This window comes from Chiloscyllium plagiosum, unplaced genomic scaffold (assembly GCF_037043375.1).
Source record: "Chiloscyllium plagiosum isolate Xiang-an unplaced genomic scaffold, Cpla_swu_hap1 HiC_scaffold_12, whole genome shotgun sequence".
Taxonomy (NCBI): domain Eukaryota; kingdom Metazoa; phylum Chordata; class Chondrichthyes; order Orectolobiformes; family Hemiscylliidae; genus Chiloscyllium; species Chiloscyllium plagiosum.
This window is the reverse complement of record NW_028270150.1, coordinates 41954172-42189415: the sequence shown is the minus strand read 5'-3', so window position 1 is coordinate 42189415 and position 235244 is coordinate 41954172. Positions and strand designations below refer to the sequence as shown.

Below are 235244 nucleotides of genomic sequence, written 5' to 3'. Positions count from 1 at the left end.
GTTCAAAAACTGCTAGTTGACAATTATGAATCAGAGAGTGAAAGCAACTGTAAAAGGCTATTCCAATGAACTAATGAACCGAAAAAAGAAGTGGCAAACTTACCTAGGTTAAAATAATGTTTTTAAGGAAAGGGGAGCAAGTCCTGATGAAAGATTCTGAGCTGAAACATTGGCTCCCCTCCTCTTCTGATGCTGCTTGACCTGCTGTGCTATTTCCAGCTCCACTCTTTTTCCACTATGGTGCAATATGGAAAATACACCTGGAAAGAACATTCTATCAGGCGTACATTTTGGTTGTCTACTTACCTCCATATGTATTGCAGTCTTATTACTATACACACGAATATTAACATATGCACAAGGGAAAATCAGTGTAAGCAGTTGGGAACCACCAAATTCATGTATATTCCTCGTCAAAGTATGAAAATGTAAGTTTGAAGCCATTACTCATGCATATTAGGCATGGTATGTGTAATAACAGACAATAATATTAACAGTTTCATTTTCAGGTTTTGCTAAAAAAAAGGCACATTGTTGTGAGTTCTTTTGTCTTCCATTCAATAGGATAGTTTACGAGAATATCAATATCGAGGGTAAAACCAACATTTATAATGCATCAGAGTGCTGATTAGTAGAAGTGATGCTGTGGAGTTTGCACTAATTAATGATCATTGACAATTACCTTCCAGGAGAAAGTGAGGACTGCAGATGGTCGAGATCAGAGTCGAGATTGTAGTGCTGGAAAAGCACAGCAGGTCAGGCAGCATCCGAGGAGCAGGAGAATTGACGTTTCGGGCATAAGCCCTTCATCAGGAACCTTCCTGATTCAAGGACTTATGCCTGAAACGTCGATTCTCCTGCTCCTCGGATGCTGCCTGACCTGATGTCCTTTTCCAGTACCACACTAATTAACTGCTGGGCTTTGTTTAGATTTTAAATCAGGCAGGTTGAGTGATTGTTCATGTCAGGGCTATTTGGTGCAGTTGTGTCCCTATCTCTTGACCATAAGGTGCTGGTGCAGGTTCCACTTACCACAAAGGTGTGTCATAACCTGTTTGACAAGTTTGATTAAAAATATGTTTTTGGCTGATGGTTCAGGGTATTGCTCTGAGAAATGAACCAGCAAATTATGATTGGGTTGAAACAAACACAGTGAATGTGAATGCTCTTTCTGTCTGCAAAGGACAGAGTCCTGTGTATTGATCCAAAAAAAAAGAGGAAGAGCTGGAAAAACTCAGCTGGTTTGGTAGCATCTGTAGAGAGATAAACAGTTAATGGTTCAATTCCACTAATATAGATAAGTTCTTGAATAGTAAGGGTATGAAAGGTTATGGAGAAAGACAAGAGAATGGGGTTGAGAAACATATCAGTCATGATTGAATAGTGGAGCAGACTGGATGGGCCAAATGGCCTCATTATGTTCCTATATCTCATGGTCTTATGGGTTCTTAGTCAGACCATTCTTCATTGCAGATGCAAACCTGGTTAACAGACATAGTTTGTAATATGAAAATATAAATGGTTGCACCTTGAAACAACCCAAAATACACACACATACACATGCACCCACATGTAAAGGGAGAAAAGAAAACTGATTTCTATTTTTCACTTTGGCCAATAAGCCTTAGTTCTTGAAGGCAGAAAGGATAAGATTGAGATGTTCAGATGGCTGTCAGTCTGACATTCTGGTTATATGGATGACATCAAACAAATGCTGTTGACTCAGAGATCCTGCCAAACACAGCTTTCTCAGGAAGCAGAGTATAAAGGAGTCTTCCAGTTGCTCTTAAGGAGGACAATCAGATTTCACACTGAATTCACTTCAACGGTGCAGCAGAAACAGGAGAAATAATCTGAGTAGCTAGTTCTTTAGCAGGCTTCTCCCCATTGAAAATTGAACTGTACAAAACATTGTTTAAACAGAACAGCAATAAAGTTCAGTCATGAAAAAGGTCAGCTGTTCCTGGAAGTGAGTTCAAACAACCAAGGTCAGCAATTATCTGGAACGATGCAGTTTTCAATAAATATTTTCTTAATAAAAGTTCAAATGTATCTTTTCATTGTCCTTTCAAAAATAACGTATTCAAATGTGTCCAGTCATTCATACTCAAGCCCACAAAAGCCATCATAATGGATAATTGCCTGATGTAAGGATACCTCATTGCATCTGGAGTCAATATTGAGGACTTCAAAGGCAACTCCCTTCCAATTGTATACCCCTGTGGTGTCATCTCTAGTGGGTCTGTCCTGCTGGTGAGAATGGACATACCCAGAGAAGGTGATGGTGGTGCTGGGTTGTCAGTGTAATGTATGATTCTGTAAGTGTGATAATACCAGGCAGTTGTTTGATGGTCTGTGGAACAACTCTCAACTTGCACTTTGCCAGATTGACAGGATCAGTGAGCTCTTGTCATTTCTGGTGTCTAAATCAACACCACCTTGTCGATCTGTTTTATTATTTTGACTGTTATGTAGTGGGTGTAATACAACTAAACAGTTCATGATGCCTTTTCAGAGAATATTTAAGAATCAACCACATTGCTGGGGTTTTGTTTCACATTTAGGCTAGCAGGTAAGGATGGTGGATTTCCTTCCCTGAAGGATATTAGTGAGCCAGATAGATTTTTCATGATGATTAACAATAGTTTCAAGGCCCTAAGACTAGCCCTTAATACCAGATTTTCCTTACCAGTAATGCTGTTATGGACATAATTTAAGTTTTAGAATTGAACTCTCTCCCTGTCCTCATGTCATATCCATGAATAGATTGTGATTTAATTTTTCCTCTTTTAAAATAATGATTGCATACTTCCCCCACCCTTTCTGTTGTAAAGGCTGCAACAACATTGTTCTGAAGTTAAATCAGAAGTCAGATTAATTCAAGACATGCTTAGATAAGAAGTATGTGAGTTTGGGAGGTGGAGGGAGCGATTTCTTTGCAACATAGGAATGCTCACAGTATAGAGGGAAGAGATCAAAGCAGAAAAGCTAAAGATATTATTCAGTTAGTAATAACTTAACTACAAAGAAACTGAAATAGTAACTTAGTCACATCCTTGTTTTTTGAGATGGAAAACAAAAGTCCAAAGCTTGAGTAAGCAGCCTAGAATTCCTTTGTGGGCATGGTTGGTTGGCTAGCCAGTGGTTGTCAAGTTATAAGCAGCATCTTCTCTTTAAAATTCTCTTCAAAGGTCTGATAAATAATTTTCTGAAATGTAAGTTCTGTTTTACTGTTTTAATTAACAAAAATTGTTTATTTTCAGAGAACACAGACACAGTTCATTATCTTTTTACAGGCAAATACATATAGATAGGTGTTAAAGTTATTTTGTCAACATTTCTTTTAATCTGAAAATGGCAGATGCCCCTCAAATACAATCACAGAAATAACAAAAAAGGGTTAGTGAGGGTCAACTAAAATTTAATACTGAAACACCTCCAAAACTCTTGAGACAAAAATAGAAATAGCTGGAAAACCTCAGCAGGTCTGGCAGAACTTTCTGAGGAAGAGTCACTTGACCCAAAATGTTAACTTTCCACAGATGATGGCAGACCTGCTGAGCTTTTCCTGCAATTTATGTTTTTGTCTCTGGTTTACAGCATCGGTTTTTACCCAAAAGTCTAGGACCACTAGGTTTTGTTTCTGCATGGTACATATAAAATTCAGAACTTTTTACACTTGTTTTGAACTAGCTGCTGATTGCAGGAAAATCATTTGTCCAGATCCTTAGCAAGGGGACAAAACATTTCTATGAGCCCAGAGCAAAACAGAGCAACAAAACTGGTGTAAGCATATTTACATGGAAAAGACAAGAGCATCCAAATTTCCTCAATCACTCTGTTTGTCTTACACCTGCCTCGGAGCAGATAGACAAGAAATTCTGCTCCCAACTGCATGTTTGTGAATCTAGTAAGTTGAACACAACAATACAATCCACAAGTGGCACCTTTCCACTGTTGCAGACAATGCCGGTGATCTGATAATGAAAGGAAACACTCAGCAGGTTCCTATATCAACTAAGAAACCATAAAGGATTCTCCTTCTCAACCTTGCCCCTTGTCTGAGGTGTAGTGACCCTCACCACCACCAATGGTCTATCTCGTAGAGTCATCCAGTGCATAAATAGACCCTTCAATCAAACTCATCCATATTGACTCATCCTATTTGCCTGTGTTTGGCCCATTTCCCTCTAAACTTTGCCAATTCATGTATCTGTCCATATTGTATTAAAACAGCAGTCCTATGGTCTGGTAAGACTATGGTGACTTTTCATTTTGTCTCTTGTGGCGTGGCGAGCCTATCTCTGAGCTAGGAGATCCAGGTTCAAAAATTCCTACCTGCTCCAGAACACTTTCAGAATATTGTGTGTAATTCTGGTCTCCTTCGTATTGGAAAGATGTTGTGAAACTTGAAAGGGTTCAGAAAAGTTTTACAAGGATGTTACCAGGGTTGGAGGATTTGAGCTACAGGGAGAGGTTGAACAGGCTGGGGCTGTTTTCCCTGGAGCATCAGAGGCTGAGGGGTGACCTTATAGAGGTTTACAAAATTATGAGGGGCATGGATAGGGTAAATAGGCAAAGTCTTTTCCCTGGGATCGGGGAGTCCAGAACTAGAGGGCATAGTTTAGGGTGAGAGGGGAAAGATATAAAAGAGACCTAAGGGGCAACTTTTTCACACAGAGTGGTACGGGTATGGAATGGGCTGCCAGAGGAAGTGGTGGAGGCTGGTTCAATTGCAACATTTAAGTGGCATTTGGATGGGTATATGAATAGGAAGGGTTTGGAGGGATATGGGCCAGGTTCTGGCAGGTGGGACTAGATTGAGTTGGGATATCTGGTTGGCATGGATGGGTTGGACCGAAGGGTCTGTTTCCATGCTGTACATCTCTATTACTATAACGTGGTTCGATTACAGCTCTGTGTGGAGTTTGCACATTTTCCCAGTGTCTGTGTGGGTTTCTTTTGTGTATACTGGTTTCCTCCCACAATCCAAAGATGTGCAGGTCAGGTGAATTGGCTGTGCTAAATTTGAAATAGTGTTCAGGGCTGTGTGGGTTAGGTGCATTTGTCAGAGGTAAATGTTGAGTAGTAGGGGAATGGGAATGGGGCTGGGTGGGTTACTCTCCCAGGGTCTGTGTGGACTTGCTGGACCAAATGGCCATTTTCCACACAGTAGAGATTCTATGGTTCTATCTCTGAGCAGGTTGATTAGAAAAGAACAAATTCAGCTTGTGTTTCCGGGCCAAAATAAAACCAAACAACTGCGGATGCTGGAAATCAGAAACAAAAACACAAATTACTGGAAAAACTCCGCAGGTACAGGCTCCTTCTTCAGAATGGGTCACTGGACCTGAAACTTTAACTTTGCTTTTTCCCCACAGATGCTGCCAGACCTGCGGAGTTTTTCCAGCAATTTCTGTCTTTGTTTCGTTGTGTAAACAGTACGTGAATACAGCAGATTGGACAGTATCTGACAGTCCACATTTGAAGCCGCCCGCCGTTTAGCAGAATTGGACCTGATGTTTGAGGAATACAAAGGCTCTGAACGAATAAGATTGTTCGGTGTCTCTAAAGCTGCTTTTGAAGACTCTCAATGGGGCGCAGGGCGGCGCAGTTTCCCCCACAGGACACGTGCCCTGTTGGTTAAGATTCCTGTGCAGTTTCTGCGCCTGTAATTCGCTGCCCACTTTCAGTTGGGCGAGCCCAGAGTGGCGCAAAATTCTTCTGGGATCGTGGGCTCTGAGGGGCTGCTGTAAAAATTGCTGGGAAAGGGCGTTTGAGAGAATAAATCCAGACAAAGTAGGATCTGGCGGTTTGTGGAAGCGAGTTGATCCTGAGGAGATTCTGCTTTTAACGAAGTAAGGCGATGTTAACTTTTTCAAAACAGAGGATCTCTGAGGTCTTCAGTGTTTCAGAAGCAGTTGCTCATCAACAAAAGCAGGTAACATCCACCAGTGGGCAACAGGTAAGGTGACATCGCCTGGAAAGATAAATCAGCTGAGTTTTAACGATCATGCTGAAAAAAAATTGAAGCAGTTTAAAATCTTTTTTAAAAGTCAAACCCATGAATTCTAAATACTTTTGTTATTGATGACAATTTCTTGGTAAACCTCAAAGCCTCGGAGGAAACATTTCTTTTCCATAGAGATTCATTATTTCATAAAATTACAATGCTAGGAGCAGTTTGCCTCATCAGGTGTAATTTATTTAGTGTATGATGTTTGAAATATAGACTCAGATAAAATGCGTTTCTTTCTGTTAATCAATTGTTTGTTATTAATCGTCAATTGCAAAGTTTAAACTGACATGTCACATTTCCGAGATTCACATTCGATAGATCTTGTTGTAACAAACAGAAATAAGCCACTCATAACAAAATAATTGCCCTAATCACAAAACTGATGTGCAAGTTACCTGATGCAATATAAATTTTAGTCTAAGCTTTTCTTATTTATTTAAATATAAACTATACTCAAGTGCACAATTTAAAACGAAACCGCAGCTGTTAAAGTTGCGTTTGATTTAAATATTTTTCAGTATCTATGGAAACAAAAAAAAACACGTTTCTTTAACAGCTTTGCCTTTCAAATATGTTGCCCCAGGATCAAAATTTCATGATGGACAGAGTTGCAAACCAGCTGAAATAACAATGAAAGTGTTTGAGTCACCATCTGCACTGTAAGTGTGACAATTATCGGAGAAATTCCAGTATACTTTAGGTGATCAAATTCTGTTTCTACTTTTTTTTCTTCTTCAGAAATATCCTATTGCAGATTGTAACAAAGAAAGCTTGCCCACCGATCAGTGTCTCAATCTCTCATCGGCCCATTCTGTTGGTCCATTAGCACTCAAAACCTACCTCTGCCCTCTGGAGTTCTCCTCCTACAATTTGGCAAGAAGTGAACCCTGCAGAAGATGGATCCTTGGCTCGTTGCCCATAATCCCTCTAACAGCAGCAATAATTGTTGTTGTCTTTTGTTACTGTTTCTGTAAGTTTAAATCCTGAATTTTGGTTACGTAAATAAGAAGTCAAGTGGCTACTCTGTAGGTTGGGTTGACAGTGCTGTATAAGTTTAGCTTCAGTGTCTATTTCAACTTAGCAGAAGTTCCATGTAGATACTATCTCCAGAATGTGGATGTAAGGTGTGATTGTTCTCCTTTTCAGCGCCTGCCATCTCCATTTTCTACCTGAGTGGAAGTCTAGAAATCTCTAACCTCACCTACACCAATGAGTTAGGAGACCCACGCTCACAGCAGTTTATTTCACAAGCACAGGCAGTTCAAAATTATGTGAGTTTCAAGTTTTTTTGACAGTACCATTTTGATCAGTAGCAAGTGTAAGTAAAGTAATATGTGTGGTTATGTTATGATAGTGCTATTATCTATGATCCATTTTAATGATTACTTTCACTTCGAGCAAGAAAATGCTTCTGAACCTTATGACATAATTCAAACCAAAAAGGTTACTATGAAGATAGCATTAATAAAGGGAAGAGTAGGTAGAGAGCAGATGAGTGCAAAAGAATTGGTGGCCTGAAATGCATCTACTTTAATGCAAGGAGTATAGTGTGTAAGGCAGATGAACTTAGGGCTTGGATTGGTGCCTGGGAGTATGACGTTATTGCAGTCACAGAGACATGGTTGAAGGAAGGGCGTGATGATTGGCAACTAAATGTTCCAGGATATAGATGCTTCAGACAGGACAGGGTAGGAAGTAAAAGTGGGGGGGGGGGGGGGGGGGGGGGGAGGGGTGGGGGGGGGGGTGGTGGAGTTGTATTGCTGGTCAGGGATGATATCACGGCTGTGCTAAAGGAGGACACTATGGAGGTCTTGGGTAGTGAGGCCTTATGGGTGGAGCTGAGAAATAAGAAGGGTGCAGTTACATTGTTGGGGCTGTATTACAGGCCTTCCAACAGTGAGCGTGAGGTAGAAGAACAAATAGATAAACAGATTATGGAAAGATGTAGAGGCAATAGGGTAGTGTTAATGGGGTTTTAATTTTCCCAACATTGACTGGGATACACTTAGTGTAAGAGGTCTGGATGGGATAGGATTTGTAAGAAGCATCCAGGAGAGTTTTCTAGAGCAGTATGTCAATGGTCCGACAAGGGAAGGGGCCATATTGGACCTGGTACGGGGGAATGAGCCAGGACAGGTGGTAGAAGTTACGCTGGGGGATTTCTTTGGGAACAGTGACCACAATTCTATAAGTATTAGGATACTCGTAGATAAAGATGAGAGTGGTCCTGAGGGAAGGGTACTAAACTGGGCCAAGGCCAATTATATCAAAATTAGGCAGGAGCTGGGAAATGTGGATTGGATACAGCTATTTGAAGGGAAGTCCAGATTTGATATGTAGGAGGTTTTCAAAGATAGGTTGACGGTAGTGCATGTTCTGTTGAAGGCAAAGGATAGGAAGGGCAAGATTCTTGAACCGTGGATGACAGGAGAAATTGTATGACTAGCCAAGAGGAAAAGGGAAGCGTACTTAAGGTCTATGCAGCTAAGGACAGAACGGGCCCTGGAGGAATATCAGAACAGTAGGACAAATCTTAAACGAGGAATCAAGAGGGCTAAAAGGAGTCATGAAATAGCTTTAGCAAGTAGAATTAAGGAGAATCCAAAAGCATTTTATTCTTATAGAAGAAGCAAGTGGGAAACTAGGGAAAGGATTGGTCCACTAAAGGATAATGAAGGAAGGCTGTGTGTCGAACCTGAGAGAATGGGTGAGATTCTGAATGATTACTTTGCATCAGTGTTCACTGAGGAGAGGAACATGATAAATCTTGAGATTAAAGATAGAAGTTTGATTAGTCTGGATCACGTTGACATAAGTAGGGAAGATGTGTTGGGTAGGCTAGAGGTTATTAAGGTGGACAAATCCCAGGACCAGATGGGATCTATCCCAGGGAGACAAGAGAGGAAATAGCTGGGGCCCTGACAGATATCTTTGTGGTATCTTTAAATACAGGTAAGGTGCCGGAGGACTGGAAGGTTGCTCATGTTGTCCCCCTGTACAAGAAGGGTAGTAGGGATATTCCGGGTAACTACAGACCAGTGAGCCTGACATCGATGGGAAAGTTGCTGGAGAGGGTACTGAGGGATAGGATCTATTTATATTTAGAAAAGAATGGCCTTATCAGTGATAGGCAACATGGTTTTGTGCGGGGGAGATTGTGCCTTAGCACCTTAATAGAGTTATTTGAGGAAGTGACCAAGTTGACAGATGAAGGAAGGGCTGTTGATGTCATATACAAGGACTTTTATAAGGTGTTTGATAAGGTTCCCTATGGTAGACTAATGGAAAAAGTGAAGTCATATGGTGTGCAGGGTGTTCTAGCTAGGTGGATAAAGAACTGGTTGAGCAACAGGAGACAGAGAGTAGTAGTTGAAGGGAGTTTCTCGAAATGGAGAAAGGTGACCAGTGGTGTTCCACAGGGGCCAGTGTTGGGACCACTGTTGTTTGTGATATACATAAATGATCTGGAAGAGGGCATTTTTGGTATGATCAGCAAGTTTGCAGATGACACAAAGATTGGTGGAGTAGCAGAAAGCATAAGGGACAGTCAAAGAATACAGGAGGATATAGATAGACTGGAGAGTTGGGCAGAAAAGTGGCAGATGGCTTTCAATCCAGACAAATGTGAGGTGATGCATTTAGGCAAGACTAATTTTAGAGCGAATTATACAATGAACGGAAGAGCCGTGGGAAAGGTTGAATGGCAGAGAGATCTGGGAGTGCAGGTCCATTGTACCCTGAAGGTTGCTGCGCAGGTGGATAGAGTGGTCAAGAAGGCATATGGTATGCTTGCCTTCATTGGACAGGGTATTGGGTATAAGAGCTGGCAGGTCATGTTAAAATTGTACAAGACATTGGTTCGGTCGCATTTAGAATATTGTGTACAGTTCTGGTCGCCACATTACCAAAAGGACGTGGATGTTTTGGAGAGGGTGTAGAGAAGGTTTACGAGGATGTTGCCTGGTGTGGAAGGTGCTAGCTATGAAGAGAGGTAGAGTAGGTTAGGTTTGTTTTCATTAGAAAAAAGGAGATTGAGGGGGTCATGATTGAGGTTTACAAAATTATGAAGGGTATAGACAGGGTGGATAGAGACAAGGTTTTTCCCAGGGTGATGGATTCAATAATGAGACGGCACGGTTTCAAGGTGAGAGGTGGAAAGTTTAAGGGGGATACACGCGGCAAGTACTTCAAACGGAGGGTGGTGGGCGTCTGGAATGTGTTGCCAGCAGAGGTGGTAGAGGCAGGCATGGTGGATTCAATTAAGATGCATCTGGAGAGATGCATGGGTAGGTGGGGGAGCAGAGGGATACAGATGCTTAGGAATTGGGCGACAGATTTACACAGTAGATTTGGATCGGCTCAGGCTTGAAGGGCCGAAGGGCCTGTTCCTGGGCTGTAAATTTTCTTTGTACTTTATTCCTTTAGAAGCCAGTTTATCAATATGTTTTTTATAAAATTTAGTTTGAGTGGAAAGTAACAAATGCTAGTTTCGCATGTAAATCTTATGAGTAAGTAGTCATTAGAGCCAGGTTGACATATTAGAGAGGCTATTCTCTCCTTGTAAGGAAAAACAAGGAAATGTGGGCCAGTGGGTGACTGACATTAGGAAGAGCAGATAATGTAACTCCTCCAGTTGGCACAGTTTTGAAATAGTCCAATTGGAGGAACAAGAGCAGTCACTTCAGATTTCATTAGATTTTTGTGTAAAAGTACTATTAACAACAATAAATATCAAATTACGCATTACACTACATTAGCAATTCAGCCACTTTCAGATTTTATCTTGGTTAAGTAGATCTTTTGCACCATAAGTACAAAGTGCCATGTAAACATTACGGTGTAGTCAATCCCAGACTCAGTAATGGTGAGGACTAACATGTCATTGTATACAGATCAACAACTACAGAGATTTGAATGTAGTTTGGCAATGCTTTAAAGTTAACCTGATATTTGCATTTTTTCACTGCATCTGTCAATGGGCAGTATACCAGCAAATCCTGAGCAATTCTCTGCTCAAACATATGCAAATAGGGAAGATATGTGGTGATCATTGGAGACACAGTTACCAAAGTGCTTTCACAATGCAATTGCATATTCATTTCTGCATTGTTGAATTTCTTTTTTTGCTGACCTGTCTTTATTTGTGCTGGGAGAGTTTTGAACTTTACAACAGAGTTGATTTAGGAGAAAGTGAGGTCTGCAGATGCTGGAGATCAAAGTTGAAACTTTATTACTGGAACAGCACAGCAGGTCAGGCAGCATCCAGGGAACAGGAGATTCGACGTTTCGGGCACAGGCCCTTCCTCAGGAATGAGCAGAGAGTGTTCAGCAGGAGAAGATAAAAGGTAGGGAGGAGGGACTTGGAGGAGGGGCGTTGGAAATGTGATAGGTGGAAAGAGGTCAAGGTGAGGGTGATAGGTCGGAGTAGGATGGAGGCGGAGAGGTCAAGAAGAAGACTGCAGGTCAGGAAGGCGGTGCCGGGCTGATTTAGGAACCATCCTCACTTTGGTTATAACTATGGTATCTTTAGCCTTTCCCTCTTACAATATTGAAGCAACGACACAGGACGACTTGCATACCAGACAGCAGAAGCAGCATTTGATAGATAGACCAAAGCAATTCTGGAATATATGGAACATTCCAATATTCTGCTGTCCTACCAGTCCCAGTCATTGAATAATGGTGTGCAATAGACATCCAAAATATCCCCATCTTCATTGAAGGAGGAGCCCATTTCATCAATATTGCCATTTCTTTACTGTTGCTGTGTCTGTCATGTACCTATACCACAGAAACTGCAGTGGTTCAAGAAGGCAGCTCACTGCCATCTTATCAAGGGTGTTAGGGATGAGCTGGCTTTATCTGTGACACTGATGTCTCCTGATAGAATTTATAAAAATATGCTTTTGAAACTCTGTCTTCATATCACTTAATTTCTACATTTCAATTTACCTTGTCTTTTATTTTATTGTTTTCTGCTTTGATGGAATCCAGTTTCATTGACCTTTACCTTGGTTTTTAAATTTGAAAATTCAATACTACATTTGAAATATAGATGCAATACTCAAGTTGAGGCCAAACCAATGTTTTCAACAGATTGAACATAACTTTCTTGCTTTTGTATTATATGTCCCCATGAAAATGCCCAGAATACTGTCTACTTAATCACTCTCTCAACATGTCTGTCACCTCTGCTCCTGTACCATTTAAAGTTGTACCCTTTATATTATCTCTCTCCATTCTTCCCAGCAAAATAAATCACTGCAGACTTCTATGAATTAACATTCAGCTGCCACAAATTTGATCAAGACCACTAACCTATCTGTTTCCTTTTGAAGTTCTTTACTATTCTGATTTTGATTCACGACATTTCAAGTTTTGTATGACCTGCAGATTTTGTGATTGTTCCCTGAACATCAAATTTAAGATCTTTAGTTGGGTTTGCAGTCTGATGCTTTTGTGTGTGCAAGGTGTTAATACGAAAGTACACAGGACCCTGTTTTAAGTAGGCAAAGGGAACTTGCAGATGCATTGTACCTTTGTCAACAAAGGGGTTATAAAGACAACCAGTCTCTGCAGCAGCCTCATGGCAATGACCTGACGAATCAGAAACTGAGAATTGTTCTTGCTGTGACTCCATGCCAGTGATGGCCCAACCAGTCACCACCCTCTTTTCGTGAAATTGTCATTTTCTTTCAAGTCTATTTCTTGCATCCTAGTCCTGATGAGTGCAAAATGAAAAGCAACAATTTTAGTATCTTTTCAGCAGTGTTTAAGTTCTTATTTTGCTCACAATTCTGCTGTGCAGAATTTTATCAAATGCCTGTGAGAAATCTATTTGCACTACATGAACAGCATCAGTTTATTTTTATTTGTTCCTGGAAGCAGGTGTCATTGACTAGGTCAGCATTTATTACGCATCTCTTATTTCCGCGGAGAAGGTGGAGGTGAGCAGCTTTCTTGAATCACTACCGTCCTTGATGTGTAGGAACACGCACAAGGCTGTTAGGAAGGGCATTCCAGGATGTTTGACCCTGTGACAGTGAAGGAATGGTGATTCAGTTCCACGGTCAGGATGGTGTGTGACGTGGAGGGCATCTTGCAGTTGATGGTGTTCCCATAACTATGCTAAGCATGTCCCTTGAGCTGGTAGAGGTCATGGGTTTAGAAGGTGCTATAGAAAGAGCCATTGTGAGTTAATGCAGTGCAGATAGCAACATTGGTGGTGGAGGAATTGAACTTTGGTGGTATTGGATGGGTTGCCAATCAAGTGAACTGCTTTGTTCTGGATTGTGTCAAGCTTCTTGCATGTTGCTTGAAGCTGCACCATCCAAGTGATTTGGGAGTATTCTATCACACTCTTGACTTGGGGAAACAGAAGGTGAGTTACTTGCTACAGATTTCTTAGCTTCTAACCAGCCACACTATCTTTAGTTTTGGTCAGTAGTGACACTCAGATGTTGATAGCGGTTCAGTGATGCTTATGGCATTGAGCAACAAGGGGAATTGATTAATTTTTTTCTTGTTGAGTGGTGGTGTCCACTGTAATACTTACTGAGGAAACTCACTGGAAAACAAGCCCTGCTATTCCTGGAGTCATTTCAAAGTTTAAAAATTTTATGAGTACACAAAATTTCCCAATTTCTCTGTCTTTTAGATTTGATTGACAGAAACCAGGTTTCTGTATTTAACAAGAATAGTTATTTATTATAAATAAATAGATTCTAGCTGCAGGTAAACACTTATGAACTGTTGACGTATAGTTCTGTAATCCCCTGAAAATGCTCCACCTACTCACATATAGATAGCACAAAAAACATTGATGTCATAGGTTACAAGGCAAGACTGGGAAGGCAGTTCAATTATTTCTGTCTACAGAGTACACTGAAATGATACCTTTGGCTTCTCAGGTCTTGCTGCCCCTTGATCTTCTTCCGGTAAGTCTTTTCACTTGCTTGCTGGAGGCACAGAGCGACTGGTTCAATTTAACTTATAAAGTCTCTGATGTATTGTTTAAAAGCCATAGCTCACACCAAAATTGGAGGTGTAGTAGTCAGCGAAGAAGGTTACCTCAGATTACAATGGGGTTTTGATCAGATGGGCTAATGGGCTGAGGAGTGGCAGATGGAGTTTAATTTAGATAAATGCGAGGTGCTGCATTTTGGAAAAGCAAATCAGAGCAGTACTTATACATTTAATGGTAAGGTCCTACGGAGTGTTGCTGAACAAAGAGACCTTGGAGTGTAGGTTCATAGTTCCTTGAGAGTCGCAGGTAGGATAGTGAAGAATGTGTTTGGGGACCTTATACAGTATTATAAGATCATGAGGGGCATGGATAGGGTAAATAGACAAGGTCTTTTCCCTTGGGGGTGAGTCCAGAACTAGAGGGCCTAGGTTTAGGGTGAGAGAGGAAAGATATAAAAGGTACCTAAGGAACAATTTTTTCACGCAGAGGGTGGTACGTGTATGGTACGAGCTGCCAGAGGAAGTGGTGGAGGTTGGTATAATTGCAGCATTTAAAAGGCATTTGAATGGGTATATGAATAGGAAGGCTTTAGAGGGATATGGGCCACATGCTGGCAAATGGGACTAGATTAGGTTCGGGTATCTGGTTGGCATGGATGAGTTGGACATCCCTATGACTCCATAACTGATAAGAGAATATAAACTGGATTTGTTCAGGCTTGAGCATTTTACTAGTAAGGAAAGGCTGGCTGCTTCCATTTCAGAAGTACGATAGTTTCTGACCAAACATTCAAACCCACATGGTGTTCAGCTACCTGGGAGCCAATCATTAAGCTGTTGGCAGGCATAAGGCCTTTGTCATTGCTCTGTGGAATGGTGTTCAGTCATCAATCAGGCACTTCCAGCCAATCTCCTCTCCCGCACACACAACCTGGCTCCAGCCCGACTGTTGTACCCACTGGGTGGCAGGTCGGCTCAGTGGTTAGCACTACTGCCTCACAGTGCCAGTCCTCTGGGTTCTATTCCAGGCTCGGGTGACTCGCCAACTGAGGTAGTTTGGGCTGAGGTTCGGAATAGGAAAGGTGAGGTCACCCTGTTAGGAGTTTTCTACAGGCCTCCTAATAGTCCTAGAGATGTAGAAGAAAGGATTGTGAGGATGATTCAGGAGAAGAGTGAAAGTAATAGGGTGGTTGTTATGGGGGACTTTAACTTTCCTGATATTGACTGGGAAAGCTATAGCTTGAGTTCGTTAGATGGGTCGGTGTTTGTCTAATGTGTGCAGGAGGGTTTCCTGACACAATATGTAGACAGGCCAACAAGAGGTGAGGCCATACTGGATTTGGTTCTGGGTAACGAACCAGGCCAGGTGTTAGAATTGGAGGTAGATGAGCACTTTGGGGACAGTGACCACAATTTGGTGACTTTTACTCTAGTGATGGAGAGGGATAAGTGTGCACTGCAGAGCAAGAGTTATAGCTGGGGGCAGGGAAATTTTGATGCAGTGAGGCACGACTTAGAATGCGTGGCTTGAAAAAGTAGGCTTCAAGGCAAGAGCGCAATTGATATGTGGAGCTTGTTCAAGGAGCAACTATTGAGTGTCCTTGATAAGTATGTACCTGTCAGGCAGGGAGGAAAGGGTCGTGTGAGGGAGCCGTGGTTTAATAAGGAATTGGAATCCCTTGTTAAATGGAAGAGGGCGGCCGATGTAAAGATGAGGCGTGAAGGTTCAATTGGGGCGATTGAGAGTTATAAGGTAGCCAGGAAGGATCTGAAGAGAGAGCTAAGAGCAGCAAGGAGAGGACATGAAAAGTCCTTAGTTGGTAGGATTAGGGAAAACCCAAGGGCTTTCTATAGGTATGTCAGGAATAAAAGAGTGACTAGGGTAGGAATAGGTCCAGTCAAGGATAGTAATGGGAAGTTGCGTGTGGAGGCTGAAGAGATTGGGGAGACACTGAATGAATACTTTTCGTCAGTATTCACTCAGGAACAGGACATTATTGCCAATGTGAATACTGAGTCACAATTAATTAGAATGGACGGCTTTGAGGAATGTAGGGAAGAGGTGTTGGAAATTCTGGAAAGGGTGAAAATAGATAAGTGCCCTGGGCCTGATGGCATTTATCCTAGGATTCTCTGGGAAGCAAGGGAGGAGATTGCAGAGCCATTGGCCTTGATTTTTATGTCCTCGTTGTCTACAGGAATAGTGCCAGAAGACTGGAGGATAGCAAATGTGGTTCCCTTGTTCAAGAAGGGGAGTAGGGATAACCCTAGTAACTATAGGCCGGTGAGTCTCACTTCTGTTGTGGGCAAAGTCTTAGAGAGAATTGTAAGGGATAGGATTTATGAACATCTGGAAAGGAATAATGTGATCAAGGGTAGTCAGCATGGTTTTGTGAAGGGCAGGTTGTGCCTCACAAACCTTATTGAATTCTTTGAGAAGGTGACTAAGGAGGTGGATGAGGGTAAAGCGGTAGATGTGGTGTATATGGATTTTAGTAAGGCGTTTGATAAGGTTCCCATGGTAGGCTACTGCAAAAAATACGGAGGTATGGCATTGAGGGTGAGTTGGAGGCTTGGATTAGGAATTGGCTGGCTGGAAGAAGACAGAGGGTAGTAGTTGATGGTAAAGGTTCATCTTGGAGTGCAGTTACTAGCAGTGTTCCGCAAGGATCTGTTTTGGGACCATTGCTGTTTGTCATTTTTATAAATGACCTGGAGGAGGGGCTAGAAGGTTGGGTGAGCAAGTTTGCAGATGATACGAAAGTCGGTGGAGTTGTTGACAGTGAGGAAGGATGTGTCAGGTTACAGTGGGATATAGATAAGCTGCAGAGCTGCGCAGAAAGATGGCAAATGGAGTTCAATGTGGGTAAGTGTGAGGTGATTCACTTTGGTATGAGTAACAAAAAGATGGGGTACTGGGCTAATGGTCGGATACTTGGTAGTGTGGATGAGCAGAGGGATCTTGGTGTCCATGTACACAGATCTCTGAAAGTTGCCACCCAGGTAAATAGTGCGGTGAAGAAGGCATATGGCGTACTGGCTTTTATTGGTAGAGGAATTGAGTTCCGGAGTCCTGAGGTCATGTTGCAATTGTATAGGACTCTGATGCGGCCGCATCTGGAGTATTGTGTGCAGTTTTGGTCGCCATACTATAGGAAGGATGTGGAGGCACTGGAACGGGTGCAGAGGAGGTTTACCAGGATGTTGCCTGGTATGGTAGGAAAATCGTATGAGGAAAGGCTGAGGCACTTGGGGTTGTTTTCATTGGAGAAAAGAAGGTTTCGGGTGACTTGATAGAGGTGTACAAGATGATTAGGGGTTTAGATAGGGTTGACCATGAGAACCTTTTTCCACATATGGAGTCAGCTATTACGAGGGGGCATAGCTTTAAATTAAGGGGTGGTAGGTATAGGACAGATGTTAGGGGTAGATTCTTTACTCAGTGAGTCGTGAGTTCATGGAATGCCCTGCCAGTAGCAGTGGTGGACTCTCCCTCTTTATGGGCATTTAAACGGGCATTGGATAGGCATATGGAGGATAGTGGGCTAGTGTAGGTTAGGTGGGCTTGGATCGGCGCAACATCGAGGTTCAAAAGGCCTGTACTGCGCTGTATTTTTCTATGTTCTACGTTCTATGGTTGTATGGAGTTTGCACATTCTCCCTGTGCCTTCATGGGTTTCCTCTGACTGCTTTCGTATCCTCCCACAGTCCAATGATATCTAGGTTAGGTGGATTGTCAATGCTAAATTGCCCATAGTGTCCAGATTTAACCATGAGAAATGCAGGGTTACAGGGATAGGGTAAGACTGTCAGTCTGGGTGGGGTGCTCTTCAGACTTTTTCCACACTGCAGGGTTTCGACTCTTCCCATTGCTTGGACAAACAGCAGTGCAAACAGCACCCACAATGAGTGTCAGGTAAACTGCTTCTAAAATGTGTATCCATAATCCTTGACCTCCAAAAGAGCTCCCCTTCCCTCTTCAGTCCACAATCAAAAGCAGAAGAAAAAGATTATCTGTACAATGGTCATTGCCTTGCACTTGTGTGGCATGAATGTTATTAGCCACTTATACCAGTCCAAGCCTGGATATTGTCCACATCTTTCTGCTTATGGAAATGGACTGCTTCAGTATTTGTCTCAGCTCTGTATCTGCCAACATCTCAACTTGGCCTTCTGATGGGCAGGAAGGTCATTGATGACACAGTTAAAGTTTGTCAGGTCGAGGAAATTACCCTAAGGAGCTTTTGCAATGATGTCCTTGTACAGAGATAACAGACTTTAAATAACCCCAACCATCTTCCCATGTTCCAGGAATTACTTCACTTTTTAAGAGCTTTCCCCCAATTCACACTCACTCCAGTTTTGCTAGAACTCCTTGATGTCAAGGGCTGCCACTCTCAACTCACCTGTGGAATTCCCCTCTTTTGTCCATGTTTGAAACAAGGCTGTAATGAAGTCAGGAGCTAAGTGGCCCTGGCAGAACCCAAATTGGATGTCACTGAGCAACTGTTGAGCAGGTGCTGCTTGATAACACTGTTGATGTCACCTTCCATCACTTTACTGATGATCGAGAGCAGAACGATGGAGTGGTCATTGGCCAGGTTGGATTTGTTCTGCTTTTTTGGGTACATGACATACCTGAACAATTTTCAACATTATCGGGTCGATGCCAGTATTGTTACTGTACTGGAACGCTAGGGGAGCAGCATGTTATGAAGCACATAGAGTCACAGAGTTATACAGCACAGAAGGAGACTCTTCATTTAAGTTTTCCATGCCAACCAGATATTGGCCAATATCTCTCTTTCCTTCCTATTCATATACCCTTCTAGATGGCTTTTAAATGCTGTAATTGTATCCGTGTCCACCACCTCCTCCAGCAGCTCATTCCATAAATGTATCAGCCACTGCATGAAAAAGTTGCCCCTCAGGTCCCTTTTAAATCTTTCCCATCTTACCTTAAACCTATGCCCTCTAGCTTAAGACTCATTTACCCTGGGAAAAAGACCTTGGCTATTCACTCTATCCATACCCCTTATGATTTTATACTATATATGATTCTATAAGGTCACCCCTCAGCCTCCACTGCTCCGGGAGCTACAGCCTATTCAGTCTCTCCCTATAGCTTAAACTCTCCAAACCTGACAACATCCTTGTAAATCTTTTTTGAACCCTTTCAAGTTTCACAACACCTTCCCTCTGGCAAGGACACCCGAATTGTTTGCAGTACCCGAAAAGTGGCCTCAGCACCATCCTGTATAGCTACAACATGACGTCCAACTCCCACATTCAATGCACTGACCAATGAAGGAAAGTGTGCCAAATGACTTCTTCACTCCCATGTCTACTTGTGACTCCGCATTCAAGGAACTATGACCTATGCCCTTTGTCTCTTTGTTCAGCAACACTCCCCAAGGCCTTACCATTAAATGTATAAGTCTGACCCTGATTTGCCTTACCAAAATGCAATACCTCACATTTATCTAAATTAGACTCCACCTGCCACTCCTTGGCCCATTGGCCCATCTGAATAAGGTTCAGTTGGACACCAAGATAGCGTTCTTCACTGTCCAATGCACCTCCAATTTTGGTGTCATCTGCAAACTTAATAATTAAACCTCTTATCCAAATCATTTATATAAATGATGGAAAGCAGAGGACCCAGCACTGGTCCTTGCATGTCTTCAGTACTGTTGCCTGAATATTGTCAGGGCCCATAGCCTTCATATAAAATGTCTCGAGCCATTTTTTAAAAGTTTGTGCTCTGAATTGAAATGGTTGAATACTGTTGAATGTGATGCCAGGGACTTCATGAGAAGCATTTCTGGCTTAAGATGGCTGCTAGTATTTCAATCGTTTGCACTGATGTGCTGGGCTCCTCCCTCATTGAGAATGGCAAGATTTGTGGAGCCTTCAGCTCCTGTTAGTTGACCCCCAACAGTCCAATCTGGATGTGGTAGGACTGCAAAGCTTAGAACTGATCCATTGGTGATGAGATTGCTGAGCCTTGTCTATTGCTAGCTGTTTCCTTTGCTTGGCACACAAGTAACTCTGTTTTGTAGCTTCACCAGGTTGACACCTCATTTTTAAGAATGCCAGATGTTGGCGTTCTGTCCTCCACATTTCATTGAAACAGTGCTGATCACTTGGCTTGAAGGTAACATAGAATGGGTTTATGCTCGGTCAGGAAGTACAATATAATGATTATAATTTTGCTGCTGTTGATGGCTCACTGGACCTCATCGATGTCCTGTTATATATTATGATGTGGAGCTGCCAGTGTTGGACTGGGTGGACCGAGTCAAAAATCACATGACACCAGGTTATAGTCCAACAGGTTTATTTGGAAGCACTAGCTTTCGGAGTGCTGCTCCTTCATCAGGTAGCTAGTGGAATAGGATCATAGGAGTCAGAATTATAAATTGCTAGATTTATTTGAAAATTGTCTCGGTGGCGGTGTTGCACAACAAGGTATTCTTACTGTAAATATGGAACATAGTCTTTATGTAGACTGTGGTAGTCACTCCTATTGATCCTGTCATGGACAAAATCATTTGCAACAGATAAATCATTGAAGTCAAATTCAATTTGATTTTTTTTTCCTCTTTTTGATTTCCTCAGCGACCACTGCAGATCCAGTCTAACAAGTATGTCCTTTCAGTTCAGTCAGTAGTGATGCTGTTTAGATTAGATTAGATTACAGTGTGGAAACAGGCCCTTCGGCCCAACAAGTCCACACCGACCCGCCGAAGCGAAACCCACCCATACCCCTACATTTACCCCTTACCTAACACTACGGGCAATTTAGTGTGGCCAATTCACCTGACCCTGCACATCTTTTTGGATGGTGGGAGGAAACCGGAGCACCCGGAGAAAACCCACGCAGACACGGGGAGAATGTGCAAACTCCACACAGACAGTCGCCTGAGGCGGGAATTGAACCCGGGTCTCTGGCGCTGTGAGGCAGCAGTGTTTAGCTCCTCCTGGTGATGGATATTGAAGACCCCCACCCACACTATGTTCTGTGACCTTTGCCATTCTCAGTGCTCTTCCATTTGGTGTCCACCTTGGAAGAGAACAGACTCAACTAATGGGGGTTGGTTGGCAGTAGCTGGTAATTAGTATGAGATTTCATTGTCCATGTTTGACCTAATGCTGTAAGACATCATGGCATCCAAAGTCAGAGTTGAAAACTCCCAGGACAACTCCCTCCTAACTGTATATCAGTATGCCACAACTTCTGGTGGCTCAATCCTGCTCATATTACAGAACATACTCAGCAATGGGGATGGTGGTGTGGGGCATTGATGGTACATTTTGATTCCATGAGAATCATTATTCCAGACTGTTGCTTGACCAGACTGTGGGACGGTTCGCCTACCTTCAGAACAACCAGATGTTGCTCAGAAGAACTTTGCAGAATCTACAGGAAGGTATTTGCTGTTGTCATTTCTGGTGACAAGGTCAATGCTGGATGGTCTGTTGATTTCATTTCTTTGCTTAGACTTTGTTGTAGTGTTTTGGTACAACTGAGTGGCTTGCTAGGCCATTTCAGATGGTAGTCAAAGGTAAATCACATTGATGTTAGTCTGGAGTCATATGTTGGCCAGACCAACTAAGAATGGAAGATTTCCTCCCCTTTCCGAAGTGAAACTATTGTGGGTAGCAGTGTATTTTTGGCAGTACAGGTTTGATGGACTGAAGGGCCTCTTCTGTACTGTATATTTGTATGATTCTATATTCTGTTCACAAAAAGCAGAACAAATCAAAAGCAGCCTATTATTGCCCCATCAGTCTACTCTCGAAATTCAGTAAAGTGATGGAAAGTGTCATTGTAATGATATGGCTGCATGGTTGCTTTTAGATTTGCTTTTTAATTCCAGATTTCATGATGTCACATTGGGATTTAAATCCATGTCCCAGAATATTACCTTGGAATTCAGGATTGCTAGTCCTGTGACACTATTACTACACCACCACCCCTCATTTATCAACTCTCTCTGTTAGCTTATCAAAAAGCCCCAGCAGGGTAGTTAAATATGAGTCACCCTTAACAAAACTATGTGGATATCTTTAATTAGCTCACAATAACTCAAATAACTATTAACTTTGTCCCAGATTATCATTTCTAAAAGCTTCCCCACATTAAAGTAACCCGGTAACTGCTGAGTTTATCTTTCCATGCTGTATTCACAGCTTTTCAACTGAACAATCTGAAGACCGGAGAAGAATTTCATGTCCACTTCTGTGGTCAATCACTCATCATCAATCCAATGGCGAAACATTTTGGCATCAGTCTTTATTGTCTTATCACATTGACCGACCAGCAACATCTCCAGAAGACCAGATTCAGTCAAGATGAAAGTGAAGCTCATACAGAAACTGGTGGGTACTACTTGAAGCAACAGGGCCATTGCAATATGCACTGCTTCACTTACCCTGTTCTATCCAACAGCAGAGCACTGCTGGTCAACTGGCTGAGGAGCTGCTACACAGTATCAATTCAAATTTTTGTGGATATCAACCTCCAAGAAGATATGAAGATTATTTCTGGACATTGAGACTAACACAGCTGGAATCCCTTCCTGTGCTATCACATATTAAACCGCTTGATTACCGCAGGAAACATAATCCCTCAAAATAACCCCACAGTGAATGAAGCTGTCTTATTGATCCAGACTTCAACATAAACCACATGCTCATCTGAAATCTTGTCATTCTTGCTGCAACATAATCTTATCCAACAAGCCTGCGACAGCCCCACTCTCAATGATGAACCCACTGGCTGACTGTAACCTGGTAAGCAATCTGTATGATAAAGGCTCAGGTTTCAATCTTTCATGGAAAACTTGGAAACTATTCACCGCTTAAGGACAGACCAGGGAGAGTTTGGCCATGAGTGGAACATAAGCAGCAGTTCAACTTGTGATCATGGACATTCAGGTCAGACCATTGCCCACATACTGAACTCCTGCCCCATATGATCCATTCCCGCAACCTCAACATTGAAGTGTCACTGTTTCTCCAGCCTGTTACTTTTAGTGCAGGTGGGGAGATGTCCTGAACGAGTGAGTAAGCAGCATAGAAGGTATGAAGGATTAGTGGTAATGGGGGTGGACAGGGTGACATTGAGTGAGGAGAGATGTTATAAGCATTAGCAAGTGTGGTAGAGCATGAGCCCTGCTGGGAAGTGGGTCCAGTGTCAGAGATAGACTGAATGTGAGGCATTGTAGAGAAAATGTGCCACTTATACTGGCACAGTGACAAAGTTCATTGACCTTCTTCATATATTTCAGTGCATTACTTCAGATGAGCCTCACACCGATGGTGGGCAACTTGTCGGAGGGAATCCTCAGGGACATGATTAACATGTATTTGGAAAGGCAAGGACTGATTAGGGTTAGTCAACATGGCTTTATGCTTGAGAAATCATTTTTCATTAACTTGATTGAGTTTTTGAAGAAGTAACAAAGAGGATTGATGAGGGCAGAATGGTGGATGTGATCTATATGGACTTCAGTAAGGCATTTAACAAGGTTCCTCATGGTTAACAAGGTCAGATCACACGGAGTAAAGGGGGAACTAGCTATGTGAATACAGAACTGGCTTGAAGGTAGAAGACAGAGGGTGGTGGTGGTGGGTTGCTTTTCAGACTGTAAGTCTATGACCAGTGGTGTGCCACAAGGATCAGTGCCAGGTCCATTGCTTTTTGTCATTTATTTAAGTTATTTGGATGGGAACATTGGAGATATGGTTAGTAAGTTTGCAGATGACATCAAACTTTGAGACGTAGTGGACAGTAAAGAAGGTTACCTCAGAATACAACAGGATCTTGATCAGATGGGCCAATAGGCCAAGGAGTGGCAGATAAAGTTTAGTTTTTGATAAATGTGAGATGCTGCATTTTGGAAAGGCAAATCAGAGCCGGACTTATACACTTAATGGTGAGGTCCTGGGGAGTGTTGTTGACCAAAGAGACCTTGGAGTGCAGGTTCATAGTTCCTTGAAAGTGGAATTATGGGTAGATAGGATAGTGAAGAAGGCGTTTGGTATGCTTTCCTTTATTGGGCAGAGGATTGAGTATAGCAGTTGGGAGGTCATGTTGCGGCTGTACAGGACATTGGTTAGGCCACTTGTAGAATACTGCATGCAGTTTTGGTCTCCCTGCTTTGGAAGGATGTTGTGAATAGTGAAAGAGTTCAGGAAAGATTTACAATAATGTTGCCAGGGTTGGAGGGTTGGAACTATAGGAATAGACTGGGGATATTTTCCCTGGAGCATCAGAGGCTGAGGGGTGACCTTATAGAGGTTTATGAAATCATGAAGGACATGGCTAGGGTAAATAGACCAGGTCTTTTTCCCAGGGTGGGGGAGTCCAGAACTAGAGGGCTCAGGTTTAGGGTGAGATTTAAAAGGGACCTAAGGGGCAACGTTTTCACGCAGAAGGTGGTGCGTGTATGGAATGAGCTGCCAGAGGAAGTGGTGGAGGCTAGAACAATTAAAACATTAACACGACACAGCTGGATGGGTATGTGAATAGGAAGGGTTCAGAGAGATATGGGCCAAATGCCCATAGATTTAGATTTATTTACGAGATCTGGTCTGCATGGATGAGTTGGACCAAAGGTTCTGTTTCTGTGCTGTATAACTCTACAACTCTGACTTTTTAGCTGACCCTGCATTAACCTGGGTGATAAACTCAGTCCAGCTGGCATGATCTGTTGTTAAACCCTTTCTATTCATCCTGGGGGAGGTTCACTTCCTGCCCATGCACTACCCCACCCAGCAGGACCTTAAGGTCCTGCCTGCAAAGCGAGGTGCTAATTTATATTTTGCTGTCATGTCTGGGGCAAAAGTTAAGAACCGTGCGTGGCCCCTCCAGACTAACAGTGCTTGTCTGGGTGGACAACGGACTTTAACCAATAGTGCTACTCCAGGGATGGAGAGCTGTGATATCCCAGTTATGGCGCGTTGTTCCAGGTACAGTGGAATGGAGCTAGACAAAATGAGAGGGGCACTGTGGTGGGGTAGGTACTTAACAAGGTGCATTTTTTAAGATATGGCAAGAAATTCTCTCAAGGAGAGAAGCCTTCCATGAAACCTATTGAACCTGTCACTTAGCCTAAACAAATGTAAGACTGAGCCCTTGTACTTGGTTGTGTGTGGCACATTTTAAAATTTGCAGAGCACTTAAAACTTGGATGTTGTGGTTCTATTTGCCGAGCTGGAAGTTTTTGTTGCAAACGTTTCGTCCCCTGTCTAGGTGACATCCTCAGTGCTTGGGAGCCTCCTGTGAAGCGCTTCTGTGATGTTTCCTCCGGCATTTATAGTGGCCTGTCCCTGCCGCTTCCGGTTGTCAGTTTCAGCTGTCCGCTGTAGTGGCTGGTATATTGGGTCCAGGTCGATGTGTTTGTTGATGGAGTTTGTGGATGAGTGCCATGCTTCTAGGAATTCCCTGGCTGTTCTTTGTTTGGTTTGCCCTATAATGGTAGTGTTGTCCCAGTCAAATTCATGTTGCTTATCGTCTGCGTGTGTGGCTACTAGGGATAGCTGGTCGTGTCGTTTTGTGGCTAGTTGATGTTCGTGGATGCGGATCGTTAGCTGTCTTCCTGTTTGTCCTATATAGTGTTTTGTGCAGTCCTTGCAAGGACGAATCTGTGAGTGATAGATTTCAAGAGTGCATTGACAGTATAATGGCATGGGTGGACATGTGGCAGATAAAAGTAAATGCAGAGATTTGAATGCAAGAATGAAGGAAAGTGATAAAGAATAGAGGGCACAATTTTGAAGTGGGGGCATGAATAGAGAGACTTGACAGAATGTCTGCACAAATTGGGTAGCAGACCAACGTTAGTGAGACATATGGGATCCTGGTCTTTATAAAGAGTGGAATGTGTGTACAAAAACAAAAATCTTTCACAAAACACTGGTTTGACCTCAGCAGAAGTAGTGTCCAATTCTAAACATTTAAGAAGGACATGGAGGCTTTTGTGGAGGCTGCAGAAAAGGGTTTTGATTGAAGCAGACAAATTAGAGAGGCTGAGATTGTTCTCCTGAGAGGAGAGAAAGCTTAGAGGAGTTTTGATGTAGTTTAGTCAGGGTCATTAGAGAGAAATTGTCCCCTGTGGAGTAAGGATGAGAACCAGTGGACATAAGTTTGGGGTGATTGACCAAACAATGAGCGGTGATCTGAAAGAAGTTTATTTAGCAGCAAGTAGTTAGGATCAGGAATGTACTGCCTGAGGGATGGGTGGAAGCACATTTGACTTTAATTTTCAAGATAATAAAAAGGAAATCTGTGGAGGGTTGCAGGGAATAAGTGGAGGTATGCAACTGGCTGAACTGGTGTTGTAGTGAGACAGTAAATATTCAGCAGGTCAATTGTGCTTCCTTCTGTGCTGTTCTATTGTTCTATAATTCTATCAGTGATAAACAAGATGAAGGTTGAGTAACTTCTGTCAGAAAGGAGGAATAGGCTTCCTAGTGAGAAAACAAAACTGATCATGATAGAAGCAAAAGGAAAGTTAGCCTGGGTCTCTTTGAGTTTGAAAATTAGTGCTTGATGCAGGAAAATTTGATGTATGCTACCTTCTTCCAGGAGATGAGAATTGTGACTGTTTGAAAGACAGAAATGTCTTCCCATGTGAAAATAAAATCTGAAGGTGTGCAGGTTTATGCAATCAGGAAGCAAGGAACCTCTCCAGTAGTTGTTGTGTAGTTTGGAGTAGACATTTTAGCTCACCTCACAGAAAATGGCTGAATCACCAGCAGTAGTTGCTTTGAACTCCAGCAAAATTAATGTTGTCTTCTGCTCTTTGGAGATTCAGTGCTGAATGCTGACATGGACATTGAGGTGGGCCCCACTTTGTTAAAATTGACCAGATGACTGATGAGTACCAAGGATTTGTGAAAACATCAAGGTTTGTTTTGCACATTGCTGCCACTGCCTTAATCAACTAAAAAAGTTGCAGAGATTAAATGCGCAGGTTATGGAAGCAATAATCAATATTAAATTGGATAAATATAAAGTTAACCATATTTTAAAAAGAAATGCAATATGTATAGATATATGAGTAGAGATGTAAGTGAACATTATTGGATAGAAACATGTTTGTACCATTTTTACAAGATTGCTGTAACTTGTCCCCTGAAGTCACAGCAGACATTCACTTCATCTGTGTTGAAGTGGGTCTGGACATAAGGAGAGTGTGAATTCACAGAAATTCTAATGCTCTTCCACTGAGATCAATAAGAAGGACTCTGAGAACCTCGATGAAAAGTCACCCCATTTTCTGGAATGACGGAACTAAAGTGGAGCAGTTATGATAAAGCTCTGTGCCATTTAAAGTATCATTCTTTGGTTGCGCAGTTACCTAGAATATCTGTGCAATCAAGTGGAGTGTGAAGGTAAGATTGGATGAGGTAAAATGAGTTATTTTTAATTGACTAGTGTAGGCCTATACAGATAGTTCTTGTATAAAGCATAGTTTGGCAGCGCTATTCAGCTATAATGTACCTGAAGAATTAGGGAACAGGATTTTTGAGAACACTTACCTATACTCGTAGTAGAGTGATTCCAGCGGTGATTGTTTTGCACACTTTGTTCTGCGCATGCGCTGAAATCTCTGAGCTGTTCTGCTCATGCGCTGATGTCAATTACTGTCAGAGCCTGTGAGAGGGTCAGTACTATACACTGAGCCACTTCATCTCAAAAATTAAACTATTGAATGTTCATTGTTCTCCCTCTGAGACAAGAATATTCCTGTATAATTCCTGAATAAGCTCTGTGTATCTCCTGCAGGACTGCATTACTCTTATATATACCATATGCCTTTATAATTTGTTATTGTACCTGCATATCCCACAATCTAAACCAACCCCCAAGAAACAATCTGAAAGACAATCAACCACCACCATCCACTTTTGCAACCATAACTGCATCTGAAGGTGGCGATGATGATGACCCTCTGTCCCTGCATTAACAATAGTTTTACAATTTAATGTGTTAAACTTACTTTTGTTTCATTAATAATTATGATTTGAACCTCATTCAGAATGTGCTATACTTTATGTTAGGCTTTTGGGCGATGTTTGAGCGATCATAAGTGTTATTTGTTGCTGATCTGCCCCATACCTCACTTTTCGCATCGGCCCCATTATTTCTATTAAGCAGGGTTTCTCTGGAATGCACTGACAGTGTTACAGGAAAAGTACCTGTAACCTCTAGAGTTGCCAACAAGTAGAGACAATCTCATTCATTCTTTTCTTTGAGTGCTTGTCAGGCTGAATCCTGATAAAGCCTATCCAGGAGCTGAATTAGGTGCCGCTGTCACTGGATAAGGAATTGACTGCTTAAGAATGAGATAAGAATACATTTCTTCACTTAGATAGTTAAGAACCTTTGCACTTTTTTATCCTAGAATGCTGTGAATGCTCAAGTTATTGAAGCAAGCAATATGGTGTTAGGGCAGGAAAGTGGATTGAAGTGAATGGATCAGGCATTTTCAATGGAGCAGACTTGAGAAGCCCTATGGTGTACTGTTGCTGTTATTTCTTATGATTGTTGTTATATGTATCTGGAATTTGGAAAAAGAAACCAATTTTTTTTCTAAATTAGAGAAAGTATTAAAAATGAATGTGATTCAGTACTTAATCAAAATTATACCTACTTGGATATTTAGTTGTCTCTAACAGAGATTCAGTGGATTGATTTGAATCTAAAATATGGCAAACTGGTCATGACTTAGCAGGACAAATGGCCCTCATTCATTTCACACTTACTTATACACTCTTTAACTGTCAGTTTTCAGAACTGTATGAGCCATCTATATTGGGAAAATATTACCTAAAATCTGTCATCACTGCATTTAGGTGAGTACAAGAGTGTTTTTAAAATAACCTTGTATAATTCTGAGTCAGTTTAGTTCTGTTTACTAATTTTCAGATTTATTAAGCAAAGTATAATCCAGAAATAATTGCTAAGTAGATGTTTTGTTAAAAATCACCAGTTTATGGTGTACAGGTAAATATTTCATGATGCACAAATTCATGTCTCTGTATAGGAAGTGGTTAATTCTACTCTGGTAACTTAGACTTCTTCTGAATGCATTCCTTCTGCTGTTTTACAGGGCTTAGCCCTGCATTAGCTGTTTCATAGAATATAGAACAGTATAGCACAGTACAGGTCCTTCAGCCTATGATGTTGTGCCAAGTGTTTATCTTAATTTAAGAACAACCTAACCTACACATCTCTCAATTTACAGCCATCCATGTGCTTGTCCAGCAGTTGCTTAATTGTCCCCAATGTCTATGACTCTACTCCCACCGCTGGCCGTGCATTCCACACATCCACCACTCTCTGTGTAAAGAATCTACCTCTGACATCTCCCCTATACCTTCCTCCAATCACCTTAAAATTATGACCCCCTCGTGACAGCCATTTCTGCCCCGGGGAAAAGCCTCTGGCTATCAACTGTACCTATATCTCTCATTACCTTGTACACCTCTATCAAGTCACCTCTCTTCCTTCTTCTGTCAAAAGTGTGAAAAGCCCTAGCTCACTCAACCTCTCTTCATAAGACATCAACTTATCTTCATAAGACAACTTCCTGTCGGGAATTTATCAATGTAGGGAATACATGATATTTATATGCATGACAGACTCTGTAGGTATCATGAGGCTCCCAGCACCAGTTTATGCTTCCCAGTGTGACTGGATCAGGAAATTTGACTGTTGGAATTGTGAAAATTAGAAATTAAGCAATAATTGGGCATTTCCACAGTGTACCTTTTAAAATATTATTCTATTGCATTTGTCTGGAAAGTGACTATCGTATAAAGTATCATGTCATATCATGTGTGTTCTACCCTATGCCAGATGCTTGCCTCATTGAAAGTCATTGTTTCATCTTATGACATTTACATGGCAGTTTTTTTTGTTGATGATGGTTTACATTGCCTTCCACTTTCAGGGGTAAGACAAAGAAGACCTTAAGTCTACCTCAGCTGGAATGGAAACCAATCTCACACAATGTTGAGTCACACGCTAGTCAACTGACTGAACTGGGACCTCATCCATAAAGTGCAATACTTACAAATTGTGTTGTTTCTGTGAAATGCTTAAGAGGCACGATTATATGTCACTTAGATGTTTCTCTTAGAGCAAATTTATCATTACAAAGTGATTATTATAGCAAAGTAATAGAACTCAAGTGTTTTCAATTCAAGCCATTTAATTAGAAGGCTTAACAAGCCCTCTTGTGGTGCAGTGGTAGTGTCCCTAGCCCTGGGCTGGGATACCTGGGTTCAAGTCCCAGCTGCTCCAGAGGTGTGTAATAACATCACTAAACAGGCTGATTAGAAAAAAAATGGTTAAATAAAAAAGGCACAGTGGTAGTGTCCCTACCCTCACCTTGGAGGCCTGGATTCAAGGTCCACCTTCTCCAGAGTTGTGTGATAATATCTGTGAAAAGGTTGATTAGAAAAGTAGATAGATTTTAAAAATTAGAATGCTTAAATAATTAGGGAATCACCTGAACCAATAGCACCAGTTGACAATTGATCCATTGTGGCTACATCCACATATTTTGCTCATTTTGAACCTGGATAAACAAAGAAGAGTTTATATTTTAAAAAGTCGCCTTGCAATCTGTATTGATGGCTTAGCTCCAAGTTCTATCCTTCTCCATTCATATTTGTAAATTTTCTTCTAGTTCTAGATTTTCCGCCCGTCTTGCGTTGATTTTTCAAAAACACTAGAGTGTTGAGGGAGAGAGGCTGTAAGTGGTACTGTGTGAACACTCTTCTCCAGATCTCCATCTCTTCCCAACGTCCTCCAAGTTCCAGTTAGAAGTAGCTGGTGATGTACAACACATCTCTGCATTGGAGGGTGTGTTGTAGTGATACTGCAATGGTGAAACCACATTGTGGTGCCCAGATTCAATTTTACAAAATATATCTGGTTGACAACCGCTATGATGCCAAATTCAAAAATGTTGAGCTGCTTAACTGGCACTTCAGAGGCTGGGAGCAATGCAATAATGAAGCAGGCTTCTGAACTCTGTTGAAGCCAATTTGTGTCCATCCAGAAGGTGGATTAATTGGAGATAGCCATAATTATGCAAATAATACCAGACCAGAAAATTGGCAAGGATTAGAGGTCAGTGTTGTGGTCCACTGAAGACCTGCTCCCTCACCACCAGAAGCCTGGAGGAATAACGCCTCATCTTCCGCCTTGTAACACTTCAACCCCAGGGCATCAATGTGGATTTCAACAGTTTCCTCATTCCCCCTTCCCCCACCTCACCCCAGTTCCAAATTTCCAGCTCAGCACTGTCCCCATGACTTGTCCTACCTGCCTATCTTCTTTTCCACCTATCCACTCCACTCTCCCCCGCCCCTGACCTATCACCTTCATCCCCTCCCCCACTCACCTATTGTACTCTATGCTACTTTCTCCCCACCCCCACCCTCCTCTCATTTATTTCTCCTATATTCCTGATGAAAGGCTTTTGTCTGAAACATCGATTTTACTGCTCCTCGGATGCTGCCTGAGCTGCTGTGCTTTTCCAGCACCATTCTAATCTAGAATCTGTTTTCCTGCCTCTGCAGTCATCGTTTTTACCGTGCTAAAGGTTCAGCCCATTTTTGCAAAACAGACATCCCATATTCTAGAAAAAAACCAGAATATTTAACTGCAATTAAAATACTCCATATGCACAATAATTACATGCTATATGAGACAAATATCACATCTACTAGGGTCATTTTTCTGTGTCTATAGTACAAAGTGATGACTGGTAGGCATTGCAGAAAATTTACCCAGTTTTATCAATATAAGAAAATAAATAAGTTTTCCAAATTGAGAGATGTTAAGACACTAAATTGATAATATATTCACACTTCATCTACATACTACAAGTCAATGATTCCATTGGGTACTTACTTTGTGTTGATCTCATTTCTTTGTGAGTGCATTTTCTTCTTACATCAGCAGTACTGTACTTCCAGACTCGAGTATTTACTGTTGCCTACTTCAGAAACCAACTGGGCCATTTCACTCCATCCCAAGCCTGGGATTTCTGCCTTTGCAGCCTAGCGCCTTTTTCTGGATTACATTCTATCAATACTGTACTCCAGCCCTGGCTTTACTTACTGCTTCACATATATTGAGCTCAATCTTGATTACAGCTACTTACTGCTGGGCCTGAGGTTATGGATCCAAATAAGTGGCAAGAGAATGACCTGATTTTTTTGTTGGCCTTCATGAATAATAGTTTCCATGATTCAACCCCTTCTCTCTCTCACACACACAGACACAGAGACACAAACATGCGCGTACGTATATACACACACACGGACACACATATATGCACACACACACACATATTTTTGTGGACAATTTCTGTGACTGTGGAAGAGTTGAAATTCCAAATTTGTTTATAACACTTCCTGGAAAGGGAAAGGAATAGAACCACACAAAAATGATGCAAAAGGGAGAGAGGGAAACAGAATGAGTGCATGAGACACATAGTTTTAGAAAGCGATAAAAAGATTGAGAAAAAAGTGCAGAAATCAACTAAGAGTGCGATGACATTGAGAGAAACTCAAATAGAGTGGGGAGAGAGTGGTAAAGTAGAAGGTAAAGGTGAAAATAGAAGGAACATGTGTAGGGAGATTGAATATTTGCCCAATTCTTAAAGCTCAGTATCAGGGGCATGACAGTGGAACATATGTGGCCAGCATTTGATCTCGCCAGTTTCCATGTCAATTTTATTTTACAATTTTATATATGTGAAAGCTCTGAGATATTTTCTCTTCTGTTGCTGTTGCAGTGAAGGAGAAGAAGGGCTTCGGGCATATTATTGGAGTAAGTTCTCAGCTCCAGAGAATATAGCACACTACATCAAAAATGCAACCACATCAAACTTGCAACAAGTCAATAGCAAAAAGCTGAAAGTGCCCATGCTGAACTCTTCTGAAGAGATATCCTCCACCGAAGAAGATTTTGATGTTTATACAGTTGAGCTGTTTGGTAGTATTTTTATACACATCATTTGAAGATTTGTGCAGTTCAGTCTATTGGTTCTCATGCATGCACATTCTTTCGAGTAATCACTGTTTTTTCTACTTTTTGCAGCTTCAGGATCTGAAGAATATGACTTGACAGTAAAGTCAGGTAAGGATGTTTTAAATCTACTGTTACTTTAGGTGTATATATTCCATTGACAGACATAAATATTCGTTCATATACCTGGATGATCCCATTGTTATTACATAAAGGCTGATTTGAATTTTGTGAAAATTGCAGATGATGGTCTGGGATCATTGATGGGCTACTCATATATTTGCAGTGGTCACAAGCAACTGGTCAGAGTTGGATCAGGACAAGGAAGGATAAGATTTTGAGTGGCTGTTGCACAACCTTAGAACATTGATGAATATATCTCTTAAAAAGAAATGTTCATTTCACTTGGAGCACTTAGTTGTTGGTGCAAACATTAATGCACTGAAGCATAGAATGTTAAAGACAAGAGCTTCGAGGGTCAATGACAATGTTGGAAATCCTAGTAGAGCAAGTGAAGTCTCCTTCTCCTCACATTGTACTGGAATCCCTGCACAGACTTGAAAACAAACCCAAATGAGAAAAAGCTTAAGTGCTAAATGCTGGATCTATCATCCTACAGACAAGAATTCATTGCTGTCGGAATTCAACAACATTTCAAGGACACCAAGGATTAGAATTTATCTTGGTAATTCAAACTCTCTGTGTTAGTCCTTACCTCACTTTTCTTCCCCACTGCTGTACTTCAAACTTTCCATTCTTCCGTTTTACTTCTTCTTCAATCACAGCAAGTCACTGCTCTATTTTACATTGTTGCTGCATACACCTGCAGCTGATGCTTCAAAACCACATGCACACAGTAAACTGTACACTTGGTCACATCTGCAAGGCCCTTTATTCTTCTGCCAACCACTTCCATATTCTTTATTGGTGGGACTTTTTGCACATGAAAAACTCCCTAGCCTTCTCTGAACTTATTACTTTGCCTTCTTAGCTCTCTTGGTGGACATGCTGAGCAACATATGATTCATGTTCAAACTCTTGCACCTTTGTTTTTGCAGGACAAATGGGCTCACAATGCAAAGGGAGATACTCAGACTGCATCGCATACCTAAAGCAGGAATCCCCACGTTTATTAAATGAAAAAGCTCAGGAGTCATGGCAATGGCAAAGCTAGAGGAACATTCATCAGGGTTTTCCGTTTTTTTATTTTACTATTTCTGTTTCCTTTGAAAACATACATTCAAGCATTCTCGTACAGTTCATGATCTCTTTCCCTGACATATGCACCCTATTTCTTCATGTTTTGGTAGATTTGTCGCATCATTTATATTCAAAGAGAAGGCTGGAAGGGGAATAGCCTGCCAGAAGAAGTACCATCACTTGCTCCATTCTTCACAATCAACAGACTATTGACATGGATAGTGAGCTATTGGGGAGGTACAAGGTGATTCATAAAGCCAAGTGACTGCAATGCACTGACCAGAGGAAAGGAAATTCTGCTGAGGTGTAGAATACAGAGATAGCGATTTCAGAAGTCCAGGCTACAAAAAGGAACTTCTTGATATCAGTGACAATTATTGGAGTCATTGGGCAGATTGCTGCAGCAGCACCCAGGCAATGTGTTTGAGAGGATGAAGGTGTACAGTTTCCTATACACACATGCACATGGACATACATATACACAGACACCCACACACACCCTTACAGACACACACACTCCCACATGCACCCCCTCACAGACCTAAGACATCTACACTCACTACACACACACACATATACTTTCTTACACTCACAACCTCCAACCCAGACAGACACACACACACACAGATAAAGACCCACATGCACACATATATTTTGTGGGGTAAATTTGTACTTGCAGGGTTACATTGTACTTTCCTCAAAAACTGCATGCATTCATGTAGAACTCTGAGCTCAAAAACTGCATGAATTCATGTAGAACTCCATTATCTCACTTTTTAGATTAGAATCAATCTAAACATCATGGCATAGACAGAGAACACAGGGGGATAACACCTTCAACATATTGTCTTGCTATCACCATTGTTAACAGCTAACCTGAGAATGCAACTTTTTTAAAAAGCTTTTGTGATTTATACATGAAAGAAGTGAAACTATCATGGTAATCAAACAGATGAAAGATTTAACAGACAATCAATTTTTCAATGTATAATTTCAGTTACATCACACTGTAAATTTTTGCTATAAATTCTGTGTGTTAGGATTGAGCCAAAGTTCAATGGTGCAATACCTTAGCAGGAATGACAATTGAGGAACAATGCCGGATATTCCTGTGTATAATGCAGAAGATGCAGGACCAGTTCATTCCAAAAAGGAAGAAAGATCCTAGGAGGAGGCATGGGTGGCCGTGGCTGACGAGGGAAGTTAAGAAACATATAAAGTTAAAAGAGAAAAAGTATAACATAGCAAAGATAAGTTGGAAAATGGGGGATTCAGAAGCATTTAAAGAACAACAGAGGATTACTAAGAAGGAAATACGCAGAGAAAAAATGAGGTACAAAGGTAAACTGGCCAAAAATATAAAGGAGGATTGTAAAGGTTTTTATAGGTATGTGAAAGGCAAAAAAATGGTTAAGACTAAAATTGGCCTCTTGAAGACAGAAACAGGGGAATATATTATGGGGAACAAAGAAATGGCAGAAGAGTTGAATTGGTACTTCAGCTCTGTGTTCACTGGGGAAGACACAAGCAATCTCCCTGAGGTAACAGTGGCTGAAGGACCTGAACTTAAGGGAATTTTATATTTGCCAGGAATTGGTGTTGGAGAGACTGTTAGGTCTGAAGGTTGATAAGTCCCCGGGGCCTGATGGTCTACGTCCCAGGGTACTGAAGGAGGTGGCTCGAGAAATCGTGAATGCGTTGGTGATTATTTTCCAGAGTTCAATAGATTCAGGATCAGTTCCTGCGGATTGGAGGGTGGCTAATGTTGTACCACTTGTTAAGAAAGGTGGGAGAGAGAAAGCAGGAAATTATAGACCAGTTAGTCTGACCTCAGTGGTGGGAAAGATGCTGGAGTCTATTATAAAGGATGAAATTACGACACATCTGGATAGTAGTAACAGGATAGGTCAGAGTCAGCATGGATTTATGAAAGGGAAATCATGCTTGACTAATCTTCTGGAATTTTTTGAGGATGTAACACTGAAGATGGACGAGGGAGATCCAGTAGATGTAATGTACCTGGACTTTCAGAAAGCTTTTGATAAAGTCCCACATAGGAGGTTAGTGAGCAAAATTAGGGCGCATGGTATTGGGGGCAAAGTACTAACTTGGATTGAAAGTTGGTTGGCTGATAGGAAACAATGAGTAGTGATAAACGGCTCCATTTCAGAATGGCAGGCAGTGACCAGTGGGGTACCGCAGGGATCAGTGCTGGGACTGCAGCTTTTTACAATACATGTTAATGATATAGAAGATGGTATTAGTAATAACATTAGCACATTTGCTGATGATACTAAGCTGGGTGGCAGGGTGAAATGTGAGGAGGATGTTAGGAGATCACAGGGTGACCTGGACAGGTTAGGTGAGTGGTCAGATGCATGGCAGATGCAGTTTAATGTGGATAAATGTATGGTTATCCACTTTGGTGGCAAGAACATGAAGGCAGATTACTACCTAAATGGAAACAATTTAGGTAAAGGGGCAGTACAAAGAGATCTGGGTGTTCTTGTACACCAGTCAATGAAGGTAAGCATGCAGGTACAGCAGGTAGTGAAGAAGGCTATTAGCATGCTGGCCTTCATAACAAGAGGGATTAAGTATAGAAGCAAAGAGGTTCTTCTGCAGCTGTACAGGGCCCTGGTGAGACCACACCTGGAGTACTGTGTGCAGTTCTGGTCTCCAAAATTGAGGAAAGACATTCTGGCTATTGAGGGAGTGCAGCATAGATTCACGAGGTCAATTCCTGGAATGGCAGGATTACCTTACGCTGAAAGACTTGAGCGATTGGGCTTGTATACCCTTGAGTTTAGAAGACTGAGAGGGGATCTGATTGTGACATATAAGATTATTTAAGGATTGGACACTCTGGAGGCAGGAAACATGTTTCCACTGATGGGTGAGTGCCGAACCAGAGGACACAGCTTAAAAATACGGAGTAGACAATTTAGGACAGAGATGAGGAGAAACTTCTTCACCCAGAGAGTGGTTGCTGTGTGGTTGCTCTGCCCCAGAGGGCAGTGGAGGCCCAGTCTCTGGATTCATTTAAGAAAGAGTTGGATAGAGCTCTCAATGATAGTGAAATCAAAGGTTATGGAGATAAGGCAGGAACAGGATACTAATTAAGAATGATCAGCCATGATCATATTGAATAGTGGTGCAGGCTTGAAGGGCAGAATGGCCTACTCCTGCACCTATTGTCTATTGTCTATTGAGCCCTCCACTATCATCTGATGAAGGAGCGATGTTCCGAAAGCTAGTGCTTCCAATTAAACCTGCTAGACTATAACCTGGTGTTGTGTGATTTTTAACTTTGTACACCCCAGTCCAACACCGGCATCTCCAAATCATGACTACAGCTTCAAGTTGTGCATCATGTTGGCCAGTAACATTAGCACTTTGAAGTTTACCATGGAGCCCTAACACCAGCACCTTGTTATACTGTGTTTGGGTCTAATTCTGTTTGCTCTGTCAAGTTAATGCTGATGGAGTTTATTGAAACCTTTTGCAAACACTCCTTTTTGTACATTTTGCTGTATACACAAATCTTTTCACACAGTTCGAACTTCTGTTCACTTCCATTATCATCATCATTATTACGCATGTTTCTAATGTTAATCACATTACATTGTCTTCAACAGCTCATCATTGGAGTTTTTAACAGCCCATCATCGGAGTTTTAGGATATACAAGTCTTAACAAATAAAAAACAAAGAAGTTTTATTCCCATTTTAAGCTATTTTTTTCCTTTTGCTTCTTTAGTTTTCTCTTTCCAATATGCAATGTCCTTTTATTGTCACATATACTCCATTGTAGGAGAACAGTGAAAAGCTTTCACAATGTCTGCCCTCTTTTGGCAACCTCTTAGGTACAAATACCTAGGTTCAATTCTTGGATACAGGAGAAGACTAAAAGTAGTAGCATTTCTTATAGAGCTGAAAAACAAGTTAAAAATAGGACAACATTAAAGGGTTGATATTGCAGCAAGGTAGGAAATTTCAAATAGACATTACAGTATAGCAGCTCAGCACAAGGCCTCTACATGTGGTCTGACCACCCATTTTGAGAGTAAACTTTTCTCTAAATTTGTGCCACTCTTGAATCAGTCACGGGAAGGTTCCCTAGGGTGATCCTGGGGGGGTACTGATTGACTTGTTAGTCTCCCTACGGACTTATGACTGGTCTCCTCTTGGTATCGGTGCAGGCAAACATCAGACATTTTGGATGTAGAATTATTGCTGTCAACACATATAATCCTATTGCAAACTAAAGCACAGTGGAGCACCACCACATTGTCACTGCAATAGCCTTTTTTATCATAGTTATAAAGAAGCGTAACACCTCATGTTGTAGCTGAAAACATTAAATGAGACATTCCCAATTTTGAAATATTCTAACCATTGATATTGTTATTCTCCCATTATTTTGCACATTCTCATCTTTAATATTTCCATCTTATCAGAGAAACTTGCAGTGCTTTATAGATTTTGTCTTTGTCTATTTAAGAACTTTGAATTGTCAACTCTAACTATGTCATTAGTCACACAACACCAGCTTATTGTCCAACAGGCTTACTTGAAATCATAAGCTTTCAGAGTGCTGCTCCTTCACCAAGTGGAGTTACCTGACAAAGGAGCAGTACTCCAAAAGCTTGTGATTTCAAATAAACTTGTTGGACAATAACCTGGTTTTATGTGACTTCCGACTTTGTCCACCCCAGTCCAACACCAGCACTTGCACATCATAACTTAAACAATGCAATATTTTTCAACTAATGTAACGTAATCCTTCATTAGCTCTGACATAGACAACACCATAATATGGCCATTGACACTTTTATTGAAAACATAATGTGTATCTTTAAAATATATCTCTAATCTGCTTGATAACAATGAATAATATTGCACTACATCAAACCACAATGGATAACTGTCATTAATTATCTCCAAAACTCCATTCCTTTGGTTTGCTACATTAATTAGTTAATGCTGTTGATTGGGGCTGACTGTTCACAAACTGGTCGCCGCATTAACTACTTAACAGAGACTGCACTTCACAAAGTAAAAACTATGAGGCACTATGTGACAGCTCTGAGATAAAGTAATGCCAGTCCTTTTCTTTGAGATAGTAAGTTGGTGTAATCATGCTGTGAATTTGAGTGCACAAAATAGGAAATTTCAACCAAACTGCAACATAAAAACTGAAGTTTTTATTTAATATTTATTATTAATAATATTTAATTATTAATAATATCTTATTGGTGTGCTGTTTATTTAATTTTGATAATTGATGAAGTTTTCCATCTTCTGAATCATTGGAGATTGTACAATGTACAATTGAAGGTCCATGTCAAAACCTTATGGAAGTCCTGAAGTGCGGACTTAAGTAAGAAGTTTATACTTCTGATGGGAAATGGCTGTGCTCCCCACAAATGGTACCAGCTGAGTTTGAGTTGGACACATCAGTGTAAATTCAGGGTATATACCTGGGCAGTTTACAAAGCGATTGATAGATTAAAATCCTGTCTAACAGATGAGTAACTCCATGTTCCCTCCTGAATGCCCTGACTACCTGCTGACCATCTCTCCCCCAACCCAAATTGACTTGACTACAACCCATCCCCGGTCCTCCTAATTGACCATCTGACTACCTACCAGCTTGATGTGACTAACCCCTTGACCTGTCTAATCCACTGTTCCCACCTAAGCAATCTTGTCTTGACTACCCACTCACCCACAAATCTATCTCACCCATCACTTCACCCTACCGAACTACCCACTCATCCTACTTCTCACCTACTTATCCCCATCTACTCATTCACCCACACACCCAATTACCTGTTCATTCACTGACCAATCACACACACATTCACTTACAATCATATTCAGGGCCTTTGAATTTAGCAAATGTCAGCAATGTCATTAAAAGGGGTGTGTCTTGTCTTCTCCTGAATTGACTCACTTCTGATAGTGTTTCCTGAGGGATGCTACACTGCACCTTTCTTTAACAGGCAGAATCAGAACAGTCTGGAAGAAACATGCAGCACCAATGAGCTAACAGGAAAATCTGTGTGTGGTGTATTAATTTGCATGTGATTGCTGCTGCTTTGAAGGTCTGAACAAATATAACATTTAATTAGTAAGGACGAATAGCTGAGACTCACCACTCACTATTTGCCAATTCACCTTCCTCTTTGAGCTATGTCAGCATGTAAATCATGTATTTTCGAAGATGTAACCCTGATTGTGCACCAGAGATTCTCAATGAGCTGCCACTGGTTGAGAAAGTATGAAGAACATTTCCTATTGCTTTCTAAATGACAAATAGACTTATCATCTCTCTTTTGTTCTTCTGTGTGTTAGAGTCCCCCGAGAGCCATGGAGCTGATATTATCTCCGCCCTCCATCAATATGTCACTCTATGCAGTTAAAAGGTCATTGATGGCATTTACAGATCTGAACAAATCAAAATCATGAAAAACCTCACAATTTTTAAAACGTTACTTTAAAAGCTTTCTCCCATGGTGATCCCATTTCGTGGCTTCAACATTGTTATAACTCCAATATGAGAATAGTGAGCCCAGTGTTCACAGGAAAGACCCATGAGAGCAGAGGGTGCAGAAGAATGAACCTGTGAGAGCAGGGCTGGGCCGGGCTGGGCTGGGATGGACTGGGACGGGCTGGGACAGACAGACGGGCCGGGCAGGGCTGGGCTGGTACGGACTGGGATGGGCTGTGCTGGGCTGGGCTGGGCTGGGCCTGGGGTGGGGGCTGGGCAGGGCCAGGCTGGGTTGGACTAGGATAAGGTACTAAGCTACAAAGCAGCTGTTGTCGTCTCTGAGCTTGCATCTGAAGATTTTCAGCTTGCAACTCCACTTGGGCTCTTAAACAGACCTCTCCACTTTGAGAAGTCCTATTTTAGGAAATTAGTCAGCCTTAATTAATTTTCCATGATTATGATATGGATCTCACGTGTTATATTATCATAACCGCAGTGAGAGACTGGTAAATTCTTTTTAGATTTTAAACCATACTCCCTCTGCTTATTGATGTAGGTGCTTAAGTTGTTTTTAAGCTAGTGGAAATAATTTATTGTGTAGCAATATGCTTAGCATGCAGTCAGTGCAAGTACAGTACAAAGCACTCAGGTCTCAAACAGGGTTAGAGAGTTTTTCAAAATTCTGGAATTTCCTTCGGGCATCTTCACATAGGCTGACTTTCCCTTTGCAGAAAATTGACAGTACGTTCATTTGCCAGTAGTTGCCTGAATGTTCTTCTGGAATTCAGTGACCAATGGAGAGAACCATTGAGGAAATGTCCAGTTATCATTTCCTGCAGAAAGTGATCATTTGGGTCAATCTATACTTTTAAAAGGGACTAGTTCAATATTCATTAAGAACTAGAATTAAAGCTTACAAATGCTGCTTAATAGGAGTATTGAGTGATTCATTTCAAAATGGGAAGTTGTGGAAAATGTTATTGTTCCATGAAGGAGATCACTGGGTTTATAGGAGAAAGATCAGTCTTTTATGCTCAGGTATTTGGATTTCCCCTGGTTCTTATGACTTTTTTTGAATTAATAAAATCTTATTATTTTCAATGTCATATAATTCAAAACATTGATTTTATGGGCTGTAGGAGTTTTTATTTCAGGTTGTCTTTCAGCTTGTGGATTTCTGCATGAAAATCATAACCTTTTAGAAAGCCAGTATTTGCAGCCTACAAGTGAGATTGGGGTTGGGATGTGGGGGGGGAGGGGGGTGGGTGGTTGGGATTGGTTGATTTGTGCTGAGCAGATTGAAATAAATCCAAGAAAATCTTAAACCTGATAGTGGGTAGGAGTGTATGGTTCACCAGCTTCCCAGGATAGTGCACCTCTGAAGGGTTCATGCAAGTGAACAAACCAGCATTTGTAAATTGCCAAATGTATCAGTCCCTGATGAAGAAGTTAGTGATTTCAGACAGGATTTAAAAGGAAACATGCAGCACCATGAATGTGAAAAATGTAGAAATCTATTACCAGGCTATTTATTAATTTATTCGTAAGTTATAACACTTAGCCATTTTTGTTTATAGCTGCAAGGCAGTATGGCTTCTTAGATGTTGAACAGTTTTAAATGATAAGGAAATTTGACCTCGGTGACTAAAATTCTTGCTTTACTTGGCCCTTTGCTTATAGTATGTGTATCTCCTTCAATCTTTTTGTTTTAAATAGGGTATTGCACCTTTTGCCATTTTAAATTATCCTTACAATTTGATCACGTTATAAACTAATGTAGTTATGTTTTGTGTTGCTCTGTAAGATTTACTTCTCTCATTTTGCAGCGATTTCTTTTGATCTATATGCAAAACCAGGCAACAATCGGACACTGACATTGACACTCCCAAAGAGATCCTATTACCAGTGGCGGCTCCGAGTTCCATCAGGCCATATTGTACACTTAGTGATCCTGACCCTACATGGGGCAATTCCAGGAAACTGTGCAATCCATAAACTATCAGCCTATGATTTCCTACTTCCTGTACAGAACAAAATAATAACACGGTAAGGCAGTAGGCATTTGGTGTTAATTACTTCAATACAGTGAAACCATATGTTCATGCCACAATGGTGATAAATTATCTCCTAGCTTCAACGTTTGTTTCCTGAAAGGAGTAAATGTGGCATTTTACCTTTGTTTGTCTGACTTCTGGTGTTTAATGAAAAATAAGTGTAGTAGTGCGACAAACAATCAGTTTAAACTGGAAGCTAAACTGAGACCACAACCTAAATAAAGCTTTCAGTTGGCTTGTCATGCAACAGTCCCAAGTCTAACTGTATCATTCATGGTTATAGTTTGTGAATCATGTTTCTGTATTTGCACCAGGAATCCTAAGCAAAACACTAACACAAATGTTGATGATGTTGTCAGGGGTTCTTGTGACGAGTGAGCCACTGTAAGTGCTAATCAATGGAAACATCAATTGCATGGGTTTTATGGTAGCTGATCTGGAGAACCTCTGAGAAAAATCCTGAGCAAAATTGCTTTCGTAGTTCATGTTTGGATCATGTGGGTTTTTATGTGAAGTGGTCTGTTTGTGGAAACACATGCATAAATGTACTGAAATTTAAACATTTTCAGTTCATTATAACCACATGGTCCAAAGTACAGAGAACTGTTATGAAACTATGAAAATTTGAAGACTGTTCATAAACTTCAGGTATCATTGAGAAGGGTCTGAAATGTTTGATTAAGAGTGTCTATTTCCAGCCAAGATTAAAAGAAAATGTTGACCGTTCACACATTTCCAGCAGTATTGGGGCAGGAGCCTTCATAACAGAAACAGTCCAACAAACCATACAGGCAGTCATGGAATAGATTGGTTAAAATAAAAAGTACCTCTTTTAGAGTAATGGCTGTTGTATTCCATGTTTAAAGGTCCCCAAAGCCGCTGTGATAGCTACTGAGAGAAGGTAATTATGTAAGATAAGTGAGGAAGCAGGATTCCAGATGGGGTGGGAAGGGGAAGAAGCTAAGTGTGTGAGGGAAAGGTATACCAAGTGGATGTGGGTGTACATGGTAATGATACTGGGATAGTAATTCAGAAACCCTAAGCTAAAGTCTGAGGCCATGGGCCCAAATCTCAACATAGTAGAGAGTGAAATTCCGTTTCAACATAAACCTGGAATAAAAATGAACCCTAATGGTAACAATGTAGCCACCATTGACTGTTGTTTTTTTTAAAAAGAAATCTGATTTACTAATATACTTTCAAGAATGAAATCTGCCATCCTTAGCTGATATGGCCTCCGTATGTTTCTGGGTAGTTAGGGATAGTAATAATTGTTGGCCTAGCCAGCATTGCTAACGAGTCATAGAGTCATAGAGGTGTACAGCACAGAAACAGACCCTTTGGTCCAACTCACATGCTGATCAGATATCCCAACCTAATCTGACCCCACTTGCTAGCAGCTGGCCCATATCCCTCCAAACACTTCCTATTCATATACTCATCAAGATGCCTTTTAAATGTCACCATTGTACTAGCCCCACCACTTCCTCTGGCAGCTCATTCCATACATGTACCATTCTCTGCATCAAAAAGTTGCCCCTTAGGTCCCTTTTATATCTTTCCCCTCTTACCATAAACCTATGCTTTCTAGTTTTGGACTCCCCCACCCCAGGAAAAAGGCTTTGTCTATTTATCCTATCCATGCCCCTCATGGATATTATAAACTTCTCTAAGGTCACCCCTCAGCCTCCGATACTCCAGGGAAAACAGCCCCAGCCTATTCCACCTCTCCCCATAGCTCAAATCCTCCAACCCTGGCAACATCCTTGTAAATCTTTTCTGAACCTTTTCAAGTTTCACAACATCCTTCCGATATGAAGGAGACCAAAACTGTACGCAATATTCATGAACAAATCTTTTGAGAAGGTAGGATGGATTAGAGGTGTGCTCATGTTTCTGGGAATGAAGGGAGTTGATGGGTGTTTGAGGATGGGGCTCAGTTAAGTCATTGTGATGTACAGATGTAACATCAGTCAGATGGCTGTGGGGGAAGGATTAGGGGTTTGGACTGGAGCCAGTGTGAGTGACTGAGCATCCAGAGGTGAGTTGGAGAGGTCGGGATCAGCTTCATATTTAACCAAGACTTGGAACAAGAGATAATCCCTCTAATTAAAGTAATGAAGTCAGAAACTGCTAAAGTTTATGATTCTAACTCAGTGTTGGGGATGTTTTTCAAAGGGTTCCAAACACCAGATAATTTCTCATTGGAAGTTTAAACTTCCCGAGCAGTTACAATGTAGTCAGTGCATACCTCTGAGAGGCCTCAATGTGCATCTTTCAGTGTATACCCAGTCTCAAAAAATCCAAACACTGGAGGATCTGGGCCTGTATTCAACACCGTATGATCTGGTATATACATTTTTGCAAAATAACTGTGCTCCAAGTAAAGTAAAGTACTTTAGACAGTGTTATTGTTAAATGCTTATGGAAAATATAGTTTAGGTTCAATTTTTAGTTCTTCATCTTTCAGATTCTTGAAAGTGAATAATTCTTCAATGCAATTTTTCTAACAAAAATGCATAAATTAGAGAAACTTCTCCCAAATCACCACTCAAATAAGTCTAAATTTAGCAAATTCTTCATGTTGAATAAACAAAACACAATTTTTTTTTCAGTTGGTGTGGTTCGCCTGTAACTTGGAATCCTCCAGTTATCAGATTGACTTCATCAGGCAATGTGATGTTGGTGACATTTTCCTCAAATGTACCAAGAGTTGGTTCTGTATTTAAAGCATATTTTGAGGCTGTTCGAAAAAGAGGTAGTTTTCAATTTTTTATAATAATATTCACTTGATACATCAAAACTTGATTAATGCTGAAAAAAACAAGATACTGATCAAACATTTTGTTTGCAAATCATCAGGATAGATGCAAGAGTATCAAATTTCAAAAGGAACAACAATTTATATGCATCAGGATAGAATTCCAAAACCCAAATCTCATAGAGTATAAATTTTTGCTCCCTTTGCGATTTGGTATTTTTACATTTGTCTGATGAATGCAAGACTAAAGCCCTAATAACATGTCTCTTAGCAATAATAAAATATTATTCGAAAAGTATTTTGAGTGATATAATGAATATCAGGTCTTCTGATTTTATTCAAATTTAAACCTTAAATTGAACCAGTAGGTGGACAAAATAGACTTCTTTGTGCCCATTGCAGCTAAACATTGTTAATAATGTAGGAGGTTACAGAATCATACAGCACAGAAACAGACCCTTTGGTCCAACTCATTCACACTGCCCAGACACCCCAATCGGACCTAGTCCCATCTGCCAACATTTAGTCCATATCGCTCCCAACCCTTCCTATTCATATACCTAGGAGAAAGTGAGGACTGCAGATGCTGGAGATCAGAGTTGGACAGTGTGGTGCTGGAATAGCACAGCAGGTCAGGTAGCATCCGAGGAACAGAAGAGTCGATGTTTCAAGCATAAACCCTTCATCAGGAAGAGCATATGCCTTTTAAATGTTGTAATTGTACCTACCTCCACCACTTCATCTGGCAGCTTGATCCATACCCACTGCATGAAAATTTTACCCTTTTTAAATCTTTCCCCACTCATCTTAAACCTATGTCCTCTAATTTTGGACTCCCCCACCCTAGGAAAAAGACCTTTAATATTTACCCTATCAGTGCCCCTCATGATTTTTATAAACTTTTATAAAGTTTATATGAGGTCACCCCTCATTGTCCAACACTCCAGAGAAAAAAGCCCCAGCCTATTCAGCCTTGTCCTATAGCTCCAAACCTCCTGTCCCAGCCAAAGTGATTTAGTCTAATATTTATTTGCTTTCAAAATTCAACACTGGGCAAAAAGTCTAATTAGATTGAGAGGGGAGACTGGAGTGAATTTTCTCAATTTTACTTCCCTCTTATGTTGGTTGGATAGCTGGCTTGTGATGCAGACTGATGCCAATAGTGTGGGTTCAATTCCTGCACTGGCTGAGGTTACTACAAAGGTGTCTCCTTCTCAACGTCTGTTGCTATCTGAGATATGGTGACCCTCAGGTTAAACCACCACCAGTGGTCTCTCTTTAATGAAAGAGCAACACTGTCTCTGGTAAGACTATGGTGACTTTATATCATGCTGTTTAGCACCATTATTCAACCTCTCTGTTTTCTAGTTGTTAGCGTTTAGGATTTCTCTCTCTTGGATAAAAGGAATTAGTAATTATCAAACACAGTTGATAATTAGTTGACTTAAAATGCATTTACTTTTGACTGAAAATCAAAATAACTTTAATATACAATCTCTTTTCCTTATCTCTTTTTCTCTCTTGCTACTCCTCTGGCTGTTGTCTCCTTCTATATTTATCCCCTTCCTGATGTTTATTTACTTTCTGTATTTTATGGAATACAAAGCAAAATCTGACATTTTTCTTTATATGTAGAATACTAATGTTTTTCTCCAATGCTTTCTCACACAAATGCACTGAACCCATCATTGAAATTTTACGTGAATAATAAATTTTGTGACATCTTCAAAAACATCTGAACAAAATACTACTGAAAGGGAAGTTAGGGAAAGTTATCCCATTGATTAATTGTGGGAAATTAGAGACAATGCACACTCACAACCCAAATTTAGCTTGTAAAATTACAGTGGAAGGCAAAAATACCAAGGATCAGATTTTGGGAGCAGGTGAAACCTTTTAAAACCTCTGAAAGCGTTTGGTGCAGTGGTAGCATCCCTATCTTTCAGCCAAGAGGCATGGGTTCAAGTTCCATTGCACGAAAGGTGTGCATTAACATCTTTGAAAGGTTGATTTGCAGCTAGCCATATTGAAGGAGATGGTGGTGTAGTGGTAATGTTGTTCGACTTGTAATTCAATACCCTAACCTAAATGCTCAGGAAAGTTGGTTCAAAGCCCATTCTAATAGTTGGTAACATTTGAATTAGCTGCTCTTCTGGTGCAATGGTAATGTTCTCAGGAGGCCAGGATTTTTATCTCACCTGCTCCTGGGGTGTATAATATCATCTCTGAGCCAATTGATTATAAAGAAACTGGAGTGCGTCATATGTGATGCCTTTTATTTTGAAGAGCCTGCAGTAGTAACATACATTGGTGGTACTCTTCATGAGCTTTTAATAAAACACACAATTCACAAACTACCTTCACCACATCATTTCTATCAGTTGTGAACAGTGTTTATCAGCAATCTTCTCTGCATGCTAGGGGAACTTTATAGAACAGAAAATCCCTATCCTCCTACAGCAGAGCTGAATAGAATATGTATGATTTGGCAATGTTAAGATTGAAAAATAGTTTTTATTTCTAGCAGTACTGTGTTTTATATTAATTAAATGCTGCTTCTCATCACTTCTACAACATGATTTAATTGTCTTGAGGTCAGATGTGGCAAATCTGAAAATCAAATATACCTTCCACTTCCTCAGAATCTCAGTGAATAACAATAAAAAGGACAGAGCAGAATTGCAGAAAATTTAATATTTCCCTTCATAGTTCTAATATCAGCTCCTATTCTCAACTGTAGAAGAACTATAATTAAAATATACTTAACATGGAGAAATATTACTATTTTTCACATCTTTGTTTTGAGACACTTGTATGAGAGTATAATACAGACAAGAAAGTTTGTGATAAGCAGCCATGAGCTCTGTGATTTTAGTCTGCTCTGTTATTAGACTGTGATATTTCTAAATACTTTGAGATATAAAGAAACAATTGGTTCCTTCCCTCACAAGGTTGTGGTGGTAACCTAATATCCTGGAATGGCTCCTTGAGCTCACCCTACTACCCTCGTTACTATCCTCCCAAAATTGACTGCACCTGGACCATCACTGTGAGTAGCAATAAGATTGTATTAATTTAAATCTGTCTCTATCTCTGCAATTAGCTTTTTTTTAGTTGAGAAGAAATAGCCAAACTAACCTATTGCTTATCTGAGGAAGCAGATCTGATCAATAATGCTTTCAAAATAAGGGTGCACAGAACTGAAGTTCAAATTATTGCTTCATTGATAACTTCTGTGTATTTCTGTGTTAAATTTGTACATTTGAAACATATATTTTAGTGTAGCACTGACCAAGAAACATGTCCCTACTTCTGTAACTCTTAGCCCAAGAAAATTATTTATGTTTATATTGCATGTTTCATGATTTCTGGATGCCCAAAAGCACTTTTGAACCAATGAAATAGCTTTGAAATTTAGTCACTGATGTAATTTTAATTATCTTGGAACTTAGAAACTTGGAAAAACTGGTCGAAAAATTGTTTGTACTCTACTTAAAATAGTGACTACAATGGTTGGATATTTGAATGTATTTTCCAAATCATAATTCAGCATATAATTGGCAATTATATATAAAGTCAAACATATGAATGATTCATTGACTATAATAACTGTCATCTCATTCCTTAACAGACACCTGCAGTGGGGTATATTATAGCCCTTTCTGTTATTGTTTTGGAAATCCAAGCAGGATCCCAAAGTTCCAGTAATTGTGATAAGGACTGGTTAGAGATTGAGGGAATCAGGTAAGATGAGTAAATTGTAGAGCTGACCACTGTATTGAAGCGGGATGGTATGATCAAATTTGGAGTGGCTAAAAAGATTGAGGGTTTCAAGAGGATGAAAATAGAGAACAAATTTCCTCTGTTAGAGGAACCTAAAATTAGCAGGCACAGTTTTAGTATGAGATAGACCAGTCAGTAGTGAAATCAGAAAAGGACTCCTCCAAAAGACTTCGGTGCTATGATAATTTACAAAAGGAGAAAGGAGAAAAACTTGGACCTTTGGAGATGTAAGGAATAATGAGATGCTGATGTGGGCCTTGCTGGTGAAAATAAGATCTGGATTTTTGTAGGACAATGAAAGTTTTGACTTGGCATGGCAGAGCGAACTGACCATGCTATAGAGTTGGGAGTTACTTTGGATTTTTTATTTGTTACTGTAAAACTTTTAAAATATGCAATACTGTTGTACAGTTCTTTCTGTTGGTCCTTGGAAATTTTACCTCTTTATTACTTATTGGTCTCTGCAGCGGTCATAATGCTAGGAAGGGAAATTGAATAGGAAAAGGATGAAAAGGAGGACAAGCATTTGGCCAGATGCCTTAGTCGAGGAGAGATCCATGAGGTTCTTGTTAGAGGTTAAAGTGTAAGAGACGGGAGAAAGAGCTTTAAGAAAGCATTTGGTAGATCCCTGGGGTTCAACCTGCCATCTAAGCTCATCCCAGAGTAGTGGATAGCTTTGACACAGGAGAATGAGTTTCAGTGAAGCTTGAGCCAGTTCTGACAATGAATGAGAAAGCCAACTTTGTGCCAAACACGTTTACTTTTATGCCCCTTGGATTTGAATAAATGAGGATGAAGGCTATAGCAATGAGAAGAGCAAGAATGAGAAATAGGATTTCCTGAGGCCAGGCCATTTAACATAATGGTGGAAGACAGACTTTACAAATTAACAGGTTCCGGTGTAATGTGGCTCAGTGTTAACATTCATATCTCTCAGTCAAAGGTTTGTGGGTTCGAATCTCATTCCAGAGATGAGCATACAATTTAAGATGACAGTGTGTGCAGTATTGAGGGATGGATACACACTTGGAGGACTATTTATAAGGTGTGATGTTAAACCAAGGCCTCATCTACTCTCTCAGGTGAACATAAAAGATCCCAAGATACTATTCAAAGACAAGCAGAGAAATTCTTCCTGATGTTCAAGCCGATATTTTTTGTTCAACAAAGTTTAGAAAAAAGATTTATTTGGTCATTATTAGTATATTGTTTGCATAAAGTAGGTGCCTTACAGTACTGACAACAATAGTGACAATGCTTCAAATATATTTATTTCCTTGAAATCATGAAAAATACTATAAAAATGAAAGTCCATCCTTTCTCTTAGGCATGTCAGAGGAGAATTCTTTTGTCTTTTTGACACAAAAGTGAATTGAATAGGCAGCAGTGCCATCTCCTGGAGGCTATTGTGGTGAACACTGGTATTCCATGCAAGGAATTTTCATTAAAGTGTGGAGAGGACTCTCAACCGTTTGTCTCAACTGCAGCTCAAAGAACAGGCTGAAGGCTTATCATAATATTTAAAATGAGTTCAATTTATAACATCTCAAATTGCTTCCAAATTTTATTATATGAACATATCAAGACTTGTTTCCTAAATATTCAAATTAAATTAAACAGGATGATGGTCTTTAGTCCGGGTCAATATAACATTTGGATGTGCTGGTCATTTCATATAACCTCATCCCTACACACTATCTGTGATGGAGTTTTCTCATTATCTGAGAAACTTGTATTCATCGGTAGCAACACCCACAAGATTTACCTTTACGAAAATCACCCAATTCTCATTGCACAAAATGGAAGTAATGGAAATACTTTTCTACAATCGACATTGGCAAAAGTACTGACCGTTTTAGCTATACCAATTATTCTAGCTCAGTCATTTTCTATTTAAATAGCTGCTAGTCTTGAGAATAGTTCTTGCTTTATTGAAGTACAATGTTATTTTATAGTCAATTTCAGCTTTGAAAAGTAGTGTTCATTGATGAGGATAGAAACAGGGGTTGTTAGAAACACAGCCAGACATGCAGGACACATATCAGGAAAAATGGACAAAGATGATTTTTTTTGTTCCTCAAACATTAACAATATTACTGGGGTACAAAAGTTGGAAACAAGTCTGGAATTAATATCAAAGCCATTGTTGAAAGCAAGCCATGAGAATTTTACTCATTGGATCTAAAATGTCAACCATACACCAAATAATTGTGTTCATAACTCAATTTAATGCCGAGACAACTAGATATGTGGAGCACAATAATAGCAGGCAGGCCTAAAATACTTTCTTCAATTACAAAGTTAAAAATCACAGAACACCAGGTTATAGTCCAACCGGTTTACTTGGAAGCACTAGCTTTTGGAGCGCCGCTCCTTCATCAGGTGATTGTAGAGGGCACAATTGTAAGGCACAGAATTTATAGCAAAAGTTTACAGTGTGATGTAACTGAAATTATACATTGAATAATACCTTGATTGTCCGTTGAGTCTTTCATCTGTTCGAATACCGTGATAGTTTCACTTCTTTCATGTGTAAATCACAAAACATTGTTTTAAAAGTTGCATTCTCGGGTTAACTGGAACAATTGATGTTAGCTAGACAATATGTTGAAGGTGTTAGCCCCCTGTGTTCTCTGTCTGTGCCATGGTGTTTAGAATGATTCTAATCTAAGAAGTGAGATAACAGAGTTTTGCATGAAATCATGCATTTTTTGAACAAAGTACAATGTAACTCTGCAAGTACAAATTCACCCCACAAACGTATATGTATATATGTGTGTGTGTTTGTGTGTGTGTGTGTCTGGGTTGGGGGGTTGTGAGTGGGAGAGAGTGTATTTATGTGTGTGTATGTGAGTGTAAAGTGTCTTAATTCTGTGAGGGGGTGCATGTGTGACGTTTGGAAGTGTGCGTGTGTGTCTGGGGTGGAGGGGTTGTGAGTATCTATGAGAGAGTGTATATATGTGCGCGTGAGTGTAGAGCGACCTAAGTCTCTGAGAGTATGCATGTGTGAGTGTGGGAGTGTGTGTGGCTGTAAGGGTGTGTAAGAGTGTCTGTGTATATGTTCAATTACTGCATTAATAAAATTATAGTTTAATGAAATACATTTGATCACACCTTTACTTTTGTAGGTACTGTAATCGAATAACTGAGGGTGGCTTCAGCAAGATTTATGGAAGATCTGTTAAAATTAAGTTTAAATCTGATCAATCAATCACCTACAAAGGATTTTATTTGGAGTACAAAGCCTTCAGCTATGAGGATCGTAAGGAAAATTGTTATTTTGGAGTTTTGATTCTCAGGAATGATTGTCTAATTTGCACCAAAAATGATATTTGGGATATTTTCATGCTATTTTTACCTTAGTTTCAGTATATCATTGTTTCTTGGTTGCAATACAGTGATGAAAGTTGTTTAGACTAGTTTCTGCTGCAAAGAACACATTCCACCCCCGCTTCCCCAAAAGTCCCTAATGTACTTAACCTTTCCAGCAAACTACATTTTATGCTAAACTAAATACATTTGCAAAGTTCTGTTTCTGTGCCCGTAGAAATACTATTGTGCATTTTTTTCAATATGAATATGGCAGCATAGTGTTAAAACAATGAATTAGTAATCCAGAGGTCTGCAGTAACAGTAACTGAAGCTAAGAGATCACATGTCACTTCAACAACTGAGAATTTAAATTCAATTCATTAAATAAATTTAGAATCAAAGGCTAGTATGAATAAAAAATTCTGAATACTTGGAAATGTGTGGTAAAACAGGACAAAGTCAGCATGGTTTAATTCAAGGGAAGGTCAAATCTGTTAGAGTTCTTTGAGGAAGTAACAAGCAGGTTAGACCAAGGAGAGCCAATGGGTGTTAAAAATCACACAACACCAGTTATAGTCCAACAGATTTAACTGGAAGCACTAGCTTTCGCTATAAATTCTGTGTCTTACAGTTGTGTACTCCACAACCACCTGATGAAGGAACGGCACTTCGAAAGCTAGTGCTTCCAATTAAACCTGTTGGACTATAACCTGGTGTCGTGTGATTTTTAACTTTGTTCACCTCAGTCCAATGCCGGCATCTCCAAATCATGATTCCAATGGATGTTAGCCACCTGGATTTCCAGAAGGCCTTCGACAAAATGCTGCACAGGAAGCTGCTGAGTAAGAGAAGGCCCTATGGTATTAGAGACAAGGCACTAGCATGGATAGAAGCTTGGCTGTCTGGCATGAAGCAGAGAGTAGGGATAAGACTGTCCTTCTCAGGATGGCAGCCGGTGACTAGCGGTGTTCTGGAAGGCTCAATTTTAGGACCACAACTTTTCATTTTTGTACATTAACGATCTAGATGAAGGAACTGAGGACATTCTTTGCAGATGATAGAAAGATAAGTTTGGAGGGACAGGTATGATTCAGGAGGTGAGGAGGCTGCAGAAGGATTTAGACAGGTTAGGAGAGGGGCAGATTGAAGTGGCAGAGTCAAGAGTGTGGTGCTGGAAAAGCACAGCTGGTCAGGCAGCACCACACTCTCAACTCTGATTCAGATGCTGCCTGACCTGCTGTGCTTTTCCAGCACCACACTCTCGACTCTGATCTCCAGCATCTGCAGTCCTCACTTTCTCCTAGATGGAAGTAGCAGATGAAATACAATGTGATAAAGTGTGAGGTCATGCACTTTGGTAGGAAGAATAGAGGCAGACTATTTTCTAAATGGGGAGAAAATTCAGAAGTCGGAAGTGCAAAGTGACTTGGGAGTCCTTGGGATTCTCACAAGGTAAACTTACAGGTTGAGTTGGTAGTGAGGAAGGCAAATGCAGTGATGGCATTTATTTTGAGAGGATTAGAATATAAAATCAGGGATATACTTCTAAGACTTTATAAAGGTCTGGTCAGACCACTTTTAGAGCATTGTGAGCAATTTTGGGTCCTGTACCTCAGGAAATTTGTACTGGCCCTGGAGCATGTCCAGAGGAAGTTAATGAGAATGATCTCAGGAATGAAAGGCCTAACCATGAGGAAAGTTTGAGGACTCTGGGTCTATACTCGATGGAGCTTAGAAAGATGAGAGGGCATCCAATTGAAATTTACAGAATGCTGAATGGTATGATCAAAGTGGACCATGGGAAGATATTTCTATTGGCAGGAGAGACTAGGATCCGAGGGCACAGCCTTAGAGAAAAGGGAAGACATTTTAGAATGGAGATAAGGAGAAACCTTTTCAGCCAGAGAGTGGTAAATCGATGGAATTCATTCCCACAGAAGGCTGTGGAGGCCAGGTCATTGAATATATTTAGGGCGGAGTTAGATAGGTTCTTGATTGTCAAGGGAATCAAGGGTTATGGAGAGAACACGGGAGAATGGGGTTGAGAAACTTATAATCCCTGATTGAATGATGGAACAGACTCAATTGGCTGAATGGCCTCATTTCTGCTCCTATGTCTTGTGGTTTTATGATCTAAAAAGCTAGCATCAGTAAAGATAACTATGAAATTATAGGCTTGTTGTAAACACCATGGTTTACTGAGATCATTTAGGGAAGGGAAGCTGCCATCCTTACATGATCTTGTCAATTGTAACTCCAGACCCTCAGTAATGTGGTTAGTTCTCAATTGCTCTGTGGAATCATTTGGTAAGCAAACCAAACTACAATGACAAACTATAAAAGGAGCAAAACTGGATGGACCACTTGATGTCAATTCAGGCACCCATGTCAAAGACATACTCGAATCATAGAATCCTTACAGTGCAGATAGAGGCCATTTGGCCCATTGACTCTGCATCAACCCTCCAAAGAACAACCCACCCACATTTCCCTACATTGACTTTGGCTAACCTGCATATCTCTGGACAATCCAGCTAACCTGCACATCTTTGGTCTGTGGTAGGAAACTGGAGTACCTAGAGGAAGTCCACGTATTCAAAGGGAGAATGTGCAAACGCCACACAGACTGTTGCCTGAGGCTGGATTCGAACCTGGGTTCCTGGCACTGTGAGGCAGCAATGCTAACCACTGTGCCCTCCTAAAAGACATTTTATGCCCATTAACTGTGCAAAGTCTCCACATCTACACCTTGGGGTGCATCAATGATGAGAGAGCTGTTACACAGACCAGTCCAGCAACTTCCATGTTACAGTAGCTCAGGGTTATTGCAGCAGTTCACATCGCTGTCGTGAAAGCTCAGACACTCACTATATTGAATATGGAAGCCAATGAAAGAGGCTTCCAGCACATAACACCCCTCATCAAGAAGAAGCGCACAGGTAGCAAGGTGCAGAATGTACTCAAGATGGGAGGTCTCAGTGTCTACCGCCATTGGTAGCACCACTGCTGACTGAGCTGGCCTAGTCCTGAAGGACATTGCTGCCAGATTAAGTCTGTGTTACACAATGAAATAGCCACTACAAAGAAATTGTTAATTACTGGTGTAAGTGACAATAGCAAAGTGATTATGGAGACAACATCCTGTCTTTATGCTATGAAAATCGTCTTAAGTAACTGTCAGTTATCTCAAGGTGTTCATGTCAATGTTACAGAATGTTTACATTGGCCCTTGTGATTAATAAAGCCAACTTTTACTGTCAAGGTAAGTTTTCTATATGAATAAAGTTATATTTTGAATACTCATACAGTATAACACAAAATTAAGGAAACAAATATAATGTTAGATCATTAAACTATGTTTAAATTTGTCGCCTACAAAAGTCATCGCACAGACGTCAATACATTTTATAACCATAATTTCTAACGTTGTTATTTAACCAGCTTGCCCAAACCAATTTAAGTGCAAGGATGGATCATGTATTTCTTTAAAGAACCATTGTGATGGATGGAGGGACTGTCTGGATGGCAGTGATGAAACTAAGTGCAGTAAGTTTTCACATTTATTTTTCATATGAACAGTCCTTTTATTTTTTTCCAGCTAAATTGTAAAATACACATTATTTAAGTGTATAATTGCAAACTTAATTCAAAAATAATGTGAAGTGCAAACAATGTAGAAAACTGAATAATGTCACAACCGAGATGCAGAGTAGTCATTAACTGCGAGTTTGTATAACTCATTGAGGCTCTTTTTAAAAAATTCTTGAGTGTCCCAAGTTAAAAAATAACCAGCAGCAAAGTTTTAATCTTAAACAAAATTATTACATTAAGTATTAAGTAACAAAAGTTACACAGTTACAGCTAAAAATACAGATACAACAATTAAAAGTAGGTACAGATGAAAGATACTTATAAAGATGAAAGTAAGACCAGTCTGTTATTGTTGCAAGTGTGTTATGTGCTTGAAGGTTTCCTTCCCAAAGTGAAAGTGTTGAAAAATTGAGGTCAGAAATTCTGCAATTGTTATGGCCACTATAGTTGAATAGTTGTGGGTTTCTTCCACAGATGGGCTGAACAGAAAAGGGACAAAATGAAGGCTCCTTTGTTTTGGTTTTATAATGCTGTAGGTTGTTGAACTTGGGAACCTTGTTAAATACAACAGTTCTTTAGCTGGGTTGCTTACTCTCTCTGTCGAAAACCCTCCTTTCTCTGATGGTGTCTCTGAATTATTCCTTCAGTTCTGACAAAATTATTTCCCGTAGATTGTCCTGTGCAGAACAAAACTTAACATGCCTGCCATATTAACTTTCATGAATCATTGGTCCACAGGGCAAAGTCAATAATGCTGAAATTTACGTGGTGCCCTTCTAGTTTCCTGTTTTCTCAGAAACTTTGAATTCTCACATCTTTATATCTTCCTTCCCCCTCCATGCCAGTTTTGTAGTTGGAAAACTTTCACTATGTTTGCTATACTGCACATAAATGTTTCAGGTTTTAGAATGATCAGATATGCATGTTGCTCTGTTATGTGGTTCCTGCTTTTGTAATATATTCATGCAGAGTGGTTTGAATTTTTCCATTTACAAAAGATTGCCTCAATTCCAAAGTATCATACTCATCATTTAAACTTGGATTTATTGTACACAATGTAAATTTACTAGGGTGGGAAATTACATATGCCGGTTGTATTTAAAGTTCTGTCAGATGCTTCAACATCGACCTGAAACTTTTAAAGTTCTTTCTTTGCAGATGCTGCCTGATATAATGAGTATTCCCAGTATTTTCAATTTTCACTTACAATTGGTTTTAGATTGTTGCTATTTAGGTTGAAATAAAGTAAGCACTACATATTAAGTGTTTAATTTCCAGAAGAATCTTCAGCTAACTGGCTTTATCTCCAGATGGAAAAAAGATGTAGATTGTTTGTGTTGTCCCAAGGGTTAATCAAATTCAACATTTGTTCACATTATGATTTATGCTGAAGTAACACTTCAGTCTGTCAGCTTTTTGGCTGATAATCAACTTACAGGAGCCACCATGTAAGATGCTGTGTTCATTAAAGATCAGATTAGTATTCTTTGTCAAATATGTAATACTATATCAACATAACCATGAGGAGATAAAGTATGAAATTTGTGAGATGCTACCAGTCATGAGAGGTTTCATAAAATTTAGCTAGATGGTACACTTTTTCCAAAAGGATGAAAACTGTCAGTGGGAACTATAAACTTGAACATACAGCTCATGGGTGTCACAATATAACTTTTCAAAGACAGGCCCATTGTTCTACAAGCCATCACAAGATGGATAAATGTATAACAAAATGACCAATTTGCCTGGTCCTCAGAGCTAACATATTTTTAAAAGTTCATTCATGGGATGTGGGTGTCACTGTCTAGACTAGCATTTATTGCCCATCCCTAATTGCTCAGAGGGGAGTTGAGAGTCAACTACATTGCCGTGAGTCTGGAGTCACATGTAGGCCAGACCAGGTAAAGATAAATGTTTTCTTTTGGCAGGATCTGTTTCTCCTGCTGCCACTGGCATTTACTGCTTTTTAACACACTGGAATTCAACCAATCAGGGATTGTTCTCAGGCAGAATGCCCTTAACTCAAAAGATTCTGGATGGCACTGACTCTCAAGTTCTCTCACTCACTGTTTCAAAAAGCAACATCATATCACACAGTTCAATAATATATAGCAATTGATATTTTTAAATTGCAAAACTCCCCTGATATTTCAGTTCTAGCAGTCCAAATTTCATTTCTGTTACAGTCCCATGAAAAAAGATAAATCTTAAAGGAGGTTGCTCTGACTGATATGAATCTGGCCTCAATTCCACATTTCCCCATGCCACCACCCACCTTTAACTCACTGTTTTTTCAAGAACTTTGAAAAATATTTCATAAACCTACCACAACCACACTCTAGGGAAGAGAGTTCAAAAGACTCACTATGCTCTGAAAGAAGAAACATCTTCTAATTTTCATCTTAAATGGGAGATCCCTTCATTGTTACTAATTTTCATCTTAAATGGGAGACCCATCTAATTGTTAAATTATATTCCCTATTTGCCGGCTTCTCCACAAATGAAACATCATGTTTCATCAAGTCCCCTCAGTATCTTATATATTTCACCTGTCATTCTTCTAAACCCCATTGGAACAGTCCCAACCTGTAACCTTTCCACGTAAGATAATTCCTCCATCTAAAGTATTATTCAAGTGAAACTTCTTTGATCTGCTTTTAATGCATTTATGTCATTAACCCATCATTTGACTATCATTGCTTAGAGAAGTGATGTTATCAGTTTTCCACAGTAAACATGGAAACTTACTGCGACATGCTATTGTAAAAGGTACTGAAAGTGGATTCAACAGTGACTAAGTGTAACTTTTCTAAGAGAGGTGTTTTCTAAACAATAGAGTGTACAACATAGATTCACAATGATGATGCTAAGCTGTGGTTACTGTAGTTACAAGGAAAAATTGAGATATTATGTAGATAACTTTGAATTTCTGCCTGACAAAGTCAACCATGTATAATTTTTCTTTGCTTTTGTTCTGGATAGATTGCTACTTCACATGTCCAAGTGGAAACTGCATTCTACATGGATCTGTTTGTGATGGAATAAATGATTGTGGAGATGCAAGCGATGAACTAAATTGTACAAGAGCAAGCAAGTGTCTTTCAATTCATTTTTCACTTTCCATTTTTCTTCTAACATACCTTAAAAATTATTTTTCAATGCATGCATAAATTAACCAATACATTTTTGGGCTATGCAAATTTTCAAAATAATAAGCATATTATTTTGAAACTTCTTACTGGTTAGACCTTATGGATTAGATTTTCTGAGTAACTTTTCCTCTGCATCAGTCATTAAAGGAATCGTTCCATGGAAACTACTGAGGATATGGAGTCACAGCATTATTGTTCGTATATGATATAATCTTGATATATGAAAGTAATAAATCTTATGATGTAAATATCCTAAGATGTAAATTCTAGTCCATGAAGTTATGGGGACTATTGCATTGTCATTCATTATAATTGGCACAGGATTTATTTTGTGAGTAAAATATAATTTAAAGCAATAAAGTAGAATGGGTATTATAAGCTATTTGGAAGATCAATGCAGCAGAATAATCTTACAGCGAGGTGATAACTTTATAATATTGTCATTGGACTAATAATTCACAGATGCAGGTAATGTTCTGGGGGCCTGGGTCTAAATGGTGGATGGTGGAATTTGAATTCAATAAAAATCTGGAATGACTATGAAATTGTCGATAGTTATAAAAACACATCTGGCTTACTAATGCCCCATGGGAAAGGAAACTGGCATTCTTAGCAGGTCCCCAGCCCCACAACAATGTGGTCAACTCTTAACCGCCTTCTGAAATGGCCTAGTTAGCCACTCAGTTTTATCAACTGCTACAAAACTTAAAGAAAGGAATGAAACTTAGCAGACAATCTGGCATCAACTGAGGCACCTTACTAACATGTGACGCCAAATTTAGTACATCCGTCTTGCGGACTGGTCAAGTACCAGTCTGACATTGTCATACTCGCAGAATCATACCTTACAGATGATGTCCCAGAAATCACCACCCTTGTCTCTGGATATGTTTAGTGTCACCGGCAGAACGAAGCCAGCAGATGTAGCTGCACAGTGACATACAGTTGGGAGGGTGTTATTGTAGGAGTATTTAATATTGACTCCAAATCCCATGGTGTCTCATCAGGTAAACATGGGCAAGGAAACCTCCCATCCACCTCTGAGTTAATGAACCAGTACACCATCATGTTAGACACCACTCAGGAAGCACTGAGGTGGAAAGGGCACAGAATATACTCTGTGTAGGAGTCTTCAATGTCCAACACCAACAGTGGCTTATTAGCACCACTACTGTCCTTTAAAGTGATTGAACTTTAAAGGACATAGCTGCGAGACAAGATCTGCAGGAATTGGTGAGGGAACGGACAAGAGGGAGAAAGATACTTGACTTCCTCATCAATAAACCTGTCACAGTTGTATCTGTCCATGACAAATCGCTACGGGTGACAACCATACAGTGGAGATGATGCCCTGGTTAAATATTGCGAATATCCTCCACCATGTTGTCTGGCACTATCAACATGCTAGATGGAATAGACTTCAAGCAGACCTAGCAACCCAAGACTGGCCATTCATGAGGCACCATAGGACATCTGCAGTAGCAGCAGAATCATACTCCAACACAGCCTGGCAATTATTGCTATTAAGCAGGAGGCTCAACCCAGATTCAATGGAGTATGCAAGAGAGCACCAGGAGGCATATGTAAAAATGAGGTGTCCACCTGATAAAGTTACAACACATAGGACATCTGCATCTGCACTTGTGTTCTTAACAGCAAGTGATAGACAGAGCTAAGCAAGTACACAACTAACAGATCAGTTATAAACTCTGCAGTTCTGCATATCCAGTCATGATTGGTGCTGGGCAATTAAATAACTCACCGGAGGAGGAAGTTCCACAAATGTCACCATCCTTAATGATGAGCAATTACAACAGCTCAGTGCAAAAGATGATCCTGAAGCATTCGCAGCAATCTTCAGACTGAAGTGGGTAGTGGAGGATCTACCTGGGCCTTCTCCAGGTCCTCAGCACCACATGTGCCAGCCTTCAGCCAAATAAATTCACTCCACTTGAGAAATACCTTGAGGAACTGGACACTGCAAAGGCTATGGGCCCCAATAACATTCCAGCAATAGTATCACAGAATCCTTACAGTGTGGAAACAGGCCCTTTGGCCCAACAAGTCGACACTGACCCTCCAAAGAGTAACCTACCCAGACCCATTCCCCTACCCTATTATTCTACATTTACCCCAAACTAATGCACCTAACCTACACATCCCTGAACACAATGGGCAATTTAGCATGGCCAATCCACCTAAACTGCACATCTTTGAACTCTGGGAGGAAACTAGCGCACCCAGAGAAATCCACGCAGACACTGAGAGAATGAGCAAACTCTACACAGTTGCCCAAGGCTGGAATCAAACCTGGGTCCCTCGTGCTGTGGGGCAGCAGTGCTAATCACTGAACCACTGTGCCGCCCCATACTGAAGACTTGCTCTCCAAAACCTGCTGCTCGCCTAGCTGGGCTCTTCTAGTCCAGCAACAGCAATGGCAACTAATGGATAATGTTGAAAATTGTCCAGGCCTGTCCTATGCACAAAAATGCAGGACAAATCTAACCGGGCATTAATTCCCCAGTCTAATCTCAATCACCAGTAAAATGATAGAAGGTGTTGTCAACAGGGCTATCAAGCAGCACTTACTCAGCAATAACCTCCTCACTGATTCTCAGTTTGGGTTCCACCAGGGCCACTCAACTCCTAACTTCCTTACAATCTTAGTACAAAAATGGACAAAAGAGCTGAACTACAGAGGTGAGGTGAGAGTGATTACCTTTGACATCAAGGCCACAATTGACCGAGTGTGCATCAAGGAACCCTAGTAAAACTGGAACTGGGAATCAGGAAGAGGACATTGCTCATTGGAGTTATACCTGGCACTGTGGCACAGTAGTTAGCACTGCTGCCTCACAGTGCCAGAGACCTATGTTCAATTCCCGCCTCAGGCAACTGTCTGCGTGGAGTTTATACATTCTCCCTGTGTCTGCGTGGGTTTCCTCGGGTGCTCCGGTTTCCTCCCACAGTCCAAAAATGTGCAGGTTAGATGAATTGGCCATGCTAAATTGCCAGTAGTGTTAGGTGAAGAGGTAAATGTAGGTGGGTTGCTCTTCGGAGGGTCGGTGTGGACTTGTTGGGCCATAGGGCCTGTTTCCACACTGTAAGTAATCTAATCTAAAAGAAGGTGATTCTGATTGCTGGAGGTAAGTCATCTCAGCTCCAAGTCATCATTGCAGGAGTTCAAGGCCCAACCATCATCAGCTGCTTCATCATGGACCTTCCCTCCACATAGAGGTCAGATACAAGGGTGCACACTGATGATTGCACAATGGTCAGCACCATTTCCAACACCTCATCAGATACTGTAGCAGTCCAAGTGCAAATACATCAAGCTGACTAATATCTAGGCTTGGGCTGATGATATTATCAAGGTTTATAAAATCATGAGGAGCATAGATAGTGTGAACAGCCAAGATCTTTCTCCTAGTGGAATTATCCAGAACTAGAGGGCACAGGTTTAAAGTGAGAGGGGAGAAATTTAAAAAGGACCTGTGGGGTAACTTTTTCAGGTGGAGGGTGGTGTGTGTATGGAATGAGCTGCCAGATGAAGTTGTGGAGGCTGGTACAAGTACAACATTTAAAAAGCATCTAGATGGGTATATAAATAGGAAGGGTTTAAGAGAGATTTGGCCAAATGCTGACAAATGGATGTGTGGTTGGCACGGATGAGTTGGACTGTAGGGTCTATTTCATTGCTGTATGACTTGGTGACTCTAATTGCCAGGCAATGGCCACATGTAATAAGAAGAGAATCTAACAATCATTTCTTGACATTTAATGATGTTACCATCACTGAATCCCTCACCATCAACATCTAGAGGTTACCAATGAGCAGAAACTGAACTGGACTAGCCACTTAAGTAATTTGGCTACAAGAGCTTCTGAGAGGCTAGGAGTACTGCAGTGAGTAACTCACCTCTTGACTCCTCAAAGCCTGTCCACTTCCTATTCCTATACCTCTTCAAGATAGAAGTCGGAAGTGTAATGGAATACTCCCCATTTGTCTGGATGGATGCAACTCCAACTACATTTAGGAAGCTTGAACTATCCAGGATTAAACAACCATTTGATTGGTACCATATTCACTAACATTCATAACCTCAACTACTGACGCTCAATACCAGTAGTATGATGGATCCACAAGATGCACTGCAGTAGTTCGCTAAGGTTCCTAAGACAGCCCCTTCCATCTCACGGCCACTACCATCTTGAAGGAAATACCACGATCTGCAAGCCCTGTCCCCAAGCCACTCACTATCCTGACTTGGAAGTATACTAAGCCATTCTTCAGTGTTGCTTCCTAACAACTTTGTGGGTCTATCTATGCCAAATAGATTGCAATGGTTCAAGAAGGTAGCTCTTCACCACCTTCTCAAGGGCAACTCAAGATGGGGAATAAATGTTGGCCTCTACAGCAACATGGAGAAAGTGAGGACTGCAGATGCTGGAGATCAGAGCTGAAAATGTGTTGCTGGAAAAGCGCAGCAGGTCAGGCAGCATCCAAGGAGCAGGAGAATCGACGTTCCTGAAGAAGGGCTCATGCCCGAAACGTTGATTCTCCTGCTCCTTGGATGCTGCCTGACCTGCTGCACTTTTCCAGCAACACATTTTCAGCTCTACAGCAACGCCCACATCCTGTATTTGAGTCAACAAAAATACTTAAAACCTCGAACTTAACTTAAATATGTCAAACATCAAGATATTAATCATAATATTTATAGACAATAGACAAAAGACAATAGGTGCAGGAGTAGGCCATTCTGCGCTTCGAGCCTGCACCACCATTCAATATGATCATGGCTGATCATCCTTAATTAGTATCCTGTTCCTGCCTTATCTCCATAACCCTTGATTCCACTATCCTTGAGAGCTCTATCCAACTCTTTCTTAAATGAATCCAGAGATTGGGCCTCCACTGCCCTCTGGGGCAGAGCATTCCACACAGCAACCACTCTCTGGGTGAAGAAGTTTCTCCTCATCTCTGTCCTAAATTGCCTACTCCGTATTTTTAAGCTGTGTCCTCTGGTTCGGCACTCACTCATCAGCGGAAACATGTTTCCTGCCTCCAGAGTGTCCAATCCTTTAATAATCTTATATGTCTCAATCAGATCCCCTCTCAGTCTTCTAAATTCAAGGGTATACAAGCCCAGTCGCTCAAGTCTTTCAGCATAAGGTAGTCCCGCCATTCTAGGAATTGACCTCGTGAACCTATGCTGCACTCCCTCAATAGCCAGAATGTCTTTCCTCAATTTTGGAGACCAGAACTGCACACAGTACTTCAGGTGTGGTCTCGCCAGGGCCCTGTACAGCTGCAGAAGAACCTCTTTGCATCTAAACTCAATCCTTCTTGTTATGAAGGCCAACATGCTATTAGCCTTCTTCTCTACCTACTGTACCTGCATGCTTACCTTCATTGACTGGTGTACAAGAACACCCAGATCTCTTTGTACTGCCCGTTTACCTAAATTGATTCCATTTAGGTAGTAATCTGCCTTCCTGTTCTTGCCACCAAAGTGGATAACCATACATTTATCCATATTAAATTGCATCTGCCATGCATCTGACCACTCACCTAACCTGTCCAGGTCACCCTGTGATCTCCTAACATCCTCCTCACATTTCGCCCTGCCACCCAGCTTAGTATCATCAGCAAATGTGCTAATGTTATTACTAATACCATCTTCTATATCATTAACATATATTGTAAAAAGCTGCGGTCCCAGCACTGATCCCTGCGGTACCCCACTGGTCACTGCTTGCCATTCTGAAATTGAGCCGTTTATCACTACTCTTTGTTTCCTATCAGCCAACCAACTTTCAATCCAAGTTAGTACTTTGCCCCCAATACCATGCGCCCTAATTTTGCTCACTAACCTCCTATGTGGGACTTTATCAAAAGCTTTCTGAAAGTCCAGGTACAGTACATCTACTGGATCTCCCTTGTCCATCTGTAGAGTCACATGCACAAAAAATTCCAGAAGGTTAGTCAAACATGATTTCCCCTTCATAAATCCATGCTGACTCTGACTTATCCTATTACTACTATCCAGATGTGTCATAATTTCACCCTTTATAATTGACTCCAGCATCTTTCCCACCACTGAGGTCAGACTAACTGGTCTATAATTTCCTGCTTTCTCTCTCCAACCTTTCTTAAAAAGTGGTACAACATTAGCCACCTTCCAATCCGCAGGAACTGATCCTGAATCTATTGAACTCTGGAAAATAATCACCAATGCATCCACGATTTCTCGAGCCACCATTTTGTATTGAATTTGTATTTAAGGGATCAAGGCATTTAATTATATGACAAAACAAATTAAGAAAGAGTTAAGGCAGAAAATATAAAATCAATGTAGCAACATTACAAAGTAACCAATCATTTTAATATCCATTGATTGGTATACCACATATGCATTACTTCTTGCCATAAAGGTTCACATTATGAACTTAAGCCACATAAAAGTGTATAGTGTTTTATTTAAACAGAATTTAGTCAGAGGTCTGAGATGGCCTGATAGTCTCCTTGGTGCAGCATGAAGTTCCAATAGGGTGATTATTGGTGCATAAAAATACCTTTTGGATCCTGTTTTGGACATTTAGAGCATTTAGATAAAATCTGCTTTAAAGTAAACTGGGTTGACCTAAAACTGACCCTTATAGTGAATAAAGTTAACCATCATTTCTGCGGACAATTCAGTACCATACTGGAACCAATGTCTTTCAAATGAGTTGTCAGACTGAAGCCCTGTCAGTCTTGTCAGGATGTAAATGAACCCTTGGTACTATTTGAAGAGGAGCAGGGGAGTTCTTCCATATCCTGTCCAATATTTATCTCACAACTAACACTTAAACCAGATTATCTGGTTATTTATCCTATTGCTGGTTGTGGAAACTTACTGTATACAATTAGCTTCTGAACTTTCTACATTGTAACTGTGACTATATTTCTAAATAACCTCATTAACTACAAAGTGCCTTGAAACATTTGTAGGTAATAAAAAAGCACTATATAAATGCAAATCTTTTTCATTCTATTTTTCTCTGAGACCAAATTCCATTTCACAGTATAGATTCAACTTGCTTTGTACAAAGAACATATTCTAAGTATTATCCTGGATGTTGATGGAAAGTTATATAGGGAATCTCAAAGGGAAATATCCAGGAATGGGCTCAACAATGTTTTTAAATCATATGAATAATTATTTTAATAACGTTCTGGTTTTTGAATACAAGAGTAAGTTCTTGTGTGAACGTAACAATTGCTGAGACTGTGTACAGTTGAATTACTGGTACTAAATAGGGTGGTGTAAAAGAATGTTATTGGCTGACTGCATCCAGAGTCTCCATTTATTTACTTTAGCAAGTAGCGTGGAGAGCTGTAGCATAGTTATGATTAAATGCTCTGCTTGATTCACAACTCAATTATTAATTACTTTACATATGATAAATGACAGGACAAATATTTACTTGAATTATAGAAGTATTCATGAGATGTTAGAGAATAATGTTGACAAGATTCCCATTCTCTTGATCATAAATTTAAAGTTTTTTCTTCAGGCTGATGTTTCAGAGTTTCCTATAGATGTAGCTATTGTCTTTTCATTTAATCCAGCCAACAAGTCATAAGTGACCAATATTTTGCAAGGAAATGAATAACTGGGATGTTGCTGGTATGTTCCTGTAAAAGCTTTACGTAGAAGGTTTATATTTAATGGGGAAAAAAAAACATTGTTTGTAATCCTTGGTGAACTATGTGATCTCTCAGCAGTGATCTTTCCTTCATTGCATAAAGGCTGCTCCTTTACATCATATAAGTGCCATAATGGTAAATGTGTGAACAAGATTAATCCAGAATGTGATGGGAAAAGAGACTGCATGGATGGATCAGATGAATCAGGCTGTGGTATGTTGAGGTAAACCGTGGTACACTGCAAAATGTGACACACATCAAGCCATATTTTTGTTGAGCACAATTGTGTTACGCTCTATAGTGAATAATATCTATGGAAAATGTTATACTTTCCTAAGTCGTTTGTTTTATATTATTGTAGCTTTTCTCATGGTGTCACTTACACAATGAAATTATATCTGTGTACTCCTGGTAGCATTTTATAAAAACTATTAACCTGTACATCTTAAATGTCAAAATAGCATACAGAAGAATTTTATAGAAATGTTTCGATATCCAAATTTCACCAGGGATTAAAGGGACGAATATTACAGGCCAATTACAAGGTAAAAGGCATTATATAATTAGACACAATCTTGGATAGTCAGACTTATATCACTAGTACTGGATTACTGGATGGTGCCTTGAAATAGAGGAAAATGTGAAATGAGGTAAATCTGTAATAAGATGTATACGGATCCATGCTTAAAACATTAGAAATTAAATGCAAGAAGTGAAGATTATTGGGGCAACAGGGAACTACATCGTGTTTTTAATTAACCAGATGCAAATGAATGTAACATTCAGGTTTGTAGAATATGTTGAAAAGAGAAACTAGATGGAAAAGGAAGTGGCATTACTCTACATATTGGAAAACCATGGAGATAGATGTCGAAACTTACAAAATTAATTCTGAAAAGCCATCACTGATGCAAAAAAACCCACACTAATCCAGAAGGCAGAATTTACCCCTCCCTGGAGGTAGCAAGAGAGGTGGAAAGAAGGTCAAATATTTGGATCTATATGCCCTGGAGTGATACTTGTCCCCATCTTACCACATCAACAATTAAATGCTGGGAGAGATAGTCCACTGGGGTCTTCCTTGAGTCAGCAACAATTAATGTTATTAAATGATCAATTAACAGATACTTACGGACTTCAACTCATTGCCAACCCAATTACCTGCCTTCTGTGTCAGTGAGGAACATGGCTAGTTCCTCCCTATAGGAATACCAGGGCCCTCATGGATACACCACAGAGTGATTGCCCAGAGCGTGGCACTGTAGTTTGTCATTCAAGAACTCTGATGCTATGAGATTGACATCGCCACGTTCAGTGAGAGCCAGCAAACTGGAGAGGGACAATTCAAGGAACACTGAGGCAACTATACTTCTTCTGGGAGGGAAAACTAGAAGAAGAACACAGAGTTCATGGACAAAAACAGAAATTGCTGGAAAAGCTCAGCAGATCTGGCAGCATCTGTGGTGAGAAATCAGAGTTAACGTTTTGGGATCCTTCCTCAGAGGAAGGGTCCCTCAAACCAAAATGTTAACTTTAATGTCACTTCACGGATGCTGCCAGACCTGCTAAGTTTTTCCAGCAATTTTTGTTTTTGTCTCTGATTTACAGCATCCGTAGTTTTTTCATTTTTTATGAAATTTATCCGAGTTGGATTTGACACCAAGAATAAATTTGTCAACTAGCTTCATCATTGAACTGAGGAGATGGAGGCAGATTCTGTGGGAAGAGTGATAGCACTTAGAGATGTAATGATGAAAAAAATGAAGAGGGAAAAATGAGAGTGGTGAAAACGAAAAGCTGAGACTCAAAGTAATTACATATCTACAACCAGACATCCCACATGATAACAAATGCTGTATGTGTCATGAAGCCTGCAGAACCCAAATTGATGTCATCTTTGGACACGTTATCCTTGCCTGTGAGTGAAAGCCAATAATGTAATTGCAATAACTCAGGAAGCCCAGCTGGTAAGAAACATCATTTATTGTTGAACCCAAAATGGAGCCAGTAATCACAGCATGCATAAGCTAGTCCCAGCCCAGGGCAGACAGTTCAGCAGACCCATCCCCCTGGGTCCACTTTATAGCTATTTTTAATCCGCCTGTTAAGGCATGCTGTTGCACACCTCTGGAGCAGGTGAGACTTGAACGCAGGAATCCTAGTTGAGTGGTAAGAAGACTATAACTGTGCCACAAGAGTCTTTCTGAGTCCATTCAGAGTGGCATCACATACTCTAGGCCTCCTGAGTGAGAGGTAGGGACAGAGCCTTCTGGGTGGGCCTGCCTTTTTTATATTCAGAAGTTAACACACAATTAAATGACTTTCCCACCACTACATCACCATGACATTTCTTTTCACTATTAACCATGTGGGTCTGCCTTTTTTTTTGCCTTGCATGTGAAAGTATTATCTCAAACAAATGAATGACTTTTCTACCATCAAATTGCCATGACTTTTTTTTGAGCAATTAACCATCATCAGGCACCACCCATTCAGCCAATGGGTCTGTCTTCTAAAGGGCTCGGTTGATGAGATACCAAAGGAACTCATACTCAACGAACTCCACATATCCAGTGATATCCCCATAGCCATTAAAGAGGTTATCACAGTAATAATATGAAATTACAAATATATATTGGAAGGATGTTAAGAAAGCTGGGAAAAGATTTGGAAAAAATATACTATCTGAAGTTAAGTTAAAAAAATGCTTTCAGTTCTGCAACAAGAAATTCAAAGAATAGGTAAAATCTATAAGCGGTATAAATAGGACTAAAACTGATGATGTCTACAAAATTCTATTTTTTCTGCATGTTTTGCATAAAAATGTGATTGAATATCAGAGGAAAAAGAGTGAATTTCGATATGGGTTGTCACACCTACTCACTGTAATCTCTGTGGAGGAGTGGCAGATATTCTGGAGAAAAACAGTTCATTTTTTTCCAGGGTTTCTGCTTTGCATCCAGTAAAGTTACAGAAGTATGACAACCCTCATGGATACTCATCCTTGCAATCCTTTGCATTTGTTGTAAATGTAGATATTTATTCTGCACTACCGCCATGCAGACACTGATGTAAGTCCATTATAATTTTATTGATGTTCAAATGGGGAGTAACAGTTTTATGCTGCTTCTTCACTGTTTCATAAACTGAATCATAAGTTAGAACAGGTCTGAGCTAAATATGTTTTAGAATAGTTAATTTTGATACATATCAAACCCCTTCATTCCTATGCACAATTACTTCAGTTATTAACTACAATGGAAAAGATATATAAAGAATCCTGTAACACACGTTATCTTTAGTTTTATGTGCTTGAAATTGAATCAGAAACTATTGTACCAGATATGAAATGGGCTATTGTTATTATGTTTTAATTCAGTTAAATTGATAGTATCTATTGCAAATAGAAATATAATCTCCAAATATGTTTCAGGATGTGGAACAAGTCCAGCCAAGAAAACAAAAATTGTTGGGGGTGAAAATGCCAAGAAAGGGAAATGGCCTTGGCAAGTTAGTCTGCAAATGGGAATGTATGGGCATATATGTGGAGCATCCATTGTTTCAAATCGTTGGCTGGTATCAGCTGGCCATTGTTTCCAAGACTCTGACTCAATCCGGTAGGTAGAAATTTGTTCATGATCATGCTGAAATTGACAGAAGTGAAACATTCTTTTCAAAATGATCGTTTCTCTAATAAATAATTTATTTTCTAATTGAATATTTGGAATCGACCATCCAGAATTCTTCTGATATAATGGTAATTCAAGTAGTGGTATGAACAAATCAAAAAGATCAGCCTTCCCTTCGTTTAGAAAAAAGCAAGGACTGCAGATGCTGGAGAGTCAGAATCGAAAAATGTGGTGCTGGAAAAGCGCAGCAGGTCAGGCAGCATCCGAGGAGCAGGAGAGTCGACGTTTTGGGCATGAGCCCTTCCTGATGACTCCTGCTCCTTGGATGCTGCCAGACCTGCTAGCCAATGCCACACTTTTCAATCCCCCTGAGTTTAGCAAGAGTGTGGTAAAAATTCATTTCTTTCCAATTTACATGGAAGGTTTTGTTCTGCTTCCTAATGGCTCGCACCAGGAGTGCATTATTGAGAAACTGTATATACCCTGCTCACAACTTTCTATCCATTAACTATATAAATGTAAAATAATAAAGTTGGAAGACCACATGACCTGATGTACTAAAAGTGGAAGCAATCAAATTTTTACCCCTTTTAGCTAGCCTTTTAGAAAATCTTTTACAGCACTTAATCCTGCCATTTAGAGATAACAAAATAACAACAGAAGCTTAAGTGCAATATTAAATTATCTTCATTCCGAAAGTTTTAAATTTTATAAATGAGAAATGTTAGTAGTTCCTGCAGGACTGTGGCATGCCTCTCACTTGTCTCAAGAGCAATTAGCAATGGGCTCTATCTGTTCACCATGTCATCAATTGTCACATCCTGTGAATGGAAAAAAAAGAGTTCTGAAATGCCTGTTGTATATTTGATTTTATTTTGAGATCAAGCAAACACCGTGATGGTTAATGCCAGAGTTAAGGGAATGTTGAGGAATAGGAAGTGTGGTAGTGCAATTATGATTGTTGGCCATGCTATCCGTTGCCTATGCCTCCAGCTCTCAGATTCCCTCTCTACATCTCTTATCCTATCAATCTCACTTTCCTCCCTTAAGACACTTCTTTGACCAAGCATTTGGTCATTTCCCTATATGGCTTGCTTGTTTTAGTGTTCTTGTGAAATGCCTGGAGGATTTTCATTTTGTTAAAGGCCCTGCATAAATATACATTGGGTATTAACAATAATGGATGAGTTGTTCATTGGCAAGAAAGGTTCTGTCTAACTTGTCTCTTCCTATCTCTTCCTTCATTTCCTTTTCCTGTTCTCATTTGCTTGCCATATAGGTTTTGAATCCATTGTCTAGCGTACCGCTAACCACCACCACTCCCACCCCCACCACTCCCACTCCCCACAAGATAGTGCAGGGCCTCTCCAGAATCATCCAAGCAGCAGAAACATTGTTTAACTATTCAGAGAAACCTGATAAGTTTTTGTGTTAACACATTTCTAATATGTCACAGAATTTCCTTATTCTTACAGATATTCCACTTCATCAGCTTGGACGGCATATTTAGGCTTGAGGTTAATGAATAGAATGAACTCCTGGATAGTGACCAGATCAATTAACAGAATTGTTACCCATCCCAAATATGATGAATATACATCAGATTATGACATTGCTCTATTAGAATTGAAGACACCAGTCTTTTTCAGTGATTCCATCCAACCTGTCTGCTTACCTGCTATTACTCATGTCTTCAGTACCACATCAAACTGTTACGTAACTGGCTGGGGAGTACTAGGAGAAGATGGTATGTTGCTTTTGTAAATGCTGTTGAAAAATAAACAATGAGAATGTGTTGTTTTTGCATAACGAAGAAAACACAGTGCAGTCCTAACAAATGTACAGGTAAGCAAAATGACCAGTGCTGCCCAATTTGAAGCATGATGTGAACGTACATTGGATAATTAATGCTCCAATGTTGTACGGCTGTCTCTGATCCATACTTTCTGGAGTAAGCATGTGATCAGTGAATTTATTCTGTAATTTTTATTCAAGTAAGTTGTCAGGGTAAAATGTTCAATTGTGCGTTTTGGTGTGTAGTGGAAATATGCTCTGTTTTATTGTACTATGCTAATATATACTATTTATGTTTATGGAGGAGAAAGTGAGGACTGCAGATGCTGGAGATCAGAGCTGAAAATGAGTTGCTGGAAAAGCGCAGCAGGTCAGGTAGCATTCAAGGACAAGAGAATCGACGTTTCGGGCATGAGCCTGACCTGCTGCGCTTTTCCAGCAACACATTTTCAGCTCTGATCTCCAGCATCTGCAGTCCTCACAATTCCTGAAGAACGCCTTCTTCACTATCCTATCTACCTGCGACTCCACTTTCAAGGAACTATGAACCTGCACTCCAAGGTCTCTTTGTTCAGCAACACTCCCTAGGACTTTACCATTAAATAAGTCCCGCTAAGATTAGCTTTCCCAAAATGCAGCACCTCTCATTTCTCTGAATTAAACTCCATCTGCCACTTCTCAACCCATTGGCCCATCTGATCAAGATCCTGTTGTAATCTGAGGTAACCTTCTTCGCTGTCCACTACACCTCCAATTTTGGTGTCATCTGCAAACTTACTAACTATATCTCTTATGCTTACATCCAAATCATTTGTATAAATGATGAAAAGTAGAGGACCCAGCACCAATCCTTGTGGCACTCCACTGGTCACAGGCCTCTAGTCTGAAAAGCAACCCTCCACCACCACCCTCTGGCTTCTACCTTTGAGCCAGTTCTGTTTCCAAATGGCTAGTTCTCCCTGTATTCCGTGAGATCTAATCTTGCTGACCAGTCTATCATGGGGAACCTTGTTGAACGCCTTACTGAAGTCCACTTAGATCCCGTCTACTGCTCTGCCCTCATCAATCCTCTTTGTTCCTTCTTCAAAAAACTCAATCAAATTTGTGAAACATGATTTCCCACTCACAAAGCCATGTTGACAATCCCTAATCAGTCCTTGCCTTTCCAAATACATGTACATCCTGTCCCTCAGGATTCCCTCCAACGACTTGCCCACCACCAACGTCAGGCTCACTGGTCTCTAGTTCCCTGGCTTGTCCTTACCATCCTTCTTAAACAGGGCACCACGTTAGCCAACCTCCAGTCTTCTGGCATCTCACCTGTGACTATCATTGATACAACTATCTCAACAAGAGGCCCAGCAATCACATCCCTAGCTTCCCACAGACTTCCAGGGTACACCTGATCTGGTCCTGGGGATTTATCCACCGTTATGCGTTTCAAGACATCCGGCACTTCCTCCTCTGTATTATGGACATTTTTCAAGATGTCACCATCTATTTCCCTACGTTCTATATCTTCCATGCCCTTTTCCTTGCATATGCTTAGGATGAATATTACCTCACAAGGTAGATTACAAGGACATCAATAGTCATAAACCTTAACAAACTGAAAGAGACCATAGCACTGTTGTAAACAGAGCTGAGTTTATGTCAAATATCAGGTTATCCAGAAAGTTGATTCTGTACTTGAGCACCCAAAGCAATGTCAGTATTGTTTAATTTTTTTATCCTATTGCTATGTGTCAGAGCCACATTGACATCTGCAACTAAGCTTGAGTCAGCCTGCTAAATGCTTTGCCGCTTTGCTTTGGATTACTTTGATGGATGTGTTCTGTTGGGTCTGGACCACCACACATGCAGGTGCAACTTCCTCAACCTGAACTGATGGAGCAATTTGGGTCCCTGGCAGAGGAGAGGTGGTGTTTCTGGGGTTTCCTGAGATGATGATCCCTGGATGCCTGGCTGTTGTTCCTCCTCCCTGTCCATGTGAAATGGCACCTCTTTCAACCCTCAAGGGCACATGGAGGACAGAATCACCAGATACCAATTGCTCCGCTGTACATGGCTGTCAATGGTAGCTGCTGTCCATTCCAAGGAAGGCAGACATGTGCTGACATGCTGGAAGCACATCAGCTGACAGACATCAGGCAGAGTCCTCTGCCCTTTCGTCCGGTTTGTACAGGATCTCTGGAACCTCTGGCAGATTTTCCCCTGCTCACCTCTGTATCTCTATCAGCTCTTTAACAGCTGATCCAGAGGCTCGTCATCTCTACTGATTTTAGGGACCTATTCTCCAGCTGTCCCCTGAGTGTTTAAGACCTTGGCCGTTCCTTCAGCCTCTTGCTGCAGGCCTGTGCTCACAGAATATGGGACCAAACCTACTCGTGACACATTACACACTGAGGTGAATGTCTCTGCACTGATGGGCAGTTGGAAGGCAGATCCTGACAGTGTATCCTCTAAGACCGGCGACTGTTCCTCCCTAGAGGTATGCTGTAAGATGCTGGTAGAGTTGGACCTGGGAATCTTCCTCTTTTGGTTCTGTCTTGGGAGAGGAATCCAGAAGCTGCATGAAAAACATAAAGGATTGTTAGTGTCACAAGTTTCTCCCTTACCCAGTATTTTATTAAAATGTTAGTGTGATTGAGTCATAGAGTTGCACAGCAAACAAAGAGACCCTTCAGTCCAAATCATCCAGGCCAACCAGATATCGTAAATGAATCTAGTCCCACTTGGTAGCTTTTGGCCCATATCCCTCTGAACCTTTCCTATTCATATAGCCATCCAGATACCTTTTAAATGTTGTAATTGAACCCACCTCCATCACTTCGTCAGGCAGCCATATACGCACCACCTCTGGCTGAAAATATTTCCCCTTAGGTCCCTTTTAAGTCTTTCCCCACTCACCTTAAGCCTGTGCCCTCTTGTTTTGGATTGTCCTACCCTGGGAAAAAAGACCTTAGCTTTTCACCCAATCCATGCCGCTCATGATTTTATAAATGTCTATAAGGTCATCCCTCAATCTCCGACACTCCAGGAAAAATAACCCCAGCGTATTCAGCCTCTCCCTATAGCTCAAACTCTCCAACCTGGCAACATCCTTGTAAATCGTTTCTGAACCTTAACAACTTGAGGTCATTGGAATTTCCTTTCACAAAAGATTGTGAAAGCAGAATCACTGAAGATTTTTATGGCAGAACTGATAAATTCTTGATGAGCAAGGAGTGAAGGTTATTACGGATTGTTTGGAAGGTGGAGTAATCAGATCAGCCATGATTTTATTGAATGAGGGGCTGAATGGCCTACTCTGCTTCTACTTTATGTGTACGTATATGCAGCTGGGTACAGCAGGGTTTTTTCACTAGATGGTTGGAGCTACCCAATCACCCCTTCAGCACAAGCACACTCTCTCTGCTCTCCGCCAGCCCTTCAAAAGGGTCAAGGGCGTTCTGTTAGGCATTCCCTCATTTGCTCACATTCTTTTCCTGCAGAAACAGAGAAACATTAAAAGACATTAGAAAGGGTACATGAGTAATTTGGCTGTGTTGATAGATACAGTCAGAGATGTCAATCTTCCAGAGCAGTGATCGGCTGGAGTGTGTTATTAATAAGAAGAATGTTGTTTGGGACAAGTTGGAAATGAATAGGAACTGGTTGAAAAGTGGTTTGGTCTTGTCAGAAAGCTAGACTCGATGCAAAGCAACAAAGTATTGTGTGCATGTAAGGTACCTGTGAGATGTTCATCTTAAATCCATTCTTTGTGGCTTTGACCTTAATCCATTCAAATATTTGGTGAAAAGTTATCAGACATGTCTGTTCTCCTCATTGTGAACTGTCAGTAAGCTAGTGAGTATTGCAGCTTCTTTTATATTTTAAGTGTGAACCCTGACAGATTTGTATGAGCCAGTTTTATCATGGTGCAGGTAGTGTTACATTGGTAGCTGCAATAAAGTGTCAGACTGCATTTGGGGTATCTGATGGAGATACCTGGCATCCAATCTTGTATGTTGCAGTCTTGAGCAGTGACAAAAAGATTCTCCCCTCCCCCAATTTGAAAGATTTGAAAATCTTTCATTGCTGTAAAAATATTGTTAAAAACATAAAGTTATTTGAAGCTGGAGACCGACTGTAACCTTGGAGTGATTTTGTAAGTCACATTGCTAATTAAAAAGTTGACTGTGGCTCTCTGTTACCAAGGTGCCTAACCTGGTGTGGCACTTTTTTTTGCATCTTCATGTGATTCTTGACTCTGAGGTTGAATGTTCACACATGAGTGTTACCCTGGAGACTGAAATAAATATAAGATATTGGTCAGAAAAGGATTTTGTTAGGCGTGGATGTGTTTAAACAAAGAAAGCACAGACTTAATTAATTATCTTCTTCAGTATTTATAGAGTGCAAGGAGATAATTTTGCTATATGTGATTTGTGGATCCAATAGACGTTCAGTTCCATGGGGGGTTGGTGTGGACTTTTTGGGCCGAAGGGCCTGTTTCTACACTGTAGGCAATCTAATCTAAACAAAATCTTTCTATATTTTAGGTGAATTGGCCACTGTTCTTCAGGAGGCCAGTGTGAAAATAATTCCCCTCAATATTTGTAACAAGTTATACAAGAATTCAGTGACAACTAGAATGCTGTGTGCAGGCTACCTTCATGGTGGAGTTGATGCATGCCAGGTAAGTAGCTGTGCATTTCAGAACAGGTAGTTAATTGACAGTTGCAGAACACTTAAAATACAGAACCAGCTGCTTTGACTTTCACGAAAATATACTGCAGTTTATCTTTATTGTTTTAATGAATGTTGATCTTAAGATGTAGTAAGTTAGAAACAAGCTTTTTCATTAAATTTTTATTTAATTCAATTTTTATATATAATTTTACATCACCCACTTATAGGAAAAGAATTTTCAAACCATTGTAATTTAATGGGTATTTTCCACAATCATAGCTGCAAAATTAGGCTGTGTACGGTTCTGATTTCAACTACAAAATAAAGACATATCATAAGACCTGCATTAGTCATTCAAGTCCAATCACATTTGGTATAGACAAGTGTGATGATCATTCTTACAGAATAATATCTCAATTAGAGCAATTAATAAATTATCAGTTAATCTGTCTCTTCTCTTTGTTGGTTAAATGTGGAATAAGATCTGACACAAGAAATTTTCTGCTGTACCAACTCGCCCCATACCAAGATCCCAAACTATTGTTCCTTCCATATTAAAGCTTTAAGTTGGCATCTAAGCCACTGTAAGATATGTTTAAGAACATAAAAACATAACAAATAGGAGCAGGAGTAGGCCATCTGGCCCGTTGAGCCTGCTCACTGTGCTGATCTTTTTTGTGGACTCAGCTCCATTTACACGCCCACTCACCACGAGTAATTCCTGTACTGTACAAAAATCTATCTTTGCCTTGAAAACATTCAACGAGGTAGCCTAACTGCTTCATTGTGCAGGGCATTCCACACATTCACAACCCTTTGGGTGAAGAAGTTCCTCCTCAACTCAGCCCTAAATCTGCTTATTTTGAGGCTTATGCCCTCCTCGTTCTAGTTTTACCCACCAGTGGAAACAAACTCCCTGCTTCTGTATTACCTAGTCCCTTCATAATTTTATATGTTTCTGTAAGATCCCCCCCTCATTTTTCTAAATTCCAATGAGAATAGGCCAGTCTACTCAGTCTCTCCTCATAAACCAACCCTCTCAACTCTGGAATCAGCCTAATTGGTGGGCGGCACGGTGGCACAGTGGTTAGCGCTGCTGCCTCACAGCACCAGAGACCCGGGTTCAATTCCTGCCTCAGGTGACTGACTGTGTGGAGTTTGCACATTCTCCCCGTGTCTGCGTGGGTTTCCTCCGGGTGCTCCGGTTTCCTCCCACAGTCCAAAGATGTGCAGGCCAGGTGAATTGACCATGCTAAATTGTCCGTAGTGTTAGGTAAGGGGTAAATGTAGGGGTATGGGTGGTTTGCGCTTCGGCGGGTCGGTGTGGACTTGTTGGGCCGAAGGGCCTGTTTCCACACTGTAAAGTAATCTAATCTAAATCTAATCCTCAGCACCCCCTCAGTGCGAGTAGATCTTTTCTCAAGTAAAGAGACCAAACCTGTACACAGTACTCAAGGTGTGGCCTCACCAGCACACTGTATAGCTGCAGTATAACCTCCCTATGTTTAAACTCAAACCCTCCAGCAATGAAGGACAATATTCCATTTGCCTTCTAAATAACCTGCTGCACCTGTAAACCAACATCTTGTGATTCATGCACAAGGGCACCCAGGTCCCTCTGCACAGCAGTTTATAGAATTGAGAAAAAAACACTCGTAAAATTCTTCTCATAAAAGCATACTTGTTGCCTGGGTATATTTATCGCTGGTGGCTGTCTAAAATCTTGTTCACAGTACCTGAAGAAATGGAATGGCATGAAAGAGATATTACGATAGTAATGTTTGTTATTTTTGACACAAAGTAAATTTATGTTATGTTGCTGACCTAATAACTGATGCCATCTGCCAGGGTTAATCTGTTACCATTTATTTCATACACTTCAATGTTTGGAATATGTTGTGGTTCTGTTCGCCGAGCTGGGAATTTGTGTTGCAGACGTTTCGTCCCCTGTCTAGGTGACATCCTCAGTGCTTGGGAACCTCCTGTGAAGCGCTTCTGTGATGTTTCCTTCGGCATTTATAGTGGTTTGAATCTGCGGCTTCCAGTTATCAGTTCCAGCTGTCCGCTGCCGTGGCCAGTATATTGGGTCCAGGTCGATGTGCTTATTGATTGAATCTGTGGATGAGTGCCATGCCTCTAGGAATTCCTTGGCTGTTCTCTGTTTGGCTTGTCTTATAATAGTAGTGTTGTCCCAGTCGAATTCATGTTGCTTGTCATCTGCGTGTGTGGCTACTAAGTATAGCTGGTCATGTCGTTTCGTTGCTAGTTGGTGTTCATGGCTGCGGATCGTTAGCTGTCTTCCTGTTTGTCCTATGTAGTGTTTAGTGCCCAAAGGAGTAGCCACACTACCATACATCAAGAGCATTTCCGAACTGACAGCCAGACTACTGCGACCACTAGGACTCATAACAGCACACAAACCAACAGCCACTCTCAGACAACAACTCACCAAAACGAAGGACCCGATACCCAGCATGAGCAAAACCAATGTAGTGTACAAAATACCATGCAAGGACTGCACAAAACACTACATAGGACAAACAGGAAGCCAGCTAACGATCTGCATCCATGAACACTAACTAGCCATGAAACGACACGACCAGCTATCCTTAGTAGCCACACACGCAGATGACAAGAAACATGAATTTGACTGGGACAACACGACTATTATAGGACAAGCCAAACAGAGAACAGCCAGGGAATTCCTAGAGGCATGGCACTCATCCACAGATTCAATCAATAAGCACATCGACCTGGACCCAATATACCGACCACTGCAGCGGACAGCTGGAACTGACAACCGGAAGCGGCAGATTCAAACCACTACAAATGCCGGAGGAAACATCACAGAAGCGCTTCACAGGAGGCTCCCAAGCACTGAGGATGTCACCTAGACAGGGGACGAAACGTCTGCAACACAAATTCCCAGCTCGGCGAACAGAACCACAACAACGAGCACCCGAGCTACAAATCTTCTCACAAAGTTTGGAATATTTACCACATGATATTGTCCCTAGTGCGTAATGGAATATCATAAAACTAATCATTAACGTATGTACCTAGTCTGATATCTTTTGTATCTCAAATATAATACAAAAATAGTCCACTTAGTACGCCTTTCCAGTCCATCATGTTTTTGCCCATGAATTGATCATTTCACACTTTAAAAAAGGTACAAAAGAAACAAGAATCATTTCAGTTGAAATCTGATACTGAAGATTGGTAACAGTTCGGTGTATTTACATAAAGTTATTTGATACTCGAGACAGACTGTTGGTGAGCTTTGAGCAGGTTTTCAAATTATACTATTAATTGAAGAAAAAGTTTGAGAGTTGTGACTCTGTCACCAAAGTCTCTGCCCTGGTATGACCTTTATCCTAGCCACATCACATTCAAGGGATGTACAAATGAATGTTCATAGTCATTTGTCTCCAAATTTGTCTGGGCTACGAAAAGTCCATTTCTTTATGAAAACTGTTCACGATTTCTAAATAATTCTCGATAACCCCGGCTTCCTTTTCCAGTTCCTGCCTTCCATCATCCAGCTAGGTGAATATACCCTCACCAGGTTAAATCCCTATCTATCCAATCATAGCCAATCCTATCCAATAAGAGAGTCATCCACAATGGCTTTTTTTCCAGCTCCCACACAGCTACATCTGCAGTCCCTCAAGGATCCAACATTGGCCTCTTATTTTCATCCAGATCCTACCCATTTGTAACATCGTCCAACAACAACTCATTGTCACCTTCTCAGGAACAATCAGGAATGAGCAACAAATGTTAGATTTGCAATTGATGCTCACATCCTCGCCCAGTTATAGGAAGGATATTATTAAGCTGGCGAGGGTTCAGAAGAGCTTTAGCAGGATGTTGCCGGATATGGAAGCCTTGAATTATAAAGAAAGGCTGGATAGTCTGAGACTTTTTTCACTGGAACTTAGGAGGTTGAGAGGCGACCTGATAGAAGTTTATACGATAACAAGGGGTATAGATGGAGTTAATGGTAGTTGTCTTTTCCATAGAATGGGGGATTTCAAAACTAGGGGGTATATTTTTAAGGTGAGAGGAGAGAGAATTAAAAAGGACATTAGAGGCAAATGTTTTTCACAGAGGGTGGTTCATGTGAGGAATGAACTTCCTGAGCAAGTGGTGGATGTGAGTACCATTATAACATTTAAAAAGATATTTGGATAAGTATGTGAATAGAAAGGTTTGGAGGGATATGGTTCAGGAGCAGGCAGGTGGGACTAGTTTGTTTGGGATTATGTTTGGCATGGACTGGTTGGATCGAAGGGTCTGTTTCCTTGCTGTATGACACTATGAATGTCACAAAAAGTTGTATTTACATAATGCCTTCAATTCAATAAAATGTACTCAGATGCTTTATGGAAGTCTTAGAAAGCAAAATTTGACATTGCCTACCTCTGGTCTTATCAGGGAAAATCACATAAAACTTGATTATAAGGAGTGTCTTAAAAAAGGAATGATATGGAGGAGACAGTGATAGACTGGGGTGGACAGTATATACTCCAAATAAACCTGTTGGACTATAACCTGGTGTTGTGTGATTTTTAACTTCAAAATAGAAAAGAGAAATAGAAATGTGAAGGGCTTAGGAAGTCAATTCTAGTGGTTAACCAGCTGAAGGTATATCCGCCAATGTTTCTGAAATAAAATCATGTATGCTGCAAGAGGCTTTCATTAAGGTCCCACATAAGAGATTAGCATGTAAAATCAAAGCACATGAGATTGGGATAGTGTGCTGGCATAGATAGAGAACTAGTTGACAGAAAAGAGACAAACAAAATAAATGGGCATTTTTCCAAATGGCAGCCAATGAGTATTAGGATACTGCAGGGATGAGTGCTTGGATCCTAGCTATTTGCAATAGCTTAGTTATGAATAAAGATAGGATAGGCCCACAGGTTACGGTGCTAAACTGGAGCAGGGCCAATTTAGGGCCCATTAGGCATATGCTGTATATCTCTATGACTCTATCTAGCAGAGGTTGATTGGGTGAGTCTGTTTGAAGGAAAGGGCACTAGCAGATAGCAGTCTTTTAAAAGTGTGATATCAAGTGTCCAGGGACAGTATGTCCCTGTCAGGATGAATGGAAAAGCTAGCAGATTTAGGGATCCCTGGCTGATGAAGGATATTGAGGCTCTGGCTATGAAAAAAAAGACATACATTCAATTTAAGCTATTGGGCTCAAGTGAATCCATTGATGACTACAGTCACTGGGACTGGGGGCATTCTAGCGAAGTTTGCCGATGATATGAAGTTAGGTGGACAGGCAGGTAGTACTGAGGAAATGGGAAGGCTGCAGAAGGATCTAGACAGTTTGGGAGAGTGGTCCAGGAAGTGGCTGATGGAATTCAATGTGAGCAAATGCGAGATCTTGCACTTTGGAAGAAAGAATACAAGCATGGACTACTTTCTAAACGGTGAGAAAATTCATAAAGCCAAAGTACAAAGGGATCTGGGAGTGCTAGTCGAGGATTCTCTAAAGGTAAACATGCAGGTTGAGTTCGTGATTAATAAAGCGAATGCAATGTTGTCATTTATCTCAAGAGGGTTGGAATATAAAAGTACCGTTGTGCTACTGAGACTCTATAAAGCTCTGGTTAGGCCTCATTTGGAGTACTGTGTCCAGTTTTGGCCCCCACACCTCAGGAAGGACATACTGGCACTGGAGTGTGTCCAGCGGAGATTCACATGGATGATCCCTGGAATGGTAGGTCTAACATACGAGGAAGGGCTGAGGATCCTGGGATTGTATTCATTGGAGTTTAGAAGATTAAGGGGAGATCTAATAGAAACTTACAAGATAATACATGGCTTGGAGAGGGTGGACGCTAGGAAATTATTTCTGTTAGGCAAGGAGACTAGGACCCGTGGACACAGCCTTAGAATTAGAGGGGGTAAATTCAGAACAGAAATGTGGAGACATTTCTTCAGCCAGAGAGTGGTGGGCCTGTGGAATTCATTGCCGTGGAGTGCAGTGTAGGCCGGGACGCTAAATGTCTTCAAGGCAGAGATTGATAAATTCTTGATGTCACAAGGAATTAAGGGCTACGGGGAGAATGCGGATAAGTGGAGTTGAAATGCCCATCAGCCATGATTGAATGGCGGAGTGGACTCGATGGGCCGAATGGCCTTACTTTCACTCCTATGTCTTATGGTCTTATGGTCACTTATAAAACTGATCAAGAATAGATCTCCTTAAGGATCAGCCACAGGAGATGGGGGAGATTTTTAATGAATATTTCTCCTCAGTGTTTATTGAGGAGAGAATCATGGATGCTAAGGAAATCAGGGAAAAACGTGGGGATGTTTTGGACTGCATCCATGTTACTAGAGAGGAGGTGTTTGCAGCTTTAAAACGCATTGAAATGGATAATGCCCTGAGCCTGATCAAGTCCATCCTTGCACATTGTGGGAAGCTAGGCAAGAAATTTCAGCGGCCCTTGAAGAGAATTTTGCTTTATCTTTAGTCACTGGTGAAATTTCAGAAGACTGGAGTGTAGCTAATGTTGTTCCATTGTTTAAGAAAGGTAACAAAGACAAGCCAGGGAACTACAGGTCAGTGAGCCTGACATCAGTGGTAGGCAAGTTGTTGGAAAGGATACTGTGTGACAGGATAAATATGATGTTGTTCACTTTGGTAGCACAAACAGGAAGGTAGATTAATATCAGAATGAGGGTAGATTGGGAAAGTGGGGAGGTGCAATAAGACTTGGGTGTACTTGTACACCAGTTACTGAAAGTAAGCATGCAGGTGGCGAAGAAGGTATGTTGGTCTTCATTGCCAAAGGATTTCAGCACAGGAACAAGGATGTCTTGCTGCAATTGTACAAGGGCTTGGTGAGATCACACCTGCAATATTGTGTGCAATTTTGGATTCTTTGAAGAAGGATGTTTTACAAATGGTTGGAGTGCAATAAAGACTGATTTCTGGAATGATAGGAATTACCTTTGAAGGGAGACTGGATTGGTTTGGACTATGTTTACTGGAGTAAGCTATTTAGCACTCCAATGAGGAGAAATTTCTTCATCCATAGAATGAAATTCTCTACCAAGGAAAGCAATTGAGGCCAAAATGCTGAATGTTTTCAAGAAGGAGTTAGATATGGTTCTTAGGCCTAAAGGGACCAAAGGGTGTGGAGAGAAAGGGGGAAGAGGGGACTGAGTTAGATGAGCAGCCATGATTGTATTGAATATGGAGTAGCTTTGCAGGAAGAGCTAAACAGCATAGTCCTGCTCCTATTTTCTCTATAAATATTCCATAAGCTTTTGGTTGGAGAGGAGCACAGAGATAGAGATGATCAAGGCCATTGTAAAATTTGAAAACAAGGAAGAGAACTTTAAAAGTGAGTCTTCCTTACTGTGACCCAATGGATGATAAATGGAATTTGGCATAAGTAAGGAAACAGGCAGAATGCAAAATATTCAAAATTGCGATTGTCAACAAACAGAGAGTAGTGTGAGGTACGCAGTTCTTTATCAGATTGGAAGGGTGTATGCAGAGATGGCGATGCCAGTGCGTTTGTATTAGGGCCAAATCTCATTTTGGCATTGAAGGCAACGTTTCTTTATAGATGACAGAAACTTGGAAATGTAATGAATCTGAGAAGGGTCATAACAAATCTCAGGGGGCAGAGACAGAATGGGCAGACATATTACAGATAAAATTTAATATAATGATCAAGTGTAGTTTTCAATTAAATAATGCAGTTGTAAAATGGCTGCATCAATGGGAGATGGGGTTCACATACATAATAGGTTTTAGGCTTTTTTTAAAACAAAAAAACCCTCGACAATCCTGGGCTATCTAAAGAGGAATACAGGGCTGACTCTTGCCAGAAATCAGCTAAGTGTCATATTTTGCAACTATCAAGAAGCATGTGTGTTTTCTTGTGTACCCAAGCACTATGGTGCCCTGCTTGTCCAATTCCTCCCGCTCAGCACAGATGGAAGTATTAGCCACTGCCCCACACCTCTTGGCTTTCCTGGTGCTAGGTCCATCATTAAAGCCGAGCCAAGTGTCCAGTCGAATGCAGGAAGTATGTAGCTGCCCTAATGGTTCATTTTATTTGCCTTGGATGTGTTGGAGATAGGGTACCTGGAACCCTGCTCTGCCGACAGGCATCTGGATGTTCTGCTGGATGGCAGGTGCACGAGGTCATTGGCCATGAGGTCTGTCCTGACACATTGGTGACTGTTGGGGATAAGATGAGCAAGCAATAAGCTGGAGTGGTCAGGTCACTGCTCTGACTTGCAAGTTGGGAATTTAGCTAGTCTACTTTTCATCCAGTGGGTAGAAGATTGCATATCAATCAAGTGAGATGATGTAATATTGAGAAGTTAATATTTGCAAATAGGCTTCTTACTGATCACTAGCAAGACTGTCATCTCTCCATTAAACATTTGGCTGGAAAGTGGGACTATTTACTCTTATGGCAGGATCCACTCACTAATGCCCATGTCGTTCAGGGGCTGGGAAAATTCTCCTCATAAATTGTAAAAGTAAAGAAGTTATTCTGAGTTTTTAGAAAATCACTATGTAGGTTTCAGCTGGAGTCCTGTGCCAGTTTTGGGAATCACAGTTTTTGGAAAGATGTGAAAACTATGTAGAGGAAATTTACTGAAAACCTAGAATGCAAGTCTAAACACAGTTTAGTAGGCAACATCAAAAAATTGAAAATAAGTTAAACATAAAATTTTAGAAGATAAAGGAGTAATTGTGCAATGTGTTCTGGCAGTGAGGATTACCTGCCTGATTTCAGTACTCGGATGTACAAATCTTCCATTATTATGACCTGGCATATCATTTGACTTACTGTGAGAAATGCCTGTTCTTCAAAAATGGTTTTTTTTACTTTCTATTGAAGGGAGACTCTGGAGGTCCACTGGTTTGTCTGGGGAAAAGAAGGAAGTGGTTTCTCGCAGGAATAGTCAGCTGGGGAGAAGGATGTGCTCGACGTAATCGTCCTGGCGTTTATACTCGGGTTTCTAGATTTTCTGACTGGATCAAGCAACAAATCAATTAGATCGTCAGTCCGTTCTGTGAAGATGCTCACTATTTTTCTTAATTGGAGTATTTTAATATTTCAGTATTTTTACTCATAGCTCAAGGGGGAGCCTGAATGATGGAATGTAATAGGGCCATTGATGCAACATATTACCATTTTTGAGATTCAGTGGCCTGTAAAGACAATGGAAGAACAAATATCAGCCTTTGCGAAAAAAAACACTTGGTACAATGGTTAATATTGCATGACTGATCCTTGTCAAGAAGATAAATTCATACATGGACATGAGTAATGCTAATAATTGGCATTCTTACAAGAATAGTACCTTTGTTATTCATTTACTTAAGAGAAAATGTTCCTGTATAATAATTATGTATATTTTATAAAGATTTTCAAATCCAATATTTCAGATGTGTCTAAAAGAATAGATACATTATTTTAAAAAAGACAATGTGTAAAACCATCTACACTAGGTTTATGCATAAACTTTCCTGTTTAATAATTAGTTATCATAATGTCTTTATTGTGAATTTGGTAATCGTAACAAGTATCACATTTATTATTGTGAACCAGTATGTCATTGATATTGGATAAAATATTTCAGTCAAATCTTTATATAAAGGTTAAAATTACTTTCAGACCATTCAGCTATTTTGTTTGTTTTAACTTAAAAATGAACACAGTTTTAAACTAATCCTATTTTACATTTTTTTCTGTATCACAGGACCAATAACCCATTCAGTAGTTGGACAAAATTATGTTTTGGAGTTCAATTGTGGAAATGAAAACATGAAGGAGATGATGTCTCTCTCCTCCTTCAAAATGCTAACCTTTTTATCTTTGTTTACTAACTTCTTTCTTTATTTTTAGTGCCTCCCACCCTACCCGATTCTCCCATAAAATCAGTGAGTTTTGAGAAGATTTGTAGCTCAGGTTGAGGTTCTGGATGTGGGTTTGCTCACTGAGCTGGAAGGTTTATATTCAGACGTTTCATCATCATACTAGATAACATCATTAGTGAGCCTCTGGATGAAGCACTGGTGGTATGGCCCACTTTCTGTTTATACACACATAAATATAATATGGGCCATATCACCAGTGCTTCATCCAGAGGCTCACTGAAGATGTTGCCTAGTATGGTGACGAAATGTCCGAAAACGAACCTCCAAGCTCAGCGAGCAAACTTACATCTCCCATAAAATATTTCACCGTGTAAATGGTCACGTGTAAATACAAGTGGTGCTGTTGGCAAGACAATCTACTGGTACTAGAGCCTCTTTTGATTTACAGCTATTACACTGGTGCTGAGTCAACCAACATTTTAATGTAGATATGCAGTCTGGTTGTTATAATTTCAAGTTAAGCTCCACTACAGAGCACCAAATACAATGTATCTGACAATTATACAATTGTGGTGATAAAACCATAGGACCAAATAAACAGAAGTAGACATGCTTGTTCCATACTACGTTTATTTTATAAACATACATTGTCATTAATATTCTTATTTTTGGATTAATTCTAGTGGTATTTACACTTGAAAAGATATCACACATTTTGATAATGATTTGGAGGTGTCAGTGTTGGAGTGGGGTGTACAAAGTTAAAAATCACACAACACCAAATTATAGTCCAACGGGTTTATTTGGAAGCACTGGCTTTTGGAACGCTGCTCCTTCATCAGGTAGTTGTCACAAATCAATTCAACAAATCCCATATGACTGTGAAAACAAATTCATTGATCTTATGTTAGTAGCTGGAGTAAATATTTGAACTTCATTGACAGCAAGGAAGAGATAACAAGATCCAAATTATACCTAAGAGCACTCCTGAATTACTCCTTAGTTCTCAATGTTGTTGAATAAATCTTTCTCTTTCAAGGTTACTTTATGAGAAAATAGTTGCAAAATGTTTGATATCTAAATGTACCCAAATGTCACCTGATTGTTGCAATCTTTAAATTGCCAGAATTTCCTGAATTGTGTTTATGTTGGAATGTATACCATTTTTTACACTGGTCTTGCTTAGAGGATCTTAGGAAATTTGGGCATTGTGAAACTCAAGTATTGGTATAATATTGGCATAAATGAAGTACAACCAAGAGGGTAGTAGTTTGTTGAAAACTGTCTTTTGCAATGGTGTTGCACTCTCTGAATTTCTTATTGCTGCTGCTCTTCCTCTTCCATCATTTTGTAGAATACACCTAAAAGAATACATCTTAAGGAAAGCCATTCCATAACATGCACGTATGGGGATATAAGGATCCAAAGAAAAATCAGGTATAGTGGGACCTAACCAAGCAATTTGGTTAAGTCAAGTGCAAAGTAAAGTGAGCCTGATTTTACACATAATGAAGAAATTGCTAGCAAATTCCAAACATCCTAGCTGGGCTGATATCAGTGACTACAGGACAGTCAAATTCTAAACCAATTGAGATGAATCTATATAAGTGTGTTAGTTGCTTTAATCCAGTAAACGAGAGTAGCAATGAAAGTTTCATCAGATATGTCTTAGTTGTAGAAACGATTGAGGAAATGTACCTATAGCAACATTTAAGCATAAAAAAGTTTTAAGTTGATTGTGCAAATTTGCCAGAGAAAATTCATGCACCTACATCTTCGCTTCATCAAAACATTTCAGTAATTCCAGGCCAAAGGTTTGCAGCAAATCCACTTCCATTGCTCATTAGATACAAGTGACAATCTGTACATAACCTTTGTGAACTGTCTGTCATTTCTACTGCATCCATATGCAAAGGATTTTAGACTGAGTCCCTCTAATCAGCTTGATCCAACAGATCCAAAGCCAGCAAGCCTGAGCCTCGTAATTCTGGAATGATGCCATTTGGAGCTCCCTAAATGCAGAGTAGAGCTTTCTGAATGTGACCAATATTTATTTTGGGGTACTAACTTACCTTTCAGCCATCTTTCTGTTGATGTTCCTCTCAAACCTAGCCTGCTATTTGCTTTTCAAAGATACATACCCTAAAAAGGAACAGGAGTTTTGTTAGCAACTTATGGAGAAAATGTGAAATGGATGTGCTATAATATATTAAAGTGTTGTATACATATTCTACTCAGTTGAAAAGGCACATTAGATTTAGTGGGAATACCTATGTGTTTTTCTCAATAAAATAATACTTTATTTATTTCCAATATCTTTGTAGTTTTAAATATATTTCCAGTGTTAACCCTTTCCCTCTCCAGTTCATAGAAACACAGTTTATGTTGAGTAGATCCTTGAGGATACTGATTGCTTAACTTTGAGTGCATTTGTCCTTCATGTAAATGTGACATGTATTTCCACTCTAAGTATGCATTTCAAATAAATGTAAGTTGTGTGACTTTAATGTAATTTAAAGCAAGTTCGCAAAACATGATGCAACACTCTGACATTTGTTGATTTCTTCCCCTTTTGATGTGTGCTATCTATAGGAGGGCAACATGTCTGCATAACTATATTGCGCAATGTAATAAAAATAGAGTTTATAACTAATGTTTTATTTATCCATTGTTAAAATGTTACAAAATTAAAATAATTAATACTATTTAACTTTCAAGGTTTTTTGATTCAAGATCCATTCCTTTAGATTGGAAAATCTATTCTACTACTTTAGAAAGGTGAGCGAAGGAAACCAGGGAATTATTGATCAGTTAGTCTGACATGTTTTGCAAATTTGTAACATCTATATTTGAGGATACAGTGATTAAATATCTTTTAAATTTTAAGTTGATCAGAGAGAACCATTATAAATTTGTAAACTGTAGATGTACCTAATAAATTTGTTTGAAATTTTTGAATAGGTGACTAAATTAGTGAACAGGGAAAAGACTTTCAGAAGGCATTTGATATTGTGCCTCATAAGAGCTTTTGTCAGTTGAAATTCAAGCTTATGGAATTGAAGGAAAGTGATTGACCTGGTTAGGAAATTGGCTAAGGGACTAATGGATAATGGGCAACCCTGCTTTTGACTCCTTACTGTCTTCCTCCTGCTCACCACTCTGCTCCTTTGCTGTCGACCATGAGTAAAGGATTCCTGGTGAGTAAGTGGAAAGAGTGAATGGTAAGGAGCAGGTTAACTAGAGAGATAGTGGGAAGGGCAACCAAGGATTCATATTGGGACTGTGAACAAAGCAGAGGATGAAGCAGCAAATAAAGAGGCGAAGATGTGAATGGGGGTGGTGAGCCTGGCAGTAAAGTGGATGATAAGTAAGCATTCATGTTCATAATACTGTGTGTACACATCTATGGACAGAGTGGGATGCTGACTTGCAGATGCATAATAATGACATCATCAGCAATAACCTCCTGTACAATGTGATAGTAGGCAGTGCTAAAATTACAATTCCCCTTCAAGTTGTTTTTAGTTTCCAGAATAAGACATGAACAATGAGTTTGCCATGATATGACAAGTTTATTTTTTTCATAAATTTGCAATCTAATTTGCTTATAACCTAGGAGTTGGAGATTTTTGTTACTGACTTAAGATTTCATTGGTGTTCCATGTTTCAAAGAGTTGGGAACTTTGGTGAAAAAGTCTAATTAAAAGGGCATTGATCACTTTAGTGAGCTCTGTTGAACTGTAAACAGCTACACCCTAGGAAAGATGTAATCATTTGAATTTGGCAGCTTTATTTTCAGAAATATCCATTCCCCACTGCATCTTCAATTAATAAGATATACAGGAGTCCGTATTGGTTTACTAGAATTCAAGGTGGATCTGTGTTAGGGTTGAATGTCTAATTCCCCAGTAGCATCTGTGTGCGCGTGCCATCATTTTGGGGCTCAGCAATAATTTGGCTTAATTTCTAATTGTGGCTTATCTAGGATTGGGAAGTTGGAAATAGTGTGTGCTGGGGAGAAGCAAAGTAATCGCTTTTGGGCCAGCATCATAAAATCTCTTTAAGGATACCACTGTACTCAGCACTGTCATGGGGTTTGACCTCATAATTTTCCAACTGGCACTATGTAGGTACCTAAGGAATGAACAACCAGAACACAGAATGGAGCACCAGGCCCCTCCAGCTCAGGCCACACGGAGGAAAGACTGGCTTTGCAGTTGCGTTTGGTTAGTCTGGGAAAGCCGGAATTGGTACAATCCTTTGGGCTGTGGTTCAGAATGGAAAATGGCACGTCTGAACCAAATCAAACTAGAATTAAAGCGGGTGGAAAGGAAAGTCGAGCCAAGACTTGGAGGAGTGGGATTCGCCCTGGATTTCCTCAGGCTTCTTCCTTGCAGACTTGAGTCCCAATCGGCTTCAGCACATCCACAAGGTATCTTAACAATAAAGCTTCGTCGACGCTTTGATTTTGCTGAAGACTGGCAGGCAGAGCTTGTTCACTCGCGGCTGTGTGGGCATGGGCGGTGCGCCAACTCCTACCCACCGGCAGCAACCCAACCGTAACCAAAAACCTCACATCCAAACAAGCGGAGGATTCCTCCCCTTTCCCTCCCTCAGGATGTGTTTCTGGTAACCCGACCCGCTCCCAACTGCAAGGAGGAGGAGAAAGAATTAAAAAGAGATCGTTTCTACAGTCACACTCGGCGGTGATTCGCAAAGAAATGTAACAGAACAAAGTGAAGCGATTTGTTTTTGTTTTTTTTTTGCATTTAGAAAGATTGGGTGGAAAATGAGAGCAGAAACTGCTGAGCGTATTACTTGTCCCAATCAAACCTTGCCTCCTGCTGGCTGCAACAACCAGGTGGGTGAAAGGAATTTCACGAGGAGAAAAAATGTTTCTTCTGCTTGTGGAAACATTCGAGGTATTTTTTTTTCTAGAGATAAACCGAAGTCAAATGGGCACGTACGGTGACTGACCAATATGTCTTTTCAAAGTTAAATTATTCATTAACTAAGGCCATGTAGCTTTGACATATAGTTGTGCATAATAATTTTGGGATCACAGTTAAATGTTTTGGGTATTTCGATTACGGGTCACGCTGAGTTGAGCACTGCTGCCTGATGTCAAATGCTCACTTTTCAAAGCACCTCTGAGAGCTGCTGTTCATCTCATCTTTCTCGGCCTTTTCATTCTCACATCGTTTACTTTTCAATCCAATCTGCATTTCGGACAAAATCCACCAATTTAATTGGCTCAATACCAGTAGCAGCTCTAGTAAGTTAGCTAAAGGCCTCTATGTTCTATTCTTAAGAATATCTTGAGAATTTATACTGAGAAATTAAATAAAACTTTCCATATAGAGTTGGAAGAACCACTTGTGTTGATTGGTGTTAACCTGGACCTAACCAAAAGGGACTACAAAGTGATATAAAAATTGTTCTTTCATGAGAAATTGTTCTTTGAAGTGTTTTCCTTCTACACTGTTTCTTTGATCAAACACAGCCACGTTGCCAATTAAATAGTTTATGTGGTATTCTACTTCAGTTTCAGCAAATCTTTAGTGAAATCAATTCTAATGCTACCCTGCGGGCTAAGCATACTATCTGATAATAATCAATAGCAGATCAGAAATTATCAAATTACTCCTTGTTTGATCATAGAATTGTAGTTGGAATAGAAGGCTCCAGTGTTGTTGAAGAGGGATTGGAAAAGTGTATCAATCTCGAAAACGTGTGTAGATGTAGGAAGAAGACATTCCAGTGATGCCTCCAGTGATGGATTTGCCTCCCAATAATCACTGCCTTTGCTGATAAATGAAGATAACTTGGGTAATATATTGAGGAGTTGATATTTCTTGAGGAATTCTGTCTGCAGGAGATGAGAGAAAACAATGGGGAACATCGACTATTGATTCAAAGATCTTAGTTTGCGCAGCAAAGAAAAGGGGAAAAATACATCTATAAGGAGTTCTTGTTCGATGTTTACTCTTCAAATTATCACAATCCTCTCATCCTTCAGCAATTAAACACTTATTTTATGAGAAAAACTAGGAATATCACCAGTAGCAAAAGCATGTGAAATCAGCAAATTTTAGTAGCCACAAACAAACAAGAAGATGAGTTAATAAAATATGTTAAATGATAAGAGCTACAAAATTGGAGGGAATTTAGAGTGCATAGTGAGGTGCCAGATAGGGGACAACCAGCCCTTTCACATAGGTAGATGCGCAAGGAAAATGTGATAGCTGATGTCATGTATAATACTAAAATAAGGTTAGCAGCGCAAGGTTTTGAAGAAAACCTGGGGACCAAAGTTTAAGAATAGAGTCACTAATGACAAGAAAAGCAATTTTTATTTTTTTTCTGGCTTTGTTAGCAACAAACGCTTGGGAATGTAAATCGATTGATATTAAAGCTGCATTTCCGCCAGGAAATCAGATGAAGAAGTGTTTCTTAGACTTTCAAAAGAAGCACTAAACACAGTAGGGACACTCTGGTGGTTAAATAAATATGTGCATGGCCTAAATGATACATCTGGTGATTGGTAATTTTCAGTAAGACCTGCCTTATTAAAAATGAGTTGCCTTCAGTTAAAAACAGATCCAGTTATGTTTTATTTATTGGTATCATAAGGGATAGTTTTTAGGCATCTTTTTGATGCACATAGATGATTTATCTTGTGGGGTGGGGGCTGTGAATTTGAAAATATTGTTACAAGTGGACTTAAAAGAAGAATTCAAAATTGGATGTCATGTTTTTGGGCCTTTTATATACACTGAGTTGGACATCAGGCAGGAAGTCAATGGCACTTTGTATCAGCAATCATATTTGGAAAATATTAGCTCCATTCAACAAAGTAGGGCCTGACAAAAAGTTACAGTAGTTTTCAAAACTGAAATGGAGGAATTGTGATGTTTGATTGAACAGCTGAATTGGCCTGGCACCCAAACAAGACCAGGTATCTGTTTTGATAAATTAGAATAAAAGAAAAAGATGTGGATACTGTAAATTTAAAATAAACACAGAGAATTCTGGAGAAATCCAACAGGTCTGGCAGCATTTGTGGAGAGACAAACAGAGTTAATGTTTTGCTTCCAACATTATTGACAAAGTTAAATACAACAATGACAAATCATACATTGCAAGGTAATATTCAAGTGAATAAAACATTGAAAAAAATAAAATGGAGCATTGTACTTTGAAGTTTACATCGTTGGGAAAATCCAAGAACATAAATCTTGTTTTTAGTGTTGCTTCTTATGCAAGTCTATGCAAAAATGTGTGATGGATTCTCAAGTGCTGGAAGGAATATAATTTTTCTTGTAAGAAAGTGAGCAAAATGTTGCCTTTAGTTTGGGAAGCCGGCAATATAAAGTACCTTAGCAGCAGATACTCTTGCCTTTGGTGAAGCAATGGGTATGACATTTTTCCTCGCCAAAAGATTGGAAGAAATTCTACAAAAAAGATTTAGCACCAGTAACCATTGAGTATTGCATATATAATAATTTTCTGTGTGATTTAAAACAAATGCTAGAGAATAGAGAAACCACCGAATTGAATTGAGTGGATAGCAGCAGTCAGCTACCTGATTATTTTACAAAGAAAGGTGTGACTTCTTAGCAACTTATGGACAGGAAAAAGTACACTTGGAATTTTAATGTGCATGAAAGAAATGGAACTATGGTGTTGTTATTATGTTATGCTTAGTTTTTTCACTTTTATGTATGTTTATAAAAGAAACAGGAAATCTGTTATCATCTAATATAGTCTGAAGAAATGTCTGTAGCTTAATGGAGTAAGAGAACAAGTGATGGTGTGAATTTGAATAAACACGAGGAACTCGTAATTAATGGGATGAGTTTTAAGGAGTGCAGTTAACGGAAGTAAAGCTGTCATCAGAAGTGTGGACTTGGATGCTGTTTAAATAGAGTTATCTTTTGTACAACAACAAAGAAACTTCAATGCATTTTGAACTGTCCAAAAGATAATAGTAGACTTCAAAAGGACTTGGACTGGATGGAAATGTGGCAGATGGAATTGAATGCAGAGAACAGTGTTGCCTTTTTGGAGGAAGAAGGAGGCAACTTAGTACAAATAATTTAATTACATAAGGTATATGTATATGTATCATTGGAGAATGTAGGGCAGGTGAAGAAAGTAGTTAATCAGGCATATAGGATTGTGGGCTTTGCAACAGGAATATTGAGTGCAAAAACGAAGAAGTTATTGTGTATCTTTATGAAACGCTGATTTAGTCTTGCTTGAAATATTGTGTCTAGTTTTGAGCCATACATTTTAAGAATCTTTTGAAGGCATTAGACAGGGTTCAGAAAAAAATCAAATGAATGGCTACAAGATGGAGACTTACGTAACATGTTTAGATTGGAGAAACTGGGTCTATTGATTTAGAGCTGAGGAAGTTGAGAAGAAGTTTGGTAAAGATGTAAAAAAATCATCAGAGCCTGGATGGAATAGAGAGAGGGAGGAACAGTTCCAATTGGTGGAAGGGTCGGGAACTGGATAATTCTGATTTAAGGTGTATGGCATAAGAACCCGAAGTGACAAAGAAAAACCTTTTTACAGGCAAAGAGATTTGAATCTGGAATATAGTGCCTGAGAATGTGTTGAAGACAAATTCAATGATGATTTCCAAAACACAATTGGATAATTATTTGAAAAGAAAAACAAGAATTACTGGGCTGTGGGGCATGGGTAGAGGGGTGGGACCAGAAGTGTTGCTCTTGCAGACACAATAGCTGCTCCTGCACTGTAACCCTGGTGTGCACAATTGGAATGTTTTAAACCCTTTCAATGTGGAAAAAAAAGTTTGAAAAAGTGCTCAAATGACCATTTGAAGGAATGCAGTCAGTGGAGAAAAAAATAACTCCAAACTGGGAGACAAAGAGGCAACGAAGTGAATCATGGAAAGGATTGGAGTTGCAGCAGTGCAATACAGAAGGTGATAAGAAGTAGTTTTCCAACAATTGAATAAAGTGTTTGCCAAAAGAGTCGCAGCATAGAAAACCTGTAATCAATCAAAATGTCATAAGTAAGTGACACTACAAATGATGGGGAAAAGTGATTGGAGTTCGAGAGCTTTATCATAGCCAGTGAATGTTATTAACATGATACTTCTAATACTTTACAAAACAATTTAATCCAATTAAGTATTGACATAAAACCAATACTGAAAAATGGTGGAATTAATGGTAATGTGGACAAAAAAAGTATGATTTTGAATAATATTTAGATAGACATATTACACGTGTTGAATTTTATGTTTCCTTTATTTCTTTAAAGCTTTGTATGTATTGCATCATAAGTTATGACTTATAAAATTATGAGTTTATATCTTCAGCAGGAGAGAACAATTGAAGCTACTTTGAAGTAAAAAGTTCAGCTTATGTGACCAAAGTCATAATTTTGCTGCAAAAGCATCCAACTTAACAATAGAATTCTTGGTATCAAGTTTCACATTTGTACAGGACTATTTCTTTTCATAGACTCACTGGGCCTCCAAGGATGGAATTGACCTGTACACCTTAAAAGGGAAAGTAGGACAGAGAGATGTAGGGATGGATTCCCAAGCTTGCGACCTGGTCAACTCCAGCAATGGCCACCACTGGTGAAGTAGTTATAACTGGAATGCACAAGAAGCCAAAATTGGGAGTGCTGATTTCTGGGGGTGGGTGGAAGTTGAGGATAGTATAGATATAGGAATGGGTAAGGTCTTGGATTTGGAAACAAAGATGAGAATTTTTAATCAAGATATTCCTTGATTGGGAGCCAGCATAGGTTAACAAGCATAGGGTTAAAAGGAGAACAGGACTTGCAGTGAGTGAAAACATGAACAGCAGTGTTTTGGATAACTATATATTTTTATAGAGGGTACAACAAGGAGTGCATTAAAATAGCCAAGTAGAGGTTACAATTGCATGGAAGAGTGTTTCAGCAGTAGATGAGCTAAGGCGGGATAAAATGAAGCAACTTATTGGAGGTGGATATGAGTGATCTTAATGATAGCATGGATATGAGGTCAGATGTTCATCTCAGGATTAAACATGACCATTAATAGAAAATTTCGAGGCCTCTCTGAACACAGGATTAGTCCTGGGTATGGATGATTGTAAATGTGGCTGTATTGTTTAAGAAATGAGTATAAAATAACCCAAGAAACTACAAATCTTTCAGCTTGAGATCATTAACGGGAAAACTGATGGAGGCCATAATGCGGGATAAGGTAAATATACACTTATATACACAAGAGAGAAATAAGTTAATACTAAACAGTCAATATGATTTTGTTCAGGGCAGGTCATGTCTGACAAATTTAGTGAGTTCTTTGAGGTGATACAGACAGTGGATAAATGTAGTGCTGTGGATGTTGTCTATTTGAACTTTCAGAAAGCATTTGCTATGGTTTCACATGGCAGGTTGGTAAGCAAATTGGAAATGTTTGGCATTGATGGGTCATTGACAGCAAGAACTAGAGTTGGCTAAAACATAGAAAGTGGAGGGTAGATAGAGATGGATATTTCTCACACTGGAGATGAATTGATATTGGTGTTCCCCAGGGATTGGTACTAGAAACCTTGCTTTTTTTGATTTATGTAAAGAATTTGGAGAGGAGTGTTGCGGGCAAAATCTCTAAATTTGCAGGTGATACTAAAGTAGGGAGAGTAGTGAATTGTGAGAATGATGCTGAGCGACTTCACAGGGACATTTACAAGTTGGCCAAATGGGTGGAAACCTGGCAGATGAATCTCAATGCATCTTGGTAGAAGCATAGAGAGATAATACAGACTCGATGGTACATCTTGAGAAGAGTACAGGAATGGAGGACCTTGTGCAAGATTCTCTGAATGTTGCTAGGCAGGTTAAAACAGTTGTTAAGAAGGCTTATAGGTTCCCCGGGTTTCTAAATAGAGGCATAGAGTATAAAAGTGTGGAACTGATGGTACGCCTCTACAAATCATTGCTCAGACCATGTTTGGGGTATTGTGTTTAGTTCTGGTCACCTTATTTAAGGAATGATTAGATTAGATTAGATTAGATTAGATTACTTACAGTGTGGAAACAGGCCCTTCGGCCCAACAAGTCCACACCGACCCGCCGAAGCGTAACCCCCCCAGACCCATTCTCCTACATTTACCGCTTCACCTAACACTACGGGCAGTTTAGCATGGCCATTAAGGAGATTTATTAGAATGATACCAGGAATGAGGAAAGATGAAAGAATTTGAGTTTATTTTCCTTGGAGCAGGGAAGATTAAACGGTGACCTTACTGAGGTGTTCAAAATTATGAACAATTTTGACAGTGTAAAGAAGGATAATCTCTTTCCACTAGTTGCTATGTCAGTAACTAGGGGTCACAATTTTAAAATTGTCAGCAAGAGAGCTAAGAGTGAGATAAGGAAAAATGTCTTTACTCAGTTGTTAGCATTTGAGAATGTGCTGTCATGGAGAGTGGTGGAGATGGATTCCAGTGGAGGTTTCACAAGACCACTGGACCTATATTTGAAAGTGATGAATTTAAAGGGCTGGAGAATGGGACTAGCTGGGTGGATTTTTCAGGAAATGGTACAGACTCAATAGGTTGAATGACCTCCTGTATTGTAAAATTCTATGATTCTATGAAAGACATTTTATAAAAGATTTGAGTCATTGGATGTGGACGTCATTGGCAAGGCCAGCATTTATTATCCAGAGGCCAGACTATGAGCAGACTAACTTTATCTCAGACTGTTGCCAAGGAGAGATATGGAATTGGCAGCTAGGCAACTGAAATAGACGTTTCTCTTATTTATTTTATTTAAGAAACTGGGCAATCTATGAGCCTGTAGCCCACACTTCTGCACCATTTTGCTTCTAAACATTTGCTCAGATTCCTAATTTTCTACCATTCCCTACCTGCTTGAAGTTCTGATCCTCTCCATCAAAATAATACAGAGAAAAAATGAAACCTTTCAGACAAAACATGAGTGCAGCCTCTACAACTGTTGCATTGGGAACAGTGCTTTGACTTAACACAGACTCCCTGTGGGTCAAATAGTCTTTTCCTGTTCAATTTGGGCCTGTGGAGGTTGCAATCAATAATTCAGTAACCTTCCTCCATTTAGCTTCAACCACTTGTTTTAGAGAGATCTTGTTCTCAGTCTCCAATGATCTGTCACATCTCTGTTTCAGAAAAACAGCTATGAATACATTTTTGGAACCTAGGGTCCCTTTCTAATTCCCTGCTTACTCTTACTTCTCCCTTCACTGAGACTGCTGGACCTCTAGCCATTATAGCTCCCACGCTGAAGAAATAGTTGTCAGTCTTTAATTAGTTGAACTATTTTGTTCAATATAGAATTCTCTATTCCTAACAATAGAATCCCATTGACAAAAGCCACATTATTTATTTCTAAGCAACTCTATATAAATAATTATGATCTTTGAAATAAAATCTAACGGTTAGCTGTGTGTATCATATAGATTAATGGAATGTTTGATATACTACTAATTCACAGCATAAGAAAATTCAACCCAGTAGATATAACTAAGTTTTTTGATCCTTTTTAAGGATATTAGGAATATAATTTGGACATCTAAACATTTTACAGCAATTTAAGTAACCTTTATATATCCGTTTGATATTAATATGTCGGTATCTAATCTATGGACTATGCCATTTCAGCCATTAAGTCAAAGTTTCATGACATTTGTCTTCAATAAAAATAAACAATAGGATTATGCCCTTTCCAAAGTTTGAGTAAAACAAAATTATCTTTGGATAACCTTCAGAAGGTTAGCTATAATAGTTGAATAATATATGTTGTACAATCATTTTCAGGTATGTCTTGCTGTTCTAACCACACCAGACAGTACACCAAGCCAACACTTATCTGCACAGTACCCACAATTCTGCCATGAGGTTTTGAATCCAAAAATTCCAGAACATTCAACACAGCTTTACACTCAACCAGAAACTGGCCTTCTGAACAAATCTAAGAAGAGATGCGATCCAACAAGAACTGTTTTGGTCATACTTTTGCTGTTGGTCATATTTGGAGGAGCTGCAGCCGTTTTGTGGTATTTTGTCTGTAAGTAAAGTTCTAAATTCAAGCAATGTCATTTGAATCACAGGAGTACTTTATAGCTTAATAAACATTTTACGAAATCTAGAAAGATGCTCGACCATTGGACGGCATAGTGGTTCAGTGGTTAGCACTGCTGCCTCGCTGAACCAGGGACCTGGGTTCAATTCCACCCTTGGGCAACTGGCTGACTGGAGTGTGCATATATCTTCCTATGTCTGCATGGGTTTTCTCCCACAGTCCAAAGATATGCACGCTAGGTGGATTGCCCATAATGTCCAACGATGTGCAGGCTAGGATTAGCTGTGTGAAATGCAGGGTTGCAGGGATAAGATAACGGGATGGGTCTGGGTGAGATACTCTTCTGAGAGTTGGTGTGGACTGAATGGCCTGCTCCTACACTGTAGGGATTCTACGATTTCCCAAGTAAAAACTCCAACTTTGTACATCCAAAGGGTCAAGCTACACACTAGACGTCTGTCAATATAGTGCCTATGTCTGTTTTTGGATCAGTGGTGCTGGAAGAGCACAGCAATTCAGGCAGCATCTGAGGACAGGCAAAATCGACGTTTCGGGCAAAAGCTCTTCATCAGGAATAAAGGCAGAGAGCCTGAAGCGTGGAGAGATAAGCAGTGTTTGTCCACTAGCATGGTTTCATTTGGAGTTAAGCTTCTAATCTTTTGTAGTTGGAGGAGAATGAAAATAAGGAAGATTTGCATTTATAAGGCACTTATCATGAGCACCAGACATCTCAAAGCATTTTACAGCCAATGAAATGTTCTTTTGATGTATGGTCTGTGATGTAATGGAGGCAATGTAGCAATTAATTTGTGTTCTACAAACTTCCACAAGTAACAAAGTAGCAATGACCAGCTAATCTGATTTTACTGATGTATATTGAGGGATAAATATTGGATAGCATACGAGGAATAATTCCCTTGATCTTCAATATGGTCGCATGGAATTTGTTACATCCATGGGAGCAGGCAGAATGGGCTTCAGTTTAACATATTTTTCTGAAAGACAATGAATGCTCACATAGTGGAGAACACACCATTATTGTTATGCTGAAACTGTGGAGTGGAACTTTTCCTCTGAATTCTACTACCAACGGAGCTCCAGGTAACAGATGTATTTGCAGACATAAAGGATGATGCTTTTCAGTATTAAAAATCAAATGTTGTATTTGTACGTTGTTTTCACATGGGGTACATGGGACCAGGGATCCAGGAAGCCAGGTTTCCAACAGTTTTATCATTTTTGTGATTTTCTGAAATTTCATCCACCAGAGAGGACAAACACATGAAACAGGAAAACATTGATGAAACAGAAATATCTTAAGGCCCATTTTCTGTATAATCAGCCCTTCCTTTCTTAATCCACCCCTTTCTCCTCCTTTGCTGATTTTTAAACTGCTCCTACTCCTCATGGCTGCTTTTTTTTCTGGCTAATTATTATGCTTCTTCCTTGGATCTAATGCCATCTCAAATTTCCCTTGTAAGCGTGGCTTGACCATTTTACTGCACCAGTCAGGAATGAAGAATTCTTAAAGTTCACTCATGTCACCATTGAAAGTTTGCCATTGCCTTACCACCATCATCCCTTTAAGTAATGTGCCCTAAGCTATCAGAGCCAACTTTTGCCTCATCCCTTCATAGTTTCCTTTATTTAGATTCAGAATCCTAATCTCAGAATCAACAATGTCACTCTCCATCTTGATTCTATAATTTTATGGTCACTCATCCCTAAGGAGCCATCCACAACCAGATTGTCGATTATTCCTTTCTCGTTTCACAATGCCAGTCTAGGATATGGCTCCTCAACATATTTGTCCAGAAAAACATCTCATATACCCTCCAGGAATTGATTTATCGAATCTATATGAAGATTAAAGTCACCCATAATTACAGATGTCCCTTTATTGCATGCATCTCTAATTTCCTTTTTAATGTCATTCCAACATCACCCTTACAGTTTATGGGTGCATAAACAACTTGCACTAATGTTATTTTCCCTTTGGTATTTCTCAGCTCTACCCATGCATATTCCACATCATTGGAGATTATATCCTTCCTCACTATTGTGGTTATTTTCTCTTTGACCAGCATTGCAACTCCACTGCCTTTTCTTTCTTTGTCTGCCATTCCTGAATTCTGAATAACCCTGATGTTCAGTTCTCATCCCTGTTTAACCTGCAGTTGTCTCTTCATAATCCTGACTATATCATATCTGCTTACATCTGTTTGTGCAATTAATTAATATACTTTATTGCAAATACTTTACGCAGTTAGGCAGAATGCTTAAAGCATGTCTTTTTAACATAACTTGTTCCATTCCCATTAGTTTATATTGTGACCCTGTTTGATCCAAGTCATGTCCATCACTTTTCTTCTTTCCCTTCTGTCTTTGGATCTTGTCCTTTATTCACCTTCCTCAGACACCTTGCATATGTTTTCATCCCCCTGCCTTTTTACTTTAAAGCCTCTCCAACCACTTTGGCAAATAGTTCCGGTCCTGTCAAGGTGTAACCTGTCCAGTACTAGTCCCACTTTCCCAAGAACTTGGTGGTATAATGGACTATGAAGAAGATTGTCTAAAAGTACAATGGGAGCTTGATCAACCAGGCTAGTGGAACAAGGAGTGGCAGATGGAGTTTAATTCTGATCAATGTGAAGAGTTGCATTTTAGTAAGACAAACCAGAGCATGGCTCACACAGTTAATAGTAGGGCCCCGGGGAGTGTTGCTGAACAAAGACACCTAGGGTTGCAGGTACATAGTTCCTTGAATTTGCCATCACAGGTGGACAGGGTGGTGAAGAAGGCATTTGGCATGCTTGCCTTCATTGGTCAGTGCATTGAGTACAACAGTTGGGATTTCATGTTACAGCTCTATAAGGCATTGGTAAGTACATATTTGGAGTACAGTGTACAATTCTGGTCTCCCTGCTATAGGAAAAATACTATTAAACTGGAAAGGGTGCAAAAAAGGTTTACAAGGATGTTACTGAGACTGGAAGGTTTGAGTTATAAGGAGGGGCTGGATAGACTGGGACTTTTTTCCCTGGAGTGTAGGAGGCTGAGCACTGACCTTATAGAGACATATAAATTCACAGCAGGCGTAGAAAAGGTGACTAGCTAAGGCTTTTTTCCCAGTCCAAAACTGGAGGGGATAGGTTTAAAGTGAGAGGTGAAAGACTTAGAAGGGACCTGAGGTGCAACTTTTTCACAAATAGTGTGGTGCATATATGAAATGAGCTGCCAGAGCAAGTGTTAGAGGTGAGGACAATTATAACATTTAAAAGATATTTAGACAGGTACACAGATAGGAAAGGTTTAGAGGGATATGGGCCAAACGCATGGTGGGTATGGACAAGTTGGGCTGAAGGGTCTATTTCCGTGCTGTATACTCTATGACTAATTGGTCCAAAAGCCCCAGGAATCTGAAACTCTTCCCCTCACACTATCTCTTCAGCCACATGTTCAGTTGATGTATCCTGCTATTTCTACTCTGACTAGCACGTGGCACTGATAATAATCCTACAATCACTACCTTTTATGAAGTAACTTTCCAAATTACTTCCTAACTCCCGACATTATGCTTTTGGACATCATCCTTTATTTACCTATGTCATCTGTACTAATATGTACCACAACCACTGGCTTTCACTGTGCCCCTCCAGAATGCAGAACTGGCTTAGTCATAGGAGACAGATGGCAGATGGAGTTTAATCCAAAGAAATATGAGGTAGTGCATTTTGGAAGGTCAAGTACAGGTGGAAATTATACAGTGAATGGCAGAACCCTTAGGAACATTGATATGCAGAGAGATCTGGGTGTACAGGTCCATACAGATCACTGAAGGTGGCAGCACAGGTATTTAAGGTAGTAAAAAAGGCCTATGGGATGCTTACATTCATTGAAAGGGGCATTGCGTGTAAGGATAGAGAAGTTATGCTGCAGCTTTATAGAACCTTAGTCTACACTTGAAATATTACATAAAATTCTGATCACAACACTACCAGAAGGATGTGGATGCTTTGGAAAGAGTTCAGAAAAGGTTTACCAAGATGTTGGCTGGTATGGGGGATGTTGGCTATGAAGATTGGATTGATTGGGTTTGTTTTCACTGAAATGCAAGAGGTTGAGGGGCGATCTGATAGAAGTTTATAAGATTGTGAATGGCATGGATGTTGTGGAAAGAATGAGGCTTTTTCCAAGGGTGGAGGGACCAATTACTGGGGGTCACAGGTTCAAGGTGCAAGGGGGAAAGTTTAAAAGAGATGTGCAAGGCACGTTTTTCACACAAAGGGTGGTGAGTGCCTAGAGCGTGCTGCCAGAGGAGATGATGGAAGCCGACACAATAGCAGCATTCAAGAAGCACCTGGACGAGTACATAAGTAGGAAAGGAATGGAGGGATACGGATCCTGTACGTGAAGACGGTTTTAGCATGGAAAGGCAAAATGTGTCGATGTAGGTTTGGCAGGCCGAAGGACCATTCCTGTGCTGTATTGTTCTTTGTTTTTTGTTAATGTCTTTGATATTCTTGACCTTAGCATCAGGGAGGCAACATACCATCCTGGAGTCTCATTTGCAATCTCATAAATGTCTGTCTATTCCCCTTACAATTGAATCCCCTGTAATGATTGCGTTCTCTCACTTATTACTCTTACCCTGTGGAGCAGACTGAACTGTGTTGCAATGAATTTGACAGTAGCTGCTATCTCCTGTGAGATCATTCTCTTCAAGAATATCCAAAGCGATGTATCAGTTTCACTCTGTTCATAGGGTCATAGAGATGTACAGCATGAAAACTGACCCTTCGGTCCAACCCGTCCATGCCAACCAGATATCCCAACGCAATCTAGCCCCACCTGCCAGCACCTGGCCCATATCCCTCCAAACCCTTCCTATTCATATACCCATCCAGATGTCTTTTAAATGTTGCAATTGTACTAGCCTCCACCACTTCCTCTGGCAGCTCATTCCATACACGTCTCTTTTATATCTTTGCCCTCTCACCGTAAACCTATGCCCTCTAGTTCTGGACTCCCTCACCCCAGGGAAAAAACTTTGTCTATTTATCTGATCCATGCCCCTCATGATTTTATAAACCTCTATAAGGTCACCCCTCTAACACTCTAGGGAAAACAGCCCCAGCCTGTTCAGCCTCTCCCTATAGCTCAAATCTTCCAACCCTAGCAACATCCTTGTACATTTTTTCTGAACCTTTTCAAGTTTCACAACATCTTTCCAATAGGAAGGAGACCAGAATTGCATGCAATATTCCAACAGTGACCTAACCAATGTCCTGTACAGCTGCAACATGACCTCCCAACTCCTGTACCAATAAAGGAAAGCATACCAAACGCCTTCTTCACTATCCTATCTAACTGTGACTCCACTTTCAAGGAGCTATGAACGTGCACTCCAAGGTTTCTTTGTTCAGCAACACTCCAAGGACCTTACCATTAAGTGTATAAGTCCTGCTTAAGTTTGCATTCCCAAAATGCAGCACTCACATTTATCTAACTTAAACTCCATCTGCCACTTCTCAGCCCACTGGCCCATCTGATCAAGATCCCATTGTAATCTGTCCACTTTGCTGTCCACTACACCTCCAATTTTGGTGTCATCTTCAAACTTACTAACTATACCTCTTATGCTCATTTATATAAATGATGAAAAGTACCGATCTTTGTGGCACTCCACTGGTCACAGGCCTCCAGTCTGAAAACAACCCCCCACCACCACCCTCTGTCTTCTACCTTTGAGCCAGTTCTGTATCCAAATGGCGAGTTCTCCCTGTATTCCGTGAGATCTAACCTTGCTAATCAGTCTCCCAAGGGGAACCTTGTCGATCGCCTTACTGAAGTCCATATGGATCACATGTACTGCTCTGCCCTCATCAATCCTATTTGTTACTTCCTCAGAAAATTCAATCAAGTTTGTGAGACATGATTTCTTGTGCACAAAACCATGTTGACTATCCCTAATCAGTCCTTGCCTTTCCAAATACATGTACATCCTGTCCCTCAGGATTCTCTGCAACAACTTGCCCACCACCGACATCAAGCTCACTGGTCAATAGTTCCCTGGCTTATCCTTATCACCTTTCTTAAACAGTGGCACCACATTAGCCAACCTCCAGTCTTCTGACACCTCACCTGTGACTATCGATGATACAAATATCTCAGTAAGAGGCCCGGCAATTACTTCCCTAGCTTCCCACAGAGTTCTAGGGTACACCTGGTCAGGTCCTGGGGAATTATCCACTTTTATGTGTTTCAAGGCATCCAGCACTTCCTCATCTGTAATATGGACATTTTGCAAGATGTCACCATCTATTTCCCTACAGTCTATATCTTCCATGTCCTTTTCCCCAGTAAAGTCTGATGCAAAATACTCGTTTAGTATCTGCCCCATCTCCTGCAGCTCCATACAAAGGCTGCCTTGCTGATCTTTGAGGATCCCTATTCTCTCCCTAGTTACCCTTTTGTCCTTAATGTATTTGTAAAAACCCTTTGGATTCTCCTTAACTGTATTTGCCAAAGCTATCTCATGTCCCCTTTTTGCCCTCCTGATTTCTCTCTTAAGTATACTCCTACTGCCTTTATACTCTTCTAAGGATTCACTCGATCTATCCTGTCTATATCTGCCATATGCTTCCTTCTTTTTCTTAACCAAACTCTCAATTTCTCTAGTCATCCAGCATTCCTTATACCTACCAGCCTCTCCTTTCATCCAAACAGGAATATACTTTCTCTGGACTCTCGTCTCATTTCTGAAGGCTTCCCATTTTCCAGCCGTCCCTTTACCTGCAAACATCTGCCCCCAATCAGCTTTTGAAAACTCTTGCCTAATACCGTCAAAATTGGTGTTCCTCCAATTTAGAACTTCTACACTTAGATCTGGTCTATCCTTTTCCATCACTATTTTAAAACCAATAGAATTATGGTCGCTGGCCCCAAAGTGCTTCCCCACTGACACCTCAGTCACTTGCCCTGCCTTATTTCCCTTGCACCTTCTCTAGTAAGTATATCCACATACTGATATAGGAAGGATTCTATTAAACTGGAGAGAGTTCAGGAAAGATTTACCAGGATGTGCTGGGAATGGAGGTTTGAGTTGTAAAAATAGGCAGGAGAGACTGGGAACTTTTTCACTGGAGCATAGGAGGTTTATAAAATCATGAGGGGCATTGATATGGTAGATAGAAATGGCCTTTTCCCTAGGGCAGTTGCGTACAAAATTAGGGGGTGTATTTTAAGGTGAAAGGAGAAAGATTCTAAAATGGCATGACAGAAAACTTTTTACCCGGAGAATGATTAGTGTGTGGAATGAACTGCCAGAGGAAGCAGTGGATGCGTGTACAGTTACAGCATTTAAAAAACATTTAGATTATTACATGAATGCGAACGTTTGGAAAAATATGGGCCAAACATGGGCAGGAGGGACTAGTTTAGTTTGGGATCATGGTCCATGTAGACTGGTTGGACCGAAGGGTCTGTTTCCATGCCATATGACTGTATAAGAGGAATTACTGGAGGAGCTATTAGAAAATATAGAGGTGAATAAAATTCTGTGCCCTGATCAAGTGTATCCCAGACATTGCAGGAAGTTAGGGAAGAAATTATAGAATCCCAAGCAGAAATATTTGTAATAACTATAACCACGGGTGAAGTGCTGGAGGACTGGAGGGTGGCTAATGTTGTGCCTTTATTTAAGAAAAGCTGGAAGGAGAAGGCTGAGAGTGATAGACCTGTGAGCCTGACATCGGGGTGCGTAAATTATTGGATGTGATTCTGAAAGACAAGATTTACATGGGTTTGGAGAGGAAAAGACTGATTAGGAATAGCCAGCATGGTTTTGTGTGAAGGAAATTGTATCTCACAAACTTGATCGAGTTTCGTGAGGACGTAACCAAAAGGATTGAGGGCAGAGAGTAGATGTTGTTTACATGGACTTTAGTGAAGCTTTTAAAACCATAAGACCATAAGACATAGGAGTGGAAGGAAGGCCAATTGGCCCAAAGAGTCCACTCCGTCATTTAATCATGGCTGATGGGCATTTCAACGCCACTTACCTGCACTTACCCCGTATCCCTTAATTCCTTGCAAGATCAAGAATTTATCAATCTCTACCTTGAAGACATTTAACATCTTGGCCTCCACTGAGCTCCCTGGCAGTGAATTCCACAGGACCACCACTGAGCAAATGTAAGAAATGTCTCCTTATTTCCATTTTAAATTGACCCCTCTAATTCTAACGCTGTGCCCACGGGTCCTAGTCTCCCCTCCTAACGGAATCAAATTTCCAGCCTCCACCTTTTCTAAGCCACTGTAAGATCTCCCCTCAACCTTATACACTCGAATGAATACGATCCCAGAATCCTCAGCTGTTCATCGTATGTTAGGCCTACCATTCCAGGGATCATCTGTGTGAATCTTCGCTGGACACATTCCAGTGCCACTATTTGCTTCCTGAGGTGTGGGGCCCAAAATTGGACACAATATTCTAAACGGGGCCTAACTAGAGCTTTATAAAGTCTCAGAAGCACATCGCTGCTTTTATATTCCAACCATCTTGAGATAAATGACAACATTACATTTGCTTTCTTAACTATGGACTCAACATGCAAGTCAACCTTTATACTTTGGCTTTATGAATTTTCTCACCATTTAGAAAATAGTCCATGCCTGTATTCTTTTTTCCAAAGTGCAAGACCTTACATTTGCTCACTCTGAATTTCATCAGCCATTTTGTATACCACTCTCCTAAACTGTTTAAACCTTTCTGCAGCCTCCCCACCTCCCCAGTACTACCTGCCTGTCTGTCTAACTTCGTATCATCGGCAAACTTCACCAGAATGCCCCCAGTCCCTTCATCCAGTGAACAGCTGCGGCCCCAACACTGAACACAGTGATCATGGGAGACTTCAATATGCAGGTGGACTGGGTAAATAATGTTGCCAGTGGATCCAAAGAAAGGGAATTCATGGAATGCTTACAGGATGGCTTTTTGAAACAGCTTGTCATGGAACCCACAAGGGAGCAGGCTATTCTGGACCTAGTGCTATGTAATGAACCAGACTTTATAAAAAATCTTAAAGTAAGGGAACACTTAGGAAGCAGTGATCATAATATGGTAGAGTTCAGTCTGCAGTTTGAAAGAGAGAAGGCAAAATCGGATGTAATGGTGTTACAGTTAAATAAAGGTAATTATGAGGACATGAGAGAGGAACTGACCAAGATAGACAGGAAGCAGAGCCTAGCGGGGAAGACAGTAGAGCAAAAATGGCAGGAGTTTGTGGGTAAAACTGTACAGAGGTTCTTCCCCAAGAAGAGAAAGATTATCCGAGGAGGGATTAGACAGCCATGGCTGACAAAGGAAGTCAGGAAATCTATCAAAGAAAAAGAGAGATCCTATAAAGTGGCTAAGAGCACTGGGAAATCAGAAGATTGGGAAGGCTACAAAAACAAACAGAGGATAACAAAGAGAGAAATAAGGAAGGAGAGGATCAAATATGAAGATAGGCTAGCCAGTAATATTAGAAATGATAGTAAAAGTTTCAATACATAAGAAACAAATGACAGGCAAGAGTAGACATTGGACCACTTCAAACTGATGCTGGAAGGCTAGTGATGGGAGATAAGGAAATAGCAGGAGAACTTAATAAGTACTTTGCATCAGTCTTCACAGTGGAAGACATGAGTAATATCCCAACAATTAAAGGGAGTCAGGGGGCTGAGTTGAGTATGGTTGCCATTACAAAAGAGAAAGTGCTAGAAAAGCTAAAAGGTCTTGAAATTGATAAATCTTCTGGCCCCGATGGGCTAGATGAGTTCTGAGGGAGGTAGCTGAGGAAATAGCGGAAGCGTTGCTTGGGATCGTTCAAAGTCACTGGAGTCAGGGAAAGTCCCAGATGATTGGAAGATCGCTGTTGTAACCCCCTTGTTCAAGAAAGGCTCAAGGCAAAAGATGGAAAATTATAGGCCAATTAGCCTAACCTCGGTTGTTGGTAAAATTCTAGAATCCATCATTAAGGATGAGGTTTATAAATTCTTGGAAGAGCAGGGTCGGATTAGAACAAGTCAACATGGATTTAGTAAGGGGAGGTTGTGCCTGACAAACCTGTTGGAGTTCTTTGAAGAGATGACAAGTAGGTTAGACCAGGGAAACCCAGTGGATGTAATCTGACTAGACTTCCAAAAGGCCTTTGATAAGGTGCCACACGGGAGGCTGCTGAGTAAGGTGAGGGCCCATGGTGTTCGAGGTGAGCTACTGGTATGGATTGAGGATTGGCTGTCTGACAGAAGGCAAAGAATTGGGATAAAAGGTTCTTTTTTGGAATGGCAGCCGGTGACAAGCAGTGTCCCGCAGGGTTCAGTGTTGGGGCCGCAGCTGTTCACATTATATATTAATGATTAGATTAGATTACATTAGATTAGATTACATTACAGTGTGGAAACAGGCCCTTCGGCCCAACAAGTCCACACCGACCCGCCGAAGCGAAACCCACCCAAACCCCTACATTTACCCCTTACCTAACACTACGGGCAATTTAGCATGGCCAATTCACCTGACCCTGCACATCTTTGGACTGTGGGAGGAAACCGGAGCACCCGGAGGAAACCCACGCAGACACGGGGAGAACATGCAAACTCCACACAGTCGGTCGCCTGAGGTGGGAATTGAACCCAGGTCTCAGGCGCTGTGAGGCAGCAGTGCTAACCACTGTGCCACCGTGCCGCCCACGGTGATCTGGATGAAGGGACTGGGGGCATTCTAGTGAAGTTTGCCGATGATACAAAGTTAGATGGACAGGCAGGTAGTACTGAGGAAGTGGGGAGACTGCAGAAGGATCTAGACAGTTTGGAAGAGTGGTCCAGGAAATGGCTGATGGAATTCAATGTGAGCAAATGCGAGATCTTGCACTTTGGAAAAAAGAATACAAGCATGGACTACTTTCTAAACGGTGAGAAAATTCGTAAAGCCAAAGTACAGAGGGATATGGGAGTGCTAGTCGAGGATTCTCTAAAGGTAAACATGCAGGTTGAGTCCGTGATTAATAAAGCGAATGCAATGTTGTCATTTATCTCAAGAGGGTTGGAATATAAAAGCATTGTTGTGCTACTGAGACTTTATAAAGCTCTGGTTAGGCCCCATTTGGAGTACTGTGTCCAGTTTTGGAACCCACACCTCAGGAAGGACATACTGGCACTGGAGCGTGTCCAGCGGAGATTCACATGGATGATCCCTGGAATGGTAGGTCTAACATATGAGGAACGGCTGAGGATCCTGGGATTGTTTTCATTGGAGTTTAGAAGATTAAGAGGAGATCTAATAGAAACTTACAAGATAATACATGGCTTGGAGAGGGTGGACGCTAGGAAATTGTTTCCGTTAGGCGAGGAGACTAGGACCCGTGGACACAGCCTTAGAATTAGAGGGGGTAAATTCAGAACAGAAATGCGGAGACATTTCTTCAGCCAGAGAGTGGTGGGCCTGTGGAATTCATTGCCGCAGAGTGCAGTGGAGGCTGGGACGCTAAATATCTTCAAGGCAGAAATTGATAAATTCTTGATGTCACAAGGAATTAAGGGTTATGGGGAGAATGCGGGTAAGTGGAGTTGAAATGCCCATCAGCCATGATTGAATGGCGGAGTGGACCCGATGGGCCGAATGGCCTTACTTCCGCTCCTATGTCTTATGGTCTAACCCTGCGGAACACTACTTGTCACCAGCTGCCATTCAGAAAAAGAACCTTTTATCCCAACTCTCTGCCTTCTGTCAGACAGCTAAGCCTCAACCCATGCCAGTAGCTCATCACGAACACCATGGGCTCTCATTTTACTCAGCAGCCTCCTGTGAGGCACCTTATCAAAGGCCTTTGGAATTCTATACAGATACCATCCATTGGCTTTCCCTGGTCTAGCCTACTTGCTACCTCTTCAAAGAATTCTAACAGGTTTGTCAGGCACGACCTCCCTTTACTAAATCCATGCTGACTTGTTCTAATCTGACCTTGCACTTCCAAGAATTTAGAAATTTTATCCTTAACGATGACTTCTAGCATTTTACCTACAACCGAGGTTAGGCTAATTGGCCTATAATTTTCCATCTTTTGTCTTGATCCTTTCTTGAACAAGGGGGTTACAACAGCGATTTTCCAATCATCCGGGACTTTCCCTGACCCCACTGACTTTTGAAAGATCACAACCAACGCCTCCGCTATTTCCTCAGCCACCTCCCTCAGAACTCTAGGATGTAGTCCATTGGGGGCCAGGAGATTTATCAATTTTTAGACCTTTTAGCTTTTCTAGCACTTTCTCTTTTGTAATGGCTACCATACTCACTTTGCCCCCTGACTGTCCTTAATAGTTGGGATAATACTCATGTCTTCCACTGTGAAGACTGACACAAAGTACTTATTAAGTTCTTCAGCTATTTCCTTATCTCCCAGCACTAGCCTTCCTGCATCAATTTGAGCAGCCCAATTCCTATCTTTGCCTCTCGTTTGTTTCTTATGTATTGAAAGAAACTTTTACTATTATTTCTAATATTATTGGCTAGCTTAACTTTATATAGGCTCCGTCTTTTTCTTCGATACATTTCCTCTGTTCCTTTGTCAGCCATGGCTGTCTAATCCCCCCCACCCCCGAAGAATCTTTCTTTCCTTTGGAATGAATCTCTGTATGTATCCTCAATTACACCCAGAAACTCCTGCCATTGCGTTCTGCTTCCAGTCAATTTTCATCAGTTCCTCTCTCACGCCCCTTTAATTACCTTTAGTTAACTATAACACCATTACATCCGATTTTGCCTTCTCTCTTTCAAACTGCAGAGTGAACTCTACCATATTGTGGTTGCTGCCTCCTAAGTGTTCCCTTATTTTAAGATCTTTTATAAAGTCTGGCTCATTACATAGCACTAAGTCCAAAATAGCCTGCTCCCTTGTGGGCTCCATCACAAGCTGTTCCAAAAAGCCATCCTGTAAGCATTCCATGAATTCCCTTTCTTTGGATATATCAGCAATATTATTTACTCTGTCCAGTTGCATATTGAAGTCCCCCATGATCACCATGATCTTGCCTTTCTGACATGCCCTATTTATTTCCCGGTACTTCTTGTGCTCCTGGTCCTGACTACTGCTGGGAGGTCTGTACATAAGTCCCATTATGGATTTTTGGCTTTGTGGTTCCTTAACTCCACCCACACAGACTCCACACCATCTCACCCTATGTCATTCAGTGCCATAGATTTAATTTCATTCTTAATTAACAAGGCAACCCTGCCCCCTCTGCCCACCTCCTTTGTCTTTTCGATAAGTTGTAAATCCTTGGATGTTTATCTGCCAGTCCTGAACCCCCTGCAACCACATCTCTGTGATGCCTACCACATCATAATAATTTCCGATGATTTGTGCCGTTAATTCATCTACTTTGTTATGAATACTACGAGCAGTAAGGTAAAGCGCCTTAAAGCTAATTTTCTTATCCTCATGATTTCCAACATCTCTTGTAATATGTGCTAAATTATTCTACCTTTTTGCTTCATTCCTAGCCTACCTTGAACTTAAACCCTGCACACATGCTAACCTGCTTATCTTTCTACTTTACTCCATACTCACTGTTGCTTTCCCCTTCCCTTCCCCCCCGACTCACAAGTTTAAAATTCTAGTGACCACCCCATTTATCCTTTTCGCCAGAACACTAGTTCCAGATCGGTTCAGATGGAGACCGTCCCATTGGTACACATCGCCCCAGTTCCAAAACTGATGTCAATGTTCCATGAAATGGAATCCCTCTTTCCCACACCAATCTCTTAGCCACATGTTTACATACCTAACTTTCTTATCCCTATGCTAATAAACACGTGGCGCTCAGGCAGTAATCCAGAGATTATGATCCTTGAGGACCTGTTCTTCAATTTCCTTCCTCGTGCTTGATACTCCCCAAACAGGTCCTCCACCCTAGCCTTGCCTATGTTGTTTGTGCCAACGTGAACCACAATAACTGGATCTTCTCCCTCCCACTCCAATATCCTTTCAAGCCGGTCAGAGATGTCCTGCATCGTTCCGCAAGGCAGACAAGTTTCCACATGGCAGAGTAATTAGTAAAATTAAATCTCATGGGATTCAGTGTGAGCTTGCTAATTGGAAAAAATGATGTGGAGATGCTGGTGTTGGGCTGGGGTGGACAAAGTTAGAAGTTATTCACCGCCAGGTTATAGTCCAACAGGTTTATTTGAAATCATAAGCGTTTGGAGTGCCTCTTCTTTGTTAGGTGATTCCAGGATGAAGGGCTTATCAGGTGAGGAACCGTTAAGAAGTCTGGATCTGTACTCGATGGAGTTTAGAAGGATGAGGGGGGAATCCCATTAAAACTTACAGAATATTGAGAGGCCTGTATACCAAGAACATGGAGAAGATGTTTCCACTAGAAAGAGAGACTAGGACCTGAGGGACAAACTCAGAGTGAAGGGACGACTCTTTAGAATTGAGGCGAGGAGGAATTTCTTTAGCCAGAACGTGGTGAATCTGTGGAACTCATTGCTGCAGAGGGCTGAGGAGGCCAAGTCATTGAGTATATTTAAGTTACAATTCTTGATCAAGGGTGACAGGGAGGAGAATGTGGTTGAGAAATACCTCAGCCATTATGGAATGGCTGAGCAGAAACGATGGGCCCTTCTGCCCTTGTATCTTGTGGTCTTATTTACACATAATTACCCTTACAGGTTCAAAACACAAGTGTTAGACCCAAACAAAAACAGAACCTTACAGGAGGAAATCAACAGATTTGGCAGCATCTATGAGAAAAAAGCAGCACCTGTCTCACAGCAATTTCTGTTATCATTTCAGATCTTGAACATCCATAGTTCTTTGTTTTATTTTAGTGTTCAATCCGATCTTCTCCCTTTCAAACTGGATGTAATATTCAGTTTTATTGTGATTGTTACTACCTAAAGATGTCTTATTGCTGTAGTCAATTCATTGATGATGTCACATTACACAATACCAAGTCTTATACAACCTGCTCTTTGGTTCCAAAATGTGTTGCTTTAAGAAACTATCTTAAAGTCTACATCTGAGCTACTACTGTGAGTCTGGTCTTTCCAATTTATACGTAGATTAAGCTCTCATCCATGATTATAACCATCCCTTTATCACAAGCACCCAGTATTTCTTCTTGTACACTTGGTTGTGTATTATGGTTACTTTTAAGGGGCTGTATATCTTCTTCAGTATATTCTTCATCTCCACTCAAGCAGGTTCTATGTTGTGCTTTTATGAAGCAAGGTCATCTCTATTGCACAAATGGCAGCCTTGATCAACAGTGCTACCCCTCCACCTTTACCTAACATCCTAATTTTCTTGATTGTCATATATCCCTCAATATTCAGAAGCCAAACTGTCTGATGCTGAAGCCACGTCTTTGTAATAGCTAATGGATTTTATTTATTTATTTCAATATGTGTGATCAATTTCTTTACTTTGTTATGAATGCCAGGCACACTTAGATACAGAGCCTTTAGTTTTGTTGTTTATCTTTATAATATCTGGTCTTGATTATCAGGGTATTTGTAGGCTTCATTTCTCTCTGACCCTTCCTGTCACTGTCTAACCCTCATTTCCCTCATTGTATTATTTACCTCTCGTACCTAGTCTCTTCTTTTCAATATACCACATCATTCTTTATTTGAAACCTTGCCCCACTATTTAGTTTAAAACTCTCTCTACTTCCCTAATTATGTAGTTTGCAAGAATGCTGCCCAGCTCAGTTATAGTGTAGACCATACAATGTTACAGATTCCCCCAGAGGTGCCAGTTGTCCACAAAATGAAGGCTTTCTCTTTCCCTGGCACACCAGTCTTTGAACCACTCATTCATCTCCTTAATGTTTTGTACCCCATGCTAATTTGGTTGTGACTCAGGTAATGATTTAGAGATTAGAAACCTTGTGATCATTGATGTTCTGCTTTTAAATTTAGTGTCCAGATTCTCAAATTCTCTATGCAAAACCTCTTTCCTAGTTCTACATTTGTCATTGGTATCTACATGGATCACAACCACTGAATCAAACCCTTCCCACAACAAGTTCCTTTCTGCCCTGAACAGATTTCTTTTATTAATTCATAGGACTTGGGCATCGCTGGCATTTATTGCCCAACCCTAGTTGCCCTAGAGAAGGTAGTGGTGAGCTGCCTTCTTGAACTGTTGCAGTCCACTTGTTCTGGGTTGACCTACAGTATCATTAGGGAGAGAATTCCAAGATTTTGACCCAGCAACAGTGAACGAATGGTGATATATTTCCAAGTCAGGATGGTGAGTGGCTTGGAGGGGAACCTGCAGCTGGTGGTGTTCCCATATATCTGTTGCCCTTGTCCTTCTGGATGGAAGTATGTGCGAGTTTGAAAGGTGCTGTCTGAGGATTAAACAGATGTCCTTCTGTTTGGCAGGTAACACTGCAACACTGATCTTTGCTGCAAAAAATTATGTCAATTCCCCTCACTATAATGTTGCCTAACACTACTAGAGATCTTCTTGCTCCCCCCACTCCCACCCCCTTGAAAGGCTTCCTATACCAGAGCGCCATGGCCAGTTTGTATATTGACTTTGCAGCCCCGATTTCATTCAAAAAAGCTGAGAAAACCACAAAGCTGTCAGACAATTGCAGAGGCTGATGCTTCTGAATTCCTGCCATTGCCTCTTTACTTGCTTCATTGACAATCACACAGTCTGACCACTTACCAAACCAAAAGACTCTATCCTAAGTGGTCAGACTGCTTTCTTGTAAAAAGAATCCAGATAACTTTCCCAATCACAGTTCTTCATTGTTCAAATCAGAATTTCATTTTACCAAAAAGAAAATCCAGCTTAGCTTGCACAAACTTGAGAAATAAAGACAAGAAAGTAAAACTTGTATAAGTGAGCACTTTAAAATGAATAGCCCAGACAATTAACAGAAACCTGAGCTGTTAGACATCCTAGCTAACTGAACAGTTAAGATAAAGCTACAGTTCTCTCAGTGTAACAATGAAAGAATGCTAGTTTCTTTTAGTCATAGCCGTTCAGTTTGTTATGATGTTTGATCCGATCAGCTGCAGAAGATATATTGGGGAGGAAGGTTGCTGAGTTGTAGTATCAATTTGGTAGGGTGCACCAATAAAATTGGAGGATTGAAGGAATAATAGCTGGCAGAGTACAGCAACAGATTTGGAGCTGTGTAGGATGTGGCAACACTTTATGTAGAAATAGAAACACAGCTGGATAGGTCAGTAGAGCAGTAGAGTAATATAATATGGCAAAATGAGAATAATGGGAATTCTTTGTCTAGATAACTGACTCAAAGTTTGTGAGAAGATTTGTAGCTCGGGTGCTCGTTGCTGTGGTTCTGTTCGCCGAGCTGGAAGTTTTTGTCTAGGTGGATAGGGGACGAAACGGAGGAAACACCACAGAAGCGTTTCACAGGAGGCTCCCAAGCACTGAGGATGTCACCTAGACAGGGGTCGAAACGTTTGCAACAAAAACTTCCAGCTCGGCGAACAGAACCACAGCAATAACTGACTCCATCTTGGTACCAAATAGCCTATTCATTTAAACAGACTCCAATATATGGTGTAGGAGTCATAGAGGTCTATGTCATGGAAACAGGCTTTTTGGGCCAACTTGCCCATGTCGACCAGTTTTCAGAGTTATGCTAGTCCCATTTGCCTGCATTTGGTCCACATCCCTCCATATCTGACCTATCCATTTATGTGTCTAAATATTTGTTAAATGACAAAATTGTACTTGTTTCCACCACTTCCTCTGGCAGCCCATTCCAGACACTCACCACCCTTTATGTGAAAAAAAATCACCTGTGGACCCTTTTGTAACTCTCCCCTAAAACTTTAAATCTATGCCCTCTAGTTATAGACTCCACGACCCATGGGGAAAAACTGTTGGCTATCTACCTTATCATGATTTTATAGACCTCTGTAAGGTCACCCCTCAGTCTCCTACACTCCAGGGAAAAAAGTCCCAGCCTATCCAGCCTCTCCTTATAACTCAAACCTTCCAGTTCAGGTAGCATTGTAGTAAGTCTTTTCTGTACTCTTACTAATTTAATAATATCCTTTCTCTAATAGGACGATCAGAACTGAATACATGTAGTCCAAATGTGGCTTCACTGATGTCTTGTACAGCAGCAACAAGACATCCCAACTCCTGTACTCAATGCTGTGACTGATGAAAGCAAGCTGAAGGCCTTCTTCACCACCCAGTCTACCTGTGACTCCATTTTCAAGGAGCTATGAACCTGTACCCCTAGATTTTTGATCTGTAAAGCTCCCCTGGGCCCTACCATGGCCTGGTTTGACCCACCAAAATGCAACACCTTACATTTATCTAAATTAAACTCCATGTGCCATTCCTCAGCCCACTAGTCCAGTTAATCAAGATTATCTCAATAGATTTCAATTCAGCTTCAAGTTCGTTGTGACTTGCCTTTCAAATAGGTTCTAAAAGTCACATTTTATTTGTTCACTCATGGGATATGGGTGTCACAGACTGGGACAGCACTGGTTGACTATCTGTAGTTGCACTTAAGAGGGTGTTTGTCATCTGCCGACTTGAATAACTGCAGTCCATTTGGTGTACGTAAAATCACAACGTCATTAGGAAGAGCTTTCCAGAATTTTAACCCAGAAACTTTGATAGAATAGGCAATATGTTTCCATGTCTGGATGGTGAGTGGTTTGGAGTTGATCTTTCAGGTGGTGGTGTTCCCATACAACTTCTGCCCTAGTCCATCGAAGTTAAAATGCTCATGGGTTTAGAAGGTTCTGTCTGAGGAGCCATGGTGAGTTTCTGCAGTGTTTCTTGTTGATTCTATGTACTGCTGCTACTGGGCATTGGCAGTTGAGAGAGTGAATGTTTGTGGATTGGGCAGGTTTGTCCTGGATAGCAGAAAGCTTCTTTGGTGTTTTGGAGCTGAATTCATCCAAGGAAGTGGGAAATATTCCATCACACTTCTGACTTATGCCTTGTAAATGGTGGACAGGTTTTGGGGAGTCAGCAGACGAGTTACTTGCTGCAGGATTCCTACCCTCTGCTTTGCTATTGTAAACACTTTATATTTATATGGCTAGACCAGTTCAGTTTCTGGTCAATGGAAATCCCCAGGATGTTGACAAGTGGGTGATTCAGTCATGGAAATGCTATTGATTGTCAAGGAATGATGGTTAACTTCTCTCATGTTGGAGATGATCATTACTTGTCACATGAGTCCAAATTTATATATTGTCCAGGTCTTGCTGTATTTAGACATGGACTGTTTCAATATCTAAGGAGAGTGAATATTGTACAATCGTCATTGAAAATTGCATTTCCCATAATTCATATAAAAGCAACTACATAATCACTTCTAATAATGCCTTTGCATCCTCTATGCATTGTCCCAATTTTTAGCCAGCAGTTACCTTTTGTTTTGATATATGATTTGTTTCATTTTTGTACAAATTCCTCAACTTTACCATGTAGCTAACCTTCTAAGGATGGTACTTTTTAAGGATTTTCCTAAATTTTTATATTTTCCAGTCTTGTAAGCATCCTTGTATTTACAAAGATATGCAAAGTTTCCTTATTAGCTCAGTTTCCGTTCTTAGGTCCATTTCATCCAGCTCTATTGCTTATGAGTATTCAATTTCACCAGCTTCTTTTAATGCTTATCCCCACTTTCCTGCCTTGATTCAGAACTCTTGATTCCCTCCCTGATTAAAAATCTATCTGACTCATCCTTGAATATACCTAAGGACTCGATCTCTCCAGCCCTCTTTGGTAAATTATTCCACCAGTTCATTATCCTCTGAGAGATGGAATTCTTCTTCATCTGTACCTCAAAAGGGTGACCTCTTATTCTGAGATGATACCCATTGGTCCTAAAAGGTGAAACAACCTCTCTGCAACTAAACTGTCAACTCCCCTAAGAACCTTGTATATTTCATTAAGATTGCCTTTTATCCTTCTAATCTCTAATGAGTCCAGGTCCTATTCAACCTCTTTTCCTTATTTTGTGTTTCTGTTAAATTTCCTCAGTTGAAGAAATTGATTATAGTCCTTTATTTTAAATTTATGAGAAATAATGGAATAATTGTTTTAAGCAGTCTTGCAAAAAACCTGAGCTTCCATAATGTAGGGAAATTAATCTACTTGTTGCAGACACTGCGGAATTTTGTCACATAACAAGCCAAATGAAAACTGATAACCCTTCTGCAATTCCAAACAATTTAACTGAACAAAAGATTTGAAAACAGCAGGTTCATTGTGATAGGAAATTTTAACTTCCAATATATTGACTGAGACTCCCTTGGATGGGGCAGAGTTAGCTAGGCCCGTCCAGGAGGGTTTCTTGAAGCAATACGTAAGTAGTCCAAATAGGAAGGGGCCATACTCGGCCTGGTATTTGGGAATGAGCTTGCAAGGTGATCAAAATTTCAGTGGGGAGCATTTTGAGAACAGTGACCATAATTCCATAAGTTTTAAGTTACTTATGGATGAGAATAAGAATAGTCCTTGGATGAAAGTACCAAATTGGACAGGAACTGGGGAATTTGGATTGGGGGTGGCTGTTTGAGGGTAAGCTCATATCTGTTATGTGGGAGCCTTCTAAAGGCCAGTTTGATTGGTGTTCAAGACCATCATGTTCCTATGAAAGTGAAAGATAAGGATGGCAAGGTTTAGGAACCTTGGATGACAAAATAAATTGTAAGCATAGTTAGGAAAAAACAAGAAAGCATGAATAACTTTCAGGAAACTGAAGACAGACAAGCCCCCGGGAATATAAAATCAGGAAAGAATTTAAACAAGGGGTTAGTAGGGCTGAAAGGAGCCATGAAGTTATCTTGGCAACAGGATTAAAGAAAATACCAAGGCTTTTTAGAAATATATAAGGAGCAAGAGAGTAGCAAGCGAAAAGGTTGGTCCATTCAAGGACAAAGGAGGAAATGTTTGTATGGAGCAGGAAGATGTGGGTGAGATCCTTACAGATACTTTGCATTGGTATTCACAAAGGAGAAAGGCATAGTGGATGGTGAGTTTCGGAGGTGTATGTTAATATTCTGGGGCATGACAATATAAAAAAGGAGGAGGTGTTAGCTGTTTTGAAAAGCATTAAGGCAGACAAGTCCTCAGGACCAGATGGGATCTATCCCAGAATGCCGAGGGAGGTGAGGGAAGAATTACTAGAACCTTACATGAAATCTTTGTATTGTCTTTAGTCATCAGAGGACTGGAGAATAGCCAATATTGCTCCTTTGTTTAAGAAGGGCAACAGGGATAATCCAAGAAATTACAGGCCAATGAGCCTCACATCAGTGGTAGGGAAATTATTGGAGAAGATTCTTATGCCCATGATTTATTCATATTTGGAAAATATATGGACTTATTAGTGATAGGCAACATGGCTTTGTGTGGAGGAGGTCGTGTCTCACAAACTTGATTGAGTTTTTTGAAGAGACAAAGATGTTGATGAAGTCAGAGAGGTAGATGTTGCCTCTACAGACTTTAGCAAGGCCTTTGACAAGGTCTATCATGGCAGGCTGATCCAAAACGTGAAGTCATGTGGGATCTGCGGTGAGCTGGTAAGATGGATACAGAATTCCTTCAAGATATTTTTATTCAGGTTACTCTTCATTTATAATAATATTAACTGTATGTACATTAACCACATGATATAGAACAAGGAACATTACAGCACAGTACAGACCTTCGGTACTCGATGTTGCGCCGAAACCAATCTGAAGCCCATCTAACGTACACTATTCCATTATCATCCATATGTTTTCGTGTCACCTTTTGATTCAAAATTTTGATATCATATTTGACTTACCACATTAACTACTCTATCACTAAAACTACCAATCTCCATCAACCAACTCACTCTGCCTCAGTTCATCTGCTGTTAAAATCCCCATCCAGGTTTGATTACTCCAGTGCACTTCAGGCGAGCCTCCCATATTCTACCCTCCACAAACTTGACATCATCCAAACTGACCATGTGCTAACATGCACTAGGTCTTGTTCACCCATCATCCTTATACTTACTGACCAATCTGGCAATGCATCTGTATTAAATTTCTCATCTCACTTCATAACCTTGCCCTGCCTAAAGCTGTAATGTTCTCGTCCTTAGATGTTCAAGACCATCATGTTCCTATGAAAGTGAAAGATAAGGATGGCAAGGTTTAGGAACCTTGGATGACAAAATAAATTGTAAGCATAGTTAGGAAAAAACAAGAAAGCATGAATAACTTTCAGGAAACTGAAGACAGACAAGCCCCCGGGAATATAAAATCAGGAAAGAATTTAAACAAGGGGTTAGTAGGGCTGAAAGGAGCCATGAAGTTATCTTGGCAACAGGATTAAAGAAAATACCAAGGCTTTTTAGAAATATATAAGGAGCAAGAGAGTAGCAAGCGAAAAGGTTGGTCCATTCAAGGACAAAGGAGGCAATGTTTGTATGGAGCAGGAAGATGTGGGTGAGATCCTTACAGATACTTTGCATTGGTATTCACAAAGGAGAAAGGCATAGTGGATGGTGAGTTTCGGAGGTGTATGTTAATATTCTGGGGCATGACAATATAAAAAAGGAGGAGGTGTTAGCTGTTTTGAAAAGCATTAAGGCAGACAAGTCCTCAGGACCAGATGGGATCTATCCCAGAATGCCGAGGGAGGTGAGGGAAGAATTACTAGAACCTTACATGAAATCTTTATATTGTCTTTAGTCATCAGAGGACTGGAGAATAGCCAATATTGCTCCTTTGTTTAAGAAGGGCAACAGGGATAATCCAAGAAATTACAGGCCAATGAGCCTCACATCAGTGGTAGGGAAATTATTGGAGAAGATTCTTATGCCCATGATTTATTCATATTTGGAAAATATATGGACTTATTAGTGATAGGCAACATGGCTTTGTGTGGAGGAGGTCGTGTCTCACAAACTTGATTGAGTTTTTTGAAGAGACAAAGATGATTGATGAAGTCAGGGAGGTAGATGTTGCCTCTACAGACTTTAGCAAGGCCTTTGACAAGGTCTATCATGGCAGGCTGATCCAAAACGTGAAGTCATGTGGGATCTGCGGTGAGCTGGTAAGATGGATACAGAATTCCTTCAAGATATTTTTATTCAGGTTACTCTTCATTTATAATAATATTAACTGTATGTACATTAACCACATGATATAGAACAAGGAACATTACAGCACAGTACAGACCTTCGGTACTCGATGTTGCGCCGAAACCAATCTGAAGCCCATCTAACGTACACTATTCCATTATCATCCATATGTTTTCGTGTCACCTTTTGATTCAAAATTTTGATATCATATTTGACTTACCACATTAACTACTCTATCACTAAAACTACCAATCTCCATCAACCAACTCACTCTGCCTCAGTTCATCTGCTGTTAAAATCCCCATCCAGGTTTGATTACTCCAGTGCACTTCAGGCGAGCCTCCCATATTCTACCCTCCACAAACTTGACATCATCCAAACTGACCATGTGCTAACATGCACTAGGTCTTGTTCACCCATCATCCTTATACTTACTGACCAATCTGGCAATGCTTCTGTATTAAATTTCTCATCTCACTTCATAACCTTGCCCTGCCTAAAGCTGTAATGTTCTCGTCCTTAGAGCTCTGCACAATACCTGTCCTCCAATTCCATCTTCTCGAGCATCTCTGGTTTTACGTGCTCAACCATCAGAAATTAAGTCTGCAGGTACCAAGATCCTAATGTCTAGAGCTCCCTCCCTAAAAGCATCATGGGTCTACCTACACAAAATGGACTGCAGAAGACAGCTCACTGCCAAACTTTCAAAGGCAGCTTTGAATGGGCAATAAATGCTGGCCTAGCCAGTGACACTGCATTTCATTAATAAATGAAAGATCACTCTTGTTCTCATCCTAATTTTACAAGCTCCTTAAAACCTACTATTTTGATTAGGTTTTGATGATCGATCCTTATATATTATTGGATTTAGTGCCATTTTTATTCAATAACATTCCTGTGAAGTGCTTTATGATATTTAATTCATTTAAAGGTGTTATAGAAATTCGATTGTTGTTGGAATATTTAAAAAACTTCTTATCACTTTTGGTTTTACCTTTTAAAACTCTGCTTACATATTCATGGGGATTTGACAAATAAATTTATCCCTTGTAGTAGAATCATAGTGATAGTATTTCTCATCCAATCTATCAGGAGTGAAGTTTTTCACTCAGATACAGCCTCTGAATATTGTAATAGTTTTGGTTAACTTTCTATATTCTATCAACTCCAACAGATGAGATTCCAAATGGTAGAGTGTACTTCAGTGGTTCAGTTCATCTTGTAAATGCCAATTTCAGTCCTGCATTAACAGACAGCAGATCCCCTGAGTTCATCCACTTAGCCAATCAGGTCGAGGAACCAGTAAGTAATATACTTTTATGTGTTGCTTTTCATTCATTGGGACAATTCAAAAGCTAGAACTTACTTGGCTTAAAATGAAACATGCAAAATTATTAGAATATATAACAGGAAGATGTTCTGCTTGGGTATAATTGGCAGTCTGGGTGCAAATTACATTTGAAGTTGTGGTGACTTTCTGGAGTGAAGTTACAGTTCATCCTACCACACAAACTTATTTCCATCGTAGCACATGCCAAATCAGCACCATGAGACAGCACCATTGGAGTGCAAAACAGAATGTATTTGGTTTTTGTTCCATGTATAAAATCATAGAATCTTATATCAACAAAAATACTAATTGATATATTTGGGAGGAGCAACCTGATGCAGTTTTATTAATAGAACTGAAAATGGCATTGCCCATGAAATGAGCATCTTACTAAGAATCTAGTCCAATACTTGAAAGTTGCCTGAATTTAAATCACTGAAAATTGCTTTCAGTAACAATACTGAACAAGTTACTGGTTTCATTGGTGTGCATCAATTTGTTTCATCATAAGTTAAATATTTTTTGATATTTAAAATGTGCATATTTGTGCCTTTGCATTTAAAAACAAGCTTAGTTTGAAGAGCATCTTGAGCAGTCAAAATTATTTTGATTTGTTTGTGTGGCCGTTATTGTGAGCAAAGTCAGTTTCAAGTGCAAAGAATTTTAAAACCAATGTTTATGATTGTGAAAACTCAATTTATCCTCAACATGATTTGCACATGCAGCTCTAGGATCTTATAGTCTTGTAGGCTGATCTTAGTACAAACTAAACCATAACACTCAAAATCCTAAATATATTCTGTTCCATTTTAATCACATTTATTCCACTCCTGTTCATGAAAATATTTCATGATGGAGAAAAAAATAACACATTCATATTAAATACGTTAGTAAAAGAATCCTTCTTAGCAAGAATACAATAACTTAGGGCAGGATTTTCCCCTTTTTAAAAAAGGGGCCAAGCATGTTTGTTGCCTGCGCTATTAAGAAAACTCACCATCTTGACTGCCAGTCAGTTCAAGCAGAGAATAAACGAGTTTCTTTGTGAATCTCAGGCCTGGATTCAGGCAGATCCAGTGCCAAGAAGATAACTACAGTTTATATTTTATACTCTTTTGTGGGAAGAGGTAGAGCAGTTTGAGCTTATGGGTGGTTTTGACAGGCACATCTCCTTTACCTGCAATCAATGCCTGCAGTTCTCCCCAGATTGGAGCAATTGGCTGTGCTCCTCACAATATATAGCAGGCAAGTTGAACTGGTTACCCATTCAGGTAGTCAAGTGATAGAGGTCATGACAAATGGATCCTTAAGTGGCTATTGCTTTACCACTTAAGAGCCTTAATTAATGGTGGATTTTTTTGCACAAAACATAATTAATGAGATGGCAAGAAGTCTTTGGGGCCAACCCATCTCATTATTCCTTCTCCTGCCACCTTTCTTGCACCTCCACGGAGGGGAAATTGCACCCCTAATCATAGGTAGACCAAATAGAAACATCAAACCATAGAAAATAAGCACAGAGTAGGACATTTGTCCTTTCCTTCGACCCTGCTCTGCCATTCAATACAGTCATGATTGAACATCCAAGTCAGTGTCCTTTTCCCCTTTTCTCCTCACTTCCTTTGATTCCTTTTGCACTGAGAACTATGTCTATCTTCTTCTTGAAAACATTCAATTATTTGATCTTAGCAGTTTTCTGTGGCAGAGAATTCCACAGGCTCACCACACTCTGGGTGAAGACAGTTTTCCTGATTTCAGTCCGATATGGCCTTCCTTGCATTCTTCAGGCTGGGTCTTCTCTAGCTCTGCATTCTCAGATTTTGGGGACATCTTTCCTGTGTTTACCCTGTCTAGACCTGTTAGAACATTATATGACATCTTCCCTCATTCTTCTAAACTCCAGTGAATATATTGAGTCCTGCCATTGCAGAAACCAGTCTGGTAAAGCTTTGTTGCAGTCCCTCCATAGTTAGAACATCTTTCCTCACAGGGGGACTAAACTTGTACACAGTACTGCAGAGATATAATGATAGCTACTTAGAAATAACTGAGTAGTAAAATTCAATTTATTGCTTTGGTTTATTTTATGTGTTTGGCAGTTGGCTGAAATATTTAGAAGATCACAGTTGGCACAACGCTTTGTCAGTGTCAATGTCATCGCCTTTAGGTAGGAATTCATTCTTTAATGTTTTCATATAGTTGTTTTCCATTCAAGTCAAAATCTTCTTTTAAGATTTTTCAAACGTTAATTCGTTTCTGTCATCCATTCAGAGATCATTAATGTTCCAGTCATTATATTGCTCTTCACTGAAGCATTAGAGCTAGGATCATCATGTAATAATATGCGCAAATATGTAGTTAAAATCCTGGGCTTTGCAACTAATTGCTGATTTCACAATTTATAATTATTCTGACAAAATACTCCTTTGCAATAAAATATAGTTTAAATTCTGAAAGGAGAAACAAAAGTATTTCTAAGATAAACCTTAATAGCCATAAAATAACCTCAACAATTAAAAAAGCTGCATTTGGATAATACAATTTTTGCGGAAAACACTCAAAGCACATCATAAATGTTTAAAGAAAATGGATCATGTGCCAAAGAAGCAGATGATAAGTAGTGACCAAAATAATGGTTTTTACTGAGAGGGAAGTTGAAAAGGCATTGGGAATTTAGACCCACTCTCACAAATTTCCATCATATTTGACTGAACACCAAACCGTGGAATGATATGGCACAAAAGGAGGCCATTTAGACAATTAAAACATGGGAGAAAGAGAACTGATGATGCAAATAGAGATGAAGGTAAAGGGAATGGAGAATTTGAAAGACTGACTATAGAATGGTACAGAAACAGGCAAGGACTACTCCACTGGAAAATGTTGACATTCAATCAGCATTGCAAGATTTGAAATCAAATGGTTTAATTTGGAAAGAATCTTCATTGAAGACGAGGCTCTCAAATAAAATCCCAATTGCATCCAGAAGTGATCACAACTTGTTAAACTTGGGGAAGCAGGCATAAGCATCAAATGCAACTTCTGAAATGCTATGATATAAACAAAAACTTTCTCCCAAAACCATTCCTCACTTTTCCATTTTATTTGGCAAACTACCATTTTGATCATTCTCTGTGTGTCTGTGTCGACACTGCTTGAGTGACCAACCCTGGAGGGAAGTCAAGATGTTTTGTCAAATGGGCAGATTGTGGGAGAGAGCTGATTTTTCATTTTGTTGGAAATGGACTTCACTGGCTGGCCAGCACTTATTGTCTGTGTCTAGTCACCCTTGAGAAGGAATCTTTCAAAACAATTGTTTAACAGTATCAAATACATGAGTTGTCTTAAAAAGTGTTTTCACAAATACCAGTGTTACTCAATGTTTTCCACAACTTAACCACCCTCACACTGACTGAAAACCTTTTGAGAAATTAATAAATTATCGATGCAAATGTTTGAGAAGGTGGTGACAAGCTGCCTTTTTGAACCAAGGATTGAGTCACCACCTCTTCCCCCACCACGTCTAGGACCCTTCCTTCCCATCCACCATCTCTGACAAGGTACATGTACAATGCTTTCCTCATGTCCAGGCTCAAGTCCCTTCTTCATTTCATTTTAGGGTGATTGATTTAAATAAATCTCTCTTGGATGTTAAACTATCATTGCGTGAATACTTCAGAATGTCACAATTGAGGGAAAACAAAGTGATGTCAAAATTTTCCAGTTGGGAAGGCCATGGAAAGAGTTAGACAAAAGACATAGAGCCAGGAGCTAACTTAGGTCAGTGCCAAATGGTTTGATGAGTAAGAGAAATTTGGTGCATCACAGGCTGTGGAGAATGAGGCTTTGGACAAGCTGCAATTTATAGGGTTTGACTAAAACCACAGTTGACATTTTACCTTCATTCTGCAAAAATATTTATTTACAGTTAATTAAGGACACTTGGGCAAACAGCTATTCTGATTTGTCCTGTACAGAAAAATCTGAGAATTTTTATTCTAACAAGTATTTACTGCACTTTTTATGTATTATTTAGTCATTAACTTTTTTATGCTTTAGAATTCTGCACATCTTTAAGGAATCTTTCAAAACAATTGTTTAAAAGTATCAAATACATGCGTTGTCTTGAAAAGTGCTTTAACAATACCATTATTACTCAAGCTTAATGTTTTCCACAAGTAAACCACCCTCACACTGGCTGAAAACTTCTTGAGACACAATAGATTATCAATGCAAATATTTTGGTTTCTTGCAGTTGGGTTTCTAATGGAATTTAATATTTATGTTCTTTCACAGTGAAGGAAGTGTTTTAACTTACTTCATGATTACATTCTCTGTGGGGAGAAATAGACTTCTGGAGGACAATAAAGTCCTACATGCAGTTGATGTGATTAAAGTATTGAATAACTACATGAGGAAAACAACTGAATCAAGCACTACAATGGAGTTTTTGGAAAAGTTTCATGTAGACATTAATTCTATTAACATTTATGGTATGATCGTTTTCTTGTCAATAATAGTTCTCATAAGTAGAGTTGAGATGTCAGTTATTGATTGTCAATGTATTTGTTCGCGGTATGTAATCAGATCCATATATCTCTGTTTGAAATCAGCACAAGATTTAAAAAAAAAACACAAGTCAGTGTCATATACTAACTGTGTTAGGTTCTTCTTCCAGTCTCTCTTGTCTGAGAATGGAGATAGAACATAGAAAAGTACAGCACAGAACAGGCCCTTTGGCCCACGATGTTGTGCCTAGGTTCAATCCTAATGTAAAATATAATAACTTAACCTCAACTCACTGCTATCCATGTGCATGTCCAGCAGTCACTTAAATGTCCCTAATGACTCTGCTTCCACCACCACCACTGGCAACGCATTCCATCCTTTCACAACTCTCTGCATAAGTAAAGAACCTACCTCTGATGTCTCCTCTATACCTTTCCCCTAATATCTTAAAACTATGACCCCTCGTACCCGTCAATCCTGCCCTGGGGAAAAGTCTCTGGCTATTGACTCTATCTATTCCTCTCATTATCTTGTATACCCCGATCAGGTCTCCTCTCTTCCTCCTTCTCTCCAGAGAGAAAGATCTGAGCTTTTTCAACCTTTCTTCATAAGCCTAGCCCTCCAGTCCAGACAGCATCCTGGTAACCTTCTTTGCACCCTCTCTAAAGCCTCTGTATCTTTCCTACAGTAGGGCGACCAGAACTGGACACAATATTCCAAGTGTGGTCTCACCAGGGACTTGTAGAGCTGCAGCAAAATCTCGGGGCTCTTAAACTCGGTCCCCCTATTAATGAAAGCCAAAACACCATATGCTTTCTTAACAACCCTATCCACTTGGGTGGCAACTTTGAGGGATCTATGTACTTGCACACCCAGATCCCTCTGTTCCTCCCCACTGCCAAGAATCCTGTCTTTAATCCTATGTCAGCATTCGAGTTCGACCTTCCAAAATGCATCATTTCGCATTTATCCAGGTTGAACTCTATCTGACATTTTTCAGTCCAGCTCTGCATCCTATCTGTGTCGCGCTGCAGCCTGCAGTAGCCCTTGATACTATTGACAGCACCTCCAATCTTTGTGTCATCTGCAAATTTACGAACCACCCCTCAACCTCCTCGTCCAAGTCATTTATAAAAACTACAAAAAGTAGAGGCCCAAGAACAGAGCCCTGTGGGACCCCACTGAACACTGACCTCCAGGCAGAATACTTTCCATCTACAACCACTCTCTGCCTTCTGTCAGCCAACCAATTCTGAATCCAGATAGCCAAATCTCCCTGTATCCCATACTTCCTGAATTTATGAATGAGCCTACCATGGGGAACCTTATCAAATACCTTGCTGAAGTCCATATACACCACATCCACACTGCTCGACCTTCGTCGACCTGTCTTGTCACCTCCTCAAATAACTCAATAAGATTTGTGAGGCATGACCTGCCCCTCATAAAGCCATGCTGACTGCCTTTTTTCATGCTATGCTTTGCCAAATAGTTATAGATCCTGTCCCTCAGAATTCTTTGCAAAACTTTGCTGACCACATACGTAAGACTGACTGGTCTGTAATTGCCAGGGATTTCCCTATTACCCTTCTTGAAAAGAAGAACAACATTCGCTTCCCTCCAATCCTCCGGTACGAGTTCCATGGAGAGTGAGGAAGCAAAGTCTTCGCCAGCAGCTTAGCAACCTCCTTTCCTGCTTCCCGGAGCAGCCTAGGAAAAATCTGGTATGGCCCTGGGGACTTATCAATCTTAATGTTTTTCAAAATTTCCAGCACATCAACTTCATCAATCTTGATCTGGTCAAACCTGTATCCCAGCTCTTCAAAGTTCTCATTCACAACAAGGTCCCTTTCCTTAGAGAAAACTGAAGCAAAATATTCATTTAGGGCTTCCCCTATCTGCTCAGACTCCACACACAAGTTCCCTATGCTATCCCTGATCGGCCCTTCCTTTTCCCTGTTAAAACTTGAGTTGTGTTGTGATCTTGCTTTAGAATGTATCACTTTAAAGGAATATTTTTTCTTCCTAGTTAATGACAGTATAACAATGACAGTATTTAACAATGAAGTGATTAGTTTGTTAGCTATCCAGTCTGAAGCTTACTTTTAATTTTTTTATAAAAGAGAGCCTGAGAGTTACAGTTTTCAGAGATCCACATGTTTTCAATGTTTTCACAGCTGCATGTTCCTGGCTATTTTAATGGTTGTGTTTGATACAATATGCAATGCTATAAACCTCATAACCTTGCTCATAATAACTATATTTATAAGTGTTCATTCATTTTGAGTACATTGGAATATTTTGAAATTTGTTGCTAATGCTTTTCCTTCTATTACCCTGTTATAGAAACAGAAAGTGAGGAGCATTCTCTCTTCTCGGAAGAAGGTAAAACATTTTTAAAATAATTAAGTTGTAAGCAACTTTTCGTTCTGCTGCTGAGGCTTGTGTCAGTAGACAATACTGAACTGGCATGATGTTGGTTTTAGAATCTGTTTACACAACAGTGAATGCAACTCGAAAGTTTCAAATTGACAATTATGAATGGAATGCAGTTTAATATTTTGCTATTTCAAGAAATACAACATGAAAATAATTTGTTTGAAATAAATTCCGAATACTATCTGATGAAAAAACAATCCCTGCTCAATCTCTCCCACAACAAAATAGCTATTTATAGGAAATTATCTCTATTTTGCAAGCAATACGTTGACTTGTTTGATAGAAGACAATTTAGTATCAGTGTCTTAGTACAATACTTTTTACAGTCCTTTAATCAATCTCCTTGTAGCTGATCCACTTAAGATTTGGTGCTTCATAATGTGTGAAAGGATCTATTCAGCAAGTAGAACATTATGAATGCTGTGCAGGGCTGTACATGGTGATATTAGTTCACAATATATCTTTGACGCCAGTGACTACTCATAATATATTCCATTATTAGATACTGTTTAAATTGTACATTGATGATTATCTGTTTATATTGGGAAGAACAGATAATCATCATAGCTCTACAAATTTGAGAAAGCATAGTTCATTAGAAGAGAATTATTATGAAAAAAGTGCTCTAACAGGCTTTCATGAAATTTCAGATATTATTAACTAGGCACTAAAAAATTATCTCTTTGCATCACAACATATAATGCACAATTTGCAACAATCATGGATGCCAGTCAAATTATTTAAACATTGAAACAACATAATCAATGAAAAGCCATTGCATGGTGCCAGTATTTTCAGTGCCGTGGACATCAATTGATTCCAAAATTGATTCCAGCCACACTGCATGTGCATTTTCTGATGTAAGCCCCAATGTTTGGTTGTTTGTAATTATGGGCATGAGGACTGCCTGTCAGCAGTAAGCAGACTGAGGAAACTGGATAATCATTTGAAGAGAAAGCATTTGCATGGTGATGAGGATTGGGCCAGAGAATGGGACCAGCTGAGTTACTTTTCCAGAGAGTCAACATGAATATGATAAGCTGAATGGTCTCCTTTTGTTCCATAACATTGTATGATGCTATGTTACTGTATTGTACTCAAGTATGAGTGAAATTGATGAATAGAAAATCATTGTGACTGGTACTCTTCTTTGGGACAGCATCTGTTTCAGCCACTCACCTTCTTTCTTTCTAAGTTAAAGTCACACAACACCAGGTTATAGTCCAACATGTTTAATTGGAAGCACTAGCTTTCAGAGCAATGCTCCTTCATCAGGTGGGTGTCCTGACCACCTGATGAAGGAGCACCGCTCTGAAAGCTAGTGCTTCCAATTAAACCTGTTGGACTATAACCTGGTGTTGTGTGATTTTTGACTTTATTAACCCCAGTCTAACACTGGCATCTCGAAATCTTTCCTGTAGGCACTGATCACAATGAATTCTACCAGCTAGCACTTCAAAGATACATAAAAGCTTAAAGATGCTGTGTCCTTTGCCTAGTAAGAATGTTAGTTGTGAGGAGGAAACAAATTGATATAGCAAGGTTAAGTGAGTGTCCAAACATTTTACAGTTGGACTATAAAATGGAAAAAGGTGAGGCTTCCCATATCGGGAGAAGGAAGAGAAAAGCCGAGTATTATTTAAATAGTGAGAGAGTGCAGAATGCTACAGTACTGAGAGACCTTGGTGTACTTGTAGATGAATCACAAAAAGTCAGCATGCGGATACAACTGATATTCAGAAAGCAAGTGCAACATTGACCTTTATTGCAAGGGGATGGAGTATAAAATTTTGCTGCAACTGTGAAGGGAGTTAGAGAGCCTGCCTCTAGAGTACTGTGTACAGTTTTGGTCTCCTTAATTAAGGAAGGATCTACTTTTAGTGGAAGCAGTTCTGTGAAAGTTCATTAGGTTGAATGCTGAGGCGCAAGCATTGTCTTTTGAGGAAAGGTTGACTAGGTTGGGTATATATTTTTGTATCGAGCAAACTATATGGTAAATAGAAAAGTCTGGGGAAAATTGATGTACAGAGAGATCAGGGTGTTCAGGTCCACTGTACCCTGAAGGTGGCAACACAGGTTGATAGAGTGGTCAAGAAGGAATACAACATGCTTTCCTTCATCAGACAGGGTACTGAGTACAAAAGTTGGCAGGTCATGTTCCAGTTGTATAGGACTTTGGTTCAGCCATACTTGGAGTACTACGTACAGTTCTGGTCGTCACATTACCAAAAGCATGTGGATGCTTTGGAGATGGTGCAGAGGAGGTTCACCAGGATGTCGCCTGGTATGGAGGACGCTAGCCATGAAATAAGATTGAGTAGATTAGGATTATTTTTATTAGAAAGATGGAGGTTGAGGGGGGACTGAATTGAGGTCTACAAAATCATGAGAGGTATAGACAGGGTGGATAGCAAGAAGCCTTTTCTTAGAGAGGGGGACTCAATTACTAGAGGTCACAAGTTCAAGGTGAGAGAGGAAAATTTTAAGGGAAATGTACATAGAAACTTCCTTACGCAGCGGGTGGTGGGTGCCTGGAACGCGTTGCCAGCGACGAAGTAGAGGTGGGCACGATAGCATCGTTTAAGATGTATCTAGACAGATACATGAATGGACAGGGAGCAGAGGGATACAGATCCTTAGAAAATAGACAATAGATTTAGTTAAAGGATCTGGATTGGTGCGGGCTTGGAGGGCCAAAGGGCCTGTTCCTGTGCTGTAATTTTCTTTGTTCATTGTTCTTTGTGTTATGATTCTGAAGGAGTTTGAAAGTGCTGAGATGTTGTTTCACCTCATGGGAGGGACTAGAACTACAGTTTAAACATAGGGGTTTTTCTCTTTAAGATGAAGATGAGGCAGACTTTCTGCTCTGAAGATTGGTCATTACTGTTTGGAATGCTTTCCACTAGCTCACAGTGGAGACCGTGTCATTAAATATACTCAACTCTCAGTCAGGTTTTTGATTGATAGGAGAGAACAGGGCTCTGGCGTAGGCAGACAGGTGGAGTTAAGTCCCAAATCAGGTGAATCATGATCTTACTGAGTCAAATGGAGACTGCTGTTCCTAATTCTTATCTTATGAGCTAACCAATATTTCCAATGTTGCAGAGTGAGTGAATAAGTGACAAAATGTGTATGCCTGTGTCTAAAATCAAGATGAATTATGAAGTTAGACTTCATTGGAAGGCTTTTTACTGGGCACACCTTTGAAAATGCCATTGCAATGAGAGCTCCTATTGTAGTATGTGCTACATGATAAGCATAAATCTGTAAGGCTGTCTCACTTTATTATATTTCAAAGCAATCAATATGTAACAGATTTCAGAGAAAACTCTTGCATCATGTATGTTTTGCCCTTATATTTATAAATCGGAAACATTGGAGAACTGTATATTGACAGAATTTGACCCAAAAATAGTTCTATTCATTCCTGGATTGCATTGTTGGTTTCATAGTTGACACTACCTTTTCCAAGACATGTCACACTGTGGAACTCCAGATTTTGCTTTTGCCTCCAGATGCAGCATTGGTTCCACAGCAGGGTTTAAAATGGAACATTTTTAGTGCTGCTGTCGAGCCATCCCAGGTTGTGCAGCTTGCACACTTAACATAAGTGCAGATGCAGCCTCTACGTATGTACAACCCACCTTTTCTTAGCACCATCTTCCAATGTGTCTTTGTACAAAATCAGTTACTGCAAAGGGCCAGTCAGAAAACTTGTTACTCTGTTCTTGTCTCCTTTATGCTTAAAGTAAAAAAAAATCAGCTCAACTGAGAATCCCTGAAGTGCAAGAACAGTTGCGCAACAATAGGTTTCCTTTCTTTCTTAAAAAAAATGAGAGAGATACATGACACTGCAAAGTTTGCGTTTTGTTCAATCTACTGTCTTTATTAGGGATGTAATTACTGAATCTATGAAGGAAATCTGCCAAAGTTCTAAAAGCAATGGAGATAAGAACAATTTACCAAAAGGTTTGCAATAAAGGCAGGTAATGAAAAGGACAAAACAAAACTCAAAATGAGCAAAACGAAAGGTGAAAATTAAGTTAACTCAGATGCTTGATGAAAAAGGCAGAATGTGTTGACCTAAACAAGCAGTGTGTTCATGCTGTGATATTTCCCAAAATCAATTTTTCCACTTAATATAATGGGGGACATGAAGAAATAAGATTTGTAGATAATGTAAAACAAGCTGCATGGGAAAGTGGCAAGATGGTTTTGAAAATAATAGACCAACAAGCAGCTGTATTTGGCAAGAGAAGATTAATTGCCTTCGATATTCTAATGACTGAGATTGGATCATCTTTTGAGACAGCTACAGTTTGACTTGAATTCTATATTCTAGTTGAGGGCAAATTCCAAATTGTAACTGAAATTAAAAACAATCTTAGAATTGTTGTGAAACTTGCATCAATTTGGATACAAAGCAGATTAATCTGGCAGGAATCTATATCAGGCTATGTCCACCATCACTCCCTATGCAGCATATTGTTGTCAACTTTCTGCATAGTAACCTTTCCATTATGTTAACCAAGTTTAAAATAGTTTATTTATGGAGATGTATGAAATATTCATAACATCCAGGAAACATCTCAAAACCATCTATACAGATTAAATTTATAAGTTCCACCCTTTCACTGGCATCCAAGCATACTTCATGTTCCAGTCATTACTGAAACAGTATTTCCCAATGATCTGCTGTTGTAACAAAGAACAATGGGTCTTTCAGTTTTGTTCCAACATTAAGTTCTGATGATCTTATCTCACCCCTCAGCATGTCCTGTGACTGATAGAAGAATCCAGTGGCATAAAGCGTCATCATGTCGTTGGGAGATGAGAGCGCCTGAAAACCATTTATTGCAAATCACGATTCGGAAATATTTTATGAATGATGATTGCAGCCTGAGTTACATTGCACTTTACGATTCATTGGTGCCTGGAAAACAGAAACTAATCATCAGGTAGGGGAAAGCAGGACTTTGGAAATGAAATCTACTCTACAGGAACAGTACAATTCAGGTAGCACTCGATGTGGGGACCAGAAAATATATGTTGAAAACATGAGCAATTAAGCACATTGGGATGCAGGTCTCTTGTTTTCTTCTTGCAAAGGTTCTCCCCTGTGTTGTCCTCCAGTTGATGAGGGTTTTAAAGGGCAATGGTCATCACCTGGAAGGAAGGAAAATCTTGTAGGTACAGTGGCATTTTTTGAAATGATCATACTTTTGTAATATACGAGGATCACTTTCAAAGTACCCCTGTTATAGGATTTTATGCAAGATGATGAAGAATATCAAGAGGCATGCCAGGTAGATCAAACCTGACTGTGTGGACGTAATGCAGATATTTGACACCTGTTAATCTGCATGCTCAATCTCATTGTGATCACAACTATTTTGTGATTTTGTCTCCTTCTAGATGACCAAAGGAATCATCTCGTGTACTGGCAGATTTACTATTTAATTAATGAATGGGTGGTTCTTTCACTTCTCTTCCCAGTAATGTGCCACATGCATACCCAGTTTAAGCATAAGGTTTGATTTTGGAAAATATCAGGATCCATTCCTGACATTGTATTAATGAGCATTATCAATGTGACTTTCACTACGTGCATCTTTTGTATCTGTGCTGATAATGAGAACCTGCATTTGAATACCACAATTTACAATATTAACATATCCTATAGTGTTTTGCAGCCAATAATTATGTTGCCAGTAACCATACACTATTGAGTCTTGTGTAAATCTTTGACTGAACTCCTTTCATTTCACATGAAATAATAGTTGGTGACTTGAAATTCAATACATTTACTTTCTAATCATACTTTGTGTAGTCTACGATTTGACCAACTGGAAATCTCCAGCAGCCAGAATTTCTGAGAGCTGATTACTTCAAGTGCTCAGACTGTAATTGGAAGGCATGTTTCTATGGAGAAAGCCCACTTGCCAATCAATCAGCACTTTTCTCTCCTTTTGTACAACTATAAGTTGCCTTCACTTTGGTATTTCTTGCAAATTGTCTTGACGAATGCATGACCAAAAACTTACACAAAATGTTTTCTTTTCAGCAATACTCAAATTCTGTACTGTCAAACAACTATTTGTAGGACAAAAAAGTAATAGAATTAAATCAGGAGAGTGAAATGATCAGGAATAATGACAAAGTTTGTGCTGTGACAACTCATTATGGAAAGCATCCACCAAATCAATAGAAACAGCATTTGTCAAAGTTCACTTGGGGATGAATTTTTTCTCAACAGATTTAGAAGAAATTTGAGGAAATCCACTCACTGATCCCAAACATTCTGCACTTGTTGATATTTTTTCATTATGAGATTAGCATTGAGCTTTGTTTTGGTAAATAATGACTAATTGAAATGAGAATAAATGTTTACTAGTACAGAACTGAAATATTGTGAAATGGACACAAGAAGCTGAAGTTTTTAGTCTTGCACTCATCAGAACTGCAAGAAACAGCATTGAAGCAAGGGACACCATTTTGTACACACTGAGAAGAGGGTGCTGATTGGTTGGGTCATCATTGGCATGGAGATGCAGCAAGAACAGAATAGCAGTCAATCTTAATTCTCAGGCCAGGCAGGTAGATTCTGATTGGTCAGGGCATTGCCATAGTGATGCAACAGAGTTTAGCTCTCCACTTGACTCCTTTTTGTTTTGAAAAATATGCAGTTGTTGCCCACACTGAATTAGTGGCTTGCTAGGTTATCTCAGAAAACACGTTAGAGTCTGCATTGCTGTGGATCCAGAATCTCATATAGGTATTGATGGCAGATTTCCATCCCTAAAGAGCATGAGCAAACCAGAGCACAGTTTTGACAAATGAAAATAATTACATGGTCACATGGCTTTTAACTCCCAATTTAGTTTATTAAATTCAAATTTTAGCATCTGCCACGATGTTGTATTAATACCCATATATCTAGACATTAGTCTGGAACCCTGGATTGCTCATACTGTGATATTACCGCTATACCACTGCCTTCTCCACTGACAATCTACCTCAGTATCAAGTTCAGAACATCACTCACTGTATACAATGACATTTATTTTCCATTTGTAGCACCAGTTACCTTGTGGCCTGAGTGAGTTTGCCACTTTTGTGCCAAATTCGAGCTGTGAACCTATGCCACTTGAGAATTAGATTGACACTGCCCCCTAGCCATTCCCTGTAGGTTCCTTTTAGCCAGAAAATGGAGGACACTATCAGCAATCAGCCTGTGTTCATATGGCTGTGCTATAGGTAAACTGGAGGCTTCTTAGACTGGATGCAAAGAGGGAAAGTTTAATCTTTTTCTCACAACCTTACCCAACCCTCTCATTAATGTGCATTAAAGAAACTAAAATAGACATTTAATTGGCATCAGAGAAAGATGACATGTTAAAACAAAGATGTTGCCAGTTGTTGCTAAAAGTGTTTTTTCTTCATGTAGTCTGTTGGCACCAAAGCTCACCAAGATGCAATCAAATGCTTGTGAATATGTGTTAGTCACAAAGGCAGGCTATTAGGACAAAATAGAAATGAATTGTATTTTCCTAATGGCCTAATACTTTCTGCAATGATATAAGTATGTGATAAGAATTGTTCTGGAACAGCTTGTCTATAACCCAAAGCAATTCCATTTTTATTAAACAAATTGAATCCAACAAGATTTTTTTAAAAATGTGAAAGCAGTGTTCAAGGTTCCATTTTAACCCATAACTATTTTCAATGCTTAATATTATATTTTGCGTTCTAAAATGCATGCTAATAATTTGCAGACATCCTTGTTCAATATTTGAACCAGCTTAATATAGACTAAGTCAACCAAGATATCTTTGATGATTTTTCAACTTTACATTAATTGGGGATATTGCCCAAATGTCAGATATAGCCCCAAAACTTTCTGGTTTTAATAATAAAGAAATTATTGTACCTCACTATACTACTGAGAAGAACTTGTCTAAGTCTTAGAGTCTATAAGGGGCACCGTTTGAATGCAAAAACATGATTAATAAACTTTTCCGCTGATTTGAAGTAAATCTTGTTCAAACACAAAATAAACTGGTTTAATGAAAGGACAGAACAAAAAATACGACTTATTTTTGCTCCCTGTCTGTCACCTCTCAAATAAAGAAGTGATTGCAAACATTCTCCCTTTAAAAGTTACAGGGGATAATCTGAGAATGCATACTAGATGTGTACAGACCATGTTCACAGACCATGAAAGCATTAGCCTGTGGGCTTATTCAGCAACAGGTTATTCAAAAACTAGATTTGACTGGTTTTCCATTCTTCTTCTGTGGAAATAAAAGCAATTATTAAAGCTTACTTAATTAACTTCACCTGACCTTTTGCAGCTTTTCGAAATTCAAATGCTGTCAACTTTTCAGTTTAGATTTTTCCATTTCCCTGTCACTTGGTGAACACCAAGGATTTCTTACAGTTTTGGGTGCAAATGTTGGAGCAGTTTGAAAAGTACTGTTTTTTGAACAAAATTTTCAGTTCAGTGGTGTTTGTAAGCGATCACAGCTACAAACAGGTCACATTCAGAAAATTGTAATAGTGTCCATAAAATGTCTGGGTTGGAAGATGTAAGGCCTCTTTCAGCTGATGGCAATTTGCACTTGAACCCTCCACTTCTGGGCTATCTCTCATAAATGCAATGTTTTTTTTCAGCCGGTTTATGATCTGCCTCTGCCTCCTGTGCCAAACATGCCTGTGAGGCGGTGAGTGGGGCAGAGTTTATATAGATCACAAGGATTCCATATCCCTGTCCACATTACATATTGAAGGGCTTTAGGGAAACTTGAAACTGTATTAATTTGAAGTTGTCTGAAGTCTGTGAACCTTTCTTAGAGTGAGGTTACAGTGAAAAAGGGGTGGATTGCCCTCAGACTGTTTGATTCCTTTGGAATTTGATTTAATAAACAAAAGAAAAAGAATGGTTTGACCAATCTGTGTCTTGAGTGAATTAGGAAGATGTGGCTCTGCCTTTGCAGAATAGATTTGAATGGGCATCACTGGTATTTTCTTTTCAGTCACTGACCCAATCTCTGAGATTTAGAATAGGGGTTTCTGGTATTGAACAAGAGCAGCTGGGACCTGTAATAGTTATGCTATTGGAATGATGCCCAATGAATAGATCAGTATATTTGCACTCCATTGGAAATAGGTAAAGAATATAGATATGTTTCAGAGGATAAAATCTTCTCTATTAGTCTGCAGTGAAAGTTAAAAGTTACAAAACACTAGGTTATAGTCCAACAGGTTTATTTGAATATATGATTAGATTCCCTACAGTGTGGAAACAGGCCCTTTGACCCAAAAAGTCCACACTGGCTTTCTGAAGAGTAACCCACCCAGACCCATTTCCTTCTGACTAATGCATCTGACACTATGGGCAATTTAGCATGGCCAATTCACCTGACCTACACATTGTTGGACTGTGGGAGGAAACCCATGCAGACACAGGGAGAATGCACAAACTCTGCACAAACAGTTGCCCAAGGCTAGAATTGAACCTGGGTCCCATGAGGCAGCAGTGCTAACCACTGAGCCACCATGCCACCCACTTGGAAGCACTAGCTTATGGAGTGCTGCTCCTTCATCAAGTAGTATGAGGGGCATTAATGCTGTGAAGTGAAACAATTTCCATTTTTGTTTGCAGAGGTAGGAACAAATATACTATATTTTCTTCATTCACAGAGAGTGAATGTTGTTTCGCCCAGAGCCCTGTGAGTCCAGGTGGTTTAGGGACACCCATGATGCTATTAAGAAGAGAATTCCAGGATGTTAGTTCAATCTCAGTGAAAGAATAGCAAAATCATGCCAAATTAAAAATGTGTGTATTTTGGAAGGCGATCTGTTGGTGTTATTCACATCTGACTGCTTCCTTTGCTATGCTAGCTGCCCTGGCACACAGGAAGTAATGCCCAAGGAACAGGAATGGCTGGAAGGTGCTACACTCTCCAAAAGGTATACCCTGAAAGACCCAGCTCCTAGAGGGACACCTACCAAGACAGGGTATTGCTAATGTATGCCTTGCTGATTGTATGAGCACGTCCTGCCTTTAGATGCGACAGTGACAATAGTCCTGAACTACCTTGTCACTGGCTCATTTTAGGGAGTGGCTGTATACCTGAGTAGCAACTTTCAAAACGTCACCAATCACAGCATCATGTCAATGACAGATGTACTGTATGAGATGTCAGTACAATACTCTGAATTCCAAACTGACAGAACCACTCAAGCTCAGAGGAATGTGGACTTTTCCTCCTTGGCAAGATTTCTTTGGGTGCAGGGTGTGACCATCTGCAGGTGCAGACAAGAACTCAAGCCAGTTGCCTTTCTCCTGAGGCAATTTCGGGTGCTGCCAGGGAGACTGTTTGGATTATTGCTAAGGATGAGGGTTATCTATTTAAGTAATTACTGTTAATACCTTTGCGTAGTGACTGCTGCCATCACAGAACCTCTGCCACCATTGGTCAGTTCATTGGTCTCCTGACAATATGGTTCCATGCCTTGACAGTTGTGTGCTATGACCCAGTTCATTCCCTTGAGGGTTTCTCACATGGTGGTGGTATGTTCTGCTCTGCAAAATGTGACCTGTTAGACAGATGAAAGATGCAGAGGAATGGCCCATATCCATAGGAGGAGGAAGACATGATGGACTTCAGTGACTTCCAGAGGTTTAATGTGAACATCAAGGCAAGTTGGCAGGGTAGCTCAGGTTGCACTGATACAGGCACATTTCTCTTGAGGGAAAGGCATTCTGGATGGTATTCGCTTTGTACCAACCTTTCCTCTAAGAAGGACCACCATCTAGCATCTGTCATGTAGAGAGGTGTTCTGTTTCCTGACAATGCCTGGAAGACATATCACTTTTAGCCACACAAAAAGAGCTATCTTATGTGTGACTTATGAGCTTTGCAGCTATGCCCAGCTGATCTTAGTTCTCTAAAGAGCGTGCTCATAACTAGCCCTGTCTCCTCCTGTACAAAGTGAAGTGCTGGCTACCATGTGAAATCTATTTTAAATTCATTTCAGGCTCCATCATGGTATGTATTTCTGTGCTGTTTGTAGTGTGCTTGACTATTATGACTGTGGTGCCTCACGTGACTCCTCCTCCTCTGAAGGTGATGTAACACTCATTTCCATTTGTGCTTTTTTCATTTTTCCCCCGTCACTTGCTTAAACTCCAGTGCATTTCCAGCTATTTCCAATTCTGATGACAGGTAATGGAGGTGAAAAGTTAACTCAATTTCCCTTTCCTCAGCCTCTGCCAAACATGCTATTTCTAGCATTCTCTGTTTTTATTTTAGGCTTTCAATATCCACCATACTTGTTCTTGAACATTTTTTTATCTTGTTCATTGCAATGTAACTTAGTTCTTTTAATCTTCTGATAAAACTATTTGTTTTGCATTTATAAATTGGACTACTAAGTAGGTTTAATTCCATCAAATTATAAGTATATTGATGTTCACTCGTGCATTTTCAATAATTTTCACGTTGTTCAAAACTCACTTCATGGCTGAGGGGAAGGCTTTGTATGTCATCAAGTTAATGAGGTCTGGAAATGGTTCTGATTCATTTGAGTTGTTTTGAAATAATTTGTTAGTTTTGTTTGTGTTCAAAGAGGAGAATTATCTTGATGTACCAATTCTGAATAATATATTCTACTTTCGGTTGCACAGTCACTGTAAACAATAAGCCAGTTTTCAAGTACAATCTCATCAAGCAGGTTGGAGCAATTCCATGTCAATACCAACTGACAATTTAGTTGCATTTAGCTGAATGCTGGCTTTGTAGGATTAATAAGAACCGGATAAACACACAATACGGCAACCTAATTTGGTTTATCTTATGCTGAGATAATTTCAGAAAGATTGCAGTATCTGCAGTGTATTATTTAGCTAAATGCAAAAGTCTCTTCTGATACACAGGTGATTTGTTGCCCATAAAGTCCAAAATAAACAAGTACTTTTGAAACAGGAGATTATTTTCTTCTGAAGCTTGAGGTATTTGCTGCCCCCCAGCTTACATCAAAGGTATTAAAATCTCAGAATAATTTCTGATCATATTCTTTCTTTGTAGTTTTTGAAGTGACTTGATATTATTACAAGAACAATTAACCATTTTTATTGTTTTAGAAATGACATGTGTAAATTAGAATTATATTGAAATAAAAGCTTTTAATCTCTAACGATATATAGAACCAGCTTTACACAATATTCAAAGTTGTATCTTTATTTGACAGGATTTGTTCCAGCAACCAACTCTTTCCTTTGCAGACATTCACTGTGACATCATCAGGGAATGTGATGTTGGCTATATTCTTTTCACAACCTCAAAATATGAATCAATTTGAAGCAACAGTACAATATATCACAACAACAAGTGAGTGAACATTTTGACTTCCCAGCTGTTAAATTTTATAAACCCCTTACAATCCTATATGGATGTACAAGTTATGTCAACATACTGGTACATAATTAATGTAACCAGTCAATAGAACATTCAACTGAATAACTGTGGACTAGTTAATTTAATGGTAATTATATGTAAACTCTTACAACTCATAGTTCCGGATCAAATGAATAAGCACAGCACAAGAAAGGGACAAGCATTAAAGATTTACTGCAAGTTCACCATGTTCAATAATTTAGGGATTTTTTTAATTAAACAAAAATGCAATAAATTAACGTATTTGGATTTCAAGGAAGCACTCAGAAGGTTTGTCACAGGAGATTTGTTAAAAAAGCAGGTACTAAGTATGAAAGTAAATATTAAAAACATAGTAATGGAAAGACTCAGCTGGAGAGGAAAACAGAGTTAATGTATCAAGTTGATGATCAATAATTTGAGCTTTGAATTCTGATGAAGGTGGCAGAGTTGAAACATGAGCTCTGTTTCTCTCTCATGTGATGAGTATTTCTAATATATTTTGTTTTAATCATTTACAGCATATTGGTGGAGGAAATGCTGCAGCTTAGATAGAAAATTGAAGACAATGGATTTGATGTTAAATGGACGTTTCAGCAATATATTTTTAAGAACATTTTTAAGCTGCACTTATATCTGACTAACATAATTCCTGACCACTTAGGATGAATAGCTTGATGACGAACTTCAGTTAGTCATTTTCTATATTTAAAGCGATTCTACTTGAATGAGACTTGAAGCATTGTCTAAGTGTTTCAGCATCCTAGAAAAATGTGACAGTGGACTATGAGGCAATAGCTCACTTCATTGGGTACTTGGAAATGGTACTGTGAGCTAAATGATTCAGAGTGAGATTCTGTATCCTGCTAGTGGTGGGAGGCATACTGCCACAGACAATAAGAAGGAACGATTGGAAATCATTCAGCACCAGGGGCATAATGCCAGTCACCAAAATACGGTGCTGCAAGAGGTTCAATCATCAAATCAGGACAAGAAAGGTCAGTGGCTTTGCACACCTGCTGGTCCCACCACGGTATGTGTACATGAGCCAGTGACCAGTGCATGAGTCCTGTGATAATGCACTCCCTGCATTACTTTCTACTGGAGGTTTGGAGTTCTTGTGCCTGATGAAAGACATAAATTAAAATAGTTAAGGTGCCATGTCATAAATCTGCATAATATCATATTTCAACAGCTGCTGACAGCAAGTCAAGAGGGTCAGCATTGTACACTGTGTGGATGTTGAATATTGAGTAGTGTTGCCAGGTAGGTTAGAGGCCCTCACTTCTCCATCTCTGTTGGCCAGACACATTCAGCTTGTCTCCATTGTCTCTTACTCCACAGCTGCCTATACAGAAATGGCTGGAAGGCTGTCTCTGTATCTCTGCCTTTCCCTGATGTCCTGTGCCATTTTCTCTGGCAGGACTAGAAAGAGACAAATGAGTGTGACAGATGAAATGTCTTAATGAACAGTATTTAAGGGGTGCCCTAATATCATGATATATCCTGAAGTGGCTTTAACCTTAAGCAACGACTTGTGTATACACTCCTATTTCAAGCTTACCTTATGGTGCACTTATCCTATCTAACTTGGATTGCCTCAATCCCTATTGTCTTAGTTCCATATGATGCCATTTCCTCCTGAGGCACACTGCAAATACTGTTCATTTGTCATGAGGCAGCAGGTTATCAAGCAACCTCATTCCTCTCTCTCAGGAAATAGCTCATTGACTCCTTCTTCCCAGGGATGGTTAATTTGCATGTTGCTTTTAATTCCTTTATAACAGCTTCTCCTTGCCCCTTTCATCTCAAGAAACAATTTATTCCAGGAAGAGTTATTGCTGATTCTTCCAGTCCATGAAGTTATTAAAGTTCTGAAGTTTACATTGATGGATGCATTAATTTCTGCAGTTTGAATCTCTACTCATCTGTCACTAATGTGTTAAAAATCACACACCAGGTTATAGTCCAACAGGTTTATTTGGAAACTTTAGGTTTTTGGAGCATTGCTCCTTCATCAGGTGGTTGTAGAGTATAAGATCGTAAGACACAAAATTTATAGCAAACGTTTACAGTATGTTGCAACTGAAATTATAGATTGAAAAAGACCTGGATTGTTTGTTAAATCTGTCATCTTTTAGACTGACCATGTTGGTTTCAGTTCTTTCATAAGTAAATCTCAAGTTTAAAGTTACATTCTCAATTGAACTTTAACAATAGTGCCATGTCAGCTCAGATAGTGCATTGAAGGTGTGAGGTGCTCTCTGTGCGGCTGTTGTGTGATTTAACTTTGTGCACCCCAGTCCAACACTGGCATTTCCAAATCGTCACTACTGTGGAATGACAAGTGGGTAATGAGAAAATTGCAACTATTGGTGATTTTATTCTGCATCTAAGATTCAAGTTAAAGCTCTATAAGCAACTCCCATGCTAATCTGAAAGTGTGAATCATAAACACTGAACCTCAGAGCAGTGGAAAATGACCTTGAAGCTAATTGTAATTATCTCAAAAGAGAAAAAGCACTCTCAGAACAAGTCCTATGAGCAAAAACATTTCAAAAAATAGATTTAAAGTTTCGGCATTTGGAGGAATTTAAGTGTTGATCAGATTAGAGAAAGATTGTGGCTTGTATGTCTCAAGTCAAGTTGAGATGCAGTTTTGCTTTTGATATCATCGCCAATGAGTTTTCTTTATGTGCAGGTAAATACATCCTGACTAATATGTTACAGTCACTAAATAAGTCACACCTTCATGGAGTTTTATGGAGCTCTGGAGATTTTATGAGTGCTTTGGCATTTAAATTCTGAGTCTATTCTAAGAAAGACATAAATGTGAGTTCAGAGCCCTTGATATGGGGAGCGAGAGTTGTAAGGTGGAGGAATGTTCCTGGGTTTTAGTTATATTGTGGAATGTTATAACTTTCTCAACTAGATGCAGGGAAAAAGCAGTGAGATGGAATGGCATCTTGGAATTGGACTACTGTTTAAAAACAAGATGCCAGAAGAGCAAAGAACTGCTGGACTATTTTCTGAAGAAGATAATTCAGATTGTTTCTTTAACTTTTTTTATTTTCTGGGATTTTTCTAGCATCCTGAAATGATGTTCTCGAAGACTGGGGAGTCCAGAATAGGGGCCAGTCTCAGAAAAGGGATATGCCATTTAGGCCTGAGATGAGGAGGAATTTATTCAGCCAGAGAGAAGTGAACCTCTCAAATTCTCTGTCGCAGCAAGTGTTTGAGGCCAATACATTGAATGTCTTCAAGAAAGAGTTACATAGGGTCCTTGATTTATGAATGTACAACTTACAAATGTGATCTCATGCATGGGCATAATTTTAAAGTACCAATATGCAAAAATTTCCTGAACTTATAACTGGCTATTTTGTATAGTCCTGTGTTATGTTCTGACCTGCGATCGGACCTTAGAGCAGAGCCTGTTTGCAGCACGCCTATAGATATTTTTCTTGCAGCCAAAGGGATCAAGCAATATGGGGATAAAGCAGGAATAGGGTACTGTGTAGGATAATCAACTGTGATCATATCGAACGGGCATAAGCTCAAAGGGCTGAATGGTCTATTCCAACTCTTAATTTCTATGTAATTACCACTTTTACTTTTAGATGAAAATGTGGAGGACAATTTTCTTTTGTTCCAGTGAATTTATAAACATAATGGGTTTATGATTTCACTGCCAAGGATACACACATTTTGTGCCCACAGACATTTCTGGACTTTAAACTAGATAGTTTTTAAAAAACTACTATATCTTTAGTCAGGGGCTTTTAGTCATAGTATAAATTGGAAATTTTGATGTACTTTGGTAGAGATACCCATAAATTATTTTGCATGTCAGTATGATTAAAATGTGTTATTTATTCCTACTCTTTTTGACTTTCAGCCTGTGGTGGAACTATAACAGCCTATAATGGATCACTGGTCTCTCCATTATATCCCAATAACTACCCTCCAAATATCAACTGTGTCTGGACAATTACAGTAAGTCAACTTTAAGATTATAAACTATTTATGTACAAATTATGCATAATTGGAACCCCACCTTCTAACTATAACATTACCATACAACAATATAACTGGTGGTTTGTAGCATTTGTTTTTGCTTTTTGGTAATGAAGGGTTTCAACTGCAGGGCACCTATTTTGTATGGGTTTTATTAACATTGATGTTATCTTTCAATCTTCTGTTTTCTTAGAATTAGACTAAAATATGAAATTGTTCTATCCAAATATACACATAACAGTGACCTGTTTTCTTTATAACTTAAAAAGGAGTTTGCTAGATTTTGAACAAACTGCCTCATATCTAACTCTTCCTTTCAGAGTTGACAAACTGAAACCTATACGTTTGTACGTTCATGCGTCAAGCAACATAAAGTTGCAAATTCAAATTTCTTTTATGTCTATTCATTAGGTATTGAATCTATTATATTTAAGTCAAAGTGCTGCAATTGTTGTGTGGGTGCAGAATACTATGCATCGTTTTTAAAACTTTAACTCTTGAAAGGATACAACGATCATGTCGCATGCCAGAAAATATCAAATGGCCGATTTTGTAAATTGCTGTCCAGTACAGCGTGTTGTAATCTCTGCACAAACACAGTTCCAGAGCCACGTCATGAAGATCTCCAAAAGTGTAGATATGAAATATGCTACTGTGCCAATTCAGTGATTGGTTATAAATTCTACATTAACAAAATTTATTTACTGCAAAACCTCATCTTGGCAGAATGATGTCAGTACTTTATTAATTGTTGTTACACAGATTAAAAATATGGGAAACATTATTTTCATAGAGATTTTGGAACTTCTTTAAAAAGTGCAACATACCACAAAAATATTTGTCCAAACTGTTAAAATCAAACTTTCTTTTACCCAAATGTGGGTAAAACGATCTCGTCACTACCAGGGATGTTTTCAATAGTTAAGGACACTTGCTGTTTAAATTTATATGTTGAATTTCGTGACTTGGAGAGGGTGCCAATGGGACATTGCAAAGAATCAAATGCTTTCAGGGGATTGGATAAGAGATCTGCTTCAGAGAAATTGGTAGAACAATCAAAAGGAGCCGTGTCTAGTTCTCATTGATTTTTATACATATATACACATTCCATTTTTGTAAGTGATTTTTAAAAACTTTCTCCAAGAAAAATTGATTGATGCAATGATTCAAGTATTTACTTTTGCTGCAGATGGATGAGATTCAGAGCCATTCCTGGCTAATGGGATAAATGTCTTTGGTTGCAACATGAAGGAGTTCAATCTAAAATTAGCTTTTCTACTCATTGCTACATTTTTGAAATTCATTTCTGAGTTTTGAACATCATTGGCTAGGCCAGCATTAATTGCCCATTCCTAATTACTCTTGAGCTAATGCCTTGAACCTTTGTAGTCCATATATATGGCACACCGCCAGCACTGTTAGAGAGGAGCGTCCAGGATTTTGACCCAGCAACAATGAAAGAATGGTAATTCCATGTTGGAATAGTGTGTGATTTGTATAGAAACCTGCATGTTATCACATTCCCAATCAATTTCTCCCAGTTGGAAAAGTTTCAGGTTTCGAAGGTGCTGATGAAGGAACCTTGGTAAGTGGAAGTTGTACACTGCTGCCACTATGCATTGGTGTTGGAGGGAGGGAATATTTATTCTAGAGATTTGAATTCTGACAAATGTCCTGAATGATATTGAGTACTTTGAGAGTTTTAGACGTTGCACTCATTCAGGCAAGTTGACAGTATTCCATTATACTTCCGACTTGTGCCTTAAGATGGTGGACTGGCTTTGAAAAGGTAACTCAGCAAATGAGTTAACCACCACAGAATTTACACCTTTCAGCCATCTTTTGTAGCAACAGTATAAGTATACTGGATCAGTTAAGATTCAGGTTAGTGGTAACTACCCGGATGTTGATGGGGCGGAATTCAGCATGAACCGTGTCATTGCATATCAAGGAGTAATTAAATTCTCTCTTGCTGAAGGTGGTCATTACCTGGTACATGCGTTGTGCGACTGTTATTTGCCACTTATCTGTCTAAGCTTGAATGTTATCTAGATCTTGCTGCATGTAGATGCAGACTGTAAAAATAAATGCTGTTATACCCATGGTGTACCTAATTCTGAGGAAGGGTCTCTCAACCCAAAATGTTAACTCTGATTTCTCTCCACAGATGCTCTCAGACCTGTTGAGCTTTTCCAGCAATTTCTTTTTTGTGCCAGTCGTGTACTGGCTGTCTTACCTTAGTCATGTGGTTTCTGCCTGTACCATAAGTGCCTTTTGTGCAGACTATGCAGCCATTATACATACATCATTTGTAACGTTTTGGAGTCATATGTGGAAATGTGTGGATTTTCAGAGCTGCAACAAGCCAGCTACTGAAATAAGAAGCAAGGAAGAAGTGAAAAAAATAAAGTCTGTGACTCTGTATTACTGGATGAGTCAAAATGGCTAGGCATTTTCCACTCCCTAATGCGATGGAAATGTAAGGAGGAATGAGCCAGAATGGGAAGTTTTCTATTCTGTGGCAAAGTATGAATTAATACCAGAATGAATTAAACAAATTAATCATATAAGATTTGATGTTCTGCTATCAATGCTGGAGCAAAAGTGTACAACCTACATTGCAGCCTGGATCTCACTGAGGATCAGACAAGCTGGGCAGAAGAGGTTCTGTGGGCTTTCAAGATACATTTTGAACCCTATTTTGTATTATTTGTCAGCAGCATTTATTCAATATCTGAGTAAAAGGGGAGAGGGAGACAATGCATCTAACTAATTCCTGAGTGGCTAGATAACTGAAAAATAGTCTCATGAGAGAGAGAATTGTTTTAGGCATGAAAGATCCTGTCATGAGAGCATGTTTGATGAGGATGGAGAAACTTTTTTCTCAAGAAAGCTATTGACATATGCACAAGCTCTGATGTTACCCATCATCAGCTAGAGCATATTAATGGGAGAATGGATGGAGCAACTGGAATGCAGAGTACTGGGTTAATTTTAAGTTTCTTGGTAGTGTAGATGAGCAGAAGCATCTCGGTATCCAAATACGTCGATCCCTGAAAGTTGCCACCCAGGCTGATAGGTTTGTTAAGAAGGCAGACGGTGTGTTAGCTTTTATCAGTAGAGGGATTGAGTTTCGGAACCATGAGGTCATGCTGTAGCTGTACAAAACTGGTGAGGTTGCACTTGGAGTATTGCATACAGTTCTGGTCACTGCATATTAGGAAGTATGTGGAAGCTTTGGAAGGGGTTCAGAGGACATTTACTAGAATGTTGCCTGGTATGGAGGGAAGGTCTTACGAGGAAAGGCTGAGGGACTTAAGGCTGTTTTCGTTAGAGAAAAGGTTGAGAGGTGACTTAATTGAGACATTTAAGATTATCAAGGGTTAGATAGAGTGGTCAGTGAGAATCTTTTTCCTTGGAATAGTGATGGCTAGCACAAGGGGACATAGTTTTAAATTGAGGAGTGACAGATAAAGGACAGATGTCAGAGGTAGTTTCTTTACTCAGAGAGTAGTAGGGGTGTGGATCAGCCTGCCTGAAACAGTAGTAGACTCCTCAACTTTAACGGCTTTTAAATGATCATTGGATAGACATATGGATGAAAATGGAATAGTGTAGGTTAGATGGGTTTCAGATTGGTTTCACAGGTCGGCACAACATCGAGGGCCGAAGGGCCTATACTGAGCTGTAATGTTCTATGTTCTCAATGTGGCTTTGAATTATGCTGAGAACATTGCAGGCTGAATGGGAGCAACAGATTAGAAAAAGAAAACATTTGCAGAAAAGCCAGGAAAGATTCTAGTATGGGGAAAGCAATCCTCTATCTCAGATAAACGAAAGTATTAGAAAGAAGCAAAACAAGCCTACAAAAATGGTGGCTGAGGAGATTTCAGCAAATGATTCACTTCACAGCATTCAGCAGGTTGACATCATCTGATCCAAAGGTGATACATAGTTTGTGACTGTCAAAATGATATCTGTAGAAAGAGAAGGTAGGTGAATATGAATTGTCAGACATATGCTTTGTGTAACATCATGAGTTTTGCATGCCTGTATAATTTCACAAAGGACTGTATTATGTAAATGAAGTCCTCAAAAGTGAGGTTCAGGCTTTATAATAAAAAGATTCTCATGACAAGAAAACAGCTGAAGCTAAGAGCCCAATCCAATGTAAAGAACAAAGATCTTCAGTTCCAGAGGTAGACATTAAACAAAATCCACACATCTCAGCTGAAGCAAGACTGAAGCTTGGATTAGTAATCCTAACTCCACTGTCACATTGTCTCCCTCAGACATGTATTGATTAAAATGCTCACAAGCAAAGCAAGTAGCTAAGTACTATTTATCTATCTGAGCCTAGTGATAATCAATTTGTGTTAATGCCCTAGGTGTAACTGAAACTGATTTGCTTGCTGAGTAAGAGTAGCTCCAAGTTCTACCTTGCTGACATCATGCTGCAAGATGTCTTCGTCATTGATATCATAGTACCTCAGCACTGACACTGCTATTCCTAGTTGATTCTAGTGAAAACAACTTCTTGGTCAGGGCCATAATACATGTGAACAGCGTACATCCTTTGTAGTGAGCTTGTAGATAGGTTCACACTGATGACAAATCAGGAAATAATCAACAGATCCAACAAATTATTGCACTGTTTCCTGATGTATTGCTACAGCTCTTGCCTTGTCAGGATCTAGGTGAATTCCTTTCACTATCACTTCATGACCAACTTGACTTCAGACTTGCTCAATTAAATCTTTTCCTGTTCATCTCAGGTTGATCCAGTGAGCTCTGTCTCGCAATTGTACCAGATTCTGATCATTGTCTGGGGTATTTCACAGATAGAGATGAAGTGATAGCTCAAGATAGCATCTTGTCCAAAGAGACTAGTCATTATACTAAGGAGTTTAGAAAAGAAAACCACTGAAGAATTAAAGCTAATCTGATGAAGACAGGAGTGTCATCTTCAGGCCAAACATGAGCAATGAGATTAAGGACCAATAAACCAGAGTAGTGCTTGTGAGGAATACTAAGCTAAGCAAGTTAAAAAATTGCTTATGATGCATGATTTTCCAGACAGATCATGAATGAATTTTTCAGAACTGTTCACTCCCATAGGAACTGATTATCTTGTCACCGTTGAGTACTATCCTGACTACTGGGAGTTACAGCAGTGATGTCAATGACTGCCTGTGAGATTGTAGAAAATCTGAAAGTGGCAAAGGTCTTCAGTTTAGGAGTAAAGAATGTAGGCATTTAACTCTGTGGTAACTAACAAATTCAAGTATTGGTGCAAAGGATACCTTTCTGTGGTCAGGGCTTGAAGTCTGTTGCTGGGTTACAGTAAAGCAATTTTTTCCCTAGAGTCTTGAGATTGCTTGACGCCCTCACATGCAGTAAGGACCATTTCCTACATTGCAAGGAACAGGAAATGATCTTCTCAAGTTTTTGGCATGTGACTCATTTTGACACACAAATCTTTCCTTCAACTCGCTTAGTGAAACAGTATGTTTTAAAAAGGGAACTCATCTCTGGGGGTAAACACAGTAGCAAACTGTTCAGCACTTCTATCCATTTAGAGCAGATATTTTCATTAAAAGTCTCAAAACTACAGAGCTAGTCCAGAAGCCCTTCAAATACTGTACATTCAATTTCATAAGTTCTCCAGATTGTGGACGTGTCACAGTCATGTAGGGTGAAGAGGTAATTGTTTATTTCAAAATCAAGTGTGACTGTAGTTATCTGCAAGTTTCCTTGATATAGTTTAAAGTTGTTTTGAACAGAACCTGTATATTGAAAAACTGACCTAAAAACCTGCAGCGCATTGTTTCTAAATCTACTTTTCTGTTTCATGTGGTTGATTGCAGATTCTGCCAAAGTCCCTTATCAGTCTGTTGACTCATAAGGATTAGAAATTCAATACTTCAAGGGGTTTTTATAACCTTTTGTAGATTTCCTAAATGGAATTAATTTTATTTGAAAGCTGTAATTTGACCAATGCACTGTAACTTGGAATGCAGTATTGGTCTCAGGTACTTAATACCTTAAGAGATCATTTTGGAGATCATGAACCAATATTAGTTTTAATTCCACAACTGTTTTTCACAGGTATTTTATTCAATATTTAAGAAGGTTATTACTTTAGGCAGTTTGACACATTAACTGCTGCAAAGGTAATTACGCAAATAGCCTGAAGTCCATCCAGTACTATTCTGCTGTAAGTCCAATGAGAAAGTGGTGCAACAGCCAAAATTAGATAAGGACATGAATGCACTGGGTCCCGTGCTACTTTAATTCCATGCATTCCAAGCAGAGGCCTCCCAGGTATTTCCTTGGCCCTGACCTGTGAATTAGACAACAGACCTAAAGAAATGAATGCCTGGCAACTGGCAGTAATGGAGTTCACTTCAGGGTCTAACTCTAGTATTCATATTAGATTGATGAGCTACAAATCAAAGGCTTCTGAGCTGAGGGTCTGAAGGATTTAGAAGTTTCCTTTATTGGGGAGCACCTGAGATACGCCCCCAGACTTGTGGGTACACATCTAGATTGGGAGAAACCTGCTCCCATATTCAGAAGTAGTGCATAGAACATTACAGCGCAGTACAGGCCCTTCGGCCCTCAATGTTGCACTGACTTGTGAAACCAGCCTGAAGCCCATCTAACCTATACTATTCCATTTTCGTCCAAATGTTTATGCAATGACCATTTAAATGCCCTTAAAGTTGGCGGGTCTACTACTGTTGCAGGCAGGGCGTTCCACGCTCCTACTACTCTCTGAGTAAAGAAACTACCTCTGACATCTGTCCTATATCTATCACCCCTCAATTTAAAGCTATGTCCCCTCATACTCACTATCACTATCCGTGGAAAAAGGCTCTCCCTGTCCACCCTATCTAGCCCTCTGATTATCTTATATATTTCAATTAAGTCACCCTCTCAATCTTCTTCTCTCTAACGAAAACAGCCTCAAGTCCCTCAGCCTTTCCTCATAAGACCTTCCCTCCATACCAGGCAACATCCTAGCAAATATCCTTTGAACCCTTTCTTACACTTTCACATCCTTCCTATAATAGAACATAGAACATAGAACAATACAGCACAGAACAGGCCCTTCGGCCCACCATGTTGTGCCGAACATTTGTCCTAGCTTAAGCACCCATCCATGTACCTATCCAATTGCCGCTTAAAGGTCACCAAAGATTCTGACTCTACCACTCCCACAGGCAGCGCATTCCATGCCCCCACCACTCTCTGGGTAAAGAACCCACCCCTGACATCTCCCCTATACCTTCCACCCTTCACCTTAAATTTATGTCCCCTTGTAACACTCTGTTGCACCCGGGGAAAAAGTTTCTGACTGTCTACTCTATCTATTCCTCTGATCATCTTATAAACCTCTATCAAGTCACCCCTCATCCTTCGCCGTTCCAATGAGAAAAGGCCTAGCACTCTCAACCTATCCTCGTACGACCTATTCTCCATTCCAGGCAACATCCTGGTAAATCTTCTCTGCACCCTCTCCAAAGCTTCCATATCTTTCCTAAAGTGAGGCGACCAGAACTGCACACAGTACTCCAAATGTGGCCTAACCAAAGTCCTGTACAGTTGCAACATCACTTCACGACTCTTGAATTCAATCCCTCTGCTAATGAACGCTAATACACCATAGGCCTTCTTACAAGCTCTATCCACCTGAGTGGCAACTTTCAAAGACCTATGAACATAGACCCCAAGATCCCTCTGTTCCTCCACCTCACTAAGAACCCTACCGTTAACCCTGTATTCTGCATTCTTATTTGTCTTTCCAAAATGGACAACCTCACACTTGGCAGGGTTGAACTCCATCTGCCACTCCTCAGCCCAGCTCTGCATCATATCCAAGTCCCTTTGCAGCCGACAAGAGCTCCTCACTATCCACAACTCCACCAATCTTCGTATCATCTGCAAATTTACTGACCCACCCTTCGATTCCCTCATCCAAGTCATTAATAAAAATTACGAACAGCAGAGGACCCAGAACTGATCCCTGCGGAACTCCACTTGTAACTGGGCTCCAGGCTGAATATTTACCATCTACCACCACTCTCTGACTTCGACCGGTTAGCCAGTTTTCTATCCAATTGGCCAAATTTCCCTCTATCCCATGCCTCCTGACTTTCCGCATAAGCCTACCATAATGCGGTGACCAGAACTGTATGCAATACTCCAAGTGCGGCCGCATCACATTGAGCTGCAATATGACCTCATGGCTCTGAAACTCAATTCCTCTGAGGTGGGGAAAATCATCAGTCTTGGAGTCAGAATTGGGATTCAACGACAGAGTTGATTGTACTAAGAAACGGGAGCTCCGGAGGGAGAGAGATGTCCGCCAGGAAGGCTGTCAGCTGTGAGCCTTCTCTCACCCTCGGAGCACTTGTCATAATATTTTATACATTTCAGGGTATAATGGTCCAAATGTCGAGTCTTTATTTGTACAGCATGACTTGTTTACAGAAAACATTACAGTGTCATTGTCAGTTTCAGCAACTACGCGGAAGTCCACTACTGCAATAATTTGTCATGATCGTTCTTCCTGAAATGGAAGATTGCTTTTCGTTACTGCAAATCTGAAGTATTAACACTTAACTACCTGAGACTGCTTGTATATAACATTTCTAATGAAGGTGGTGGCTGGACTCAGACACTTCAGCATGCAGTAGACATTACTGATGTGTATTCTCTCGCCCACCCGCCTTAAACTAATCATCAATGTTCTGTGTCTATTGTGCTGGTATCCTGTTGGCCTCAGGCAGTATCTGTGTTTGTTTCGCTGTACTTCTCCATGTAATGGCTCAGCGGCCATCTTGAGTGCTAAGTGACAAACTTATGGCTCAGTGGCCATCTTGTGTCTGTGTGCCCTGTGTTAGCATTCCCCATGTCAACTCCCACTTCATTCCCCTCTCTGAAGTCAAGGAGGTGACTTCGGTGATCTCCCGCAGACCACCAAACTCACATATAGAGGTAGGCCTTTTCTTAGGTCTCCCCATCCCGAGGGGTGTCAAGGAGTGAGAGTTTCATTAGGGGCTCTTCTGTGGTGACACTGGCTGTTGGCACCGCCTGTGTCAGTAGCACCTTCTAGCAAAGCTTTAAACACCTGAGGCCTATGCAGAATACCAGTATGAGTGAAATAAAGATAACAATCCTGTGTGACAATAGGGTCCCCAGGATTTGCCTTTCAGCCATTCTCGCCAGCTATCTCTTCCTATGGCCCCTTGTCTGAAGTCATCCAGCTGGTCCCGAATGTTTTTGATCACCTGTGTAATATTGTAAGGATTGTCAATGACATGGGTTATACACTTGTCACCAAAGATTGTACATACTCCCCCTTGTTGGGCTAACTGATAATCCACTGTGTAACATGTCTGCTGTGCGTAAAGCCTGACTTCAGCCAATTCACCATTGATTGCTTCAAGAGCCTTTGACGTATTGTTCCCTAAGATTGTCAATCCACACACAATGTAGTTTCGGTTTTTAGCGCTGACGACCCCTCTGCCCCGTCCAAAGATAGAGATCCCAAAAACCCATAACCCAGTGATGATCCCAGAATGTTGGGGGTCTGCTAACCAATGCAGAATTCCCGGCTAATGGGGTGAGTCAGCATCCTTCTCCGAACATGTCCCCCGCTGGGGCATGGTACACTGAGGGGTCCTATCATTCCAACTCCAAAAAAGTTCAGGAGGTTTGGTGTGTCAGTAGCGTAAATCGCGTTAAATAAGAAAATGAATCCCTTTGCTGCCTGATAGCATACAGTATCCTGTTCCTGGGCCTGTTTGTCCACCCATCTTGCCTCTGACTCCCTGTTTGTTCCCACCAGCTGGTAGGTATCCAATGGGTATGTCCATGTGGCAGAGCTGACGTGAGTGCCATTCACTGTCCACATATAAATTGCCTTCCCACGGTCACGTTCCAGCATGCCTGCTCGCTACAGGTGCAGGTAAGTTGTCCCTGGGTACTATGCTGGTGAGTATATTATGTCTGCACACATGAACTGTTTCCAGGTACCAGGGCATAAACACATCCCAACCCTGGCCTGTGAAACAGAATGGGTAATCAGCAATGTTTAAATAGGTCTTTCCCTCCCCCGTGAGGTGCCCGACCTCATGGGCCAGTGGGCTTGACCAATTGCACACAATTGGGAGTCCCCTTTTGTATTTCCCTAGCTGTACCTTATATGGCACGCCCGAGGTATCTATTATGTATAAGTCACGAGGGGTTCACACAGGGGTGGCCACAAATAAGGATTCGACCAATCGTGCCAGTGGCTAACAGACAGTTTGGTTCCCAGGTAAATTTAGGTGGGTTTTATAAAAGAGGTTATCCTCAAATCCTGACAGGCTTCCGGCCATTGCAATATTTAGAAACAGTAGTATATACTCAAGTATATTAAGCTTAAATGAGGTTAATAGTCAGTGTCCCTTTTTTTTACAATGGTACCCAGAAATCTGCAACAGTAAGTGATTTCTGTGTCTTGTCAGCAGTTTTATCCGTGCCTCTGGGTGGTTTGCTTGGTTATGGTATCGGTGCTCTCCCCTTGGTCACTCCTTGCTCGTAATTCCTGTCTGTGCCTGGGGGATGGTCAGTAATATTACTTTGTTCATAGGAGTCCTTATATGGTTTGAGTTGGGTTTGGTGCTTCCATGTGCCTTTTCCCCTTATGTCTATACAGGCACAGGTGTCACCACTGATTGTAACTTCGTACGGCCCATTTTATTTTGGGGTAAAGCCTGGTTTGTCAGGCAGGGTTCATATGAGGATGCGGCTTCCAGCTGCTGGGACCTCAGGGAAAGTTTTGAGTTCACCTGCCTTGTCCTTTTGCTTTGTCTCTCAGTTACCAATTTATGTATCCCTTTTAGTTGGGTGGTTAATACCAGAACATATCTCCAGAGTTTGTCTTTTAGAGGACCTACATTGCACCCCCCTGTTATAATGGTCTCTGGTAATTGCATTGCTTGCCCAGTCATTAATTCATATGGTATTAGTCCGGTTGCCTGATTCGTGGTGGCTCTTAATTTCATTAATATGGCTGGCAGCACTTCGGTCCATGTCCTTCCTATGTCTGTATGGCCTTAGCTAAAACATTTTAAGGATTCTGTTTATTCTTCCTACTATCCCTGAGCTCTGGGTGTGATAGGGGATATGAAAGTTTTGTCTTATCCCTAGTAGCTGGGATACTGTTTTCATAACTTTGCCTGTGAAATGTGCCCCTTGATCGGAGTCAATCCGTAGGGGTTCCCCCCAACTCAGGATTACTTCCTCTGCGAGAATCCTGGCTACAGTGGTAGTGGTACACGTTTTGGTGGGGAATGCCTCTACCCATTGGGTGAACCGGTCTATGATGAGCAGGCAGTACGTTTTCCACGGGAAGGTGGCAGTGGCCCTGTGAAATCCATTTGGAGGTGTTCCCAGGATCTCTTTGGCTTTGGTTGGTATCATATCCTAACTTTGGTATCATACTGGTGCTGCCACCTTGTCCGCTTGCTTCCAGACACCGTCCTCCCCTTTGTGTGCTCTCTGCTTTTTCCATCTCTCTCTCTCTCTTTTCCTGCGGGATATCTTCCTGCAGCAGCTGTATGTGGATAGCATCTGCCGCTAGTTCTATTATTGCTATTGGAACCTCATCAATGGTTTCCTGCTCTAAGGCTCACTGGGCTGCTCGGTCTGCGGCTGGTTCCTTTAAGTTTCAGCCAGCCTGGACTATCTTTTCCTGGCTCCTTTTGGTGCCCTGTTGATTTTTATTACTGCAGCCTCATTTGGCTGTTCACTGGCGCTCAGCAGTGTTTGGATTCTTAACTGGTGTTTGATGGGGGCTCCCCCAGTGGTGGTGAACCCTCTTCTCCCCCGTGCAACCACATAGTCATGTACAACTCCGAAGGCATCTTGGCTATCTGTAGAAATGTTCACAATTCCCCCCTTGACAGCTCAAATGCTTTGGTTAGCACTACTATCTCTGCTACTTGTGCAGACTGACTTCCGTCAATCCTTCCTGATATAACGGTCTCTAGTTTATTGTTTACCACTGCCCATCCTTTCCGGGGCGACCCCGCTATATATTTCCGTGACCCATCCATGAAGAGGGTCTCCTCGGCTGTGTCTAGGGGGGGTATCCTTTATCCTACCCCTATCTTCATCCCCATCAATAGCTCCGCAATTGTGCGGTTCCCCTGTGTCTGGAATTCCCTTGGCTGGGCTTTCTTCTGTATCCCTAACTATTACCACGGACTGACTTGGTGGGAGGAGAACTGCCTCCCATGTTCCCCTTCTCATATTGGAGACAGCCCTCAGCTTCCTTGTGTTTAACATTCCCACCAGGGTGTTTTTGGTGTGGAGGATGACATTCTATGTCATTACTGTGGGTTCGCTGACCCTCACGGTCCAAGCAGCACAGCCTAAGACCACTATGCATCTGGGCAGCCTGGGGGCTACCGGCCCTTCCATGATAGAATAATACAGGTCTTCTCCTGCCACTGTGGTCCTGTGTGACCACTGTGGAGTAAAATCCTTCCTCATTATTACAATGTATGTGGAAGTCTTTACTGGGATCTGGCAGCCCTAGCCTGGACGTGGGGCGGAGCGCGATATTAACTGAGTTTTTAGCACACTGTAAACCTCTCCCTGTTCTGGTCCCCAGGTCAAAGGTTCCAAGGCGGGCTTGCCCCCTTTGTTTAATTTTTGAATCAGTTCAGCCAATTTTGCGAACTCTGGTATAAAGCTCTGGCTATTGTTAAATAGCCCCAAGACCTTTCTGACTCCCCTTACAGTAACAGGATTATGGCATTTGCTGAATTGCCTTCTTTCGGTCGCTTGACATTTCCTTGAGTCCCTGGGATATAAAGTGTCCCAGGTATAGGACTTGTGCCTGTCCAGTTTGTGCTTTTGCGGGGCTGACCTTTAACCCTGCAGCTGCCAGCTCGTGCAACACGAGGTATAAAAGCTTCCTGGTGTCCTGATTCGGACTCCGAAGCAATCAGGATATCGTTCACATATTGTAGGGCAGTGCTCCCTTCTGGTAAATCTATTTTGCTGAGGATGTCGCTCATCACTTCGATGAAAATTAGTGGGACTGTTGTGGAATCCCTGTGACAGGCAAGTCCACATGTCGTCCCTGTCCCTTACTTTGAAGGTGAATTTATTCTGGGATCCGGAGTATAGTGGGATGGACCAGAATCCATTAGCTATGTCTAATTCTGTGAAGATTTTGTGCTCAGGGGGCAATCCATTTAGAATTGGGGAAGGTCTGCTACAGTGGAACCTTGTTTTGCACCATGGAGACAGTGGTGAGTCTGTAGCTCCCATCAGGTTTTATGATTGGCCATGTTGGGGAATTGGTTCTACTTGTGGTTTCCCTCAGGATTCCCTGTTTTACTAGTCTTTTAACTATCTCAGTGAATGCTTTCTCTGCTTCAGACTTGATTGGGTATTGCCGGTGGGGCTTATGCTCTGGTCCGGGCACCATTATAGGGTCCATCTCGACTAAACCTGTGTCTAGCTTTGTCTCTGCCCTTGCCTCGAAGAAAGATGGCTCTGAATTCTCCCTTTTCAAGGTTCTAGTCCCTACTGGTGGCTGCAGCTACTTTAATAGTCTCGAGATGACTTGTAAGTTTCCCAATCTCAGTCTTTCGACCGTCCTGATTTGGCCAGATCAATTTTCCTTTTGCACAGTCAATCAAGACTTCATATCCTTCATGAGATAGTTACCCATTATGCTGCCTTCATTATTTTGGCACACATAAAATCTCATAGGGATATATATGTTATTGATTTCCACGAGGGTAGTCTCGCTTAAGTAAGTGGGTGTCTTATCCCTGCCTACCCTGGTAAGGTGGATCATTTTATTTGAGTGGGGTAAGAATAAGTTGGTGATAGATTCGGCCACTTCTGTGTCTACCAACATCTCACACTTTCTACCTCCAACTACTGCAGGCACATAAATTCTCCCATCAATCCTTACCCTTACGAATGGGAGCAGCTGGTTGTCAGCTCTGCAGACCGCGGTAGTCCTGCGGTTCCGCTGTGTTCTGGGTGTTGTTTGGGGGTCCCCCATGCTTTTCCTAGCACAATGCCTCTGTATGACCTGCTCGATTGCAGTGGCTGCAGTACTTCACGCTGTTCCTTATTCTATTACCTGCCTGTGGGGCCCTACAGTCTCCGGCAAAGTGTCCCTGTTGGCCACAGTTGTGGCAGGATAGTTTGGTTCTGCCGTTGCCTCCCTTCTCTGGGGGCTGCTCTGTCGGGTTTTGTTTTTATTGAGGGAGCTTTTTCCTCCTGCACCCCGCTAGCCCACTCTACCAGGTCATCATACTTTTGGGACATTATCACTCCCATTTTCAGGATAGAGCTGAAAAGCCTGAATGAATATCCGGTCCACACGATCTGGGTTTGCTTGTCCTGAGCACTCCTGGTATACCCCAAATAATCGTTCCCCATACTCAGAGGCTCCTTCCCCTTTAAGCTGTTAAGTGGTCGTGATTTTGCTCCAGTTTATGGGAGCATTTCCCAATACCCACTGGATCTCTTTAAAGTCGGTGAAGTGGGCCTGCTGGGCATCCATCTCAGCTGTAAGGCAGCGGCATATGTCGACCGTCCTCCCCTATAGTCTCGGGCTGCTGTGATCTCGGGTCCGCCATCTATCTGTCTCTATTTGTCCATTGGGCAGGCTGCCCAGACCAGCTGGTGTAAATGCCACAAGTACAATTGTTGCCCTACCCATATACTGTCTAGCTATATGCAGAACCTCGTGTTTGCACTTTGGGGCTGTAACTTGCCCAGGGAGGCCATGATCAGTTGCCTTTCTCTCAAGGTAAAGGGTTTATAGTTTGCTTTGGGCTGCAACTCTGTCACCCCTCTAGTGACTGATGTGAGATTATATTCTTGCACCTTCTGCTCTGCTGAGGGAGCAGTTGGTCCCTGCTGTACAGTTTCGTAGGATGGGAGAGAGTCAGTCTCCCTTTCCTCCTGTACTTTTTCTAGTCTTTGTTCTAGCTCCTTTATCCTATCCTCCAGCTCCTTAATTCATTCTTGGCCTTTTCTTTACCTGCTTGTTCAGTTAGGCCTGCTAATTGGTACACTAAAATTACCCCTATCTTTTTAGTTTTATTTCGCTTTTCTTTGTCAATCCAGTTCCATTGCTGTACTAATGTCTGGGATGGGTCCCAACCATCTTTCTTCATCTGTTCTGTCAGCTCTAGTCTGTCTGTCATGTATTTCTCAATAAAAGAACTTGCTGTATCCCCTTTAAAATCCTGATCTGCCGTCCCGCAGATTGTGTACCCCTGGATATAACTAACAGTAAAGTGTCCTTAACCAGTGGGACTTCTCTACCCTCAGCCACTAATACAGTCCCAACACTGTCCGTAAGGGCATAGCAGCCTTCTAGCAAGGTGTGCTCTCTACAGGTGGGACTTCGCTACCCTCCTGGCAAAAGTGAGGACTGCAGATGCTGGAAATCAGAGTTTAGATTAGAATGGTGCTGGAAAAGCACAGCCAGTCAGGCAGCATCTAAAGAGCAGGAAAATCGACGTTTCAAGCAAAAGCCCTTCATCAGGACTGGAGGCAGGGAGAGATAAATGGAAGAGGGGTGGAGCTGGGGAGAAGGTAGCCAAGGGTACAATAGGTGGATGGGGGTGGGGATGAAAGTGATAGGTCAGAGAGGGGGGTGGAGCGGATAGGTGGGAAGGGAGATTGCCAGGTAGGACAGGTCATTAGGATGGTGCTGAGCTGGAAAGTTGGAACTGGGGTAAGGTGGGAGGAGGGGAAATGAGGAAACTGGTGAAGTCCACATTGATGCCCTGGGGTTGAAGTGTTCCGAGACGGAAGATGAGGCGTTGGGTGGTGAGGGAATGGTGGTGGAGGAGGCCCAGGGCCTGCATGTCCTCAGCAGAGTGGGAGGGGGATTTGAAATGTTGGGCCACGGGGCAGTGGGGTTGATTGGTGTGGGTGGCCCGAAGATGTTCCGTAAAGTGCTGTGTGAGAAGGTGTCCAGTCTCCCCAATGTAGAGGAGGCCGCATTAGGAGAAACGGATACAATAAATGACATTGGTGGATGTGCAAGTAAAACTTTGATGGATGTGGAAGGCTCCTTGGGTGGGGCCTTGGATGGAGGTGAGGGAGGAGGTGCAGGCGCAGGTTTTACAGTTCCTGTGGTGGCAGGGGAAGGTGCCAGAACGGGAGGGTGGGTTGTTGGGGGGCGTGGACCTGACCAGGTGGTCACAGAGGGAACAGTCTTTGTGAAAAGCAGAAAGGGGTGGGGAGGGAAATATATCCCTGGTGGCGGGGTCCGTTTGGAGGTGGCGGAATTGTCAACGGATGATGCGGTTTATGCAAAGGTAGGTAGGGTGGAAAGTGAGGACCAGGGAGGTTCTGTCCTTGTTACGGTTGGAGGGGTAGGGTTTGAGGGTGGAGGTGCGGGAACTAGATGAGATGCATTGGAGAGCATCTTCGACCACTTGGAAAGGGAAATTGCGGTCTTTAAAGAAGGAGCCCATCTGGTGTGTTCTGTGGTGGAACTGGTCCTCCTGGGAGCAGATCCGGTGGAGGCAGAGGAATTGGGAATACAGGATAGCATTTTTGCAGGAAGTAGGGTGAGAAGAGGTGTAATCCAGGTAGCTGTGGGAGTCGGTGGGTTTGTAAAATATGTCAGTATCAAGTCGGTCATCATTAATGGAGATGGAGAGGTCTAGGAAGGGGAGGGAGGTGTCAGAGATGCTCCAGGTGAATTTAAGGTCGGTGTGGAATGTGTTGGTGAAGTTGATGAACTGCTCAACCTCCTCGCGGGAGCACGAGGTGGGGTGATGCTGTCATCAATCAACTTCTCTACCCTCCCAGCTACCATTACCTACCAGTCAGTACCTACCAGTCGGCTGGGAATGTTGGTTCAATTGAGTCTGTTCTCTACCGGGACTCCTCTACCTTCCCAGTCACCTCTGCTGTTCCAACATCGCCTGATAGGCCCAGAAACCTACCTCTAGCCTGGTGTGCTCTCTACCAAGGGGACCTTTTTACCCTCCTGGCCACTGCCACTATTCAAGCTCTGTTGTTCTGCTACAGACTGACAGGGTATCACGGTTACTCTCAGTATCCACGCTTCCCACCTCGGTAACATGCTGCTCCATTGGAGTTTGGCTCTTGGTTAGAGTTATCGGATCCTTTTCCTCACTACTTCAGTTTAAAACACAATAACAGACAGTACCCAACCTTTGACCAGGCTCTAGCTAGACACTGTGTTGCTCGCCCCTACAGAGTCCAACATTACCCGACTTTGCCACTTGTGCTTCACAACTCCTAGTGCCCTTGACACCTCAATTCCCACAAGGAGAAAGTGAGGACTGCAGATGTTGGAGATCAGAGCTGAAAAATGTGTTGCTGGAAAAGCGCATCAGGTCAGGCAGCATCCAAGGAGCAGGAGAATCGACGTTTCGGGCATAAGCCCTTCTTCAGGAATGAGGAGGGTGTGCCAAGCAGGCTAAGATAAAAGGTAGGGAGGAGGGACTTGGGAGAGGGGCGTTGGGAATGCGATAGGTAGAAGGAGGTTAAGGTGTGGGTGATAGGCCGGAGAGGGAGTGGGTCGGAGAGGTCGGGAAGAAGATTGCATGTCAAGAAGGCGGTGCTGAGTCCGAGGGTTGACTGAGATAAGGTGGGGGGAGGGGAAATGAGAAAGCTGGAGAAATCTGCATTTATCCCTTGTGGTTGGAGGGTTCCTAGGTGGAAGATGAAGTGCTCTTCCTCCAGGCGTCATGTTGCCATGGTCTGGCGATGGAGGAGGCCAAGGACCTGCATGTCCTTGGCGGAGTGGGAGGGAGAGTTAAAGTGTTCAGCCACGGGGCGGTTGGGTTGGTTGGTGCGGGTGTCCCAGAGGTGTTCTCTGAAACATTCCGCAAGTAGGCGGCCTGTCTTCCCAATGTAGAGGAGGCCACATCGGGTGCAGTGGATGCAGTAAATGATGTGTGTGGAGTGCAGATGAATTTGTGACGGATATGGAAGGATCCCTTGGGGCCTTGGAGGGAAGTGAGGGGGGAGGTGTGGTGCAAGTTTCTGAACCCCGCCCCTCCAATCACCACCAGGACAGTCCCCCACTGGTCCTCACCTACCACTCCACCAACCTCCAGATACATCGTATCATCCTTTGTCATTTCCGCCACCTCCAAACAGACCCCATCACCAAGGATATATTTCCCTCCCCTCCCCTATCTGCATTCTGGAAAGACCATTCCCTCCACGACTCCCTCGTCAGGTCCACACCCCCCACTAACCCAACCTCCACTACCGGGACCTTCCCCTGCAACTGCAAGAAATGCAAAACTTGCGCCCACACCTCCCCCCTCACTTCCCTCCACGCCTCCCCTCTCTGTAATGTTTACAGAAAACATTACAGAGTCTTTGTCAATTTCAGCAGCTACGTGGAAGTCCACTGCTGCAGTAATTGGTTGTGATCGTTCTTCCTGAGAAGGGCTTTTGCCCGAAACGTCGATTTCGAAGAATATGCAGTAGCCGTTCCTTAAATAAGCTCCACATTTCAATTATGCTTATCCCCTGCAGTTTCCTTCCTCATCCTATGCATCCTAAATCTTGCCTAATCATAATTGCCTTTCCACCATCTCTAATTCTTGCCCTGCGGTATATACCTATCCCTTTCCATTGCTAAAGAAACATAACCAAATTGCGGTCACTATCACCAAATTGCTCACCTACCTCCAGAACAAGCACTTGGCCGGGTTCATTACCCAGTACCAAATCCAATGTGGCCTCGCCCCTTGTTGGCCTGTCTACATATTGTGTCACGAAATCCTCCTGCATACATTGGACAAAAGCTGACCCATCTAATGTATTTGAACTATAGTATTTCCAGTCAATATTTGGAAAGTTAAAGTCCCTCATAACAACTATCCTGTGACGCTCCCGCCTATCCAGAATCATCTTTACTATCCTTTCATCTACATTTCTGGAACCATTCAGAGGCCTATAGAAAAATTCCAACAGGATGACCTCTCCTTTCCTGTTTCTAACCTCAGTCTGCCAGTATAATACTGTCCTTGACTAATAATGCAACACCTCCCCCTCTTTACCATTGTCTCTGTTCTTACTGAAACATCTAAATCCTGTAACCTGCAACAACCATTCCTCTCCCTGCTCTATCCATGCCTCCAAAATGGCCACAATATCGAAGTCCCAGGTACCAACCCATGCTGCAAGTTCACCCACCTTATTCCCGATGCTCCTGGTGTTGAAGTAGACACACTTCAAACTACTTTTATGCTTGTCGGTTCATTCTTATGACCTTGAAATCATATTTCTGACCTCACTGCTCTCAACCTCCTGGACACTGGAACTCCAATTTAGGTTCCCATCCCCCCGCTGAATAAGTTTAAACCCTCGTGAAGAGCATTAGCAAATTCTCCCCCCTCCCCCCCCCAGTGCACTCATTTGGAAGCAGAAGTTCCCACCAGGTGCACCCAGCGCACTTATACTGGGAAAATGCTTGCATATTATCTGACCGAGGAAAACCAGTTTTACTCAACCTCTCTAACATTCATTCTTGTATTTAATTCAAATTAGTGCAAATAAAAATTAGATTAGCAGTTACATTAGGATATCAATATTAAACATTTTCTATCTCTGGGGCCAGACTTGTAACAGCACCACCGTGTGCCCAAGTGAAATTGGTCCTTAGGCCATTGCACTATATCTCAACTTGACCTATTTACATTGAGCATGACCCCATAGGCAGCTTACATAATTGAAGGCATCAGCGTAACATCACCTGCCTCACTGGCAGCAGCACTGTACTAGATCTAGGAAGTGGATTTTAGAATGGTCTACAGTGTTGCTGGAAAGTGGTATGAAGTTTCCAATAGCAACTTCTGTTTAGTTAGGTGAACAGTCCTTAATTTTCTGATGAAATGAGGTTTGCCTTTACACTAAAACAAATTGGGAGAAAACGAGGACTGCAGATGCTGGAGACCAGAGTTGAAAAATGTGATGCTGGAAAAACACAGCAGGCCAGGCAGGATCCGAGGAGCAGGAGAATCGATGTTTCGGGCATAAGCCCTTCTTCAGGAATTTTTCTGAATGAATCCTGAAGAAGGGCTTATGCCCAAAACTTCGATTCTCCTGCTCCTCGGATGCTACCTAGCCTGCTGTGTTTTTCCAGCATTACACTAAAACAAATTACTTGGAATTGAAGTCACTGGAAATGCTGAACAGTCTTGAGTCAGGAGCATGTCCAAGATGCCTAAAAAAAAGATGCTCTGAATTTAGCAGTGTGAACAATACTTGTACAGTTTGAGCACAGCCTGTTCCACTGTTAAATTGGTATATTTTGTGCTTGTTCACACTTGACAATAGAATTTTCTAGAATTGCATTGTGTAATGAATCAACTTCATAATAGACTGATCAGTCCAGTTTCAGAATTTACTTTTTTCATGTGCCATACCAGCAGAAATAAAAATTGGATTAAAAACATTCATATATAAAAACATCAAAAATAGTTGTATTTGTAAATAAGAACTAAGAGAATACAAATTATAGAAGGGCAATTGACAAAGCGTGCCTACACACAGTACATGTCTCTTCCTTGTGATACTTCATTCATTTCATTTCATAAAGGAAAATGCTGCCTTCACACTTTCAATGCAAATCAGAGAAATACAAGACTAACTATTTAATTTGACAGTTGCTGGATCTGTAGCATCATGACTCAGTTTCTTTTCTATTGGATAGTTTACCATTTTTGCCTTACTGATGACCTTCAACAGAATTTTACTTAGCTTATTTTAAGAATCCTTTTTAGATCCATCCCGAACAGGTAATCTATTCTACTTTAAATAGATCACAGTGGAACAATATGTCTGAATATTTTATGCAGTTTCAGCAAACTAAGCACAAAATGGCATTGAAATATTATAGGGATTTTGAGATGAGCACTAGGCTGATATACTTAGCAACATATGATGAAGAGATTGATAGAAAGCTTTTTTTAATTTTTGTGGCAACAGGATTTAAATAATACTGATACATAGGAACAGTATCAGTGAAGAAAGAGGAACTTGCTTATGCAGTAATGGTACTGAACTAATCATTCCAGTAATGGTACTGAACTAATCATTCCAGTAATGGTACTGAACTAATCATTCCAAGGGGCTTGGACAAATGCTTTGGAGATGCGTTCAAATCCTAACATGACTGTTGGTGAAATTTAATTTCAATCAACAAATAAATATCGAAAAGAGCTTGTAAGGGGTAATTGTGATTGTTGGGTAAGGGACTAAGAGACCAGAGCAACCTTGTGATAGGGTCACAGAGCTGAACATCACTAATTATAAATGCAACAAAGTGAGCAGAATTAGAACAGACTAGAAGAATCACTGTAGAAGATACACTAGAGCAAGATTCTTTGTTCCCCAACATCATCTTATACAGATTGAATCCCAGAGAAATATCACTCCTATCTCAGATTTCTTTTAAAATCTTTGTTGAACTGAATTTTGACAGCTGCCTTATTTTAAGCTGTGGAGAAACTTTTATCATTCCTTTTTCAGAGCGCTGGCATGAAACTCTCACAATTCTGATGGCCTAAACTTTCTCAGTTCTAACAATTTGAAGATGTACCTCTAAGCTTTCTTTGCTTGGAAGCTCCAAAGACAAGGAGCCATTTCTGCCGGGGTGACAGGTTTCCCCTGAGTTGACTTGATTTTTCTGCTCATCGAATCTATTTTACACTCTGAACAGATCTCTAGGTCCTTCTGATCTAAAACATTTAACCTTCTGTTCGGCAATCAAAACTAACAAATTGCCTTATTCTGCCTGTCATAAATCCAACAGAACAACCATTTTTATTCATTAATATTACAAGGGCTGTCCCAGCCACTCAACTGCAATCACATGCTTTCCTGCAACTGATGGATTTAGGTCATGGCTCCAATTGACCTGACTATTTTAAAAAAAACTCACAGAACTGAGACACATCCATCTACCTTTTATCTTAAGTGTGTGTGTGTATTTTACACCCCTCACACTATGAGCTGTGCCACACTTTAAGAAAGATGTGAATGCATTAGCAAGAATGCAGAAAGTATTCACAAGAACAGTTCTAGGTATGACGATGTTCAGCTATGAAGACAGATTAGTAAAACTGGACAGTTACCCCTCGGAAAGGATAAAGTTAAGAAGAGATTTGATTAAAGTTTTCTAAATCATGAGAGATATGGACAGAATAGACAGTGAGAAACTGTTCCTATTCATAAATGAAGAAGGGGTAGCATGGTGGCTCACTGGTTAGCATTGCTGCCTCACAGCACCAGGGACCTGGATTCGATTCGACCTTCAGGTGACTGTATGGAGTTTGCAAATTTTCCCTGTGTCTGCATAAGTTTCCTCTGGGGGCTCCGGTTTCCTCCCATGTTCCAAAGATGTTCAGGTTAGGTGGATTGGCCGTGCTAAATTGCCCATAGTGTCCAGGGATATGTAGGCTGTGGATTAGCCATGGTAAAACGGGGGTTACAGGGACAGGGTTGGGGATGGGGGGGATGCTGGGTGGGTGGGATGCTCTTCAGAGGGTTCGTGTAGACTGGATAGGCTGAATGGCCTGCTCCCACACTCCAGGGATTCTAATAAGATAACTCAGATTTAAAGTGATTTGCAAAAGGGGTAAATGTGACATGAGAAGGAACTTTGTCATACAGTGAGTATTTCAGGTATTTTAATGTATTACCTGGAAGTGTGGTGCAGGCAGTTTCAATTTAGGCATTGAAGAGAGCAGAAGGAGCTACTTACCAGCAGCAGAAATGTATCCAGCCACAATCTGTAATCTCATGGTTTTGGACTTTGCAACTTGAATATTAAAAGGGAAATAATATCTGAAATCAGACCAATCCCACTGACATACATGTCTCATAGTAAGTATAGACCAATGGGACCTTTAGACTTGCATCACTTGAGTACATGTACTTTAATATTGAAATACAGACTGTGCACATTAATTCAATAATTTTGAATTAACTACTTTCTACAATTTCTGTTTCGTGCTTAGGTACCGAACCCAAAGCTGAGATTGCGGATCCAGTTTCCAACCCTGAGACTGGAAGGCTTACAGCCAAACTGTGAGAAAGACTGGATTTCTATTGATGGTAAACGGTATGGGAGCATAACAGTCAGTTCAACAATACATTTATTAAATCATTTGCTGACCATGCCTGTTCCAAGTCTGACCTAAGGCTGGATAATACATGCTCCTGCCAGTTGTGTTTTTGGTGTGGGGGCATGTAAAGTAGATGACATTTCGAGCCCACCACCTACCCATCTACCCTGAGCTCATCCCCTTAATGCAGACAGTGGGAAGGTGCTAAAATCAGCAGCCTAGTCACTGTATGTAAATAAATATTTAAATATCAATTGGACAGGAGTGGGCTGCCCATTTGATATTTTAAAGTTTGAAAAAGACAGGGAGGAAAGGTGGGAGTACTGTCTTTGGAGAGGGCCCTTTACACTTTGGGGTTGCCCCCTGAAAAGATCGTGCCACCCACATCCTTCCTGCATAGAGTCACAGAGTTATAGAGATGTACAGCATGGAAACAGACCCTTCAGTCCAACCGTCCATGCCGACCAGATATCCCAACCCAATCTAGTCCCACCTGCCAGCACCCGGCCCATATCCCTCCAAACCCTTCCTATTCATATACCCATCCAAATGCCTTTTAAATGTTGCAATTGTACCAGCATCCATCACTTCCTCTGGCAGTTCATTCCATACACATACACATTTCCCTCTGTGTGAAAAAGTTGCCCCTTAGATCTCTTTTATATCTTACCCCTCTCACCCTAAACTTATGCCCTCTAGTTCTAGACTCCCCGAGCCCAGGGAAAAGACTTTGCCTATTTACCCTATCCATGCCCCTCATAATTTTGTAAACCTCTATATGGTCACCCCTCAGCCTCCTACGCTCCAGGGAAAACAGCCCCAGCCTGTTCAGCCTCTCCCTATAGCTCAAATCCTCCAACCCTGGCAACATCCTTGTAAATCTTACATGATCATAATTAAAAATCCACCGCCTCAATCTCCTCCCTTAGGTGGGCAAATCCTCCCCTGCTCTATATGTCCCTGTCATTCCTAACTCTTGGAATTATGACTGCTGTACTGGTAGCACTCACTATCAAGTTCTGATGCTGCAGCTGCCAGTCAATCAGATAAGCTGGCAGCTCTAGCCGGTGGGCATTGCTCCCAGTCAAGTGAGGTATGAAAATCCATTCTCAACCAGTCAGTGCTGCATGTAATTTCTGCAGGGCAGCCTTTTCCTTTCCTGGTCAGTCTCTGACTGGCTTTTTAGTTGAGGAGGTGGGGATGGTGGTGGTGGGAGTCATCATCTCTGGTAAGTTGCTATAGTGTATCTTGTAAAAAGCATGCTCTGCAACCATATTGTCACAGTTTTGGAGTGAAGGTTTACCGTGATGAATGTGGACCTGTTTCATCCTGTATAGTGTTAAGGTTTTCATTGGTGACCACCCCTGCAACATAAATCAGAAGTGGGGATGTTTGCTGATGACTTTTTTAATTCATTTAGGCGATGTGGCCTTTGTGACTGGCCCAGAATTAATAGGCCATTTTTAATTACCTTTGAGAAGGTGATGGTGCGTTGCCCTAAAGTCATAGAGTCACATAGCACAGAAGAGTCCCTTAACCCACCGAGTCTGACATATGTTCACTAATCCTAATTTCCAGCATGTGGCCGAAAACGTTGATAATTATTACATTTCATGGACTTATCCAAGTACTTTTGAAGGATTCTGAGATTTTCTGCCTCTACTACCCTCCTAAGCAGTGCATTGGAGATTCCTACCACTGTTTGGATGAAGAATTTTCTTTCCTCAAATCGCCTTTAAACCTCCTACCCTTCACCTTAAAATTATCCTCCCTTATTATTCACCCTTCAACTAAAGGGATAAAAACTGCTTCCTATCCACCTTGTCCAAGCCCCTTATAATCTTGTACACCTCAGTCAGGTCCTCCTTCAGTTTTCCCTGATCTCAAAATCACAACCCAACTTTATCTAGCTTCTCTTCATAGCTAAACTGCACCAATGCAGGCAGCATCCTGGTGAATTACCTCTGCACCCCATCCAATGTAATTACATCCTTCCTATAGTATGGCAACCAGAAATGCAAACAGTAGTCCAGCTGTGATCATTTTTTGTACAGCTCCAACATAATCTCCCTGCACAAATAATCTAGGCCACAACTGATAAAGGCAAATGGCCTATATGCCTTCTTAAACATTCTATTAGCGTGACCTTCATGGATCCATGGTCAAACACCCCAGGATCCTGCAGTTCCTCTGAGCTTCCAAAAGTGTCCTGCCATTCATTGAACTGCTGCAACCCATCTTGTGTAGATACAGTCACTGTGCAGTTTGAGAGAGTTCCAGGATTTGCAGTGAAAATGAAGAAACAGCATTATATTCCAAGTTAGGATGGTAAATAGCTTGGAGAAAAACTTGCAAATAATGGTGTTCCCATGTATCTTCTGTTCTTGACCATCTAGATGCTAGAGGTACTGAATTTAAATGGTGCCGTCAGAGGAACCTTGAGTGTTCTGTTCCATTTGAAACTCCTCAAATAAGAATTAATTAGTGCCTGCAAATTTAAATGACATTTAGAATCTTGGCATGGCCTGTTTATCCTTGTCTGCTCCATTCTGCATCCTATACCTGTGGAGCTTAGAGGGAGCATTGATTGTGTGTCAAAATTTAATTCCCTAGTTTCTTGTATTGACCAAAAGTTTGATGTGATGACAATCAAATTCTCCTTATATTCTGTGTAGCTGTGACCATCACAAAATACACTTGGAAATCTGGTCATTTTTTGTACACAATACTGCATGAAGGACAATCTTTTATTCATTCTTTGAAGTACTTCCTTGCACAATGAAGTGACCCTTTCATGTGCAATGCGTGTGACAGCATTTTTGCCACTGTACAATATTTGTGTAAAGATTTGTAGCTCAGGTGCTGGTTACCACAGTTGTGGGTATGTTTGCCGAGCTGGGAAACTGATTTGCAGACATGTTGTCCCCTGTCCTGGTAACATCCTCAGTTCTTTGGAGCCTCCTGTGAAGCGACTGTGTCTTCTGGAATTTATTTGATTTCGTTCCTGCTGCTTCCTGTTGCTCGCTGCAATGGTCATTATACTGGGTCTATCTAGGTCAACGTGTTTATTGATGGAGTCCATGCATGGCACTCATCCATGGATTCCACCAATAAACACAGTGACCTAGACCCAGTACACTGACCACTGCAATGAACAACCAGAAGCAGCAGGAACAAACCGAAATAAATTCCAGAGGACACAGTACAGCAGCACTTCACAGGAAGCTCCAAAACACTGAAGACATCACCTAGAAAGGGGACAACACATCTGCAAATCAAATTCCCAGTTCTGCGAACATACCAACAATGTACAATATGTCAGCTACCAATGTATTGAACCATCCATACAAGCTCTGCTTCCATTCTGCATTTGTGGGCATTCAACACTTTTCTGTCTGCTGACAATCTGAAGCAGCAATTATATCTCAACCCCTTCTCACTTGCTTTTGCAGGTCACCTTGCATGTCCCATTATTGTCTAGTAATTCCAGAAAAGCTTAATGGAATGTTGTGTTCTCTGGGAAAGTATTAGTTGCTTTGCTACACACCACTGCCTTTTCTAGGATCTGAGAGAGAAGGAAGGAATATTTGTTAGCACAGAGGGATGTTTTAAATTTAGGAGATAGCCTAGGTTCTGTAGAAACCAACCAGAAGCAAGTTAAATATTATTGAAACTCCATGCACAATAACATTCAGGATTTCATTGTGAGACCCTGATGTATGCCCCTCTACTGATTCATAAAAGCACAAAACACATACTGAAATTCAGGATAGAATAAAGCCGTAGAATGTTTACATCCAGCGTCAATGCTAATTCATATTACAACAATATGTGGAAATAATAATAATTCCTTGGCTGTATTTAATCTTTTTGCAGCATGGTGAGTTTTATTGGTTGTTTCATACTTTGTTCAGAGCCCTTGGCATGAAAACCATTGGTTTGTTCACTATCTTTGTTCATCCACTTCAATTACTAACTGTTAGGTGCATTACTCCATATTTATAAAGGCATGGGCCAGTGATAGATTCACCATGTAATAAATGTTATCCTCATCTGCTTAACACCATACCACCATGCACATCATGGACAGATTTGGAGCTACACAACAGTCACAATGTGTATTGAGACACAGGTATTTCAACTGATAAACATCATTCTCATTGACTACCTTGTAATATCATGTCAATTTTGATGCCATCAGTACAAGTGCACCAGTAATTGTTTTGCTGTATCTGAACAAACCAATGGGTTTCATGCTTTTGATAAAGTCCCACATAGGAGGTTAGTGAGCAAAATTAGGGCGCATGGTATTGAGGGCAAAGTACTAACTTGGATTGAAAGTTGGTTGGCTGACAAGAAACAAAGAGTAGTGATAAACGGCAGGCAGTGACCAGTGGGGTACCGCAGGGATCAGTGATGGGACCGCAGCTTTTTACAATATATATTAAGATATAGAAGATGGTATTAATAATAATATTAGCAAATTTGCTGATGATACTAAGCTGGGTGGCAGGGTGAAATGTGAGGAGGATGTTAGGAGATTACAGGGTGACCTGGACAGGTTAGGTGAGTGGTCAGATGCATGGCAGATGCAGTTTAATGTGGATAAATGTATGGTTATCCACTTTGGTGGCAAGAACAGGAAGGCAGATTACTACCTAAATGGAATCCATTTAGGTAAAGGGACAGTACAGAGAGATTTGGGTGTTCTTGTACACCAGTCAATGAAGGTAAGCATGCAGGTATAGCAGGTAGTGAAGAAGGCTAATAGCATGCTGGCCTTCATAACAAGAGGGATTAAGTATAGAAGCAAAGAGGTTCTTCTGCAGCTGTACAGGGCCCTGGTGAGACCACACCTGGACTATTGTGTGCAGTTCTGGTCTCCAAATTTGAGGAAAGACATTCTGTCTATTGAGGGAGTGCAGCGTAGGTTCACAAGGTCAATTCTTGGAATGGCGGGACTACCTTACGCTGAAAGACTGGAGCGACTGGGCTTGTATACCCTTGAGTTTAGAAGACTGAGAGGGGATCTGATTGAGACTTATAAGATAATTAAAGGATTGGACACTCTGGAGGCAGGAAACATGTTTCCGCTGATGGGTGAGTGCCAAACCAGAGGACACAGCTTAAAAATACGAGGTAGACCATTTAGGACAGATGAGGAGAAACTTCTTCACCCAAAGAGTGGTGGCTGTGTGGAATGCTCTGCCCCAGAGGGCAGTGGAAACCCAGTCTCTGGATTCATTTAAGATAGAGCTCTCAAGGATAGTGGAATCAAGGGATATGGAGATAAGGCAGGAACAGGATACTGATTAAGGATGTTCAGCCATGATCATATTGAATGGTGGTGCAGGCTCGAAGGGCAGAATGGCCTACTCCTGCACGTATTGTCTATTGTCTATGAATTAGGCAATTTTGTCTCAAACATGGAAGATGAAAGTTGCACATGCAATTCAAATTTGATGACTTTGTAATAGCAAAACAGACTGTCCATGAAATTATGTAACATGAAAAAAAATTAAGGGAGATCAGGCCAGATATTAATGGAATGCATTACTTGGATACTTTTGCTTTTGATATTGGCCATCTGAAGCATAAAATCCAAACCAATATTAAACTTTCTTATTGTCCAATCTATAACTAACACATATATTTATGCAAATATTCAGATGCCTAGTCCAACTGAAGTAATTAAAGTATAATTCCCTTATCCTAGTAAACTCATTTTTGGTTTTGGATGTTTTGCAGCCTGCCACAGTAGGACGCATGGTGGCCAGGCCCACTAAATCATGGGTGAAACATTATTTCTGTCCACATACCAGATTTATTCCTCCCATTGCCCAACCAGGTTGTAGCCTCTACCTGTTTACATCTATCCCCACTTCACCACCCTGCCCCTGCCACCCCCTTTATCTGCAGCTCCCCCCCACACCCAGCCCCAATCCTGAAGAAGGGTTACACCCAAAATGTCGACTTCTCCATCTCCCGATACTGCCTGACTTGCTGCGATCTTCCAGCCTCCTAACTGTCTACTTCTGTCCCCAGTTAACTCAGAGTACAGAAGGGACTGACATGGGATTCTTGTCTGCTGGCTCATTAATGAACCTATGACCACGGATCTCACTGCAATTTAATGATGAGCCAAGTAGAACACAGATTTGTACATCTTACAGGATACAATTCTTAAGATACAAACTTAGTTCCAAACTAGATAATAAGAGAAAAACTGAACAAGTTAATGCATAAATTTGAGAGGAACTACAGCTTATGATATTCTACATTGCAAAGGCATAAAAGGCACATCAGATGATTTTCATAAAATCATACAGTACAAAAGAAGCTTCTAGCCCATCAAGTCTGCACTGCCAAAAACTACTGTAAATCTATACTGGTCCCATTTTCCAGCATTTGGCCTGTAGCCTTGAATGTTAAGACATTTAAAGTGCTTGTCCAAGCACTTTTTAAAAGTTTTGAGATTACTGTAGAAGGCAAGGAATTCGGATTTCTGGGTGAAATCTTTTCCTCCAATCCCCTCGAAACTTCCTGCCTTCCACTGTAAAATTATGTTCCCTCATTACTGATCCTTTCTGACCCTTTAACTTCGCTTTCTATCTACCCTATCCATGCCCCTCATTAAACTTAACACCACAATCAGATCCCTTCTCAGTCTTCTCCACTCCAGAGTACGCAACCCGAGCTTCTCCAGTGTATCTTCATAGCTAAACTGTTCCATCCCAGCAAATTCTTGTGAGTCTCCTTTGCACCCTCCAGCTATGGCCTAACCAAAGTTTGATATAGCTCCAATATGACCTCCCTGCTCTTAAATCTATGCCACAAATGATAAAGGCAAGTGTCCTACATACCTTCTGAACTAACCAATTCACCTGTCCTGCACTTTGCGGGATCTGTGGACAGCATCCCAAGATCCTGCTGTGCTTCTGAGCTTCTTCGTGTCCTACCATTCATTAAGTATTCCCCTGTCTTGTTATGTATTTCAAAGTGCACCAACTCACACTTATCAGGATTAAATTTCATGTTGCTGATCTGATCAATCCATCTACATAATTCTGTAACCTTCATCTTTCTTCCTCGTGTCATTTAACTGACCAATATTCATGTCTTCTGCAAACTTACTAATCAGCTCCTCATTCCCCACCCACACATTTATTTCCGCATTGTTTGTAGATATCACAAACAATAAGGAACCCAGCACTGATCATCTGTCTCATACCACTAAGCCAATTTTAGATACACCTTGCCGGGTTACCCTGGATCGAACCTTCTTACCCTATCAGTCTCCCATGCGGGATCTTGTCAAAGGCTTTGCTAAAATAAATATATAAGTTATATCTATACAGTATCCTCATCTACATCTGGTCACCTCTTCAAATGTTCACTGAAATTTGTAAGGCATGACTCCTTCTGACAAAATGCTGACTATTCTGATGAAATCTTGTCTCCCCAAGTGGAGAGTCAAAGAATATGGTGCTGGAAAAACAAGCTGGTCAGGCAGCATCGAGGAGCAGGAGAGTTGAAGTTACCAGCACAAGCCCTTCATCAGGAATAAGGCCTCATTCTTGATAACGGGCTTATGCCCGAAATGTCGACTCTCCTGCTCCTCAGATGCTGCTTGACCAGCTGTGCTTTTCTAGCACCATACTCTTCAACTCTGACCTCCATCTGCAGTCCTCACTTTCTCTCCAAGTGGAGATTAATTATTAACCTCAGAATTTCTCAAGTAGCTTTTGATGAGGTTATGAAAGCTTTTAACAATCACTTTGAACTCAGGGTACTTGCAACAGCAAGATTTTGTATCTGTATTATCCATGTCCATAGTCAGTGTTGAGTAATATTTCTTGTTGTGTTCTTTTGCCTGAAAGAAATGTACAACTGTTGTAATACTTACATTCATTCCTTCAGTATTAACCATTGCCTATCCACTAGCTGTGCCTTTTCAAGGAATTTATCCAGTCTAATGGATCCAATCTACCCTCTTCCTTTCATTGTTTCCTTTAAGTTTAGGACCCTAGTTTCAGATTGCACTACTTTGCTTTCTATACCAATGACAAATTTAAGACTGAGATAGATAGGTTCTTGAATATCAAGGGAATCAAGGTTATGGAGAGAAAGCGGGAGAATGGAATGAGAATCTTATCAGAGCTGAAAAATGTGTTGCTGGAAAAGCGCAGCAAGTCAGGCAGCATCAAAGGAGCCGGAGAATCGACGTTTCGGGCATAAGCCCTTCTTCAGGAATCCTTTTCCAGCAACACATTTTTCAGCTCTGATCTGCAGCATCTGCAGCCCTCACTTTCTCCTGAGAATCTTATCAGCCATGATTGAAGGGCGGAGCAGACTCGTTGGGCTGAATGGTCTAATTTCTGCTCCTTTGTCTTATGGTCTTTAGAATTCTATCGTATTGTGTTCACTTTTTCCAAAAGAACCTTTCACAACAATGCTATTAATTAATCCATTCTCATTGCACAAAACCAAATGTAGGATACCCTGTTCCCTAACAGGAACTCAATCCCACAGTAATTATTGCTAATGTAGTTCGTACATTGTATAAGATGTAAGTTACTGACTACTGGAGCATTCTTGCTATGTGCATCTTTGATTTCCTGTCCAATCTCCTAACTTACAACTGCATCATTGATCATGTAAACAGAGCAAAATTACTTTAGTGAGTCAACACCAACATTTTTTGTATTTATGTATTGCATGGAATCACTTATTATTTGTAATTGTATGGATTTATACATCATTTCATAGTTCATAGTCACAATGACTGCTGCTCTTTATTTAGATACTGCGGTGAATACTCCAGGTCATTGGTGGTACCTAGTACATCTAATGTTCTAAAAGTCCAATTTCACTCAGACTTTTACACCAGTAATCTTGGATTTCGTGCTGAATACAGCAGCTTTGATCCTGAAGAAGGTGAGCACTTTCAACCAACTCAGTAAATGGTGTTAAATGTTTGATACTAGTGAGGCTTTCTCAGCCACTTTTCCTTATTATACCACGTTATAAAAATGGAATGAGAGATTCAAACCAGGCAACGAAATGGTATCACCACAATGGGTTATTGGATGAACCAGCTTATTAGCCAAGGGAATACAGAGGCACTAGTATACTCTCTTTTGGAGTAAAATGTATTTAATTTTATGTCAAACCAAAGTTTGTTTTAATATTTCTAACATTAGTAGGCAAGAAGATGGTCGTATTTTTCAGTTCGAAAATCGAATATTTCTACATCTTGGATTGTCATGTGACTTTCACTTACATGTTTACAAACACAGAAATAGTTTCTGATATTAGCTATTATTAAACAGTTTTATTTAGTAATGAATATATTTGATCATAGGCAAGTTAAATGACAAGCTACCATGTCAAAAAAGCAAACTGCTCAATATAATGGATATTTTCTCACCAAAAGATATATATAATCTGTACTAAAAATCTGCACTTTCCTGACTTGCTGGTATTAGAAAAAATAAAGGGTATGATTCAGATTATCTTCTACTTTGACCATACCTTTTTCAATTTTAGGCACACTGTTAAGTTATAACAGATTTCCCTCATGGTGAGAGGTACAAGATAAAGTAGTCTTATTTGCCCAACAAAAAAGGTGTAGGTGGGAGGGATATTGTAGGCAGTCAGACATAAACTGCTGAATTATTACTTTGTCGCTGAATCAAAATGTCAGTGGTTGATGACTTAAGTTGGAACTCACTGCCAATTTAACATAGAACCAGCGAAAGCTGGCAGCAAGCAACATTGGGTAAATAATCTGTTTAAGTTTTGAAAAGTTTCTTGTGATCAAGGAGGAGCAAATCTGCCACTTCTGATCAAATAAAGAAATCTTGGGCTTCTTTTGCCCTGGTCTAGCCTCCTTCTGCCAGCTATCAGCCTGACCCAGACTTCCTGTGACCTTCAGGTATCTCCCACTGGTTTTAGACAAGAGGCAGATTCATATTAAGAGCAGCTCAGGAGTTAAAATATCCAGGCTTCAGAACAAGGAATTTGCTGGGGATTCCATTCAATACTCCACCCAACTCTTAATATGTCCCATCTTACAGTCAAAATTTGAGCTGAAGTAGTATATGTAATAATTCTTTTCACGGCTTAAAAAGGGATAGGACCACATCTACAAAATGGAACTACAACACTGGGGATTCTCCTGCTAATCTGTCACAATTTCACTGAGGCATCCCGAAATACTTCAGGAGATGATGTAAATTGAATTCACAGCATTTCCACAGTGTTTTCTCAACTCTTCTGTCGAACCTTTGGTAAGCATGTGGAAGACTCCCCTTTGATTATTCACCCTGTTAGGGTAAGGGTTTTATAATCAGAACCAAAAGTGATTTTTTTAAAAAAAGTTCAGGATTTAATTAATTTGCATATTCCTTTCTTTGCCAAAACTTTAAAACCTTATTTAAGCTTACCAAATAAAGTCCTGCAGTTTGACCGTGTTTACATTTAGTGTTCGCATTTTGAACATCCCCTCCAAGCTATATGTAACTGTAATTCTTGCAGGATTCTTTTCCTTAAATTAACCTGTTCCATTCATATTAAATAAATTTAAAACAAATACATGCAGAAAGAGTTAAAGGCTTGCATCTCATTTGGCTCTTATTTGGAACATTCTCTTTCCACTGATGCTGTCAGACATGCTGAGTTTCTGCAGCACTTTGTTATTTTATTTCAAATCTGCAGTATTTTGCAGTTATTGAAAAAAATATACTTTTATTCATGCTTAAATACAAACTTGCTATGCTTGGCTTACATACTTAAGATATTACACATTCTGTTCCATAAATGGATTTGCAGAACAATAAACTGATATTCAAGGATATTGTTACAAAAGATTATAGGAAATAATTATGTCATTTTTTTGAAGAAATCTAGCATAATGTTTTTAAATTGCCAAAACTAATTGCTAAAATTTTTAGGGTCAAAGCAGTAGACCTATCAAAGTAGAGGGGAAACTCCTCTGGGTGGTTCGATGGAGGCAATGGCTGCATTGCACTGTTTGATGCACAGAGTCTCTGGTCCTGATGATCTCACTGCCTCCTCCCAGGAAGCTGTCTCCATTTTGATGGCAGTTTCTGCAGAATTCGAGATATCATTCTGTTAGCAACAAAAAGCTAGTACAACTACGAAATTGGACATTGTTTTGTCTGTATTGGCTGCTAGCCTCTGTCCCTGTCTATCAACAAACCCATCACCATAGACATAGAAAAACTCAACCCTGTTTATCCTCATTCAAATTGCAGTTATCTTCAATCTTAGTTGACACTGTCATTCTCCTTCTGCCTCACACTCCACTTCCAATTTCAGCTTTCATCTATCCTATTGCTGTCCAACATTCGCCTTCATTGACAACTTTGCGATGTTATAAAGTGATAGTTACTTTAATCATCCTGTTCAGACACGTTAAAACACACCTCTGCTGCAGATGTGACTTGAACTCAGACCTTCTGGCCAAGGCAAAGGGATTTTACCACCATAGCATAAGAGCCTCCAAACATTTAAAGTGATGGTTGTGATTCATGTCCCTGTAATCTCAACCAGCCTATTGTTTACTCAGGAAGTAAACTACTTGACCTAATGTGCACTCAGGTACATCGTAGGCTGGTTTTAAAAAGTGGCACAGTCAGAGTATTTCGCAAAGGTTGTATATCTGTCTTTGGCTAGGACCTAGGCAGTAACCTAGGGGCAGTAAGGACAGAAAAAAGCCTTCACCTTATTTCATGTAATATACTGCCCACCTGCATTGTGTTACAGAATGCAAAGGAATGCACATATGTGGAGATGGAAAATGTGAGCTCATGAGCAACAAGTGTGATGGTTGGTTTCATTGCAAAGATAAGAGTGATGAGATGAACTGTGGTAAGTAAAAATGAAAATACTGGCAAATTATTTTGCTTATTTTAGATGGAATTTCAGTTTAAATACACAACAAAGAGGATTCTTGATAAATCTGAAATAAATCAACTGACAGTTACTTATTTTTCCAAACTAGTAAATTTGGAGCACCATAATAAGTGAATGTGTGAGATTCTCTTGCACAATGATTAATTAAATGAATATACCAATGATCAAGACAAGTCATGATGCTTCTTTGTAGGAAGCTTTGCTTTATATGTGCAGTGACATTGTTGATTATTCAAAGTTTTGTTTATAATTTTGCTGGAAAGTGAAACAAAACAATTTTAAAAAAATATTTAGAGATGATTAGAAAATTTACTGATGCTAAAATGCACAAATATTATCAAACAATATTTACAACATGAGGATCACGCTGTAATTTAGTCAGATATATGTATGTGGTGAGATTGTGTTAATGTATATATGACATTGATCATAAAATTTGAAATTTAATTGTAAACCTTGAATGCTACAGGTGCCAACCAATTGTGTTTTGCATCAACAAACAGCTGTTCTAAGATGTTAGTCATGGGTCATAATTTGCTGATGAATCAAAAATGGGCCGAATTTCCTTAAGTTGTACTTCAGGGCTGAATTGTTTCAGAAACTTCTTGGTAGTAACTGGACAAAGCAGCAGGAATTGGTGGGTAGCAGCTTGCATCAGGGAGAGAACAATTACATTGATCCATAGTTTTGAAATTGTTTTAATTGTTGCCCTGGTCAGCTTTAGCTGATAAACATCAGTGTGGGATTTAAATTTCCCACATTGTGCCTGGGTGACCCCATAATATTGATAGATTTAAGACAGAGGCAAGTTCTTTACGCAGAGAGTAGTAAGGGTGTGGAATGCCCTACCTGCTAATGTAGTCAACTTAGCCACATTAGGGAGATTTAAACAATCCTTAGGTAAACACATGATTTTGGGATAGTGTAGGGGGACAAGCTGAGAATAGTTCACAGGTCGGCGCAACATCGAGGGCCAAAAGGTCTGTTCTGCGCTGTATTGTTCTATGTTCTCATCCACAACTACAATCTCTTCTGGCCAATTCTCATCATGTTGAGAGTGAAATATCTTTACTTCTCCTTAGTAATTGTGTCAGGCAGGAGTGGGAAAACATTATTTCTTGAATTACAATATAAATCATTGTACGACCCTGATTTAATATCTTTAATGTACATAGCAATGGGCATTTTTTTAAATAATGAAAGATAAATGACTTACCCTTTCCACAATTGACAGCTAAATATTACAGAATGGAAATTCACTAACAGATTGAAAAAGAGCTTATGATAGAAGGAGGAAAGTTCAGGATTTCTGGTTGCAACTCTGTGTGTAGGTTTGGGGATTATCCAAGTACAGCAGTGACAGCAATAAGATGGGAATGTTTTGAATGAATCTTTAAAATAGAGATATAAAGTTGTGCCTTTAGAGAGTTGAGAGTGCCTGGCGAACTGTGAGGAAGGAACTTGTGGTTTTAGTCCATTTGCATTGAGATTGCAATGAAAAGGAAATGTGTGAACATACTCTATTATGCACAATTCTGACTTCATCAGCTTCTATTATTGAGTGAACAGGAAGTAGGATTCATGGTAGACAAAGTTTGTAAGAGTGTGTGGAAATGATAAAGGAAACTACAAGAACTTCAGACAGGTATAATTTATAAACTTGGACAGGTTAGCAGCACAGGGAGAAGAAGAAATTCAATATTTTGAGTTATATTTCATTTTGAAAGTGAATGCTAGTTTTTTTCCAAATTCTGTATGTTGGAAAAATAAAAACCAAAAGAACTGCAGATGTTGTAAATCAGAGACAAAAACAGAAGTTACTGGAAAAGCTCAGCAAGTCTGGCAGCATCTGTGAAGAGAAATCAGAGTTAATGTTTCGGGTCCGGTTCTGATGAAGCGTCACCGAACCCGAAACATTAACTCTGACTTCTCTGAACGGATGCTGCCAGATCTGCTGAGCTTTTCCAGCTCCCTCTGGTTTTTTTTTGTGTAAGTAGACACTTGGGTGTTACATCAAAACAACAAATCTGAAAAAAAAGTAAAGAAAAAAATAAACCAATGGAAGCATAAAAGTGATTTTTAAACCTAAAACTGAGTGGGCTGAGATGAAGTGTAAAAATTTTAAAAATCTCCAACTCCCAAGATGTGCAAGTTAGGTGGATTGGCCATGCTAAATTGCCCATAATGTCCAGAGATGTGCAGGCTTGATGGATTAGCCATGGGAATTGCAGGATTACAGGGATAGGTTAGGGGTGTGGGTCTGGTTGGGTTGCTCTTGGGAGGGTTGGTGTAGACTCGATGAGCAAATTGGCCTGCTTCCACATAATAGGGGTTCTATCATTCTATAATTCCCTCTTCCCTGGTTTAATGGTGGTGGGAGCAGAGACAGACAGTCAACATACATGCCCATTTAAATTGCTTATTCAGGTTGGCAGTCTTGTATTTAACCTGTTTTACAGGTTTAACTCTGGCTGACTGGGTTTTCCACCTCTTGGAAAATCTGGCAGCTCACGGGAGGTTTGGACAGATTCAGAGGGTAAGCATGGGCCATGAGGAGCATGAGCGTTTTGATCTGCTCCCCCAAGCTTACCTTCTTCCTTTGAATCATATCTCTCACTCACATAACTCTGTGATTGGGAATCAGACTCATCCCTGCAGATGAGGATCAGATCCTCAAATCATCTAACCTACAGCTGGGCCTTAAACCAGTTTTAGAATGTTCCCTATCCAGCTGGAAGGCAGATTTGCTGATAAATTGGGGAACCTGCTGACAGGTTCACTGTGAAGCCAAAGCACTGCAGCAAATGACAGCACTGAACAACGTTTTACAACTGAACTTCTGCTTCCACTTCACACAATATGTTATCAACTTGGAAATTAGCAAATTGGCCCTTCTTTATTCTCTGCTGGAGCAATTCAAAACTAACTCTCCTCTTCCAGTCTCTCCTCATGGCTCTGCCTTTTCCTCTGAGTATTTATTTGAATTTTCCGTTAAAATTTGCTTTGATCTTTGCACTATCCTCCTGGTAGCAAAGTAATCTCCGCTCCATGAATTCTCTGAATAAAGAAATCACTCCCAACCTCTCTGATCATTTTGACAATTTTCACTGACATTCCATATTGAAACTAAATCTGTCTAAAACAAAATTCATTTTCTACATTAAAGCTACTATTAGAACTTTTCTTAGCATATTTTCAGTTTTGCTTAGTTTCTCAGCCTGGTGAATCTATTATTTTTACTAGTACCCTTTTTATAATAGGAACACACACCTACACACATTACTGTAACCATAATTGAATCAATGTTTTGTAAAGTATGCTATTATATTATTTCTGCAATGTGTGCTCATCCATCAAATTCAAGATGCTGTTGACCTTCATGTGGTTTTATTCCCAGTTAAATATTGGGAAGACCAAAACCATTACCTTCTATCCCTGTCACAAACTCCATTCCTTAGCCCCTGATTTAGTTCCTGACCTTTCTACTGTTTGATACTGAAAATAGATCATTCACAAACTTAGTGTTGTATTTGATGAGCTTCCAATCATACATCCATTTTATCACCAAGACTTGATGATTTCTATTTGCCTTGTGTCATCTGACTGCTTTCTTGCTTCAGGTCATTTCTTGCTGAAGCCCTCATTCATGCCTTTGTTACCTATATACTTGTTTATTTCTATTCACTTCTGTCTGGCCTTCCCATAAACGCGAAGTTATCTAAAACTCTTTTGCTGTATCCTAATTCACTTCAAACTTGTTCACTCATCGCCTGTGTGCTTGCTGGCCAATATTAGCTCTTAATTGAACAACGTCATAGTTTTAATTCTAACCTTTGTTTACAGTTCTCTACTTGACCTCACCCCTATTTCACCCCTCCTGTAGGCCCATAACCTTTATATCCCTGCACTCCTCTAATTTTGCCCTTTTGAGCCTGGACAATAAATCTGCAAATTCCTCCCTGGCAAGTTTTGGCCTCATGGCAATGTCACTGGACTAGTCATCCAGAACTCCGGGCAAATGCTCTGGGACTTGGGTTTGAATTCCACCATGTTAGATGTTGAATAAAGCCTAAATCTTTTACCCAGCTATCTGTCCCAATATATGTTATGATGGTCAGTGTCAAATTTTGTTTGATAATGCTCCTGTGAACCATCATGGGATGTTTTACTACATTACAATCTCCGTATAAATACAAATTGTTGTTATTGTTATCTAACTTTAATCACACTCAATAAACATTTGAGTGTGTATCTATTTATCCATGGACTTTAACTTTTCATTAACAATTCTTTTGCTTTGTCTTTCAACCAAAGTATTTTACACAAAACTATCCGAATAAATTGCATCTTCCACCTTTCTTCTTCTTCTACTAATCTGTCTGTGACTTTCTTTTGACAATTATACCCTCCTTGTCATTTGTCAAACATCTAATTTGGTAGCATCAAAAAAATTTCAAGACTGTATTTTCCAAAATATAGAACATTAAACTGTACAGCACAGAAACAAGCATGGACCAACATGCCTGTACTGACCAGTTTTAACATTTTGAACTAATCCCATCTACCTGCACCTGGTACCTGGTCCATACCACTCTATTCTCTGCTTATTCATGTTTCTATCAAAATGCTGTTTCAATGTTATGATATCTGCTTCTACCACCTCCCCAGCATCCCCAGCAGTGCATTCCAAGCACCTACTACCCTCTATGTAAAAAAACCTTTCTCATACATCTCTTTTAAATTCCACCCCCCCCCCCCCCCCCCCCCCCACACACACACACACACACACACACACCTCACCCTACATCCCCTGAGGTTTGATATTTCCATTCTGGGAATGAGACTCCAACTACCCAGGATATCCATGCCCCTCATAATTTTCTAAAATTTTATTACCTTTCAGGTTACCCCTCAGCCTCTGATGCTGTAGTGAAATCAATCCAAGTTTGTCCAACCTCTCCATATAGCTAATACACTCCAAACCAGGCAACATCTTGGTAAACCTCGTCTGCACTCTCTCCAAAGCCTCCACAACTTTCCTATAGTGCAGCAACCAGAACTACACACAGTACTCCAAATATGGCCAGACCAAAGTCTTATGCAGTTGCAACACGACATGCGAAGTTTTATATTCAGTACCTGTCTAATGAAGGCATGGATGCTGTGTGGCTTTTGTAATGATTGTAATGAACTCAGCCAGGTCGACCTCATAGAATATGATTCCCTGATTGGGACTGTTAACCTGGTCCGATCAGGGAGACCTGGCTGACAGATATAAACAGGAGGGTTAGAGGTTCTCCTCACTCTGAGAGCTGGCTCTGAGGACGCCAGACCAGTGTGTAGAACTACGCATGCGAAAATAAAGGGTGACTTGGTGTCGGGACACTGGTCTCTGTGGAGTTATTTTGCCTTCCATATGACCTTACCACTTGTATTGCAACTCTCACAGAGCTATGGACTTGAACCCCAAGATCCCTCTGTATATCAATGTTCCTAAGAGTCTGGCCATTAACAGTACACTTTCTCTTGCATCTGATCACCAAAAACGCATCACCAGACACTTCTCCACCCAGCTTTGCAACTGATCTATATCTTGCTGCATCCTTTGATATCCTTCCTCACTACCAGCAACTCCACTAATTTTCATATCATCTGCAATCCTAGTTTAGGGCTAGCATGGGGTTGGGTTAAGGATAGTTGGGGTGAGTATTGGAGTTGTTCAGTGTATGTACACTATGATAAATGTGTATAAAATAGAGGCATACATATTTTGGTTTCAGTTCAAAGAAGGTAGCTTTTTTTTGAGTGAGTTCAGAAATTCATTTGGAATAGGGAACTAAATAGAAAACATGCAATTCATTAAGTCCCCAGCTGGATCCCTATGATATTAATTGATGGAAATTTTATATTGCTGATCTTATGGTAGATCGCAAAAACAAGCCATCGGCCATTAGTTTACTTCAACTTCAGAAGAATTAGGAGTTTAGGAGAACAGTTTCCTCCTAGTGGAAGAATTCACTTCTTTACTTGAGGAGAACAGTTTGCACGCTATCTAGAAGCTTTTTAAATTAGTCTCAGCAGTTCAAGAAAAATAAATGGTAGGAGTCAGTCAAGAAAGAAATTAAAGAGTTGAGATAGGAAAAATATTTCTGTGGCATTGAGTATCTGTAAAAGATGTGGCTGGACAACAGATTGCAACTTTATTTTGCTGTTTATATCAATGATTTTGAGATGCTGGTGTTGGACTGGGTTGCACAAAATTAAAAATCACACAACACCAGGTTATAATCCAACAGGTTTATTTGGAAGCATTAACTTTTGAGGTGCATGAAGGGGCAGTGCTTCGAAAGCTAGTGCTTCCAAATAAACCTGTTGGACTATAACCTGGTGTTGTGTGATGTTTACATCAAAGTCTTTTTAAAACTGGCTCATATGTTAAACTTCTTTTTCTGTGTAATAAACTTGCATTAAAGAACATTGGCAGCTCATCTGAATAGATTAACCACAGCTGTAAGCAATTGCAAAAATTCAACTTGTGACCTATCCAGTTGCATTCATTCTGGGTTCCGACTTGTCCAACATATCAACAGATGGCCAAAACTAATTGCAGCCAGAATTGACTTCTGGAATATGCCATTTTCAATTCTAAAATCACACATTTACTTTTATTCTGTTCTTTCTGTCAACAAATCTTACACCAGTATTGTGAAGTTTCCTCATTTAATGTCCTAATTTTTAACAAACCCTTTTGTGAGATGCCTGATTTTATCCCTTCTCAAATTCTAGATAAGCTATGGCCCTTTATTTTAAGAAAAAGAAACTTCTAATTGGTTTGTTGAATTCTAGTTCAAAATTAAGAAGTCACTTGTCTACATTTTTGGCAGTGTAAAACAATACCTTGTTAACTAGTTATAATTAAGCTGCTTTCCTTTTGTGGCCAAATGATGCATTAATCTAATTCTTTCTTTCTTGGATCCATTTCTAGTGTGCACAGCAGAGCAGTTTAGATGCTTTAATAATATGTGTAAGCCTTTGATCTGGGTCTGTGATGGAGTTGATGACTGTGAAGATATGAGCGATGAAAGCAACTGTGGTAAAAACTTGTATTTTGATTATGTAAAAAAACAAATATTATAAAATTGGTGTTAGCTTATTTCAAAGAAGCTCAAACATTTTCTTTGGAATTTATTGAATAATTATAAGCACAGTTCCTTCAGTAGTGCACTTCTTTTGTATTTTGTCCAAATAGGTATTTTCCACAGGCAATTCAAGCTATTAAAATGTAAAAGGGACGGGTTTGCAATAGAGCCAACCTAATCCACTTCTCATCAGATATGTGTACACACAATTTTCTAACAAGAGTTATTAGGTAGTAATCAGGAGGAAAAACAATGACTGACTTTTTCTAACCTTTCTGATTTGGGAATATAGTGTTCAACCATATCATTCCTATTGCTGCTGCTATTGCAATTAGATTTTTCCATACAATCCCAGCCTTGTACAGGGAAGAACTTCTTTTGCTTGGTTCAGTACTTCACAACAGGGTATTTGCCAAATTAATCTAGCATTTCACCAGTTTAATTTAACCCACTGAGGTATCAGTCTAGTTGATAATGGGATTGGATTTGGGAAATTTCAGGTTCAGTGTTCTGTAAGTCAGTATTGCAGTGAAACCTGTTTGCTCATTATTTCAGATTTAAGTTTGCGATATACGGTGATCAATATTTTTCTATGAAAATGGATTCAAACTGAAGATATCAAATTCGGCACTGGATGCTCTGTTACATTCTCTTGAAATTAAATGTAACAACCAAAGAGTCCTCAACTAGTTCAACGAATATTTCATGACAAATTATTGCATCTTTTCTGTCCCACTTCCAGATTGCCCAGCTGGGTTCTTCAGCTGCCAGAAGAATAACTGCTTGTCCATTAGTACCATATGTGATGGAAATATTGACTGTCCTGATCACAGTGATGAGAATGATTGTGAAAAAACAGGTGGGTACAATTTGCTTTGACCTATTAAATTAAGCTCTTGTATTTCCAGGAATAGTGATCACGTTTTAAAAGTATTTCATTGGCTTTGGAGCCCTTTAAGGTGTCTAGTTTACATTTTTAGAAAATACTAATGTCAATATTATCAGATGAGCACTCGACATATTTCCAGACATATCTTTGTTTATTATTTTAGTAGATCCCTTAGTCATTTTAAATGGACAGAGTCAGCTGCAAATTACAACACAAATGAAGATGAATGCATCAACCATTTATTGTCTAACATTGCCAACAATAGAACCTTATTAATTGGTAATAAACTTGTTTGTTTGAATTTTGCTATTAGAACTCTGCATCTTCAAACCATTGCACTCTTAACCCTGTTTTTCTGTGCTTTTGTATTTGTTAGACATCAAATGCACTACCAACACGTACAAGTGTGCCAATGAAAAATGCATTGCCAAACCCAATGCAGAATGTGATGGTGTAACCGATTGTTTAGACCATAGTGATGAATCCAACTGTGGTAAGTAGAAGAGCAGGAGAGCGTAACTTTTTATGGTTTGACAACACATTTTGATCTGAAGCTTAGGATAGTCATAGAAGTGAAGAATACAGCAGTTACAGGATTATTGGAAGCCAGGAAGTATTTTATGCATGCATTAAAAATGCCTGTATGCTATTAAATTAACAATTTCACACAATCTACTGAATATTAAGTGGGTTAAAATAATATTGGTGGCTTCTGTCTTGTACCTTTAATAGTATTTTGACATACATGGAAACATCTCTTTCCACAACACTTGCCTTATGTAATCTAATAAAAAAGAAGCAAGATGACATGGTATTTTTTTACAACTAGTTACTATTAGTGGCTGCTTCCCTGTTCTGATAATGTTTCACTGATTATTAGGAAAATGCTACAGGCTACAATTTCTTCTGCACTGAGTAGCAATTGTGATTCGTAACGTTCCCACCAATTCAAAATCAGGCTGGGCAGATTTTTATCTACTTACTTTATTTGACTGCTGGTGGGGTAAAGCTGAGCAGTTCACAAGCTGGTTGGTTGTTCTCCATGTTACCCTCGGCCTCTACACACAACAGGGGCCAATTGGTGCTGTTCTGTGACAAAGTACTGCCACCAGCCTGATCCTCTTAAAGGCTCCCTGTCTCTTAAAGGAAAGCAGTATATATGAAATCATGGCTAATGGAAAATTATTATGAAACAGTGTTTCCTTGGGTTGGAAAGAAGCAATCAAGAAACAACCAGAAAATAGTGAACTCACAAGGGCAGTTAAGGTAAGTAAATGCATCCTCATGATGCATCTCATGGTCATTACATCAATAATGATTTACTCTGCTCAATGCATTATGTGCCTTTCATTCAGCCAGCAGTACTCCCTGGCCACCCTAACATTCTCACAGTTATACTCGACCTCAACCACACATTTCTTCCAATGTTGCCAGCATTAGACTCCCAGGGACAATGTCACACTGTTGACACTCCTTCCCCTCTCATCCACAACATTGCCACTAACACACAGGTGATGCAGATCACCAGTTGGGTGGGTGGGTGAGAATCCACAGATCCATCCCAAGGATCCTGGAGGAGGTGACCTTGTGCGTAATAGGACCAAAGGAAATGCAGCCATCTGATCTGACAGAAGCTCTTGAGGATAATGGTCAGTCTCATGCCTTTCTTGAACTTCCTCATCATCCTTGTACTGAAGTGTGACATCAAGTGAAAGCTAAAGATTGTGTGACTATGGGCACTATGGTGGCTCAGTGGTTAGCACTGCTACCTCACAGTGCCAGGGACCTGGGTTTGATTCCAGCCTCGGGCAACTGTCTGTATGGAGTTTGCACTTTCTCCCAGTGTTTATGTGGGTTTCCTCCGGGTGCTCCAGTTTTCTCTCACAGTCCAAACAAGGGTACCTTCAATTACAACTGGATCTTGATTAGATGGGTCAATGGGCTGAGGAATGGCAGATGAAGTTTAATTCAGACAAATGTGAGGTGTTGCATTTTGGGAAAGCAAACCTTAGCAGGACTTACACATGTAATAGTAAAGCCCGAGGGAGTGTTGCTGAACAAAGACCTTGGAGTGCAGATTCATAGCTCCTTGAAAGTAGACTCACATGTAGATAGGATAGTGAACAACGTGTTTGGTATGCTTTCCTTTACAGGAGCTAGGAAGTTATATTGCGGCTGTACAGGACATTGGTTAGGCCACTTTTGGAATATTGCGTGCAATTCTGGTCTCCCTGCTACGTGAAAGATGTTGAGAAACTTGAAAAGATTTACAAGGATGTTGCCAGGGTTGGAGGATTTGAGCTACAGAGAGGTTGAGTAAGCTGGGGCTGTTTGCCTTGGAGCGTCGGAGGCTGAGGGATGACCTTATACAGGTTTATAAAATCATGAGGGGCATGGATAGGGTAAAGAGACAAGGCCTTTTCCGTGGGGTGGGAGAGTCCAGAACTAGAGAGCATGGGTTTAGGGTGAGAGGGGAAAGATATAAAAAAGACCTAAGGGGCAACGTTTTCACGCAGAGGGTGGTGTGTGTGTGGAATGGGCTGTCAGAGGAAGTGGATGGAGCTGGTAGAATTGCAACATTTAAAAGGCATTTGGATGGATATATGAATAGGAAGGGTTTGGAGGGAAATGGGCCGGATGCTGGCAGATGGAACTAGATTGGGTTTGGATATCTGATCGGCATGGACAAGTTGGACCAAAGGGTCAGTTGCCGTGTGGTACATCTCTATGACTCTATATGCAGGTTAGGTGGATTGCCCATGGGAAATGCAGGGTTACAGGGAAAAAGTAGGGGCATGGGTCTGAGTGGGATGCTCTTTGGACGGTTGGTGCAGACTCGATGGGCCAAATAGCCTTCTTCCACATTGTAGAGACTCTATGATACCTCTTTTACTTTCCAAACACTTCAATCACGCAACCCAATCCTTCTGCATGTATTCAGATTCAGATGATTTGCTCTCTGCAGATCCTTCGCAATTTCATAGTATTGGTAACCACCTGTCAATAACGAGAACAATCCTACCTCCAATATGGAAGAGATCATTGCTCAGATTATAAAGAAAATCATTTCTACTTTGGAAATGCTGCCCAATTCTATGAGATCCCAGGTAGTTAACTCATGACCCATGTGTTAGTGCTGCTGTCTCAGTTTTCACTTGGTTATATGAATATGACTTGGTTATTTACAAAATATATTAATGACTTGAATAAGGAAAATGCACGTACTATAGCCAAGTTTGCAGATGATGTAAAAATAGGTAGGAACGCAAGTAGTGAGGGTGACTCAATGAGCCTGTACAAGATATAGGCAGGTTAAGTGATTTGACAAATCGTGGAAAATAATATGGGAAAATATGAAGTCACGCATATTGACAGGAAAAATAGATGAGGAGAATATTATTTAAATGGAGAAATGCTGCCAAAAGCAAGATTTGGAGTGCTCATGCATAAATTGCAAAACAGCTAGCATCCAAGTTCACAGGTCATTGGGAAGACAAATGGAAATTTGGCCTTTATTTCAAGGGGAATGGAGTATAAAAATAAGGAAATCTTGCAAGAACTATAACAAGGCACTAGTCAGACTACAGCTGGCATACAGTGAACAGTTTTGGGCCCCTTATCTGAGGAGAAGTATAGTGGCATCAAATGCAAGAGTACAGAGATTATGATGGAGCTGTATGTAACATTATTTAAACCAGAGCTGGAGTACTGTGAGCAGTTCTGGTCACCATACCATAGGGAGGATGTGATTGTACTTAAAAGTGGGTGCAGAGGAGATTCAGCAGGATGTTTCCTCTATAAAGGGAGGCTAGATGAAGTAGTCAATAATTACAGACACAGTTTTAAGGCAAGCAGCAGAAGATTAAATGGAAAACTTTTTTCACCCAGAGAGTGGTGGGTAGCTGGAACTCGTTACCTAAAATATTGGTAAAGGTGGGAACTCTCCACACATGTAAGAAATATTTAGAAGAACGTTTGAAACACCATAACATACAAGCTAACGGACAGTGCTGGAAAATTGAATTAAAATAGATTGACGTTTAATGACCGGTGTAGACACGATGAGCTAAAGGGCCTTTTTCATGCTGTAAAAGCTCTGTCAGTTTAGGCATTAGAAGCAGTCCAGAGAAGATTCACTGGATTGATCCTGGATATAGAAGGATTTTCTTAAGAGGAGATGTTGAGTACGTTGGGCCTGTATTCATTGGGTTTAGAAGAATGAAAGGCAACTTTGTTGAAACATGTAAGAACCTTAGGGGCCTTAACAGGTTAAATGGATATTTTCCCCTTATTGGAGAGCCTAGGACCAGAAGGCATAATCTCAGAATAATCATTTAGGAGAAAGATGGAGAGGAATTCCTTCTGTTAAGGGGTTGTAAATCTGTGGAATTCTTTAATGCAGTATTGTTGAGGCTGGATCATTAAGCATATTCAAGGCTGAACTAGACAAATTTCTAATCAGTAAGGGGATCAAGGGTAATGGGGGAAAAGGCTGGAAAGTGGAATTGAGGATTGTCAGGTCAGACGTTGAATGGTGGAGCAGACTTGATGGGCCGAATGGCCTGTTCTGCTTCTGCATCTCATGGTACCAATGCCTGAATCAGTTGGAGATTGTGAGTTCCACAGTTACTGCCATGCATATTTAGACTGCTGCTACCAAGGGTGTGGAACTCTGTGCTCAGGAGGAAGCAGGCTATTATAGCAGTTAAGCAATTTATGCTCCAAGAGGCTGTAAGAATTGCTGAAGTGCTGACCTGTAGTAATGGGAATGAGGCCAGTTCCCACTGTCATTACTAACACTAGAAGTATGGCTATATACATGACTTATTTTCCAAATACTTGGAAAGAAATGATCCAGAGATATGAGTTCATTTCTTGCCACCGAGACTGCAGAATTGTAATTCAATCAATTAAAATAAAATCTAGCTTTAGATTTAAAGAAATCTAGTGCACCATGTCCCTCCTTGAAGGAGGAAATCTTCCACTTTTACTCAGCATGGTCAGAGACTCCAGAGCTACAGTAATATGGTTGTCTCTTAACTTTCCTCTGTAATAGCTTAAGCACTCAGTGGTAGTAAATAGCTGTGTTATATAACAAAATCCAGTTGCTTAGAGTTAGATCTCAGTAAGTAGAACAAAATGTGGTGACAATTATCATTAGTCTCTACACCAGAAAAAGCAAAGGCACACCCTTCTGAGTTGATCCTGTGAAGTCCTCCTCACAAACATCTGGGGAATTGCTGCCTCATAGACTGGTCCATAAACTTCCCAACATAATCATACTCGATGTCTCTGACTGTCAGTATCCCCGGATAGATTCTGTCACATTGGCAATATCACCCTACCAGATATGGTGGAAGTTTGACTTGTAGTTGAGAGGAAATAATCTTTCACATCCTCAGTATTAATACAGACTTCATGCAGCCTCCACATCAGGTCAGATGTGGTCAAGGCACCATCCAACTGATTGCTACTAACTGTCCTCTTTAATTTGCAACTCATATTGAAACGCCATTAAGGAAAAGCACAGAAAGGAGCAAAGGCACAGGTGTACTTTGGATGAGGACTTTAATATCCACAACCAAGAATGGTTCTGTAGCAACACAAATGATTCAACTGGCAAATTCCTGAAGACCTAGCTGTCAGAACTCATCTTATGGCTGATTAATGATGCAATAAGAAGAAAAGGTAACCTGACCTTATCTTGACCAAATGGCTTTTCACTGATGCATCTGCCCATAGGAGTGGTAGTAGGAATGACAACCGCAGATTTCCCAGGGAAATGAAGTCCTCACTCCTTGCTGAGGACATCATCATGTTTTGGGGCACTACCACATGCCACAAGGGTTAGATCAAATCTAGGTGCCCAAAGTTAAGCATCCTTGACTAAGAAGGATTACAAGGAATGCAAAGACACCAAGTTTTAAATATAGATATGTAAATATGCAAAGTGTGGTAAATAAAGTTGATGAGCGAAGTGCAGATAGTCTCGACAGAATATGATGTTGTGGCCATAATGGAAAAGTAATGTAGAAGTGCTGAGATCTGAGTATTTAATATTTATGAGTAGAAAAAGGGGAAGTGGAGCAGCTTATCAACCAAGACACAGTAGCACTGGAAAAAAAGGTTGTTGAGGAGAAAGGACAAAATCCAGTTGCTTAGAGTTAGATCTCAGTAAGTAGAACAAAATTTGATGGAGGATCTTGAAAACTAATTAAACCTGAGAAATAATTGATAGGTTTATTAGGGTTATCATTTTGCAGTTTCCCTTTTCTTCACACTGTATGACTTAGCTGCAAGATTGACTGAGATATCGTTGTCTTTCATTAGTCAGCTGTACTGAACAGGAATGACTTAGCTGAGAAGGCCATATTTGGATTTTTCAAACATAAGGTGAGTTTCTCTATCACAAAATGCACAATGACCATTCTGTTTGCAACTTGAATGTAGGCCAGTCTACAGCTTGGAATAAAAACAAGAATTTTGTATGTATCTAAGATGTGCATTAAGAGAGTAGCTTGGCCATTGACACCAAAGTATTCTTATTCAGAAAGGGTTCAGAAATTTGTGTGGTACAAGTATGTTACTGTCAACTGAGGTCATATAGCCTTTTCATCCCATTACAATTTGCTCTTGCAAATTGTGTGTCATATATGGTTTAAAAGAGAGAATTGAAAGCCTGCTGACAACTAAAATCACTTATCTGGCCATAGGAAATGCACAAGAGTGGCACAATAGACTCAGACGTGGCACAATGATAACCAATATTCAGAGCACCATTGTATGCCAAGGAAATGTATTAACATGGAGAGGTGTAAGTTTTGAATCTATATTGACAATATGGAGCTTGTGCATGTCAATGACTAATCTTAAATGGTATGGAACCACTTATAGGGAAAGAAAATGGGTAGGAGAGGTCAGGACACCATTTGAGAATCCAAACATCAGTTAAAATGGGAATGTGCCAATTAAGAAATAACAAGCCATCTTTACAATAATTAAACTTCTTGTTGATACGAGTTTACTGTAGCAGCAAAATAATTAATTGTGTACTATATTTGTTATAGTATCCTATTATAAAGACATGGCGCTTTCTAACTTATCCTGTGCAAAATCAACTACATGTGTAAAGGAAATGGATTAGAATAATCGTGTTGTTGCTTTTGGCTGATGCAAACTCAACTGGCTGAAGTGACTTTTGCTGTTCTGTACACCTCAATGACTCTTGACTATGATTCTATATCTTTGTGTACATTCAAGATCATTTGTATCGATTATATTTATATCTGTGAAACTGAATGTTTAAATTTGACCATTGAAAGTTAAGATTCAAGTAACTATTTTATAGAGTTGTGTAATGAACATTTTTTATGTCATGATGTTTACAAAGTGTTAGATTGAGATTGCTTAAATGATTTAACTGCGTTCATACTCATAAAGAAGGGCAGTCATTCCTTCATGATATAGATCTGACTCCAAGTTACAAGGATAAGGAAAAGTCTGGGATTTTTTTCCTCAGTTTTATTTGATTCTTAGTGTTTCCTAACATTCTATACTCAATTTCATCCTGATTATGGCATTCCCGTAGCACCAAAGACTTCTTTAATGGAGATAGTTACTAGTCGCTCATATAAGCATGTCATTTTGAATTCATTTTGGCTGACAAAATATCTTTATTCTCAAATATGTTACCATAGCCAATATTTGCAAATTGCTGTCATGGCAGTGACTTATGGTCAAACTGTGCAGTCGATGGACAATTTATTATACCTTGCTTTTATGCAGAGCCATTCATTACAGTTTGACAATTATGTCTGATGATGCTATGTTTAAATATATTCCAAGCTACTTTTCAATAATAATGATGTAGATTGTAATTCTAGGAAATGCCTAGCATATTTGTACATTTACAGGTATAAATTAACTATTATGATGGACTAGGAGAAAGTGAAGACTGCAGATGCTGGAGATCAGAGCTGAAAATGTATTGCTGGAAAAGCGCAGCAGGTCAGGCAGCATCCAAGGAGCAGGAGAATCGACATTTCAGGCATGAGCCCTTCAGTTGAGTCTGCATCATTCAAAAGCAACAACATGATTATTCTAATCCATTTCCTTTACACATGTAGTTGATTTTGCACAGGATAAGTTAGAAAGCACCATGTCTTTATAATAGGATACTATAATAAATATAGTACACAATTAATTATTTTGCTGCTACAGTAAACTCGTATCAACAAGAAGTTTAATTATTGTAAAGATGGCTTGTTATTTCTTAATTGGTACATTCCCATTTTAACTGATGTTTGGATTCTCAAATGGTGTCCTGACCTCTCCTACCCATTTTCTTTCCCTATAAGTGGTTCCATACCATTTAAGATTAGTCATTGACATGCACAAGCTCCATATTGTCAATATAGATTCAAAACTTACACCTCTCCATGTTAATACATTTCCTTGGCATACAATGGTGCTCTGAATATTGGTTTCATTGTGCCACGTCTGAGTCTATTATGATGGACTAATCAAGCAGAAATGATCAACTTTTTAAAATAATCTTATCAATTTAATCAAACACAACGCAATTCAGGTCATCCACCACAAAACAAACATTTGTACAATAGAATTGCAAATATGTTTCAATCTGATCAAGTTTAAAATTTTGGAACTGTTAATGTAATTTCATACAACAAGGAGCTTCTCTTTTTATGCAGACTGTGGAAACCGACCCTACCTTCAAAGTCGAATCGTCAATGGCAATGATGCGGAGCTTGGTGAGTGGCCCTGGCAAGTCAGCCTCCACTTTGATACCTTAGGGCATACTTGTGGTGCAACGCTGATAAATACTGGGTGGCTTCTATCTGTCTCACATTGTTTCCACGATGTGTATCCCTACAAGTAAGTGACAATCTAGATACCGCCAGAAAAAGAAAAATATCTGCACCACAGTGTAGCAAGTTTTCTTTTCTTTGTTTAAAACTTGTGCATTTGCTTTATAAAACTTGTAAACTCTAAATCAAAGACACTGTTTTTTCTTTTCATATGTGATTACATTATTGACTCATATGTTATTGACTCATTAACTTTTGCCAGTCTCCATGTCCCTGTTTCTATATTTATTTTGTATCACAGACTTAAGGGAATGTGGCTTGAATGTCAGATGGAATGAAAGAGAAACGAGTCTCACTTCTGCAGCTTCCTATATTAGCAAGCATCAAATATGGTAGTTCTAAGAAGCTGCAGAAACTTTACCATGCCTATTATAATTAAGTTAAAATGTAGTCATTAATGACAATACCAAGGCAAGACAAGCTTTTACAATTTTAGCCACATAGTACATCTTCTTACGGAATAGTTAAAGGTATTTTGTGCTGAAATGGGTTAACCTGCAGCTGTTAGATTTAGCATACCTGTATAAGTTATTTTACTTTGGCTTTAGAGACCTGATGAAGTCTGCTTGTCCTTTTGCAAGTATTTAATACCTCATCACTATTCTTAAGCATCATTAAAAGCAAGAGTATCAATCTCCATTTGATATATTTGATCCACTGTATTGTCAATAAGCATAGAGGTCATGTTCAGCCAAATTTATTAAACAGAAAAAAAAAGTAAAATGTATTGGTATTTTTCTACACTTAGCTTTTATTTCCTACATGAAATTTTGACCACATTTCTGAAGAATTTTATCTCAAAGCACCTTTAAGATGTTCTGAGATTTTGAAAGGCTGTAGATATAAAAATGTATAACACCCGATAACTGCTGGCTCTGTATATATGAATGGAAAGCAGCACCACTGAGCAAGCCCTTTGGGAACAGGTATTGGACACTAGAGGAATGTGTATCCCGCTGAATGAGAATGACATTTACTCATAGCACGGCACGCATGGAAACTTTTAACATGGGGAGATTGTTGTATTGAAGTTATTGCACTGTCTGACTAATAAATTCTCCTGTCCTTACCACCTGCCATGGGGCATATTGCAGCTCACTACACTGTAGCAGCTTCTGCTTATGAAGGTTACCATCACTATCCTATTTAAGTTTAGGAAATTACAAGGTCTGCTTTATTTGGTTTGGTCAAGGAAAACCGCATCCTGGTCTAACTAGAAGAGTCTCTTCTGTAATTAATTAACATATTGTTTAATATAAGTTAGCAACTAGTTACAGGTTATATTGATATGGTGGACATTGTTACAGGACTTTGAGGTGGACCACAGGTTAGGTCTTACTCCTTTAAGATCCTAAGTTCTTCTGCACTCAAATTCATATGACATCATCATAGTGGGCGGTGCTTTGGTACGGCTCAATTTTAACCCTTCAGAAACTATCCATGAGAAAATCTGCCTGTATAGCTGCATTTTGAGCCCCTGTTCATGGTCATTAAGTCCTGAAATGGAACTTGAAACTGAGGTTTCTGCCCGCAAGGTAGAGACTCTACCACTGCACCACAAGAACCCAATGCCAAGGCAATGATGTAAGGTTTAACAATTTTCTTCTGTATTGTTTAAGAAAAAGGTATAACTACTTGTATGAAATCATCAGCAGTGAATAGAATAAGAGAAACTCTCATTTGTGAAAAAATTCACCCTTAAATGTAGTGGAGAGTGAAATTTAAAGTTGTTTGCCTCCAGGCGCTTAGTTGCCACTATGTTTTCTCTTGAAGTTATTGATAAGAAACAATCTAGTAGTTTATACAAAAGGGACTTTGAGAAAGGTTTTACTAATCATAAGCACAATGAAAATTCAATGAAATTTAAGAACGTATGAAATAGGAGCAATAGTAGACTGTTCAGCCCTTCAAGCTTGCTATGGCATTCAGTGAGATCAAGGCTGATTTTCTACTTTGACACCATTGTTTCCACAGTACCCCTGTATCCTTTGATGTTTTTAAGATGTAGAAATCTTTTGAGCTCAATCTTGAAAATACTCAATGACTGCCCTTTGGGACAGAAAGTTCCAAAGATTTGCCACTCTGAGTGAACAAATTCCTCCTTGTCTCAATCCAATTCAGAGATCTGTCCTTTGGTTCTAGATCACTTCAGCTCAGACCTTTCAGTATGGGAGTTGGGATGTCATATTGAGGTTGTACAGGCCATTGGTGAGCCTCTTCTGGAATACTGTGTACAGTTCTGTTCGCTCAGCTCTAGGAAGGATATTATTAAATTGGAAAGGGTTCCGAAAAAATTTACTAGGACGTTGCCAGGAATGGAAGGTTTGAGTTATAAAGATAGGTTGGGACTTTGTTCACTGGAGCATAGGAAGTTGAGAGGGTGACCTTACAGAGATTTATAAAATCATGAGGGGCATAGATAAGGTGAAAAGCAAGGGTGTTTTCCCTATATTGGGGGAGTTCAACATTCCTCACCTTGACCTTTGTTACACTGATGACTGCATAGGTACCACCTCATGCTCCCACGAGGAGGTTGAAGAGTTCAACAACATCACGAACACCCTCCACCCTGACCTCAAGTTCACCTGGACCATCTCACACCCTTCCCTCCTCTTCCTGGACTTCTCTGTCTTCATCTCCGGCGACCAGCTCAACACGGACATCCACTTCAAACCCACCAACTCCCACAGTTACCTGGACTACGCCTTCCTCCACCCCTCCTCCTGTAAAAATGCTATTCCATATTCCCAATTCCTCCACCTCCACCATATCTGCTCCCAGGAGGAGCAATTCCACTCCAGGACATCCCTGATGGCCTCCCATTTTCGAAGACCACAATTTCCCCTCCCATGTGGTCAACAATGCCCTCCAGCTCACCTCCTCCACTTCCCAGACCTCCGTCCTTGAACCCGATCCCTTCAACCGCAAAAAAGGAAAAAATCTTCCTGTTCCTCACTTTCCGTCCCACTAATCTCTGGATACAGCGCAATATCTTCTGCCATTTCCATCACCTACAATCAGACCCCACCACCAGAGATATATATCCCTCCCCACACCATCAGCTTTCTGCAGATATCATTCCCTGCAGACTCCTTCGTTAAATCCACGCCCCCCACAAACCCACCCTCCACTCCAGAAACCTTCCTTTCCGGTGCAAGAGGTGTTAAAACCTGCATCCACACCTTCCCCCTCACCTTCATCCTTGGCCCCAAAGGATCCTTTCACATCTGGCAGAGATTTTCCTGCACAACAAAACACCTCATCTACTATGTCCATTGCTCTTGATGTGGTCTCCTCTACATTGGGGAGACAGGACGCCAACTCACGGAGCATTCCAGGAAACATCTCTGGGACACACGAATTAAAAAAACCTCACCACCCTGTGGCAGACCACTACAACTCAACCTCCTACTCTGCCAAGGACATGCAAGTTCTGAGTCTCCTCCACTGCCAATTCCTAGCTATCCAACACCTGCAAGAAGAATGCCTCATCCTTCATCTTGAGACCCTTCAACCACACAACATGAACATCAATTTCACCAGATCTCCCCTCACTCTACCTCATCCCAAATCCAACCCTCCAACACGTCACTGCCTCCTTGAACTGTCCTACCCATCCATCTTCCTTCCCACCTATCCGCTCTACCCTCCCCTCCGACCTTCACCATCACCCCCCACCTGCATTTACCTATCATCTTCCCAGGTACCTTCTACCCCAGCCCCATCCCTATCCTCCTATTTATCTCTCAGCCTTGTTCTCCCTCACTCTACATTCCTGATGAAGGGCTTATGCCCAAAACGACAAATCTCCTGCTGCATGGTTGCTGCCTGACATACTGTGCTTTTCCAGCACCACACTCTTTGACTCTGATCTCCAGCATTTGCAGTCCTCACTTTCTCCTTAGAGTTCAAAAGTAGGGGCCATATTTTTAAGATGAGCGGAGAAAGATTTAAAAAGGAGGTGAGAGGCAACTTTTTTTACACAGTGGTTCATATGTGGAATGCCAGAGGAAATGGTCAATGCAGTTACAATGTTTAAAAAAACATTTGGATAAGTTTATGAATAGGAAAGGCTTGGGGAGTTATGAGCCAAATGCAGGGAAGTGGCAATAGTTTAGTTTGGGAACATGGTCAGTGTGGACTCATTGGACCAAAGGGACTGGTTCCATGCTGTATGACTCTGACTTCAAGTCTATTTAGTCATCCTCATTGGACCATCCATCCATCCATCCATCCATCCATCCATCCCAGGAACTAAGTTGGTGAAACATCCTTAAAACACTCTCTTCGGCAAGTACATATTTCCATAGATAAAGAACATACAACATAGAACATAGAAAAATACAGCGCAGTAGAGGCCCTTTGGCTCTCGATGTTGCGCCAATCCAAGCCCACCTAACCTACACTAGCCCACTATCCTCCATATGCCTATCCAATGCCCGTTTAAATGCCCATAAAGAGGGAGAGTCCACCACTGCTACTGGCAGGGCATTCCATGAACTCACGACTCGCTGAGTAAAGAATCTACCCCTAACATCTGTCCTATTCCTACCACCTCTTAATTTAAAGCTATGCCCCCTCGTAATAGCTGACTCCATACATGGAAAAAGGTTCTCATGGTCAACCCTATCTAAACCCCTAATCATCTTGTACACCTCTATCAAGTCACCCCAAACCTTCTTTTCTCCAATGAAAACAGCCCCAAGTGCCTCAGCCTTTCCTCATACGATCTTCCTACCATACCAGGCAACATCCTGGTAAACCTCCTCTGCACCCGTTCCAGTGCCTCCACATCCTTCCTATAGTATGGCGATCAAAACTGCACACAATACTCCAGATGCGGCCGCACCAGAGTCTTATACAACTGCAACATGACCTCAGGGCTCCGGAACTCAATTCCTCTCCCAATAAAAGCCAAGTCGCCATATGCCTTCATTACCGCACTATTTACCTGGGTGGCAACTTTCAGAGATCTGTGTACATGGACACGAAGATCCCTCTGCTCCTAAAGAGAATAATACTAAACATAATACTTCAGATGTGATCTCACCAATGTTGTAAACAATTGCAGCGATATATCTTTACTTCTGTGCTGATATCTTGTAATTAAGGACAATTTATCATTTACTTTAATTGCTTGCTAAAATTAAGCTGGTAAAGTGTGCTATATATGCTGAAGATAGTAGGTGGAGAATGGGGAGGGGACCGGGTGATCGAAATACATTCTAGGTGGGGATGGAGTCCAGAGAGAGAGAACAGCAGTTAGGTAGACAAAGGGATGGATAATGGTGAGCCAGGGATGGAGCAGTGTTGATAATTGCAACCATTACTAAGTGAAAATGGGTTGGCTGTGCTGAAAGCAGCCCACATCATGAGAAGGCCAGATGTATGGGGCTCGGTAAAGGACCTAGAGGAAGGTGTTCCAGCTCTAAAATTGAGTCCTGAAGGCTGCAGAGTTCCCAAGTGAAAAATGAGATGCTGGTGTTCCACCTTTCACTGAGTCTCACTGGAGTACTGCAGCAGACTCAAAATCGATGTTGGTGTGGGAACATGGTGATGTGTTGAAGTGACAGGCAATTGGAAGCTTGGGGTCATTTTTGCAAACAGAACATAGGATGACTGCTTTGCAGAACACCTACTACTAAGTTATAGAATGACCATTTCAACAATAGCGGAGAGGAATGAATAGAAAATTCAAGTCATTAGATTGTATTGGTCCAGTGATTGGTGGAGCAAAGGAATCAAGATGGTAAACAAATCTAGTGTTGTTGGAGTGATCTAAATTCAGAAAGCATCATGTAATAAGCTACAGTGAAGGCCATATACTGATTTAGGAAGTAGAATATTTTTAAATCCCTCTGGCACATGTCAGATCTTTGAAACTTGGGAATAATAAGAAAATTATGTTTATTGTGAATAAGGATGGGAACTATATATGACCTATTGGATGAGATAATGTTTGTGGAATCCAGGTAAGCATAGGATAAATAGTGCTTTAGTGTGATTCTGTTCCAGTTCATTAATTTAAGTGCCTCTATTAATTCAACCCATAAGATCCAATTGAAAATAAATATTCCCAGTTTTTCAAGTATTCCTCTATATTTGTATTTGCTCATACCAGTCAGTATTTTAGTGAATTTGAGCAGTGCCCTCTCTGCTGCCTTACATTTTTCCTGTCATGTGGAGCCCTTATTGGAATTATATCTAACTGGTTTCTTGATGTTTCACCATATATCTGAACTTCCATATTCTGTGTCTCTCTTCTCAGTAAATTTTTCTTTCAATGTTTTTATTCACTTAGAGTCATAGAGATGTACAGCACGGAAACAGACCCTTTGTTCCAACTCATCCATTCCTCTAAACCCTTCCTATTCATACACCCATCCAGATGCCTTATAAATGTTGTAATTGTACCAGCTTCCACGACTTCCTCTGGCAGCTCATTCCATACACGTACCACCCTCCATATAAAAAAGCTGTTCCTTAGGTCCCATTTAAAGCTTTCCCCTCTCACCCTAAATCTATGCCCTCTAGTTCTGGACTCCCTCACCTCCAGGAAAAGGCATTGTAGATTTACTCTATCCATGCCCCTCATGATTTTATAAATCTCTATAAAGTCACCCTTCAACTCTGACACTCCAGGGAAAACAGCCCCAGCCTATTCAGCCTCTCCCTATAGCACAAACCCGCCAACCGTGGCAACATCCTTGATGAGTTAATTCTAATACATTGACATTGATCCTGAAATTCATGCTTTTATTGCATATCAACCAGTCTTTCTTGATTCAAATCTTAGTTACTTGTTTGAAGTCAAGATATAACACAGATCTAATAAGCTTTTTTGCCCATTCCAGCATTATCAGATTTACTTTTCCATTTCCAAAGAATCCCACCAATGCAACAATCTCTTCTAAAAATAACTTTAAACATATTGACACAGTCTTAATTACTTGTACATCAATTTACTCTGCACTTATTATCACACTTATTATAACAATGCATCTGTACACACAGACATTACCTCAAATGCATCTTCCACCTACAGGAAATGTCACAGTTAAGGCATTTCCATCACATGTACAAAAATGGAAGATTTTAACTTTGTTTCTTTTCACTAAATCCTGGAAAACAATCTCAGATTTAAATTTTACAATTGGTATTTTGATCAACGCAATAGTATCCACTACATTTTCCCAAAAAAACTGGCTCCTGAACTTACTTAGCCTTAAACTAGAAAACCAACGTTTATTTTCAATGGGTCGGTTAGCTTAGTTGGCTAGGTAGTTGGTTTGCAGTGCAGAGTAAAGCCAAAAACATGGGTTCAATTCCCACACTGGCTGAAATTACCATGAGGACTCTAATTCTCAACCTTTTCCCTTGCCTGAGGCATGGTAACCCTTAGGTTAAACCCCCATGAGGTGTTTCTCTGTAATGAGAGAGGAGGACTGTGGTAACTTTACCTCTGTATTCATTTTTAAAGATTTCATCAACACGGTGATTTTCAAATTCTTCTGGTTCCAGTTAGCTGGGTATTCCTTTGCTGATTGGTTTAAATCTGCTGTTTTCTTTGCCTCTCCTTCAGCCACACTGCCTCTCAGCTACCTTACCCCTGCATTCCCCACCCTACCATCAGCCTCCTTTTCTCTCAGCCCCCCGCTTAGCACTTCCATCTCTCCCCTGTTCCTTTTTGCAGCTTCAATCACCAATTTCGTTGCAGCCTCCTTGGAGTCTTCCACTCTTCCTGAACGTCATCTTGCTATTTGCTCCTCTTCCCATCCTACTGTTCAAGCCTGTGCTTTTTTTCTCTTTATTCTTGCATGGGATATGGACACCACTGGCAAGGTTTGTTGTCCCTATTTCTTGTCTATTCTGAATTGCCTTAACGTGGATAGCTTGTCATTTCATAGGGCAATCAAGAGTCAACTACTTTGGAGTTACATCTAGCCAGACCAAATGAGGATGGCAAATTTACTTCTCCCAAGGGTACTAAAAACCAGATGGTTTAAAAGGTTTCATGGTCACCATTATTGAGAATGGCTTTATGTTCCAGATTTACGAATTGAATTTAAATTGCACCAGCGACAATAGTGGGATTCAAACCCATTATCTTTGGGCCTCAGGATTACTGATCCAAAGATACCTGCATGATCCCACCCACTGCCCTTTCTCAGCCACTCCTAAAGATGCATTTTACAATCTGCTCCCCAGCCCTCACACAGCCTCCTCTACTGTCAACCTTCAATAGAGCCCCTCCCCTGCCATTGCAGCAGATGAGTGAAGTTACTGTCAGACATCTCCTTTTCTGGAAGGTGACTCCTGTCTGTCTCCAGCTAAATGTCATCCTCAACCTCAAGGCACCTCAAGGCACCTACCCAGCCTCAGTTAAAGGATCACATGGCAAATAAGCATTGGTGCAATTTCTAACTGCTCACTTCTCTGATCACAAGCTGTTTCTCTCTTACATTTGGTGCTATAGGCTCACTAGTAATTGGAGGAGCAACATAGATGCTGACATTTTGACCAATGAGTGCAATCCTTCTCAGACTGCCGCAATGATTGAATTTTCCCAGCTGCTTTGGGTGCTTCCACCAGTGTATTTGTCCACTTTTCCTGTGTGTTTGAGCACTGCAAGGCTTTTTTGCTTTTTATATAACTGCTTTCATAAACCCTGTCCCCTCCCTCACCATCTTTATCTCTAACAAGGGCAAAAGGCTCATTGATTTCTTCATCATTAAGATAAAATTCATTTTGTATCAAGTCTAGTTTTGCCCAATTTGCTGCTTCTCTTTACTGTGAAGGCCCACTAGTTTAAGTTTCTTCCTCTCTGCTCTTTAAAAATTCCTCTTCTCCATGGACTCACCTCCTACTTCCTCTGCCCATTACTAATTAAACTCCTGAACACCCACCTTCCATTCCTCACTCTCATCACAGCTAAAACAGTGAATGGTGTGCTTTTCTCAAATATGAACTTTTTTTTCATGTCAATGCCACCCCCCGATCAACTCACTTTTAACTTTTCTGAAGAGTCATATCATATTCAAATCAAAAATTTTGCTTCCCACTTCACAAAAGCTGCCAAATGTGTTGAGTATCTCCAGCACTTTTTTTTAACAATAATGTCTTGACTAACTACTGGCATTCGTTTGAATACCATGTAATTTTCCAGATTTACATTAGACCTGATGCCCTCTACACTGATCAGTCCTTCCTAGTTCAGCATTCACTTTTCCTCGGATCTCTGTGAAGAGCTCTTAGGATATTTTTCTCTGTTAAAAACACTAGATAAAGAAAAATAATGTGTTTCAATCAGATGTCTTTACTGGACACTATAAATTCAAGCACATAAAATGGAACAAAAGAATCTACTGTTAACATAGGAATTTAAGTAGCTCACAGTGTATACCATTTACAAAATGCATTGCAGAAGCTCACCTAGGTTCCTTCAACAGCATTTCTGAAATCCCGTGAATGAATAATCAAAATCCATAGCAGCTGCAAAGTTAAGTTATAGTCGCTGTGAAGTTACTATTATCAAATAAAAATGTATATTCTTCTTGTTTTACATATACACAGACAGATGATGGCATAATAACGTTGTTATGTGTTGGGGAGATCCTTTGTAAAAACTTAATTTTTACATTCGTTTTAAAATTTCAGTTGCTGCTTAATTACTTGGCTTCATTGTGTTGGAAAACCAAACAAAGGAAAGCACTGCTATTTCCTTGTCTCGTTCACATTATTGAAACACACTGAAGGTTTTTACTTTGGGATTATTTTCTCCTTGGAGTAGCCATTGAACATTCATTTTGGAAGACCTTAAGTTTAAATTCCAAATTGTTGCTTATGTTTTGCATGCAAATAGGGCACAAAAATTAGAAATTTAACAGCCCACTGTTAAGTCATCCAGAAATTGATTTCGAATCTTATGAAACACAACATTGATTTAAATATTAAAGTAAGTTTCATATTATATTAACTAGAATAAAGACCTGTTTGCTAAGTTAGAAACATCTAATCCACAATCCACTTGACCACAACAGGAAGTAATTTCTTAACAGTCAGTAAAAGTATACTGCAGAAGGGCTATTTAGAGGACCGCTCAATTCCATTAAGATAAGTAATCTGTTTGCACTTTAAAGGCTATCAGTAAATGTTTTGCTGATTTTAACCTTCTTTTTGGTTACTATTTCACTCAAATGAACATGTGAGGGCTCATACTGAGGAGTTCACTCAGTGCCACCCACTGTGATAATGTCATAGACAGTGAGACCTAACATTTGATTCTCCCTAAAGTCTCTGTAACAGTGTCTATCATGTCAATGTAACGTCTAACTAGTTGCTAACATGCAAAAAAACTACATCTTGTTAATAACTAGAGACTCTTCTACTTACACGAGGAAATGCTTTTCCTCTATTAAAATAGACCCTGTAGTTTCCGACGGTTAAAAACAGCAGAATCTTCAGTATGACCTGCAGCTCATAAAATGTAGTGAGCTGGCATGTCCTACAACATTGTTGGTACAATGCAAATTTAATTTGACTGCTCATATAACTTTCCCTCTCATAAAAGAAGACAGAAATACTAAAGTAAGTTGCAAAAGATGCAAATATAAAGTAGACAAACTTTTTTTTTCACCCAATGAGAATTAGGGTGTGGAATGCAATGCCTGAAAATATGATGGAGGCAGTTTCAACTGAGAGATTCAAGAAGGCATTAAATAATAATTTAAAATACAAACAATATTCAGGATTATGGGGAAAAGTAGGAGAATTACACTAAGCCATGGTAATCATTCATAGAACCAGTACTGATATGATGGGCTAAATGGTCTCTTTCTGCACAAATCTGAGATTCTGTGGCATAGTAAATGGTAGCATGAGAACTTTACACTTAGCTTGAAATTGCCTGTTCATACAGCACAGTCAGCAAAATGGAAAGTCGAAATATTTAAGAAACACTACAGACAAAAGCCTCATTGGCAATCCTCAACAATGTCGAGGTTATAAAGGAAGAAAAGACCAGAAGACCTAGGATCAGAAATTAAGCCATTCAGACCATTGGGTCTGTTCCGCAATTCAATCATGGCTGATAGATTCTTCAACCTCATTTTCCCGCTTTCTCCCCGTAACTTTTGATCTACTTGCATATCAAGAACTTATCTGTCCCTGTTTTAAATATACTCAATGACCTGGTCTCCACAGCCTTCTGTGGCAATGAATTCCACAGATTTATCACTCTCTGACTCAAGAAGTTTATCCTTATTTCCGTTTCAAAAAAATCTTACCTTAACTCTAAGGTTGTGCCCTCGGGTCCTCAACTTTCCTGCCAGTGGAAACATCTTCCCAACATCCACTCTGTCCGGGCCATTCAGTATTCTGTAAATTTTAATCAGGTGCCCCCTCATCCTTTTAAACTCCATCGAGTATAGTCCCAGAGCCCTTAAACGTTCCTCATATGTTAAGCCTTTCATTCCTGGAATAATTCTCGTGAATCTCCTCTGGACCCGCTCCAGGGGCGAAACATCTTTCCTGAGGTATGGAGAGAAAATTACTCACAATACTCTAAATGTTATCTAACCAGAGCCTTATAAAGCCTCAGAAGTACAACCCTGTTTTTATATTCTAGTCATGTTGAAATGAATGGATTCCTAACTACCAATTCAACTTGCAAGTTTACCTTAAGAGAAACCTGGACTAGGACTCCCAGGACTCTCTGCACTTCAGATTTCTGAATTTTCTCCCCATTTAGAAAATAGTTCAAGCCTCTATTCTTCCTACCAAAGTGCATGACTTCACACTTTCCAACATTGTATTTCATCTGCCACTTGTTTGCCCTCTCTCTTAACCTGTCTAAATCCTCCTGCAGCCTCCCTGCATCCTCAGTACTACCTGTCCCTCCAATGAATCGGGGCAAAAGCTTTCCAGATCTTGTGAGACTCATGAATGAACAGGAAGGTTGGCCACTCCCTGGAGGAGAATTAATAACTTCAAATTTAGTGGTGAACAAGCTGACATCAGACGCCCTGGGAGTAAAGATTAAAGTCCCTGGTGAGTCAGAGGAAACTTAGAAACAATGTAATATTCCCGGCTGGAAAATCAATTACATACAGTGTAGATTGAGTGTTGAGACCCAAAGATCACAATTACAGAAAGAGAATAAAGAGAAATGAATGAAGTACTGATCTGAGATTGCAGATTTGGGGACATGGTAAAGCCAATAATTAAGTGATGACATTGGGCAAATGAAAAACATAAACAGAGTGGATGTTATAGAGACAGATATTTGGGAGACTTTATTCAGTTCACAAAAAGGCCTATGGCACTTCATAAGAGTCACAATAATGGCGGGACAATTTAGTTAAACCACAAGGACTGGAAAAGCACAGCAGGTCAGGCAGCATCCAAGGAGCAGGAGAATCGACGTTTCGGGCATAAGCCCTTCTTCAGGAAATGGTGCATTAGAAGATGGTGCCTATTTTCCATGTTAGCTACAATAGGTAACAATCCTCTATTATAGCCGCAAGATATTGGGAATCCTTCATTCTAGCTGCTAAACATTGGTAAATGCTCAAGCTCAGCAGAAAGACTGCTGTTAATGAGATGTCTTTTAAGTAAGCGAAGTATATTATAACATTAGGAAGACATGGCATAATCGTGGGCTTCAATGATGAGCTAATTGGAATACAGCATAGGATATTTTGGTGGAAACAATTTCTGAAGTACAAAATAGCTTCCAAAATTGGAGACTAAATCTGAAGTTGATGGGATATCGCTTTCCAAGGGGTAGAAGAAGCAACAGATACTTTGGAAGAGGCACTGAAATGTTGACAGTTGCTTTAACTGCAGAATTAATTAAATTCTTGTTAGGGCAAGATCCAATAGAAGAGTTCAGCATCCTTGGGAATCCATAAAGTATTTCATTAGTGATCCATACCAATTAGTGGAGAAATATGATTAGGGTGACTTCCCATGGGAGACTGGTTAACAAGGTTAGATCTCACAAAATACAGGGAGAACTAGCCATTTGGATACAGAACTGGCTGAAAGGTAGAGGGTGGTGGTGAAGGGTTGTTTTTCAGACTGGAGGCCTGTGACCAGTGGAATGCCACAAGGATTGGTGTACAGTACTAAATGATTTGGATGCGAGCATATGAGATATAGTTAGTAAGTTTGCAGATGACACTAAAATTGGAGGTGTAGTGGACAGCGAAGTTTACTTCCGATTACAACAGGATCTTGATCAGATGGGCCAATGGGCTGAGAAGTGGCAGATGGAATTTAATTCAGATAAATGCGAGGTGCTGCATTTTGAGAAAGCAAATCTTAGCAGGACTTATACACTTAATGGTAAAGTCCTAGGGAGTGTTGCTGAACAAAGAGACCTTGGAGTGCAGGTTCATAGCTCCTTGAAAGTGGAGTCGCAGGTAGGTAGGATAGTGAAGAAGGCATTTGGTTTGCTTTCCTTTATTGGTCAGAATATTGAGTACAGGAGTTGGGAGGTCATGTTGTAACTGTACAGGACATTGGTTAGGCCACTGTTGGAATATTGCATGCATTCTGGTCTCCTTCCTATCAGAAAGATGTTGTGAAACTTGAAAGGGTTCAGAAAAGCTTTCCAAGGATGTTGCCAGAGTTGGAAGATCTGAACTATAGGGAGAGGCTGAACAGGCTGGGGCTGTTTTCCCTGGAACATTGGAGGCTGAGGGGTGACCTTATAGAGGTTTACAAAATTATGAGGGACATGGACAGGATAATAGACAAAGTCTTTTCCCTGGGGTGGGGGAGTCCAGAACTAGAGGGCATAGGTTTTGGGCGAGAGGGGAAAGATATAAAAGAGACCTAAGGAGCAACTTTTTCACAGAGGGTGTTCGTGTATGGAATGAGCTGCCAGAGGAAGTGGTGGAGGCTGATACAACTGCAACATTTAAAAGGCATTTGGATGGGTATATGAATAGGAACGGTTTGGAGGGATATGGGCCGGGTGCTGGGAGGTGGGACTAGATTGGGTTGGGATATCTGGTCGGCATGGACGGGTTGGACCGAAGAGTCTGTTTCCATGCTGTACATCTCTATGACTCTATGACGCTATTACTACTGTTGTAATAGTTGAGGCTTTGTTAGACTTATTACTGCTTGAAGAAGCCCAGGCTCTAGAGAAAGCCATTCAAATAGTGATTAATGCAGAATTCCAGAACTAGCTCCAATCAATTCTAAGGGATGATCACCTTTGTATAGGAGATATACGGATTCCATTCAATTCTCAAGAAAGCTGACCCTATCCAGGATAAAGCATCCCACTTGATTGGCATCACATCCATAACATTTACTCTCACCATCTCTGATGCTCAGTAGCAGCGGTGTTCACCATCTACATGGTGCACTGTTGAAATTCGCCTAGTCTCCTTTGACAGCAACATCCAAACCAATGGCCATTGTCATCAAAAAGGTCAAAGCCAACAGATGCATATGAACAAAAACAGAAATTGCTGGAAAAGGTCAGAAGGTCTTACAGCATTGAATTGAATTGAACTGAATTTATTGTCATGTGTACCGAGGCACAGTGAAAAGCTTTGTCTTGCGAGCAACACAGGCAGATCATATATTTAAGTAGCATAGATAGTAAATAATAGGTAAACAGTGGCTAAAACAAAGACACAGGTACAGGCGAATGTTAAGAGTTTGTGAGTCAATTTAGTATTGTAACAACAGTTGGGTAGAAGCTGTTTTGAAACCGGCTAGTGCATGTGTTCAGGCTTCTGTACCTTCTCCCTGATGGTAGAGGTTGTAGAAAAACATTGCCAGAGTGGGATGGATCTTTAAGAATGCTGGCGGCCTTTCCTTGACAGCAGGCCTGGTAGATGGATTCTATAGATGGGAGGTTGGCCTTTGCGATTGTCCGAGCCGAGTTCACCACTCTCTGTAACTGTCTCCAATTTTGAATGGTACAGTTGCCATACTAGGTAGTGATACATTCAGACAGAATGCTCTTGATGGCGCACCTTTACGAGTTGGTAAAGGTATTTGCCGTCATGCCAAATTTCCTCAGGTGCCTGAGGAAGAAGAGACATTGTTGGGCCTTTGTAAACAGTGCATCCACATGAACAGTCCAGGAAAGCTTGTTGGGAATGACTACTCCCAGGAGCTTGACACTCTCCACTCGTTCCACCTCTGTGCTGTTAATGTGTAGAGGGGCATGAGTAACATCCTGCTAAAAGTTAATAATGAGTTCCTTGGTTTTGCTGGCATTGAGAGCTAGGTTGTTCTCAGTGCACCATTTTTCCAGGTCATCCACGTCCCGTCTGTATTCTGTTTCATCGCCATCTGAGAATTGACCGACTATGGTGGTGTCATCAGCGAACTTGTAAATGGCATTAGTCTGATATTTGGTGACATAGTCATGGGTACGTCTGGAGTACAGTATGGAGTTGAGTACGCACCCCTGGGGGGCTCCAGTGTTGAGTGTTAGTGAGGACGAAATATTGTGGCCTGTGGGTCAGGAAACTGAGGATCTAGTTGCAGAGAGTGGGGCTTAGTCCGAGATCACTAAGTTTAGTAATCAGTCTCGAGGGAAAGAAGTAAAAGTTATTGTTTGGGTTCAGTGACCCTTTCTCAAAACAGGTCAGCTTCATTGGAACACCACCACCTGAAAGGACCTACAAATGCCACTCATTTTCCTAACTTGGAAATATATCACTGTTCCTTTACTGTCACTGAGTCAAAATCCTGGAACTCCCTCCCCAAAAGCATATTGAATTTATCTGGAGTAATAAATGGACCACAGGTAGAAAATGGACTTCAAGAAAGTTTCTCATCACCTTCACAAGAGCTACTAAGGATGGAAATAAAAGCTAGGTCAGGCAGCAAATCCCATTTCCCTTGAATGAATATTTTTAAAAAAGCATATGATGCAAATGGAAAAGCCAGTACAGTGAGCAGGACAGGGACCAACACTGTCAGCATTGTGGTGCAAATAAATCTCACATGCACAGACAGTGCCTAGCCATTTAAAATGAATGCTTTACCTGTTGGATAGTAGGCCAGTTTCAGAAGATGTGCAGAAGTTGGTCATGGTTTCAGAAAAGCAAAATATTGAATAGCTACACACATAAAGAGGTTAACGAAATAAAACAGCCTACTGCAGAAGGATGACTCAAAGAATTCCTAGTGCAAATACCAAACCATACATTTTGTAAGATACTACTTCGAGTTACAGTTGGATGAGGAGGAACTGGCAAGGATGCTTCCAAGAATGTAAAGATTTGAAATTTCACCTTATTCAATTGAGGCATTAAAAAGGGAATTGAATGATTATTTCTATACAAATAATGTGCTCAGCAATAGATAACGTTGCTCATTTGAAGAGCCAGTGCAGACATAATGGGCTGAATGGCCACCTTCTATACTGCAATTCTTATGTGCTTTTCTAATTCTTGAAGCTTTACCTACAAAACAACATATGTGCAGGGAAAACTGCAGATGAAGAGCAGATGTGTTTTTCAAAATGACAATCAATGAACTTAATAGGCATGATGCTGAGTTAATTCATTCATAAAATTGATTCATACACTTGGTATACTATGGCATAATAGCCAGTGAACCACAATGTGCTTAGCCAGGACCAACAGGAGTAGTAAGGAACCAGAGATGTCTCCACATTGTCAGTATTAAGGCTTCATGGATTGGTCATGAAAATATATTTTGAGCACTGATAGCATTTTACAATTGAGAATGAAATAGTGGTTTATGGAAAATGACTGATTGCTCCAGCTTCACTTCAGATGCTGTCCTAGAGATGCTGTACCAGGAACATTTAGAGATCACCAAGTACAGAGCCAGAACTCGGTCAGTGCTGTCGTGGTCTAGGATCATCAAGGCCTTTAAAGAACTCATTGCCAATAGCAAGACCTGTGCCATCTACAGAACAAAGTAATGAAATCTGTTGATACCCACCATATTTCACATAGAACTGGAAATGTATGCAAACAGATCTATTTGTTTTTGGTGGAAGGTCTTACCTCATCATCATCAATTTTTTTCTATCAATGAATAGAGATTATGAAACTCCATCACAATAAGGCCCCTGATGAAGGGCTCTGGTCTGAAACATTGACTCTCCTGCTCCTCGGATGCTGTCTGACCTGCTGTGCTTTTCTAGCAACACACTCTTGACTCTAATCTCCAGCATCTGCTGACCTCACTTTCTCCTTTTAAGAAACTCCATGCTTATGCATATGGTTAGCTGAGTCTTGCATGAGATTTTTGCAACACATAGCATTCCTGATGTCGTCCTTTTGGTCAGTAGACCGCAAATCTCTAACAGCCAGTTTTGGATTTGAATATATAAAAGTTGGCTACACATTTATGCTTACAAGTCTGTCAAGACATATAGAAAAAGTAACAGCCCTGTCATAGCCAACAACCCACACACTACTATAGGCATTACTGTACAAAACAATTGTGAAATTTGGAGCAGAGGAAACAGCATGAATAAAGGATCTGAATAGAAAAGGTAGTCAGCCAAGAAACAGCAGACCACCAGACACCTTATATTGCTCATAACACTGATCGACTGAGATGAATCCATTGCGAAAAATCATGAGGGACATGGATAGGGTAAATAGACAAGGTCTTTTCCCTGGGGTGGGGGAATCCAAAACTGAAAGAGTATTGGTTTAAAGTGAGAGGGGAAAGATTTAAAAGAGACCTAAGAGGCAACTTTTTCTCACAAAGGGTGGTGCATGTATGGAATGAGCTGTCAGAGGAAGTGGTGGAGGCTGGTACAATTATAACATCTAAAATGTATTTGGATGGGTACATGAATATGAAGGATTTAGAGGGATATGGGCTAAATTCTGGCAAATGGGACTAGATTAATGTAGAATAGCTGGTAGGCATGAATGAGTTGGACTGAAGGGTCTATTTCTGTACTGTACATCTCTATGATGCTATAACAAAAGGGAGTTGTAGACCTCAAATTGTTGGAAAGACAATTAAATTCAATGATCTTCAACTGAACAAACCACCAGTCTTCTAAGTCCAAAGATAATCCATTGAAGGAGAATAATGAAAGTTCCAGATACCTGGATCACCCGATCAGAGACTTAGAGGGAGATGGAGTAGTGGTAAATGTAATAATATTAATGAGCAAAAAGAAACTTGTGGGTAGATTTTGTGTAAGAGTTTAAAGGGATGCCCTAAGTCACCTACTATATTGATGTCATATGAACAGATTGGGATCCCGAAGGAGAGAGACCTAAACCTCCTGTTCCTCAAAGTCTCTGTTTAAAATATCTATCATATTAATGTAACCTATAATGAGTTGTTAACAAGTAATAAACTAAAACTTCTTAGATACAAGATTCTTTTAGTTACACCGCAATGTGGTTTTCCCCTGCCACACCAGACAAAGCAAACCCTCTATTATCTTACACTTGAATGTTGTTGCCACCGTTCTCTTTATTATGAGCACCAGCTCATACAGTAAAGTGAGCGAGCATTCCCATATTACAACAAATAATTTCTAGGAGGTCCTGCAAAGTGTCAGAGCATTGCCTTGTCAATATGGTTTCAACATGGGTATTCAATTTGATCTGCCTTAAGAGGTGTAACTTGAAGAGCAAAAGCATGGAAAGCAGTAGAGGGCTGCATAAGCTGCTAGACAAGGATGAAAAAGAGCCTGGAGAAAGCAATCCTTACACCATAGGGTGTATAGTAACTGGGTGTCCTAGACAGAAATTAACTTTCTAAGGCACAGTGCATCAGGCAGCTGCAATTCTCCAGAATGGCCAACCAACAATTAGAGATCAGCATTTGAGCATCCACACTACTACAATGCGCCAGGCTTCAAACTCGAAATACAATATTATCTCAGTTTGCGGTGTACAATAAAATGAAAGCGGTCACTCGGAATTTATCATGTTCCCAATGGAGGTGACTAAGCAATATGGTCCCGTGTGATCCTGTACAAATCCTTTTATTTTATTTCTTAAATATTCAAGTCAGTTGCAGCCATTTTATGAGTTCTGTAGGTGCGTGCATGGAATTCTGGCAGCATTGTCATGATAACTTCGTTGGGTGTCAGTCCTCAGTAACTGGTCTCTTCCACCAAGGCCATTGGGCTAGTGCCTGGAGGTTTGAAGAGATAGACCAGTCCCTGAATAGCTGGTTGATGACTCCTGTCAGGAGCATGTAAATTGATGCATAACCAATGAAAATCATATCACACTGGAGTTATAATTGAAGTAGCTATTAAACGTTTCAAGCAAGATTTCTAATACATAGCTTAGAGTAAGTGTTAAGATTTATCATTGTGAATCGCACAACCAGGAGTAAAATTTGGGGATCAATCATATGAGGGGATTAGAAAGCTGAGAATACAGACAAAAGATTAGGAACAGCAGTACTGCCTGCTGCTAGACCTCTGTTCCCCTTCTTATAGAGTACTGTCCCTCCAATCATTTAACAATTAACGTCGTGGGTGGCACGGTGGCATAGTAGTTAGCACTGCTGCCTCACAGCACTAGAGACCTGGGTTCAATTCCTGCCTCAGGCGACTCTCTGTGTGGAGTTTGCACATTCTCCCCGTGTCTGCATGGGTGTGCTCCGGTTTCCTCCCACAATCCAAAAATGTGCAGGTTAGGTGAATTGGCCATGCTAAATTGTCCGTAGTATTAGGTGTAGGGGAGTGGGTGGCGGGTCGGTGTGGACTTGTTGGGCCGAAGGGCCTGTTTCCACACTAAGTAATCTAACTTCATAAGTGTGGCTACACAAAGAGACCAAAATCAACTTGAAGAAAATATGTTTATTAAACCAAGTTAATTTGTCATTCTTCACCTCACAATTGTTTATGCTGGAAATGAAGAACTAAAATTTGCCACTAGGAAAGCAATTGTATCTATTTTAAGTGTTCTTAGTGCACTGACGTGATGCCTTGCTTTCGACTATAGCAAGGGATGTGGAAAGCCATTGAACTTCCATTGAAGATTCCTAAGTTGGCTTTGGTAGATAACCTTGAATAGCTCTTGTTCTAAGGTCCAACTATAAACAGCAGAATCTGAACAGCTGAAGGGGAAGTCAGGCCTGACTGACTGCTTGGCACCAACAAAGGTACTCAATGTAAGTCTGGGGAGGAGCAGTTATGCAGTCCTCTGACAGCATCTGTATTACACTTGGAATCAGTGCCACTTTAAAGGACCTGTGCATCTAGGCTGCTCTTTCTGAGAATAAAGTAATAGGAATAATTATTACATTCAAAGTTCCTATTAATGCCTTCATGCTTTGAGGATGTTCTTGAACCCCAAACCAATTAGCTGCAGTCTGATCTCTCATAACGCTGTCACAGATTCAGATGAGACTCATCGTTGTGGCACCAAATACAATGCTCATAACCGGACCACTCACACATATTCTAAATACCATGCATGAAGACTCCTTACAAGTTGAAATTGGGTAAAGGAATCAAAGGGTTTGGGTAGAAAGTGAAAACAGGATATTGAGTTGGATGATGAGCCACGATCATATTGAATGATGGAGGAGTTTCAAAGCGCTGTATGGTTTATTCCTGGTTCTGTATTTGATAGTTCTATGTTTCTATTTATTGCTTGTTCATAGAAATCACCACAATGCCAGCATTTCAGGATCTGTGGTGTCAAGGAAATTCATTCTTCCTTATGGATTGGGACTTTAAATTTGTTTGAGAATTGGTCATTATTAAGGACATTAAAGAATTCTTCTAATTCTGTTTCTGATTCAAATTACCCCATAAGTCCACACAAATACATAGGGTACTGTTACTATGTGACGGCTCTTCAATATCTTCCAAACTTAACACTACGTCCAATAATTTCGGATCATAACCTCTTTTAAAAACAGCAGCTATTGATTCACTTTTTTTTTGTTTAAAACTCCTCTAGATCTATCTTTTGTTTCTTTATTTGTCCCATTTTTATCGTCTTTCATAAGATGTATATCCTCAAAGAAATAGGCCATTCAGTTCATTGAATCTGCTTTGCCATTCAATGAGACCATGGCTGATTTGATCATCCTCAACTTCACTTTCCTTTCTCTTTTCCAGATCCTTTCTAACCTGATGAAAAATCTGTCTACCTAAACGTTTAATATACTTAATGATGCAGTCTCTATGCTATCTATGGTAAATAATTCCACAGATTTGCTACCTTTTGAGAAAAATCTTTGACTTTCCATCTTATCACAGATCCTCTCTTTTGCTTTTAATTCCCATTGGTCTGTGCCTGATTTTCTGATTCTGGTAAAGGATAATTGGCCTGAATACTATTCTGGTGTTTATCATCTCTCTGAACAAATGTTTTGCTCTTTTATATAACCATTTGTCTTTAGTTCATGACAATTTTATCATTTAATCTTTCCCACCCTCCACACTATCCCAGATCTTCCCTTCTGCTGTTTGTTTTATTAGCATATCACTCACCCTCCTGCAGTTTGAAAGAAAAATCATATTCCACGCAAAACATTATTTCTTTTGATCCAATTGAATATTTCCAGCACTTTGTTTTTATTTCAGCCAGATTGTCTATCTTAGTTCCATTCTTAACTAAGTATCTCCTCTAAAGTCTTTACTGCCAAAATATTGCCTCAGAAGCTTCTCAAATTGATTAACTTTTGGCTGCATCCTCTTCTTCATGTGCATGATGTTTCTTAAAAATATCATCCACAGACGCAGGATCAACTTCTTCTCTCACTTGAGACCTACAGTCTTGGCTCCAGTCTTCTGAGTCACACGCTGTAGAAATCCCTCTCAAAACTTTATTGTCTCTGCATTTCCCTTCCTATTAAACACCACTCAAAACCTGCTTTTTATAAGATACTTAATTACCCTTTTAATTTCTCCTCCTTTGACTTAGTCAATAATTTACCTCTGTCAAACTGCTTAGTCTGCTTTTGTACATTGAAAGGTCAATGTAAGTGTAGAGTTTCATATTCAGAATGGATCAGCAGCAAGTCAATATCTTTCAATTAAAAATAAAACTTTCAATAATTCCATTTTCAATCTCCTATAAATTTATTTTTTGAAAGTTTAGATTATGATCATTTCAATGTCAGTAGGAATGTTTCTTTTAACTATATTCAGAATTATTTTTATATAATCTAACAAAGTCAATATTTGTCTATAAAAATGCAAAACATTTATTCATGTTTTTCAGTACTAACCCACAAATTTATTTTAATGGTTAAAATTAGAAAATTTTTTTTAATGCTAGGTACTCTGATCGATTATTATGGAAAGCATTCATTGGACTTCATTCCCAAACTTTTTCGGAAAGCTTTGTAGAAACACGACTGATTAAACGGATGATTATTCATGAGCAATTCAATAATTTCACAATGGATTATGATATTGCCTTGCTTGAACTTTCGGAACCTGTGGTGTACAATAATTACATTCAACCAGTGTGTCTTCCATCAGCATTACATGTGTTTCCTGCAAATCGGAAATGTTATATTACTGGTTGGGGCTTACTGCAGGAGGAAGGTAAGTTTAGTTATACATAAAGCTATTTCTAACTTTATTTTCATTGGATTGAAATACTTTTTTGTTAACAATTATATTAAGAGCTGAAATGAATTTTAAAAATCGATTGGTTTAGTTAATCATCCAATACAATTTGAAGAATCACACAGTCATTAATTGCAAGCATATTTAAATGCCACACATGGACATGCACAAATACTTACAGTAATAGTCCTGATAATTAAAATAAAAGCTACACTTTAGAGAATTAATTCCTGCAATATTAGGTAATAGTCTGATAGTTAGAAGCCAAACAGTTTATCCTCAGTGGTGGAAAAACTTTTAGGAATCACCATTCCGTACTAAATCAAGTCATTCAGACAAATGTGGATCAATTAAGAAGAGCCAGCATGGATTTTTTTTTCAGGCCAAATTGTATTTGACTAATTTGATTGAGATATAAGTCAATGGGATAATTGAGAGCATTGATGTGGGTAATGCCATTCTTGTTCTGTAGATAGATTTTGAAAAAAAAAATGTGATTGGAGAGGATGTAGAAAAGGTTTATGAGAATAGTTCTAGGGATGAGGATTCCAGTTACCAGAATAACCTAGTGTTGCATGATTTTTGACTTTGGATAGAATGAAGAAATTGGGGCTGTGCTTTTAGACAATAGAAGATTGAGAAGAAGTTTGATCAAGGTGTTTAAAATCATGATGGATGTGGGCAGATAGATAGGAAAGGTGGAAAGGTCAAGAACAAGAAGGTATAACGTGAAACAACCAGAGGAAGCATGAGGAAAAATGATTAATGGAGCAAGTTATTAGAATTTGGAATCCATTACCTGAGAGTGGTGTAGACAGATTAAATTGTAGTTTTTAAAATAGAATTTGGAAAGGTAATGCAATCAGTTTATCAAAATTACTCTCACAGAGAATTTATAAATGATGGGGCATGTCTCCAAGTGTTCTTTAATCATTCTATGTTTGCAGCCTTTGGATTTCCCATAATATGTATTTTGTGCTCAGACGAATTATTGTCATATTGCAGCACAATGGAGGAGTAGCTCTAATTTGGAGAAGTATGTGGGCTTGGGTGTGGATAGTAGTTTGAACTGGCAAATATGAGAGGATATCAGAAAGCCAGCTTCAGTTCATTGACATCTGCATTTAATTTCTGTGATCAACTTATACTTTAAACAGCAAAAAGGACTGTTCCCTTGTTTCTATAAATATATAAAACAAAAAAGGGTGACTAAAGTGGATATTGGTCCTTTAGAGGATGAGAAGGGGCATTTAGTTTTAGTATATAGTGAAATGGCCAAGGCATTGAACAGGCATTTTGTATTGGTTTTCACAGTGGAGGACACTAATAACATGCCAGTTAAGTGACAAAGAGATGAAGGTAGGTGAGCACCTGGAAACAATCGTTATTACAGAAGAGGTAGTGTTGGGCAAGCTAATGGAGCTATGGATAGACAAGTCTCCTGGCACTGATGGGATGCATCCCAGGGTGCTCAAAGAGATGGTGAGAGAAATAGTAAGTGCACTTGTGGTAAATTTCCAAAATTTGCTGGACTCTGGGGCAGTTCCAGGAGATTGGAAACCAGCAGATGTGACACCACTGTTTAAAAAGGAAGGTAGACAAAAGATGGGGAATTATAGACCGGTTAGCTTAACCTCTAAGTGGGGAAGATGTTTGAATCAATTATCAAGGAAGAAATAAAAAGGCATTTAGATAGAAATTGTCCCGTTGGCAGATGCAGCATGGATTCATGAAGGGCAGGACATGCTTAACTAGTCTTTTGGAATTCTATGAAGACATTACAAGCATGGTGAACAATGGGGACCCAGTAGATATTGTATACCTAGATTTCCAAAAGATCTTTGGCAAACTGTTGCACAAGAGAGTGCTGCGTAACATAAAGATGCATGGCATTACAGGTAAAGTATTAGCATGGATAGGGGATTCGTTGACTAACAGGAAGCAAAGAGTGGGGTAAATGAGTGCTATTCTGGTTGGTAATCAGTGACTAGTGCTGTGCCTCAGGGATCAGTGTTGGGACTGCAATTATTCACAACTTGTATAGATGATTTGGAGTTGGTGACAAAGTTAGATTTGGAGTTGGTGACAAAGTTAGAGTTGGAGATGTGTCAAAGTTTGCAGATGACACTAAGATGGGTTCAGAGCAAAGTGTGCAGAGGACTGTGAAACTTTGCAGAGGAATGTAGATACTTTATGAGAGTGGGCAAAGGTCTGACAGTTGGAATACAATGATAATAAATGTGAAGTAATCCATTTTGGTGAGAGTAACAGTAAAAAGGATTATTACTTTAATTAGTAAAAGGTTGCAGCAAGCTGCTATGCAGAGGGACCTGCGTGTCCTTGTGCATGAATCCCAGAAGATTGATCTGCAGGTATATCAGGTAATTAGGAAGGCAAATGGAATTTTGTCATTCACTGCTAAAGGGATTGAGTTTAAAAGCAGGGAGGTTCTGTTGCAGCTATATAGGGTGCTGGTGAGACCACACCTGAAGTACTGCGTGCAGTTTTGGTCTCCTTACTTGAGAAAGGATGTACTGGCACTAGAGAGGGTGCAGAGGAGGTTCACTAGGTTGTTTCCGGAGTTTAGGGAGTTGTCTTATGAGGAGAGACTGAGTAGACAGGGATTATATTCATTGGAATTCAGAAGAATGAGGGTGGATCTTATAGAAACATGTAGAAATATAGAATAGCTAAGATATAAATAGAAAGGATGTTTCCACTGGCAGGTGAAACTAGGACAAGAGGGCATAGCTTTAAAATTATGGGGAGCAGATTTAGGACTGAATTAAGAAGGAACTTCTTCACCCAAAGGGTTGAAAACCCATGGAATTCCTTGCCTAATGAAGTAGTTAGCGTTACTTCAGTAAACGTTTTTAAAGCGAAGACAGATTTTCTTTGAACAATAAAGCAATTGAGGGATATCGTGAGAGGACAAGTAAGTGGACCTGAGTCCACTAAAAGATCAGCCATGATTTTATTGAATAGTGGAACAGACATGAAGAACCAGATGGCGTACTCCTGCTCCTAGCTCTTATGTTCTTATCAGACATTGCAATTTCAATGGAATTACAGCCTTTGTAGCAAACTAAGCTGGGAACGGTCCCCAGCTTCCAACATTTTCCCATTTTGCCAAACATTATCTTCGAGTGACTGCTTCTAGGTACTTCCCAAAGGTACTCCAAAAGTGTCTCTGGATATTGGGGCCAATTTCTCTTGTATATCTAATATTTGGAATTTTTTCAGGCATTCCATAAGTATATGATCAAGAAACAAAATCTCAATATATATTTTTTAATTAAAACTGGTAATTCAGGATTGCCTGTAATATTGCCTGGTTCATCATGAATGCTAAGTTTTTTTAGTTTTTTTTATTCATTCATGGGATGAGGGCATCACCAGCTAGGCCAGTTTTTATTACCCATCCCTAATTACCGAGAGGACAGTTGTCAGTCAACTATATTTCTGTGTCTGAAGCCAAACACAGACCAAATCAGGTAAGAATGACAATTTCCTTCACTAAGGGATATTAGTGAACCAGATGGGTTTTTCCTGAACATCAACAATGACTTTGTGGTCATTAGACTCATAAATCCAAATGTTTTATTGAATCAAAATTCCACCATCTGCCATGGTGAGATTTGAACCTGGGTCCCCAGAATATTACCTGACTCTTTGGGTTAATAAATACATATTCAGCTGCTTAAACCCTGGAATCCCATCAGTGTACCTTTTCACCCATTCTACCATTGTTCCTTCAAGTAATTCCTTAAAAAGACGTTCATTTTCCATATATACTCATGTATAGGTCAATCTCATGTATAAGTAAATGCCTTATTTTTGGCCAAAAGTTCTTGTATTTTCCACATATCTCATCTATAAATTGACCCTACTATATCACATTAAATCACATTAATTCATTCATACCAGTAACTCTATTCATTGCTCTTTGTTAACTATGTTGCATCTCTATTCATTCATTCATAACTCTACTGACTGCACTTGGTTTGCTACAGCACGTTTTGATTCATTCACTCATTCAGACCAGTACTAAGTCTATCAGTACTTATTGCATTCATTCATTATACATCCAAAAGATAATATTGTTAAAAGGTTAATCATTTTAATTGTGCCATTATATTTGAATAAACATGAGATATATTAGCTACATACCAGTATATTTTTAATTCGTTGACAAATGTGTTAATGTTGCTGAGGTTCATAATGCATTCGAGTAAATGGGAGGGAAATGGAAGATTTGGCAGGAAAGTTCAAGACACTTATATATTCAGAATTTAATAAATATTTCATTTTAAGTGTGCCATTATACCAGGCCACAACGATGTTGAAAGTGTAATTTTGCAGGATTTCAATGAATCTTCGATATGTTAAATTTCTGTACTGGTGTCTTGCTTTTATCCAGTAATTATCTTTATAGTAATTCATTGTGTTTTTCTTCTTTAGTTGTGCGATCAAATTGACTTTTGCTAATAATATGGTATTTTGAACTGCAGCATGAATTTCAGCCCTTCAAATGTGCCTGTGTATTAGTCGACCCCCTAATTTCAGCTTTTAAAAAAAGTCTTCAAAATTCGACCTGTACACAAGTATATATGTATATGGTTCTTTCCAAGACCACTGGATGTCTCAAGTCCTTTACAGCTAACAAAGTACATTTGAAGTGTACTCAGCATTGAAATGGAAGAAACGAGAAAGCCAACCTGTGAATACTCCCAGCAATGCAATAATGACAAGCTTCTGTGTCTTTGTTTGGTGTTGGGGGATAAATATTGACCAGGATTCTTGGAATAATTCTTCTGTAAAATAGTCATGGGAGCTTTAACATTCACATGTGTAGGCACATGGGACTTAGGATTAACATTTCACTGGAAAGATAGCATTTCTGACAATGCTGCTCTACTTCAGTACTGCACCAGAGCATCACTCTTGATTTTTGTGCTTAAAACTTATAGTGGCACTTTAGTCCAGATTCTTGTGATTCAGAGACAAGAGTGCTATCATTATCCATATGTCAATAGCTATCACCTGTCTCTGAAACCCTGTCTCATTTATCACGTATTTATTTATTTACCTTAAATTACCCTATTCAGCTGGATATCAAATTTTGCTTGTAACCCTCATGTGAAAAGCCTTTTGATATTTTCTTGAATAAAAGATGCTAAGTAAATATAAGCTATCACTTTTTGTTTGGGAAGAAAGATGTCATATCACTGTGAAAAAAAACCGAATGACCACTCTCCATCATTACAGTTGACTGATATTTAGATTGTTCATTTTCACAGTAAAGCAAGATAGAAAAATTAATATAATTGAGAAACAAATTTGCACTGTATATGCAATGTTTTAATGAAAATTATAAATTTATTGGATGTGGCAGAAGCTTTTTAAATGAAGTCTTCTAATCCTAAAACCAAAAAATAGTGACTACAAATCATTTGCAACCATGTTTTGAGAACAAAATGCTTATGATTAAATTTGTCATGTATCTAAATGTAGCACAGAGCAATATTTTAAATTACAGTATATATCCATGAGGACAGTCATGGTTTTATATTTTATTGAAAAATAAACTGCCCAATCAAGTTTTTGTCACAATCTGGTGATGAGGAATGAGATTGATATGAATATTATTTGTTAATATTATAAGCATCTGTTTTGCTTATCAACAGACAATGAGCAGAATTCTGCTCTGAATAAACAATGCATTTTTTTACAATATTGCTAAATTTTTAACGGTTTCTCAACTAAACAGGAAATGCTTTTTGTTTCGCAGGTCATCTTCCTTTGGTTCTTCAAAAGGGTGAAGTAAGAATTATTAATCAAACAACATGCAATAACTTTGTAGGAAACATTGTGTCATCACGAATGCTTTGTGCAGGATATCTTACTGGACAAGTAGACGCTTGTGAAGTACGAAAATTTATAATTATATTGAATTTGATGTTAGCACAGTCAACAATGGTAATTTCCATAGATTTGTGGTGCAGTGACATTGATCGTCAAAGTTTTTTGATTCTCAGAAAATAGTCAATATTATACCAGTAGTAGTGCCTTAAAATCATTATTGTGATTCTGTTCGCTGAGCTGAGAATTTGTGTTGCAGATATTTCATCCCCTATCTAGGTGACATCCTCAGTGCTTGGGAGCCTCCTGTGAAGCGCTTCTGTGATCTTTCCTCCACCATTTGTAGTGGTTTGAATCTGCTGCTTCCGGTTGTCAGTTCCAGCTGTCCATTGCAGTGGTCGGTATATTGGGTCCAGGTCGATGTGCTTATTGATTGAATCTGTGGATAAATGCCTATCCTGTGGCTTGTCCTATAATGGTAGTATTGTCCCAGTCGAATTCATGTTGCTTGTCATCTGCATGTGTGGCTACTAAGGATAGCTGGTCGTGTTGTTTCGTGGCTAGTTGGTGTTCATGGATGCGGATCGTTAGCTGTCTTCCTGTTTGTCCTATGTAGTGTTTTGTGCCCAAAGGACTAGCCACACTACCATAGATTAAGAGCATTTCCTAACTGACAGCCAGATTACTGTGACCACTAGGACTCATAACAGCACACAAACCAACAGCCACTCTCAGACAACAACTCACCAAAACGAAGGACCCGATACGCAGCATGAGCAAAACCAATGTAGTGTACAAAATCCCATGCAAGCACTGCACAAAACATAGGACAAACAGGAAGACAGCTAACGATCTGCATCCATGAAAACCAACTAGCCACGAAACGACACGACCAGCTATCCTTAGTAGCCACACACGCAGATGACAAGAAACATGAATTTGACTGGGACAACACGACTATTATAGGACAAGCCAAACAGAGAACAGCCAGGGAATTCCTAGAGGCATGGCACTCATCCACAGATTCAATCAATAAGCACATCGACCTGGACCCCATATACCGACCACTGCAACGGACAGCTGGAACTGACAACCAGAAGCGGCAGATTCAAACCACTATAAATGCTGGAGGAAACATCACAGAAGCACTTCACAGGAAGCTCCCAAGCACTGAGGATGTCACCTAGACAGGGGACGAAATGTCTGCAACACAAAGTCCCAGCTCAGCGAACAGAACCACAACAACGAGCACCCGAGCTACAAATCTTCTCACAAACATAAAATCATTATTCTAGAAACTTGGATATTAATGTAAATTTGGAACAGCTATGTGATATGTGGTTTGTGTAGAAATCCCCTGCTTTGCCAACTGTGAATAACTAACTCAGGTATTGTTGGGGATCTGCAATGCGCTTCTGTTGCCCAAAGCTGAGGAAAGATGGGGGTCAAATAGTCATGTACTGGTATTAACTTAAATATTACTGAAGAAAGTCACTTCATCAATGCTTTTCATCTTGCATTCATCAGGACAATTTCCAAAATACCAAAGTCAAGGAAAAAAACCAAAGGGTTTTGAGAAGATTTGTAGCTCAGTTTGAGGTTTTGGATGTAGGTTTGCTCACTGAGCTCGGAGGTTCATTTCCAGATGTTTCGTCACACTACTGTTTCGGTTTCTTTAGGTTGGTGATGTTATTTCCTGTGATGACGTCATTTCCTGTGAGTTCCAGAACTCTATCAACAAACACTTCGAGTTAGAACCCATGTACCACCCCCGAGGAAAAGAACAGGAAATGACATCACCATGGGAAATAGCATCACCAACTCAAAGAAACCCAAACATATAAATAGAAGGCAGGAATCATGTATACTGCTTAGCCTGAGGCCCACTGAAGATGTTGCCTAGTAGGGTGACGAAACATCTGGAAATAAACCTCCCAGCTCAGCAAGTAAACCTACATCCAAAAAAACCAACATTTATGTTGTATGAGAGTGCTGGTTAGTTATTAAATAGACTCTAACTGGTTGAGACCTATTTTAACTCAACAGAACAGGTGACAACAATTCTCTGTTTACTTTCTCAAGACAATGCCTTGATTAGAGTCAATCGGCTTAGTTTAAAATTTAAACAAAGTTAATTTACATTCATCATTAGCTGGTGTATTTGCCATGGCAATGCTTCTACCAATCAGACTCGACTTGCCAACCAATCAGCACTCTCGTCTTAAACTATACAAAAGTTGTATTCCCTTTGTATTGGCATTCTGGTGAATATGAGACAAAAATATGAGTCCAAAAACTTTAATAAAATATGATTTACCTCAGCAATTCAAAAGTCAGATAGTTATCCCTCCTCCTGATTATGTTCTGGGGGTTCCTGCTGCGAAAGACACAGTATCTGCTCATACACAAAGAATAGTTAATTGGAAGGGACACTGTTATACTGTTACTCATGAAAAGAGAGTCAACTTTATTTATATCAGCTACACTGCACACTACTAATATATTTATTTTTACAAAAATCTATTGTCTAAAATAAAAGATTCTGAAAGAATTAATATTGAAGTTGTATTATCTCCACCCAACCTGATGATGGCTATAGTCTTTGAATCAAGAAACAGTCAATCTTGCATGAGTTCCCAATGGAAACAGCCATGACATACCTGACTCCAGAAGGTTGTAATTATGTTCAGCTAGTTAATGTTAATTATACGTATTGCTTTCATACAGTAAACTATATCTTGTAATGGTGTGCACATTCCTCTTTTTGTTAAGACTCTACAGTGGCCTATATTTTACCACTGATAGTTAGTTGAGCCCTTAGACTCCACATACAATGGAGAATTGTTGGCTGCAAACTACCCCAACCATAAGCCAACATTGGTTGATAATTAGAACATACCACATGTTAGCATGGCTGATGTATGAAAATAAGACTGAAGTGACAATTTAAAACAAACACAATTTTTTTCTGAGTGCTGATAAACACAAATCAGTCAAGAAAGACTCATTAACATTTTAGTGTGACCTGATCCTTCCTGATTGCTTAGAATATTGAATTTAAAAAACTAAGCGAATTTTAAAATCATTTTTATTGTAATTCTTTTACTGATTAAATTTAATTTTTAAACAGTCGAGAAACAATATAATGAAGACGATCTATGTTTTAGAAAGCATTCTTGAATAATTATGACAAAGGAATGCTAAACTTTGGTTTGATGAATATATTTGTGCTACTGTTCATATTCTCTCCAGGGTGATTCTGGAGGACCACTGGCTTGTGAGGAACCATCAGGAAAGTGGTTTCTGGCAGGAATTGTGAGCTGGGGACAAGGATGTGGTCGATATGGGCACCCTGGAGTTTACACGAGAATCACAAAGTTTCAAGACTGGATTCAGAGAAACATGGGAATCAGCAGCAATTGAGCAAAATTATTACATGCTGAAAACAAGATTTAAATTTAATCCAAGTGGTGGTTCCTGCTGTAATGCTCATGTTGCTACACCAGTGAAGTACCCAAATGTTTAATTATAATTCTACCTTCTGCATTAGTTATCTGGCTCGAAAGAGTTTGTAGATATCATGATTGGATGAAATCAAGTTAAACATGGCCATTATTCCACCTTTTTATTGCTCCAGTAATACTCCACCAAATGTCATAGAGACATTGTGATACAGAATGAGCACATTTAGTGTACTGAGTCTATTGGTTGTTCTTTTTAGAACAACTGACTAATTCTTACTCTTGTTTTATCTCTGTAGTCCTTATAACTTAACATCTGTCATGTGATTATCCAGTTTCTTTTGAAATCATTTATTTTATATCTTTGTTTACACCCCACCATAGCCGTCAGTTCCTGGTCATTATCATTTGCTGTGTAAAACAAAACAATCTTCCTCGCTACATCGTTCTACATCTTTTGTCAAAGCCTTCAATCTGTGTTCCCTAAACTTAGAACAATCAGTTAATATGAATTGTCTACCTTACCTAAACCTGCCATAATCCCCATCAAATCACCCCTCAATCTCCTTTCTACCAGGAAAACATTCCCAGCTTTTCAAACTTAACTTTGTGTTGACATTCCCTCATCCCTGGCAACCTTCTGGGAAATCTTCTATGCGTTCCCTTGAGGACCTTCATATCCTTCTTAAAGTGTGGAGAAAACATTTCTTCCAAAAGACACCATCTTATTTCATTCTGTATTAAATTCTATTTGCTAGTTGTCACTTCCATTCTGTATATCCTTTTGCAGTCAGTGGTCTCGGCCTCACTGTTTGCTCCAAGTTCAGTGTTATCAGCAAATTTTGAAATTTTACTCTGAATTCTAATGTCCATAGTTAATCAAAAAAGCTAACTTTTTAAATATCTAACCCAGTGATATTTAACTTTCGTGGCATGACAAATTTTCATTCCTTGTTTTCAATCTCCTCCGAAACCTCGAATGACATTCATCACTGCACATGTATAAGAGAAAGGAAACCTGCTATATTATGCAGCCTGTGTGCCTTGATACTGAAAAGGTTGGGAATCACTGATCTAAGGTGACACTATTCTGTGAGCCTCAATTTCATTTTGTCAAACGTTTTCCTAAAAATCCATGCAACCACATCCATTGCATTCCCTTCATTACCGTTCTTTGTTATACCATCGAAAATTTAATTGGATTTGTCATGTATGACATCCCTTTCGTAAATCCATGCTTGCTGTCCTTAATCAGGTCAAATCTCTCCAAGGGTGCCTGTTGTTCTTTACCCTGTTTATTGTATATCTAAATTTTTACCACCACTGATATTAAACTGGCCTGACCTGTAATTAGTAGCATTGACATTGAATCCTTTCTTGAATAATCTTCCGTTCCATAATAGATTAGAGATTTTAGCATGCCTTTCTGCTATCTCCTTCTCCACTACCTTTAGCAAATATTGTTGTAAGACATCTAGACCAGGCAAGTTAACCACTCAAAACACAGCCAGCCTTTGCAGCTATCCTCCCTAACAATTTTCACCCTGTCCATTACATCTATCATCTCCACTTTTACTAATTTTATTAGCATCTTCTTTGTTAATAAGTATCAATACAAAACAAAATGTTATTCTCGTCCTACCTATACCTCCAAGTTTATATCACTGTCTTTGTCCCTAATAGGCACTAAAAAGGACCTTATTAATACATGTTTTTATTGATATGCTGACGGAAGACTTTGAGTTCCTTTTATGTTAACTGCAGTTTTATTCTCTCATTCGCTGTTTGCCAGTCTTACTTTCCTCTTCACTCTCCCTCCCAACTTCTTGTATTTGGCCTAATTCCCACTTGAAGAATTCACCCACATGCATCAAATGAAGACTCTTTTCACGTTACTATTTTTCTGGTCAGTCTTTGTTTCTTTCCTGCTCTGGTTAAATACCCTCTCATCCCATTGAGGTCAGTCATCCTCCTGTTTAGATATTCTACTTTAGATTGTCCCATTTCACTTTTCCATTTCTGACCTATCTTTTTTGATACACTGAGCACACTTATCCTAGAGCTTCCCTATAGACACTTAGCCCACTTCATTTTGTGGCACCAAATACAGCAGTGCCTCCTTTCCAATGGAACTTGGAACATAACTGATAAGGAAGTTCATTTGAACAAATTTCAGGAATTCCTCTGTCTCTGATCCTTTATTCTAACATTATCCCAGTCAACACTGTATATGCAAAAGACCTCAATATCACTGCACTGTACTTGCATGTCACTGATATCCGTATTGATCTAACATTCTATCTTTCTCACTAGTTGCAGGCCCAGTAGCCTTCTTGCTTCTCAATTGTAACAAAATGGATTTTGTCTTTGCCCACTGAAAGCCATCCTGTCTTTCAAATGCCAGAAATATTTCCTATTAAGTCTGCCAGCCCAGCTCCCGTTTTCCCTTCCCTATGTTTAATCCTTTTTTTTGGAAATATTAAGTATACAGTTCTCCCAACATTTAAGCCAGGTTTCCTTTATTGTCACAACATCCTATTCCCATATGGCTATTATGTTTGTTCCTAAATAGTCTTCTTCTTCACATTTTGTGTGTTTGAATACATGCATTGTAAATCTCTTTCTGTTCTTCATTGTCCTGCTTAGTCTATTCCTATCTTATACAGTAAAATTCATTCTCCAATGCAATTAAACAATCTCACTTGGTGCTTCTTATTTCTCTGTCTCCTACTTCTCTTACTTCTGTATGCTGTGTCCCTGCCAGTTTAGCTTAAACATCCACCCCACCCCCACCACACTTCTGAACCTTTCCATGAGTCCAGCTGATGTGTACCCCATTCCTTTTGCAAATGATGTCTCCTGCACAGAACTAATGCAATGATCCAAAAGCCTGAAGCCTGAAGCCTTTTCTCCTACAGTATGCTATAGGCTTTGAGTTAGTCTATCTTGTCTTGTCCTCCTATTTTTACTTTGATTGGCATGTGGGATTGGGAGTAATCCAAAGGTTACTACCTTCCAAGTCCCACTTTTTAATTTATCCAGTGCCTGAAAATCTGACTGTAATACTTGCTATCTGTCCTCCCTCTATCATTGGTACAAACATGTTTCACAAAGTCTAGTTTACTCTCTTCCGTTTGCATAATAAACTGCATATTCTCTGAGATGTCTTTTACCTTACCCCTGGGGAGGCAACACGCCAAGCAAGATTCCATGATGGTTACAGAAATACCTGTCTGTCTCCCCCTAACAATGGAATCTCTTATAACGCTTGCATTTCTGCACAATTGATGTTCCCTTCTGTGTTGTCTATTGCCAGTTGG

The 235244-nt window shown here is 40.2% G+C and overlaps 2 protein-coding genes across 3 annotated transcripts; both read left to right on the top strand.

Moving 5' to 3' along the window:
• The first annotated feature begins 3249 nt into the window (after positions 1-3249).
• LOC122555509 (suppressor of tumorigenicity 14 protein homolog) lies at positions 3250-87185 on the top strand. Its single transcript, XM_087992712.1, has 18 exons — positions 3250-5965; positions 6758-6989; positions 7166-7290; positions 28788-28855; positions 32818-33017; positions 33123-33161; positions 42572-42791; positions 45415-45557; positions 48512-48609; positions 49192-49304; positions 52472-52605; positions 56097-56201; positions 59229-59336; positions 67173-67307; positions 70528-70711; positions 72199-72470; positions 77062-77198; positions 86086-87185. Exons 1-18 carry the CDS (start codon positions 5867-5869, stop codon positions 86242-86244), a joined length of 2571 nt encoding a protein of 856 aa, XP_087848838.1. The 5' UTR covers positions 3250-5866; the 3' UTR covers positions 86245-87185.
• Positions 87186-91713: 4528 nt separating this feature from the next.
• On the top strand, positions 91714-233791 carry LOC122555251 (suppressor of tumorigenicity 14 protein homolog). 2 transcript variants are annotated; one of them, XM_087992711.1, is made up of 19 exons: positions 91714-91929; positions 99905-100154; positions 124480-124607; positions 126735-126802; positions 128932-129128; positions 131491-131529; positions 136355-136541; positions 143839-143978; positions 147922-148019; positions 171104-171207; positions 180015-180148; positions 183002-183106; positions 190137-190244; positions 191033-191149; positions 191556-191672; positions 199891-200074; positions 222306-222577; positions 228393-228424; positions 231716-233791. In XM_087992711.1, exons 1-19 carry the CDS (start codon positions 91858-91860, stop codon positions 231884-231886), a joined length of 2523 nt encoding a protein of 840 aa, XP_087848837.1. In that variant the 5' UTR covers positions 91714-91857; the 3' UTR covers positions 231887-233791. The 2 variants fall into 2 exon arrangements, with proteins under 2 accessions (XP_087848837.1, XP_043556978.2); XM_043701043.2 differs by having other exon boundaries at positions 228393-228529.
• Positions 233792-235244: the final 1453 nt, after the last annotated feature.

Excerpts from the sequence above, each read along its gene's own strand:
- LOC122555509 (XM_087992712.1), top strand. The coding sequence starts at position 5,867 with ATGTTAACTTTTTCAAAACAGAGGATCTCTGAGGTCTTCAGTGTTTCA. Across the intron at positions 33,018-33,122 it reads TTATACAGTTGAGCTGTTTG|CTTCAGGATCTGAAGAATAT; the intron begins GTAGTATTTTTA and ends TACTTTTTGCAG. Across the intron at positions 59,337-67,172 it reads ACTAAATTGTACAAGAGCAA|TGATCTTTCCTTCATTGCAT; the intron begins GCAAGTGTCTTT and ends ATCTCTCAGCAG.
- LOC122555251 (XM_043701043.2), top strand. The coding sequence starts at position 91,858 with ATGAGAGCAGAAACTGCTGAGCGTATTACTTGTCCCAATCAAACCTTG. Across the intron at positions 136,542-143,838 it reads AAACAGAAACTAATCATCAG|GATTTGTTCCAGCAACCAAC; the intron begins GTAGGGGAAAGC and ends TTTATTTGACAG. Across the intron at positions 171,208-180,014 it reads ATTTCTATTGATGGTAAACG|ATACTGCGGTGAATACTCCA; the intron begins GTATGGGAGCAT and ends CTCTTTATTTAG.